Genomic DNA, 243,793 nt, shown 5'->3' on the forward strand with positions numbered 1-243,793 from the left:
AACTTGGCACAAATTTGGAACAACAACCATTTGTGATGCGCATACCCCTCTGTGCGGTGCGCAAACATCGCGGTGCGCAAGATCGGGCCCTTGAACTATTAAGAGGAAATTAAGAAGTTGGTTCGTTGGTTGTTGCTTGTTTTGTTTGGAGAAGATGAACTCAATCCATTTTGAATGCATAGTGGATTTTCATCAGCTATGGTCGAATTTATAACTGAAATTAGCCAAAGCCTATTTTTGACTTCATTTTTCTCAATGACCTAGTGTGGCATTGTTACGTGTTATTCCTGCACTGAAGCAAGCAGACAGGCAGGTGAGAGTCAGAATGGAGGCACGGAGACGCAGAAGTGCAGTGAAACACGCCAGCATGGTGCTCAGTATTTATTAACACACAAAACAAAAAAACAATAATGTTATGTGACCCTACCAGTACAGAGAACGGTACAAGCCGTGTAAAAACACTAAAAATAAAACACAGTACAACAAACTGTAAATCAAAGGTGCCGTGAAAACAGCAGGCCTTGTAGCAGCTAAACAATCAATCTAGTAACATTTAACTCAAACACATACAGTAAACTACATATTTCCCCTGTGCAGGACTTACACCCTGCCACATCTAGCCATAAAGTAATGTCATTTTAAATCATGTTTAGCAACTTTTCACCCAAAAAAAAGACATGTTATGCCAGCCCTGTATTTATAAAATGTGTGGTCTCATTTCTGATCTTTGGCTTCAAACTCTGGGTCTCCTTTAGGTCTCTTCCACTTGAAATTGTATGTAAAATACGTACTTCATATGCATCGCCTTTAAATCTCCTGAAATATCCAGGAATGCTACAGATATTTGAGTTTTATGAAAAATTTAGGCCGTCATACAAATCTGTATTGGGAAAGTGACTGGGTTGAGATGTTTTAATGCAGTCAGAGGGAATTTCAAAACCTTAGTGTGACAGGGTAGCCTCACAGCCCAGGCTGGTTACCAGCAGGAATTAGACCCAGTGACAGAAAGCTGCAGGTTTTAAAGTGCTGTTGATCACTTCATTAAAAAAACAGAAAGGACAAACAAAACAGGGGCAAAATAGGTTTAAACAAAATACACAAATGTAGGCTCTGCATTCGCCTACGCTACTAAGTTGCACACCAGTTTTGTTTACTATACTAAACTAAACAAACAGAGGCTTTTTATCTCTTTTTATGCATGTGGCCACTCCCCAATTAGCATGAATTACCTAACTGGGGAATGGCCACACCTGTGATTGCTGGCAGGGACAGATTTAACCCCATCCCTACCAACCTTACATTCCCACACATACTATTTACATTTTAGGGCTTTCACCCTGCCACGCTTAGCAAAACCATTCATCCATTTTAATCTTTTCACCAAAAATATAGCCATTGCCTGTGTAATTCAAAGACACATAATCCTTGACACACTAACCTTTTTTTGAGGGCAGCAGGACACTTCAGTGCCATCAATTACACTGGGAAAACGAGCTGGGATATGTGCTGCTAGTCAAAAATAACAAGAATAAAGATGACTACATGCAAAGAAATACTGTTTTATTAATGGGATCCTGTCAGTGTGATGAAAAAGTATCCTTTTTCTAGGAAATAAAGGAAGAAGCCACAAAAAAAAATTGAATACTTTAAAATGAGAATGTTTTTTTCTTTTTTGTCTCCAATATAAAAATCACATTTTACTGGGAGGTGACTAATGTTTATGACGCACTTTCTATTAAATTCAAAGTCTCTTTAAAATAAACTACTATACTTTCACCCTTATTTAGAATATCGGGCATATATTCTACCTATCACTGCCAAGGGCATTTCTAGAAGGATGTTTTTTTTTTTTTCTGAACTGGAGGTTCTCCCCACCGTGTACAGTCAATCAGTTATATCATTAATAATCACTCCTGAAAGGTGGCACATTTGGTAAAGCACTCGCTTTTCACCCCTGGAGGATTGGGATAAAATCTGGAGAAAAAGATTTGTAGTCTCAGTTTAACAGTGGACAGCACTCCTGTTACATGTACTTTTATGTATAGAAAACAAATACAACTTTCAGCAAATTAGCTGGCTTATAGTGAGGACCAAATAGTAAAACAGAAAACACATATATTAAAGTTATTTGTAGTTATTTCTTGAATTTTGTAAAAGGTTAAAATGAAAAAGTGTAGTTAGACACATTGAAAGCATAGTAAAAACAGATCATTTTGGCTGTTACTTTGTAAATGTTTGTTGCTGACATGGTGTCAGGCAGATGATTCCACTATACTTGGGGTTTAGGAGAAAACAGATTAAAATAATCTCTTTAAAAGCCTTGTTTTTAAAACAAAACAATGTAAAATTCAGTAAACCCAATCTATTGGATAATACACCTACCTTATGTAAAATTACCGTCGCTGTATCCTTACAATATCACATTTTTGTGCCTACAGTAGATATTGCTTGTCTATGACACATTGTTTGTACTCTAAAATGGTGTATATAGAGGATCAACGACATAGCCCCATTGAATACGGAAAATATACAACGCAGTGGATGGATCTATAACCCACAAAAGCAAACTTTGAGTGGGTTATTTTATCCTTCTGCACTTTCTTGTGTATTTTCTGTATTCATTCAGGATTCTTATTTTAATCTATTTATACTACAAGACTAACATTTAATAATAACAAGAAAATACAGAATGTATTTAATTGTATTATATTTTCATACAATTTACAATATTAAAACAAAAACATCTGCTATGCTTCTTACGCAAGGCCCGGAATGTTTCCCGTATAAACTGTGAAAGTTCTGTGTTGTTGCTCTGGCCACTGGCTGTGAGCACACAAACAGTGCATTGAAATGAAACCAGCTTTCATTTCTGAAAAAGCCAGGAGAGTCAAGTCGCTCAGTCTGATCAAGTATAAACAATATAGAAGCATACACAGAATAAGTCTAAATACAATAAGGTACACAGTGATTAATCTTAAATTACCGTAAATAAAACAGAATACAATCAATAAATAACGAACATATGCATACATTACGTTCTAATGATTGACTGCATATACACAGCTGAAGTAAGACTTTGTCTTGTAAGTTGGATTTACTACAAGGATATTTAAAAACATTTCATAAATACTACAATTTCATACCCTATTGTTATTGTGTATGTCATGTGTTTATACAAAGATATAAGCAATTACTGATTAGTGCATAGACAACTTACCGCTTAGTAAAGAGCAAAAACATTTCAGCGCTGTTCAGTTCTCAAAATGAAGTCATTAAGGAGATGTTGCCTTTTTCATCTGAATGTGGAGCACTGCAGGTTTTTTTTTTTTCACCGTATGGCTATTGAATATTGCAGTCTTACACATTTTCTTTTTATCTGATAGAGAATGTTTGTATTTTACCACACATTTGATCTGAGGCCACTTGGCAAAACATTATCAGGGCAAGTGAAGGGAGGACATGCATGCCAAAAGAAAAATGAGCTGCTATAAAAAAAAAGTTTGCGCTTTTCAGTTTACTAACAGTTTGCAGCACTAGTGTTAATTCATCTTTTGCTTTAAATGTTTGTGTCTACTGATTTGGTGATAACATAGCACAGCATTATAGCAAGAAGGAAATATAGTCTATAAAGGCTTGCCAAGAAACATTTGCCAGCATCCATTCAGTATGTTTACAGGGCACATGCACCCTGTTCAAATCCTATTCAGAAATCTGGTCATGTAAACTGTGCTATGAGGTTTGAGAATCGGCTTGGGTCGAGCAGTCTGATTCCTTGTAATTTGATTCGAGAACCTGACTTACCCATTTCAAATCCATTTCCAATTGGATTTCTCATTTATTTAAACTCAGAATATGATTACCAGTCCCAAACAAGCATGTTATATACAAACCAGAAATGTAATAACCACCTGTCCACAAACATAATAACCACCTGCCCACAAACATAATAACCACCTGTTCACTTATGTAATGTCATGCACAAATGTTACATCCATGATAATGCCTGTAAATTACTTAGTACACATTTATTTATGTATTTAAATAACAGGTTAACTTATAATTAATAATATTCATTAGTGCCAGTTTTGGATATAAAGATTTCAAAAAGAGCCATTCGCATACCCCCAGTAATGACTGTCCAATGATTAAAGCATATACTGTTGTAGTTAATTATGACAAATGTTGTTTATTACAAAAAAAAAAAAAAAACACAACTGAAAGTTGGTAGATGGTTGTGACAGGGTGCTCGTGTCACGTATCTGGTTAGCCGCTGCTTAAGCAATACAGAGAGGCAACGGAGGTGGAGTTGAAATGCCAGCACAGGCGTGCAGGATTTATTCACAAACACAGAAAGTAAACAAAAGCAGTCACTTGACCCTCACTGTACATTACATGGGATCACTATCCCCTAAAAACTAACCTACTTATGAGCCGGTATTCATACGACGACTCCCGCTGCTTCACACGGCCTTGGCTGGGCATTGCCTTCACAAGCACCGCGTGCAGTATCAGGGTTGCGTAGCTGCCGTTCCTGCAGCGCGGACCCTTTCCTCCAGAGTATACGCCACTCCCCTCTGGCATGGCGTTGCAGTCGCCCAGAACCATAGCCAGCAGATGTTTTTAAACTGACTGACACTCAGTCAAGACCCGCCCACCTGCTGATTGAGGACCAGCACAGCCAATCACTTGCTGCCCTTCCCCTCAACCAAGCCTAGCAGGCAGCAAGTCTCAATCGACCTCCTGTCTGTAAACAATAATTCAATCACACAAATCAACTCCAAAAACACACAATAAACCAATTTCCACATACAAACCACACCAGCACTAATTTCCCATTGTGCAGGGCAATCGCCGTGCCACAATGGGTATAACATTTTTGAGAGAGATTACATTTGTGGAAGATACTACATTTGTGGAAGATACTACATTTGTGGGAAGGTGGTTATTACATTTGTGGGAGATATTGTATTTGTGGGCAGTTATTACATTTGTGATTTGTACAACTATAACCATAACTGTGTAAGATGCAATGGTGTGTGTACTAGGGACTCTGTGGAACAAGTCTGGTTCTACTTTTGTTGAATTTTAGATGGACTTAACTGCATTATGACATGAATTACCAGAAGCACAGTATTCTATAGAATGAAACAAAATGAATGTTTCTTATTGTACCAGTAGTATTAGTGCTACAGAGGAAAGCCAGGAGGCCTGAATAGGCAGAGAAGAAGGAGAGGGTGGCACAAACAAATGTGTTAGGCTGAATTATAAACTTATATTCTACACAATATAAAAATGTAGTGGAAACAGTATGTTCTTCTGAGTTCTGCATGTCAGAAATATGAGCTCAATGAATCTGGCCTAATGGAAACAAATGGCCATTTTGTTTTTCTAGGAAAGGTTGGATTATTCCCTATGATAAGCCAAAACATGACTGACCCCAAAAAAGGAACACAAGGAAGACAGCAATGAACATGAACAAATCTAGTGAAATCTGGTTATGGGAACAATCAGATTAATTTGCACTATATATATATATATATATATATATATATATATATATATATATATATATATATATATATATATATATATATATATTGTTAATGTTCAGATCTGATTGTGTAGGATATTACATATAAATCTAATAACTTAATGCTATGTAAACATACTAAATGTTATATACTAACTTATCCTAACGTACCAATAATGTACTAACGTACTAATTAATACCTGAGCAGGGTGAGTCATATAGTCAGAGGAGGGCAGGTTCACTTCATGGCTGTGCGTTTTCACCCTTCTTCGACCAGGGCTCTGGCGCTGCTGCGGTTGAGGGAGGGAAAACCAGAAGGAACTGTTTCTCCTCATCACGATATCTGCAAGCGATGACATCCGCTCAGAAGTTCATGGGTGTAAAAGAGCAAATTGTTTTGGTCGTAGGATCGGAGGACACCCAGTGAATCAGCAGTTCTTCTGAGCTGTGCGGGGAATTGCTGCTGTGAGGGAACATAACTGGACATTCTAAACTGGGGAGAAAACAGATTTAGCATAAAAAGGGTTCTATTAGTGCATAACTGACTTACTCGTGCAATCCCTCTATATTTGTATAAGCAATTTGTGTCTTGTGGAATGTAGTTACTAAAACTGTAGTACTTTAGAGCTCTGAAAAACACTGTCCTTGATTTGTTCTGATAACATCAGAAACATCACAAACAATTTTGCTTTTGATTTAATCTATAAAAGAGGGATGAGCTGTTATGCCATAAAGCCCATTAGAAACGGGAAAGACAGAATCTCCAATGGTTTCACAAGTTTGTTTTTTCCAGGACTTAAGTTTTTTCATTTTTATTCTTGGCATTCTGTACACATTTTAAATAAGAAATGAGGGACTTTAAATAACTCACAAGTTAAAGCTATATGAATAGGGCCCATTACAGTTTGTTAATTGTGTCCCTAATAATGTCTAACTTTGCTCCCAAAGAACTGCAGTAATTATGTCTTTGAAAAACACCCCCATGTTGTCTGCTGTCAATCACCAATATTGATAAAAACAGAAAAAAACACAAAGGTCCATAACAGTATGATGTTCAGTAATAAAGGTGATCCATAACTGCCTTATCATTATTGTTTTAACCTTTAAAATGTCTTGTTTGCATGTACCTTATTTGAAATCTACCTTAAAATTGTGGTTTATTTTCCACTTAAAATTGTTAGCTTTTGCAAAATAATTTGGGGTTTATTTATCCTTTAAAACAAAATATTTAAACACTGCCTCAGTACTAATAAACATATGCAAACATGGTATCAGTTTCTTTAAAAGGTTAAGTATTTTTCTGACATTCACTTGGCCAGACATAAAAGGGTACTTTTTGTTTTCAGACATACATGTTGTGAATTTAGATTTTTTTTAATGATGGAAAGATGTTTATGTGTTATGTAGACTCAGTTCCCTCTGGGATTACAAATGAGAATGGACACACTGCCAAATGCGTTAGGGTCTTCTCAGGTCTGTAATTAAACTTCACTGGGCCTTGCTCAACAACATTTTTTTTAATATAAAAACTTCTATTTTCCTCTGTGTGTCTTGAGATTACTTTAGATGAATAGATGACTTCATCGTCTTTTACTTCTATTTGTAATGTTAGGAAAATTGCCAAAGACAGTTTCTCGATGATTCAAAGGCATCATTCAGAGTGTGTTTACACTAAAATTACCAAGGAAAACATTCACCTGAAACACAGCAGCCCTTTCTCTGTGGTCAGCACTATGCAATTCATGCACTGGGGAGGTTTTCCTTCTGTGGCAATTAATAGGAAATTGCAGCTATCCGTCATTTTAATACAACTGATATTCATATCCCCAGGGGAAATTTAAGAAAGACAAATACCTCAGTTGCTTGAAGTTGGTCTCAAGGTCATTCAGAATGTTCTGCAGGAAACATTTACAGGCAACTGAAATTGCTTATAATTTGTCAGTAATCTTTTCAAACACTGTACTACTCATATGTTGCCTCTGGTTAATTTGTTGGTGCTGGAATGAGATATTATTTAAGAGGGCTGATATGTAGGTAGTTGCCGATCCTGGGGCATGATAGCTTATGATATTTTGCTTTTGGTTGAGAAAAAACTGTATCCTGGAATGTTTAGCAGACGTTTTCTCCAGCACTGCACAGAAAGAAAAAAAAAAATCTGTTACTGTATTCCCTCAGTTTGCAAATACCCGCACAATTCATTCAAAGACAATACATACAACAACAGTACATCAAAAATCTGTTTATCATACCGTACACCTACCAGAAGCTTCTTTTAAACTAAACAAATAAATACAGCAAGATTAAAAAATCCTGCCTGTCACACAATGCTACTCAGAAATTGGATTACAAAATGCTACGTATTTATTGCGATGTATTTATAGTTACTAAAATACAAGTTATTGATATAACTAGACCTACAAGAATACAATGCCGTTTGACATTAATATGTATTTTTCAATATAAATAGTAAACACCCATACGTGTTGGGGGACTTGTAATCAAATATAAATTTACCTTAAAATGACTTGAGCTGCCGCTTCTATCCATAGAGGGAATCCTATGAAAATATGTAAAGCACTGACAGTGATCAATATAGGAAATATACAGTCAGCACTCGGATATATAATACTCAGATACACGTCAGTCGCGTTTTATCTTCTTTGTATTAAGAAACAAATCATCATTCCCATTATATATATATATATATATATATATATATATATATATATATATATATATATATATATATATATATATATATATATAAACAAATTAATGCACTTACCTGTCACAGGTGATTTCCGACTCAATGTTACAATTTACTTGATTATCCGTCACAGCCCGTAGGTTTTTGCTATGGTAATGTAATCACGGTGTGTTATTTGTGTAACAAACGCTGTGTTATTTCTGTACGAAAAGGCACAGCACTATTACAGATTACTGTAATAGATTTCATGATTTATGGATGAAATCTTTTGGACAATTTTCAGATGTATGAATTACCCATCTTGTCCTCTAAATATCAGGGGAACTGTATTCCAGTGTCTGGGTAAATATCTAAAACTATCTAGTCTCATTCACCCACTGGAATTTCATTCAGTAATATTTTAGGCATGGCATGTAACCCTTTCAGGTGACAAGGGAATGTTGTACTGTTGGTGTTGTTATTTAATTTTAAGCTCGAGGTGAACATCACAAATATAACATAATAGAAATAACATTGTAACTTCTGTATTTGTGAGCTGCAAAAATCTAAATACAAAAAGAACAGTTCTTCCGATTATGATTGCAAGCAACAGTTCAAATTCAAAAGGCCACATCACTGTATTGGTAAGGTGACTCATCCTAACATTCTGCCCTAAATTAAAACGGCTCTGACAAAATGTCATAGAACAGAGAGATTTAGGTGGTGTACTTTTTGATTCCATCCTTTTAAGTAAGCAATTTAGCAGGTGTGACCCAGCCTTCTTAAGTCACACAAACCAGAGACAGTGTGTATGCTTGTTGCAAGGTCTTTTTATTTTGTTTCTGCAACCATTAGGCCTGGATCGCTCCATAGACCCTTGAATTTAAACAATCATCAAGATGTTAACTAATTTACAAACACGATAATAATATATCAAAACAATATTAAGCCTATCTGTCTCTATTGTAGCTTGACACTGATTTAATCAGGTTTACACCTCTATCAGAATCAGTGGAATTTAACATTTCCAGTCAAGGATAATGCACCGTTTTCTTAAAATTCTCAGAATTATTTTTTTTTCTATTCTGCCAGTTCTCCACGATGTGTCAGTCATGGATTGGAGGAGACGTGATTGCACTTGCTACCAAAAGGGGCGTGACTGAAGGGGGATGTGGCTGAGCAATCTGTTCCTTTGTTATAGTTATGAAAGATAGCTGTTTTTTTTCTGCCTCTCCATTTTTTTTGACAACCAGCCACCACTGGTCCATAGGGGGAATGGGGGTCAAACTAAACTCATCACAGCCATCATCAGTCAGTAGTCCAAAACAAGGACAACAAAGCGTAAATATAGTATAGCTACCAGTAAGTGTGTTTCAAAGGAACCGGTTTACACATCACTACAGAGTTTGTGTCGTATACCTGGTTATGAAATATCAGAAGATAAGGCTATTTCAAGTTTGGATTGCACCAGTGGAGGGGGCGACAGCAAAGCCACCTGCAAGTACTGTACTGAAATAGGTGCACATAAGGTGACCACCTTTTCAAAATGTAAAATGGACACCTGCCATTTCTTAGGCTGGGGAATATTTACATATTTTTTTAAACTTTTTTTTACTGTTTCCCCCGAATAGGGAGTGAGCGATATATACATACTGTGCATTGTTTTATTGTTTCAGCTGGCGAGCGAACGAGTGTACAGCATTGCAGCATCAGTGGACAGGTAGAAGGTAGAAAAGTTGAGAATCGCAGTAGACGGGTTGCAGAATAATATGGAGAAAGAGAATTGTGTAGATTTAACAGAACATAATAAACAAAGTAATGAGAGGGAAGGGAAAAAACAAAACACGGAGAGTATAAAAACTTCTAGATTTGCTGATGATGAGTCAGAACTAGTTGATGAAGTTCTAAAACACAAACAAGCCCTTTTCACTTGGTCGGGGACTGACATGGCACTCAAAGATCAGTGAAAAAAGATCGGATGCTATAACTAAAAAAATAATAATTCCCCCGGCTTTGCTTGGCAAAGATGGCAACAAATTAAAACAAGGTGTCGTGACATTCACCTTCTTACCAAAAAAAATGTAATTTAATAAAAGAGCGGCAACAAAAACTGGAGGAGGTCCGTCTAAAGAAATTCAGCTGACTGCCCTGCAGGAAAGAGTCTCCCAGCTCTTCAACGAGGTGGCCATTGAAGGTGTTGAGGGAGCCCTGGGCACCCAACAGTTATGTAAGTGAACGGCTGCATCTTCATGTAATTTTTTTAATATATATTCCGTATAAAATCAGTACATTTTTATGTACACATTTGCACTTAATAAAAAAGAATATTGCTAACACGAGGAAAATAGGATTTTATTGAAGGAAATACTGTTATTTTCTATTTTTCAAAAGCATAAAAATGCTTTTATGACAGCGTTCATAATCCTGTAAATTATATTTTCTTGCATGTTTATTAATTATGTTTGTTTAGGCTACTTAGTAACATATAAATTATTATATATATATTTTTCTACAGTTTTTTAAATTATTGTTATTTTAACTTTTCTCTTGTACCGTCCTTTAATGCAAATTTTTGTGAAAGACGTTATATAACAAAGATTACTTGATTGATTGATTGATTGATAGGTGATCACTACTCTGATGAAGAGAAGACAGATGTGGAAGAAAAGGAAGAGGTATATGATGAAGAGGAACAAAAATAACAAGAGGATGCAAATGAAGACTTCACAGAGTAGTGTATTGTTGAAAATGCGAACTCCCCAAAAAGAAACAAAAAAACAATCACTCAAATGGCAGCAGAAAACAGAGAGCTGCTGAGGTAAACCTGTCTGTCTGTGGAGCTGTGCAGGCTAATGAACTATCAACATGGAAAAGAACAGAATGAATTTCTGAGGGCACAAAATGAAATAATTATACAACAAAATGAAATACTGTATAAATTCACCACTTATCATTTAATGAAAATGGATTCCATACAAGATACCATGGTGGAAATAAATAATAATATGTCTGAAATAGCCAGAGATCTAAACGGATGTATAGATCATTTGCAACAATAATCACTTTTACATTCAAAAGGCACATCACCTAATTGACCAATAACACCTCCACATCAGTCAGTTTCCCACAAAAGTTACACAGAAGAGTCACTAATGTGTCCTGAGGAGCCTGTACAAGATAATGTTGAACCGGTACAAGAGAGTCTGGAGTCTGTACATTGTGTACAAGATGCTCCTACCCCAATTCCAAATGCTGAACAAGACAAATGATTGCTTTAAAATCATACATAGAGTAAGAAATACAGACAAACATAAGAAATAGGAGAGTTGTAACTGCATAAGATTTTCGTAGTTAAACTGAAGACTGTTCATATGCAGTTCGTATATTGTTTGCTGAACATATTGCTGTACAGCAATGGAAGGATTATCGACCCGTTTGTGAGTTTATAAGTAAATAAAACATTGTTTCTGAAATTTGAAAAGTCTGTATGCCTGGAATTATTCTTTACGAAATAAGAAGTTGAACTAATATGCGAAGCATAGTAACTGGATGATGCATCGTAATGTATAAGCAACCTAGACTACAAACTCTGAAGTGGTACATTTGTTTATTAAGAAGCCACCGCACATTCCATATTTTATTCATTTGTCCTGGGGATGTATTTCAAGCTTGTAACAGATCTTCATGTGTTACAAGTACTGCTTATACCAAAATCTCCAATTCCATATTGGTAAATTTCAGTTTTCGCTTCAGAGCATCCTCATCACCATGACTGGTACCAGGCTGATGTCTTTGTGTGCCATTCATTTTCTTTTGGAATGTGTAGCCTACACACGCTATTTATTGTGAGAGGTGTGTAATTCTCCACTGCTAATTGCGGTGAGGGGTATTTAAATTGGTTGATTGCAGAATCGCCTTCTTTACCTAACTAGTCTTATAAAATAGGTTGTTATTTTGATGATGAGTGCAGATGTACTGAACACGCACATTATGTGGCTTTTTGCGGTCAGTTTTCGCCCTTTATAAATTTGGGCCTGAGGGATCAACATAAAACTATACATTTTCAAAATGTGAGTGTCTTGCTATTGGGCAGCACGGTGGCGTGATGGTTAGCACTGCTGCCTCACAGCGCCAGGGTCCTGGGTTTGATTCCGGCCTAGGGGTCTGTCTGTGTGGTGTTTTGCATGTTCTCTCCGTGTTCGCATGGGTTTTCTCCATGTACTCCAGTTTCCTCCCACAGTCCAAGGTTGTTCAGGTTGATTGGTCACTCTAAATTGCCCTTTCTGTGTGTATGGTGCCCTGTGATAGACTGGCATCCCGTCCAGGGTGTAGTCCTGTCTTGCGCCTTGTGTCTACCGGGTTAGGCTCCGGCTCACCGCGACCCTGTAAAGGATTAAGTGGTTAATGATAATGGATGGATGGATTATCCTGCTATTGTATATGTACTGTTTAATAGGCTATTTCACTCTATTCCCATGGAGACCATATTCCAGTATGTTCTTAATTATTAAATGGAACCCTAAAGCCATTTTTATAAAATGGCTTTCTTATCTTAGTGGATTTTATTGTAACTTTAAAATTGCTGCTTTTGTATTATGTGTATACTGTTATTTAAATATGCTGTTTAAATGGTCTGATTGTGGCAGTTGTATGTGTGACATGCTATACAAATGTACTGCATGTTTATACATTTGTATAAAAAGCGCTATATAAATGCAGTAAATAAATAATGGTGAATCTAACATATAAAGGCCTTGTTGGAACAAGGCCATGGACTGTTTCATTGAATGTCCAAGGAAGTTATATAAAAAGTGGATCTACCACTCTAGCTATATGTACCAATACCTAAGAAATAGTGTCCTGTACTTGAAACAGAAAGATAACATATTACCTTTTAATGAAGTATTAAAATAAATTGTACCATCTAGGGCATCCCTTGTTGTTATAGGAGATATCTTGTACAGTTTCTTTCTATTTAAACACAAACATTATATTATTATTATTATATTATTATTATTATTATTATTATTATTATTATTATTATTATTATTATTATTATTATTATTATTAGTTTATTTGGCAGATGCCTTTATTCAAGGCGAACACTTGACATAGTAACTTATTATAACTGGAAAAAACAAAGACTGCACTGAGGAACTACTATTCAACATAAAAACGTGTTTTTGTTTTTGTTTTTTTTTAACTTCAGATTACATCTATACACAACATAAGATGTTGCTTACACAATGCTTGGCTCATTTCTCATACATGATTTATAATATGAAAAAATCTGAAAAGGTACAAATCACTATTGTAAGTGCCAGGCCATTGTCAGGAAATTGTATATCCCTATACCCTGATACTCTCAATGCCAACAAGTATTTTTATCATTGAAAATGGTTTTCTGGATATGTGTTAAAAGGAGTGTGATATAAGTCTGCCTGTATGGGTACGAAATAAATAAATAAATAAACTAATTTCCAGGGACCAGCATGTAAACTGTGAGCCTAACAAAAACATTGCTGTTCCAGATAAAATATATTGTTTTGCATTCACTGACCTCACACTAAGAGTGCAGTTTAATGAAAAAGACCTCTCCAAAACATGTTCCAGTGGATTGTAACAGGATTTATAGACTTTTAATGTTAACTTCAAGCATGGGAGAAGAAGCAACAGCCAAGGAAATGTTCTTGTGTTATTGTCAAGACTTGTGTTTAGGGTCTAATGTATTTTCACGTATGGCCTGTTTCACCAAATATCTTTGAACTGGGAATAATGCATTGGAGTATATTGGTTATATTACAGTACTGCCACATTCTATCAAAGCTACAGTCAGTATATACTGGGAAAATGTTTTAAGAAAGCTAAGGTCTCAACCAGTAAAAAGCACATGGAAACAGCAGCCAAAAAAGCGGCATTAAGCAAAGGTATAACATGAAACCAGATCTCTCAGAAATGTATTGCTTCAGTCATCTGGTTTCATTCTATTAATGACCTATAACATCTGCAAAAATATTGTGAAAAGCTCATTTTGTTTGCACTGAGGTGGTGCAGAACAGTCTCTGGCTGTCAGGGTAGGATATGCTATAAAATAAAATTGGCCTTCTGGGACTTGCACAAAAAAACTACTGTATGGGCTCAATTTAGAACTTGCATTTACTTAAAACAGCCAGCCGTGCAAAACACAGGACACGGGGGGGAAAAAAAAAAGTTACAAAGTGAGGTAAGATCTTTATATTTGCAGTGGTTAGGAAGTTTTAGCAGGTCAATCTCATTCAGCATATAGGCCGACTGGTTTGCTGTTTTCTAATTAATTTCAAAAGGCGAAGTGTAAAGGTTACTGGTGTTGGTGGTTCAGTAGATAACACAGCAGCTGCTTTCCATTAGAATTACTTAACCTCTGGTAGCAGAACCCTGGTATCATGCATAGGGACAATGTAATATTGTACAGCAGGGGTTTTCAACAGGGGGTAGGCGTCCCACTCAGGGTACTTCTAGGGTCATATGGGGCACTCAGGATGATTCGTGAAATGCAAAAAACAAAAATGAAAGTAAAAGAAAATAATGATCTGTGAATTTATTTTTTAAACAGTATTATATTTATCTCTAAACCACTGTGCATAGATATTTTGTTTTTGTTTAGAGGCTCAAAGGTTATAGTCTGAGTATAGGTTATACTACATGACCACCTTGACTCGTCTCCGGTTTCCCCTCCTGCCCGCTCCTCTTTCTCTCCTTTCTCCATTACTGATGTCCCCGGCCTACAGTTGAAATAAACTACTGCCATGTGCCCCTTGGACCCCTGGCCAACTAATCTTGTCCCTGTCTGTGCTTCTGATTTTGCTCCTTCCATTATGCACACTCTCAACCTGTCCCTGGATTCAGGCTCGGTTCCTGCTTGCCCGAGTCATGCTGGGACTCTAAAAACCCTCCCTCGACTCGGCTGTCTTATCTAATTTCCGTACCATCTCCAATATCCCTTTTCTCTCCAAAACTCTCGAAAGGGCTGTAGCCAGTCAGCTGATGAAACATCTCACGGATAACAATCTGCATCACTGTACTGAAACTGCTCTTCTCTGGATTGTGAATGATCTGCTTAATGCTGATGATGCTGCTCCTTCTGTGCTTGTCCTCCTTGATCTAACAGCTGCTTCTTGATCTAACAGCTGCTTTTGACACCATAGATCATAACATTCTTCTTGACTGCCTTCAGAAGTATGCTGGGATCTCTGGAACCTGTCTCTCCTGGATGTCCTCTTATTTATCTGGATGCATGCAGTCTGTTTTCTATGCTGGATGCAGTGGTGTCGCAACCCAGTCACTTGTGGTGTCCCTCAAGGGTCTGTTCTTGGGCCTCTTCTCTTCAACATCTACATACTTTTCTTGTATCACCTCATCTGCCACAAGGCCTCATGTTTCACTCCTATGCTGATGACACCCAGCTCTACTTAAAACTCGACCCTGGAAGCCCCTCTGCCATGGTCCGGCTCTCGACTTGCATTCAAGATATCAAGGCCTGGATGTCTGCCAATTTCTTCAGCTCAACACTAACAAATCTGAACTCCTTCTAGTAGGATCTAAAATTCAACTTAATCTCAATATAGGTGCCCTGAACCTCAGAAACTTCCATGCTCTTTAAGCCTGATATCTCTTATTAGCTGTTCTGTCTTTTGTTACTTCCATTTTTTTTTTTTTACTGTATCTTATAGTCATGATTCTATAGAACAGATACATCCACAATGTTTTAGGATTTTCACATCCTAGCCTTGTCTCTGATGTGTTATGCATTGTTTTCACTGTATTTAATGTATTATACATTGGATTGTTTTTTTTGTTAGTTTGTTTGTTTGGTTTTTTTTACTGTAATGTATTATGCATCGTTTTTTATTGTATTTTGTAAAGCGCTTTGTGATGGTGGTCCACTATGAAAGGCGCTATATAAAATAAAGATTGATTGATTTGATTGGTATTCAACCTTTTATTGAAACTGTGGAACAACTCAGTAAAGTGTAAATTGTAAAGAGGTACTTGAGCTGAAACCTCCAGACAGAAGGGGTCCCGTTTAAAAAAAAAAAGCTGAAAACCACTGCTGTACAATACTAGAGGGTTTATCCTTTTAAAGGGAGGGGCCATCTGATTTGATTAAAATCATATTCCCTTGCTGGGATGGCTTGATATTCTTCTGTTTCCTAATACCACTTTGGAAACAAACATGTTTCTAGCTATAAAATGAACAAGCAATAATTCATCACAAACCCATGCATACATAATTTAGTCAATTTAATACTGTCATAGAAATTGTCAACAAATCAACTACATTCACTTGTACAAGGAGAGCTAACATAAACATGATAATGATAACATTATAATAAATATTGTAGTCTTTAAGATGAGTTCAAAAGAGGTTCTAGTATAAGCTAAGTGCAAAATTTTATTAAACATAAAGTGATGAATGTTTAAGGCAGGAATGTCAACATTTACATTGTCTAGGTTTGAAATTTTCTCTTTCATTAGTGGCAAAACAGAGTGATAAGTACTAGTCTGATCAAAAACAAATCCTACATACTGTACATTTTTAATGAAAACCATCTCTAGTTCAAAACTTATATTTAAAAAGATCTTTCCCGTTTGTACTGTAGGTCTTTAAAATGTTTCACATTCAAAGTCAATAAAGAGAAGATCAAACAAAAAAAATAAGTCTCATCAATTTAGTACACAATAATATCAAATAAAAATTTTAATCCTATTGTACACTGCCACTAAGCACATCCATCATTTGGACATATCTCTCATGTTTAGGGCCTGCATGTTTGACAGCTTGACTAGAAGCCTTAGCTTTGTCTTTGAAGTGTCAGTTTGTGAAAATCATTCATGCATTCTAGATTGTGAAATGTTCATATATAACTAATTGTTTCAAATTTTGTGCTCTGCAATGCTGCCATTCAGTGGCATTTTTACTCCAAGAATGCTTTCCTAATCTCAGTTTTAAATATAATTTTTTCAGTTGATTTTAATAAATTGACAGAAATAAAAATCTACCAGTGCATATGTTAAGGTGTTTGGAATTCAGTGAAATAGAAAGTGGGAAACATATCACTCAAGATCTAAAACAGGTTCCTTAATTATGTTTTTCTTTCTTGACAGTCTTATTCCCATGTGGTATACATATTTCTTCATGCCTTATTAGAAACTTATAGCGAGTTCTGAAGTGTGACTTAACCTTCTAGTTACTGTTTTGCACCTACTTCCCATCACATCTGTAAAATAAATAGAGGAATCTGAAGTCTAAGTATCAACACTTGTTGAATTTAATTGTTTGCACTACTCTATTCCGAATCCATGGTGTAGTAGGGCGATAGGAAAGCCCTACTGTTGGAATGTATTGTTTTGTTTATTTTTAGAACTGGGTCTCCCCCTCCGCCCCTGTGTTATTTTGTATTAATGTATTATGATTTATTTATTGTATTTAAATATGACGGCGTAGCTGTGCGCGTTTGTTTTGTTATTATTTTGAAACGTTAGTAAACTCGTCCTCTGCCAGGAATGATTAAAAACCTTGTGCAGAAGATGGCCATCTCCCAAATTAATTGTGTATTTGTTGCTAATCGGGAGATGGCCACCTCTATATAAACCCACAGCTCTCTGCACTCCAGGTGGAACGAGGAACGAGAGCAAGCGAGAGAGAAAGTTAAAAATAAAAGGCGATCTAGGATCAGTGAAGGCGATTGCCCAGCTTGTTTGGGCAATCTTATTATTTGTGTTCGAGATTTGTTTTATTTAAAACCTTTATTTTCTCTCTGTGAGCAGTGCTTGTTTTTTGTTTGAATATTATATTTGTTTTTATTTAAAATAAAACGGCACACAACGTGTCTTTTGGAACTTCAGTACCTTCCTTCTTTGTTATTCTTCCGCATCTGGCCTGACATCACTACTCCCATTCATCCTGTCACACATGGTTTATGCACAACATATACTTCTAGGATTTAGGCTAGGTGATTTACAGTTGGCTACAGCACTTTACATCTGAATAAGCCCATATTCCATATTCTATTGATTTTATGTTAATAAGTATAATAAAAGCCTCAGAAGGTCATGTTTACTGATGGATGCTCTTTGAATGCCAGGCTGTCTGTGTGGTTTTAATGATTATAAGAAACTACTGAGTAGCTCCCACGACCATTGGCACTGGCTCTAAGGCACCTTTAAATTACATAACAAACTAAATTAAACAACCCTGATGGTGCTGAGGAATAAACCTGAGTGATTTTCCCAAATTTTGGAGGCTTACTAGAATAACAGTGAATGGAGTGCCCAGTGGAAGAAGCAGTAAGCAATACAAGCTTTGATAGTTTTTATTGAAAGATTCATTTTGAAGAATGCACTTCTTGTTAAAACATGTGTCCGTGTGTATTTTTAGTACTGTGAGCAATAACAGCAGTGTTTGTTGTTTAGCCTCCCCATTATTGAAAAAGGATTCGCTACCGGACAGGCTCTATATTAAACCACAATTGTTATTGATTAGCACTCGATAACTGTCTTGACAAGGGTAAATGAGGGAACTCTTTATTTTGTGAATTGCTCAAAAAATCCCAATAACTACACAGCACTAACAGCTAACCTGACAACACCGTGCTTGTCCCCATGGAGAAGTTTATTAATTGAAGATGTTGTTTGTGATGCCAAGACATATTTGAGGTAAAAGGAGACACAACATTCTTACAGCTTAATACAGCTAGGCCAGCCCAACATGCTACAATATAACTTATATACAGGAAATTATAAACATCTTGCAGAATATAATCAAAATAAAAAATAGTCATTATACCATGGTAACCAAGTAACCAAATAACTGCAGTGTGTAAAGATGCAGGTGGCTGACGGCACATGCTTCGGGGGACAGTGTGTGTTCATCTTCACCCTTCCTGAGTCGGTGGTATCAGTGAGCTGAGCCTAAAAATAATTGGACATGACTAAATTGGGGAGAAAATAATAAAACATAATAATTGGCGATGACTAAAAAAAAAAGAAACAACCAACCTGTGAGGGCCCGGTATAACAGGAACAGTGTGCCCCAGACTGGATGGTTTGACAGTTCATTCCAGGGTCAGTTGGAAGTCAGCCATCCAAAAAGGGGGCGAAGCCACAATACTAGAAGTCATTGCCCTAATACAGTAGACAGTGTGTCAGTCATGGATTGGAGGAGACGTGATTGCACTCGCTACAAAGGGGGCATGACTGAAGGTATATCAAGGAATGGCCAAGTGATCTGTTCCGCATCGACCTGCAAGGAGTACTGTGTAGAAAACCGCAAGTTTCTGTGTGTGTTGTTTGCCAGTCTTGTAACCCGTCATTTGTAGATGGTTAACTAATTCGGGAGCTGACGCTAAAAGCCAGCACCCACCCTAGACCACGCTATACCAGTGTTGTCATGAATAAACTGTATTGAATCACCACTTGCACTTGGAGCAGTCACTGTTGGAAAAGTTGCTAAAAGTGTGTCTACTTCTATTATTATTTTGGAACTGAACCCAATGATAAACCTGAGCAATACACATCGTTGTGTAGAGTCAGGTATTATTATTATTATCAGCAAATAAAGAGCTGCTTTTTTCCACCATAAACAGTCTTGTGTCTATCATTCCTTAGCACCGCATCACCACTGCACCTGTGCACTACAAACCACTTTGCCACATAACCCTATTAAAATATTAACCGCTGTATTTTGCAATAAATGAAACAAACTGTTGTTCTGGTTTTAATTAAAATGCTATTTTAGTTGTTGGTTTTTTTTTCAATGAGTAGGTACTTTTATCCGCTGACATTTTCATTAAACATTGTTTTATTTATTTGACATTCATGGAATATGCGATTCACAATATTAAAAGGTTCCAGCAAGTATCTGTGTTTTTAACGCAGAAACAGGGATTAACAGGGGGAGGCAATCAAATGTGCAAGTGTAGGCTGGGTGTGAGCGTGATACTATCCGCTAACCACCACAGCATACTGCAGTCTCCCTGCACTATTCACACCAAACTTTGACACCAAAAAGCAATGCAGCTGATCCCTCTCTGTTATCTATGCGGCCATGGACATAGAGGCTCCGTGTAGGGCCTTTTCATTAGATGAAGAAAGGAATGGGGCTGTCACTGTTCGGTCTTGGGTCACATGGGTGTGGGTAGAGTTTATCAAAATGGTAAAAATCCTATATGCAAATGTCTCGGCGATGGTGCTTAATAAAAAAAAAATGAACATACTTCCACATATTATCTTTTTCAGGTCAATGCTTCCTCTCCCTCCCCCTGCTAGATATTGGGAGGAATTGCACTCGGCGATCTCTAGGTTTGTGTGGAGAGGGAAGCAGCCACGTATCAAATCCTATACATTACAACGACAGAAATCCTCAGGAGGACTGTCTCGACCAAATTTCAGATATTATTTTTGGTCATTTGTGCTGTGACCGGTCACAGTGTGGTTTGACACAGACACTCCTGTTTCATGGCTAGAAGAAAATTTAGTGTCTCCACATAGGCTGCAAGACTTGCTTTATTCTGTCATTCCACTTAAGCAATGCAAACTACGCTATTGTCCTATAATCTCCTATTTGATTACAGTTTGGCGATTGGTGGAAAAGCACACTAAACTACATCAAACAAAATGGTATATTAATTCACCTATCTTTCACAATTTTGCGTTCTTATCAGGCAGCCGTCCTTTTGTTTTTTTTCAGTGGAGTAATAATAATAATAATAATAATAATAATATAATTTGTATTTTTATATAGCGCCTTTCATAGTGGACCACCATCACAAAGATACGAGACTAATAGGGGTGTTCATACTCTGGCGGATGTTACTAAAGACAACTACCTTCGCACATTTCAAGATCTGCAACTGCGTTATAATTTACTGGGTGCTTCATATGGTGTTCCCTGGGGGACAGAGTTACCATCTCATGCTCTACATGCTGAATACAGGGGGTAGAACAAAAGGCGTGGCGTCCACACTTTATGCTTACCTATTAGAGTCTCGTATAAACCTTTGGTGATTAATGCTATCAGGAACAGGGACATACCTTCTGCAATTGAAGACCTTTCCTGGGATACTGTTTGGGTTAATCTGAGCCGTGCCTCCAGAAACTCGAGTCACCAGCTGATCCATTTAAATTTTATCCATAGAATATATTTAATCCCTTGGAGACGATTCCAGATGAGATTTATTGATACCCTGCTGTGTGTACTTTGCCCACGGGGACCTTTTATCACATGGTATGGGAATGCCCAGCTGTGGCTTTAGTCTAGGAACATGTTTGTTCAACTTTGTCTAATATTCTTGGTAGAAATATTCCTTGTTCCCCTATGATCCTTTTGTTGAACGATGACTCATCTCTTGACGTGTCTCTGCTGCAGAAGCGGATTTGATTGGCTGGCCTTACTGCAGCCAAGAAAATGATTGCCCTGCGCTGGTAGCCACCACATTCCCTGCCCTGGCGTCAGTGGAGCCTTGCACTCCATGATATTATATATATGGAATTTTCTATTGCTCCAGTCCATAGGGCCAGGGAGGGGACTGTACAGGCCTGGGAACGGCGGCAGACACCATTAAATCACTGATAAGCCTGTCCTCAGTTATTACTGAATTAGACTCTCAGGGTCCTTCTTGGGGTGGGGGGTGGGATGGGGAGTATAAGGAGAAAATGGAAGTGATTTTCTGTATTGAATTGTTATGTGATATTTCTTGTTTTCCCAATAAAAATTTGATCACAAAAAATAATTGTAGATTAATTTTGAATATAAACTATATGAAAATGCATGGGGCACTGTGGAATAAGCACGTATGGCTGTGTAGTCACAAAAATAATGTTCCAGATTACCCTAGTACCTTTTTTATGTTATTTTGTTTTCATTGCAAGTGCCATAAACTACGTTATAGAGGAATCAGTTGTTTTTGCCATTTTGACAAGGTATTTGGAGTATGTTGTGCTACAGCAGATATTTTCAAACCCGGTCTTGTGGACCCCCTGTGTCATTTGGTTTTCATTTCAACTGCACTTAAAACCTATTAATTAATAATCTGTTTAATTAGACCTTTTTTACTTGTTTTCATCTCTTAAACAAAGGCAGTTCAAATTACTTATAAAATGTTATAGCTAATTAGAAATCTGCAACTGTTTAAGAGCTAAAAAAACAAGCAATGCTTAGTCCTGCAGGTGGAGGATCGAAAGCCCTGTATGGCGATGACACAGAGAGATTGGGTGAGGGCGTGTTGCTTGGTTCTCTCGGATTGGTTGGGGTGTGATTCTTGGGGGGACGTCGATCCCATATCAATGACGCTCTCATATTCTTTGGGTTGTCCCTGACAGGATACAATCCAGTTGGATTACTGGAATAGGACAAGAGAGGGTACAGAGGGAATACCAGTACCGAGTGCCTGTGCTCGGAACAGCAACAGGCGGAACTGGAAGTCAGCGGAGGCGGCTACAGCAGACAGCAGCTGATCCATTAGTGTAACATACCCATCTCAGATGGGATCTGGGAGACCCCATAGTCCTTAGTGAGGAATAGGGGAGCGTCATTCATAAATCGCACGTTGTAGGCTAGCGGACGTTGAGAGAACCTGTGTAAAGCAGCCTTTGTTTTGCAGTTTTGTTAACAGTGTTTTGTTTTCCTTTTTCTTTTCATTGTGACAAATACAAATATAAAAACAAAAAGAAGCACAGACCCAAATACCATTGTTGGTAATACCAAAAATAAAATTGTGCACCTGTGGGCCATCTCAAATATAACACCAGTCTCTGTGTGCATTAGTGACTCACTCACACACCCCTTTCACAGGGACCCAGGGCCAAATTACAAAATGAGGCAGGAAAATGATAACATTTTAATCTTTGTAGATCCTAAACCATGAGGTATATGAACTTTATTTTTTCTGTAAAACAGCTTCTATATATGGAGATCATAAATCTATTTAGTAACTTGATTAATTTGAAAGCAATAAAAATAGAGCTATCATAAGGCAACTAGGTGCTAAAATGTACTGAAGCTTTTGACCTCTGGCGACCACACATATTAACAAATGAGATTATGGCTTACACCATGGAAAAAATGAGCCCATGTGAAGAAAATTGACACCAAATATGTATGGTTATGTCAAAGAAAACAAAATTAGAACCCCATATGTGATTTTACACGTGCTCTAAAGCTGGTTAAATCAAAAGCTACATCACATGTGGGGGGTGGGCTCATTTAAAAGTTAGGCGATATTTCAGAACCTACATCACTTTTTACACCCACAACAGTGATGTTCATGTTTCTCCGGGATTGTTCTAACACAGTGGTTCCCAACCTCTGATCCGCGGGCCACTTGAGTTTGGTACGTGAGTAAACTCCAGGTGGTCTGCACACATCTCCCAAAATTTGGTTACGCAGTTCTTGCAAAAAAAAATTTCTACAGAATCGCACATTGTGCCACTACAATATGCATTACTAAGCAACACAACAAACAACTTTAACCACATTATATATAATTCCAAGATATGTATGTAGTCTGCATTCTTCCCCTTTCCTTTTTTTTCTTTTATTACAGGTTTTATTACAGCTCCCTTTGATGCAGTACCAAGCATCGCCTTGAAAGCAGCCATTAACTGAAACAGCTTTCTTATGTGAAACAAATACTAACTTAATAACTCATATATTATGTATGAAGCCACATTTGTGTTGTCAAAATTACAGACTTCTTTTTTTTCTAACCAGTATTATTTTTTTTAAAAATCTACTAGCATTCACATAAATGCATATCTTTCTAATCTGTGGTGATTCTACTGCTTGTTTTCACTGCTCAGGAAAATAAAAACTACAATGTAATCTGTGTCCCAGCCTTTTCTCTACGCATAAAAGTAGCACAGTGCGTAGAGTATTCCTAAGTCAGTGGGAATGACTAAATTAAAACAAAAAAACAAAACAACCCCCCCAAAAAAACATTAAAACCACACTTTTAGTACTTTTCATTTTCAACAATATAAAATGTGTACTACAGTGTTGCCATGGATATAGCCTATAGGAATAGCCCTATTATTATTCATATACATTTTTAGAGAGGCTAGCTGCATATAGTAATAGAAGTTAATGTGAAACAAAAAGAGGCTATGTTTGTAGCTTCACTTGTGAACTGTACCATAGAGAAAATGATTGATTTCAGCTTATTCAGCCAGGTTTAATATCTGAGAAGACTATATGCCAAAAGGAAATTCTCTTAACACTACTTATGGAAACACTCTCCAATCATTTCTTAATTTTTCAAATTGCTTCCCACCCACCTCGTCTTCGTATTCTGGTGTGTTTTTATGTGTATATCTAGCGAAGTTGGCGACTGAGGGGTAGATGTACTAAGATGGGCCAGTCACAGCGCAAACATAAAGCTATTTGCATTTTGACACTATTGCTCATTCTGTTTTAATTGATTGCCTTGAAAATCTGGTAGGATCGTCAGGTTGTTTGTCTTGGTTTCGATCTTATCTGTCAAACAGGTTGCAATTTGTTAAAATAGAGGTGGAGACCTCATTTTTGTCAAAGGTTACATGCGGGGTCCCACAAGGCTCAGTTCTTGACCCATTTGTACATGCTGCCTATGGGCAATATTGTGCGTAGCTAGGGGGTTCATTTTCAATGTTACGCTAGTGATACACAGCTTTATTTGTCCATGAAACAGGGTGACACCTCGGCTGTACATATTCTGGCAACTGTCTTGCTGAAAAAAATGAATGCTAGAAAATGTTTTAATCCTAACTCAGATAAAACAAAAGTGATGATTCTGGGATCTTAGAAGCAACACAGTAATATGTGTGATTCATTCCTTGTTGGCTTCTCTCATGAACCCAGACAAAATGAGAAATTTAGATGTGATCTTCGACCCAAATCTTTCTTTTGAGACACACATCAGGAGTATTACTAAAATGTATTTCTATCATCTAAGAAATATTGCAAAATTGAGAAGTATTCTTTCCCAGTCAGATATTGAGAGATTGATGAACTAACTATGATCTAGAACGAATTATTGTAATGCGCTATTCTCTGGCATTCATAGCCATGTTATACAAAATGCTACAGCTAGAATTTTTACCAGAACTAAGAGACAAGATCACATTACTCCTGTCATCTCTGCACTGGCTTCCAGTCCGATTCAGGATAGATTTTAAGGTGTTGCTTTTAACTTATAAGGCATTAAGTGGCCTTGCACTGTTGTATTTAAATTATCTTTTAATACCATGTATTCCTAGACTCCCACTCAGATCACAGAATGCCAGGTTGCTTACTGTCCCACAAACTACAACAAAAAAAACCCAGGTGATAGTGTATTCAGTTATAGGGCCCCAAAACTCTGGAATGATCTGTCTAGCTCTCTAAAGGAAACATGAAGTGTCACTGCTTTTAAAAGAAAATTAAAAACACACTTTTATTATGTAGTGTTTTTATGTTAAAATGTTCTTTTTATTCTCTGCCTTGTTTTACTGTTCTGAGTGTTTCTTTTGTTTTTAATGCTTTTCTTGCATTCTTTTATTAATATCTGTCAATGTTTTTATTCATGTGAAGTGCTTTGTGGCAATTTTTATTGTGAAAGGTGATATATTAAAAATAAAGATTATTATTATTTTTGTTGTGACTGTTCACATAAGTACATTTTTTTCATATGTACTAAGAACCGCAATATACCCATTTCAATATTTGTTGCGTCATCTTAGCGAGATCGCTAGCATTGCTAGAGTTGTGCAGCATTGTTCAAATTAACCCTTTGACGCCTAGGTGGAATGGCCATATTTGGACTTGAATATGACCACTTCGTGTTTAGCTCTTGGAGTTTGGCAATCAGAAATGAAAACCCAATATATCTATAGAAAAGGCTTTAGTAGCTGTTTCCAATGATATAATATATTGTATTGTGAAATGTATTATATGCTTTTTATATAAACTGAACAGCCCAAAAAATAACTGAAAAATGTACAATAAATTATAAACTGCCAATTTCGACTCCTTTCCAAGTTAGATATAAAAAAAATATCAGCATATGACAGATGCAAAGTTTTATGAGGATTTCAAATAAAATCAGATTTCAAATATCTTCTGCTATTGAGGAGCTACAGGATTTTGTCCGAGCCATGGTCTGTATGCCAAAATTCCCCAAAACTTCCCTATTTTCAGAACTGTCAGTTATTTTATCTAAGTAGTCCAGACTAAGCAAAATATCACAAAGTACAATCTTAGTAAAACTTTTTTTATCATGGTAATGTATGAAACAAACAAGAGAAAAATAAGTTTTTATTAAAAGTAGTTTTTATTTAAAATTAATAATTTGGTGTCATGGATAGAATAATAGTCATATACCAGAGTTATATAATCAAACAAGTCAACAGCAGCAGAAAAAAATGAATAAAAATGAAAGTCTATACGTGGTGTTAGAGTGGGATGGATCACACTACATTGTCGGCACTGGATAGCAGACGGGAGGTTTTGCTTCTGTTTTTATTAAGGTAATGCTGTGTTTTATTTGTTTATTTTAACTGGGCTTTTAAAAGTACTATTTGGATCGGGTTTGTTTGTATTTCATTATAAGAGAATGTTGCCGGTTACTTTAAATAATAGTTTAAAAATGTGAGCGACGTACTGCTCCAATATCTGACTCGGGTTTTGCTTCTGTTTTTGTTAAGGTCACCGCTGCATTACCCAACCCTTTGTGTGTAAGCCTGCCTAACTAAGAGAACCCCCGCCCCACTGTGAAAGTTTGATCTGCTGTCTAAATGAAGGGTGTCTTTGCAGATTATTCATAAAGTAAATAATAGTGTAAGGATGTTTGCCTATGTATTTCCCTGACCTTGTAGCTCTTTAGCTTAGCATAAGGCCCGAAATGCACCCATGTAGGGGGTGACTGCCTTTTCATAACTCAGAGTGCAGCTGTAACCTCGGGACAGATTTTGTTTTCGCATAATTTTTTTCTGCTTAATAAGCTGTTTTGAGACTATATACAAACCATAATCAAACCAATTGAAACTGGTTTTAAAACCATTTACTTTTGTTAAAAGTGACATGCTATAACTTTAGGTAAGTGTCACAGAACGCATAATAATACCCTATACAATATACAATTGGAACACGTAGGCTTTTTTTCTGATAAACACGCACCTTGTGTGGGGCAGTGTACACATTGTTCCAGTTAAATTGCACGAGCCCTTATTGTTTCATCAGCCTTTGTTCCTTTTACATTATACTTCTGTTACTTATGCTTCCCATTTAAATGGTAAAGAAGTCATTGTGTGATTTTCCTGTGTTTAATGTAAGCTCTGAATCAACACAGGGTTAATGAAGTCTTAAAATTAAGCTGTACATACAGTGCCTATAGGAAGTATTCACCCCCCCTTGGACGTTTTCACAGTTGTTGTGTTATTACCTGAAATCTTGATGCAATTAAATGATAATTTTTTTTCCTTTGATTTACACAACCTACTGAACACTTTGAAGATAATTTTTATTGTGAAACAAGAGTTAATGAAAAATAAAAAAATGAAATCTCTTGGTTAGAAAAGGAAATGGGTTACATTTATGCTTGGGAACAGACTGTGTCCAAACTTTACAGCAGGGAGTTAACTGTTTGTATCCTAGATAAATGTTTTTGCAGACAGTCTCTAAACACTACAGCAGAGAGTTAACTGTCAGTGTGCCAGACATCAGTATTTTATTACGGTGATTAGACAAAGAATTACAGTATTTTTGCACTATACGAAGGATTACAGTATTTGTGCAAGGTCATTTGTAATAAAATAATCACAAAAGGGAGTGTTATACAGGGGTATTTTAACATCACAAATATCACTGTGTATGTGATTTATGGGCGATTGTGCACCTCTTGTCGTAGGTCAATACCACTGTGAAATAAAAAAATTGGTGGTTTGCCTTTGTTTTTTACTAAGTCTTGATAAGGGGCATTACAATAAGCCTTTAAATTAACGGCTCACATTAGGTTGAACTGATAAGGAACAATCAGACGATAAGTTCCAGTTAAGCCCAAATCAAGCACATTCAAAAGTGTAAATTAAATGTGTTCTAAATACACGGAACAGCTGATAAGACAGATTGAAAGGATTATGTGGTCTGCCTCTTCACCATACATTGGTAAAAGCAAGGCAAAACCGAACAAGAAATAAAAGAACTATTTGAAACTTTTTGTAACTTGGACTAGAGGCAAAGGTGTGGCCATGCTTTTTGCATTAGATCAGGGTTGCAGAAACTGAGAACTTCATAGAGGAATGTGTTGCAAAGCACGGTGATTTTTGTGAATTCATGTTAGGAGATTTGGCTAAAGAAGCTGAGCCAGAAAATAAACTGGCAGAATTGTTTGAATTTGATCCGCACATAAAAAAGAAAGAGAAAGAAATATTGGCTTTTAAGTTTTGTGGTCTGCAGGCAGTCTATTTGGTGATAAGGGAAAGCTGGAAATGTACAGAAAGAACGCAAAGGATTTGAAAAAAAAAATAACATTACACTTGAGGGTCAGTGCAAGAACTTCAGTGACAGTATTAAGAGAAATGTACAAGAAAGTGCATTGAATGCAACGACACAGTTGCAGTTGAGAGCAGTTTTTGTTAAAAAGGATAAAAGGGAATGTTGATGCATTGGTGAAGGAGATAGAGAAAGTGCAGGGAGCATATGATTGTCTGACACAGAAATGTTTCAGTGTCAAAGCAGGACACAATAAATGTACGTCTGCAGATCAGAGTACGATCAAAGAGTTAAAAGAAGGAGGATGTGAAGTGGCAACTTTTTTGCTAATGTGACATTGTTAATGAAAAACTTTTTACAATGAGAGAGAAATAAAAATGTGTATCTGCAACAAATTAAGATGTAAGTAGGCCCAGGAATATTTTATTATAAATATTTTCGTGATTGAATGAATTTTTGCGTGTGAATTAAGTGTGCTAGCAGTGACGTCACAGACTGTTAAGTGTTTGTTTATATGTGAGTTTTATGTTTTTAAGGGAACAGGTGAATTTTAAAGGCATCTATACATGAAAAATAGAGGGTATATTTTAATAAAAAGAACACAGGACAGCAGCAAAAAGGGATGCTGCATCATTTTTGAGTGCCACAATGTTTTCGCTATTAATCGTTACCCTGTCTGCATTGAAGTAATGACAGCTTTCCTTCAGAGGAGAAGAGTGCACATTACATTATGAACATTTTTAGTATAATTTGCGTAAATGTAATTCTGTTAAAAACTATTTAAGGAAAATGTAAATGTGTTATTGAAGTGTACTGGTCATTCTGTAATGATTAGACGTGAACCCAGACGTGGTTTTATTTTGTTTTGATTGCATGAATTGGTAGTACGCTTTAAATTGCTAATTGCTAATACTAGTTTGAACAGTAATGAAAGCAAAGACTTTTATATTGCAAAAGTGGTTATTTTAATGGTTAAAAAAATACATTTATGAGCAAAAATAGGCTTGCATTAATAAAACACTTGCCAGTAACTTTGCAAGAATGTCAAGTACAGTACTGTAATGGGGGGGGGGGGGGGGGGGGGTTTGTTATTATTGCTGAGACATTTGATTGTCATGTTGAAAAGAGAATTCAAGAAAAGAAAACAAATGTGAGGAATTGAGAAAGAAAGTTTAAAGGTAGGACAAAGATGTGTCAGTGTAGGGCAGATGTAACAAAGACAGCCTCTTGGGGGTTTGATGTTAAGTTGTTAGAAAGAGTTATCAAAGGTAACACATTTTGGAAGCTACACACACCACAACCTTGCAGCTCCTAAACTGGTTTCTCTCACTCTTGACACACACACACATTTTCTTTTTTCTTACTGGACTATTTCTAGAATAGATCCTGACTTATTTTGATCTTTTGAATTACATGCTGTTAGTAACTGCAGCAAGTCGGGAGTACTTTTATTTCTGTATGGGAAACACTTTTCACATTTCATTTTTCTTGTACTCCAGGCATCTTGCCAAAAAAGGAAAGAGATGGAATTTATTTTATTTTTTTTTTCTTAAAGTTTTTTTTTTTTTTTTTTTTTTTTTGTGAAATTTCAAAGACAGGAAAGCCTGTCTTGATTTCAGTGAGTTGGATTTAGATGCAAAACATTTTTAAGTACATTTATGGGTACAACCTAGTGGTTGTGAACAAATATTTAATATTTTGTCCTCCAGCAAGGGGGGGGGGGGGGGGGGGGGGGGGGGGGGGGGGCTACAAAACTATACTGGTAGTTTTAGATTCCTTCTTAAATTGGGTTAATATATTCACAGTTAAAAAGTGCACAGCTGCTATAACAGCAAAGGTAATGGGGTGTTCCTTATCAGTAGAGAGTGATAAAGGGTACACACTTTGTAGCGAGGTTACATAGGGAATTGATAAATAGCCTTATATGGTGACACAGGTCATTGAGTTAAGCAGTGGGTGTTCTTTTTCTGGTACAAACCGTAACATGAGAGTATGCATTCCCGGGTGAGAAAGGAAAAGTCAAGGAGAGAAGGCTCCATTGTGGTCCGAGTGAAATCAGATGTTATCGAAAGAATTAATGCAGCATTTGATTTCTAGCAGACTCATTCTGATGGCGATTCAGCCAACAAGACAAGGAGGGAAACAAGCTGGTAACCGGGAACAGTAACGTGCAGCTGAACACACAGAATTGTTCACTCTCAGACAACGGGGCCATTGAAAACTGCTGCTCTGCTCAGGAACCAGTGCCTGAAATCAGATAATACTATCACCTTCTCAGGACATTTTCTATGTAAACAATGTGGAATTTGAATGATTTACTGTAGCGCTGAATGTGTCTAAAGAGAATGTAGGGAAATTAATGGTAATGTTATTTGTAACAATGGGTTAGCAAGAGTGTGTTATACAAAATGGATACATCTGCGGGTATTGTATAAGAGAATTTCACAAGATATAATGCAGTTCTATGTAGTTGTGTTTGGAGAAAAGGAATTGCTCCATACAAACAGATGACTGGGCATCCATGTACTATTTTAGTACTTATTAAGCGTATAGTGATAATTGTTGTAATTATAGCTCCAGTTTTTAGATATTCTGATCTGCATAGAACTGGTAATGTAATTAACATGGGGATATTAAAAGGAAATGGGTTAGTAAAGTTTACTAGACCCTCCACAAGAATAGTAGAAAGATGGTGTTTGGAGGAGTGTTCTTAGTGAGGATGGATGTGTGACAGCGGTGGGAATAATATATTGTTCTGAAGATCAGTTGAAAGAATTGAATGCACCTGTGGCTGGAGTAATACTGGGACTGGTAAAAATGAAACTTGTAGTATGAATGTACAGAAGGTCTAAGGGAAGGGGTGGGGTATACTAACAGACAACCTATGGGATATAACGCATTTTGTATTAAAATAGTTTTTAAAAAATAGATTACTAATGATAAGAATTAAACCTCATCTTATGTTTAATTATTTTCTTTGTGCTCAAGGATAAAACACGCACTGTTTCTGGATGATCAGGAAATCATTTGGATCCCACTTAAAATATAAATAATTGGAGAGGATGATTATGCATTAAATATGATTTTGGCACATCTACCTGACACTGAGGATATTCAGGGACGGAGTATGGCTGCCAATTCTCACAGGACGGGTACGATCAGATATTTAAAGATCTGACAACCTAAGACAGGCCCATCATTTGTTTTGTTTTGACTTGGTAATAATAAAATAAATTATTGGATGGGGCAAATAAGATGATAACGAACGTGCTGCATACATTGCCTTTATTAAAGTATGCCAGGTGCCCTTGGGTAGTTTTTTGGCTGTTTATTTAACTTTTAAGGTTGTGAGACAGGATGTGAGTGGTGTAGTGATATGTGAATGTGAATGTCCAGACAGTATTTATCTCCAAATACATCCGTGTTTATTTCAATAAACAAATAATAATGCATCCCTCTACCAGCGATGGTTACAATCTACCTGGTTGCAATGCCAAACAGAAATGTACAAGAAATTCTCTCTGTGCAAGAAATTGTGCTTTGTAATCCAGGAAGTGGTGCGTGTCTGTGCTGTGCAGTGAGGATAGTGCGCAGGGGTTCATGCTGGTTCCTTGGTGGCAGCTCCTGTCTTCTTAATCCTCTTCTGCCACACACAAGACAAAAACAAAACAAACAAACAGCACACCAGTTGTAAATCACATTCAGTGTAAAGGGGCCGTACTCACGTAACTGCATTCCCCATTGTACTACCAAACTCCTCCCTGTAATCAGCCCGGCTCCATGTCTCTCCAATCGCTCCCCGAGATGGCCGACTTACACAGCGCCCTTTCTAGTTGGGAGGGAGATTTGCAGCTCAGATTCTCTGTCACAGGGTGTTGTAGAGTCACTCAGCTCAGTCTGCCACATTCTTTTTTTTTGTATAGGTCTAAATTAGCAAATTGTCTATAAAACAATATTAGACAAAACACCATATATGTTAAGACACATTTATTTTTCAAATTATAGGATTGACTCAAGCACTTTGACAACTGCTAGAAAGATTCTAAGGCACATTTTCTATAACCTTGATTTTCAGCAACCTCCCAAAAGGCAGGCAGTGTATTAACCTTTATAGTTCAAAGAATGTATTCACAATGTCTGTTATTTTGATGAAAGGTTGTAGGAAGAGCATCTTAATGTCACAGCTACAAAGTGTAAGAAGAGTTTGGCAGTTACCCAATCGGTTTGTACATCAACATTGCCTGTTAAAGGACATTCATATCTTGTTTAGTTTGATCATTGTAGCCTTTAACCTTAGCATATACATTTCCTGTACTTGAAGACAACTAGTATGAAAAAGTATTAATGTCAATGCACACATGTAGTTCTTGGTGACCCCAGTATCTCTCACCAGGTATATCCAAGTCCTCCCCAGTTCCATATTAAATCATATTTTGTTGATTTGATCCATCTATGTACACCAGGATAAGCCACAGATCATTTTAGCAGAATTCCCCTGGGATTACATCGACCATTTATCAGTATCCTACAGCAGAGTTACCCACAAAATGAGTGGTAACCAGGGGGATTCCACAGTGCTATGAAACAGTGCTCCAAAAAATATGTATGTAGACATTTACTGTAGGGGCTTGTAAGTGGTCTGAAGTAGTTTCATATTAGTTTTAGATTATAATTTTGTTTTTTTTATAATTTGTGTGTGTTTTTCTTCAGAAAGGAATTGAGCTTTTAATGATTCATAGTTCAAACCACTTCCATACCAGGTATCATTAGATGTTGGTTTGACTTTTGCAGCCTCTAGTCCTCTGGAGACATCTAAGGACGTTTTTGTCGGTTACAGATGGTATTGCTGCAGCACACTGGACAGTTGTACCATTGAGGTGTTGGAGATCTCAAACTAATATGCCATTGTAGCTCATCCCACAGTGGCTGAATTGAGTTCAGGTGCAGGCTTAACATCATATGTGGCGCATACAAACAAGTATATGATTGCTGGAAGAGTGTTGTTTTCCAAGTATTTGGGTTGTCAGTTTGACAAGCAACTTTAAAAAATACCAGGTAATGATCAGCAGAAAATAGATATTTAGTGCATTTAATCATTGTATTGCCCATAGGCCAAATATATATATAGAGAGAGAGAGAGTTTTGTTTTTTGTATTGCCAATGTGAAACAAATAAAGCTCCTGGATCAGGTTTTTGTTTTGTGTGTTTTCTGTTGAAATTAAATGACTCACCAACTAAAATTAACTAAACATTCTAAAGAGCTGATTATCCATTCTCCAACTGTCACATTTACAGGAATATTGGGGCAAACATTTCCCTCATTATAATACATTCAATTAGCAATGGTAAAGTGGCTGTTATAAACAAGTAGGTTCTGAGTGTCAGCTAAACTGATTTGTTTTTATCTGCTGCTCGCAAAGCGGGGCAACGCATACTAAAATTATGCTTTCCATTTTTCTCACTCCATAACTCGCAAACTAAGTAGTCTTATGGGGGGTCAGTTTACATGTCGGTTGGTTTCACATGAATGGATAATGCTAGTGAAAATGTCTCAAAATATGAAAGGCTCAATTTCTTGTGAGGTTCCAGGAAATGCTTGTGAAATCAACGGTCACTTACATCTGTAAACACGGGTTTCTCATGAAAATGTTAATTAGTTAATTTAAGTCCTCTCCTAAAGCTGGTATAAAAGTCACATGGGATTACATAACAGAGAATTCTGACAGAGACAGAATGATTCTTGGTAATAAATCTCCCTCCGGACCTGTGAGGGTGCTGTGTAAAGGGAACAGAGTGCCCTGGACTGGATGGCCAGACAATCCATTCCCAGGGTTAGGCAGACGTTAGACATCTAGAAAGCAGGAGGAGCTACGGTACACTAAATCATCAACCCGTAAGGGAAAGTATGTGGCAGCCTTGGATTGGATTGGAAGCAGTCATACAAGGACATCACAAATGAGGATGTTATATTTGTTATAAAGAGATACAAAATAAGCTAATGAAACAAAAATGTGATACAAAATAAAAGTACACCGTCAGGTTACAAAAATAAAGATAGCAGTGCATCTCTAACAGCAGCACCCTCTTCATATCGCTGTTGTGCAATTCTTGCTGGAAGCTGAGGTAGCTGTTCCTCTTCTTGCCTGAACCACCCCCCCCCCCCCCCCCCCCCCCCCCCACAGACACGTTCCAGAGCAGTCACCAAGGGCCAGCACAAAACTTGGAACAGCACTTAACTTTTGTCATGAATAAACTTGTATCACCCACCAAGAGCACTGCAGAACACACCAAGGACTGGTGACCGTGTTTGTACATTGTGGGAAAGATATGTGTGTTTACTATTTGGGCCTGCAACCCGTTTGTTTGTTTCCAGTGCAATACACATTCTTGTGTATTGCCTGGAATTATTGTTTGGTAACCAGACCAGGATTATAATAAATAAAACCCCTATTCTAACTGGATTACAAACCTCTGTCTGTTCATTGCGCACTGCATCACTCCTGCACCTGTACACAAACACTTTGCCACATGGTGTCACAGATCGTACTTTATTGATGGGGAACCGTGACAGAAATACAATGAGTTCTGGTTGTAAATCTCACTCTCGACCTGTGAAGGTGCTAAATAGCGAAAGGAGAAGCCTCGGGACGGGCTGGCCTGACAGTTCGTTTCCGAGGTCAGGAGGTCGGTCAGCCTGGATGGAAACGAGACTGTTGCAGGAACGTATTGACCTGGAAGGTAAACGAGGTAGCAGCTGTAATCAATAGATGCAGCTGTAATCGTTTACCAAGGAATAGCATAAAGGGGCCAGAGAAACGCTAATCTTTTCCTTCGCTTGGTTTAAGATACAAGAAACTGGAATGACTGGGAGATGGTCCCTTGAAAATAAGAAAGTATTCGTGAGTGTTCTTTGTTTGTTTTGTCTGTTAGTAACTATCTGTGTTTTGTGTAATCACCAGACAGCTATCCGGAGCTGTCACTTTGAGCCAGCACAAACCAGATCATCACTGCAGTCGCATTCACTGTTTTTGTAAAAGATTATCACCCACCACGAGCACTACACCACGCACCCGGACTGGTGACGGTGTTCTGTATTATTGTGGGGCAGATAAAAGATGATTTATTATTATTTGGTTGTGCAGAACCAGTTGTGTTTTTCCTCTGTGCTTTACACATAGGTGTGTATTGCCGGAGGCTTATTGTTTGGTATAAATAAACCGTGTTTCCAACTGGATTATAAATTGCATGCCTGAGATTATTCCTGCACTGCATCACCCGTCACCTGTTTACAATCAGCAGCCACTTTTCCACAGGAACACAGTCCAAAGAAACAAAAATAGAAATCATAGGTCTCAGTAGAGCAAGTCTCTCTCAGCTCTTTGGTGCACTTTTGGGGTGGTGGAAAGTGCAGGTGCTCACGTGCTGAAGTGTCCAGTTCAGTTGTGCGGGGTGTCCAAGGCAGTGCTGGCAGTAGTACTGGCAGTAGTGCGGCAGCTCCTTGGCATGACAGATCACTCTGACCCTGGATAAACAAGCACAAACACGTAGCACACAAACAAAACACATGGCTCAGCAACAAAGGTTCAGTGTTACCTTAAAGGCCCTGCACTTACAAAATGGCAGCCATTGGCTAGGAGACTTCAAACCATTATCAATCCAACTCAGCACACCTGCCAGTTGTCTAATGCAGCACAGGTGATCACAGTAATCTTGTCCCTTAATATGGTCGTTCTGTCCTTCATTAAGATGGCCGACTTCTGTTTCCGTCCCTCTCTGCAAGCCGGTCCGTCTCGGTACAGGCGTGCAAGTACCTCTGCTTAGTGCTCTCTTGGGTCGGGAGGGAGATTTGCAGCTCCAATCCTCTCGCTCCTTGTCACAGAGCACCAGCCCTATGTTACAATATTATACAATATTAATCTGAAAATAATAGCTAATTTGATATACAAATATTTTTGTGGCAAGTCTTGTTTTTTCCATTGCATTTAGCTTGTCTGATTGCAGGGCTCAAAATTAATGGCAGCCATGCAGCAATTGCCATGGATGATCTTCTCCATTGCCATGAGTGAGCTTCTCAATTGCCGCATGTCCCTCATAATGTATGTCTATTCACAGCAATTATGGCCGCACTGCCCTTTTTGTTACAGCAAGTAGAGACACCTGTACATACCAAATTAGGAAGTGTTTGCATTTTTAGTTATTATTAAATTAAAATGTTGTTTCTTTCTGTGGCCAATAATTAGCTTTATATATGAACCCTAAACCAAATTACACAACATCCTGCACTTTGGCCTTGGCCTAAGCTTAGTGGCCTTAGTGCCCTCTACAAATGTATTGAACTGAATGTCATTTTGGCCTTGCTCTTTCTTATTTGTGTTTGCAAACTGTGAGGGTGGCTAATTGTTATTGATGCATATTTACAGTTTGTTGTAATGTTGCCAACCATAAAGACCTAAGGTTTTTAGCATTGAAAATATTGTTATTTAATAACCTAACAGGAAAAAAAGATGACGTTTAAAGCAGAGTATCTGTTTTTCTTCATTTTTTACAAGCTAAATATTTTACGATACCTATGTGTTGACTCTCTGTTTTTCCTACAACATGACAAATATATTGATTTTCTGTTTATAGCCTTTTGTGTCCTGGAATATTGTGATTTACATACTGGAGTTCGTACAGGCTTTCTCTGAGAGAAAAATATTCATTTCGGTCAGTTCGGGTTCACATTGTAGAGCCCCCCAGATTTTTTCTCTCATAATTCAAAGAATGCTTTACAGCAGTTAATTTATGACCATTGCAAACACCAAGGGAAAGAAGATGCGCATATGAAAGCAGTAAAAAGGTGATAGCTAAGAACATTTTTGAATATCTTAATATTCCAGAATTCTTTGTCTGGAAAACTGACCCTTGATCTGATTTGCAGAACATTGAAAGCATTATTCCACAAATTAGATTGAACATTTGTTAAAGTATGGTGCAGTGTCTAGTTTGGCTGATTGATAGAGATTTTATTTTAATAATGAAGCATTCAGACAGACAGGTTTATGAGATTATTTCTGTCATTCAGAGAGTCAGTCTATATTAAGATAAGAAAATTACAAAGATGAATCAAAGAAAAACTTGCTGATGTTCATTTATATAACCATTTGTCACTAGCAATTATACTCAGCAAAAAGACTTAGTGTCATGTATATGTAATGCTAGTGTAATCAATTGGAATCTCAGCCCATTGAATTAAATGGAAACGCAACGACTGGGTGTGAAGCACAAACTAGCCGGTTCAAAGATGAACATCTTACAATTCACCTAAAGAGAGGTAGTCGAGAGGTATGTGTCTTTTGCTGATGTTAGTATTATTAACTGATCAGCCACTAGGAATAGACTCATTACAGTAGGCTTGGCAAGTTTAAATTTAGTGGACAAGAAAAATTGTTAATTGAAAGTGTGGCCCTTCTAAATTCATCTGTCAAAAACCATTGATACTATTTGCATTCGTCCACTTTTAGAATGTTTGCTAAATTCCTGTCGTCTGAATTTTGTTTCAGAGATTGTTTCTGTCATCGTTTTGTAATTTGTTTAAGACGTGTTGAAGTGATCTCCAAATCTTATAGGCTTTTGTTGTGTTTACTGGAAGATATAGTTTAAAAAAATAAGTCTGTATATCTTTGCAAAAACACTGTGTCACATCCATAAATCTGGCAGATGTACAGCAATCTAGCTTGTCTGATGAGAAATGTGTTTAAGTTGCTAAGATTAAAAATAGAAAAATAGAAAAATACAATAGAAAAGGTTCATTGACAGGTTCAGGTGGTCACTTACCTTTAGGAAATGAAGATGGCCTGTGGCATAATGCAGTGGTGATGGAACCTATTTAAAGAACACTAGCAAAACCCAATACATTTTTTATGGGGAAAATACCAATTTTGTTTACTGTATCATGCCGGATGATCGAACTACCTAGAACTGCCACGTGGGTCATTTTGACCCATACATTTTAACCCTTTGAGTAGTATGAACATACCAGTATGTTCACTGCTCCCTGGTCTCCAGGGAGTACAAATGTACAGGTACATTCTGCAACTTTAAACTTGAATTACTGAGCCTACAAAACCCCTGATCACATGATATTGTAACACCAGGTTTCTGTAATACTTTGTATTGGTCCATTGCACCCTCTGCCATATATTGACTGAATTATCTATAATTATCCCAGTCACAAAAATGTCAACAGTGTTTGTAAACAGGCAATAATCGCTCAGTAAGAAAGTATTAGTGATAATACTGAATTCGGATTCCGATTTAAATTCAAATACATACAATTCTTCCACTGAATCAGGTGGTGTCAGCGAATGTGTCAGTGAAGAGTGTCTCAGTGCCTTGCTCCATACTTCAAGGAGAATCCTATTAGACACTCTCACTCCCTCCGCCCCCACAACCTGTTTACCCGGATATGATTTATTCATATCTCTCTCTCTCTCTCTCTCTCTCTCTCTCTCTCTCTCTCTCTCTCTCTCTCTCTCTCTCTCTCTCTCTCTTTTGTTAGGACATGTTATTGTAGTTGTTCCACCCCGTTGTTTATTGCCTACCTGTTATTTTTTAGTCAAAACCTTTCTTTATGACTAAATAAAAAAAATATATTTATGGTTTTATTTTTGTATTGTCTGTATTTCGTCAGTATTCATTACAAACATACAGCTTTCGGCTGGTTTGTACCCTGTACTCGTAATAATCAAGCGCATGCAGTAGACAGAAAAAAAACTCACTCCTGTAGGACTGGCAGTGCATTTTAGAACTCACTACTCAAAGGGTTAACTGCTTCATTAAGAAAATGAAAGACATACTATTAGATACAACTCAAAAGTTTTATTCATGAACATCGTATCTAACATTTGCATCGCAGAAACACTATTTAAATGGAAAATTAAACATAAAAGGCTTTATTTTCAAAATGAGCACATATACAGCACGACTACAAACAGTGAAAAAAATATAACAAAATACACATTTCAAAAGAATCAGGTATGTACATATACCTGTGTACAGGTGTAAACGGGTGTATGTACATACAAAACTATAAAACCGAAATCATTGTTTCCAGTACTACATAAAAAGAAAATATAACACTTCTTCCGGTATGACAGCTGCATTGTACTCTATGGAGGAGCATATACATCTGCCAGCTGGCTCTGTTCCTGCATTCAGGAGCTGTGTTGTAAACACAGACGCAGTTCCATTCAACATAATTGTGTAAACAGGTACATACAAACCTGTAAAACCAAAAAAAAATATTTTCTAAAAGACGTATTGTAATGCATGGTTCACATTGACCCGCGTGGCGGTTCTAGGTAGAACTGCTTATAACTTTATCATTTTTATGATTCTGGCTATCAAACACTGTCATGATATTTAATTCATATATGTAGGAAAAGTAAAAAACGGACACACACGTACGATTTACAAGAGTAATTAACATTTTAAATCCAAAAAGGGTCAAATTGACCCGCATTGCGGTTCTAGTGTTAAGTCCTATTGTCATTGCTACACACAAGATTTTTTTTTTTTTTTTTTTTTTAACTTCAGGTAGACCAAACTGGCCAACACAAACTGTTGAATTTTTAAGAATTACAATGTGTCAAATTGACCAAACAGCCCTGTTTTTAAAATTGTAGCTATCTGAAATACATACTTCACAGACTTAAACAAATTACGTCAAACTGGTTGTGTATCAAAGGGCCTAAACTATAGTTTTTACAACCCTTTTGAGCAATTAGTTGCTCAACCTAAGAGAAAGTAAATAAAATATATTAAACAATACAAGTTGTTATTTTTATTAAATTTTATGTTAGTATTACAAGTTGAGGTAAGCATACTTTAGATAATGTAGTTATTTGCTACATTTTTTAAATATGAGTGTCTTTTTGGTAGTAAGGGAAGCACATTGCAATGCATTTATGTGCATTCACTTTGTTACATGCAATGCAATGGCTGCCAGGGAGGGTGGTGATATAACAAGGTAATAGCATTGATTTATAATGGTGCATATTGCTGCAGAATTGGAAAGCAGGTGGAATTTGAGGATGGCATTATAATAATGGGGCCTGTGTACAGAGGGAGGACTATTTATAAATATAGATTCTAAACAAAGAGACACAGGGGGATGATGTGCATTAGTGTGCTATGCCTGCTGGTTATTTTGGTTTTAATGTAGTGTCTGTGTGCTTAAGCTATGTGAACTCATTTATTTTCTAAATAATCTATAATTAAATGCACAGTCATTGAGACCTTTTTTTCAGATTGCTGAAGGCAACACTTTTTTTTTCCATCATGCAGTCAACCATTTCCACCACATTAAAATTCTCTGCATTATATCCGGCAATTACAATAACTTTTTTCAGAGACTACACTGATCTCTATTACTGACCCAAAGATTAGCACCATCGACCAGCGTCTACTTTTTCACTTTTAGCTCCACTTGTATATTTGTAGTGTGTCAGTCTATCTCAGTGATAAAGTTCACAACTGCACTTGCCTGGTGTAAAATGTTATAAAACATGAATGAAATATATGAAATGTTAGCTGACATCTAAATATTTGAATGGTGTTATTCAGTGTGTCCCAGTTGAATAACTGCAAGTGTATTGCATTCTAATTTTATTTCTGCTGTTCCTAAAACCCTTTATGGTACCGTATTCTCTGCTATTGATGTATAATTAATGGCATTTGCAGTGCTGTTAGTCATGCTGAAAAACAGAAACATAACAATATTAAATAACAATATTAAGTTTTCAATGTGTGTGAAACTTAGATGGCAGACAAAAGTTTGTGAAGTTACAAAGGGGTCTGCAGTAAACAGTATTGTATGTTACACATTCACAGACTACCTTCCAAAGTAAAAATGTAGGGGCATTTAATTAGGAGCAAATCATCTTTTCAAACATACAAAGCCAAAATACCATGGGCCCGATCTTCGATCTTCATGCAATCCCCTCGCTAAATTTGTGCCTCGCAAAAAAATTGTGCTTTGGCACAAAATGAGAGATGTTCCAAAACGGCACAAAGCCGTTCGTTTTAAGCAATTCGCAAATCTGTTTGTGCCTTGCAAAACTGTCTGCGCATTCACTACCAATATAGCAACTGCACACAAATGAGAGACCAGACGAGACAAGACCACAGAATATATCGTGCACACATACATACGGACCATTCAAATACACAATTGGCTCCATAGCTAGGCGTCGATTTTTCAAATTAATGTACTGAAAACGCCACTGTTTTATTGAATACGGACAGTATTGTATCACAAGGAAATACTATATAGGTTTCTTTAAAGGCCAGCTGATCCGACATGGCTGTATGTTTTTGAAGTAAAATTTAAAAAAGGCTTTGGATACTGTCTGTTTTTTTTCTGAATAATTTTTTTTTTATATATACAAGTCATGCCGTGACAAAGTCTAGGTAAGCATTTTTATATACACAATACACAGAAATGCGTTATATTATTCATTCTACTCACCCATTTGAACATTATGATGAAGCCCAGTTTGTAAGGTTTTGAGTGTCGCCGGAATGGATTTTTTTTTTGTTATGCCATTTTTTTGTAAGAATAATAATTAATTTTAAATACGCTCCTAAAATGTTAATTGTTGCCTACTTTGATTTCTCAATAAATGAACACTCTCTGTACAATTAGCAACACCGACATTCAGCAGACTGGACAGCTGCATAAAAATGGCCAGAAATTACAGTTAATAAAACTGTTTGTCCCGCCTCAGCTAACTTATGATTGGACTGCTGCAGAGAAAATATAGGTCTTTGATTGGTTGATCGCATCACCGGTCTAACTTTAGGAAAAACGTTAACTGCAGCTGTGCACCCCTCATCCGTAATGCACAGCAACCTATGGAATAGCCAAATAAAGCAATGGGCCACAAGATGGGTGTATGATGTATTTATACAATTAATTTACAGATGTGTGGCAACACACAGTAAAGATAACAGGCAGGAACCCCCTCCCCTATTCATCCTTCTCTCAATCTTCATTTCCATACTACCAATCTACATTTTCCGACTACAGGGTTGACGATAACAGGTAAGTGTAAAAATGAAAGCAGAGTCTCACATACATCCTGAAGCAATTGTTATGATCATATTTGAAACAATCTGCTTAATTCTTATTTTAGCCTTCTCACGATAGGTAATGTGTTTGTGTGGGGGAGGGTTAACCACTGACCTATTGGCAATATTTATGTAACTATTCCAAATATTAAATAAAATGATTTGAAATATTTGGCAAAGTAATTTAATTCTTATTCAAATTATAGCCTAGGCCTATATTAAAAATAAAATAAATAAATAATAATAATAATAATAATAATAATAATAATAATAATAATAATAATAATAATAATAATTAAATGCAACTTCCATATATTGTTAATTGTGTCCCAATGTTTGTAATTGCACCTTATATCTCTATTTGTAATGGTAACAAATGGTAGTTAAATACTATTTTGAGGATGGATATTCAAATTAGTGTAAAACTATATAGGGTGCTTTTACCTGCAGCTGCTTTCATGATGTTGAGCCATGACGAGAGACTTTTGTACGCTCAGCGAGTACAGTCTGACCAAATAATATCCAGCCGTTATCGCTGCTTGTGATTTCATTTACACCTTTTAATATGGGCTACACCTAAACAAAAGCATTTGTTTTGTGTGTGAATTGACTAATGAGGACTAATGACAGTTTTGTTTTTTCAGTTACGCACTTCATTCAGTTTAGTGCCGCTTTACGAAAATGAGATTGTACATTTGATTTACGAATAGTGCAATATGTATGCAATTCAGCCTATTTACTTTTGTGCATCAATGTACTCATAGGCGGTGCGTGAGTCTTGTGTGGGGAGGCTATTCTACACTTTTTCCCAGTTTCCACAGGCAAGCGCATTACACAGGGCGAGATGTCCTGGGTTCACACCCGCCCTCCGCCTGTGTGTGAGGCGCCTGCCTGCGGGAACCGAGATCACTACTATATATATATATATATATATATATATATATATATATATATATATATATATATATATATATATATATAATACTTGCATCTTTTTTATTATTACTCTGTTACTAATGAGTCTGAATGCTAAGTTTCATTCATTGTATTGAGTTTGAAAAATAGATGGACTGAAGGACACAAATAAAAGCTGTAAACCGGATTCATTCTCCTGTGTCTTTTTCAGAACTTGTACTTAATAATTTATAGCACAAAACAGACCTTGAAACCACTCAGGGATGCTACATATATGTTTGACAGTTTTTTTGTTTGTTTTTTTGTTTTTTCCAACAATAGGCAGCCAAATAAATTAAGTTTAATATAGCAGCTTGTACTTTAAAACATGCCTATTTAAGCAAATTAGAAAAACAGTAAGGGTAACAAGCTGCATTGTTTTTTAAAACCTCTAAATTCTGTTCTGCAGCCTACAGTACCTACATCAATTTCCAACACCATATTCTGTCACTTCACACCAATTTAAATAAATTATTAATACCGACTATAAAGCTTCTAAACACACATTTACTATCATATTTATAATCAAGGGGCATTCAACGTATTTCAAAAGGTATATCTTCAAAAAAAAAAAAACGCACTCTTACCATAAACTTTCGAATATATATAAGGGGCTCAGATCAGCGGGAAGAATGGATGTTAAACCAGCCAAGCATTGTCTCCTCGAATGACACTGAAATGCATCTAAATTCTGTATCTGTTCTACAGTGTTGATTTGATAACCCAGCTGCCCTAGAGGTCAGGCGGTTGCGCAGTAGGAAAACGAGAAATACGTTTGTTAGACCTGCTTTGCGCGCTTACGGGGAAAAATAAATAAATAAATCAATCTTTTTCTGTCGAAATATTTTTTGTGTTGGTCAGAAAATGTTCTTGTGAGGTGTGGAGGAGTGTCCCACCCAGTTATGTCTATTAGTGTTTTATGTTGTAAGTAGTGTGTTAATGTTGGTGTTTATATATAAAATACACAGGATATAAATGTGGGTTACGAGCACGGGTGTTTAAAATGTATATTTGTATTTAGGCACGCAGATTTCACAGCACTTCACGTGCAGGTTAAATAATATGTGAGCACGAGGAATTTCACTTTATTAATTCACGTGCAGTTGTATCGTGACTCCAATTGAATGACTGATTAGCAATCGAGTCTCGGTACAGCTGCATAAAGGCTGCATGTTTTCACTCACTCGGATGGGTGGAGAACGGGAGAGAGAAGGAGAGTATATTAACAATTGCTTGTTTGGGTTCATCCACATTTGTTTTGTCTGTGTTTGTTTGGCCAACACGCCCTTTGTTTTGTGTGTCTTTTGTTTTGTTTAAATTTTTTGTTTATTTCTTATTTACAATAAAACTCTGGATGCTGTAACATCACAGATTCACCGCCTTACCTTTGTTGTTCGTCGTTCTTCTGGTCTGACATCACTGCTGCAAAGCCATCCTGTTCACAGAGGGTATGGGCAATCTATTTTGGGGAGGCTAAGCCTCCCCAAGCCTCTTGTGTACATCGCCATTAAATGTACATTAGAATTCATTAGGATGTTAAGTTTCTGAATAAATAAATAACATTGTTATTCGAGGATAAATAATTTTGAGCACCCCTTCAGTTCCTGTTTGGTAACACGCTACAATAAAGAGCTTAATCCTGTACTGCGTATTAAGGTTGTGGATTAGCTGATCCCCAACTTTGTTCCACATCTTTTTTCATTACAATTGGTACTAAGTTAGTACAGAGCTGAGATTGATCCCTAGATAGCACCGTACTAGCTAGTCCACAGCTTTGTACTAAATTCCCAAGTTCGGTGCAATTGACCCTTTGAGGACATTAGTCATTATTATTATTATTATTATTATTATTATTATTATTATTATTATTATTATTATTATTAATCGTCTTTTCAAAGGATTCAATAAAAAAAAAAATTATAGTTCAGCAACTTTATTCTGTCTTTTTATATACTTTTTTGTCATATATGATTTGAAAATTCAACCTTTTATCTTGAAATATATTTATGTTAAAATGTCACTTTACTAGAGGCATCTGAATTTAAATTTGCTTTAGAAAACACAACTCTGTTGAGAAATTACATTTCTAGTAGTTCATTTAAATAACTCCAGTGCCTGACATTTCCAATACACCCTCCCTTTGCATATATGTGATATGAATTATAAGTGCTAATATTAATATTTGTGCTATCCCTTTTTCAACAAAAGCTTATACCTGCAATGCTGTATAATGCAAATAAATCCAAATGCAAAAGCAGAGACTGAATTCAGACTTTAGACTTCTGTTCAAGTTTCACTATCTGACCTTGCACCACAAAGCCAATGAATAGGCCATTGTCCTGTCAATGCAAAGTCTCAATAACTGGACATTATCTGGGCCCCTGGTTTTGCACAATCATATATCAACTCCAATCTGTGTGCATAATGCTTCAGTGACTACCAGGAATGGGTGTAGTATTGACGCATTTCAATATGGATCACATCGTTTACAATAAAAGCGTTCAATAAAATGACAGTTAACAAGTTTTAAAATAAAACAAGTTACTTTTCAACATGAAACACAGCTTGTTTGTGTGCTTCGCAAAAATAATGAGGACTCCATTATCAAAAAAACGAGTACATTATGGCAAGGAGAAATCCTATGAAAGGCTAGTCATTGTTCTTGGGTAGTAAGAAGCTGTGTTCAGTGTCTTACATATTCATAGACCTCCTCAGGCAATTATGCATTTAAAAAGAGATGAGGGGAAAGAAGCTCAGGAAAAGGTAAAAGGCTGGGTGCTAACTCATGATCAAAATTCATGTTGCCCTAATCGTGTTTTGAGGTTTATAACGTTTTGTCACTGTAAGAAGACAAGCACAAACCCATTTTTTTTTTTTTAATTCATTTTTATTTATTATTCAATACATCATTTAAAGATACATTCAGGGAGGGAAAGTGGTTGTTCTCGGGTCCATGAGGGCTTTTTATAGTCTCTCTCTTTCTCCTCAATATCATAGAGAGAAGAGGAGTATATATATATATATATATATATATATATATATATATATATATCTATATATATCTTAGTCCTGTCAGGACACTGAGGGCAGATGTACTAGGATGGGCCAGTCGCATCACAGACATACCACAGTTTGCATTTCATTGCAACATTGCCAAAGTACATCGAAAAGACTTTCCCGTCAAATGTCTGTTGCATCATTTTAGCAAGTCGTGAAAAAAAAGTTTTTGAATAAATATTGAAAGGCAGTTTAATCCCATTAGATTATATAGTGGGGGCCCCACCTTCACCCCCAAATAAAAAATGTGTTTCTATCAAAAAGATTTTCATAATCATACAATAGCCCTCTCGTTAAACCGGATATGTTTGTCCGAAATAAGGAGTTGTTGGGTTTTAAAAAATACAATAAAATCGCTCACATATACATAGTGCTCAGTGTATTTCAAATGTATAAATCATTGTGCTGAAATAACATTAGTGTGTTTTGAGTAGGCCACACATTTCATTATGTAAAAATATAAATCTGTACAGTTCGCCTATACAGTATACAGTACAGTAATAAAATGTTTACTTTAGCCTGTAGGCTACTGGTAACACAAAATAAATCATTCTGCTGCATTGTACACATTGGTGTACAATGGAAACAAAAGATCATTTTAAATGGAAACAATGATTTTAGCTTTTTGTAATGATCATTATTATTAACTTGGCCTACTTTTCACTTTCCTTAGTTACCTTAGAAATGCATCATCATTGCAGTGAATTGTGGGATTTTAGTCCTGGCCAAGGTGTTATGTCTTAGTAATCTCAATAAAGAAATATATATCCCCAGTTTTCACAGTGGTACTTTGTGTTAGGTTTAAGGAAAGGTCACATTTACATGACGAATCAGTTACATTTGCTAGTTATGCAGCATATTTTCATTGTCAATTTACAGCCTCAGTACGGTAATTAAAATGTCAGTGCCCCAAATGAGAGGAAAATTTACTTCCACAACGCTGAAGTGAATTGTTATTGATTGATACTCAATTGTAAAGCTTACGAAAGAGTAGTTTTTTTTTTTTTTAAATCAACACATTCATAAATAGATTTGTTTTGATTTATTTAATACCTGCCAAAACTTACTTCTTAAAGGGAATTACTCAGAACATTTGAGTATCAGCACACACTGTTCTAGATAACAGCAACATATAAGGTAAGACCTTTATTTTTCACATATTGTTAACTAAGCCATTTTTTAAAGATCTTGATGTTACTTAGGTTTCATTCAGCATTACCAAGATTAAAAGTGTTCCCCTTGACTAAATGCCCCATATTTAATTTCACAAGCTGATTTGATTTACAACTGAATAACTTAGCTAAAAGACATCCATTGGAGTTGTTGAATCATCGATCCCTTATATAATTATATGCACAATATATTTATGTATGAACTAATGCTTTTAAAATATTCAACATCACTCTCACCATTCTCTACTGCCAGATTTTGCATCTTTGTTTGTAATGAATTATATGGAAAGTCTGACAAGTCTACAATTAACACATACTTAAATCCAGCTGTGTTCAATTTAGTATTATTAATCTTACAGATTATGTGTTCAGTAGTAGTTAGTTTTACAGACCATCTAACTAACATCCGGTTTCAAAGACACAAATGATCATGAATCTCCAACTAAGGTTATAGATGATAAATAAAGAATACTGCATGGGGTAGTGTGTTATATGACAATTTAATACCCCTTCAAGGGGTGGGATGCTACATAAATCCCGAGGGATTTATCCAGGCATCCTACCCCGAGGGTGGTTACTCAATTCTCAGTATTTTTTTTATGCTCTCAGTTTTATCCGACTGAGAAGCAAGCGAGAGAAGATAGCAGCTATGTAAGGTACGGTTGGAATTCCTTTCAGTTTGACAGCTCGTGCTCTGTTGCTGGTGTTAATGAGTGTGTATTTCCCGTAGTAACCGTACCGACAGGAAGCGCCCATTGAAAAAAATGCTCACCAGTTATTATATTAAAGATAATGATAAAGACATTTAAAACATTTAAATGACCAAATTCTAGTTGTGTTGATAGTTTAAAACTATGGATTAATCAAGAAACTTAATAAACAGAATCCGCAGTTGTCAAAACTAATTATCTTCATTCTATGAAGTACACATCTGCACACAGCTAGGATACAGTGGAACTCTGTTTATCGGATGTGTGAAATCCACGGATAAATGAGGTGTCACTCCTAGCAAAATCAAAATGCGATACACCTCCAACCCTGTTTCCCTAGCTTTTTCTGTTACCAAAAAAATAAATAATAATAAAAATAAAAAGACCACAAAGTTAGAAGATCATAAGACATTTTATGAAGGGAATAAGCTTTTCAGCCCATCAGAGCTCTCAATTGTCCTATAAACTAAGTCATGTATCTAGCAGTTAGAAATATCACCAAGTATTATCTCTAATTTGTTCCACACATTAGTATTAAATAATGGTAGCTAAGTGTTGATAGTTTTCTGGGATTTCAAGCAAAAAATGTAATTCAATTTTTTTTTTTTTAAACTAAATAAACAAGCCTGCTGTGTAATTGGAGCTTTTCTACATTTCAACAAAATGCATACCAACACTAGTGGTTTTTTTTTCCTTTTTTATAACAGTTTTTTTAAACAATTCACTGCTGCAAGTCGTTCTTTTGAACCTTGAGAAAGTCCATCAAAGTCTTTTCTTTCAGCGAGGCAAAATATGTTTCCTGGGATTCTCTAAGTAACTGCCTCAGGAGAACTAATTTTACAGAATCCTTCTGCTGTTCATACCAAGAAATGAATCCACCCATCTGTAGCGCTGCTGTCTTTGCATCTACTCCACATTCTAGACTGAAGCATGCAACATTGTGTGTGTGTGTGTGTGTGTGTGTGTGTGTGTGTGTGCGTACACCATGGGCAGTAAATCTACATTGGCAATAATGTACTGTAGTTCAGAGATAAAACTCATCAGGGAGCCGTGGATAATTGAGGTTCTACTGTACATACACTAATAGGTTTTGAGAAGTCACTCTTAGCTCCTCCTCTGATTTATTTGAGGATGAGCTCTATTCACAAAGCTTTAAATAATGTAGTGAAGTGCAGTCTGGGCTTGGCGCTGGCTTAAAAGTGACAGCTCCCAATATGTAGCCATCTATAATGCCAAGTAGCAACAGTTCATAGACAGACAAGATGAAACACTCACGGTTATTTTACACTCCTCCACGGTCCTTGCATAACCAGAACGGAGGAACAGATCACTTTGTCACATCCCCTGATATCCCTTCAGTCACGCCCCCTTCAGTAGCAACAGCAATCGCTTTTTCTCAAATCCTCAACTGACACATTGCCTACCGCATTAAGGCGATGACTTCTGGTATTGTGACTCCGCCCCCTTTCTGGATTGCAGACTTCCAACTGACCCTGGAATGAACTGTCAAACCATCCAGTCCGGGGCACACTGTTCCTGCTAAACAGCACCCTCACAGGTCAGGAGGGAGATTGTTGACTCATTCATTCCCTCTCTGTCACAATGTGTCATTTAAAAAATACCTTAAAAGAAACATTCAAGCTTTGTAATGGACATTTTTTTTTTTTTTTTTTTTTTTTTTTTTTTTTTTTTTAATCATTGAAAAGATACTATTGAACAGTGTATTATTTACATTTAATAAGGTAAAGCTGGATTAAGTGTGGACAGTCTCCTGGAAAAGGATAAGAAAAAAAATAACTTCAACAGTGCAGGTCAAACTTTGAGTTTCACAAGAACATACTTTTCACCTCAATTTGCTAGAAAATACGTCATATAATCTGACTGATCATGTGACAGGCCAAACCATTCACTGCATAGGGTGATGGGAACAGATGCCAGTCCTCTTCTATTAGCATTTGTAATAAAGTTTAAGGAGCAGAATCTATTCCTGTCAAAATTATTAAGGATGCACAAGCTTTTTAGTGTTTGACCCCAAATGACAGATCAGGCATACTCAAAAGCCTAATACTGTTCACAAACAGTTTTGTTTCAATTATATTCCATCGGGCTTGAGGCAAAAAAAAAAAAAACAATTCCCCCCTATTTTAGATCATTCTAGGGACATTTCTCACCATACAGTGTAAAATGGAACTCAGTTAATTAAAAAAAGAACCTCCTGGCAATACCTTTATCCTCACATCTAGCGGTCAGGTATAATTTATTTTACCCCAACTACCATAATAAATTACTCACTTAAAACTACTGCTGCTTCACATCTCTCTTGCAACACCAAGCTGTAAGCCCAAATTCATAGTGTTTTGTCTTGTTTTTTGCAACAATGTAGATAATAACCTTATGAATTGCTTTATTCTCCCAGTAATATAAATAATATCCCATTAGATAAACTGCAGGTTTTATTGCAAAGTACTGTATGACCACTGAAACCCACATTGTGTGCTTGCATTTTAAATATGACCTGGGCTGTAGTTCTGTGAATCACTGAATCCAGAATACCTGAATCCATTAACCTAATTCTGAATTCTGACAATTGCCTCCCACCCATACTCCTGTCATCTATATGCTTAATGATGAGGGTAGCGTGGAACAAACATGACCTGTGTTCTAAACTGGGAGTCTTGGAACATTGTAAATATTGTATAAAATAATTCAAGTAAACCCCTGACAAATCCAATATGTGATGGGTTTTACTCTACTATCCATGCACTTACCCCTAGGCATATAGTAATACTTTCACAGAAAATAGCTTTCAGTATTGCTGACATAGGCTAGTGCCCCAGGGCAGGTGATGGTGGCTGATAAATTCATTTAGGTGTAGTATTATTTTGAGCTTTTTACTACAGTACAATGACTTACAGAGTACACTATAATAATAATACACCGACCCCTCGTTATATCGCCCCTCGCTATACTGCGGATTCGGATATATCTCGCTCCTGGAGTTGGCTCCCCATTTTTACTGTCTAACTACATATGCCTTAGCTGCACTATACATAAGCACTTAGAATTACTGTACATTTTATTTCGTAGTGCACATCACAAACAACAATATACAAAACAATTAAAAACAAAGCATTAACATCGTATTGTTATCATATAGAGACACACGTATTGCACAATAACACAAAGCACATTAAATATCTCCTTGCTGAAGCGGTTTTTATTTTAGCCAACAAGCAGTTCACGTGTGCCAGCAATGCACTAGCAAAAGCCACAAGGCAGTGACGTCAGCTCCCTAGCAACAAACCTCCTATGTTGTTGTTGGGAATAGATTGTTTCAATGCAGCGCGTTTGTGTATTTGAGAAATGAAATTAACTGGAGACTGAAGTTGATGAGAAGCAATTACTCTCTACTGTACGAATTTAAATGGTGTGCTGCTTTTTATACAAAAAATGAGAAAAAACAGGTTGCATAGAGGATTTATACTGGACTCTGACGCACCTGATAAAACAAGGGAGTGGTTGTACAGTATTTGTTATTAGCCTATTTGTTTTTCTATGGGTCTCTCGCAATATCACGCCCTCGATATATAGCGGATTAATTTTGGACCCGACACCCGCGATGTATAGAGTGGGCAGTGTACAATAATAATATCTTTATTTTTATATAGCGCCTTTTATAATGGACCACCATCACAAGGGGCTTTACAGAGGTAGGCTGTGAACTGTGCATTATATGCAGAGTCACTTACAATAGGACATTGATTTAACATCTCATCCGCAGGATGGAGCACAAGGAGGTTGCTCAGGGTCACACAGTGAGTCAGTCAGTGGCAGCGGTGGGATTTGAACCAGTGACCTTCTGGCAGAGCTGTAATGAGTCACCAAAATGGGGACTTGAATCATTGGGGAGTAAAGACTCAAGTCAAGTCTTTGACATACCAAGTTCGAGTCGAGTCTAGTCACGAAACTGCTCGAGTCAAGTCATCAATCTGCCTTGAATCACTTCAACTCATTAGTTCTGACAGTTCAAAGATATCTTGATTTAATCAGATTAGTTTTACAGGAGATTAGCAATTTATACAAAAAAATGTTTTAAATACAAAATTATGATGCCCAATAACACTGTAACAATTTTTTTTTTTTTTTTTTTTTTTTGTTCCTGGGTAGTAAGTGTTATTTCCTAATTGCTTATGCCTCAAAAGTATAGAAAATGGCTATTATTCCCCACAAACTTTGCTTTTGTGACCAGGACAGTGATATTTCAAAATATCACTATTTCCAAAGGGAAAACGGGCAAATGTGTGTCTTTTCGTTCACATAAAGTCAGAAAAAAACAACATATGTATCCAAATTAACATGTATTTATACTAAAGTAATACAAAAATGACTACAAAAGATTTAGAAGTGAGTAGTTTTTCGAGATTTACGAGTCATTTTTGTATTACACCTAGGAGACAAACAGAAAAACAAAGAAACTGGGGCAACATTTTATATAATTCAGTTTTATATAATTCACATGTAACATAGAATCTGCACTACATATCTCTCCTCTTAGTGTAAGCTGAGCTATGGAGTGTATTTTTTTCCATTAAATGTCAACAAGACATTTGTAAGCAACAGATACTGTTTCACAAAAGCACAAAACATAATAAAAAAGGTGTCTTTTGGAGTCCTAATGGCATAACAAAACATAATACTGTACTGAAAAAAGTATAAAAACAAATCAATCTTCTAAACTTTCTCTCCGGTCACATCTTATACTTTAATATACATAAACATAAAACTTTAAGTTCAAGTTGTATGTATATGTATGTTAAAGTATAAGACATGACCGGAAAGAAAGAAAAAAAATGTTTTAAGCCTTAGTTACAGTCTTTAACTAGGACTTTAAACATAAAACTCTAGTTTCACAGACCCTGATTAGCACTGACCTTGGACTACTTAATACTGTCTGTCTAACAGGGAGCCACTGATTCTTGAACACCTTATTTTGCTGTTGATAAGAGTTTGTGCAGGATACAGCAGGCAGTGGCAATTATGGGAACGAACTAATGCTGCACTTCAGTCCGTTTCATCTGTATCTGCCACCTCCCTTTCAAGTGATCACTACCCGTATTTGCCCAAGCGTAGTGTTAAATGCTTCCTCAGCAGAAGTCAGCCGTCTGGACGGTAGGGTTTCTAAATCAAAGCCAGGGTAGTACACACAGCATCACCTAATCCCCTGCTGTATTGCCTGAATGAAAGGGCTATATATATATATATATATATATATATATATATATATATATATATATATATAGAGAGAGAGAGAGAGAGAGAGAGAGAGAGAGAGAGAGAGAGAGAGAGAGAGAGAGAGAGAGAGAGAGAGAGATAACATCTCTCATTATTAACCAACCAAGCAAAATTTCACTAGTAATCTACAAAAAAAGTATGAGTACTTTACGCATAGCTAATTTATATATCAACCCCCACCTTTCCCATTCATTTGCATGACATCAGGTGAAAAGCCCAGTTTACTCGAGTAAAATAAACTGAGCGAACGGAAACCCAAAAGATCAATTTGCACGAGACATTTTTCTTGTGTAAATATCTCGAGTTAAAAAAAAACTTGCATGGAAACCCCATGAATGAGTGTAATGCTGACTCTTAAATACAGCTATAGGACAGGTGAGCTTGATCGAATTAATTAAAGAATAGGTGTAACCATTCACATTACAATTGGATACTAATAGACTCATCTACATAGTTCCTCTGGATGAGGCAGTAGGTGTGCTAAGCTGCAATCAGTTCATCATTCATGACACCCGTCACAGTGATAGTGTGATTTACATACATGTGTGTTGACCATTGAGCCAGGCTCAATTAATCAATAGGTTTAGCGTTTAATCTAGCAATCATTGACAGAACCAATGAGTTGAACTATTCAAAGTGCTTTGCTCTCCACAGTAAAGAACTTTGATTAGCTCAAATCAATCATTGGTAACATGGTAGCTCCATTTTTGGTTCATGATGCCTCACTTGCCAAACATTAAGCTAAACTACACTATGAATGCTATTCCACAATTTAAGGCAAAGGTTTTGTGCAAACGAAATGTTATTTAAGGATTAGATTTCAAATAGAATTGATTAATGTGTCAAATTCAATTCAGTTCCAATTATATAGCTTTCATTTTTTTCAAACCCAATTGAATTCCAATTACCCTCTTGATCATGAATTTGATTGATTTGATTGATTGATTTATGAATTTCAATTAAATTAATTAATTGACCCTAACTCTGGATCACAGAGTGGTGCTACAGGCTAGAAAGGTGTTTCCTATTGCCTTAGCAATGGTGTTAACAACCATGGCAGGAACCTGTTTATGTGCAAAATGACAAGATGACTGCATGTGTTTGAGAGGGGCTGCATGTATTAAAAATGAAATGAGTTTGTTATTGATTCACGTCTTTTGAGCAGGGAGTCGAGTCTTTGCTTGCAGGGACTCGAGTCGAATCGTTTGATGGCAATGACTGGAATTGAGTCGAGTCACGAAAAAATTGAGACTTGATTCCGAGTCGAGTTGAGTCATTGACTCGAGTCATTACAACTCTGCCTTCTGGTTACAAGCCCTGGACTTTAACCACTGGACCACACCGCCTCCTCGCATGTTAGTATTCATGCAAAAATGTATAATGTTTTGTTAGGTTGCATTTGAAGTCAGCACTTCCTTTTCAACTACTGCAACATAGTAGTTGGTTTATGCATGGTTTTTATTCAATATCAGGATCATAACTGCTTGTATGGGTATTGACAGAGTGGTGATTATGGGATATTTGGGTGCTGGTCCCACCTGTTAAGGGAACAAAAGGAAGCCATGGCCCTCTGAAAGAGGAACTGATCTGGCGACGCCAGGTCATTAGGGTGGAACATGACAAAGCCACGCCCTTCCAACCAAAAGCTGAAGGCCAAGTGGATCTGCTAACTCCACTTAAGTGCCCCCCCCCCCCCCCCCCCCCCCCCCCCCCCCCCCCCCCCCCCCCCCCCCCCCCCCCCCCCCCCCCCCCCCCCCCCCCCCCCCCCCCCCCCCCCCCCCAATACCCCCCCCCCCCCCCCCCCCCCCCCCCCCCCCCCCCCCCCCCCCCCCCCCCCCCAACTAATCTCACTGCTCAGTGGAGAGGAAACCTCTGGTGATGAGATTTTTTTTTTTAATTATTATTATTTCATGTCCCCCTCTATCACTGCTCAGTGGAGAGGAAACTTACTAGGATCATCCACCTAACACTGGTATGATTATTTCTTTTTTTTTTTTTTAATTATTATTATTTATGTCCATGCATATATAGAAAGTAAGATCTTCCTAGCCTGAACTGCAAATATGAAATATGTGCTGAGTGTGCCCTCTAGTTGGGAACAACTATATTACCAGAAACACTAGTGGCCAAGTTGCATTACTATCTTTAATAGTTTTTGTGTGATCATCCCTTCCCGAATTGAGTGGAATTGATTCAAGGGCAATCTGTGAAGTATGATGTTCTGATGCAGGTAGGTGGGAGGTTTTGACTGTGCAGTTACTGATTGATTTGTAAATACTTTCCAGTCTAAACATTGTAAGTAGTCCAACCTGTATTTTCACCAGGTCTGCATGTTCAGCTTTAATGGCTGGTTTTTATGTTGCCACCAGGAGTAGCAAGAATTGCTTTATTGGGATTTCAGTGTCCACAGAGTAGACAGGATCTTGGTTTAGCATCTCTCAACACATTTGTTTAATTGCATCTCTATGTTTCTTTTTAGTAATTGTACACAATATATGACAAACAGGTAGTTGTTTGCATTAGCACGTCATTTAATAACTTATATTCTTAAATTTGCACAATGATATTTTTAGAGCTATGCCCGGAAATTAAAAATCACTTCTTATTTAAATAGTGCATATGCTGCTGGTAATATGTCAGTATAATACTTTTTTTAAAAAAAAAATTATTTTTTTAATTTAGAGTGACCAATTTTTTTTTTTTTATTTTATTCCCCCCCCCCCAATATGAAATGTCCAATTATGTTTTTTCTCCTCACCGCAGCGAGTCCCCACACAGCACAGATGTTCTGAGGGCATGTGAGCGTCCTCCAATCTCACAAGCCTGAAGCCAGAATCACTTTTACACAAAGCAATCCAGAGCAGAGGTGGATGGGCTACCAATTCCGGAGAACAGAGCTCAGCCCTGCTTTTTATCCACTCTGAATGTGCTCGGTGTCTGGCCGTAGGGGTCGCTGCCGGTTTCCCATCCCCCACCCCGGGAGCATCGGAGCCAATGAGACGCCCCTCCATCGTCCAAGCTGTATGACTCATCCTGCACCCCCTGCGGCAGCGCTTTAACTGGATGAGCCACTCGGGGATACCTTGAGTATAACACTTCATTTACCATTGCATATGTCATATCAGTGATATAGGTCACATTGATACAAGTACCTAATTAATAAAACACATATACGTCAAGATTATTATAACTATGTTTATTTTAACGTTATTTAATAAAAGTGTATGGCAATACATTTATTAAAACTGTTTTCAGGACAGGACTAACTTCAGTGAGTTTAACACATAAAAAAAAAATCTAATTGTATTTGTTTAATCATTTCAATTAGCTGTACCTGACTATGGGCTCTCTTCGTATCACTTTAAGGACTATTTTCAGCAGACTGTTATTCTAAAACACTTAAAAGGGTTTAATTACCTGTAAATTTCAATTAATTAATGAAAACAGGATTTTTAAAAATTAAAAAAAGAAACAGCCCTTTACAAAACACTCATGAAAACAACCCTTAAAATTGAATGAATCTGGCCCTTTAAAACATAGCATATGTCAAGTTGTATAAACTGGATCATTAAACAATTATATACACTGAATTAAACAAAACAGAAAATGAGCCTACATTTGTCCACACCCCACCATTATCAGGATCAAACAGGTCTTTAGCTAGGCACTAAATGTATGCTATTTGTTATGAACTACTGTACAAGAAGCTGGTGTTTCTGTGTAACTCAATAACACAATCCCTGGTCATTACAAAACCAACACATGTGTCAATGATACTTACATGAGGTGTAGCTATGTATAAGTGTACTCCTGCGATATGGAAAACAAACAGTTGATGGCACTGTTACACCCCTTATGTTTTTTCACTTGCATGGCAGTTACAAATGCAATTGGTTCTAACTGGCTCTTTCTTTAAAAGATGATCAACAGTAATACAAATACATAAATAAAGCATCTACCAATGTACGACTATTAAATATAATTATTTACAATGCTGCTCAATAAAAATACTTATGCCTTCACCAATATGCAACTTCTGAATTCTATCAGGTTAAGCATTGAGTGATAGTGGGGGTTAGGGGAGAGTCGGGGGAGGGGTGGTTATGTGTTGTTGCTGCACAGACAATAGCTCCCCATGAGAGCACTCCAATGTTTCCAATGCTCAAGTATTAAAACACATTTAGATCACACTGCATGGTAATGAAATATATAACACTGCTTGTAGTATGTTGAAAGCCCATTTTGATAACCCCTTTTCTTCATTACAACAGTATAATAAACATATCTGCATACATTATAAAGTATGTCCTACATAAATAATAATGTAATAGAACATTTCATATCTTGTCATTCCTTTTCCTTGAAATGATATGATTGCTTTTTTTAAATTTTCTGGACTTACCATTTACTATGTAGTGGATGTATTTGCATTGTGCTGTTTGTTTATTATTGTCTGATGCTTGCTCTGCCTTGGCTGCTGTCAGGATATTGCGAGGCATCATTTCGGAAAGTCCTGTCTGAATAGGTGGGAGATTTGTTTTGCCGCCCCAACACCTCAATCATGTAGCAACGGAGAAACAACCCCACCACTGACTCTGTTGAAAGGTGGGGATTCATTTAAGACTCAGTTATGCCCTGCAGGTTGGTGAATTTTCTTCTATTTGATCCCCGACTCTTCGCGAGGTGGGAGGGTTAAGGGTTAGTAAAAATAGTATTTTATATCATCTACATTTTCAATTCGCTCTACACAAAACAACAGATTCACTGTGCTTCCATTCTGTACTCACTTTATTTTATTTTTACAATAAAATATATATGCTCTGCATATGCAAGTGTTGGGGGTAAGCTTATTGCTTAATGGCAATATGATAAAAGTGGGCATGTATGTTGTATGTTGGTCTTTAAAGAGCTCGGGGGGACCAAACTGAAGAAGGTGGACTGTTTAGCTAAACTTAGGGTTAGCATTTAGCGAACGAGGACGCGAAAGCATTCGCGGTAATAAAACACAAGAAAAATTCCAAGCAAAATCTCGTGGAACCAAAACAAGCCTTTTTCACCCTTCAAAAAGCAGCTCTCGCTTGTTGACTACAAGTGGGTTGAGAAGGGGGAGTGGTTTGCTATCGCCCGACCAAATCTACTCACTTCCAGCTAAAAATCACATCACAAGACGTTCGCAGGACCGGATTTTATAATCAACTTCGAACTTGTCAAAAGCTATCGTGTTTGTTGCACAAGACTGTTTTCTTTTATTATTATTATTATTATTATTATTATTATTATTATTATTATTTATTGCACCAGTTTGAGTTAAATGTTTAATAAAGCAATGGCTATTATTTCTTTAATATGTACAAACAATAAACTCTTTCCTACTCATGCTGAGCTTTGCGTGGGGCAGTGTCTCTTTCAGTGATGGTAAAGCTTTTTACATATATTTTCTTATATTTCTTATCTTTGAAGTAAGCTATGACTACGGTACATTTTTATTTTTTAAGTCCATGGACATACTCGCACATCATCTGTGACGTCACCTACTTCTCTTCGAAGTATTCATTTCTTAAAAGCACAGTGCTCCATTACATTAAACCCTGGGATCCTTCAAGAAGCTGCTTGATGAGATTTTGGGATCAATAAGCTACTAACAACCAAACGAGCAAGATGGGCCGAATGGCCTCCTCTCGTTTGTAAACTTTCTTATGTTCTTATGTTCTAAACTTCAATCAAACTCGAGGCTAGCAAATGTAAACGAACCAGAATACTAATAAAGAACGTATGAATGTTTTAACCACTTTAATGATATTAACTTTTAGTTTTAAACATTTGGTTACTCTCGTAAAGTACTTCAACATATAGGCCTACACAGAAACATTACACGAATCCGAAATTCTTGGCATGTAAGAACGAGCCCCACCGTTCCAGTAGGGAGCACACATTTTAATTTGGCTATACATTGTCAGCATGCCAAGCGGTCCCCTCGAAACATATAAATCCGTGTGGATAACAAAATTACATAATATCTCTAATGGTAGCCTAACTGTCATTTCAGAAGCATCTTTGGGTTTTCGACAGAAGAAATAATAATAATAATAATAATAATAATAATAATAATAATAATAATAATAATACAACTACCCGACTCTGTGTTTTTAAAAAAATCTGCACCGCTCTGGATAGATGTTCCATTCACCTCTTTTTTTTTTTCTTTTTTTTTAATCAGCATTTAAATTTTATAATACTCGCAGAGTTTTTTTGTTAACCGACTTTAAAAAAAAAAAAAAATCTTCCTTCTTTTGCAGTTACTATACAGCCTTGTGCACAACAGGGTTCTGGGCAGCACCCTGCCAGTCGGGTATGAGGATGCTGGCATTGCATGGTGCTGACACAAGCCAGGGCGCGGTATGGAATTTTACAAAAATCATGAAAAAATGTGGCACTCCTTCATAACGGTGACAGAACAATGCAGCACGATGCTGCAGACGTCATGGAAACAAGGTAATTGCCAAGTGTGTGTGTTTTCTTTCAAACGTCTGTATTTTTAAATATTTTACACAATAAAAATAAAAGCATATTATTATTATTATTATTATTATTATTATTAATAATAACATATTGTAACGACCCTGGCGATGGCAGCATCCTGGCGTTGTGTTTGTCTTGTTTGTTACACCCTGTTAAGGTTCCGTGTATTGTTATGTTGTGTTACGTTAGTGTGTGTCTGCGTGAGTGTGTGCGCAGTGGGCGGTTCCCCCGGAGGCTATAAGTAGGAGGGGGCCGGGGAGCCGTGAGCGGGAGAACGCGGGTGAATGTCTGAGCGGCGAGACTGCGAGAGACGGAGAACTGACTGAGTGCTTATCGACGAAGCAGAGTGCGGTGTAAAAGAGAGAGATACAGCCGTTTATTATTTTGGCGTGAACCCCGGCCCAAACAGGGTTCCGTTGTGTTATTAAAAAAAAAAATAAAAGTACGTGGAACCTCATCTGGTCTTCCCCGAGTCTGTCTCATCCCCATAGCACAAAACGCTACAACATGTTTATTGTTATTACTAGTCGTAATAGTTAGATGTAATAGCATTTACTGATATTCAAACTAAACAGTAGTACAACACAGATTTGTATTTTATTTTTTTTCTGCCTTGGCTGTCTTCGCCTGCTTTTTCTTATGTTACCGCTTTGTTTCCGCCCCTTCAAAATGTCACAAATGCTGGCTGGTGATTGGTCAACAGCTGTTTCCACGTTGCTTTCAGTAGTCCCTCCTACTCCTGCGAAACTTCTCTCCGCCCCTTTCGCAGATTGGAAATGGATAGTTTTGATTTTGGGATAAAGAAAATGTGATATGGAAACTAGCGATATTATCGCATAAATACTCTTTCGTAAGAGCGATCAGGGTTTGATTTGGTCCGGCCCATAGTTTCTTTTAGAAATGAAAACTGTTAATATTGAGTTTTTGAAGTTATAAATAATATGTTGAAAAAAAATAAATGCTGCCACCTGAATGTGCTACTCATTAGACTGCTTGAACCACATATGAACCAACAACATGTGATCATCAGACATTTTGATAAATCCTTGACTGCACATGCATGGGTCTGACTGCAAAGCTGTGCCAATTTTGAAGAGCCTCGTAAGATTTATCATCTTTAAATTATACACCTGTGCATGTGGAAAAAGCAGGCACCTGGAAGTTCCAGTGGTTCAAATAATGCAGCAAAGTCATTTTTATGACACTAGACTCGGGGCAGGATCATGGGGACTTGCTTCTTTCTCCTATCAACATCTTTCCTAACTTATTTAAACCTCAGAGAAACTCAGCTACTATGTAACTGTTACTGATGCAATCCCAATTTCAACCTTATCATCCACCTCCCCAAGATCCACTTAACTTGCAGACATTCCCATGATGGGGGGGTGGGGTTGTGTGGCCTTGTTACTCACCAGGTGGATTAGTGTTCTTTATTGTGAGAGCCAAGGGTATGCTTACAAATATAGTGTTATATCCTACTGTGAGGGAAGAAAACGTGCGTAATGGTACCTAAGGTAGACTTAAGTCTACTCATTTAAAATAATCTACTACTTATCACTTTTTATCAGCACTTGGACATTGTGCGTGATATGTGGGTATTGTGAGAGCAGCATTTTGCTCTTTGACACATTCTTTCATAGGTCAGCTTTCTGTGCACTTTATTAGACAGGCTTGTTATTTACATTACATTTGCATTTGAGCTAAGGGGACACAAATTCCTCTCCCTTTGAAACCTGCCTGACAAAGCACCCCTAAATCAGCCAGACATGCCTGTACTATTAATTTATGTCAGCTCAAGAATCAAAACTAGTTTAAAAGGAGGACATCCTTGTGGTATTTTAGCTGTATGGATGGCATTTTGTATCCTTTTGCATAAGTACAGCAGTGACATGCTTGCGTACACACACATCGATATGCTTTTTTTTTTTATCATTTCAGCTTTATTACCATCTGATACATTTTACATCTGAAGTTCATATACATCAAGTGTAAACCTATTTGGAAAAAGAAAACTCACATATTTTATGTTAAACGCTGTTAAATTACAACACCAGCCCCATCTGCTATTTATAGGTTGTTGATGTCAAGGGATCCTAGTTTTCCGCCATTAAAAAAAAATTATATTCTGAGAGAATTATTATTATTATTTTTTTTTTAAATCTGTGTTATTCTGCATAAAGTAAAAGGCTAAAAATGAGTTTTCCCTGCTACATTATAAGAAACACAAACAGTACTACTGGGTAACAGTTAACACAGGTATTTATTGTTGTTCTTGTTCGACTTGAGTCTCTTTATGTTGTAATTTAGTTTATAACTTTAATTATTTTTGAGCTGTAACTGTAACACATGTAAGTCACTTTGGATAAATGCATCTGCTAAATAAATAAATAAAATTGGTTACACTTTCAAATTCTGAGCAAGTTACAAGCTTACCAGCGCCATTAATCAATAAAGCAAACTTTCTATTACTTCAAATATTACAAATAGTTACCTGTTATAAATAATAATAATAATAATAATAATAATAATAATAATAATAATAATAATAATAATAATTAGTTCAACTCATCCAGGCGGCTGATGTTAAAATAGAGCTGCAGCATTCCAACTACAATTGGTCTGACTTTGGAATGGCACCACCTCCCTTCCTCAAAGATCTTGAATTACCGGTTCATCCACTTTGAACAGCGGAACGTCCACTTTCACACACATTTTGACACATCTTTGGCAGTTGTAAAACACTGAAATGATCCAAACAGAGTTTCAGTGTTTTCGATGGCCCTGCTGTTTCAGTCTCACCTTGTTTACGTTTCATTTAATTCAATTTACGTTTAGCGCTTCCCATGTGTTCTACAATGGTCTGCCTATGAGTGTAATCTACAGCCTTACTGCATGAAGTACAAAACAGCACATTACCTTCGGCGTGAAATTCGTCCATGCCAAACTCGATGACCCGATCTCTAGGCTGCTTTTCATGGTTTTTGGCATCTTTGAACAGCTGTTTTAGAATTTACTGTAAAAGATTATTGTACGCAAGGCTTGGAAGGAGTCGGGTTACTCAATACTACTACTCTGCATAAGTACATTAAAAGTTAATGAAATGGTTCTGAAAATCTGTTATATCTTTAAAATAGAACAGGGCTGTTTTTATTCCTTGCTGGATTTGCTCTTGCTCTGCTGACATCTGAACCTGCTGTCTTTCAAAACAACTTTATCAAGTAAGACTGAACCTACTGCCTTTTAATACAACAACTTTATCAAGTAAGACTGTGCCAAAGTGGCAATATTTCCAGGATCATGCCTATAAATGTGTGTGTGTGTTTATATTTTTTGGCCACAACAGAACTGAGGACTATATATATTTATTTTTTTACACTGTGAAATGACTGTACCGTGAGTGTTACATATTACAGATACAATGATACTGAACTTCCTCACTTATTAATTTTGTAATTGATAAAAAAAAAAAAATACTATAAGTGTTTGGTACTGATTATTAACAGATTCACAGCCCAAATAAATTATTTCTTTAGAACCCAGGTTGCTTTATTATAGTGATCCATGACTGAGTAAAATTAGTGTCCCTATCAATTGGTAAGGTTAGGGTTGCATTATCATAGAAAATCTTCTTTTATTCCACAGCAAACGGATTCCTAGGATCCCTGCTGATGTCTATAGATTAGATGCTTCAAATCAAAGTGTCGGGTTTATTATTTTAGAGAAATCTCTTGGGTTTATATCACTAGGTACGAATTATGGATAGTTACCCATTAGATAAAGATATATATAGAAAAAGGTTATATATATATATATACTACAGATATCTACGATCTTATATATATATATATATCTTATATATATATTATAGATAATATATATAATATATATATTATATATCTATATTAGTGTGTGTGTGTGTGTGTGTGTGTGTGTGTGTGCATGTGTTATAGGCATTCAAATTGTGAGACAGATTGAGTTTTTTAATTGGATAGCGTTATAAGGCCCACACAGTTTGTTAAAACAACATTTAGTCAGTAACACCATGGAAACTTGCCTTCCAGGGTTCAAAGGACAACAAGTCTAAACACAGGAAAAGTAAAGAAACCTCAGTAAACACAGGAAGGACTAAGGAAGGATAAGAATAAAAAAACAAAAAAAAAAGTTTAACAAAGTTGACAGTTTATACTATACATCCTACATTTCTAAAGTGAATATATTAGAATTATTATATAACTTATTATATTTACAATAAATATTTTATTTTCAAAACTTTATCATCCCTTTTCAAATATCTTTACACAATCAACAGAGTGTAATAGAAAATCACCTTCAGGAAACAGGTGCTGATATTTTAATAAATAAAAGGTGAAATCAGTTAACACTGCAGTGTAATCCCAGATGCAGGTCTCTAAGTTTCCGCAAAGTTCTAGTTTTATTTCTAATATAATGCACCTGCTTTATAGTTTTAAAAAGACCTATTTATCCTGTAGGTGTATAACGTATGTGTTATTGTAGTACTATTAGTCGTTTTAAAAGATTATCAAAGAAATTTAACAAAAGAAAAGGGAACATGCTCAAACAGCCTATAGATTATTAAAGTTATAAGGTATGTTTTATTAGGTGTAAAGTTGCTTTAACCCAAATAACACATTTAGTAGATCATGAACAGTTATTAACAAAACTGGTTAACTACCTTGAATATTTTATCTATATATTCACACTGGAGGATAAACAGCAGTTTGCATGCAGGGGATGGTCGGATTCAGACCAGCCTAACAACACATTTAGTTTCACAAGTATGATATTCATATTTGTACAGCAGTGATCACACTAAGAAAAATGTATCCTATCTCTACAGTATTTGAAGGGGCGCTATGAGCTTTATGCACTGGCTGTTCATGCCACAGAACCTTTCCACCAGGTCGTAGAACTTGCCCTCAGTCACAGCTGTCTGTCAAGGCTCTATTAATTAGTGGAAACAACACAATACAAGCTTTGTGCTCCAAGCAGAGCAGCCATTCCAAGGGATCCATTTCACATCCAGCGGGACACTTTGGCACCATTGTCTTCTGCTCTGTGAAGAGAAAGGCACATTTATGCTGGAGACATTCTTCCGGAGTGCAGTGCTCTGTCTGTTAATGTTCAATGACAGATGCAAAATAGAGCCAGAGGTTTTAGGGTCTAAGGTTTTGTGGGAAGTTTCTTCAGCACATTAGTGTGGAAAGGGGCGATCCTTTACTTTATTTTATTTGCAAAGACCACTCAAGCACCCTATCACATTATCTCAAGATCCATTTGCCCATCATGGGAATAATTGGCAGAACAATGGCACACCTACAGCACCTTTACAGCACTGCTACTCCAGTGATAGATACAGTACTGCGAGTAGGATAACCAGTGATCCTAGTTTTCCGCAAGATAAAAATAGATACAAATCTGCGTTATTCTGCAATTAAAATAAAAGGCTAAAATTGACTCCCCCCTTCACATAATATAAGATACACTAGCAGTACTACTGAATAACAGTTAACACGGGAAGTATTTATTGGTACACTTTTAAATTCCAAGGAAGTTACCAGATCACCTGTGTCATCAATCACTAGTAAAGAAACTTACCATTTCACTTTAAAAATTACAAATATTTCTGTGTAGTAATAATAAAAAAACAAAAAATAGTATATCTTCGTTTATCTCTGAGTTAGTCTTTGTCATCCAGATGGCTATAGCCAAAATAATTTTCCTGATCTTTAGGGGTGATTTGTATCGTTCTCGGCATCTTTAAAGAAAACCTTTTACAAATTAAAAAAAAGCCTTGCATGTTTTTTGCCCCGCTCGAAGTGTAAGACAAAAAATTCTCCGACAGCGCAGACAATCTGTGTTTTTCCGCGTTATTCTGCAGCAAACAGATTTCTACGATCCCTGATGATAACTACAGTCATAAAAACCATGGTAAACAGGAAAATAAACATAACCAATAAACGTTTTTCTTACCACCAAGTACATCTGGTAGACCCGAGTAAAACCAGTGCCCTGTCCCTCAACACTCTACCTATAGTGGAGGTAAAAACTGCATCATTATACTACATATAACAAATGTTATATTGCTTATATTCATAGGGGACTGTTGCAGGGACACTGCTGTACCAGATTCAGAGAGCTATATTGAGTTTAAATAAGTCACCAGGACATGATGGCTGAAAAGGATGATTATGGAATGATGAAGTGAATCTAAACCAGAAATCTGATATTTCATACCCATAAACATGTTGCTTTTTAATACCCTGGTTTAGCAAGTCATCCAGATAACCCACAGTCCCTTGCCATCTCTGGAGGTCCCCTCTCATTGTGTGAGGTGTGCAAAGATATTCCTGTTCCTGTCAAACAGATTCAGGATACATCTGGATTCTCCATCATTCACTTGAAACATCCTGTCATCTGAAACTTTCCTGGTTTTAGCTGTTTTGTTTATATATCACTTTGTAAGTTTTCGATAAACATGGAATTGTTGTTTTATTTTGAAAGTAAACATCCACTTTTTTTGTATAAATTATGTCCACTATGTTAACAATGAACAGGAAAGGTTAATTTTGCCCATCGATGCTTCTTCGGTTCCTAGTAGTTGATCTCAGAACTTTGTCTAGTTGACTCAGACACCCATCACTCCTTGTGTAAAAGTGTCTCCTACCCTCTGACCCAAGCCTGCCTCCACTCAATTTCCAGCTCTATCCCCTGCGCCTAGTCTCTGTGCTTACAATATTGGCTAGGATTAACTTTTCAAATCTTGTATACAATTGAGCTCAAACTTAGACCCATATTTTTTTTTTATTATATTAATATTTAGCATTTTTCAATGTGGCAGTTTGATTGCCACTTTGTAGACTTTTTAATAAAACCCAATGAAAACTGCAAAGCTATCTCCAGCTATACATTTTGATGTATTCTGATTTTAATAGTGGTACTATTAACTTTGTACAACTGATAAGTCAGGAAGAGGAATGTAAACCAGGCTATACTGTATATATACTGTACTGTTTCACCAAACAAATATTCCTGGTTTTGGATGCTTGTTAGGTTTTTTTTTTTCCATTATATTTCTATCAAAGCACGCTAATTCAGAGAAAAAAAAAAAAACTTTTAAATTAAAATAATATTTGTATTATTGGATTTGTTTTGAATTTTTTGCATCCAATGTCACAGCAATATGATTTTTATCAGACCACTGATTTCCCTGATTTGACTGATTGGCACCAGTATGAAAAGCTTACAAGTAATTGTGTGATCCTGCACAGTGTACATGACAGGGTCTGCCAATTTTTGTTCCTGAACAGGTTTAAAAAAAAAAAAAAAAAAAAAAAAAAACATGCGCTTTGTTGGATAAGCCCTCTGGGTGACAGCTGTTAAAACTGAATATAACAGGGCATCTCAATTCAGCTGTGTGTTTTTTATTTTAAAATAGTTAGAAATTTGTATTGATGTCATGTGTATGTACAGTATGTTCAGTTAGAAATTATTATGTGTATGTTATGTTAAAAGACTTCACAGAAACAGGTGGTATAATTTTATAAAAACTGAAATGGGAAATCGTTGTTGGAGCCCTGTAGTATAACCTAGGGACCCTTAGAGGTAAATGCAAAGACACATTTTCTGAGAGGAATACATCATTTGCAACAACATAAAACTGTCAAAAACAGTTTTATTGGAAGCTGTTGAATTAGCATTCAGATTAGTTTCTTGTTAGTTTTAGACAGTTCAAAATATTCTTTATACTATTACTCTGAGGCCAACAGAGTTGCCAACTAGGATCCCACAGATTTATTTGTTTATTTAGCAGACACCTTTATCCAAGGTGACTTACAGAGACTGCGGTGTGTGAACTATGCATCAGCTGCGGAGTAACCTACAACAACGTCTCACCCGAAAGGAGGTTAAGTGACTTGCTCAGGGTCACACAGTGAGTCAGTGAGTGAGCCGGGATTTGGACCGGAGCTCTCCTGGTTACAAGTCCTTTTCTTTAACCACTGGACCACTTCGCTACTGCCACTTGGACTCTGAGAGTTCCATACTGGAGCAAAATAAATCAGAACCACCACGTAAACATCATATAAAGGCCCAGATCTTTACCACTGTATAAAGAGCCAGGCAATTACTGCCTTTACACATTGCCTTCTATTGCACCCTAATTTACACTGCAGGTGCTGCCTTATTGCCTTGTATTGCACTCCCTAATTTACACTGCAGGTCTTGTTTCCTGTATCTGTTACACTGTTCCTGTAAAAGGTTGATATTCATCTGAGTCGAATATGAAGGTAAAAATGCTTCTTAAATATGGGATTGTGGAGGGGTGCCCCCACCCCTCTGCATATTTTGTGTGTTATGTTGTGTGTGGTGTGTTAATGCTGGTGTATATGTATTGGTGCATGGGATATAATTGGGTTATGTAGCACGAGGGTTGTAATATGTATTTAGGCACGGGGGTTGCATAATCACTTCAAGTGCAGATAAAATTTGTATTAGTATGTGAGCACGGGGATTGTGCAAATTAGTTCACGTGCTGGGATTCAAGTGAATAATTAATAAGCAATTGAATCCCGGCACAACTGTACATACAGATGCACATTTTCCTCACTCTGGGTTGTGTGTTCGAGAGTGGAGAACGGGAGAGAGACAGAGGAGGAAGAATTTAAATATAAAAGAATAACAATTGCTATTCATGTTGGAAGCTCCAGCACGGTACTTTTTTGTTTTGGTTTCATCTGTTTTTCTGTCTATTAGTTTTGGCCACCGCGCCGTTTGTTTTATTCAGTGTTTTTGTTTTGTTCAACCTTTTATTTTCTGTTTTACAATAAACCGATGCATTTCACCCTCAGTGCTGTGTGTTCTTCCAGGTCTGACGTCACCACCAGCCAGCCTGATCACAGGGATGGATGGGTAAAGATGGGTGTTATGCGCAGCTAAAAAAAATGTTAAAAGCCTTTAAGAATATGGCTAAATGTTTAAAGTTACTGTCTGTATGTGTAAAATAAGAAACACACGGTTTTGAACAAGGGCATGAGCTAGGCACATGCTATTAATGTGTCCCCAAGATACCACTAAAATAGAAGGACCTCCTTCTGCAATGTCCTAGTTTGCTTTAAATTAGGCTGGTACTCAGAATATCAGTTAATGCAGGTAAAATGTTTCTTTAAACATCAGGAGACCCCTATGTCCTACTTTCAATAATTACTAGCTAAAAAGAAGCAAGTCAAGGTTATTAGATATTGTTATCCTGTTCAGTATAATTCAATTTTTAAAACAGTACTGGGAGCTGCTGCATCCAGTTTAGGACCCCCTTTTATATTAATAAAAACAATTCAAGTGAGTCGTTTGTACTGGGATTGCAAGTCACCTCACCCGGGACTGGAGGGATGCCTTGTGGTGTACTAAGTGCCCTCTTATATCAGCCATTAAACAAGGCTCTTCTCTAAGTGTGTTGCGTTACGAATATGTCCAATCAGCCTGATCACTGTCTTGAGCATGAGCTTTGTTTCTGCCTTGCAGGTAACCCACCACCAGCACACTACAAAATTCTTCTGACATTCTAGCTTATTGAACCCAGAAGTACACTGATGTAAGCACAAACAGAACTGGCTGGAAGTGGGCACATGAGGTGGATGTTGCAAATATATGCACCCAGAAGCACTAACGAATTTCACCCAATCAGAGAAACAAGGATGTTTGTGCACCAATGATATATTCATTTATATATTCATTATGCAGGTATCGGAAGAGAGGTATAGGTACAGGAAGGAAGTTCTACCTCAAGGGCTTCTTTCTGCAGCAATACACCAAAAGCAACAATGTAGCACGGGACAAATTCCAACCAGAGGCAAACTAATACAGGATATTGACACTTACAAGAATTAAGGCCCTGCAGACCTTTACAGAATTTTTTGTCCATTTTTTAAAAAGCTGTGAGCATCATTTATTTGTCTCTGTGGGGAATTATCCTGTGTATGCATCACAGTTATTCATTTGAAAAGCATGCCCCAGATTTCATACTCTGAGTCTGTTAGTTGTGCTCCAGTTAACAAAAAAATACTCTGCCCCAAGCAGTCACCTACAGCATTAACTCTCATCCAGCTGTTAGCTAATAGAAAGGAAAAGCTAGAAAAAATAATTTTACGTTAAAATAAGTAAACCTTCTAATAAATGTAGCATAAGGGCAGGGCAAGAGTGAAGGTGAAAGCTATATAGATGATTGCCTATGGCAGCAAATAAAGGGGCGCAAAAATAGAATTAGAATTATGTTGTTTTTCTTTCTTTTGGACTTGCATGCATATCATGCACAGACCAGCTTTACTAAAGCATGCCAGAGAAAGAGAGAGAGAGGATGTGAGACCTGAGACAGGAAGAGGAAGTGACAGTGCACAGGGCTCAAAGCAGTAGCTTAATAAAAGGCAGCAGTTACTGTGTAAATATATAAGCTGTTTGATATTTACTACTATACCAACAGGCCACTGCAGGCGTTTATTTTACATCTGGTGTTTATAGGAGACAGGCAAAGATAGCTGTGTTGTATGAAATGATTTTGCTTGTTAGCTGATGTTGTAATACAGTATATTTACTAAGCACAAATATTGATCACTTATGGGTATTTGTGTCTGCATAAAATCTGGCTAAACTTTACTGCTTTACTCATGGGTACATGTATATTGTGTCCAATCATGATGGCTTAACCTTTATTGGGATTAAAGGGTTAAGATTTTTTTGTAGCCTGAGACATCCTACTGACTCGGTCTCTTCTGAACATCCACATGAAGAGATCGATATGTGGCAGGTTTAAATTTGTTCTTGCTAATATTTCATTATCCACTTAATATGCCTTCTAACTAACCATGTAGATGTAATAAGGTTTACATTTTGTTTAGTTGATTGTCCTTTTTTATATAAAGTCTGGTAAGATTAGACAAGTTTGGTAAATGTGTTGGTGATAGGCTTACATCCCAATAAAACTATGTGCAGAATGTGGTCAGACTCTAATTGAATAATTGAGTGCCACTGAGACTGTCCACATGGATATATGAGAAGCTCAGTCAAGACCCTTTGTTCTCCAGTCAGGATGAGTACGTTTTGTCAAACTTACAGGTTGTATAGACCTTATCCCCCAAATTCTCTGATTTGATTAAGGAATGGTTAGTTTGTAGATTGCACATTAACCCCCACACGTTGGAAAACGGTCTCTCCTGGTAACCTGGGGTCCAACCGGATGCTGTAGTTTATTCTAGGAACATGTTACAGGCAGGCCCCAAGCCTCCTCTTTCATTATATTGAGTTCCTAGCTCTTTCCGTTTTCAAGTTACAGGCACTTTAACAGCCCTACAGATTTGCAAATGGACCCCAGGTTACCTTATGATGGTCAACAATATAATATATTTGAAAAATATGATACTAAATACAAAAAATATGATATTTGTGATGATCATCAGGAATATGGTTCCCAAAAGTTAAATATTATAGCATAAAAGAAAACCCACAAAATGCATACCTGTGTACCAGAACTCTAAATTCAGAGTGACTCTACTGGAAAGCAGCTCTGATGATTCTGTCACTGAGAGGTTGGGTTGGTCTGAAATTATCTCCTAACAGCCCATCACTCCCTTCAGGGAGCTCTGCACCTTTTATATGGGATCTTAGCCTTCGAAACTCCTCGATCTGTAATTATGGAAATGAGACAAAAAATACATGTCAGTCTGGCCAAGCACAGCTTAAATTATTTTAATGCATCCCTTCAATAGATGTGCACAACAGTAGTTAAGTGTTTGGTGAACTTTAATGGACCACAGTATTGTTCATTCAATTTAGTGAAAACATTCTCAATCAAAAAATATAATATATATTATTATATTATATCTATATATTATTATTGTATATATAGTCTATTACATCAGACATATATATATACACTGTTATTCAATGTGTTGAAATTTAAACACCATACGGTTGGTCGAGACATACTTTCCGTCGTGTCCAACTAAGGCATCTGTGACTCTTCAAGCCAACTTGGATTTATGGATAAATGGAGAAGTCAGTAACAAGTGAAAATACGACTTCGTATAATAAAACAAGTTCATTGTGGAACCAAAATTAATGTACTTGTTTAGAATAGCCAACCGTCAGTATGAAAGGTGACAAGTAGACATTATTTGTAGTTGTAACATTTGGGACACGGGGAACAATGTTTAAGTGACTTCAACCCACCTCGGATGGTAGAGTATCAGTGCACGGGCTGACATGGGTTTTAACGTTCAAGTTATGAAATTGCTTAAGCACAATGTCAAGGTGTCAGGGCCAAGGAGGGTTCCTGACGATTGTTCACCACAGGATGCAAGCCGCAACGGTAGGCCGATCTTTAGTGGTCATCACAGGGTAAGGCACAAAAACCAGGTGGTCGATTACCACATTGTAATTATTTGCTACCCTCTCTATTCACTTGCCCACAAAATGCATACTGACCTCTAAATTCATGGCAAGTTCAGTATATATTGAGGTTTAAGCAATGTCACTCCTATATAGCCCGTATCCGCAGGTCCTCAAAGTGTAGAGCTGGCGTTGAGACTCTAAATACATGTCAGTCAGGCCAAGCACAGCTCCCGTTATTTAAATGGTTTCCTCCACCAGGCTGTGCACAACAGTAGTTAATTGTATGGTGAACTTTAATGGACCTTAGTATTGTTCAGGGAATTTAGTGTAAGTAGTCCTTAGGTGGTCCTTCTCCAGTTACAAATTTGATTGTGGTAGCCAACCATCTGTATGAAAGGTGACCAGTACAGTGGACCACACAGGAAAAACGGGTAAGGCGCCTTCTGTAGCGCATTGTTACAGTCCTTTGGAATTAATACCAGTCCTTTTGTTCGTTGGGTTCCTTTAGCACCCTCTGCTGGGTAATACGGTAAACTGCAGCCTTAATAAGTCTGGGTCTTAATTAACCCTCCAGACTGCTTTAATACTTCAGGGTCACACAGACCGAAAAATAAAAATAGCATGCCTTTGTATGTGCAGCCAGTCTGAATTAAATTAAAACACAGTCCATTAAATTAGGCTGTTGCACAAAACGAACCACGGGAAAAAGAACAGTCCATTCAGAACAGGCAGTTATGCTCTCAGTGTGTGCACACACTACACACTGATATAAACCTGCCTGTTTAAACAAGTCCAGTTTGGCATATCATTAGTCCTGCTGTATTAAACAGGGAACGCTGCACACAGCAGATAAATAAACAACAACATAGCACAGTCACAGTGTAATTTGGCCTTTCTAGTATTTTAAAACAGGTGCCACACAGAACGCTGTCTTCCTTTCACAACCAAGCCCAATAGCAAACGCTGTTTAGTATAGGGTCTGGGTTACTCACGGTGAGGACCTTTTAGTGCGAGTGTACCAGCTTAACTTCATTCCAGACTGCATATGCTTTGCAGCTTCCTCCGGCAAGACCAAATAAAAGCCCTACTCGCCTTGTATTTGTTTCTGTCTTTCCACAATACTCTCCAACTCGATCACTTGTTTCCATATTTTTCTCCATAGAAACACCGTTACACTTGATTGTGTTCCGTTGTTCAATATGCCACTTATTAATTTGAACATAGAAAACACCACTCTATAGTTCAAACTTGTTGTTTCGTTACCAAGAGTTTTCGAAGCCAGACTCTCCAACATCTAACTCCTCACTCTTGCACACCTTCTTTATACTCTCCTCACGTGTATTGTCCTCCTTTTAAACCTGACTCAATTCCCACGGACAGATCACCTGACTCTACCGCTCAGGATTATGGGGATTGGAGTTTCTTACCCCTCCCGTCTTACAGTGTACACTGTTGTCTTCTAGAAACAAACGTCTTTCTAGTTTTGAGGACAGGGGCCAGAAATCAAAATCCCCCCACTTCGGAAAACTTCTCTGTGTGCTCAAAACTGCCCGTTCGTTACATATCCTTCTCACCAACTCAGACCTACCTGGTCGAGCAGCCTTCTTACCCCAACAATGCTCTTCTTTTCTCATTGTGGGTGGGGCTGTTGAAGCCCCATCGGCCTCTATCATACACCCAGTGTATTGAGAGTCTCCACAGTAGCTCTCTGTCCTTGTGGTCATTTGGTTTTTCCCTTAAACCAAATTTCCCTGTTGTCCCTTCCTGGGACTTGCTTTCTGAGGACAGCTCCGTCCCTAACCCCAGTCCCAGTCTTGCTTCTGGTACCGTTTGCAATGCTCCAGGATGTTGTTGCATTGGCATCACTTGTAGCTTCAACACCAATGGCTGTGCAGGGTCATCTAATAGTGGATAAGCTGTTCCTTGTTCTGGCCACTAGCTGCCAGGCTGACAGCGTCGTAGTGTCCTCCAGCTGGGGAATCTCTGGTAGCAATCTCTCTGTCCCTAGTATCTCCTCCTGTTCTCTTGCTGGTGCAGTTGACCACAACCCGTGGTATTGCTTCCAAGGTTGTGTCACCAGTTCCACTGTCGACAGTAGTGCCGGACCCTGTAGTAATGGGATTTCTGGCAGTGGGAACACCAAAAGCTTTAACGCCTGCTGCAATATTAGCCCATCGTTATATAAGGACTCTGATTCCTCAGTTTTACCAGAAGGTGGTTCCTCCCTCTCTGGCTCACAGAGAGGTAGCTCCTCTGGTGGTGAAGATCTTGGTAGCTCTTCTGTCCCTGCTGGCGGAAGCGGTGGTAGCATGTTATCTACCTTTACTTCTAATGACTGGCATACCTCTTCTCCAGTCCCTAGAGTTTGTTGTGGTTTACCTCCAGTCTCAGGAGATTGTGGGGAATCTCCTACATTATCTGGCAATTGCAGGGGTTCTCCAGTTGCTGGAGACAAGCACAGCTCTCCTTCCGTCGCTGTGCTCTCAGGCATGCAGGTCAGTCGCTTCCACCTTTGCCCCCCCAAAAAATTTCTACATTTTTGGGGCTCCTGCTCCTTCTGAAGGGGGTCCTCCCCATCCATCCGTGGGGTTCCAGCAGATAGGATTGCAGCTCCTGCTCCTTCTGAAGGGGGTCCTCTCCCTCTGTCCTTGGGGTTACCGACAGATAAGATTGCAGCTCCTGCTCTTGGAGCAAGTACGATAGGAGCTTCCTCGCTTATCGGTTCCTTTGGAAGGGGTTCCTCCCTCCTTATTCTTGGTGTCTCCGGAATGTAGTCCTCCCATGGGGTTGGAGGTGGAACCAGTAGGTATTCTCCCTCTGCTGGTGGAGGTTGGAGTGACAAGCAGTCCTCCCACTGCGGTGGAGGTGGAACCAGCAGGCATTCTCCCTCTGCTGGTGGGTACCTGGGCTTTGGACGTTCGGCCTTCCCCTTCTTGGGTTGTGGACGCACTGCCTCCCCTCTCTTGGGCTGTGGACGCACCGACTCCCCCCTCTTGGGCTGTGGATGTTCGGGCTCCTCCCACTCAGGCACAGGCCATCAGCTCCTCCCTCACAGGATTGCAGGTAATGGGTTCTTGACCTGACAGTTGGTTTCATCCACCATGTATCTCCCACAGATGAGACAAAAGACTGTACCACTTTCTACCAGCCTGATTTGTTCCTCCAGCCTCTTGCCTTCTTGTATCCCAGCTGTCCCGCTTGTCTCGGGCTGGATCTTTTGCAGTAGGGGTCCTTCTCCCTCTTCCAGTAGCTCCTTCACTGGCTGCTGTCGATCAACCCCTACTTTCTCCTGGCAACTACCCTCCAGCATTGGAAACGGAGGCACTTCCTGTGGCGGTAGGTCACTCTGATTGGTCCTCAACAGCGCCTTTGGTGGCTGTTGCTGGACAGTTGCAGTGCACACTTCCCTCCTACATAGGGTTTCAGGCTTCCGTGGTAGCTGCCCTGTTTTGCCTTGCCTCAGCAGTGCCTTCAGTGGCTGCTGAGGATTGTGCACGCCTTCACGTTTCTTTTGGGCTCTTCTAGCCCCTTCGTTACCTCAGGTAGTGGACATGTCACCTCCTGTCCGTACTCACCACAGGAGTAAGCCTGAGGTGCCCCCTCATGGACTCGGCTGTACTGCTTCTCCATTATTTCCAGAAAGGTTTGTTAGCGATCGCTTCAGGCGAAGATTGTCATATTGCAGTCATTTCCACTGAGTCTTGGGTGTTGCCTGGAGAAAAAGCAGCAAATACTCTGTGGTACAATCATCAAAATGATTTGTCTCCGTCTTCACCCACAGTAGAGTCCTGGGGTCAGAGATCGATTTTTCTGCGATCTCCATTGCTGTCTGTTGTGTCACTCTTTCGCTATACTATTTTGACATGAGCACTTTAGTTTAGCTTCAGTTTGGTATCCCACCTCTTACACCATATGTGAACGATAAGTTCCGAATTTGATTGTGGTAGCCAACCGTCAGTATGAAAGGTGACACAAGTAGACAGAAGTTTGGGTTGAAAATAAGGCACTTTTATTGCTGAAGCAATTATTTTCAAGTAAACACCTTTGTAATGAAAATAACAAAACAAAACAAACCCTGCCTGTTCAACTCACTTCTTCAACCCTTTCTATTCACTTGCCCAAGCTGACCTCATGGCAAGTTCAGTATATATTGCTTTAAGCAATGTCACATGCAATCCGCGGTTCCTCCAGCGACTGCTAACAAAGTGTAGAGCTGGCGTTGGCTCTATAATCCACCAGGTAAGTCCTGTGTTTCTTTACAAAGTTTCTCCACCAGGCCATGGTGTAATTGTATTTGTAGCCTTATATTCCAGGCAACAGGTAAGTAGTCCTTAGGTGTTCCTTCTCCACATCAGTACAGTGGACCACACGGGAAAAACGGGTAAGGTGCCTTCTGTAGCGCACTATTACAGTCCTTTGGAATTAATGCAGTCCTTGTGTTCGTTAGGTTCCTTTAGCACCCTCTGCTCGGTAACACCGTAAACTGCAGCCTGCTACTTGGCTGCCGTCTGGCTGAATAACAATAAAACACTTTGCCGTTTGTGATCATTGTGTGTTTGTGAGTCTCTTTTTAACAAAGCAAAAACTCTTTTTCCACAAACACAAATGAGTCTGGGTCTTAACTAACCCTCCAGACTGCTTTAATATTTCAGGGTCACACAGACCGAAAAATAAAATAGTGTGCCTTTGTAATCTCGTCTGTGCAACCAGCTTGAAATAAATTAAAACACAGTCCATTAAATTAGGCTGTTGCATAAAACAAACTACGAGAAAAAGAACAGTCCATTCAGAACAGGCAGTTATGCTCTCAGTGTGTGCACACACTACACACTGATATAAACCTGCCTGTTTAAACAAGTCCAGTTTGGCATATCATTAGTCCTGCTGTATTAAACAGGGAACGCTGCACACAGCAGATAAATAAACAACAACATAGCACAGTCACGGTGTTATTTTGGCCTACTAGTATTCTAAAACATAAAAATAATTAAACAATTAACACAAATATAAACGTGCAATCTCACATGGTTTTTGGCAGGGAGGATTTTAACCCCCTCCCTGCCGTATTACTATATATATATATATATATATATATATATATATATATATATATATATATATATATATATATCATAAACTTAAGACATCAGAGAACCAAAGCATTTGAAATGATCACCAACCCCCTACTTCAAGCACAACAAAGATATCTTGGAAACCAATATTTAACAAGCAGATCAGTACACCTGATCAGCTGGAAGCTAAATATTATATCTTTATTGGTGCCTAAGTTCATAGTTACTGAGTAATAAATATAAAATCTCCAAGGGTAATTCATTATTGTGACAAAATGTACATCTGTGCTACTATTTTGTTTTTGTTTTTGTTTTTTGTTTTTTTTAAGATAAACATGTCTGTCTCCCTTAGGGAATACACGAAGACCTTCATATTAGATTTGAACTTTGATTGTATCACAGAACCTCCATCAGTTAATATCAGTGTATACGAGTTCTCTTTCAGTGCTTCCCAGAAATATGAAATAATTCGGGCAAGATTGCAGTCAGACTGCTGAAGAGTTCAAGGAAAACAACTCCATTCAAAACTGCAAGATGGCAAGTGCAGTCTCGGAAAAATAAGCAATTTTCTTGAGTATGCCCCTATTGCAAGTAACCTTGGTCAAGAGTAATCAAACGGCATTTAACCACTTTAACAATAACAACAAATAGAGCGTTCTTTTTTCTCTTTTCTTTGCTCCAGCGATCTGTTAAAATAAACACGATAAAAGCTTCCTGTCACTTATTCCATGTGCATCCTTTGTTTCATTTTTACTAAAGTGGGGAATAACTCAAACAGCAGTAACCTTTATTGAAAGCGATGCATTACTCAGAATTCTAAAGAGATTCCTCATGCGCAGAAACAGACACAGTATATGTACCCAGTGCTGCCTTTGAGTCACTCCAATTGAACTTGGGGAGGGTAAAGACAGTGTGTTTACCTGAATCTGGGACACAGTCAAAGGGTAGCGGTATAAAATCCAAGTGACATTTTCACTGCAAGGGGGCATGGTGAGGGAGCCCTCATACACCCAGTAATCTCGAAGAAGAGGATCTAAAAGAACAACAAACATATACAGTTCAAAACGAAACCTGCTGAATAATGTTACGTTAACATACTGAATGACATACCGCATGTAAATACAGTATAATCGTAAATCTCGAAAAACTACTCACTTCTAAATCTTTTGTAGTCATTTTTGTATTACTTTAGTATAAATACATGTTAATTTGGATTCATATGTTGTTTTTTTCTGACTTTATGTGAACGAAAAGACACACATTTGCCCGTTTTCCCTTTGGAAATAGTGATATTTTGAAATATCACTGTCCTGGTCACAAAAGCAAAGTTTGTGGGGAATAATAGCCATTTTCTATACTTTTGAGGCATAAGCAATTAGGAAATAACACTTACTACCCAGGAACAAAAAAATAATAATGATTGTTACACGGTGTAATGTGTACGAACTCGAATCCCCAAAGACTATCATTGAGTTAGAAAGGAGCCTTGTTTGCGAATGGTATCAAGCTTTTCAGGGTAAAACTCAAGCCTGTTTGCAGGTCGAAACACTAAGAAGCCTTTGAAGCTCTTCTAAGAATGCAGCGCCTGACTGCAGTATTGTTGTGCAGCTTGTCGCCACAGCTTGACAGAGAACCCTGATTAAATTTGAAATAAATCATTAAACATTTTGTTTCTGTATAAAACCTGTGACCAAGGTGGCTTTTCTTATCTCAGCTAAAACTAAACACCAAAGAGTTAATTTGCCAGATGTAGACAGCTGGGAGAAGCTAAATATCTTTACTGAATCTTTAGTCCTTTACTGCTGAAAGTGTAGAAAGTTCAATGATCAAGATTAGTAAGGTGTGTTCCACCAAGAGACATTATGCCGGGACAAAACATATAGTGTTAGTTACTTACAGTATTGTTCCTGATGCAGGAATCCTCCCTATGGGGCACAGCACACTTTTGCTTAGCTTAGTGTTTATTTATAACTTCTGTGACGTTTTACTGTGTAATTGAAGAAGTCTGTAAATATTTAAGAATAGACCTGACACCTCAGTGGCGGTACAAAGAAACCCTTTGTTTCTCAAATCCAAGAGCCTTTCGCAAGGTTTTACAACAAAACACAGCAATTTGTGTGGTTACGGTATACCTAAAACTCTAAACTGACATAGATTCAGGGGAAAACAGATTAAAGTTTGCATAATTGATTAGCGGAATGTGGGCTGAAATGAAAATGAAATCCCTGGCTCTTAAGAACACAGCTTAATTAGTTAATCAGACAAGTCAAGTGGCTGGACTTTGCCAGCAGGGTAGAGTGCAGGAGATTGTTGGTAGGTTATGGAAAAATGTTAGAAAAACATTCTGCTTGAATGCTACATAAGCAAATCACACTTACCAGGCAGCAGAGTGTTCGGATTAAAACATGGAATGATTTTTGTCTTCCCCTGCCGAAATTTAAAAAAGCATGTTTACACAGCAGTGCAGGCTGAAACTATGAGTCCCACAGTACATGGACTGTATGCCCTGTTCTTCTACTGAAGAACTTGAAATTCTATTGCAACTTCATACTCAAATTCTAAACATTGGCTTGGTAAGGACACATTTCAGACACAGTGAAGACAATGCTGTGCAACAGTGATCATTTAAAAACATTGCATTTCAGCAATCTAAAGAAGCCTTCACTTGTCATATGATTTGCCTCTTTTTTCTGTACCAATGCACATAAAAATGATATTGTAGTAAATCATATGTACAGTGAGGTGATCCTCAGGTTATCGTTCAAACGCCCGTTCCCTGCACAGTACCTTTATCTATATACACTATATAATGAAATGATACACAGAAATCACCTTGCATGTACTAAGACTAAAAAGAAAATAAGCCTATAAAGGAAATTATATCTCCTTAAAAAGTAAATATTGACTTTCTCAGCATGAAATTTGCATTACACAGGGAATCTAAGGAGTATAAAATCCAGATCATAAAAGCATAAACATGACATGGTCAAATGAATATGTGCAGATTTAAAAGGCACCATTGCAACTGAGACCTGCATTTAACAACCTTGGAAACAACATATAATGGCTATTGGTCGCTCTTTATTTAAAGGGGCTAAATACCCTTCACTTTTTTTGACAATTGCCACAAGACAAGGGAGCAAATGCATTGCAGAAGCAGAGGGCTTAAACCTAGCTCTGCACCGCAAGGAGCAGATCTTTCAGCACAGACCCCTTAGTAATTACTGTGTAATACTGTCTCTATACCTTTATTTCTTTTTTTGTTTGTTTGTTTGTTTTATGTGTGAAAAACACATGGTTTTCCATTATTGCTAATTTTGTTAGAATTTTAAACTTTGTTAATCCATTTTTGGCGGTCTGATTTGTGATAAACTTTATTGCTTGATCTTTTTATATTGCTTTTCTTAAATCATGTAATGACTTTACATCCTTTTCATTGTCTTTATTTTCCAGATATAAAGGTATAGCACAAATCATCTACACAAATTCAGGCATGCTATGAAAAGATATTGCTTATATTCCACCTGGCACAAGATGGAAACAGGTCACATGACATTCACATAACAACATTAACCATGCCTTTGTTATAGGAGAAGATTGCTAGTAAGTAGGGTTATGATCAGAGCTATGTTTGTTCAATACTCATTTCTAGTTTTTAGATTTTATTTATGATAAACAAAATAATGTTATTTATTTCTGGGGCCAGTTTCACAAAACACTTCCAGATAGCAGTATTTAGCAGTAATGTATTTAATTGCTACTTAATACATTTATTGTATTATTTCTTATACAATTAGAGACTCCCTAAATGTGGTGAATTAACTTATGTTATAAAATGGCATGGCTAAATTAAACATAGTCATTGGCTGAACAAGGTCACACGCAGTAAGCCTGTCTGTGATGTCATAGAGCAACACTAATATTCCTAACACGTAATACAATAAAAGCAGAATAGCCCACACCAGAATGTGCAGTAAGAGAGTTCTTACCACACCCCTAGGGTGCTTGAAGACATATGCAATAAGAATTGTCTTGTAATGTTGTTTTATGAGACCAGATATTTTTTGTTCTAGTTAGAAGCTTGCTAAGGATTTGTGAAATTAAATGGTTACAGGCTGGCTTCATTAAATACAGTGTCATATTCCTAGTAAGTGTATATCTAATTTTCTTCTAAAGATATAACCAGCATTTCATCACCTTATCTCTAATCTGCTTTTATTCATACCATGAATGTGTGTTTCTAAATGTTGTCATTCAACACAAACACCACAGAATTCAGAGAATCCATGGTTACAGTAATTTTCTGGTTTTTTCCACATAGATAGATAGATAGATAGATAGGATAGCTCACCTTGTACTGGGTATCTTGAAGGATTTCTGTAATTGCTTTCAGACCGAGATGCTCTTTGCCTATCTGCATGAAAACCACAATAAAGATTTGTTTAAGTAACATGAAAACTAAATTCAACACACTGATAAAATCAATTTGTAACCTGAATCTGAAAGGTGTATTAAATAATTTTTTTTTTTTTTTTTTTAAATAAATAAATACTGGTACTCAAACAGACATTTCATAGTACTATACTATATGCCCCTAGTAAGGCCTATGGATTATATTAGCCAGTTTGTATCTCCTTGTGTATAAAAAAGATTACAAGCCCGATTTTGGAAAGCGGTTTCATTTTCCGTGGAAACGTCAAAATCCGTTGAATTTTGCCACCTTTTAATCCGTTAAAAAATATCCTCCTATTTCCTAAAGCGGACCTCCGTTTTATCCGTCAGCGGACCGCATTTCATGCATCATTTATTGCGGTTCCTAGGAGCTTTAAATAAATAGGTAATGAGCATTTAAACCATGTAATCCGCCAAAAAATGGTACTGGTTCAAATATGTTAGCAATGCTATATAAGCACAATCGAATCCTGACCCAAAACAATCTAGTCAAAACGCAAATGCAACGCATTATTTTATCTTTGTATTATTATTTTTTTTTTTTTTGCTTTTTTTTTTTTTTTTTTTTTTTTTTTTTTTTGCTTTTTTTTGTGTGTAGACTACACTGTTAATATATAAAATACTGGCAAATGTACTGACATTTACCAATAAAAATGTGTGTGTTTATACAAATGATCACTGTAGTTCATTACTCTGGCAGCCAGAAACAATATCGCTATCCACATTAACAATTACAATAAAGTTACAGTATTTTGATCAAATGAAATGGTACAAATACATCAGGAAGCAATATTTGTCAACGTATATAAAAGATTTAGGTCGTTATCTGTACAATATTCTAAATTAAAAGCGCGATCGTAAAGCAGCTGCTCCAATCAAAATTATATCTTGTTCAAGAAATTATTATTATTCATTTAGATGCACCAATAACCAAAAAGTAATGTTTTAACTTATCCACAAAAATAAAATGCATAAAATATGTCGGAAGACTATACACCTATATATATATTTCTCTGTAGGTGATGGAGCATCCCAAACATTTATTATAGGTGCTATATACTCTCCCGGGGGATGTGCATCAGTAACTTGATAGGCAAAAAAAAAACATATTAAATGATTTTCAATTAATACCTCCCTCCCTCTCTCTCTCATTTTTGTTGAAACGGCTCCTCACATGAGAAACTGTGTATGTATGCTTACTTTATTTCAATAACAAAGCAGCATCTTAGTTTGCAGCATTTGTGGTGAGCTGATTTTAGCATGCGATTTTGCTTAGAATTTACAGATATTCTTTTTTTATGACATTTGCACTGTTCTATACACATACACAGTGCCATTCTGGACATACTAGATGTCTATGGAAGGCCATTAGGGTCAAAAACTGGTTATTTAGTACACGCTTCAAATAGTTAGTACACATACTAATTTGAATTTACTATGTGTTGTAATTCTAAGTATAACACTTTCTAATTTGGCCAATAAGACAACTGAAAATGAAATATGAGACAATGAATTTAAAGAAAATAGTATGTGTAATAAATTATCTAATTAAAAGTCACCTTACATTTGAAATCGGGTAATATAATCTAAATCAGCACAGGGTTACCAGATTTCCAGGTCACAATCACACAGCTATAGTATTGTATGGTACAATTATAATGTTTCTGACCAGGACAAAACTTTGACAATCCCAATTTTCCTGAGACGCCTGGTAACCCTAAATCAGCAGCACTCAGCAAATCTATACTTGCACAATCGTTATATATTCCACCAAAAAGAAACACAACACAAAAAAGATTCACAATGTTTTGTTCTCCAGCTTTAGAAATACAAAATCTGTGGGAAAATAGAGGTGTATAACACTATCCTCCAGCGGTTGTCTTTTAAAAAGTACTCCCTATGAGTCAATAGTTTACTTGTAAAAGGTGGGGGCGTAGCTCCAGTGACAGCATACAAAATTGCCAAAGTAATCAGATGTTGCATCAAATAAATTGTGGACAGGAAATGGCTTTGCTATGAAATAAATAATATTGGTTGATGAATGCCAAAGAAACAAGACTCACAATATGTTATGATTTGAAATACAGCTGCTCTTTAACTATACAGATCCTATCAGTTTTCTCCAGGGTTGAGTTGTGCCAATAAGGTGAATCAGATACAAATAGTAAGTTGAAAGTTATCAAATTATGGGGCAAAGCTTCTGTAACTTTTCATAATATTTCAAAGAAGATTCCAAGTCAAGTCAAAACAAATATGAGAGTAGACCTAATGATCTTACATGCTGTATCTGTTCCCAAGTTCTTTGTTGCCAAATTACTGGACAGAGAATACAGATATGATGATATGTAAAAGTACCAGGGTTTGTAACCAGGGTTAGATCTTCAAGTTCCTATCTTTTATTTCAATTTTATTTATTTGTCATTTTATACACTTCTTTCCAAAATTGTAATTTAGTATACTGTATTCAGAAAAAAAGTTACCTGCACAAACAAAGCGATAATAAGTATACCATTTCTCTTTCCCAACGCCTCGTCAATACTGTTGTACAGTGTAGTGTTCCAGTGAATTAGATGAAGCTGAAAAAAAAAAAAAAAAAACAAATACCAAAAAAAAAAAAAAAAAAAAAAAAAAAAAAAAAAAAAAAAAAAAAAAAAAAAAACATTTACAGTCACATAAAAGCAAGCAATATGAACCAATGTGTGCACACAGTTAAAAATGCATTTGGCAAGTGTTCTTAAACAAACATATTCTTTTAAAGTTAATGACCAAAGTATGTAAAGTAAGACCTATGTAAAGTAAACAGACAACAAAGGATAGTATTTCTAATACAAAATGCAACATGACTGAACATGATGGAAATATAATTCAAACGTTCTATTCTTGCACATGCTGCAGCCACTGTAATATTTGCATCAAATGTATTTTGTGTGAAACAACATCTTTCAGTGTGTGTGTGTGAGTCTCTTTAGAGTATCTGTGCCCTTAAAAGGAAGTTCAATGGTTGTATTCATAATAATTAAATGTTGGTTGTGTTGCGGTCTGCCACTGTTTTGTTTAATGAGAGATCTGTGTCAAAAATACCACTGAGAAACTGGTCACACAAAAGAATCAGTTGGCTCGTGTCAAATTTTAAAAACATTGATGTGTTTTATTTAAACTTGATGACAGACTGTGGCAAAGTGCCCGCCCCTGTGTGCATTTTGTGTTGTATGTTGTGTGTTAATGTTGGTGCATAGTCATTGGTACACAGGATATAAACGGGCCTGTGTAACACGAATGTTTAAAATGTATATTTGTATAATGGCATGAGGATTGCACAGCACTTCACATGCAGGTAAAAAGTAATAATATGTGAGCACGAGGAATTTCACTTTATTAATTCTCGTGCAGTTGTACCGAGACTCCAATTGAATGATTGATTGGCAATCGAGTCTCGGTACAGCTGCATAAAAGCTGCATGTTTTCACTCACTTGGGGTTGTGTGTTCGGTAAGTTGAGAACGGGATTGGAGATGGAGGTAATAATAATAATAATAGTAATAATAAGTAAAATATCAGCTTACCATATTTGTTTAGTGTTAGTCTGTTTTGTTTGTCTGTTTATTTTGGCTACCAGTGCCGTGTCCTGTGTCTTGTTTGTCTTTGCAACCTTTTATTTTCTGTCTGTCTGTGCACTATTAAATGCTGAGTGAGACCACTCGCTCAGCTCCACCAAACTCCACCTCTCTGTTGTTTATTTCCTGGTTCCTGTTTCTGGTCTGACGTCCCCCACCCCGGCCGTCTTTGTGACACAGACACACTTGAAGGTGTTTAAATATTTTAACAGTATGAGTTTACAAAAGAGTTATTTAAATTACTATCAATAAATAGGAATTATCATAGGAATAACATCTGTAATGCCTAGTTACAAGTACATAAAAGGTAAGGCAAACCTTTTGAAGATACGGCACTATCGTATGTACTTTTGATAGGGAGGTTTTCCAATGAACTTTTCTATCGACCTTATAAATGTAAATAATGTAAGTTATTGTTCCTTTGTTCTTGCTACTTTATAACTTTACTGGTATATCATCCAGTTAATATTTCCCATAATACACGGCAAAAAAAAAATGCTCATCAGAGATTATTATAAAAAATACTACATGGAGTAGTGTGTGATAAATGAGAATGAAATGCCCACCCTCATTAAATCACACATTACCCCATGCATGATTCTCTATATATCACATGGAAATTCCCTTAACACTGGCATGCCAAACTACATAAATGATGGTAGCTATCTTTGTAGCAGAGGAAGTAAAAACCGTCAAACTTACATGGGCTTCACCTGAGTCAAAGTGAAAGTAAAGTTTGAGAAATTGAATCAGCTACATAGCAAAACAATGAAGGACTTGTGAGAGTGCTGTGTGGAGCTTTGAACTAAGAGGATATCCATAAATAATGAATCCTTGGAATTATAAGAAACATGTACTCCTTTGGCCATTGAAATCAAGAGTTAGAAATTAAAGCTAAAACTTGTCACTGTTATCAAAAATCTTTGATGTCACAAGCAAATGCCACATCATAAAGACTTTATGTAGCAGCCTGCAATAGACAGCTTCAGGTGGCTCTTATGTCTTTAGAACAGCTGTCAAAGGCATGGCCTGTATACTCATTATCTAAAGTATTGTAGTTAAAATGGTGTATATATATATATATATATATATATATATATATATATATATATATATATATATATATATATATATATATATATATATATGTTTGTGTGTGTGTGTGTGTATTTAAAAAAAAGTTAATGAGTGCTATTGTATTAAATTGAATGTATACACAACTTGGTTGTTGTTAAATCACAATGCCTGGACACAACATTACATTGCCTTACACTTTGTCATTATTTGTATTGTTTAAATAAGAATTTCCATATTCACACACAGTACGAGTCAGTATTTTATTAAACAACACACACAGTGTAGGTAGGGTATACTGTGGATTGTCTAGAACTGTAGTGCAGCAATTAACATTAAAGATGTTAGTTAATACACAGTTCTTGTTTAAAATAGTATATACCTTATATGGTGGGAATTCATTCAAATGTTATACAATGACATTAGAAATGCATGTAGCAAAGGAGAAGCCATACTAATGGGGGATTTCAACTTCCCCCATATAAAATGGGAAAACTCACGGACGAAATTGAAATGGTGGAAATGACAAATGACTGTTTCCTAACACAATTTGTCAAGACACCGACTAGGGTGGAGGCATGCCTTGATTTAATCTTTTCAAATAACGAAGACAGAATAACTAAAACAGAGGTCAGAGAACCACTAGCAAACGCAGACCACAACATGGTCTCATTTAAAGTGCTTTTTAAAACCCCACAAGTAATGACTAAAGCTAAGGTTTACAATTTTATAAAAGCAAACTATGAAGGTATGAAACAGAGGCTAACAGAAGTAGATTAGAGTAAAATAGAGAAAACATCCACAGAAAAAGGATGGCTGTTCTTCAAAAATGTAGTACTAGAGGCACAAAACAAATACATCCCTAAAGTAGACAAATCTATATGTAAAACTAAATTGCCAAAAAGGTTTAATAGATCTGTGGAAGGGGTGTGGGTAATTCACTGACTAGGAGACAGACAGGTGTACTTGAAAACACCACACAGGTGCCCAGTTTTATTTGCAAACAGTTCTTTCTTTTTCCGGCAGAGGGCACTGTTGACCGTGGGCTGCCTATCAACGATGATAGACAGCACCACGGAAATACCACAGCTGGTACGTGAACAGCAAGTGCACTCGCAGGTGTTCAAAGAAATAATAATTAAAACAGAAGGCGAAAAGAACAATGGAAAATAAAACAGTAATAAAACTACAAATAAAAGGTGCTGCACTCGGCAGCGTTATTCCGGTCGTCGCTACCCGCACGACCCAGATCACCGTCCTACTCTGTAGGCTAACTAGCCTGTTCTGTCACAATACTCCGGGGTCTGCCCAAGGGTTCCCCACTCTCTCTGTCTCGCTATGAAACTCTTTGTTTCGCCTGATTCCCGGTCCTGGATCAGAGCTTCCGCACTCTCGTTGCGTCTAAGTGGGCAGACCTGAGGAAACAACGGAGCGTTAATTTATAGGGCTAACAATCTCCCAAGACGCGCCTCTCAGCCATTCAGAGAGGGGGAAAGTCCACACACCCACTTTCCCACCTCCCCGTGTCACTGCCATGACTCACAGGCGGTTGCTGGACGACTGCCGCCCTCTTCCTGCAGCCCGTGAACACGCCAGCAGAGTCAGCTCAGATCTCTCCCTGTTACATATCCTTCCCCTCAGAATGACACCACCGGTTCATTCGAAAATCTTACACCCCCATGCCTTCCTGAGAGAAAAAGTCTGCGTTTTGATGCAGCTTTCCTGCTCGGTGGACTACCCTGAAGACATAGGGCTGCAAGGCCAAGTACCACCGTGTGATTCTGGTGTTGTTATCTTTCATCCGGTGAAGCCATGCTAAGGGGGCATGATCTGTAACCAGGGTGAAGTGTCGCCCCAGGAGGTAGTACCGGAGTGACTCGACTGCCCATTTTACCGCGAGACACTCCTTCTCGATGGTGCTATAATTTTTCTCGCGGGGAAGGAGCTTCCTGCTGATATACAGGACTGGGTGCTCGCTTCCCCGAACCTCCTGCGACAACACTGCCCCGAGACCTGTCTCTGACGCATCCGTCTGCAGGGTGAACCTCTTACCAAAATCCGGGCTGCATAGTACTGGCTTACTACACAGCCTCCGCTTCAAGGCGAGAAAGGCCCTCTGGCACGACTCCGTCCACTGAACCGTATTTGGGGCAGCCTTCCGGGTGAGGTCTGTCAAGGGAGCAGCGAGCGTAGCGAAACTCGGGATGAACTTTCTATAATAGCCCGCTAGTCCCAAGAAAGAGCGCACCTGGGTTTTGGTTGTAGGAACCGGCCAGTCAGCCAAGGCTTTCACCTTAGCAACTAGCGGTCTGATCTGGCCGCCCCCTACTCGATACCCCAAATACTCCGACTCTCTCTTCCCAATGGCACACTTCTTTGGGTTAGCAGTGAGCCCCGCCTCCCGCAAGGATTGCAGCACCGCCGCTACCTTACACAGATGACTCGGCCAGTCCTCACTGTGGATAACCACGTCATCTATGTAAGCAGCGGCGTACTGCTGATGGGGCCGCAAGATGCGATCCATCATCCGCTGGAAAGTGGCGGGGGCTCCGTGCAACCCAAAGGGCATGGTCCTGAATTGGTACAACCCGAAGGGAGTCGAAAACGCTGTCCTCTCTCTAGATTCCGGGGTCAGGGGTATCTGCCAGTACCCCTTCGTTAAATCCAGTGTCGTCATAAAATGAGCCGTGCCTAGACGCTCCAGCAACTCATCTACCCGGGGCATTGGATAAGCATCAAATTTCGATTTCTCATTGATTTGTCTGAAATCAATGCAAAATCGAGTTGACCCGTCTGGCTTATCGACTAAAAGGATCGGACTGTTCCAGTCACTTTGGGACTCTTCTATTACCCCCAGTCTCAGCATTTCGTCAATTTCCGCTTTTATTACCTGTCTTTTACGCTCAGGTATACGGTACGGCCTCTGGCGAACTAGCGCCCCCGGCTCAATATCAATGTGATGATGGGCTACTCGAGTCTGCCCCGGGACTGAAGAGAACACGTCAGGAAACTCCGCCACCAGACCGTGAGCCTGACATTTCTGCGTTGGTGTCAGATTCTCAGCAATCTGTACCGATCCTTTTCTTGCCAACACAGAAAGATCAGGTCCCAGGTCCGTGACGTCATCTGCATGCGCCACTAACAACGCCTCTGGTTGCAACCAAGGCTTTAAGAGATTGATATGGTAAATGTGTTTCTCTGTCCGTCGCTCCGGCTGGCAGATCTCATAGTCCACCTTCCCAACCTGGCGTGTAACCTCAAAGGGTCCTTGCCACTTAGCCAAGAGTTTCGACTCAGAACTGGGTAATAAGAGAAGTACCTTATCCCCCGGCTGAAATGTGCGCAACCGGGCTCCTCGGTTATACTGTGTCTCCTGTCTGTGCTGCGCCTGCTGCAAATTGTCATGCGCCCATTTCCCCACAGACTCAAGACGTTTGCGCAGGTCCAACACATACCGGACGGTATTGGTCGAATTGTCCTGCTGCTCCTCCCACATCTCTCTGACCAGATCGAGCACGCCCCGGGGTCTCCGCCCATACAACAGCTCGAATGGTGAAAACCCCGTAGAAGCCTGGGGAACCTCTCTGATCGCAAAGAGAAGGGGAGGAATCAGCTGGTCCCAGTAACGCACATCACTACGAATAAATCTGCGCAACATGTTCTTAAGGGTCTTATTAAAGCGTTCCACCAAACCGTCTGTCTGAGGATGAAACACCGAGGTCCTAATGGTCTTAATTCCCAAAAGCTTACATGTTCCGCGGATTAGCCGGGACATAAAATTGGTGCCTTGATCGGTTAGTATCTCCTTGGGAATCCCCACCCGGGAGAAAACCTTCACAAGCTCGTTGGCAACAGACTTAGCGGACATAGATCGGAGGGGAATTGCCTCTGGATAACGCGTAGCGTAATCCAGAATGACAAGTAGGTGGGTGTATCCTGCCGCACTCCTTTCTAGTGGCCCAACTATGTCCATCCCAATACGCTCAAACGGAGCTTCCACTAGGGGCAAAGGCACCAGTGGGGCTCGTGGAACGGCTCTAGGGCTGGCCTTCTGACATTCCCCACAACGCTCACAAAACCGCTTAACATCGCCATCCAGCCCCAGCCAGAAGAACCGTGACACAAGCCTTGCTTTAGTTTTATCCCTTCCCAAATGACCAGACAGGGGAATAGCGTGAGCCAGCTGCAACAAATCCTCCTTAAAGGGCTGAGGAATGAGCAACTGATGACGCACTTCACCGGTCTGGGGTAATTTATCAACACGGTACAGTAGGTCTCGATCAATTTCAAAGTGGGGGTACGTGGCGGCGCGTCTGGGCTCGACCACCCGACCATTAACCACCGCTGCTTGGTCAAAGAGCCTGCCCAGCACGTCGTCACGCCCTTGCTCGAGTCGGAAGTCACGGGAGCGAGCTAAGAAATCAGCTCCCATGGCTTCCAACTGGGGTCAGGTCGGTCCCGAGCAGAGGCAGCCGAGCCAGACCCCTGCGCTGGCTCCGCGACCTCCCCCCCAGACTCTTCACCAACCGCCCCCACCTGAAACTTCTCTGACTCCCTCCATTGCCAGCCGTCATTCTTAGCGATCCGGCGCTCCCGTTTAGTTTTACGGGGTTTAAATCTATGGCAAAACCACTCTGGATCGCGAAAGGGAAAAATCTCTCCAATTACTTCCTCTTTCTTAGCCAATAAAGAAGACGGGGCTGTCAGAGCAGCCAACCAATCTTTAAACTGCTCACAGTCCCGTCCCAGAACTACTGGTACCGGCAATGGAGGACATAATCCTACCTGCACCTGCGTCACCTGCTGGCCAATAGTCATACACACATTGATCTTGGGATAAGAGCGGACATCCCCATGAATACATTTAATATGCACCCGTCCCAATATGCGTTTATGCCCCGGTGAGATTAGGCTCTCCTGTACCAGAGACTGACTACACCCTGAGTCCAGGAGAGCCTGGGTTTTTGTACCATCCACTGTCACAGGAGTAACAAAACCCGGGTGCTGAAGTGACTGAGGTAATTGAACGCGCCTACCTGGTCGGCTGAGGTCACACTCCATCACGGAGCAGTCCCGGGAGAGGTGGCCCACCTCTCTGCACATCCAACACCTCGGTGGGCTGGTTTCTCTCCCCGAAGTTTTGGAAAGAGGGGGAAACACTGGAGCCATAAAAGGGGCTCGCCGATAAGGCGTCCGCGCGAGACCCCGGTCCAAGTGTGCAGCAGCCCGTGGGTATCCCCACCCTGCCCCAGTACCCGGGCCGGGAGATCCCGCCGACACCCCCCGACCAAATCCTGGACTATCCCTTCCCCCCAGTCCCTTGGCCCTTTCCGGGGCCAGTTGAGGGGACGATCCAGTAGCCGCACTCCTCCCGGGCAGTTTCGTGGGCGTTGGTTCCGCTGCCTGGTACCGCTCGGCAAGTTCGACCGCCCGGTCCAGCGTGTCTGGTGCCTGCCGCTGGACCCACAGCCGAGGTTCCGGGGCTAGACATTCCAGGAAGCGTTCCACCACGATCATCTCCACCACCCTGGCTTTGGTGTTCAGCTCCGGGTTCAACCAACCCAGGGCGTAATCCTTCAGACGGTGGGCGATGGCTCGTGGGTGCTCCCCTACCGCAAACTCTGCTCCTCTCAGAATTTCTTCCGATACCCCTCCGGTGTGGCCCCCACGCGATTAAGGATGACGGTTTTCCAGCAAGTGCACTCGCAGGTGCTCAAAGAAATAATAATTAAAACAGAAGGCGAAAAGAACAATGGAAAATAAAACAGTAATAAAACCACAAATAAAAGGTACTGCACTCGGCAGCATTATCCCGGTTGTCGCTACCCACACGACCCAGATCACCGTCCTACTCTGTAGGCTAACTAGCCTGTTCTGTCACAATACTCCGGGATCTGCCCAAGGGTTCCCCGCTCTCTCTGTCTCGTTATGAAACTCTTTGTTTCGCCTGATTCCTGGTCCTGGATCAGAGCTTCCGCACTCTCGTTGCGTCTAAGTGGGCAGACCTGAGGAAACAACGGAGCATTAATTTATAGGGCTAACAATCTCCCAAGACACGCATCTCAGCCATTCAGAGAGGGGGAAAGTCCACACACCCACTTTCCCACCTCCCCGTGTCACTGCCATGACTCACAGGCGGTTGTTGGACGACTGCCGCCCTCTTCCTGCAGCCCGTGAACACGCCAGCAGAGTCAGCACAGATCTCTCCCTGTTACAAGATCAATTTAAAAAAATATTCAGTGAAAAAAGGCACTTTACAGAGCGTTTAAAAGGGACCAAAAACAAAGTACATAGAAAGAGGTTAACATGTAGAAAACAGAAAGTATTGATTAGAGGAGAAACCTCAGAATGGAGCGAGGTAACCAGTAGAGTACCACAGGGATCAGTATTAGGTCCTCTGCTATTCCTAATCTACATTAATGATTTAGATTCTGGTATAGTAAGCAAACTTGTTAAATTCGCAGACGACACAAAAATAGGAGGAGTGGCAAACACTGTTGCAGCAGCAAAGGTCATTCAAAATGATCTAGACAAGATTCAGAACTGGGCAGACACATGGCAAATGACATTTAATAGAGAAAAGTGTAAGGTACTGTACGCAGGAAATAAAAATGTGCATTATAAATATCATATGGGAGATACTGAAATTAAAAAAGGACTATATGAAAAAGACCTAGGAGTTTTTGTTGACTCAGAAATGTCCTCATCTAGACAATGTGAGGAAGCTATAAAAAAGGCCAACAAGATGCTTGGATACATTGTGAAAAATGTTGAATTTAAATCAAGTGAAGTAATGTTAAAACTGTACAATGCATTAGTAAGACCTCATCTAGAATATTGTGTTCAGTTCTGGTCACCTCGCTACAAAAAGGATATTGCTGCTCTAGAAAGAGTGAAAAGAAGAGCGACTAGAATTATTCCGGGTTTAAAAGGCATGTCATATGTAGACAGGCTAAAAGGATTGAATCTATTCAGTCTTGAACAAAGAAGTCGACTTAATTCAAGCATTCAAAATTCTAAAAGGTATTGACAATGTCGACCCAAGGGACTTTTTCGACCTGAAAAAAGAAACAAGGACCAGGGGTCACAAATGGAGATTAGATAAAGGGGCATTCAGTACAGAAAATAGGAGGCACTTTTTTTACACAGAGAATCGTGAGGGTCTGGCATCAACTCCCCAGTAATGTTGTTGAAGCTGACACCCTGGGATCCTTCAAGAAGCTGCTTGGTGAGATTCTGGGATCAATAAGCTACTAACAACCAAACAAGCAAGATGGGCCGAATGGCCTCCTCTCGTTTGTAAACTTTCTTATGTTCTTATGTTCTTAAATGTTCTTAAATTGTTCCCATTTATTTGGGATCAAACATTCCAAAGCATTTCTGAAAACCTGACACTTAAAAAACACTTAATTTAAATCAAGTGATTTAATTTAAAGTTTCTCCAGCCCCAGTTGCAGCTGTGGTCCATAGCAATGGCATTGTTAGTTTCTATCTATCAGCAGCAACACCATGATGTGGTTATTAAAACTTAAATAAATAGAAAATTACAATAGTTTTATGATATTGAGATTTAAAATCGGTCTGGTTTGTTTCCATTGGCAGTAGAGGAAGATCAAACTAGTTTTAATTCAGACTCAGTCAATCAATGTATTAATTGTGTTATCAAATTCCAGCAGGCCAATGTCAGTTGTTCCTAAAGGAAATGCCAATATCTTCGGACAGGTTTGTCCTCATTAATGTTTCACAGAGTACAACACTGCAAAACAAAAACATAGGTCCACATATTCAAGAGATGCAAATTTAGAAAGGGCATTTTTTTTCTTCAAATCTACCTACAAGTGCGGAATTCAAAAAATATGTTTTCCCCAAATCACAATGTTGGGGACACCTTTGTTGCATGTATTTTACTTCACTTAACTAATTCACAAACAAGCTAAAATATTATTTAAAGGGTGATTGAGTGTGTGAATGTGTGCTAGATGGCATTTCAAGCTTGCCAAGATGTAGATGTATGCAGCTCCAACAGTGCCAACGGAGGTTGTTGATGCCATCGCAGCTGTGCACAGAGCTCTCCCAGTAATGTCATGGCCTCTAATACCTTCTACAACCGCTATGGGAATTGTTTGGGACACCCTTTCTCTGTTAAAGAGATCTGCTCTTTAACCACCAGTGGATTTGGCAGATTTTTTTTTCAGTTTTTTCTTTAACTCAAATTTCAATCATAATGTCTCTTTTAAAATGTATGTCCCCAGCATTACATTATCTGGGGAATGGGTGAAAAACAGGCAAAGACCGGGGCCCTAAAACAGTGTAAAACATCTTGAAAACGATACAGTACCACACAATTACTCAGCCTCTACATATTAAAGAGCATTTTATCATTATATGAGTTCATGCTTCTTTAATCGTGTAGTATAATTAGACATTTCTCACTGATTTAGTGCCCGGTCTGGACATGTTTGTCTTGGTCCGGAAGTATTTTGATTGATTAAAAAATATAAAAATTATAATTATATTTAATATGTACACTATAGTGACTGGGTAACTGTGGATATTTTTTATTTTACCCTTCCCAAACAATAGGGAACTGCATCAAGATTGACTGGCGCAGCTCTAAACTGGCAGAGTGTAAAGTAGCGCTCTGCCAGCGCGACAAATTTGATCCCATCCCGAATGTATTAACTGGCACAAAATGAATGAGGCACGGCATAAGCTGGCACATTCAAATGCTTAAATTCACTGCGGATACCGGTAGCACAGATCAACAAACGATTCTGAAAAATAGCGCCTCCCCTCCAAATGGACTACCTCAGTTGAACAGTAGGTAGGTCATTTGGAGAGGCAGAAATGACAGTTGAAATGGGCTGAGCTATGTTTTTAAAAAAAAATGTACAGGTTTTAACCCAGGGTAGCTCATCTGGAGAGGCAGAAATTACCTGTGTTGACTAAGTGTCTTGACTTTATACTATTATTATATGACAGATAAAAACAAATATACATAATGAAAAGGATAACTCAAAGGGCACATACAGACCTTTTTTTTATTATGTTCCCACGTGTTGCTACTGCTCACACATGTAACTGAGATGGATTTACCAGTGAGCAGAAGGATGATGGGAAATGCAGTTCTGAGAGGTCCATGCGGGTACATGGAAAGCCATCTTGAGGCAAGGAATGCAATTTAAAAGTTTAAAAAATAAGTCACAGTGTAAAAAAAAAAAAAAAAAAAAAGTCCTTATGTGCCCTTTAATGAACCAAGTTTATTATATAACGAATACAAACAATTATACATAATGAAATAGCCGGTATCGAGCTATAATATCATCCTCAAGGAGATCAAAAAGGGTAATGCAGACCTTAAATACTCTCCCTTCTTCTCTGTTCCTGGGCTGTTCAGGAAGGTTAGGAGCCTGTACTCTCTGTCGTAAGATATACTTTACGACCATTATGACTGCTGCCATAATGCTAACACGGCCTTAACCAATAATTTTCAAAGTCATTGTCAGCAATTACAAAATCTATTTTTCATTAAAGTTGCACTCTCTATGCTTTTGAATACTTTGAGCCAATGTCTCACCTCTTACGCAAATACCCTGAATCAGTTGGGTTTAATCTGTTAGCATTTTCCCTGCACTGTTGAATGTCACACACTAGCGAAAATATGCAAGATATTTGCAATGCAAGCAGAGTTGCATTTAAGTTTTCATAAATTCACAAAATCTTTGAATATCTGACCCATAGCACTTTATACTCTTCCTTGGTGTTTTACAGCCTTTTACAAAATCCTGTTTAACACGATGAAAATAAAAAATACTAAGAAGTTTTAAGGTCATTGTGTTTGGATACACCACACATTAAAAAAAACAACTGTGAGTCAGCTGCACTGTGATACACAATAATGTGATAAAATAAGAGACCACTTCTTCTATAGTTTACTGTGCTGTAAATTTAATTTCTCAGGTATTTCCTTTCTGTGAACGTGATCCGATTTCCTGAGCTGATTATTTTTGGTGTGTCGTCCATAGTCACCATTGAATTTGCCTGAAAAAAAACTATTCTTGTAAATGTTAGGTTCCAATTACAAACTACATACTGTAATGATGTGGTTCAACAGTTTGATTATAGCACAAATTTTAGATTTTTTAAAAAGTGTAAACCTCCCGCTTAGTAATGGGCAGTATTGAAAATACATGTAACTGAAATATGTATTTTCATTAAATTTGTATTTTTGTAATTTGTAATGCAAATGCTAATGTATAAGTAGTTTGCATTGAAAATACATATGCCTGAGTATTTTGTAATTTCAAAATACTCAAAAATACATTGTTTTGCATTACTGCTATACCACCCATAGTACTAAGTTCATTGCAGGATTTCAATGCAAACAACCGTTTCGCTGTGAGACCACAGCATAGAGTTTTGTAAACAACATTTTGCATACAAAAATATGTACTTTTTTTGAATCTGTATGGTTTGTGTCTAAAAAAAACTACTGATTAAAAGCTAAATTTTCCCCTACATTTTTCCAGGTGTACATATAACTTGTCCAGTCAGGAATTCCCAAATCTATGTTATATAGAGTAGTTTATTATTATTATTATTATTATTATTATTATTATTATTATTATTTATTATTATTATTATTTTATCTACAATTGTGTTTAAAAAACAATGTAAAAAAACCAACATCCAAAGGGAATGAAAGCAAAGTTTAAAATAAAGATGTACCGTTTGCCAAATTTTTACTTTTCATTTCATTTTAATAATAACAAAGACCAATGCGAGTTCAAATGAATCGTGTTCTTTATTCAAAATAATACACCTGATTGCATTCACATCAAAGTAGGTGGTAGGAATATGAAAAGATAAGTACATACTGTAGATAATATTAGAAAAGCTCAAATAAATTCACACCAGACTTTGTCTGAGGACGTATTTTGATTTAAGGAGAGAAAAAGCTGCACAATTCAAGTGGAATTCTAGTTGACCAAAAACTGCCGAAATAAATCTGGAAATCTGCAATTGTCAATTGATGCTGTACTCGATGGAATTCATTGTATGACAGTTTGAAATGAAAACTCCAAATACCTAGTTTTAAGGAAGTGGATTTAGACTTCCTTGATGAGTACTGCCGAGTGCCGTAACCAATTGCAACTGCTATGGATTGCCTTCAAGGTCATAAAACCTGTTACTATGATAATCTCACCCCCAATCTTTTTGCTGTGGAGTCAAAATTACAAGCATTGCAGGCCACAAACCTACGCCACTGCTCCCATCTACTGCAGGCCATCACAACTGGATTCCAGAAACAATTCAGCAGTTTTCTTGAGCTGAAGACTGAGGTTAATGAATCAGTTTTGGCCACAATCACCCATCCTTTTTTTTAACTGCCACACCGTTTTGCTGGAGAAACAAAGTGATTCCATCAGAGGATGCATCATGCTGCTGAAGAGCTGAGTCTTGTACCTAAATCTGCTGAAGAGCTGAGTCTTGTAGCTGAATCTGCTGAAGAGCTGAGTCTTGTAGTTGAATCTGCTGAAGAGCTGAGTCTTGTACCTGAATCTGCTGAAGAGCTGAGTCTTGTACCTGAATCTGCTGAAGAGCTGAGTCTTGTAGTTGAATCTGCTGAAGAGCTGAGTCTTGTAGCTGAATCTGCTGAAGAGCTGAGTCTTGTAGCTGAATCTGCTGAAGAGCTGAGTCTTGTAGCTGAATCTGCTGAAGAGCTGGGTCTTGTAGTTGAATCTGCTGAAGAGCTGGGTCTTGTACCTGAATCTGCTGAAGAGCAGAGTCTTGTAGCTGAATCTGCTGAAAAGCAGTCTTGTACCTGAATCTGCTGAAGAGCTGAGTCTTGTACCTGAATCTGCTGAAGAGCTGAGTATTGTACCTGAATCTGCTGAAAAGCAGTCTTGTACCTGAATCTGCTGAAGAGCTGAGTCTTGTACCTGAATCTGCTGAAGAGCTGAGTCTTGTACCTGAATCTGCTGAAGAGCTGAGTCTTGTAGTTGAATCTGCTGAAGAGCTGAGTCTTGTACCTGAATCTGCTGAAGAGCAGAGTCTTGTAGCTGAATCTGCTGAAGAGCAGAGTCTTGTAGCTGAATCTGCTGAAGAGCTGGGTCTTGTACCTGAATCTGCTGAAGAGCAGAGTCTTGTAGCTGAATCTGCTGAAGAGCAGAGTCTTGTAGCTGAATCTGCTGAAGAGCTGGGTCTTGTATCTGAATCTGCTTGTAGGAGACCCAGTGAAGAGGAAGAAAATTACTTCTTTGTTTTTAGTGATAGCAAATATGTTTCCCAGATAATTATTTATTTATTTTTAGAAACCGTTTTTTTTTTCTGTTTTCCTCCCGATTTAGTAGTGCTTAATTCTATGTAGATCAGTCTCTCAGTCGAGCGTCCTCCTTTCAGCCTACCAGTGCCAGCCTACCAGTGCCAGCATACCAGTGCCAGCATACCAGTGCCAGCATACCACCACGGTCCTCCAAGCCACGTGATCGTAGATGCTCTTTTTCCACCAGAAGGCTCTAGGTGTTAAGACAGTGGGTGATGGACCATTATGTTGAAAATTTGCAGTGGCTGGACCAGAGTGACAGTTTAATCGCTATCAAACACTGTGGGACGTTTTGAAATGCCTCCTTTGCCATCAGACCACCAACCCTTCCTGAAATGTCAAACATTCTAAAGGAGAATTGACACAATAATCCACCAGACACCTATCAAAATGTAGTGGCCAATGTGTTAGTAACAGGGCCCGAGCTGTGATTGCTGCCAAAGGTAGACCTGCACTCTATTAGATATTGAGTCCCCTGGTGGAAAGAAGGACTCACTGTATGTTTGCTTAATGTAGCTTAAAACTTGTTAATTGTTATCTGTTTCACTTCCTTTATTGACGAAATAGATTTTGTAATTTCAAATTGCATTTTCCAAAGTTTTGTACTGAAAATACAGTGTTTCCAAAGCAGTTTGTATTTTGTATTTGGAATACGTTTTTCTGAGCATTTTTTTTATTGAAAAAAACATTTATCTAAGTATTTTTGCCCAAGTCTGGCAATGGGAAGGCAAATGCTTACCTCCATGGGAAAAGCTTTGAAATTAACTGTGTGTTCAGAGCCACGCTGATTCTCCCTTCCCCAGTGAAACCGAACCTCGTGCAATTCATAATCATGGTCTCTAGGTAACGGGCCTCCTGTAACAACTGAAATGGGCACACATACGTTACAACAGATTGCATTGTCTTAGCCGAAAATAAAAAAAAAGACACTAAACTAATAGAAAAAGTCAATAACACAAACTTTTCAAATAACTCTGGCTATGAAAACAATGAAAACAAATGTTCAATGTCAAATATAAGATGTACCAAAAATAGCCTAGAACACTTTTGAGAATATCACACTTTTTTTGGCCATCAACACTGCCTTGGAGGGTCAGTTGTGACAAGGGGCAGCTCTCAGCAAGACAGAAGGGGACCCCTGGCCAAATCAATACAAACCACTCAAGTACAAAACCACTCAAACACAATCCAATCCCAAATTTAGCAGTTGCTCCTGTCCAGCGAATTCTCCCAAACATTATGATGGCCAGTTTTTTGAACTACAATACTTATAACCAGAAGTTGCTGCAAACATGTGTTTTCCTCACATTTTGGAAAGTGTTTCCCTTAGCATAATCAAATATTGTGTAGGGCATTAGGCAGAAGCTTATCTCAACATGTATGGCTGTAATAAAATATTTCCATTATCAGCGATTGTAATTTAAAAAAAAAAGAAAGTTCAACATACCTGACTTTGACTTCAGCAGTATCCGAACTGTATGGCCATCATTTATAACTTCACAGTCCCGGCACACAACATAATTCGGGGACAGGCTTACTTGTAGTAGTGTAGGGTCATACCTAGCCTCCCTGGAGTTGAGGTTAATCGGAGACTGATATTCCCCATTAGCTTCAGGAAACACTAGACCCCATTCTACACCTGAAAAGAAGAGCGGCATTTTCAAAACTTTGGGACTAAGTGAAACATAAAAAAATACAGAAGAAATGGAATAAAAGCACAAATGTGTCTGTACAGTGCTCCCTTTTTTATTTGACTTATAGACCAAACAATGAAATATTCAAAACAATTACATGGTAAAGGGCCCTTGTGCAGTATAGTACATGTACAGTTTATAATGATAATACTGTATATTTTATTGTAATAAACTGTTAACATCCAACAACACTTCAAGCAGCATATTCATTTTTTTACCTAAAAGGTGATCTAACTTTGCCATCTGTAAAAGAGTTTTGTTGCTAAATCTACCACTTGAAAAATCCCTTTGTTTTAAAGAACAAAGGCCACATACAAGTATTTATACCAGCCTTAAAGAGTAAGTAGCGGGGTTCCGAAAAATACAGCGCTACCCGTCCCCATGTGTTGCTACAACTGTTTAAATAACATACCTGTAAATTTTCTTTTCATTGTTAACATCCTGACAACGTTTTACACTTATAATTTTAAAGTCTGTTTGAAAGCTTTTCAAAATGGCCGCATTAGAGCAGACATTTTGAAAAGAGCCTTGAAACAGACTTTAAAGTTCTAAGTGTAAAAAGTTGTCAGGATATTAACAATGAAAAGACGTATAACACCATATTTTTTTTCAGAACCCCGCTACTCTTTGACTCATGAGACTGCTAGCAATGAGAGGGAGTATCAGAATGAAGGTACAACCTGTGTAGAGCAATGACATGTTTGTCCACTCAGCGCTTAATAAACTAGAACATGTAAACTCTCCACTTTGTGGTTTTAAAGAAGCTTGCTGATATTTCTCAGCTTCAGGTGGGAGTGACCAGGAAACCTGAGACTGTTGTCTCAAAGGAGAATGATCCTCACCCCCATACAAGGGGTAAAAGGAGGTTATGCCAGTATGTCCTCCCAGCACTTGTTCCTCTCAAGAATGAGAATGGAGCAGAATGAACCCAGGACATAACTTTCAATTATGTTATTCAGTTGAAAGCTATGTTGATGGATAAATATGTTTAATTACATACATGGAAAAACAGAGGTTTTGCTTTTAAAAATTACAGATTCAAACATTTACAAAAGTATGACCACACATCGATGAATATTTTGTTTAGAATTATAATGCATACCACATAGGGTGAGTCAAACCTAACTGCAACAGTTCACTTAACAACATTTGTAAATCAGGCAGTTGTTTTTTGGATAGCTAGACATTTATTATCCATTGCTTTGCTTAAAAAGAACCACTTTAACATTATGAACAAGATTTGTTTATGAGCAAAAAGATTGTATGGAATGCATTATCACTACTTACTAGGGGTAACATAGCCATATCAAGTATAATCTGACAGGTTCGAGGTTCATGATTTCCCTTTCTTTCATCCTTTATATTCACAAGGTGACATACATTAACACATGCCCCACATACTCATGAATGCTTATTTAGGCCACTTACATTTCTCCCATATGTTGATACTGGACACTGGCCATAAAATATAAAGAACCTCTGGTGCATACTTTAGTCCAGGATTTTCAAAACATTACTTATTTATTTATTTATTGGTAAAAGGAAAATAAAACCATTACAGTAAGAAAATAAAGAAAAGAAAAAAAAAGTGACCAACAACAAAGTTACACTTGCAATTCCATAAATTAACTTACTAGATCCTCCCCTTAATCACAAAGGGAACACAATCAACAACGCAAAACGTCTTTAGTTTGGTTAGTAGATAGCAGACTTCACCCTGTAAAAGCAGCTCAATAAAAAGACCAAAAAAAAAAAGTGAAACTAACAAAAAACAAAAACAATCATAAAAGAAACTTACCTTCCTCGTACCCCCACTCCAGATCTTTTTTATCAGGATAATAGTCTGACTCTTCAATTTTATTATCTGCCATTCCAACCAGATGTTCACTCAAATTTAGATCAAATTACTTGTAGATACAAACTCAGTACATTTATTTTTTTACCAACTAAATGATAAGGTTTTAAAAGAATAATACAGTGAAAAAGAGGTGGCTATAATTTCCACCTTGTCAATACAAATAACGTATAACTTCAGTCTCTTGTCCTCCAATATTCAGTGCAGGTAATTTACCACCTATTTAATGAATTTGTGATCATAGGGTAGGTAATAGAAAGTGTCGCTTAGCTTCTGCAATTCAAACTGAAAAATTAAAAAGTAGTGGTGATGGCAGTGTAGCAGTAAGCCTCTCTATCCTATTTCTCAAACCCAAACTAAGTGTGAATACAGTTGGAGTCTCCAGAAAGCACTCTTTCCTCAGCAAAAGCAAAGAGCCACTGAACCTACGCTGTAGCTTTACAGCGCAAACGCATATGAGGTAGACTGAAATCAGTCAACCAGTGACTAACCAATCAGACCCTGCTGATTGGCTGGCTCAAATCTGCGCTGTTGTGGATACGTAAGTGACTCAGGCTAGTGCTGTTTGACTTTGGTTCAGGCTCTGAGCTCACTTGGTGCTGTCAGTGCTTAATTTGTGTCGTGGCTTGCCGGGGCGCACACCGTAACTTCATCAGTTATGAAACTTAAAAATCTCATGCAAGTTTTTGCTCTCAAATGCGTTTTCTTAAAATTCTCAACACAGTTCTTGCGTCCGCACTGAAGGGAGAGCGTCCTCTGCCAAGTTCGTAGCTTTATACTTTATGATTTTACCTGAGTGTCTTTAATGACACTGGCAGCTCAACAAGGACTGCGACTCTGTTGTTGTTTTTTATTTAAAAAAAAAAAAAAAAAAAAAAAAAAAAAAAAGCTTACTAGATTTGAAAAACGTTTTCTTACACTACTTGGTTTGATTAAATTAGTACACAACAAAATATGAAAGTTGAACATTAATTTCAACAAAGAACAACAAGTTTTACTGAAAAAGTTTTATTGTAGCCTACTTCAATGAACATTAAGCTCATTGCTTCAGTATTGCCACTTGCCCGGTTTAAGTGACAACAGATTACAAATGCTGAAAATACAGCAGCTGTCTGTCTGTCTATCCACCAACACGCAAGCGCACCACGTTAGTGAGTCTGGCAATCACGTTATTAACAAAATAAGCACTGGGTGCTGCCTGATATTTACAAGTTAGGTTTCATTAATCAGTCACAGGTTTTTGGCGGAGGGTGAAAATAACTGCACAGCTTTTTTTAAAAGTGTCCGTGTTGCAAGAGTGCTGCTGCAGCCCTACAGCCAGCTAAGTTTCCCTTACTTGCTCCGCATGGGAAATTATAGTTTAAAAAAAAAAAAAATTCTCAAAATATCTCTTACTTACCCTAAACAGTGAAATCTATTTGCATCTGGATTTGGAAAATCAACATCTGTCCAACTCCATGAAAATGAGACTGTAACTGAAGATGGGAAGGAGTTAACAGTTAGTATTGTAGCCAGCTTGCTATGACAGTAACTGAAAAATAATGAAATGTGTGCACTTCCCTGGAGTTTTTATATAGTCCCTGGCATTTGATTAATATAGCTCTGTGTCCGGCATTTTATGTGTATATTTCACTCACTGCCATTTTATGCACACAGAAAATAGTTCCCTGGCATTTCATGGAGTTAGTTCTCTGGCATATTGATTGTATATAGTTCCCCTCCCACAACTGAAAGACAATAATAATAAAAACACCCATTACATGAAAACAAAGCATGCAAAATGATTTGTCCCTCCCTGATTACAATACAGTACTACAATTGTAGTTTTATTGAGTGTATTAAGGCTATTGTTCAAAAGCTAAAACACATCCAGGGCTAAAAATAAAGGTTTGTTTTGTTTGGTTGCTTTTTTACAAAAGGGATTTTTTTTTTTACTGCCTTTACCCAGGTGAAGTTTGGCGGTTACCGACAGACTGAGTTCACAATGATTTGTGTTTAAGTGTAATTCATTTTAACTAAAGTTAAGTTCAATATAGCTGTAATTAGGTGTTTGTTAATGTGTTTGTTTCAGATGCTTTGAGATGCACTTGCACAAAAGTTAGTTTTAAACAATTTCATTAAGCAGAGGGTCTTGGATATGTTTTCCATCTGACATACATCTTTCCTTTTGTTTACCTTCAGTGATTTCACTTGGTCACGGCCTTGCTTTAGCTAGAAAGCATCAAATAATATAGTTAGTTACTGCATTCGGTGGAGAAATCTTATGTACAACTAAAATGTTTTATAATGATTAATGTTCCTGTAAAAGGAAAGTGATTTATTATGTTAAATCAATTCTACTGCTCTATGGTAACTGCACTTTCATTAAGACTGATTGTGTGTGGTAGTCTGCTCTCTAACATCAGAAAATCAATCCCCCTAGTCTTATCTTGTGTTCTGAATGTAGCAGTAATGTCCAATAAAAGTGACATACAATCTTTCACTATGCCACACTGTTAAATATATAACTAACATTCCTTCAAATCAATCACACCTAGAAAGTAATTAAAATACAAGGGTTCATGTTTTTTTTTTTTTTTTATTGGGGGGAGGGGTTGTAGAAATGAAAGTAGTGTAATATAGCGTATTATTTATGGGATGTAAACTACCACATTAGTGTACCAATATTGACATTTGAAGTATGAGTTATCAGTGCAAACCCTGTCTTACAAGTAAGTGGACAGTTGGCATACAGTATTGTTGACGTTTCACGTGAGCTGTATCAAACCTGTATTCTTGCTGCCAACAGCAAGAACCTGTTGACTATGTTTATAAAAGTAGAATGACTCCAACACCAGCTAGAGGTCAAAAACAACAACTTTATTAACAAATGTAACTTGACAAAGTGACATTGCAAGACTTCAATAAACTGTATTGCTAGTACAATACCTTATGTGATGAAATAAAAATTGTTATTATTTTAATTATTCTTTTACTTTGTTTTATTCTCCTTCTCTCTCCCGTTCTCTACTCACCGAACACCCAACCCCAAGTGAGTAAAATGTGTATCTATATATACTGTTGTGCCAAGATTCAATTACTAATTAATTATTCACTTGAATCCCAGCACGTGAATTAATTTGTGCAACCCCATGCTCACATATTATTAAATACTTGAAATACATGTGAAGTGATTGTGCAACCCCTATGCCTAAATACAACTATATATTTATAAACCTTTGCTCAAAGGTTTTCTGAATATGGTCTCAAGAGGTTTGTGGTCTGATTATACATCCACTAATTTGCCATATGCATATTGATTACATTTTTCATATGCAAATGTACAATGGCGAGTAAGTCTTTCTCAATTTGAGAATAGCTCTGTTCAGCTGGTGTAAGCGATCTTGATGCATAAGTAATGGGGTGTTCTTCTGGGGACAGTCAGACTCTTAGACCACTTTTTTGACACATCTGCTTGTAATTTAACTGGCTTGTTCACATCGAAAAACATAAGCACACGTTTTCTTGTCAGACACTGCATTAGCTGTACGAAAGCTCTGTCGTGTTCCTCATACCATATCTATGCTGAATCGTTTTTTAACAGAACTCTCAGCGGAGCTGTGATCTCTGGCATATTGGGAATGAACTGTGCCAGGTAGTTCACCATGTATAGTAGGCGTTGTAAATCCTGCTTACATTTGGGTTTTAGCATTTCTGTGATGGCATGTATCTTTTACGAATGAGACTTCCATCTTCAGAGACTAAAATGCCTACATATTTTATATCTTTGACTCTCAGTTTTATTTTGATTTTGTAAACTTCATATTTCTCTCTCTGGTCCTGTCCATGACTCTCTTCAGAATCATGTTATGCTGTGCGATGTCTTCAGCAGCGATTACGGTGTAGTCAAAAAACACTTTTACTCCTTGAATGTCACCAAATGTTTTCTCATTTCTTTTCTGGAAGACTTTTGAGGCAGAGGAAATCCCAGATGGCATCCTCTTGAATCTGTAGCGCCGAAACAGTGTATTAGAAGCACACAGCTCTGCACTCTCTTCATCCAGCTCTATTTGCTAGTATCCGTCCTTTTCATCAAGTTTGGTGAACATTTTCTTCAGTCACTGGGATTTTTAAATGTTCCCTTTTTATCGCTTTGTTCAGATCTTTCCGGTCTAAGCACAGTCTGAACGATCCATCTTTTTTCTGAAAAATGACTAGGCTATTAACCCAGTCAGCGGGTCTGTCCACCCTGTCTATTACACTGGCTTCTATTTTATTGAGTGTTTATTTTAATTTGCTTTGCAATGCGTTTGGAATTTTCCTTGTTGAATGTATAACAGGCTTAATCTTCTCATTTGTCTCAATGTGATACTTGCTTTCTAGGTGACATAACCCGTTGAACACATCCTTGTATTCTTCACTGCTCTTTGGTTAGTGGCGTTTTGTTGTTTAACAGCTCCACTTTCTTTATTAGGTTTAAGCTTTTGGTAGCTTTCAGACCTAGTGTGGGTGGCGATGCAACATCAACAATGTGAAAGAGTAGCTCCTGAGTTGTATCTTTAGTGCAGCATTTCATGGTCGTTTTCCCTAGTGGCTTCATTTTTAAATTTCTGTATGCCATTAACACACTGTCTGTCTTCACCAGTGGTGATTATTCAGACATTTTTTCATAGCAGTTAAGCGGTAATACATTTGCCTCTACACCAGTGTCCAATTTAAATGTTGCTCTGTCTTTGTTCAGACACAGTGTTGTGTATCGTTTTCAGTTTCGCAGCTGTGTATATTTACAGTTAGTGTTTCTTTAAACATTTCTATAAACATTTCTTTGTATTTTCAGATATTTTGTAAAGCACATTGTAGAAAAGTTTTTTTTTTTCCGGTGGCTTTCGGCTTACTTTTTACTGCAGATACTGCTTTTTCTCCATGGCCTTGCCGAGGCAGATTTGTGCAGTGTGTGCAAATCTGGTGAATCCCTTAACAGCCTTTCTTTTAGGCGCATGTCTCTAACACCAAACATAATTCTGTCTCTATCATATTATCGTGCTGAGCAATAAAACTCACATGATTTGGCTTTTGTTTTTAATTCAGTCACAAACTGACTGCATTCCTAGAATGTATATCGTTCAAACATCATGTAGCAATACTCCTCAAATTTGTCAGAGTTTCCAAATCGTCTTTTTTGTCTTCCATATTATATACGGAATGATTGTACACTTCCAGGGCTCCGTCCCTGACGCAGTGTAATAGAATTTTGACTTCTCTGGATCCACCTTCTCCAATTCACGCTCACATTATCTTCCAACTCTAAATTTTGCGGTGGCTTAAAGTGATCCATATTTCCTTTTCACTGTGTGAAATATATCTATATTTATTTATTTACTTTTCTTTATTTTTTTTATTTTTTTATTTTGTTGCTTCTGACACCACGTTATGTTTATAAAAGTATGACAACTCCGACACCAGCTAGAGGTCAACAATAGCTTTATTAACAGCTGTAACTTGACAAAGTGACAGTGCGAGACCTGTATCAATAAACTTTATTGGTAGTGCAATGCCATGTGTGTCACTTATTACAATTACACCCTGTGACAGGGTAGGCAGATTGGTGATGTCAGGTCAGATGCAGGAAGAAAAACAAACAGACAAGTACTGTAGTGCAAAGGCGCTGCAGAGCCATTTATTTAAACAAAAAGAGAAAATAAAATATTTTAACAAAAACACTGCTCACAGAGCAAAATAAAAGTCATGAACAAAATCATGAACACTAAACACAACAAAACTCAGGCCAGTCTGAGCAATCGCTCTCACTGATCCTGTAGTTTCTGTTTAAACTCATTGTTTGCTCTCGTTATCATTATTGAGTAGCGCTGCAGGTTTATATACCGTGGCCAAGGGGTTTAACTAGCTAGTAATTAATCCATTACCCCTCAGCCACAATCTGCACGAGTTTATTAATTACATGTGACTAGTTTAACAATGCACTAGCCGATAGCCATTCATTACCACAAGGTTTTATATTTTACACTGGGGGAGGACAAGTTGCCTAATCTCGCTTCTGCCAGAAACAAAACACATGGTTGCCATCATTATATACATAATAAATGTTATGCCCCGCCCCTTTTCATTTGCAGGGCCCCTAGCCCTGTCACACACCCCTTCAGAAACTAATAGTTTACTTATTCATGAAAACAAAATAATTTAGCAAAAAGTACAACTTGAAAACTTCACTTTAGCAGAAATTGGAGTTATTATTAATATCCTTGAAATTCAAATTAAGACCTGCTATTCCTGGCTTTTTATCTTTTAAATTAAACAAGAAAGCAGATTAAAGAACTCTCAGTCTCCACTGAAATTATTTGAAGGAGGTCACTTTGTTCTGTACTTTATGTTCACTAAAAATAGGAACATCATTAACACAATAATTTTAGCATGACATAACCCCTGACTACTTAAACTCCTCTATGTGAAACATAGTAACAATATTTCTGATATAATATGTAATTCTATTTAAAAAATGTATCTGCTTTTTTTTTTTTTTTTTTTTTTAACACAGCTATTGTAGCCCCAATATGATTCAGGGGGCAAGAGCTAGGGCTGTTCAGTCCTGCCAGTAGTTTCTGCCACGCTCCCTATTTAGACCCCAAGTCGTGCCCTCATTCTCTGTATTGTTTTTTTTTTTTTCGTTTTTGTGTCACTACACAGCTGGCAAACGCTGTTGACCGTTTTACCCTCAACACAAAGCCTTTTTTTTTTCTGCTCCGAATTCTCGAATGCTGGATCTGAATTCTTGAATGGTCTGTTTTGTGTTCCTGTATCGCTACACAGCCCTGCAAACTCTGACTTAATCATTTAATTCTAAAATGGCTACTCATCGTACTTTTCTTTCTCTGCAGAATCTAAGTTTTTTTGCAGGCTATTTATTTATTTTTCACAGGGAAAGGGGTCAAGTCAATATGAACTGAATAACCATTTCCAGTGTTTTTCCGGTGTTCATTGGATATACACCCTTTTCTAGCTGGCCGACTTCCACCTAACCACGGGAATAAATTGTCATGCCTTTTAGTCCAGGGTACTCTGTTCCCTTTACCTCTAGTAAGAAAAGTTCATGGCTGGATCTTCTTTTTTTGTCTATGTGACATACTGCACTACAAACATATTCTATTTCATGCTAAGTATACCAAGTATTGTTAAAACCAATATTGTTTACAAAACGACGATATTCACAAAATACTAAATACTTTAAGATGGAAGTAAACTTTGATGGAATTTTTTACTAAATGAGGATATTTTAATCCAGAAATTTCTAAATGACTTGAATGTGTTTTGCATGTATTTCTTTTGACTATGTTTTACAGTACATGGGAAAAATACTTAATTAAAATGTAATCAGTCGTGGGTTTTATTTGTTTTGTTTTTTTAATGCATAGTTTAGAGAAGCTGAAGCCAGGCCTGCTTATTGGTTGAGAGCATATCCATCAATAGGAGAAGCAAACAGTTGTTAATAACAGAAAAGAAACCATTGGAATGCTGAGGATATTTCCACCCTCCTGGATAAAAAACCCAAGAAGTGCATTCCAGCTGAAAAAAAAAAATTGCAAATAGAAATTTCTGGATTCTGGCGTATTGACAGATATCATGGTTTAAATAAAATGTTTGTTTTTTTGTTTTTATTAAATATGTTTCTTTCACAATTTCACATTGAGACCTGTATATTAAAAGTGCACAACATGTAAGATTCATATGTTGTTAGCTATCATCAGAATACTAAGAATTGGAACAATAATGACCAAAGCATTAAAAGCAGAACATGGAAAAGTGATTTGGTTAGGGGAGTAGTAAGTCCAGTGACTGTCTAGGGTTAGCTCAGTCTTAATTCAAGTTGATCATTCCTCACCAGTGTTCATGGTGGGTAAACCACAGAGCCTGCTATTATTTGTAGATCCCCATTATATCCTGTTGGGGAGGAGAAAGATTAAAAAAAACAAGTTTGCACAGTGTTTTCCTTCACCAGCAAAACAAAAGCAAAAAGAAGCAAATTGAATGGTAAAGGTCAAATTGCAGACAAGTATCTATACTCAAGAAAATGTTGTAATTTGCACTGAATAAATTATTTAATTATGTATTGCTTCGCAAAATGAATGCATGTTGCAATTTCATGACAGACTAGCCTTGTGAATGACCTGTTCTTACCCTTTGTGGTAATTTACTATACAATGTACAGATGAAGGAGATACTGACTTGGTTCCCAGTGAGTGAGGGGTTTAATCAAAGGATATAGCACCTGCACAATTGCCTTGTTATATGGAGACAAATTATAACCTTCAATCAAAAAATATAATACTGATTTTATTACCTGGGTTATCTTCCTGTCATATGAAGCTATTCAATCCAATTCCTTAAAACATATAGGAGGACAACACCAGGGATAATTTTATATTGGTACTTTAATGTAAAAGACATGTCTGATTGGTTTGATGATTATTAAATGTCGCCATATTGCAGAGTAATCATATGTGTACCTTTCAGAGTACTCGCTTTCAGAGTACTCCTGTGTGTAGTTTTCGGAGTACTCATGTGTGTAGCTTTCAGAGTACTCGTGTGTGCTGCTTTCAGAGTACTCATGTGAGTAGCTTTTAGTACACTTTAAATAGTATAAAAAGGTTTAGACAGAAGACGGTTCCCAGGGCAGTATTTCTGGCACATTACAAATTGTTCTAAAAACTAACAGGATATTATTATAGGTAATAATGTTGGCAAACAAGAAAATAAACTCCCTAACTTAATATCATCAATTATTTCTATGCCAGCAAGACAAAGCAGTTACTCTACTGCCAAACTTACTGCATGACTGCCCTATTCAATTATAAACACAACAGGGCCGTTCTCTCTTACGTTTTATAAAATAACAGAATGTATGTGTGTGTATATATACACACACACACACACACACACACACACACACACACACACACACACACACACACACACACACACACACACACACACAGGATGTGAATACAATTCAAAAGTAGACTTGAACAAAAAATTAAATGGACATAGATGAATGTGTGTGTGTGTGTGTGTGTGTGTGTGTGTGTGTGTGTGTGTGTGTGAATGTGAAATACAGCTACAGGTACATTTGTACAGTATTAACACGACATTAATTGTAGTTTTGTATTATTTTATTATTATTATATGTAATATATAAGTTCATTATTTATTTACACTATACTAATACAACTATCAGTATAATTTAAAAGCATTTTGAGTTTACATACAATACACTTGTTTTTAATAGCAGGGAAATAAATGTGGATTCAAATTAAAATGTTTCCTTTTCATAAATCCAACAAATTCTCATTTTCGTTCATACTGACGTTGTAGATATTTGCAGTGTTACAACACCTGGAGTATTATCGCCATCTAGTGGCTTCCCTTGGTCTTTGACATGAACATAACAATACTAAATGTTCCACCCTAAGGTTTTTTTTTCGCCATCACACTGGATGGTAACTGGATGGTACTGCATAATTTACTGTTGTGTGGGATTAGTCAAAATACCTGTATATTTTTAAACATTACTGCTCCTGACTGCCATTGACAAAAATTATGCCTTGCTTACATATTTCTACATACCTGATATAATTTACATTTTCATAATATTTAATTTCTTTCCTGTTTAAAATCCAATTATTTGTGATATCTATCATTCTCTATTGCTGCGGCTAGAAGCTCAGTTTCTGAAGTGAGTTGGTTTGACCCCTAGCGGTGAGCAGATGAAACTGATCTTGTATAGAGATTTTCCATTTACTTACTCCCTGTTGTTGATGGGCAGGAATTTGAGATGCACACCCTAGTGGTCCATTCTAAATAAATAAATAAAACACCTAATTTCAGAACTTTAAGAAGCAAGTTGAAAGAGGACATTTTTGCTGGAATAGTTATCATGCATACTACATTTTTAAAAAAAGCATATCACAAACATTATTGCAAATATGTTAAACAAATACAGCAAAGAGAACAAAACAAAATACTGTTCAAACTACTATATCTAAACTTGGCGCAATGTGTAGCATTATAGACAGTAAATCAACTAGATGAGGTTAGACTGCATGTACATAATCCTCTGGTCCTCTCCTCTCACAGCTGGCTTTTTAACTGGTTTGAAAAATTCAAATGTACGACTGAAAGTTATGGCTAAAATGATACAATAGCAGTACATTTAGAGATTAAAAAGCATCATGCAACGGAGATTCTACAGCTGTGGCGTGCAAAAAAAAAAACAGAGATACTTCATTTTTTTTCTAAATGGGAACCACTGCCCATTGGTATGTCAGAATATGTATGTCAGAATATATAATTGTTACCACAATGGTTCCATTATAATATTGGCTCAATCTATTGTAGCAACCCAATGTGTTACCATTGTCTCTTAATATAGAATCACTGCATTGTGGCTGTGGCATTACCAAGTGACCAGGTAGGTAATCCTTTCTTTCAAGATATCATATTTTAACAAGACAAATAATCTGCATCCTGAGGCTAGAGGGCTGAATGTGTCCCAAAGCAAACGTTCTTTCCAAATGCATATTTGAGTAAATAGAACTAATACAGTATTTAGAATGTATCGATATGTAACCGTGCAAAAACATAAGCCTACATTTAGCAAATTTGAAAAATTTGTATACACATACAACTCTCTATGGGCTGTGTTTCCATGGAGACCTAGTACTTCATGGAGGGCTTTGGGGTACTGTTCAGCTCTGTCTTTTGTTAGATCAATTCATACTGTAGTTTAGGCAGAAGTTGTTTGTTAACAGATGCTGCTGAGTACCCAACTAAACTATCACAAATTAACATGCCTGTGTATTTCTGAGAGGAAATTCTGTATTGATTTCTGCGATCACAGAATCCTGGAGGGACTGCAGTTTTATTATATTTTGAACAGGATCGCTTAGTCTGCTTGAAATTTTAAATTACTTTTTTCAAGATTCTGTGTAGTGAGCAAGCTACGTCGACCAGAACCTTTGCACAGGGAGATGGAAAAGATTCTCATCACAAAGGCCACATTAATAAATGTGATACACAGGCCACAGTTCATATTACAAAGGTCATATTTTATTTTACTTGGCAATAATTAACAGGAATTACTGCCATACATTTAAGAAGGCACTTATCTGTAATTTTCTGTTTTCTGGTAGAATTTACACAGGGTCTTTTTTATCAAAGGTTTCTAATAAAAACAAGCTTTATGGTTTTATTATTATTGGGACAATATTCCATAAAGGGACTGATCTGGGATCTGTTGTAACCTGAACTACCATTCTAACTTCATAAGGTGAAATATCCCTGCATTGTACCTTATACAATTAAATTGCGATTTGTTTAGGTTATTAGCATATATTATATCTGAGGGGGATCCCAAGTGGCGCATCTGGTAAAAGGCATCGTATAGTCTGGAGGTCACCAGTTTGAGTCCAGGCTATTCCACACACATATACATATATATATATATATATATATATATATATATATATATATATATATATATATATATATATATATACATGGTTGCTTTTAGACTATATTACACTTTCTAGATAATTTCACCTGGAAATTGGTATTGTTTCCGTTCCGCACCTTCAAAGCATTCATTCCTGTCACGAACCAACCAGCTGCTTCCCCTAATGACTGACATGCAGCCAGTAAGTAACACATTTTTAACTGAGAGTGGTCTTTTACATGTAATACATTGAAATGTTTAATTTTAAACTGCACATTTAAGACCATTTATGGTGAATGGAAGTGCATGACAAATTCTAGAATTTTTTTGTCAGCTATAATTGCTTTAATGGTGTTTACTAAAGTTTTAAGGACTTTTCTTCATTTCTGCTATTTCATTTGCTCCACTGACAACCTAAGTACACTGAGTACATTTTCATTTGTAAGTTACTAATTGATTTTGCAAGCTTGTCAAGCTAAGAAACTGAGAAGTGGGCGGTATTTCCTTGATCTTAACAGAAAAATCCTGTTTCCCAAGTTTTCCCACATTGACATTCACGGAAGTACACATCTCTGCCTCCCAACACACCTGAGGTTCAGTAAACAGTACATGACAAGTGTAATCTCCATTCCAATCACTTATATTGGGATTCTACAACCTGTTATCCTGAAATAAACAGCACAAAAGGATTCCCAGTGACAACATCCTGTTTTCAAGACGAATGCCCCTTTTTATTATTTTTAACCCAGGATCTTAAAAAAGCAAGATGAAAACACTTTAGTATAGCCATAAATGCAAGGCACATTAAGTGTACTTGGAGAGAACTGTCTCTCCCTCGACCCTGTCTTGGATGTTGCTTAACTATCAATAATCTGTATAGCTAAATTATGTGGTTTCTGTGTAAATAAAACAGTTTTGCTTGGCATCACACAGACTGTATAGTACATTAAAGATTAAGGGCTCTTATCTGTGAAGAACTTTGACAATAAAAATACCTAAAGAAATTGAATCATGACGACTATAGCTGTTCAATGAGCCAGTGATACATTTAATCCCATAGAGGCAGCCAATTAGAATCACACTTATTTAAGAAGTTTCCAAAAAAAAGACTAATAACTCTGGAGATAGGTGTAGTTCAAAACATCAAGAAATGATGTAATGACATTTTAAACTCTCCACAATAATGCACCCAGAGAAAACTGACTGTTGATCAGACTATGTAATGCTGTGCTGCTTATACAAAGATGAGACTTATGTGATTAATGTAATAATCTTTATTGTTTAGACATATACCATATAACATGTGGTTGAATGCAATGGTTTTATACATGCATAAGCTGCTCATGTTTCTCTACTTCTGTTTCCTCTAACCCCTAGCCTGTTACACAATATCCTGACAGAATGCTCCAGCATTATAAAGCCGCGATACGATTCTGTCATGCATTTGTTGCATTTGAACAACCACTTCTGCCAGGAAAGCACCAGAATATTAATTTAGGACTGAATGGCAACTACATTGGAATGCTCTGTGGATGCAGAAGAAAAATTCTACTTTAAAGTTTTTTTTTTTTTTTTAATACATTATTGCAGTAATAGCTGAGAATTAAAATACACAGTGGTTTCTTTGGGCTGTCGTGGTGTGGCATATAAAAATCCTTTCTAATTTCCTCACTGTAAATTAGAAACCTCCGAATTTTCACTCACCAATCGGGAAGTTCATGCAAACCTAGATACTACAATCAGCCCTGTAACAACATCTGTCAAATATGCTCTCTCCTGTGGCTTCACTTGGAACTTAATCAAGTTGCCACGTGAAGTCAGTGGGCCGCAGCCAAAGCTGTGACCATGACAGTGCATGACTGTTAGGGGCCCTAAGTAAACTAATGTTTTTTGCTTATAGCTGGTGCTGGTTGTGACAACATGGAGTTGGTGACTGACTACCAATTTTCAGTCTCTGTGACTAATACTTGTAAGGCAGGGTTTTCAAACATTTCAAGTTCTTACAATGGGACAAGTTTTTGTTTCAACCACAAGATAGATATTTGCTTTAAACCTAAAGAAGTCAGCAATCAGAGACAGGCTCTGACACTTTGAAAAGTGTTTATCTGCAGCTTAAATGTATAATAAAAAAAAAGTAACTGGTTGAAAGAAAAAGCAGGACCAGGGTTGAAATCACTGATATAAGTGATAGCCCATTTAGACAAAAGTATATACTACACATTGTAATGGAGTGGTGGCAGCACTCTTCAGTGCAAGCAGTCAGGGACAGCTGCTGCAGCAGGGGCAGGGGGGCTTAGCCCTTGGACTGTGGACTGTGTATGTTAGTTATTTCAAATTTGTCTCCACTGAATCTATTTGGCTTAAGACTGTTTAAAAAATATTTCAACTTAAATAAGGAAGACAGTCTCCAAAACAAAGAAATCTGGCAAGTAATTTAATGAACAAGGCTAACCTGTCTCAAATAGCACCAGCACTGCAAACCAGCTGACCAGCTGTTGAGCTGTTCCACCACCTCTTACCGGACAGTGGACTGGTATGGCTAGAACACACTAAAACTGCATTTACTTATTAGCTGTAGTATTCTTAGTAGTATGCATAAGTGTTCACTGCTCACGTTGCATATGAAAGCGATATCTTAAGTTTTAAACTCCGAGAAAAAAATCTTGGAAATGACACTCAAATGTAGTCGAACGCCTTACCACACACTCAGATGTGTCCCAATTTTGTGTCCCTATTTTGGTCTTTTACCACTTGAGTCCACTGTTTACGTAAAGTAGTTGCGTAAGTAAACGGTACCCTTTGACAGAGCAATGCCTGGGCATCGTGGGAGGCGCCTGTATAGGCAAGGTTTAATTTGTTTTGGGAAGTGCATACAAAGAAGTGGCTCGGTTACAAATAAAACTGCCACACCTCAGTGAATTACGTTGTGTGAGAAACACAAGTTTCCACTGTATAACAAAAAAATCGCCGAGAGCTTGCTATCGTTTATAAGCTTGTCAGCTTCAGGCAGAACGTTCACCATGGGTTGCGTGTGAAATTGGATTTCAGCACTTCCGGGCACAGCAGCGTGGTGTTGTGCGTGCGTGGCGGAGGTGGAGCGTATGACGTAGCAGCCGGAGTGCAGAGGTGTTTACTGTTCCTTCTTCGTCGTGGGGAGAAAGAGACCAGCAAACCGGAGAGCTACGAAGAATACAGACATTTTAAAAGCTTAATAAGACAAATATAGATAATACAGAGTCTAAGACAGTTAGCAACAGCATATCTCCAGCCATGGCGTATGCATACCTCTTCAAATACATCATTATTGGTGATACGGGTAAGCAGTCACTGTATTTCAGTGTTACAGATTCAGTGGAACGTATCTCTCGTATTTCCGCAGTGTTGGAGTCAATGACGTGGTAAAAGCAGAGACGCTCGCTCTGGGCTCTGGTGGGAGGGGAGGGTTTGTTTGTTTTTCAGAAATTAGTTACAAAGGATGCACACTATGTTGGGATTTCATAGAGGTTTGAAAAAGTCATCATAGTTGATTTGGGTGTGTGTAACTGCGACGGGGTTCTAATTATTTACCGTACAGCATACCCTTTTTGCAAATGGCTTCTGAGCAGATCAACCTGGTTTTTAAGAAGGCCTCCTTAAAAACGTATTAGAGTTTATTTTTTCAATATGATGAAAAACAGCATAGTATTAGTATATTTATAAAGCCCCCAAAAAATGGTTTTCCTTTGGAAAATTGCAAGTATGCATTCAAGTGTGCATGTCCGTCCAGGTTTGTCAGTGTGGGCTGTATATTGTGTAGGCCTGTGTGATGACCACAAAGACAAAAATAGTGAAATTTGCATGCAGTATTTGTGAACAGCTGTGTTAGACCAATTCCACTAGTCCAGGCCTTTACCAAACCTGTCACTGTGAGACTATCAGCTATAGACGGTATCATTAGATGACATCTGATTATAATTTTTTGTTTTTAATGTTTCACAAATTCCATTCCTAATGCAACCATTTAATTGACTTGTGTAGGTAAATATAACTGCACAAAATGTCAAATACACAGCAGTTGCTCTGTTACACAGTACATTTGAGTTAATATGGGAGAAAATACAATTGTTTACTGATCTGACTGTAAAGCTGTCAGGGTGCCCCCAGTAGAAATTATTATTATTATTATTATTATTATTATTATTATTTATTATTATTATTATTGTTTTTTCAATTAAAAAAACGAATTATTGTATTAAGTGATATAACATTTGTGTAAAATTCTCAACTGTAGTCTGTACAGTAAGATTGTCAATATTAAATGTGTCCTTTTTGGTTTTAAATATGTTCAATTGCTAGTATACACCCCGAGATGTACTCAAATCTAATTTCTCCTTTCTTAACATTTCACTTTATAATTGTGCATTCTGTCTTCCCAAATACATTTTCTTCACTATGAAAAGTACAATACCAGGCAGTACCACAACCCATTATTTATTTCATGCTGGTCCACAGTGTGGAGAGAGGTGTAGTCCCTTTCCAAATGGAAATGCATGTGCTGTTCTATCCTACTTGACGCAAAGCATAATAGCACAGCACAGGGTGTCTACTAACTGGACCCCTATATGCTAACAGTATAGTTTAGCCACTTGAAATACAAATTCCATTCCTGTACAAAAATAACTATATAATGCAATAGTCTCCATCTCGTTAGTTTGTCTCGTAATAGACAAACTAACGTTAATAAACTGTCAAACTAAATTAGCACAGAGCACTCCTACACACGTTAAAGGCAGCCGCAGCTCTAGATTAATTATGAATACTTGTACGGGAGCAATATTCAAGACATGCACAACATTTTCAGCTTTTGTAGCAAGAGAAACTGGTTCTTTTTGACGTTTGTTTGCATACCATTTTTTAGCGATGAGGTGCACTCGTGGAAATCGGAATACAAAACAAGGCAATGATACAACGGCTGTTTTGGAAAGATTTAATAAACCAGCCAGTGGGCCTCAAGACGCTCGAGGTGACAAGCTAAGTTTGAAAAGGTTGAATAAACCATTTGAATTTAATTTTGATGATGATAAGTTATCAGGTTGCAAAACAGAACTGTCTAAGTTGTGAAGGAATCGCTATTGGTGCGAAAAGGGGTTCTTTTAAGCTAAGTTCCTGCCTTTTAGGCGGAGCATTTGCAATGAGAAAAATTTCTCTTAGGCGAAGTGTTCTCTAGGAGGTGTTCCTATATGTGGAGACTATTGTATTCCATGAATTTTTATTTTCTAGTGTCTGCAGGGTTTACCATAGAACTGCACTTTTTTTACTCGAGAAACCTGTGCGGATATATAGAGCCAAGGCAGTGGCTGTAATGACAATTATGTTCTTCACTCATTCAGGCCACTCAGTATTTGTGGAATATTAACACATTTTGTTACCTGAAACTGGATGTTCAGTTATATTCAGCCTGATTAAGAGAATCCATGTCTGGCTTACTGCCATCTTGTAAGCCAACATATTGTACCGTGGTACAACAAAAAGTGATGTAAGTTGAAAAGACGTCGGTGTCACAATAATATTCTGCACTTTAAACCCCAGTTTGAGTTTGTTTGTTTGTTTTTTTCTTTTTAAATATATAGGGGCCTATTTTTTTACAGACTTTAATTCTTATAAAGAGGGCAGAGTCCTATCTCTCAGACTATACTGCTCTCTGTACTGGTGAACAGTTGGGCACAATAGTAATCATAGGCGTTGGCTTCAGGGGAACCTGTGTATTTTAATACTCTTACTTTGCCTCTCCCTTTTCTCAAAGGTGGTAGTTGTAAGTTTAATTGGCATAAGCCAGAGGGGGGGGGGGGGGGGGGGGGGGGGGGGGGGACCTGCCAATTAGGTCTTTATGAAGAGCTGTAAAAAGATTATTTGTGATTATTTATGACTATAACTGTTATTTTACATACGTTTTCACAAAAATACTACGAGATCCTGGTTTTTCTCAAACGATGGAGGTACATCTTTTCACCCATCAGAAACTTCCATTTGTTAGATTTTTAAATTGTTTTTTCTTTTGACATACAACACCCTTATTCCACTCAGTCACTGTACTGAGTCAACTACTCTTATAGTGCTAATTCTCTATGAAAATTACCAAATACAATTTGTAGGTGTTTTCCAGTAAGAAAATATTGAACAGTGAAGCTGACCAGGGGTTATATTTGTTGATAGGGGAAATAATTGTATAATTAATACATTTGTTTGAGATCAGTGGCCTCCTAGCTTAGAAATAAATAATAATTTGTATATTTCAGCCAGATCCTCTGACCATTATTTAATTAGTTTTCAACATGTTTTGTCTGTACATTGAAAGGCTTTCTTTCCCACATCAACACATCAGTGCCACTGCACCTTAGCAACAGCTGTTGCTGTGGGAAACTGTTTATAAGGAAGACCCAGAGGTATGGTGATATAGTGTTTATTAGGATAAATGGACAGTCTACAATTTTCTTTAAAGTCAAAGCAGTAAGCAATTTTGTTTATCAAAATATCAGCTTACTTGTCCTAGGGCAAGATGCCTCCTTTATGATACTGATAGATTTATTAGTGGTTAGACATTCTTGCATGCCAGTGCTAGGTCTGATTTTAGTTAAGCTGAACAATTTTTTTTGTTAGGTGTATATCGTAAAGCGAGGTAGAAAAATGACATGTTTAGATCATAATTTATACTTAGCCATAGTGCTTTTGGTAAGGAGACTACCGGTGTACTACAGATTTTAAATTCTCAGATATATATATATATATATATATATATATATATATATATATATATATATATATAGCTCTGGGAAAATTTAAGAGACCACTGCAAAATTATCAGTTTCTCTGGTTTTACTATTTATATGCATGTGTTTGGGTAAAATGAACATTTTTGTTTTATTCTATAAACTACTGACAACATTTCTCCCAAATTCCAAATAAAAATATTGTATTTAGAGCATTTATTTGCAGAAAATGACAACTGGTCAAAATAACAAAAAAGATGCAGTGTTGTCAGACCTCGAATAATGCAAAGAAAATAAGTTCATATTAATTTTTAAACAACACAATACTAATGTTTTAACTTAGGAAGAGTTCAGAAATCAATATTTGGTGGAATAACCCTGATTTTCAATCACAGCTTTCATGCGTCTTGGAATGCTGACCGCCAGTCTTTCACATTGATGTTGGGTGACTTTATGCCACTCCTGGCGCAAAAATTCAAGCAGCTCGGCTTTGTTTGATGGCTTGTGACCATCCATCTTCCTCTTGATCACATTCCAGAGGTTTTCAGTGGGGTTCAGGTCTCGAGATTGGGCTGGCCATGACAGGGTCTTGATCTGGTGGTCCTCCATCCACACCTTGATTGACCTGGGTGTGTGGCATGAAGCACTGTCCTGCTGGAAAAACCAATCCTCAGAGTTGGGGAACATTGTCAGAGCAGAAGGAAGCAAGTTTTCTTCCAGGACAACCTTGTACTTGGCTTGTTGCATGAATGTCACAGTAGTGTTGGCAGAAGTCATCTGTTGTCAAATATATATATATATATATATATATATATATATATATATATATATATATATATATATATATATATATATATATATATATATATAATATGTAAAATTTAGCAACTCTTTTTTTTTTTTTTTTAAAACTGTTTTAGCAACACCTATTTTTTTTTTTTTATTTGTTCCTATAAAAAAAATAATAATACATCGCCCATGTCATAGGTGTCTATAAAATGTTAAATGAAGCTGGGCCTAAAATGATTTTTTCTACACCCCAAGAGGATGTAGTCATCTAATTTGAAACTTAACATTAAAAGATACGTGTTTTTATATCAAACCACTGCAACCATATATAGCAATATAAACAAATTGTTTAACATCTGTCAAATATAAACCTTTTCCTGCATTCTCATCTATACACCCATTTTAAAATGTATTTTTCAGTGTTCCTTGTAGGGTTATATTTCTGCAAAGGTAGTTTACTGTTGAAAGAGGTGCACAAAGGCATAAATAGGCATTACTACAGTTTTAAAGATGCCTGTCATCTCAAACCCTGACCTGCAGCACCTTCTTTGTGCTGTACAGGTAGGGAACTGAACTGTATAGCCATATGTACGATTATTGAGTAGCAAAATGTACAGAACCTGCTTTACCACAGTCGTGGCGGTTCAGAATGGGACTGAAAAAGTCTGCTTTGCTGATCATTGCAGTTATTCTACCAAAGTCATTTTAAATTGATTGTGTGATCAGTTACTATTACGTAAAGAAACATCTGCTGTATTACTGACTATGGTACTGTATTATTAATGTATAATGCTTATTCCATTCCAATTGTCAGTGCACGCATATTTGTAACATTGTTTGATTCCCCCCAATGACCTTTACGAAAAGCATGTCTAGTACTTAAGAATTGTTTACTTCAGTGCAAATCTTACATCAAAACACATGCCTCCACAGGTGAAAGTTGCTTTATAACAATGTCATATCAATGTCATCAAACAGATGATGTGTTAGTTACCGTTTCTCACTGTGTAGTTTATTTTTCGGGATCGAAATCTTGTTTATCTAATGCTCCTAATACAGCTACTTAATAGCATGAGTGTTCTATTATGAGTCTTTATTTTATATAGTGCCTTTTATAGTGGACCACCATCACAAAGCGTTTTACAAGATGCAGTAAAAACAAGAAAATACCTAACTTTAAATAGATAAATGCATAATACATGCTGTACAGTAAAAAACAATGCATAATAGAGAGTTAATTTAAAGCGAGCGACGTTGGGAGTATCACGCACCAAAGCTGGGAGAGAGTTCTGAAGAGTCCGAGTCATGAAGCTAAATGAGTGTTCTCCGAGTGTGGTGCACTTTTGCTTAGTTATAACAAGCAGGCCAGAGTTGGAGGACCTCAGCTTGCAGGCAGGGACATAGCTGGTTAGCAGACTGAGGAGGTATTCATGACCTGTGTGATAAAGGGCATTGTAGGTGAGCAGGAGAGTTTTGAAAATAATCTTTCTCTTTGTCTGTCATCTCTGGACTAATACGGCTACCATTTAATCTATCTACGAAAATAATCCTGAACTTTACAGGTAGGCAGTGCAGCTGGGAAAGACATGGGGGTGATATGATCATGTTTTTTACATCTGGTAAGAATCCTGGCAGCAGCATGCTGAACTAGCTGCAGTCGGTCGAGTCGAGAGGATACAAATGCATGACAAAGTATCTCTGCATCCAAAGGTAGCGATGGACAATGGAGATGTTTCGAAGCTGGTAGAAGGAAGATTTGATCACGGAGGAGATGTGGGCATCAAAGGAGAGGTTGCTGTCAAGAAGTACACCAAGGCTTCATGCTGTGGGGGAAGGCAGCAGCAGACAGTTTCTGAGGTTCAGGGCAGCTAAATTGAGATTAAGTTATGTTTCAGATCCTACTAAAAGGAGTTTAGATTTGCTAGTGTTCAGCTGAAGAAAATTGGCAGACATCCAGGCCCGATGCCTCGAATGTAAGCCGAGAGCTGGGTCATGGCAGAGGGGCTTCCAGGGTCGAGTTTTAAGTAGAGCTGGGTATTGTCAGTATAGAAGTGAAACATGAGGCTGTGTTGGCAGATGAGATGATACAAGGGAAGCATGTAGATACTGAAGAGAAGGGGTCCAAGAACAGATCCTTGGGGGACCCCACAAGTGACTGGGTTTGCAACACCACTGAATCCAGCATAGAAAACAGACTGCATGCATCTGAATAGGTAAAAGTACATGCAGGAGAGACAGGTTCCAGAGATCCCAGCATACTTCTGAAGGTGGTTAAGACTAATGCCATGATCTGTGGTGTCAAAAGCAGCTGTTAGGTCAAGGAGGACAAGCACAGAGGGAGCACCAGCATTGACATTAAACAGGAGATCATTCACAATCTGGAGCAGAGCAGTTTCAGTACTGTGATGCGGCCGGAAGCCAGACTGCAACGATTCAAGCAGATTGATATCCATGCAATGTTTCATCAGCTGACTGACTACAGATCTTTTGAGAGTTTTGAAGAGAAAAGAGAGATTGGAGATGGGACGGAAATTAGATGAGTCAGCCGGGTCGAGGGAGGGTTTAAGTACCGGCATAATTTGGGCAAGCTTTATGGCATCAGGAACCAAGCCAGAGTCCAGGGACAGGTTGAGAGTGTGCATAATGGAAGGAGCAAGATCAGGAGCCCAGACAGAGACAAGATTAGTTGGCCAGGGGCCCAGGGGGCACGTGGCAGTAGTTGGTTTCAACAGTAATCCAGAAACATCAGCAATGGAGATAAGGAGAGGGCAGATGTTGTCAATTTTGTTATGAAAGAAAGAGGAGGATGAACGGGAGATGGATCTGTCGGTGGCTGAGTGTAGGATTTGATCAGTGGTCTTAAAGAGAACATTGGGTTTACCGTGTCCCATAGTTGCTACTACACTGGTGTCATACTCTAGTGTAGTTGAAGCAGTCTGTGTTCTTGGATTATTATAATTGCTATGTGTTTCCTTCCTTTCATAGTGATTGTTTTTGGTAAAACCATATTAAAGACACGCCTACAGTATTGTAATCTCTTCTTTCAAAAGCTGTAATAGAATTATATAGCATGTAACTACATTGTGCCATTTTCAGAACGGCTACTCTGATCATAACCAAAACCATTCAGGGCTCTCCAAAACCTTTTTTTGACATTGAGTGTCCAGGACCTTCTTGGCTAACATCAGATTCATAAAGTTCTGCCTTTCAGCCTCTGACTCACGGGTGAATCGAGAGGACTTTTTTTTTTTTTTTTTTTTTTTTTTTTTTTTTTTTTTTTTTTAAACAAAAACTTTGTTAGAAAATTGTCTACTTGACACTTTGAAACTGTCAGATATTTTTTTTTTTTTTTTTATGTATAATTAATTCAATTTACTCCTGTAATCAGAAATGTCAGTGAGATCTGTCGTCACAATAGGGATTACGGTATAGTACTGTCGTCAGTAGTAGCCTGTAATCGTGGAATTAAGAATAGGATTTTATAGGGAAATATCAGTTACACTGGTATTATAACCCAATCATAATTTGAAAGTTAAGCATTGGCTTTATTTATTGCAGATGATAGCGGTTCATTGTATTCTTTTTATTTTGATCTCACCAAAACATGTTAAAGCCAGGTTAGAAAAATACAATTTTTCTTACTGTTACCATTTAAACATTTTTATATAGAGATATTTGTGTGTGTGTCGTTTATAATGGCTGTGTTAATCAAAACACAATAGGGACTAACTTAACTTGGCTGGTGGCATGACCGAGAGAGATAGAGATCTATATACTTTTTTTAACTTGACATGGTTCAAGTAGTAAAGTAGAATATTAATTATTAAACACATAATCAGAATTATGAAACAAGTAAGCCATAAGTGTTTATTTTTTAATACATTACTCTGATGTAAACTCACGGCGCACACTGCTACAGTTTTGTATTTATAAGAAATGTGAATACAATAGCAAAACCGGGATGATTTAACAATTTTACTGCTTAAAGCTGAAAACAGTACAAAGTCTTAATGTTATGATACAATTTATATTTTTTCATATAAAAAATTTTACAATAGGAAAACTTTTTCTTTCTAAAAGAACAAATAACAAAAAGGCACAACAGTAGAATCCACAAAAGCCTAAAATGGATTTTAGTTAAAAAAAAAAAAAAAAGGGTCGCAGCTGAGTATAGTCCTTTAGTCTGCTCCATTCCCAGACGTGCACGTGTCCATGTTTTCCAGTTCTCCACAGAGGGAACTACTGTACAAGGCAATGTTTAAGCCTGCCAACATTCTGAGCTTGCCCTTCACACAATGTAAATATTGCCTGCATGATTTAAATAAAATAATAATAATAATCTGCGGTGTGGCTGCCCATGTCAGACAGACGCACGCGTTCCGGGGATTCAGACAACTGCAAACCAGAGTCCCGATGCATCATGCATGCATAAAGGGTACCTCCGTTCCCGAGAGCCTCGCCTGAAAAGAATTGTTATCCCACCCACGTGATTGTACTATGGAAAAGTTTTTTTAGTGTGCTCTAGCTTTGCCAACACTACCATTCTAAAAGTACATGGACTGTCAAATCTCACTTCTGTGATTATCTGTACCAGTGAGGTACTGACTTCACATACATGTAGTGTTTCTGAATGGCAACATTTGCAGTGACCCAAATCTCTTGCCACCATCACTGGATAAGACAACTATTTCCTATTGAAGATGGCACATACACAAATTGGATTTCAGTAGCACGTCTCCTATTCTATTTTACAGTTCATATGCAGCTGTAACAAGCAGTACACTTGAGTTATCGTCACATTTGGACACATGGTTTACAGCTGTATTCTATGGGCTGTTTATGTAAAGTAAAATTGGCAGCAATATTTTAATTTGTAGAATTGGCAGAATGCACTGGCTATGATGAGAGAGTTCAGCATACTAGAAGTAGCAGGCACCCCCGAATATGGAAATTTGTGCAGCTCCATGAACAACGATGTCTCTGCAGTCAAACCTGATCCACTTGTATGCAAGGTGTTACAAATTACTTTGCATGCTGGTTGCCATTTGGCCACAAGCTTTCAAAACCTGGGATCCAAGTGAACTTTTATAGTGGCCAACATTTTCAAACTGGGACAGTGAGTAGACATGTACATGTTGCACACACACATTACTTTTGCATGCTTAGTTTTCATGTGTGTGTTTTTGTGGGTTTTTTTTTTCATTATCTTTAAATTGTGGGAGGGGAACTACATACAATCTATGTGCTAGAAAACTAACACCATTCTGTGTATAACTATTCTGTGCATAAAATCCAAGGAACTGTATACATTAAATATCAGGGAGCTATTTTCTGTGTGCATAAAATGCCAGGAAATAGAACTATAGTAATCAAATGCCAGGGAAGTCAACGATCTAAGAAAATCCGGGGAAGTGAACACATTTCTTTATTTTTCAGTTACTGGCTAAATTACTAACACTGTTAGTTCATCATCATCATCATCCTCATCTTCAGTTAGTCTCATTTTCATGGAGTTGGCCAAATGCAAATAGATTTGACTGTTGCTTCAGTTTCTTGCACATGTTTTAGTGTACGTAAGAAACTCAGTGGCCTGTAGCGCTGCAGCAGTCCTGTAACACAGCATCTTTTTAAAAGCTGTGCAGTTATTTTAACCCCTCCCCCACCATGCCTGTCCATAAGGCAGCACATACACCAACACTGCCTTTGTCCCGTGTTGTTGTTGGGGTGAGGGGAATCTACTTGCTTTTCAAGTTTTTTTTTTTTTTTTTTTTTTAGTTTCTTAAATTTTCTTAAGACAACGCAGAATGAATTCGGAATGATAATTTCCGCTGTTCTAACCTAACTGCTGATTGGTGCACATTACTAAAGGATTGACTCTAAAAGATCAACAGGGTGGTGCAGATTCTGACAGTGAAGCAGAAAGCCTTTGTTACAGAACCGTTCTGTTGCATATCCTGTAAATGCTTAAATCGCCAATGTGGCGACTTTATGGTAAAATCTACTGGCCATATTAAAATTGAAGGTGGCATTTACCGACCGGGCCACCTGATTTGAACCACCTTGATTGTATGCTTTTTTGACTTGTTAATTACACTAGCATTTGTTAGTAATGTATTGAACACAGATAGACTTAATTAATGGATCTGTTCGTTCACTCCATTGAAGTTTGATTTGTGTACATCTGCGCAGTGCGAGTGCTTAACTTCATCCGCTTAGACGATTGCAAATGTAGAAGCAGATTTACAGTACTGGCCATTGGGTCTGTTGTGATTACTCTACTTTATGGTAAACCACACTTTTCTAATGCAGGGTTTGTGTGGTCAGAAAAGTGCTAATCTTCAAATAATTGAAAACTTTATACGTTAGACTTTTAAAGTATGATTTTGGCTTTCTGTTTTAAAGAAAAAAGAGAAGGGTACTTGCATTAAATGTCAAGAGGTAATAATTGGGGATAATGAAGTTAGTAGCTTGAGCTACACATCAGTGGTATATTGTCCATTATTAGATCGTTTGTTCCTAGATTGAGCAAAATCAAACAGCACCCTTCACTTTGACCTAAGATCGGCACTGTATTGGGGTAATGTGACTTTTTGATCAAGAGCCAGTGCTTTGAGATATTGGCTTCTGACACAGTACACATACTGTGATTACCTTGTTTGATCGTGGGTGCCTTCCAAGAAAATGTGAGTGTGTGTATGTATATATATGTATATGTGTGTGTGTATGTATATATATATATATATATATATATATATATATATATATATATATATATATATATATTATATATAGCTGTTGCCGCCACAGTACTGGAAACCATTTGAGTAAATCGACTTAATATTTGCAGGGTTAAATAAAGCATGTATGCTAATTGTTAGTGACTATGACTTTGAACTGTCACCGAAAGTAATATGGCTGCCATATTGATGTCATGTGACTTTTGAAGTTGCTTCTGAATAAAGAAAATACACTTTAGTACTCTTAACGTTTTCTCTACATTATTTGCTTTTTAATAGTTCCGATACTGGTATTGGCCTATGAAAATTAACCCTTTCACTGCCACGGTGTTTCAACCTCAGGCTATATTAATGAGACCACTCCTTTTTAATCGTTTCAGGCTATATTCTATGATCCTCTCAGTATAATTTCATTGATGTAGAGAAGAAATTAACCTTTTCACTACCACATGTTTACCTTTTGGAAAGGTGATTGATACAGATATTTTTGTCATCTTTATCAACAATCTGAAATGACATGCCCATAAGAGTATGTTACCGGGGATCTGGTAACTTTCTGTTCACAAAGACTCCCATTTCTTGTTAATTTATTTCTACTTCTTATCTCTTAGTTTGCTCATTCGACTTGGTGTACCTGCCACTGACTGCAAATTGTGATAGAGGGGGCAGGAAATGTTATGTTATTTGTTATTTTTAACATGAAATCTTGCCAGTATTAATCGAATTCTGTTTTTGTTTTTCAGGCGTGGGGAAGTCGTGCTTATTATTACAGTTCACAGATAAGAGGTTTCAGCCAGTCCATGACCTTACTATCGGTAAGATATTTTAGTTTCTTCTTTTTATGCTTTTATTTGCAAATAATTTCTACAAAATAAATAAAAACAAATTCTGTCTAATGTTTGAATTGAGTTACAAATATGCTTCTGGGCTCATTGTAGGCATTTTCCAAACACTAGACAGTGATGGATCACTCCGAATCCATTTTTTTTTATATATAGATATAATTCTGTGTCAGTCAGGGGCTCAAACCTGTGTTCTGTAAGTATAGCTGGTCACTAGATTGTAACTATTAGCCTGTTCTCTAGTGCAGTGTTTCTCAACCCTGGTCCTGGGGGGCCACTGTGTCTGCTCGTTTTCATTCTAACTGAGCTCTCAATTACTTAACTAGATCCTTAATTGAACTGATAATTTGCTTAGACATTTGTAATTGATTTCAGCTGTTAAACGGTTGCAGAGCTAGTTACTTATAAAATATTACAGCTAACTTAAAATCTGCAACTGTTTAAGAGCTGAAAACAAAACAGTCAAATTAAGCAAATTGTCAGTTCAATTAAGGATCTAGTTAATTAACCGAGAGCTCAGCTGGAACGAAAACCAGCAGGACCAGGGTTGAGAAACACTGTGCTAGTGGATGTAAGAGATACATTAGCAAGAAACAAATATGGTATTTCTCAATAATTCACATCCAGTAGGGGCAGTATTTCAAAGGGCCAGATGAATCATTTTCAGGACCAAGCATTTTTTCAGTGGGATGCGCCCCCAGGACCAGGCGTTTTTTGGCTGTAGTTGACTCTTCCTATAAATTCACAAAAAAATCAATTTTTTTACAGTAGCATCTTGGAAATTGTGTCCTTTTTTCAGAACACTCTGGGAAACGTTATAAAGTACTTCAGAAACCATACAAACTTTTCAGGGTGTGTGTTTTTTTTTTTTTTTTTTTATGTATTTTTTGTTATGTATTCTGCTTAGATACTTTTATAAAAATGTGTTATTTTGTGGCCCGATGGAACTTACAATACTTCATGAAAGTTTTGTTGAAAAATATTGATGTTTGGGCAAATTACAAGACATTTTCTTTTCTTTTTTATTTTTTCAAATTAAGTATTTATAAATAAGTTATTCATTCCATTATCAGTAATAAGGGAAAAAAAAAACGTACCCAATACATTTAGTTCATGAAATAGTATATGCTTATCCACTCGTTTCTTGATATTTATAAATGTGTAAAAACATATTAAAATACAAGACAGAATAAATGTTGTAATATAATTATAAATCAAATACATCACATGCACAGTGTTTCCCCTTTTTTATTAGCTCTAAACAAGTTCCTGTGATGTTTTGTTTATGCTTTTGCCCCTGCCGGGTTGCTGTAAGCTGTAAGCTGCTGTAATCACTAAATGCCCCTCTCAGTGACATCACATGAAAAAAAAAAAAACATGATCTCAGTCCTAGAAGCCCACTTCAGTATGATCGTGTTAACACAATCCTGGTCCTTAAAGGGTTAAAGGTTTGATATACAGCTACACTTTGCCCATCGAAGCAGAGAAAGTCTGCGAGCGTTGCTCGCTACCGCTTTCAAAGTAAATACAGCCGAAAATGGCTAACATACAACAACACACAAAAAACCACTCTAATGCAACAGAGAGAAATAAAGCTATGCTTCAAGGCAGCATGTTTGAAAAGCCTGGTGACCCAATGTGTCCGGTACAATCCCTTGTTAAATGTCTAAAATGCCTCAAAATCCACTGTTTCCCTCTTCAGCCAAAGCCGTTCTCGCCTGAAAATGCTGCCACACAAACTATTTGGTACACCTGCAAACTACTAGGGAAAACACGATTGGCAATTTAATGGCTACCTTGAGCAAAAAAGCAATGCTTAGAAAAAAAGATACAGCATTTTAAGAATCTCACAATTTTTTCTTACTTGGTCATTGTCATGTTTTGTATCCCTACGCTTCTGCTCATCCAGTTGAACATTAGTCCGGGTTTGTGCAAAGGTTTTGAGAGTTAGTGATTCGCAAGTGACTTTGGGAACACTCGTGTTTTTTTTGTGCTGACTTTGTTAGGCATTCTAGATTGCTGTAGCCAGTGCTTTTCCAGATCTCCTTTTCTGTACTGAACAAAAGACAGTTCTAGCGTTATTTTTTAATTTTTTTTAATTGACAGCTACTGGTAAGCAACGGATATCATTTTGGTAATTTTGAATTTTGGAACTGGTGAATATATCCCTTCCCTTCCTGTGTCAGTTTATGTATTTGTGTTATATACCTCCCTTTTAACAATCTCCCAATTTTTTTCTAAGCAAATTCTTAAATTGATTTTTAACCAAATCAACTATGATGTCTGCATTGCTTGGTGACTTTTTTTTTTGTATAGTCATTTGAAATGTTACTTAGAAGTTCTCAGTAACGGTCTCTATAATAAGCAATATCACGCGAAATTCAGCTATTCTTACATTGCTTACCCTGACATTTATCTCCCACCTCTGCTCACTAACAATTGGACAGCTGCAAAACCAGGGCAGATCTTTGACTTTTGCATTGGTTAAACTCCCTACACCTTCAATTGAAACTGAGAACATTGTAGCGTTTTAGACAGGAGGCAGAAAACAGAGAAGACAGACACTCTTTGTTCCTAGTTCCAAAAACTCTTTCTTTATTCTTCTCTGGACTCGCTCTCTGCACCAAAACCAGAGACGCTTCTCTGTCCGTTTCACAGCAATCAACTCCCGGACACTATTTCACTGTCCGCCAGAGTCCATTGCTCTGTCTGCTTCACAGCATACACTTTTCACACAGGTACAATGGTAACCAGAACAACAACAACCCATAAAATGGCAGCACAGTGCCTTTGGTAACCTTAGCTCCGCCCCTTTATTCTAATAGGGTCCCGGAGCTTAGACGCCTCATTGGTCCTCAACCACACACTAGGACCGATGGGCACAGACACACAAACGTCCAATAAGGACACTGAACTTTCTCCAATGTGATATTCTCTCGGTGAAAACAAAGACCTTGGTAGTCTAATTCAAAGATAAGGCTGATTCATAGATAACCTATTATAGTGTGAATCATATGTGACAAATGCAACCATTGCCATCTTCACAGAAACCATGGCAACAGGCGTGGGGGGGAGCTATCTTGTTTAATTATGAGCCGGAATGCCATTGAGTTAGTATGTGATTGTAATGCTTACAAAATATATCTGGAAAAATGTTAGTTTATGGATTTTAACAACGTTTATTAGTAAACATTTAAATGCGGCAGCTGAATTGTAGCAGCTGAACTAAGAGAAAAGACATGTTGGAGGCCACAGGTAATCTTTAACCAAAGTGTGAAGACTGACACACAGAGGATACAGTGAATGAGTTGGGTGAATAATTCTACACCATAGTGCAACTATGGTTAACACTGTAATGTTTTATGCAGGTGCCCATATACAGACCTCCTTAATTTGCTACATGCAAACAGTTTGATATGTAATTAAGAATTATACAGTGTGTTTTTTTAGTTTTTTTTTAGTTTAGTTTTTTCCAGATATAAAATGTAATTCTATGCAAAATTTGACCAACACTTTATTCAATAGGTGTTGAATTTGGTGCACGGATGATCACTATTGACGGAAAACAGATCAAACTCCAAATTTGGGATACTGTAAGTATAGTTTAACTATTTGTTGAATTTAAAGGAGTTTTGTTTTACCCTTGCTGTGTACCATGTACTGACAATACTAGCCCCAACACTACATAAAACAGTAGGTTGTCAGGGATTGTTGAAACATAGTTTAATATATTCCAGGGTTTATTGATGAGCAATGTACATCAATGACTGTTCTGTCATCTATTTATTTTTTTTCATAAAATGTATTTATTTGCGCTGTACCTACATGTAATTAGTTGGCAATTCACAACATTTCTGTATTTAAATATCTCAGTAAAAAAATAGAGCTACACCTTAATATTCCAATAATTTGGAAAACATTTTTGGACTTTTAATAATGTGAGGTAATATTTATGGAAATATATGTTGTATGTATGTAAGCAAGACTATTTTACAACAGAACTTATTCAGTTGTTATGAAACTTGAAATAATAGCACAGCTAGAATCTAAGGTGTTATAAAGACATCTATCTGTCTACCTTACATTATTAAATGTAAATATAATGGTGTCACAAGCTGGCTGGTGGATGATGTCACAGACCCGGAAGATACAAACATGAGAGGCAGTACTGGGATATGAAAAGCGTTGCTTGCGCAGCTATTTAATAAATTAAACATTTAAACAAAACAATCGAAATATCGTGCTGGTTTTGCGCCAGCACGTATATCATTTGTTTCCGTTCTACTGTTGACTTTTACCTCCTCGCTCCCGTTCTCTACTCTTGACTCTCTTTCCTAATGAGCCCGGAGTGGGTCCTTTTATTCTCTGTGGCTGAAGCCTTAATTACCCATTAATCAAAATAATTACCTTAAGGTCCTAGCCACATTCCCACAAGGTTTACAGGGATGGGAATATTAACCTTGTCCGCGGCGACTGCATACACCACCCAATCGATATGTGGCAGGTGTTGGGGTCCAATATAAATCAGCTATATATCGAGGGCCGCGACATAGTGAGAGACCCATAGAAAAACAAATAGATTAACAAATACTGTACAGCCACTCCCTCATTTTATCAGGGGCATAAAATAAAAACCATTATAAATCCTTTACGTGACCTGCTTTTTCTCATTTTTCATATAAAAAGCAACACACCATTTTAATTTGTATTGCAGAGGGTAACTGCATTTCATCAACATAAGTCTCTGTGACAGCGTGGTGGGTGTGGTGGTGAAACAGACATCACAGAGTCACTGGAACAGGTTCAAATAACCCCAATACCAACAATGGTAGAAGGTGTCTTATTAATGAGGAACACAGTCCAAAGCAACAAAAAAGTAAATCATATGTCCCAATAGAGCAAGCCCTTCTCAGTTCTTTGGTGCTGAAGTGTCCAGTTCAGTTGTGCAGGGTGTGTGGTGTCCAAGGTGAAAGTGCTGGCAGTAGTGTGGCAGCTCCTTGGTGTGATTGATCGCTCTGACCCCAGTCTTGACAGTAAACAAAAAAAACACTTAGCAGACAAACACATGGCTCAGTAACAAAGGTTCAGTGTTACCTCAAAGGCCCCGCCCTTAAAAAATGACAGTCCTTATATACCATGATCAGCGCAGCTCGGCACACCTGCCAGTTGTCTAATGCAACACAGCTGATCACAGTAATCTTATCCTCCAGTATGGTCATTCCGCCCTGCACCAAGATGGCAGACTTCCTTTTCCACCCCTCGCTCCAAGCCGGCCCTTCTTGGTACAGGCATGTAAGTACCTCTGCTTAGCGCCCTCTTGGGTCGGGAGGGAGATTTGCAGCTCAGATCCTCTCATTCCCAGTCAGTCTCCAATTAATTTCATGAGTCGTCTTCTCCTTCCTCAAATGCACAAACTCGCTGCATTGAAAGAATCAATTTCCAACATAGGAGGCTTGTTGCTAGTGAGCTGATGTCACTGCCTTGTGATTTGCTAGTGCATTGCAGCCACAAGTGAACACCTCGTCATTTAAAATAAATTTTTCGGCAAGTAGATATTTAATTTGCTTTGTGTTATTGTGTTGTGTGTGTATATGATAACAGGATGATATTCATGCGCTTTTTTAAAATTGTTTCATATATTTGTTTAACAGTAATTCTAAATGAATTTGCATATGTATATTGCAGTTAAGGCGCACAGTTAGACTGGAAAAATGGGGAGCCAACTCCAGGACCACGATATATCCAAATCTGCAGTATAACGAGGGGTGGGTGTAGGTATAACCGTTTTTTCACAAATAATAAATAACTTTCGGCGGCTTTCGTCCGTCCGCACACAAACATTGTATATAAAGGGCTGCCACTTAATTTTTGATCGGTTAATTTTTAATAAAAGTAAAGATCTTAGTGGCTGTCCTGCATATTAACCCTTAGCTGTCCATTTATTCAGCGCTTGTCAGGCGTCTCGGGTCCAATTTTTGTTTTACAAACACGTTTTAGTGTTTGTTTTACATGCGCAGTGTTAAAACAGGTTTAATAGGCACAGAATCGAAATGTTACACTCAGTACTGCATCTCCAGCCAAGCCCCATCCCTTGTTCACTGTAATTTTCACATACCTCTTTATAGATATGCATACTAATAAATCCTCTCCTGTTCACTCGTTTTATCACCAAACTCCTCAATAATGCGATCAAAGTAATTATTTTATTACTATAACATCTGAAAAATCTCTGCAAATATCTGCGATATTCTTTGATATCTATGTGGTGCATGGGGCTATCAGATACGCCCTTTTTTTCCCGGCTTCATTCGGCTCCTATCAGTCTCACTCGGTCATTGAAAGGTTTTCTTGGCTCCAGAGAAGAAAGCGACTAGAGACCTGTGCTCTACGTCATTTTGATGACTTTCAGACTGGAAAGGGAAAATTGTAATGTCGGTCCTGGTCCAACATAGGACCACAAGGGGTTAATACATTTAAAAAAATCAGTAGAAATGTGGTCATTTTAAAAGTGTTTTTATTTCAGTAAATATAACACATTTAAAACAGAACAACTTAAATCCATGAAAGAGTTCAGTAGCAAAATATAATGCACAAGAACTGAGAAGATTTTTTTTGGCTTTGATGCAAACATCCCGTAAATAACACTTATAGCTCCCTATGAATAACCTTTATTTTATATATTTTTGTACATTATATAAATATATATTTTTACATTCTATTTAGTGCTTCCAGGTTTAACATTAAAAAAAATAAAAATAAAAAATGAAACAGGTAAAAATCAGCTAAAGCAACTCTCCTACCCGTGTTCCACCATATATACTAGTAAAACTCGATATACATAAACAACTTGAACAGTAATGTAATATTAACAATACTAACATCAATAAAACTAAACATAGTCAGAGCTTGACACTAGTCAAAGACATTTACTTGCCTGAAACCATGCCAGGCCAAATGAAGAAATCGTGAAAAATAAATGCTGCACTGCATAGTCAACTCTGTTGCAATGAACTTTGTACATCCAACTTAAACATAACAACTCCATTTTCACCAACACAGCATTAAAATGAGTAAAGTCTGCTTTGATTGTAGTAAATGCAGACATCTTTCCAAGCTGGTAGCAGACATTGAGGATCGTTCTGGACGTTCTGAATGCAAGAAGCGTGTGTAACAACAAACCAGATACGAACTAATGCATGAAGCCTTCTCACGCGCATCAGGGGATGTTAGGAAAGAGTTCAGAATGCCCAGCCAAAGGACAAAAAAGCCCTTTTTTATTGTAAAAACAATGAATCTGCAATCAGCTATTAAGTTGATTAATCAGTCTGATTAATCTGTTAATTGGAGCAGCCCTAATATATATATAATTATATATATATATAATATATAAATGCATTTGTTGAAAGGTTAATAGATAGATAGATAGAGATAGATAGATATAGATATTAAAAAAAAAAAAAAAAAAAAAAAGGTCATTTGTGCACTACTGCTTGATATTAACGAGGTGCTGACCAGTATAGGGCAATTACCTGATGTAATGAAAGTAAAGTCTCTACATCAATGCAAAAGTTCAAAATTCTTTCGGCCAAATTTTCAGTTTAGATGGCTTAACCAAAAGAGTTTACGTAAACTTTGTTTGTTTTTATAGTCATGTTTTAAACTAATAAAGAGATTTTTTTGAAGAAAATAAACAAACAGGAGTTATATAATTGATCTTTTTGAAGCAAAATAACAAGAGTGTGACCATGAATGTCTCTACAGATACTCTTTTGGTAAGCCATCTAAACAAAGTTTAGAATTTAACTTTTGCATTGCTGTAGAGACTCTAATTTCACACACACACATACACATATATATGAGAAAACAATAATTATACATAAATACACAAGGGGTGAGCACCCCGTCACAAATGGATAGAGATCATGAGGATGTAATTTTTCATTTAAACCATGACGTGGGATCACAGACATGCTTGTTATAGAAGCAACGTAACTCTTAGAGTTCAAATAAACATTGTTTTTTGCTTTCTTACCCTTGAGTTCCACTAGGAAGCATTCAATGTGCAATATCGTTGTGCCTCCTGCACTCTTAAGATGAACATAACTAATATGTGATTTGTTTGAGCACAGTTGTGGCAGTTGTAAATGAATGAAATGAAAAAGGTACACCTTTGTCTTATGTCAAAGGTGGTGCTGGTAACATACATATCATCCTTCAGTGATAATAGGTGTGTATATACCATGGAGACATCTGAAGACTTTGTAATGTAATTTTTGAAGAGTAAAATGTAATGGCTTGAATAAATATGTTCAATAGTAGCTTAGGTATGCATTAATGATTACATTTAAACTTCAACATTTATATGTAATAAAAATCAATGCAAGTGTCTCAGTTGATTTTAAGCCTCACTCTAATAGATTGGACACTCAGTTTTACTGTAATTTTATCAAATCAACATGGTGCAAAATAATTGCCTTGCTCTGGGTTGTGTTTGTATTTATTTCAGTATTTGTGTTAACTGTACCAACACGTTTATTGATACAGGTATTTTGCATATGCATACATACTGTAAGTAGCGTTTTGAAAAGCAGGAATAGTATGAACATACTGTAAAATGTATCTAGTTTAAATACTGTAAGGAAATTAACTATTTTACCCAATACAAACACAGATTTACAGTAAGCTAGTTCAGTGTGCCAGAGTCTTCATTGACTCGTACTGGTAGCTTCAGTGTATTGTTTACAAAAGCTTTTGTGGTCCTCTTTATTTTCACTCTGTTTTACACAACAAATATATTTACAGTTTATACCTATTCCTTAACTGTATCACAAGAAAATTATTTACTTATTTAATGCAGTCCTGTTTTTTCTAGCATTAAAACATTATCTCTCGAGTTGATGGGCAGTATTTTCAACAGGAACCAATTAGTGCAGCTAAAGTTAATACTTTTTAAACTAGTTTGTTTCTTACCTGGAAGACTGGTTTATTTCCATATCTAGATACAATCGTACTAGGAGTCACACGAAGAACCTGTATTATAATGATGCTCCCAAATTATTTTTTTTTAAAAGTAGGCTACAGTTTGAATTCTGACGTAACTAATGTAGATTTCAATATAATTAATGTGATTTTTTTTAATACAGAAGACTTTTTTCATATGACTATAAAAAGAAACCTTATCAGCTTAAAAATGACGTCTGGGAAATCCACGTACAGTTGAAGAACTCCTGCCTACCTCAGACAGAGATCAGCAAATAAAATAACAAATGACTGCACTGACATACACATCCACAGGAAAAAGTTCTTCCGCAATGCAAATTAAACTCGCTAAGCTAAAACAAAATTGAAGGACAGTGAAATGCAATGTAAGTTGATTTTAAATGAACAAGTCAAAAAAACATCCCGAAAACAACTCTACAGCTATAAAATTAAAACTATGAAAGTGGTTCGGCTTTGAGCCTTAGTGCTTCATGCAAATGGTCTTTTATTCTGGCCAATCCAGTAGCAATGTGCTTTCAGAGCCGATGACTTTATGCATTAAGGAAAATGGTTTGTCCAAGATCAGCAAAGTGATTGCTTTTTTTGTTTTAGTACTATAGCCAGGCACATAAGGTAGTTTGGTCGGCTATTTTGTTAACAACAAGTTTGTTTAACCATAATCTTGTCAAGAAATCTTCCAAGTCATTACTGTTGTATGGTGATGAAGTCGCAGTTTTAAATGTGAATGCAAATGTTTTGAATACCAGAACAGATATCTTTACCAAAGTAATAAACCCTAAAATATTAGTAATATGTGAACACATCTGCATTGCAGATTTTAAGCAACATGTAATGTCTGCTTCTGTACTTTCCTGAGTGAGTTTCAGTGCATTAGTAATATCAATCAAAAAGGCACGTCACAAAAGCAGTGGTTGTTGGGGTTTTAAAAACAGAGCATAGTGTTTGTTTTATTATATAATAATAATAATAATAATATAAAATCTGAGTGATGGCTACTACACATGATGTAACATGCCAAATCTGCATCTTTGGCCTTCCAGCAACCTCTGGCAGCTGGTTGGCATAAAAGTGTCATTCATCATTTATTTAGAATGGGCTTTATTTATTCTAATGTCAACAGCTGCCCGGGGAGTAGGTTATTGAATTTAAATGTGGAGCTCTGGGTTATTTTCAGAGGCTCCTTCAGAGTGTAGTTGCTAGGAGTCCGTTCTGTGCGGTGATAATGATGCGTGCATTGTAAGGCCATTCAGTAAATTGGGTTGTCAAGTATTGCCTGGGAGAGTTGAGAGGTCGCTTTGTGGAGAGTAAATGACATCGCACAACAGCAGCCCTCACGCATTACTACTCTTCAGCACTGGTGAGGAGCATGCATCTGCGTTTGTTGAAAGGTTAAACAAGTTCTTGTTTTGTAACCTGTAGGAAATACGCATTTTGCTGGTGATGCTTTTTTCTGTGCTTTTCTGCACATCGATTTATGTGTGTCTTTTTTCTTGTAGGCTGGTCAGGAGTCTTTCCGTTCCATAACTAGGTCCTACTACAGAGGTGCAGCAGGAGCTCTCTTAGTTTATGACATCACAAGGTAAGAAATGTATGTTGCTCTAGGTGCTAGGTTTATAACATTAAAATGTACAATGTAGAAATAATTTAGTTTCTAAATTTAGCTGGTAAGGTAATAATACATATAGACAGAGTATAGGTTGAAACTAAATATATACCAACTTATTTTTTAAGAAGCAACCTTTTAAAATAATTTCTTAATTCTTACTCAGTAAGAAGTTTTCTGGGCTGGCAAGAAAGAAATTGGTTTTGTTTTTCTAAAATAATCATTGATGCTTTACAAAATGCTTAAGTATTGTTAACATCTGTTAGTTTTTATTATGTACATTTAAGTCTTCTAGATATAAATAACACATACTCCTCAAACATATTTAGCAAAGTACTAAAAATATTATTTATCTGGAAAATATTTAGCAAAGTCTGGTTTATTTTAAAGATTGTGATAGATTTATATGTTTGTTACTGTACATGTTTAGGTAGCGTGTGAAAATTAAATGAATAAATAACTTGCACGCTGGACTAGATGTATTTCATCCTCTATCAATGAAGGTTGGACCTCACAATGTAAATTTCTTTATGATCCTCAAATGTCTGCCTTGCTGGTGATGCAATATATATATATATATATATATATATATATATATATTTATTTATTTATTTTTTTAAACTTACGTTTAATAGAAGGGACACTTTCAACCATTTGACAACCTGGTTAGAAGATGCACGGCAACATTCCAATTCCAACATGGTAATCATGCTTATTGGAAATAAGAGGTAATTTGTTTGACAAAATTCATTTATTTCATTAATTAATTTTTTGATACCCAACTGTGCTAGGCATATGATTGAGCGTACCTGAAAATATTTTAACCTGGTGCTTTGAACTACAGATATTTCTATTTTATTGCCAAATCCAGTCAGTTGGGGTAATTGTAGGTAAAACAGATTTGTGATCTGCAGGGGGATGCGTTTACACGTATAGTGTGTATACATCTTGTATATTATACACCCCAGTACCTAAAGGTATAACTCTAGTGGGTAAAAAATAAAACAATTAAATTTTATTCCATTTCTATTTTTCTATTTTCATAATTCATAAAATCCTGTATTGCTTAATTAGCTCATGCATGCTATTAACTATTTCAGCGACTTAGAGTCTAGGCGAGAGGTGAAGAAGGAAGAAGGGGAGGCATTTGCCAGAGAACACGGACTTATCTTTATGGAAACTTCTGCTAAAACAGCTTCAAATGTAGAAGAGGTAAATCATTTCATAACATTTCCTGACAAATACAAATAGTGTATTGCATAAGTATATGATTTCAGAGATCGATCGATAGATAGAACAGACTTGTGTGACATTTAGGCTCCATGACTCTGCGATATTAACGATAAGTCTTTATTTTCTATTACACTATATACAGTGGCTCTCAAAAGTATTCACCCCCTTGGACTTTTCCACATTTTACTTTTCCACATCAGAATGCATTTAGTTAGGAGTTTTTGCCACTGATCAATACAAAAAAGTCCATAATGTCAAAGTGAAAAAAATCTACAACTTGTTCTAAATTACATATATAAAACAGAAAATAATTGATTGCATAAGTATTCACTCCCTTTGTAGGACACACCTACATAAGCTCTGGTGCAACCAATTGTCTTTAGAAGTCACATAATTATTTGAATGGAGTCCACCTATGTGCAGTTAAGGTGTTTCACATGATTTCAGGTTAAATACACATGTCTCTGGGAGGTCACACAATTGGTTAGTACATTTCCTAACAAAAACTACATCATGAAGACGAAGGAACATTCAAAGCAAATCCGAAATAAGCTTCTTCAAAGCACCCATCAGGGGTAGGATATAAGAACATTTCCAAGGCATTGAATATTCCTGGGGCACAGTAAAATCCATTATTAAGAATTGGAAAGAATATGGTACAACTGTGAATCTCTCTAGAACAGGCCGTCCTCAAAAAAAGTATCCGGGCAAGAAGGGTACTAGTCAGGGGTGCCACCAAGAGGCCTATGGCAACTCTAAAGGAGTTAGTCTTCCACGGCTGAGCTGGGAGACACTGTGCATACAGCAACAATAGCCCGGGTGCTTCACAAAACTGGCCTTTATGGGAGAGTGGCAAAAAGAAAGCCATTGTTGGGGGGAAAAAAAACTTGCATCAAATCTTGGCTAGAGTTTGCCAGAAGACATGTGGGAGACTCCGAGACCAAGTGGAAGAAGATTCTATGGTCTGATGAGACCAAAATAGAGCATTTTGGCCTTAACGCGAAGCACTATGTTTGCTGCAAGCCTAACACCGCACATCAACCTGAGAACACCATCCCTACCGTGAAGCATGGTGGTGGCAGCATCATGCTATGGGGATGCTTCTCTGCATCAGGGCCTGGAAAGCTTGTGAAGATAGAGGGCAAAATGGATGCAGCAAAGTACAGAGAAATCCTGGAGGAAAACTTGCTGAAGTCTGCAAGAGACCTGGGACTTGGGAGAAGACTCATCTTCCAACAGGACAATGACCCCAAACACAGCCAAAGCCACACTGGAGTGGCCCAGTCAATCCAATTGAGAATACGTGGAAAGAGTTGAAAATTGCTGTTCAAAGGTTCCCATCCAACTTGACAGAGCTTGAGCAACTTTGCAAAGAAGAATGGGTAAAAATTGCAGTGTCCAGAGCTGCAAAGCTGGTAGAGACTTATCCAAATAGACTCATGGCTGTAATTGCTGCCAAAGGTGCCTCTACCAAATATTGACTCAAGGGGGTGAATACTTATGCAATTAATTATTTTCTGTTTTGTATTTATAATTAATTTAGAACAATTTGCAGATTTTATTTTTCACTTTGACATTATGGACTTTTGTGTTGATCAGTGGCAAAAACTCCTTATTAAATCCATTTTGATTCCATATTATAACACAATACAATGTGGAAAAGTCCAAGGGGGGTGAATACTTGAGAGCCACTGTGTGTGTGTGTGTTTGTAATATATATATATATAAATGCCATTAACTTTTATTGCATTTGCACTTTTATTAACTCTGACACAATGATGCATTTACGAGAGTGTGCTTCAGCTCATTTGATTTCAGATAATGTGTTTTTTTTTTTTAATCTTTTCTCTTACACAAAAACATATTTATTTCCCCTTTGGGTAGGCTCATAAAGGAATGAAAACATGAAGTTCACACAGCCAGGTTTCTAGGTTGACACGGCACAGCGTATTGTTAATGTGTTTTTCCCACATCCATAATAAATTCATTTTGGTCAATGAAGTGGTATTAAGTTATTCAGTCATTCTTTTTTTTTTTGCTATCAATCAGTCCTTCTGTCACATCAGTCTGATATGCCTGTTTGATGGTAGGCAATTTGATTGAAAACTTTAGTGCCTAGTTTTACATTGAATTTGCCAGGTGAATTCACTGACGTTGCTTGCAAACAGCGATGGCGTGTGCTGGGAACGAGTGGAGATAAGAAGCAAATCACAGAATATTTAATCATAGCGACTTTCTGATATGAATCAAGACGCTCTGAAAGTATGATTCTAACTTATATTTTTTCGTTTTTCATTCATTTGTCAGTACTCAAAGTTAACGTAACCAATGTTCTGTTTTCAGTGTGAAAAAATACATTATAGTCCAGATTTCAGGTTTTAGAAATGTATTTCTACAGTGCTTAAACTTAGACTACAGTTTAAAGTAGTAAAGAGGACGGTTAGTTAAAAGCTAAATAATGACTTGCTTGTTTACCATACTGACTTTATTTATTCCCTATAAAACTTAATACAAAACACAACTTAGTCTGCAAAGGTTGCAGTTGGATGCATGTCGGGGGTGTTTACGCTACAACGTATTCCGCTTCCAATTTCTTATTCTTACTATGACTGGCTGCAAAGACAACAGGGCTAACCAGTGATTGGATAATGCTTTGATGGGTAGGTTTTTATTGTGTGTATGTGTGTGTATATATATATATACACACACACAGTACCTGTCAAAAGTTTGAGTACACCTGCTTGAAACTAGGTTTTTCATGATTATCTATGTTTAACTGTATATAAACACTTAATATTTCATTATATGATACGTGTACTTATATAAGCTGATAATCGTAAGTGAATTGCATTCAGAAACTAAATTTTTAAATGAAAATGTAAGTCTTGTCAATTTCAATGAAATAGTCACCCAAAACAAGGGGGTTTCCGTCTGAAGCCCAAGTCAGAATCAAAAAACAAGTTCCTTCGAGTCACAAGTCTGCGAAACCGGCGATTAACTGCCCCTGAAATACAAGCTCAGCTAAATGCTACTAGAAGTACAGATGTTTCAACATCAACTGTTCAGAGGAGATTGCATGAAGCTGGCCTAACTGGAAGAATTGCTGCAAAGAAACCATTGTTAAGAGTGCAGAATAAGAGGAAGAGACTTGCCTGGCCCAAAAAACACAGAAACTGCACATTTGAGGAGTGGAAGTCAGTCTTATGGACCAATGAGTCAAAATTTGAAATATTTGGGTCCAACCGCCAAGTATTTGTAAGACGCAGAGAGGGTGAGTGCATGAGTTCTGCATGTGTGGTTTCCACTGTCAAGCATGGAGGAGGCAGTGTCATAGTCTGGGGTTGCTTTGCTGGTGACAGAGTTGGTGATCTTTACCAAGTCCATTGCAAGCTCAACCAGCATGGCTATCATAGCATACTTCAGAGGCATGCCATTCCATCAGGATTATGGCTAGTTGGGCAGTCCTTCATTCTTCAGCAAGATAATGACCCAAAACATACCTCAAAGTTGTGCAAGACCTATCTGGCAAAGTAGGAAAGGGAAGGACAACTCAATCTAATGACCTGGCCTGCCCAGTCTCCAGACCTCAATCCCATAGAACTTGTAATAGACAAACTGGACAGAAGAGTCAAAGCAAAGCTACCCACAAGTGCCCTACATCTCTGGGAATTGCTGCAGAAGAGCTGGGAAGACATGTTGGGTGATTTCCTGCTGAAGCTTGTTAACTGAATGCCTCATGTTTGTGAGGCTGTTAAGGCAAACGGTGGCTATTTTGAGGAATCCAAGATTGAGACAATTTTCAATTTTCTTGAACATTGCTTTGATACTCCTTATGTTTTCTTTTGTATATTGTAACGTGTTTTCATTTTCAAGTATTTACAGAATCGTATACGACGTAAAACATTGGTATGATTTTTTGAACTAAAGTTACAGACTGGAATTACAAGCTACAGTACTGTGCTCACCAAGATTAACATATTGTTAACTTGTTGTTACCGTTATTTCCCAACCCAGGAAAAAGAAAAAAAAACGAATACGATAGTTATTATCACTTACTGGGATTAGGCACTAGCATGTTGACATCGCTTTTTTCATTTCTTTAATGTGATTAATAAAATGTACCGGTAATTTTGTTTAAAAAATTTAGTGCTTGCTTGTAACATAGTGCTGAGCAACAGTCTCGGGTCCAAACAGTCAGTCGAGTGTAGATACACTATTTACATCCTCGCTATAGGCCTTCATTATACAATTAAATACTGATTTAAAAAAAAAAAAATCAAACTGCTGCTGTTGTTGTCTTGTACAGCTCTATGCAACTTGCATGGGAATGCAACCTTTTTTTAAATAAGGGGGGGGGGGGGGGGGGGGGGGGGGGTGTACTGTATTCTTCAATTAATAGGATATAGCCAGCATACTGGATCCAGCATGCCGCAAATAGGTACTGTACTTGTAATTCTACTTTTATTCACAATCTCATTGCTATTATTATTAGTGCTTGTAGTGACAAATACTGTGATAAATGAAAATCAAAGAATAAAACAGTTCTAATAGTATTAATAATTTAGCTAATAATGCCTTTATCCAAGGTGATTTCCTTAACTTACTTACAATGGAAGTCTGGAAAAAGTATGGAATTTTGATGTTGAAAAAGTGTATGAACCCTGAGATACTGTACCTATATTGAGTACAGTGTACTTTGTACAAATCACAGTCCATAGGACAATTTTTTTTGATAACCAAATGTCTACAATGGACTGCCCGAAGGGCAAGTAACATTACCAAAATTTTGCGAGCCCTGATTATTTATGTTTAGAGAGAGAGACGGTTCTAGCAATGTCTAAATCAGTCAAAGTAGATGATATAGTCAGAGGTGAAAGTAACTTTAATTTCTTACTGGTATAGTGTTATTTTCAGGTACGTGTTAAAAAGTGGTACTGTGTGCACTGCGCTTGCTCATGCATGCCTAAACATCTTCGGCTAAGAAAGCAGGGACGCGCCCATTCAAATCTGATACATGCCGTTTTTGGTCTTTTGCATTTAATTGAATTTATCCAGTCAATATTTTCCCGTTTTTTACATCGTTTGTAATGTAATTTATTATATTTTTACCACCGTTAAGAAAATAGTATGCAGATATTTATCATATGCAATACATTGGGTCGTGTACATTTTTTTCTCACAAAATAGTTTTCTTTTTAGAGAAATTTATTGTCTGTTCAGTTTAAGTTTGAAAGCTTAGTTTAAAAAAATGTATAATTTAATGGTAAATGTACCTCTTTTTGGACAATAGGGAAACATCCATCAGATCAGTTGATTGCAAATGTACCAAAATATGACATCATATCACTTTCTGCCATTAGATGAGTCAAGTTGTTCTTTTTACCTTGACCCACTAGATGGCAGTGTAACTTTAAATAGATGAAGCTGCTCATGCCGACGCTGTAGTCCGAGATGTAACATCTGAATGGATCTTAACTCTAATTTGCAATAGTTCTTGCTTTCTACTTTTTTATAGTCATACACTGTCTGGTGAACCATGGCTTATTAGTATAATTTCTTATTTTCATTATTATTGGCTAGACCAGTTTACTAATTGGCATAAATTATTCACTATGTCACTATTTAATGAAGCTGTGAAATTCATGGGCGGCATGAGGCCCCCACCCGCCGAGGAAATAAAAAGGCAGCTCAGAATAATAATAAAGTGTAAATAGTGTTGCACAGAGAGGCAAACCTTCAACTAAACCTCTTTTTATACATTAAAAAGGAAAAAAAAAAACTGGAGTTGTGTAATGAACACGTTTGTACTTGGCAACTTAAGCAGGGCCTATTTGCAATAAGCATGTAAACTAGACTTATCTCCCCAGTCGGACTTGAAGTCAGACCTGGAAATGGGTCTGGTTGCAGTATTTAAATTAGGACTTGGAGAAACTATGCAAGTGTGATTTACTTTAAGCCTGGGTAGGGGTGGCTTAAGTCAGACTAGCCATTTTAAAATCATGTGTTCTCAAATTAGCATCCATGTCAAATGTTGTATTTATAGTACATCTGTGCCAAGCACTACAAAGAGAAAGGATTGGTGGTGTTGATATAAATGTTTTAAGAAAAAAAAAAAATCTGTATCACACTTTTATGGATAAACATTTATAGTTAATGTTCAATAGGTGCATTTTTTATACTTTTTTTTTTTTTAATGCTTGTTTACATGTTAAATATATTAATAAATATATCTGTATTTGTGCTTGGTTGCAGTGGCTGTGGGTAGACAACCCCAGCCTCCCTGGGAATTTGAAAACTGAGCATCTAGGTTGAAATTTATAAATAAGGTACAAAACAGGAAAATATGCTACACTACGGTTGGCTTGTTTCGTATACAATACAAATCTATATGTTATTAAAGCCAACTTTTGGAGTCCAGTATATTAAAATCACAAGACATTATAAAATATTAGTGTGCAGTGTATAAAAGGAATTGCCTCAGCAGTTTACCTTGAAAAATACACAAGTGTTTGTTAACTGAAGATAAATTACCTGCTAATACATGTATTGAAGATTGTTTGAGATAACCACTCAATTAGAAGGATACCAATATAAGATGGGATTGCCCCCGCCCCCAATTTAAAAAAAAAAAAAACCTTCTCAAACCATATTACTCTTTTATACTATGTAGTACTGTTGATCATTAAACCAGACTTCACTGTGTTTTTGTTACATAGAGATATGATGTTTATGGTTTCACTGTAACAGGGTCCTGTCACAGTGCGAGTATCTGCCAAGACATTTGAGAGATACAGAGGGCTTGCAGTTGAGATGCCACTCAGCCGTCCAGGTTTTATTTACAAACACAGGCGTTGCAGGCAATTGCAGTGGTTGGTGGTTGCCACTAGGGTACCAGAAATGGTATCCATAGTGCAGGAGGACATACACAAACACTGTGTACATAACAAAGCAAACACTGTACAAAAACAACTAGAAAATAAAAAGTGGCCAAACACTGGCAGAGTGCTACTCCCACTAAAAGGGAGGTCCTGCTTCAGGAACCTTCTCCCTGCATAAACTAAGTAAACCTTTGTGGGATTGCCATTCCCTGAAATGAATTCCTGCGTTTTAAAGGTAGTTACCCCAGTCTACACCTGATTGCTCACCCTGGTTACACATGCAGTCATGAGGGTTCTTCTCCTTCGACTCCAGGCTTGCAGAAGACAGCCCGAATGCCAAACAAAGAACGACAAAGGGCTTGGTTTTCCAGGCCCTTTTTAAAGGCAGGTGACCAGTGTTAATTGCTCATGAATTATGCAATTGACACCTGGCCACCTGCTGCACATTTCTTTTCAGTTAGGCAGGGAGGGAAGTTTAATCTCCCTGCCCTGTCATATCTACCACACACTATTTTACAAACAAATACACATTTCTTTTATTTTTACTCCACCAACCCCTATTTATAATATAAACCACCGCCATGTGATGGTGTTTGTGAGTTTACTGAGAGTTCACTGGCAGGGTGTAATGTTAGTTGCCCTGAAAAGATGCAGCATTACCTGACTTCACTGTGTAACATTTTACAAACGGAAGTGAGTACTAGTAAGTTTGATTTGTGTTTGTTTTTAAGTCGTTCCACATTACACAAATGTGTCCTCCCTTTTGATGATTAATGGTTCTGAGTGCGCCAAAAGTCTCAGTTGTGTAAGGTGCTATCATAATTAGGGTCATAATCAAGATCTTTTACATAATACAGAGCATGAGTTTATGTTACTTGTACCAGTTAAGTACTTGTTTATTGAAACACTGTGCTGTTTAATGATCTGGTGAATGTGTGAACAGAGTATTCCCTGGAGAAAATGCCAGCCTTGCAGGAATATGACATGAACTGCAGCAGGGTTAAACTGACTTGGTTTAAGTAGCTGTTTTGATAACAGGTGTGCTATTTGTTAGGGAATCCCTCTTTTCTGTGTGTTAACACTTTAGTCTGAAAGAAGAATGAATCAATTGAGCATTGGCTGAAAGCCAGTTTCACATATTTAAAACCTGAAACTGTTTGAAAATGTGTTCGTTTGTGGAAGTGCCTTGAACACCCTTCGTGATTAATTCATCTCATTAGTTTGCTGTGAATCCTCCTGACCCTGTATGATGTTTCGATCTCCCACTTAGAGTTGATGCATATTCATATCTTCCTGCACCTGCCGCAGTCGTTCAAGTCTCCTTCACTGACTGCGCACTGCGTGGTACAGTAATTGAGCTGCAGTAGATTGATTACTCTAGGGAGCTGTAAGCCTTTATAGGTGAAAACATATCAGTCCTGTTAATTAGGAAACAAAGCTCTGGTGGCAAGTTCAGCACTTAAATGCTTCCAGGGTAGGACTGAGAAGCCCCATTTATTTTTCTTGATGAACTGCACTGTTTCTTCCATTGGAGTAAGTAAGAATAAGCACAAGGGCTTGGGGAAAAGAGGCTATCATAAATCTTCATGTGTGTCATCCCACAAAGCAGAGGATGTCTGTTGTACAGTAATTGGTCTACTTATTTTCTTTTTCAAATGGTATCCTAATTTAATAATTAAAGTGCATGTAATACGTGTTTTGTTTGGGTTTTTTAAATACTGTATTATGCATTGTATTTAACCATATTCAACAGTTACCATACCTGCCATACTAAGCTGTACTGGATTTATTTCTCAAGCTCGTTTGTCAGGTGATGAAACTATGACTTTAAGCGCTCAAGAGGAGTTGTCAACTCCGTTCCTGTTTGGGAATTCATCATGCTGTGTCACCACATAAACTTGCAGTAGGGAGTTGGCATGACTGGTCAGACAAGAGTATGCCTTACTGTCTGTGCCTTTCTTGACATTAACAATGGAGTACTTCAGAAGCTTACACTTTGAAGCTGTTCTTGCTGGCCGTTTTGCTGTCTGTCTTTATTAATAATAATCTTTCCTCTTTGCATTTTAGGCATTTATTAACACAGCCAAGGAGATTTATGAGAAGATTCAAGAGGGTGTCTTTGATATTAATAACGAGGTATGATTTCTTACTATAGTTCCCCTTTTAGGTATCTGAATGTGTTGCAAAACCTCCTAAATTGCACAAACCAAATTAATTCATTAAATTTGATTGGTCTTCTTAGGCTTTTTAAGGGAAGACAATACTACTAGTGTGAAAATTTGTTTAAAATCATTGTCTAAATATTCATAAAGATGCCTCTAACCACCAAAATGGATTTTGGATTCGGCCTGGAGGTCAAGGTCTCCTGTTATTGGCACATTGGGCGAAACTATAAAATGCCCTTGTTAAAAACACTGGAGATGTATTAAACCACTGTCTTTCTGTACATTTACAGTAGGTATGTCATTTAAAGAAATATCAAGGTGGGCAGAGTCAATATCGTGTTAGACGTGTTTTAAATGTGTTATTGTTCACATCTACATTTTGGCAAGCCTATGATAATTTTTTACAGGAATACAGATCTATGTATTTTTTTATTTATTTAAAAATAAGTAATTTGTCAGGTAGTTTGTCTTTCAGTTTAAGGTAGAAGAATACTGAACATATTCAGCCTCCCAGATGTTTGAATGCAGAATGTTATGAAAAGTCATTAGCCCTCCTTTAACTGTCAGTATACCAAGCTACTTCCTGGTGTCTCAAAAAGTTACTACCAACATGGGCAGGTGAAACCCAGTGAGCTATTGGGCATGAAAAAAAAGCAAGGCTCAAAGTCAAAACCACATCAGCTGATGTCAATATAGCACTCATGCCAGAAACCCCGAGGCTGTGGAACCCCTGCCAAACACTAAATCTGAGATTGACTGATGCAGACTTTCCTTAAGAGCTTAATCTCAGAAACTACTGTGCTACTTTCTCAAACTGCTGTAGTTGAGCTGAAATCCACTCGAGGGAGTAAGACTTGGGATATATGTGTGTTTGATGAATGAAAAGACTGCACTGTGTGCGGGTTCATGGCAGGCTGCCATGTCTTTAGGGATTGCTGAAATTATTGATGACATGGAATACTTGTATGGCATATACCAAAGTATTAAATTCATTTGTGCCTATAGAGATTAGGGTTGGACACCTGTAATTTTTTCTTTTCTTTTTCTCTATATATAATTATGATTGAAAAGTCTTATTTTCACTTCTGTAATTTTTAATCACTAAACTATCATTTTAGTGAAAGAAAAAAATGGGGATTTATAACAAAAGATTTCATCTATTTACAGTGCCCATCATCACTAGCCATGTGACTAACACACTGTACAAATGGGTTCTGCTTGTTTTCAGGATTTCATTTTAACCCTTAGCAGTCCAGCGCTTGTCAGGCACGTCAGTTTTACACGTGTTTATTTTTTTATTTTTTCCCCAGAGTAAAACAGTTTTAAAAGGCAGTGCATGGCAAAAGGACATCAGTACTGCATCTCCAGCCAAGCCCCACCCCTTGTCCGCTGTATTTTTCACATACCTCTTTATAGACGTGCATACTGATAAATCCTCTCCTGATCACTTGTTTTATCACCAAACTCCTCAATAATGCAATCCAAGTCATTATTTTATTACTATAACATAAAAGCTCTGCAAATGTCTGTGACATTCTTTGAGCGCTGGATGCAGAAGCAGCTATCTCCTTTTTTTGTGTTATCTCTGTAGTGCATGGAGCTATCAGGTACGGCCGCTTTTTTTTTTTTTTTTTTTGGCTTCATTCAGCTCCTATTGGTCTCACTCTGCCATTGAAAGGTTTTCTTGGCTTTTTCCGGGGGGGAAAAAAAAACGACCTGTGCTTTACTATGCTTTTTGATGTCGGACACAGTCCAACATCGGACTGGAAAGGGAAATTGTAATGTTGGACCTGGGCTGACATAGGACCACAAAGGGTTAATATTTGTTTTTTCAGACCGGACTTTGCCCTGTGTTAAACACTGTTGTACTAAATTCCACGTTCTTTTCATTTACAGGCAAATGGAATTAAGATCGGACCCCAGCACGCTGCCACCAATGCAACACTTGCAGGCAACCAGGGAGGACAACAGGCAGGTGGAGGCTGTTGCTGAGGCTGTATCTGACTGGTTGGGCCTACTAACCTTTTCTTAACCTCCCCACTCCAGCCCAACCTGCAAAATCGACTCATTTACTAGATGGCTGTTTGTCAAGAGAGAAGCCCAAGTCTTTCACAATCCCTGTAAAACTTTGAAGTCCATTCAGTTAAAGACAACACGATTTTGAGGATTGTATTCATATCTATTTACATTTAATTTCTAGGTAAATTGTTGTAATTTTTTTTTTTTTTTTTTTTTCAGTGTTTGTTTGTTTATTGTGCCCTTTTGACTTCAAACTGAATTGTATTAAACACTACAAAGTCATCTTAGTATTTTAATCAGTTTGTGTGGGTAAATTCCCCAGCTATTATGGTTACCTGAAGCTTAATATAGAAGTGTGTTAAGAGTGGTCAGCCATTTGATGAAGACAAAAAAGGACTGTTTTAATTCTATATTTGTCGTACGCTTTCTGTATATATAGTTATAATTATATGCTTTGGTGTATACCTACACAGCTACAATTCTTTACTGAGTTTGCTTACATTCTGTACGGTACAATTAGAGCTTGAAACTGCAACAGTATTGCTATAGCCCAAACATGCTTTGACACAATTTTAATCCTGTTTGACCTTTTTTTTTGTCCCTCCTTATTTACCTTTTACTTCATTCCCCAGTAAACCTCTAAACCCCTCATTGTATAGTGATATTGGCTCAATATTGTTTATCTATTTTAATGCCAAAAGTTGTGTTTTCCAAACTATTTAACCCCCTCTTCTTCAGAAATAGATCACCTCCTCTCCAGAAATGGACCAGCTGTTTGCCTTAAAAAAAATCTAAAGCAGTAGAGCAAAAGAGAAAATGAATGAGGGATTCATAATAATGTGGATACTTTATTATTCTTATATTATTATTGTTGTTTTATTTTTTTTTTTTATATATAATTAGATAAAATGCGCTTGGTTTGCACTAGGTTTATTTGTCAGTTCATTTCAGTGCACATCAGCTCTAACTTGTCTGAGTGGTTGTGTAAAGATGTTTGTAGGTATGTGGTGAACATCTCGTCTGTTGTGAAAGGGGTGTGATAAAAGCTGAAACCGAGTATCTTTGTGACCCTCAACTTTATTTGCTGTGTTGGTTCTTCTAAAATGAAATGTTACAAAAATGAAAAATAAATTCCTGTGGTTAAACAGATTCTAAACTGATACATATTCATTTTGATGTCTGTGAAAATTAAAAATGGTGGCATATATTTTTTGTATACTGTAACTAAGGAAAAAAAAGCACATTTCTTAGAGAAACTTTTTTGCCTCCAGTGTAGTGATTGTTATCCAGACATCCTGTATAAATACATTTTCATTGTGTCATCACATAAATTAAGATGCAAAAGTAATGTGTTTGTTTTTAAGCATGATTGGTATTACTGGATTATACTTTTAAACCCAGAATTGTCCAAACTATATTGTTAAAATGTCCGCATTTAGATAATATTATGTACTTGTGTGTATGTAGCATAACATTTATTTTGTTTCAGCTGTTTAAAACAACCTTGGCCTCACTTTGCATTTGCCGATAGTAAAATCATCTGGCGATTCTACCTTAATCCAAGTCTTAAATTGTTTTGGCTGCCAAAAGGCAAAAAAATTGAATTCTCCAGTGTCACTCGTGTGTAAGTTGCCAGATCACTTGGATATGATGACATCTGTAATAAGAATTTTAAAGGAGTTATGTCACAATTTCAGTTTCAGTAGTGAGGTGCATTGTTTTCAGTTTTCTATGAATGCTCAAGGGGGTATTATTCTTGGTAAAGAGCCAAGATGCCTTAAACCAATTACACCTTGTTCACTGTAACATCGTACTTGATTTTATTTCTTGATATTGAGTACTAATTTAATTGAAATTCTCCTGGGGGTGAGTCTTGTTGATTTAAGATTCCAATTCTTGTTGATTTATATTGCTCTAAGTAATTGCATTAGAAGGAAGTCTTGCAAACATTGAACTCCTGGAAAGACTTCCTGCAACTGTTTGTATTGCTTTGTTTCCATGCACCTGACCAAAACTGGATCCAAATAGTACAAGATATGGCTCTGGAACCAAAATAACTGGGTTTCAAAATACCAAATTGTTCAGGTTAGGTTAAGTTGAGTTGAGTTGTAGCTGGACTTTTGTGTTTTATTGTCTGGAAACAAGGCATATGAAAATGACTTTTTGACGTAAAATCAGTTTCAAATATAGTATTGGAAAAGTGAAAAAAAAAAAAAAATGATAAAATTAGTACAATGCTTATACATGCTCATGTTATGTGAACATACATTTTCACATAGTTTTTAAATCCCAATATAGACTTTTGTACTTCCTGATAAATATGTTTTGCTTCAGGAGCTTTGGTCTTGTATAGGCGTAAATGTCCAGGTGTGTTGTTATCCTGTTGAAATAAAATTGTAAAAAAGTATATATCCCCATACTTTTAAATGTATTCAATGAATTGGAGTAATAATGCTTAAATACGTATGTTGTTATGATGAAATACAGTAGTAATCATGGACAACAATACACATTAAATGTTATCTAGGCTAAATGGTTTGGGATATTTCACTGCTGTTTTAATGTCTGGCTTTACAGACCCCGATTTATCACTAATCTTGAACTAACGAATGTTTTTTAGGTAAAGTAGGCTGAGATTAGTGCTAATCTGGGTCTCTGAAACCAACCTCAAGTGTATAACCAACCACAGAGTCTACTGCTGGAGTTTCTGGAAGTTTTAAAGCAGTTACAAAGTTAGTGTTCTACTTATAGGTGCTGGATTGGGGAGGATAATGGGAATATAGTGGACAAAATGAGATTCCACTTGTCATTTAATATCGTCTTTTCTTTTTCTGTATTCCAAATCCTGTTATCTTGTGATAACCAGACATGGTACAGTTTTCAATAAACAAATGTCACAAAGACTTCAGTTCACAGCATAGCCTCATAACTGGACAAAGTCTATGCTACTTGCTATTTAAATGCTAAAACTAGAGGTCACATTGACTTGGAGACAATCGTATCCTTTGCAAGAATAAAAACTTTTACTTCTTCCCATGTTCTGTATATGAGGAGGACTTATTTCCTAGCACACACACTGTACCCTTTCGCTTAGCTAGACGCTGCTAATGTCTTCATGGGTACCATAACTCTCTTGATATGTTGCACTGACAGTGTAGATTGCATAAGTGTTTGTACATGGCTTCTCAAGAAAAACAACTTGCATAACAGAAACAATTTGAGATAGACTTCATATTTTTATTGTGAAATGTTTTTCAAATTGTTGATGGAGAAAGTGTTGTAACTACAAAATTAAGAAACCTGTTTTGAACTTAAGATGCTCATATTTTTATACTAATTCTTGTAAGTTACAACGTTCTAGCTCTCCTCAAGTATAACGTTACATTACCTGTAATATTGTATGGTCGTGTGACTTTTTGATCATAGATGATGAAGAGCCAAATATTCTATTAGTTTGCTTGTTGAGGACAAGCACGGCACTTTCTGCCTGAGGCCAGAGCACACCAAGGAGGCACTGGTGAATCGCAATTTCTGTGAGCGCACTCTGGAAAAGCCTCTCCCACAGCTCTACAGAGCACTCTTACCCATCACACTCTGTTAGAGAGGTGGCTGCGTCCTCATCCCATGACTCTGTGCCAAGGGAGAATCGATGATGCCCCTGGGAAAGTAGCCCATGCAGGGAACCATCTTTATGGTCTTCCTTCCCAAGGAGGAAGAAGAGTCGTCGTTCCAAATAATCGGCGGACTCAGCAGATGGAAAAGCTCTGGGCAGCTGTTTCCAACCAAGGAACTGTTCTCGCAGAATTAAGTTTAGTGCCGCCTGTCCCCTTGGGACCCTGGGGAGCTATGAGTGCAAATTGGCCACAGGAGGACATACTGTCCATTTTTCAACAGTTACCACTAAAAGCTGCTTTCTTGCTTGCTATCACCTCTGCAAAGCGTGTGAGTGAGATGCATGCAAAAGCCTACTTAATTTTTAGAGGCCAGGACAAAGGTTATGCTCCTTACCAATCCTCCCTTTTTGCAGATGATGATCTGGGCATTCCATGTAAACCAGTCTGTGGAATTGGAAGCTTTCCATCCACCTCATTTCCAGTCTGACAGCAACAGCTCCATAAGCTCTGCTCAGTTGGCATACTAAACTGACAGGACGAAAAGTTGGAGGCAGTCCGAACAATTTTTTTGTCTGCTGGGGGCTAAGTCCCATTGTCAAGCCCTGTCTAAGCAGTTTGTCCAAGTGGATAGCAGACACAGTCAAAACAGCCTATGAGCTGGCCAACTTGCCCCCTCCTGAAAAGCTCACTGCCCATTCCACCAGGGGCATGGCAACTTCATGGGCTTTATTCCAGGGTGCATCTGTCAAGGACATTTGCAATTCAGCAGTGTGGGCTACTCCCCATATCTTTACAGTCAACGCCACCTAATCGCAATACTGATAATCGGGATTTCTGCTTAAATGGGATACAACTCTTGGAGACTGTTTTTTTCCCAATGCTATTTATGTTGTTTAATTGGGTCAACACTTTGTTTAATTGAGATACAGTATTTTCAAATGATGAATGGAGATTGCTGTTGCAACAAAAGTTGTCATGTCAGCATCACAGGTGCCTCACCTTGTGATAAGATGTGATTTAATTATTTTTCATTTCATGTAGAAATAAAAAAAAAAAAAAGCAATTTAGGAAAACAAAACATTGACTCATAGTTTAGATTATATATTTAACATTTAATCATAATGTGATGTGATTTCATTGTTTTTTCATTAAGAAACAAAAAATTGTAACAAAGATTGTCTCAACTGCATCTCGTTTAATTGGGACAACCTTCTCTCGAGGAGTCCAAAAACAGCAGCACCGACTGTACTAGGTTCTACAGACTTAATGTTGTGGATCCACAAAACACTGGTTTTGGAACCAAAGTGTTGAGGGCGGCTTCTCAGTCAACCTTAAAATACAGGCATAGAAATGAGTTTAACCCTCCATTTTTTAGCCCTAACTACTTGTTACTGGGGTTCTGTATGGTAATGCACAGGGCAGCCTCTCAGCTTAGCCTTGTAGCATTCCAGTCATTCTGCAATACTGTCCTTGCAACATCTTTGATACACTTACCCAGAATGTAATGGTTACAATTCATACTAGAAAGGAACGTTAGGTTATTATCATAATCCTGGTTCCCTGAAATAGAAATGTAACCATTAACCTTCAAGGTCGCTGCTTCCATGATTACAGCAGGCTTGAATAAAAAATGACATTGAGGTCTGTGTTTTTGTCTTCTGGGGCGGGCTATGACTGTGTTACAGGCTCATCGAGCAACTTGGATATATCTTATTCAGGTTTTGGGTCTTTAGGGGGTAAATACCCATATGGTAATGGTTACATTTCTATTTCAGGGAACCAGGGGGGGTTATGATAATAACCTAACATTTTCAATGTGAAAAAACAGGTAGGATATTTTCTTGTAATGTAAACATGATCATTTACACAACAAGTAGCGGATCCTGTCTTAAGATAATAGTAAAAACATTCTGGCAATATCCAAACACATTATGAAACTTTTAAATTCTTAAATGTTCTGCTTTAAGTCATTCACAGGGACATGGATATTTATGAACAGATGAAAAAACACTTGTTTCTTAATTAATATACAGTAATACATATATCTATCTACGCTACATTGTCGAGAGACTGTTACAAATCAAATGCTACAATGTAACCAAGGTTGGTGTAACAGCTCAGTACTCTTCCAGCAATGAATGGACTAACTATTTGGATAATTGCCTTAATTAACATAGACCTATGCAAGCAGGATAGTATAGTATGATTGTGCAGATACGATTTTTTTTTTCTTCTTTGAAACATATACAGTACCAGTACTGAATATTTGTAATTTATAATGTTGAGAATACATTCTTGGTGGAAAACAAACACACTGATTCTAAATACATAAGTGTCTGTCTCTTTAAGCACTACTGTGGCTCAGCTCTTTTAGCATGACTGCGGGTCAGCTTTTGATAAACTCACCTAACAGGGGTGAAAAGATACATCCGAACTACAGGCGATGTGCGAGTAAACAGGATTGGCCTGGGGCCATAAGAGGAAGCTTGTCAACCAGAGACCTATTCAACAAGTCTTTTACCTAAACAGCTGGTTTTCAATTTTTTCAAGGTTTTCAAGTTTTCAAACAACAGAAAACAACTTCATTCATTTTTCAGTGGCAAAATATGTTTTTTTCTCATTAAAAAAAACAAAACAAAAACATAAGCAGTTACATTTCAAAATGTAACGAGTAACTGTCCGGTCCTAACCTATGGAGAGAAGGGAATGAGTTACCATACAGAATTACATTTATTCTTACAAATCCATGCAGAGATACCAAGGTCAGAACATCCAAATGAGTGACAGTTGAAAAATACGGGAGTGAGAATTGATCCAATACAAAGTACAGTCATTTCCATTCTTTCAGGGTTGAGATGCTAGAATTGATCCCAAAAATACTTCCTAAAATAAGTGAGACTTGACATGTCTGAATCTATAAATAATAATCGTTTTCCCTCCTGTAGTTTACACTATGTAGCTTTATATCGATTGCACAGGGAATTCATAGGCAGATTTATTATTTCCACTTTGCCAGAGTCAAAGTGAAAAACGAAACAGTCTACAGAAAAATTATTGAGGATACAGTACTGGCATGTAAGACAGTTGTTATGCTATAATGAAAGGTTAGGTGTATATTTATAAACCCTATCTGTAAAAAAAAAATATATATATATATATATATATATATATATATATATATATATATATATATATATATATATATAATGTTACTTTGCATGTGATGTAAAGAAGTATAGATCTGTTCAGAAACAAATGGCATTCCAACATTTGTAATGGCGGGGAAAGTGGCAATACTGTAGATTTACCATAAAGTTTGGTCCTGTATACAATGGTTGTCTTGAGTCACTAATGTGACAGTGTCGCTACTAGTTTTTAATTCCCAGTTCAGAAACATTGACCACAAAGCTTACATTTAGAAAATTGTTGTGTGGTCTCTATTATTCTCAAAAAATTGTCATTTTCAGCCACTTCTAAAATTGCTATGATTGCTATGATTTTGCATACCCCAGTTTTGGGCCTAGAACCTCCTCAGAAATACCCAGCTGATTGGGTTACTGTTTTAGGCCTGCATGTTGAACTGTTTCTTCTTTGCACTGTGCAATTCTATGAAAACGTTTTAGCCTGTTTTCCTGGTTACATAAAATAAGGATGTTTCAATTCATACAAGCACCGGCAAATCAATCAGAAAATGCTTTAAATAAGTATTTCAAAAACCGTTTCAATTTTGAATAAATGATCCTGGTGTATCGCCCTTCGCTTGTTATATATTGTCCTGTGTGGAAGCACAGTGTCCTACATTTTTAGTGTCATATCTTGTATTTAAATAACTTCTATTTTGTCAAAAGAGAAAAAAATATATTTTAGTTTTACAGAACTAGACCCAAATAAATAAATGTAGTAATATCATCCAAGGATTCTTAATTCTCATAAGCAGTTGTTACTCATTTTTGTAACGTTGGTAAAGTAAATAGGGCCCAAGGAATGGTATTTTATAGTTTAAATATGCCTGGGTATTTATTTATTTATTTATTTTTTTTCAGCAAAAGTTTTTAATTGACTGGATGTGGAAGAAATACTTTAAGCCCACAGAAAAGCTGCTTATGTACCTTTTTAAATCTTTAAACTGAGTGTGTTGGTGCAAATAGTTTTTTTTTTGTTGTTGTTTTTTTTTGTTAATATTGTATTTTAATGAAATAATGAATGCTGTATGTATAATACCACCACATGTTCAATGTTCAGGTAGTTTTGGTATTTTTTTGTTTTGGTATTAAGTTTTGTATTAATATAAAACTGTTCAACAGTTTTTGGGGTGTAGATAGTGTATTCATGTAGTGGTCTGTATGATTTTTGCAACGGAAAGCCAGGACATACAACAATTTAAACTAACAAACTGTTTTAGAGTACATGTCAATACTCAGCTGTATTTTGTCAGTTCCATTAACTAGATCTATTTGTCCTGCTAATGTATTTTTTCAGATGTGACTTTTTAGACATTTTGATAATGCCTATTTGTTGTACTTTCGTTAGACTTTTTAAGTCACATCAATGTCTTTCTTTTTAAAGACAATTTGCCCATTCTTTTGGACAAAATGACAAAGGTGTAGTATCTTAATTCTAAAGCTTTTTTGGTTTTTTTTTTTTTTTTTTTTTAATAAAATCCAGATTTAATTTACTTTTTTTAAAAATACTTTTGTTGAATCTTCTCTATAAACTGCTCCAGCCACTCGCACTGAGATAAAGACCTTTAAAAATAACAACACGCAAACGCAAAACTTTGCGGGATTACTGTGATCTCTCACCACCAGCGGCGGCAGCGAGCGAATTACCGGAGAGCAACCTCTGTGCGGTCCTCGTGTCCGTGCATCTTATTATGACAATAATAACGCAATTGCGTCAGAGCCCGAGGTCATTCACGCGCGCGCACGCACGTGAGCAACGAGTAAGACGTGAACGCGCCCCACTGCTTGTGGAAGGTGAGCGAGCGTCTCTCGAGGAGAGGAATCGAGAACGCGGTCGCCGGGATCGATCGGATTAAATTTGAATAGACTGAAATTAACACAAAGGAGAGAGAGAGAGAGTCAGCGAGGACGGGACACGGAGACACTGAAACTAATAACAACCACTGAATTTGTACATTTATAAATAAAGTTGATTTTTTTTTTTTTTTAAAGATATATTTCTGTTGGAAATACACACTAACGAGACTTAATTTGAGACAACCCTAAACTAACAGGGTAAGTGACTTTTTTTTTTGATGCGGGTTCGCTCTGTGTGTGTAAGGTTGAATGGCACTTTGGTGTGCATGGGGGTCTTGTTTTTTTCTGATAAGAATGGGTGTATAGATAACCAAGGAAATTGTTTAATTTAGTTTTTAACTAAGTGCTCCTGAGAAGTATGAAGTAAAGCTGAACAAACCACAATAGATAATAAACATAAGGGCAACTTTGTTACCAAAAAAAGAGGGTGTAGTGAACGAAGACGTTATTTAGAGTAAAAGTAAGTATGTATTTACATTTAACAAGTGCAATAATATTTCGACTTGTAGCTGTTTGTTTTGAAGGGTATGCCTTCGTAATCGAGTCTCTGTAGCAAAATTCTTATTTTTGTAAAGAGAAAAGCAAAAAGCTGTGTGCGAACTTTAACAAAGTTATCAATTTAAACCCAAATACAGCGATGGGGGGTTATGAAAGATAGAGTAACAGGGGGAAGCCAGTTCAGTGTGAAGCGAAACACGAGGTGGGCTGAAGAGAGTAAGCAGAGGTGCGTCCGTGGATGAGAGGAGATGGGAGATTCGATTCAAAACACTCGTTTATATTCTATCCACACACACCACCACTGCAGGTTGGGCTGGGTAGGAAGTCTTCACCGGGCAAATGAACTCGTTGTGGGAAAGGCAAACGAGGATACCACGGGAAAGGTTGTTTGAGGCCAGGCGCGGTCAATAGGGATCTGTTAGGTTTGTTTTAATAAACTTAAGTTTTAAGTACAATCGCCGTACGGTTCAATTGTATTAAAAAAAAAAATGCAAATCTATTTCAATAAGTGATAAAACTTATCTGGGATTCTCCTGAGAAAACGAGTAGTCCGTTTGCGAGTAAAACGTGCCAGGTGGTTATGCGTTATCCCGGAGCAGCGAGGCGGTCAGTGAGACAGAGGTGATTGTGGGATTCGAACCGAAAGGATCTGCTGCAGGCTATGAGCAGCCATCATTAAATTGCGCCCATTTAGCCTGATGGGATTCGAGAGGACCTAAAAACACACTGCTAGGTTAATTGTTCAAAACAAAAGTACGTCTGAATATTAAAGTGAAGTTTGACTTAAGGAAAATGGTGAGAAGTGTAAGGGGGTCACTTAAGATTTTTCACAGGTCCTGTTGTGATGGTTTGATAATAACTAGTTGGTACAAACAATAGCAAAATATACAATTGACACCCAAGATACTGTTTATTTTGCCCAGTGCCTTTTCACTGTGTGTAATATATTCTCTCTCGATAGATATCAGTTTTCCGTGAAAGTGATGGTATTTTAAATTAATATTGATAATTTGAGGAAAGACAAAGTTTAGAAATGTGTTGCAGGCTTAGTTAGTTTGTACTTGTAATTAATTTAAAATTATTCACTATAGGGAAACAGTTTATGTATACAATTTTTTCTCGTATTTTTTTTTTTTTTTTTTTTTAATTGAAACTTTAAAACCGTTTCAAAGACGAACGGTGGTTACGTTGTTCTAATTAGAATTGTTATGCACTGCTACCGTGTTCGCATTTAAACATTTTTAAGACTTTGTTAAACTACGAATCCAATCCGGTATTCTTTTAGAAGATGATATTTAAAATAAGGTGAAGCAGTTTTACACTCCATAGCTCAGAATTCCCGCTAGCATTGGAGCATCTCCACGAGTACTTGGTCAGTGTTTTCTTCCCCTGAGTGATAAACAAAGGAAAGGCTTTCAAGTCTTAACCTAAGATGGCAGCTTTAATTTGATTCGGGCCACTCTCAGCAAAGATTTAATAAAGGGGCTCAATTAGATGGCTCTGAGACGCTTTGCACATACTGTATTTGGTTTCTATCTGAACAATTCATTTTTATGTAATAAACCCCCCATACACACACACACGCTTAAGTTATATACTGTGCTGTCCTTTAACGTTACAGCAAAGTTGCAAGTTTCACATGGTAACAATGTATGCGGTTAAGCTCAAAAGCTACCTCTGCATATTTACTCGTTTTTTTTAAGACGTTGGTACAATAGGAGAGCTGGTAAAAAAAAAAAAAACACATTATTAACATATACTTTATAACCAATTATGACCGTCAGGAATCAATTGTTTTGCATGGCATGTGTTAGTACTCCCAGTTAGTGAGGACTTTTTTGACTAGCTTATTTGCAAAAAAAAAAAAAAAAAACACTACAGAGAAACACAACAGTTTACTCAATTGTTTACTTCAGTTTCCCCCTGTAAGTAACTAGAATATTTTTAAAACATCACCATATTTTCAATTGGACTTAAGTAACTGTGCCAGTAAACTACAATCCTGCTTTATAAAGACAGTCTCCAACTAGTAAAAACAAAATAAAAAAACAGGAAACTCCAAATGTAGGGCAGGCAGTGGGTTATTATTTTCCCAGTTAGTTAAGCTTGTGCATAAAATTTGGTAACTGCATTGTTGTAACTTTTAAATTGAGTAAGCCATGAAACTATTTTTATTTGTTTGTTTGTTTATCAGTTAAATTTAAATATTTATTGTAACTTGAACATGGTGAAGAAATTGTCTCTACTCAGTACCTGGGTCTGACCCAGTGCTAGTTGCAGTAGTAAGTGTTCAGCCTTTAGGGTAGTATTACAATACAGGCACGACATTGTTGTGTATATTCTAGTAAGATTCTGTTTTAGGGTAGTGATTCTTAATTTGGGTAATAATCTGTGGTTTTGTCTTTTGAAATAAATAAATACATTATGCAATTCAGAATTGCTCAGTTCTTTAGAGCAAGTTTCAGTGAATCCATCCCTGAAACTTACACATGACAAGTATGTACCTGTATGTAATACTGCTGTACACATTTGTTACAATGCTGGACTCTGTACTGTCGAATAATTGCAACCATACAATCTTGTCTGTATACATTTCTGTCTGTTTTTCAAGGGTTGTGTACCCTAAAGATATTTCCTAGAAAGCATTTGTAATCTAAATAATTATGCTTTTATTCTCCAGGCAAGGCTGTTTTGGAAGGATCTCTACGTGGCATTGCAATTCAAGTAATTCTGGTATTTTGTGACCTTTCATGGTCAGAATATAGTAATTGCAGTTTATTGGATTTTATTAAGGGCTTGCTCTCTTTATTAACACATAGATGTATTGCAGGGTACAGTAATTGCCAAGTTTTGCCATAATAAACATTGGCACAATAAAATAAAAGGTTATCTCCATTTTGTGATGTCCAGTACTTTTAAGAATTGTTAGAATGTCCGCGCAGCAGTTTATTTACAGAGCAGCAACAGTAAACAAGCGTGGTGTGCTGGTGTGGCAACCCTTTGTATCTGAAGGTCATGAGTGTCTCCGTCCTGAGGCCTAAACGAAGCCTGGAGAAACTGCTTGTGCCTGTACCTTGATCAGCCATAGATTATATATCACACTAGCCTACCCATAGTATACAATCATACAATTCTGCTGTTCAGGCTACTTTGTTAGTTCTATGAAGGTTAATCGAATCTAAAATGATAATTCTTACTGTGTTCCGTATACAGTGACTACAGAATACTATATAAGGCATCTTTATTTAGGACTAAAGTATTTCATTACAAGCTAATTGAATCAATATTCTATTTCCAGTTACTGAGGCACACTGGTGTTTTCCTCTGCAGTTTCATTTCATTGTATTGTATTAAGTTCCCTCCCCTAGTAAAAATGTCTGTTGGTGTTTTACTGTCCTGTGACAATTGTTTAAACACACAAACGTATCAACATCCTGTTATAGTTTGAGAGCAGGAGATTATAGGACTGTTTTGTTCCCCTTTTCCTTGTTTTATATTCACTTCTAATCGATGGAGCTACTGTAATCTTACAGAGCTTTAAAATGCTGAAGTTCCGGGGCACTTTCACACCTAGTTCACTGCCAGTGATTTGAATCGTGGTTCAATTGCAAACAGAATTTTTTTTCAAGTTTGTTTCACACCAGAAAATTTCAAACAAACTTGTTTCTTTTTAAAGTACATTGAAATTTGCTGGTTTGGTTCACTTGCAGCTTCATCCAGACTACAGTTCTATTGGTTTCACATTGCACTTTTTTCCCAAACTTACTCGGCTGATTAAGAGAGTGGAAGTTCTCAGAAAATTTTTTCCATTATTCCCAACATGGAGAATAATTTACGTGATGTGGTTGTGCTGTTGTCTGTGTTATTTGGTGCTTTCAATGTCAAATCCTTGCCGAAGCAACATAACATGCCGAAAGAGCGTCAAGTGTTTGTTGGAAAAACGCTGTTCTTTAGGAGGAAATGACAGTAACAATCATGATTTATGAAAATGATGTGCATTGTACGTTCAACCAACTGCAATTTAGCTGTTATAGATAAAAGCTTGTTGTACATTGACAGTGTGGTGTGATACAGGAGATGGTTTACTAAAACAGTGCAAATGCAGGTGACTAATGTCAGTACAGACAGTACTGCTTTGTCTTGACACATTGTTTTCTCTGCAAATTTACACGATTTATAATAAAGCCAGACGTAATGCATGTGCTAAATCATTATTAAAAAATGTCATACTTTTCTTCGCTTGTGACAGTTTTACTATGCTTAACCCTTTGAGTAGTACGAACGTACCGGTACGTTATAAAATTAATGGTCCCCAGGGAGTATGAAGGTACCGTTACGTTCTGCAAATTTTTTGAGCTTTGAACTTGAATTGCTGAGTCTACAAAACTGCTGATAATCTAATATTGCAACACTAGGTGTTTGTAACACGTTGTAGTGGTCTCTTGTGCCATTTACCAGATATTTACAGAATTACACACAACAAACCCAGTCACAAAATGTCAACAATGTCTGGAAAACGACGAGAAATGCTCTGTGGGAAAGAAGTACTAGAAATTATGTTGAATTACAATTCCGATTAAAATTCTTCTACTGAATCAGGTGTTGGTGAAAATATCAGTGAAGAATATTTACCTTCAGCATCGAGTGGCCCAAGCTCAGACAACGTGACACAGATCACTGACCTACTTTTTCCTCACTGCCTTCACCCTCACTACATGTTTACCTGGAGGTGATGTATACCTCTCTCACTCGTTTTTTTCAGGACGTGTTGTTGATCCTGATCATTGTTTATTGAGTACCTGTTATTTTTGTCAAAACATTTTGCTATGACAAAATAACAATTAATATTTGTTTTGTTTATTTACGTAAGAAATAGTTGTTTAAATATTTTCAATATGTAATAAATTGCTAATAGGCCTACTAACAAATATGTCGATATGAGGAGTGTAAATATGAAAAATTAAAAAAAAAAAAAAAAAAAAAAACTCACTCCAGTAGGCCATCAAAACATTCTAAAACTCACTACTCAAAGGGTTAATTAGAAAACAATTGAATGCGACCAGCCAGTCCGCTTCCAAATCTAGCGGGCTTCCATTTTGTATAGGTGCACACTGGAATGTTGAAGTACTTAACTGTGATTTTTAAATTTTAAATCAACCTGCGCATAAATACTGGCGCTTCCTGTTAACATTCTAGTCTACAACTAATCTGATAACATAAAAGCTATTAAACATACTTTCTGACACTGGTCCAAACACAAGGGAAATTATGTCTGTGACAGGATATCATAATGAAGGCTCAATTCGCAGCTACTCTGGCAAATCAACAGGAAAGACACGATTGGTCCACAAGTCTCATCAGCTGGATCCAAACAACACCGTGCCTCAAAACCAGCCAGTTAAACTGCCAGCCCTATTTAAGGTCTTTTTGCACCAGCCAATCCACTCCCTGCCACTTTGAATGATTCCCTGCCTCCACCAACAAGTTTCAAGTCTGACTCAATACTACACAGACCTTTCAACAATTGTACATGTCCAGATAAATATATAGTGGCCCAAGACACGTTTGAGTTTTCCATATACATGTGCAGTATTTTATATATACAATCAGTCATGCCACGATCAAAAGAAATCCCTGAGGACCTCCAGAAAAACAGTTATTGATGCTCATCAGTCTAGAAAGGGTTGCAAAACCATTTCTGAGGATTTGGGATGCCACCAATTCACTGTCAAAGATTAGTCTACAAATGGAGAAAGTTCAAGACCACAGCCACTCTACCCAGGAGCAGTCGTCCTACCAAAATCTCTAAGAACAAACTGGAAAATCATCAAGGAAGTCACAACCAACCCCAGAGTGACACCCAAGGATCTGCAGGCCACTCTCGTCTTGGCTAATCTGAGTGTTCATGACTCAACTATCACAAAAAGACTGAACAAGAATGGTGTTTATGGAAGGATAGCCAGGTGGAAACCACTGCTCTCTAAAAAGAACATTGCTGCCCATGTGAAGTTTGCCAAAGAGCACACAGATGATCCACAAGACTTCTGGAATAATGTTCTCTGGATAGAAGGGTCAAAGGTAGAACTTTTTGGCCTCAGTGAGAAAAGTTATGTTTGGCGTAGAACTTTTTGGCCTCAGTGAGAAAAGTTATGTTTGGCGAAAACCAAACACTGCGTTCGAACAGAAGAACCTCATCCAAACTAGCAAGCACGGTGGTGGGAGTGTGATGTTTTGATGCTTTGCTTTCTTGGAACCTGGACTGCTTGCCATCATGAATTCTGTATTGTATCAGAAAATTCTAGAGGTGAATGTCAGGCCATCTGTCCGTGAGCTGAAGCTGAACTGAAAGTGTGTCATGCAGCAAGACAATGATCCTAAACATACAAGCAGATCTACAGAAGAATTGCTGCAGAAGAAGAAATTCTGTATTTTAGAATGGCCTAGTCAAAGTCCAGACCTAAACACACCTAAACATATATATATATATATATATATATATATATATATATATATATATATATATATATATATATATATATATATATATATATATATATATATATAAAAAACATAAAATATGCATTTACAGACACAACCTCACAAACTAACACAAGTGTTATGGTAGATTAACCATAGAGCTTGTTTATTATGCTGCGCACTGTATAATACTTAAGATGACATCTCTGTCGTCCATATACCGCCACTCACTTACAGCATCACACATTCTGGCAACAGCAAGCACGACACAACACTCCACGGCATCGGGCAACTTGTAGTCCAGCAACCACAACAGCACTGAACTGTTGCTTTGGATGTCGAAAAATACGGGGGTCTGATCAGAATTTCCAATCTGCTCAAACTGGTACTGTTTGTTAGAAGTGCTGAAATTGTAACAGTTTCTCTTGGAGTTGGTTTTGTTTTTTTCTCAGCAGTAAATCACCTTTGTGCTGCTTGTGTATTCGGGCAGATGCCTTTGTCTTTTCTCTGCAGTCAGTCACGTGGCTGTTTGTGTACTCGGGTAGTCACATCTTTTGTTGTCGATTTTGTAATATACGCATCATTATACTGTACTCTAAGACACAGGCTATTTTTGAAAAGCAAAAAAGGGTTAAAGTGCATCTTAAATTCAAAGGAATACGGTATGTTACTGTTGGGACAAAATCAAATATTAAGGTAATTTTTGACCTGTCTTCGGATACAAAATTCAGATGTTCGTATTGGCTAAAAATTACAAAATAACTTGCACTTATTTATCGCCTCACCAAAAGTAGTGCTACAGTTTCAAACATGGCAAATGAAAGAGCTTTGTGTAATATGCGAGATTATTATATAGACAGCAAAAAGTAAACAAGTCAGGTTATGCGCGTGCAAGCATAGTGGTCAAAAAAGCGTTGTGTTGCATTCCCGCTAATGAGAAAGGCAAGCATATCATTCTTAATGCTTCGCTTAAATAGTGCCCAACTTGGTGGAAATGTTGTGTAGTTATATTTATGTAGATTGTATATATTGTATATATTTTTGTTGTGACTATGTGGAATGTAATAAACTAGAACCAAAATGGTTAGTCTTTTTTGTCATTCATTTTACAATGCCATTTCCACGTTTTTGTTTTATTTGAAGTGTTTAAAGTTTAATTTCAGTTTTGTTTTGGTTTCTCGTTCAGCTACAAAAAGGCACAAGTAAACCTTTTCATAATGTTATTACATTATGAAAATGTGTAAGAGTAAAGGAAATAAAATGCGGCAGAGGTCACGCTAGCCGTTAAATGTGCGTTTGTAAAAAGCATACCATCTCAATCTGCGTTTTTCAACCAAACACCTGCGTTTTTACATAGTTATATTATTTTCAGCATAGTTATATTATTTTCCAGTGTAACTATTTCAGATTAATGAAGTTAACATGCAAAACAGTACACAGTATAAATAATGGTATTGGAAGTAGACAAACAAGCTTACCATGAAACACAACGTAAAAATCAGTGTTGTAGAACATGTACCAATGTCTCTGTGGGTAGCTGTCAACATAATTATAGTTTGTTTTAAAAGTTCCTTTGTTGTGTAAATTTCCTTTTGCACAACCTACTCAACACTTTGAAGAGGCAAGAGACTTATTGTGAAACAGTTAGTGAAAAATAAAAAAACTGAAATGTCTTGGTTTGATAAGTATTCACCCCCTGAGTCAATATTTGGTAGAACCACCGCAGCAATTACAGCTGTGAGGCTTTTGGGGTAAGTCTCTACCAGGTTTGCACATCTGGATCGTGCAATATTCGCCCATTATTGGCAAAACTGTTCAAGCTCTGTCAAGTTGGATGGGGATCGTTGGTGGACAGCAATCTTCAAGTCTTGCCTCAGCTTCTCAATCGGATTCAAGTCCAGGCTTTGACTGGGCCACTTTAGGACATTCACTTTTCTTTTTAAGCCATTCCAGAGTCGCTTTGGCTGTGTGCTTGGGGTCATTGTCTTGCTGAAAGGTGAATCTCCATCGCAGTCTTAGGACTTTCACAGACCTGAAGCAGGTTTTCCTCAAGGATTTGCCTGTATTTAGCTCCATCCATTTTGCCCTCTACACTAACAAGCTTCCCAATCCCTGCCGATGAAAAGCATCCCCACAGCATGATGCTGCCACCACCATGATTCACAGTAGGGATGGTGTTACCTTGGTGATATGCTGTGTTGGGTTTGCGCCAGACATAACGCTTTGCATTTAGGCCAAATATTTCAATTTGTTTCATCGGACCGCAGAATCTTTTGTCACATCTTTTCCGAGTCTCCCACAAGCATTTTTGCAAATTCCAAGTGGGATTTCACATGGGCTTTTTTCAGAAATGGCTTCCTGCTTGCCAGTCTTCCATACAGGCCAGATTTGTGGAGTACCTCAGCTATTGTTGACACATGGACAGTTTCTCCCATCTCAGCCATGGAACACTTCTTACCCGGCTGGTCAGTTTGGGAGGACGGCCTGCTTTAAGCAGATTCTGGGTGGTGCCTTATACCTTCCACTTGTTAATGATCGACTTGACTGTGCTCCAAGGTTTATTCAATGCCTTTGAAATCTTTTTATACCCCTCACCTGATCTGTGCCTTTCCACGACTTTATCCTGGAGTTGTTTTGAAAGCTCCTTGGTCTTCATGGTAGTATCTTTTGCTTTGAATGCACTACCCATCTGTGGGACCTTTTAGAGACCAGGTGTATTTTTTTAATCTGAAATCATGTGAACCGCTTTTATTACACACAGATGGACTCCATTTAAGTTATTGTGTGAATTCTGAAGGCAATTGGTTGCACCTGAGCTTATTTAGGAGTGTTATAGCAAAGGGGGTGAATACTTATCTAATGAAGACTTCAAGTTTTTATTTAATTGATTTGTTTTTTCCCCCCCCCCCCCCCATTTTTTCACACATTGAAAGTGTTGAGTAGGTTGTGTAAATCAAAGGAAAAAAGCCCTGTTTAAATGCATCAAGATTTCAGGTTGTAACACAACAAACTGTGAAAACGTCAAAGGGGGGGGTATATACTTCTATAGGCACTGTAGGCCTACTATTTTGCGAATAAACAAAACATTTAATCCATCCTTTGCATCTTTTTGTTTTATAGTTAATTCACTGGGGTAAAGTAAGGCCCTACACAATGTGTTCTTTACTCCTGTGATATTTTTCCATTTTGACGTGTTATTGTAACGACTAGATGTAAAAGACACAGCCCACACCCCCCTCCCCCTGCTGCTAAGCGGTTTCTGCTTGTGTTGAGCAATATAATGGCTTTTATTACTTTTTGAAAACTAACGAATATCCGAACGAATATTTAAATTGAGTGAATGTCCTAAAATGAATATGCGAACATGAAAATCCTGTGTTTGTCCCAGCACTAATATATATATATATATATATATATATATATATATATATATATATATATATAATATATATATATATATATATATATATATATATATACACCACACACACACACACAAGGGATGAAACGATAGTAAATTTCCAGGATAGAGTAGTTGTGAGCCCACTCTTTCACCATAAACCAAGTATCACGATAGTAGCGGTTGTTTTTCAATTACTACTTTAACTGAATAAAAAGAAAAAAATAACAAGTTCTGTCTTTTTTCTCTGTGGGATATGGTCTGCAACACAAGGAAGCTACAGGCTTTAAAAAAGAGCAAGATTCTAGCAAGAATAAAAAAAAAAAATTACTAGTACACAGGTGGAAGAAAAATAATCTTAATGAAATTGTCGTTATTACAATCATTAATAGTTGCAAAAAATTATACCTTTGAGTCTTGTCAAAATGGGACTGCAAGCTTTTTTCCTCCTGCTTTATTTACACATTGTATTTATTTAAATGTACTTAGAAACAGTACATCATATTTTGTAATTAAGCATCTATTTCTTTCAATGCATTTAAAGTACTCGCAATATGTCGTACTATCGAGAAATCGTTTCATCCCTAATAATATATATATATATATATATATATATATATATATATATATATATATATATATATATATATACACACACACACACGCAGTGCTCCCTCGCTATAACACGGGTCTCGGGACACCCAATATGAGTGTTATAACTAGGCTTGCTGCTATTCAATTAAAAAAAATTTTGCCAAATCGATGATTAATACAGTTTGAAAGAACTTACTGAAACTTACTAAAAAATGTTTTATTTTTCAATTCAAAGATCATGGGTGAGATCGATCTTTAAGATAAAAAAAAAAAAAAGAACTCCCAACTTATGCCATTGAGAAGCGTGTCATGTAGAGAAATCCCTTTATCATATTCAACATGCAACAAAATCAGGGTTACCAACATTCTGATTACCAACTATTTGTATGGCTTCCCAGGCAGACAGCTACTTTGTAAAATTTGATTTCTATCTGCAGCCTTGCATGTCTTTTCTTGTTTTGGCACATTTTACTGCATTGTGATTAGGCTTGCTACTAATATATATATACACACACACACATATATATATACATACATATTTTTTATGCCAAATCGATTAATATCGACGTTTATTTTTGAAATTTACCGTTTTTTTCCTATCTTTACAGCGAAGCTACCTTGTATAGATAAAGATCCAACACAAATTTAAAAAATGGTCTCAAATAAGCCGTAGAAAACTCTTAAGTGTATTACACAGACAAGTAAAAATAATATGCACAGAACAAAACAGATAGCTGAACAGAACTAAACTTGCATTTACTATCCAGAGTGTGAGCTCTACCCCTCTCCTGCTTCAGCACAGCTGGAGTCACTGAAGGCATGGCAGACGGGCCCAATTTGTCCTGACGCAGAGACTTTAGCTGTTGTTCAGGGTATTGTGCATAATATTCATTAAGTGTTTTCCTTTTGCGCCCTGTTTTCAAACCAAACTAACTGTTACTTTATATACCTTCAGCAAAAGCCTACCTACACCTTAACCCGCTAATTTCATAGTAGGCTCTTTGAATGACAGGCTCTGTAGCTGGCAAATGAAAGTGGACTGTCAGTGCAGGTTTGATTGACAGTCACTTAAACAAATGAAAGCATTCTAGCGCTGCTTTAGTCAATGAGATCTGTCAGAACAGGATGAAATGACTGACAGTGAAACTACAGCCACTGAGTTGACTGACAGCGACCCCTAGCCATTCAGAGAGGAACAGAGGAGGTGAAACATACAAAATATACAATAACACTAATAATTGATTTCGAAAACGGAGCACCATCTGCCCCTCCCACCTTCAGCTCTTGTTATCCAGAGGCATACATTTAATTTCTTCATTCGCCATCTTGACAGAAAAGCGTTGTATAGCGTAAGCTGTACTGAAAGAAATGTCTCTACCCCATTGCTGTTTGGGTTTTTTTTTTTTTTTTTTTTTTTGTTAAATGCCCAGATGACCAAAAAAAAAACTCTGGGGTCATCTGACAAGCGTATGTCTTATATTGTTATTAGTACTATTATTTTTAGTAGTAAAACGTTACTGATAATCAGCTTGAAACGGTGACTTAAGTAAAGCTTTGTTTTGCCCAAGTCCGCTGCAGTTGGTGCTGCTGCGATGCAAGCTTACTATAATTATTGCAAGCACCATCCAGTTGTGTAAATACATGTTTTTATTATTTACATTATAAAAACATGATTACTGTTCTGTATAATGTATTTTTAAACTACATGTGAAATATTTTATTCCATTTATATGGATTACTTGTAAAATAGGATTGTCAATCAAATATAAACAAGTAGCTATGGTGATGTCACTAGTAATTTATGCAAATTGCAAGTACCCTTCATTGCTGCCCTACACGATTTACATGCATTTTTTATTTAATATTTGTTACAAGAAATTTCAGACCGAACATATAGGGGCTATGTTGACCCCACTTCTGTTTTCTTTAGAAGCCATTTAAAAATAGGGTTACTGTGTCTCACTTAAGGGTTAAGTAAAGAATTAATTCTGTCATCCATTTATTATTAGAATTGTCCAAGTTATGTGAATTGACCTGTTATACTTTATTTGTGATGGTTTACTGGGTGGAAGTGTGTTTTAAATAGTGGTTTAGAGCCTGAGGGGTTGCTTTTAAACACCCCTACCCCCTTTTTTTTTTTTGCAGGGTCTAGATGCAGGGGATCAAACTACACTCCAGCATTTTGGCAAGTGACCAATCTGATTGGACACTTTTTGTTCATCTGCGAACTTACAGCTGCCATTTTTATTTTGTCCAGAAATGTGTTCTCAGTTGAATCCAAGCATGGTCTCACACACACACACACACACACACCCACACCCACAACCTTAGGCTGCTGTGCACAAAAACAAGCTGCACTGAAGAGCTAAAAACCACACGCCTGTAGTATTTCTTCAGACAAAAAGTCAGGAAGCAAGAGTCTGATAAGCTTGGTGTTATTCTATCATGTCATAAGTGTGGGTTTCTAAAACCCAGCAGATTTTAACTTGGGTGATTTTATACAAGGATTACAAAAGAGAAACAGAAAATATTACAGTGCAAACTATAAACTAACATCTATATAACTAACATTGTTTTTTAAAATTTTTACCTCGTATTACCACAAGCAGTATGATCACTGGTCCCTATTTTCTTCTGTTGAAAATGTACCAGGATGCAGCAGTTTCTTTGCTGTTAAGTTTTTGCATATCCTGAATTAATATAACAAACAATTAAACATGTGACCAACCAACAGATTCTCACCACAGTAAGAGGTGCCAGTAAAGCTAATAGTTATAGGTAAGCACATGGATTTCAATCAATGGTTAGTAGTCCTTTTAAGAGTTTGTGGGTCTGCTGCCACTGCAAGAATGAAGGGTTCAGTTTAAAAAGGAATGATACTGTAGCTAAGACTGTGTACAGAACTTGGATATTAAGTGTTTTCATAAATAAGCCACCACCTTAAATTTCAAACTTCATAGCATAGCACTCTTATTCTTATGGAGGCTTGGGGAAACTGGTGAGATTTACTTCTGGTCTCATTTGCAAATAACCAGACAAGGTTCATGCTACTTTAATCCCATTGCTCACCCGTCACTTCGGGAGATTGCACTAATACATACCTGCTGATGCTTGTTTAATTATTTAGGGGTAAAGCATGACATCAGGGGACAGCTCACTGTGCAAAAGTGTCTATACTGTTTGCCAGAGGTCAGGTGCAAGTCGCTTGTTTGTTATTGCTGAGTTACTTTGAAATGTATCTATACTTGTTTAAAATACCAACTATTGCATGAAAGGACTTTCTCATGGGATGCACATATTGTACAGCAAGAAATGAAAATGACTGCAGTAGACATTTTCAAGGAAGTTATCTGGGGATGTTGGTGTGTGTTATAATCAATCTTTTTGCTTTATCTGTTCTATGATTCCAAAGTTTGATTTTGTGTGTGTGGTTCAGGTGCCTGTAGCAGGTTTCCAGCTGGTTTTCGGGCAGGTGGCTGTAATCACACCTGCGGATAGGACAAAGTGTCAATGACTCAACATTCTGCTGTTTTTACTTGTAGTTTTAATGTTTTTGTTGATTCCGAGATAATGTGTACTTTAATTCCATAATAGGAATTTGGGAATGCAAAAGGGCTGTTGGTGGGTAAGACATCTGTCCTACCCAAGCAGCAGACTGTGTATAAACTGCATGTCTTCACGGTTGGTGTTTTTTCATGCACAAAAAAGTATATAAATGAGGCAGCCATGCATAAAACAACCCAAGCCCTGTACAAACCCCGTAGCTCCACCACTGTGACCTTTTGCCCTTTTGTATCCTGTGACACTCGGCCTGTCTTTGTGCTCAAGTTTATTCATGATGGATAAGTTGCCCCCAATCACACATGCTGTGCTCGCAAAGAGGAACAGAAATTATATTCAGCTGCAGTCAGTGCTTGGAAGGAGGGGAGGGGGGGATGCTACTGGTGTACATAAGAGCCTATTTGAACAGGGGCCCCTTCATGGGATAGTGTAGACAGGGAGCGATCCCATAACCAGCCAACAGAATAATGCTTATGCAATTGGCTCTTTCTTTTTCAAAACCAGCTTTTAAATGCTAAATGTAGGAAATTGCCATGTCAGTTGTTTAATCGGCAACGGATACAGTTGGTGCATAAAAAAGCACTGGGTGTTAATTAGAGTAATCCGTTGTGCTTGGTGGTGTTTTTCAGTGTCTCAGCATGTTGCCATTGGGCTCTAGCAGGGTTGTGCAACTTTTGAAAAAGAACTTCTTGTCCAAGGGACGAAATACTAGAAAAATCGACTTGTCCTTCTTAAATCTACTTGCCCCCCTCTCCGTCTCACAAAACACACACAAAATAGAATATAACTTGTAGGATTTTGGTTTTATTTAATAGTGAACACAATCAATGAATTAGTGATTAACAGGGGTGGCTCTAGCCTTGTAGCTTGACTGGTTCACTAAATTCTTCAAGATAAACAAAAGGTTCCTTGTGAAACGTATAGCATTTCAGTGCTATGTGGAACACATTTGCTAGTAAATTTAAGTAATGTACTAAGACTACAACTATAATAAGCAATACTTGGAGTCAGTGGTCCAGATATGTTGTATACCTGCTGTTCTTAAATATAAAAAAATTTGAAATACACATTAAATTTAATGCGTTCAAATACGCATAGCAATCTTGCTGCACAGCTTGTATGCCTCCCCCAAAACTTCCACTAACAACTATCACCCAGAACAAAGTCTTCAGTTACTAGGAAACTACACAAGAAAAACCAACCCAACAAACATTTTCCAATCTCTGGCTAACCCTGTTGTCTTTGCAGCCAATCGCAATAAGAGTAAGAAATTCAAAGCTACACAGGTTGAAGTGTAAACACCCCAGTTCAGCTACATATCCAACTAGAACCATCGTCGGAGGCAACCGCTAACTTTTTTTAATGTATGGCCTTATTTTATTTATCTGTATGGTTTTAACATGTTTACTGAGTAAGAATTTTTTTAATATAAGTTCTATTTCTGTGCTTTAGAATATTTATATTATATATATATATATATATATATATATATATATATATATATATATATATATATATATATATATATATAATATGTGTGCTGTGTTTCTGTGCTTATCTTGAAAGTGATATTGGCTGAAGTCAAAGTGAATAGCTGTTTGATTTTTTATTTTGATACTAAGTTTTTGTAAAGTAGTTCAAAGTAATGTTGCAGTTAAAACAGAAGGCTCTTTTTTTAATGCTTACCCCATTACTATTAAAGATTGTACAGTATTTATCGAGATTATTCATGACTCTAAGGTAATGTTGCATTTTACCCCCTGATGTACAGGTGTTTGTTTGTTGCAACACATACGAAATTATTGCCAACTATTACTGCTGCTTTGTGGAATTCTGATTTTTCTTGATGTTCTTTCAGTTTTGTAACTGTGAACCCCAGATTTTTAAAGGACTTGTGTATAATCTGTCAAGTTTATCTGCATTTTTACAGTAGGCTCCGTCAAATTCTGCAAAGACAAAATATTTCTATTCTGTTGTGTACTCATTTAAACAGCGTACAATATTTTACAGCTACTTTGTTCTCATCTAACACCTTGTTCCATGATGGCTAACTGGAACACTGCTGCAGCAGGGTGATCCTGGTTTCTTACCCTGATGGCTTTTTACATTTTTTTTTTTTTAAAAATGGGTAATTCACTGACACAGGAGACAGACAGGTGGATTTGGCAACACCGCACAGGTGCCCAGTTTTATTTTCGGGGTGCTGTTTTTCAGTTTATCCCACAGATGGCGCTGTGGGTCCGTGGTCTGATTTACCAACAATGGTAAACAGAACCACGGGCATACCAAGCGATGGTACACAATACCGGCGTCTTGCAGGTGCTCAAAGAAATAACAACGAAAACAGAAGGCAAAAATAACAAGGGACAAAATAACACAATAACAAAACTACAAATAAAAGGTGCTGCACTCTGCAGCAATATCCCGGTCGCCGCTGCCCGTGCGACCCGGATCTCCGTCCTACGCTGCCGACTACCTAGCCTGCTCTGTTATATTTTGAAGGGGTCTGCCCAAGGGTTCCCCGCTCTCAATGTGACACTTTTGTGTCTTTTTCTCTCCCGACTGGTTCTCGGTCCGCGACCAGCGTTTCTGCACTCTCAGCGAGTCTATAAGGGCAGAGCGTTATTTTATAGGACCAACAATCGCCCAAGACTTGCCTCTCAGCCATTCAGAGGGGGGGAAAGTCCACACACCCACTTTCCCACCTCCCTGTGTCACTGCCATGACTCGCAGGCGGTTGTTGGGCGACTGCCGCCCTCTTCCTGCAGCCCATGAACACACCAGCAGAGTCAGCACAGATCTCTCCCTGCTACAGAGGGCAACATTCTTTCCCTGCACTACTCTCACTGAAAAATAAATACATAAATGAATTGCAGTGCAGTCCATTTCTAAGAATCAACCACATATAGTGATCAGAACCACTGGGACCAAATAATTCATGTACCAACCAATGTAAATTAATCTGCTTGTAAGAATCAAGCAATCCGCTTATAAGAATCATTTCGGGGCAAACTGACATTTAATATGGTACTGTATCAAGTGCAATGACGTGTACAGCCAATAAAAGCTGTTTTTGAATTTGATCACATCTCACGTGATTAGGCACATACGCAGCGTGGATAGTGCAATGGTGCATGAATCGCTGCATTGTTTGTAGTCAAACGTGACTGTGCCACTGCTTTGTGCAGAAATGTTTTTTGTGTTCTGTTAGTAAAAATGTGTTTCAATAGCGTGAATACATGTTCATTGAATACATACTGAGTGCAGCAGTGTTATTGTGTGATGCATGTAGACGGCATGGTGAGGAGGAGGGGATTGCAGTGCTTTGCATCTGTTTTAATAAAAAACTGAGATTTGCATTGCAGCAGAATCAGTAAGCCACATATGTTTAAATGCAGTGGTACTCCTGACGGAAATACTGTATTGTCATTTTAATTCAAAGGCCATTCCACTTAACACTGCATGGCAGTTAAACTAGGCACCCTCACGAGTCGATCGCTTCTCAAGTGTACTGTAGTAAAATAGGATTCTGCAGCCTTGAGTAAACAAGTCATAATCATGATCATATAACAAGCTGCTTACCCACGAGGACTTGTTTTGGTGTACTGTCCTTGGTGATTGAGCACCATTGACATCTGTATACTATGTTTAAACTGCTGAAGGCACGCTTTTGCTAATTGTAATGTGACAGAGTGGCTGAGGGCAGTGTAAATTTATCAGGCTTGATTTACAGTTTTAAACCGATGATGCTTTTATTTTTCTTACACTGCAGTGGTGAAACAACTGCTAATAAAACAAACAAAATAAACCTAGCTCTCAGCTGGAGCACTAACTAACAGTACTTTGTGTGGAACAAACACTAGATCTCTTACTAGAGTTTTGTTTTCTTTTTGTTACTTCTGCTTCCTTACACCTCTATACCCCCATCACAAAGCTATCGACTATCGTCATTTCTATCGAGGTGTCATTAACTTTAACAAGCAGTTAACCAACAGACTATTATCCATAATTCGTTAAGGAAAACAGCTGTGGATTTTTCGTGGGCATGCATACATGCAGGAACTCGTGACATCTAGTGTTCAGCGTGTTACACTGCAGCCAGGGAACAAGGTCTTGCCATTCTCATACAAAGTTTGATTCTGCACCACAGCAATCGTACCAGTCTGTATAGTCAGCCGCTTATAAGAATCAAAACACCCAGGACTGATGTGATTCTTATAAATGGACTGCAATGTAATTAGGGATGCACCGAATCCAGGTTTCGGATTCGGCCTGAATACCTGCTTTTGAGCAGGGTTAGGATTCGGGTCGAATACTTAAGATTTGATGAGCCGAATCCTATATCCGCCCAGACACACATCCATTTTAATACATCCGTCCAATGTGTGCAGTTCTTATTTAAATAAGACACTAATCAGGTATTGAACTTAACTGTTGTCTTTTAATAAAAAGAACACGACTGATGAACACTGTCGCAGCTTTCAACTCCCTACAGTACTGGTAGCGCACGCACTAAACACTCATGCAGCTTATGACTGCAAACATACCCCCGTATGCAACAGCACATTCACATAACACTTTTTATGGAGTAAAGCTATGCAGTAAACCTGAAATATATAGTAACAGCAAACTTGTAGATTTTTGTGCTTTGTTGCTTTGTCTGTCAGACGTGTTCTAGAGATCATACTGAGATTTAAAAAAAAAAAAAAAAAACAAATCTGCACAGAATATATATATATATATATATATATATATATATATATATATATATATATATATATATATATATATATAGTACCAGTCAAAAGTTTGAGTACACCTGCGTGAAACCAGGTTTTTCATGATTATATATGCTTTTAACTGTATAAACTTGTCTATGAACACTTTAATATTTAATTATATGATACGTGTACTTATATAAGCTGATAATCATAAGTGAATTGCATTCAAAAATTTAATTTTTAAATGAAAATGTAAATCTTGTCAGTTTCAATGAAATGGTGACCCAAAGAAAGGGGATTTCGGTCTGAAGCCCAAGTCAGTTAAAAGTCTGAAATGTGTATAACACAGTGTTAGAACACTAGCCTAAGTATAAAAGTGTCTTTGTTAGATGTTCTCAGAGTTAACTAGCATGTTGCCTAATTAACCTTTTGTCACCAATTATTGTTAACAGGTGAGGGTCCATGATTACTGTAAATATAGGTAGTATAGGCACAAGTTTGTCATTCCTGAATGTAAGGGAGCAGAAAATGGCAAAATACTCTTGTTAAGCAAAGAAAGACAGTCTAATTACTTTAAGAAATGAAGGTCAATCTTTAAGACAAATCACAAGAACTTTGCAAGTGTCTGTAACTGCTGTGGCCAAGACCATCAAAAGATTTGAAGAAAGCGGCACTCATGAGGACCGAACAAGGTCGGACAGGCTAAGGTTGACATCAGAATCAGAGAACAAGTTCATTCGAGTCACAAGTCTGCAAAACCGGCGATTAACTGCCCCTGAAATACAAGCTCAGCTAAATGCTACTAGAAGTACAGATGCTTCAACATCAGCTGTTCTAGAGGATATTGCGTGAAGTTGGCCTAACTGGAAGAATTGCTGCAAAGAAGCCATTGTTAAAGAGTGCAGAATGAGAGGAAGAGACTTGCATAGGCCAAAAAACACAGAAACTGGACATTTGAGGAGTGGAAGTCGGTCTTATGGACCAATGAGTCAAAATTTGAAATATTTGGGTCCAACCGCCGAGTATTTGCAAGACGCGGAGAGGGTGAACGCATGAGTTCTGCATGTGTGGTTCCCACTGTCAAGCATGGAGGAGGCAGTGTCATGGTCTGGGGTTGCTTTGCTGGTGACAGATTTGGTGATCTTTACCAAGTCCATGGCAAGCTCAACCAGCATGGCTATCATAGCATGCTTCAGAGGCATTCCATTCCATCAGGATTACGGCTAGTTGGGCAGTCCTTCATTCTTCAGCAAGATGATGACCCGAAACACACCTCAAAGTTGTGCAAGAACTATTTGATGAAGAAGGAAAGTGAAGGACAACTCAATCTAATGACCTGGCCTGCCCAGTCTCCAGACCTCAATCCCATAGAACTTGTATGGGACGAACTGGATGGAAAAAACAAAGCTACCCACAAGTGCTCTACATCTCTGGGAATTGTCTGCAGATGAGCTTTGATTTCATTTTCAAGTATTTACAGAAACATATATGACGTAAAACATTGTCAATGGATCAAAAAGAACGTTCACATGAGGTCGAAAACTGATTATGAGACACACACATACATACATATACACATATATATATATATATATTCTATATAATATAATAATATATATATATATATTATATATATATTATATATTAATATCATTAGGTTATTTTAAAAATTAGGTAACTTTACAAATGTCAGATGTGCAAGACGTTGTTGAACAATATACTTTCGTTAGTTAAATAACGTTATTGTTATGTGCCAATACAAGTTGATTTATTTGGGAACTGCTGTGTTTTATTACTATTTTTAAAACTATTTCGAAGCCTATTTGATATGTGTTACACACACGGTGCATTTAAATCAAAGTGGGTTTTATTTCGCAGGGAGATTCAGGTCATCACGGTAGTTTTTTCCCCATAGCTCTCATGGGGTTGTCAACAGGCTCCACAACCTTGGGACACTTTAAGGCAGGTCAGGTTCAACTCCCCTCTCCTAAACTGCAGTGTATTCGAACATGTGAGTATAAATTGCTTCAGGAGTTTAGTAAATGTATTTAATAGTGGTGGCGATTCTATCTGGAGAGCCTTGTAACAACGATTAATCGTATTGCTTGAATTTTTTTTAATACAGTAAGCAATATCTATCAAAATAGTGCAATACCATTATTATAGACCACTTTGCACTCACCAGCACTCTTTCATTTAAACTTGTGACATCAGGTAAAGTTTCTATTTGTTTAATATTTCTTGCTTCACACAGTCCCGCCCAGTCAGAGAATCCAGAAAGCCAGTCAGCTGCTGTATAGGTCTGATTGGTGGAAACTATCCTTGCAGGCACGGGTGTGCTTTTGGTAACCACAAAGTAAAACAATTAAACAGTTGCTAAGGTGAACAGTTCTGTATTTAATGTTGTGGGGGAAGGGGGCTAGTGGTAAATTGTGTACGTTTCAAACTGGAGTCTTATTCGGGGGATATATTTTGAATAAATACTATCAACTAAAATGCTCAAAACTATAGATTGTGCATGTCCCTTGTAAGTAGCTGCCAGTCTGTTTTTTCATTAAATTCTTTGTTTTCTTGACAGATTTTGTGGATTTGGTATTCAGCCAAATCCTTAACTGTAATATATACCCACTGCCATGAGATTTATAGTCTTTTATTTAAAACTAATATATTGCGCAGAATCCCATATATTAGCATTTCATTTTAATCAAACATATGTCAATGGATTGTTCATGTCTAATAACTAATATCGCTTCTGTTCACATTTGACCACAAAGACTCAAATAATTTTATAAATTACAGAACACGATTGTTGATTGTTGAATTCGCCAATACCTTAGCGACCTTTTTTGTAACTTTACTAGATTGCTGCATTAGTCATATTCATGTATTAAGCATTATCGCTTATTTGCTAATTTACAAAAAAACATAAATATCCTAAGTTTAAGAGATTAGTCTGTGCCTTGCCAGTGGCTGTCTTGGCGGCTATTTCTGGGTTTCTTTGTAACCAATAGAAGATTAGCTTCTTCCACAGCTAGCCAATCAGAAGTGGTAGGGGTGGGACGTAAACACTTTTTAAAATGTTTGTTTGTAGGTGCTAGACTTCCGCAATTCAATTTTCAGAATCTTGCACGGCTCTCTAGAAATATACTGGAGTGTGTTTCTAACAACAGAACCAACATAAGAAAAATAAATAAAAACTGTTTGTCCAACGGGCAAAGTATAACGGCAAAACTTGTTGTCCCGGGCGTCGGTTGGTATGAAGTGCACACCCCTGTCTTGGATCCACCAGTGGTTTAGTCTGCTTTGTAGAGAATGTAATTTCAAGGAGAACATTTGATTGTTGCTAGCAATAATATAACTAACTTCCCTCTGTACAGTATCTCTACCCACCACCCTCCTCTTTCCTCTCATCTCCCTCCATTATTTTAATGGTGGTTTGTCCTTCCCCTAGTTGCTAGCCTAGCAGTACAAAGCATTTATTGTTCATATGATTGTGGAGAATGCTTTCTTTGTGAACTAGTTCTAAATTTAATAGTTTTTTTTTTTTTTTTTTTTTTACTATCATCAGCCCCAGTAATATACGCTACTGTTTGAGGCATAAACTGTGACTTTGTTTTCTATCTAAATCTGATGCAAGTGTGGTCCTTGAAAGCAGATATTGAAAAGCACAATCAACTAGCTTGTCATGTGGTGGTGTCATTTTTATAACTGGTTATTTGTCAACATTAGACCAATTGAACAAGGTGAAGATAGCAAATGGTTACTGAACAGAACTACAGAACTTGCTGACGATTAGGTTGAGAGACATGTCCTAGGATAGATCAGAGTCTACTTGTATAAAAAGGATTTAACCTTTTCAGATGAGTCTCTTTGACCAGGCCTTTCTTGAAAAATTGTATTTGATGTAAAACATCTTGTACAGGTGGACAATCTGAGGGAGAGGGAAAGAGGGGGGAAAAAAATTCATGGTTTCAATCTAGAAACGATTTCAGTCTGAAAATCAACACTCTAATACACCGTCAGGCAGCCTTCTCACTTTCCAGTTTCCTTGAGTCAGTAGTGAGATATAGTACACCCTCACTATAATGCCCTTCATATAACGAGCCTTCAGCTATAATGAACCTGGACCCCAAGTAAAAAAACTAAAAAGATCATATAAACACACTGTTAACATCCCGCTCTGTACGCACGGGATGCCACCTCTGCAGTGGAGTCAGCTGTTTTGTCTTAATAAAAAATGTGCGCTGTGTAACAAATAATTTTGTTGCAACAGAGCTGGAAACTATATTGATCTTTTGAAAAAAGGAGTAATGCAGGCATGTCTGTCGTGAATATAGCTTGTCAAAAACCACTTTTTTGGCTTGTTAAGCAACCATGCGCAAAGCAAAATTGATTAAAGAAAAAAAAGCTTGATCTTAACTTTTCATGTCAACTTTTCATGTCGGGTTGATTTGGAATAAAAAATCAGTTTGGATTCAGGATTTGTGCTTTCTGTACTGTTAATTCTTTAACAAACAGGACAAGCAAAGGCAGAATACTGCATACATGAGGGGGGCAGGTATGTGTAATTCTACTTGCATTCACAATCTCATCTCATTAATTTACTCCAGCAGTTTAACCTTCATTTTGATTGTCCTTTCACTATAGCGAACCCTTTTGATATAACAAACAAAAGGCTTAGACCCTAACAGGTTTGTTATAGCGAGGGTGCACTGTACAATGATAAGTTAGTTGCTTTCATGTGAAGTGGCTTTGTATTTAATACAGTAGGGGTTTTAATATATTGTTTAGTTCCATATGATAGATAGTATTGTAGCAATGTTCTACCCCATTTGAGCTCTAAAATGCCAGGACAAACTCTCTTATGGTGGATACCAATGGGTCAAAATTAAGACATGGTGTTATTTATTTACATGGCAGTTCTGTTTTGCAGTTGAAATGTAAGTCCAGTTCAGACAGTGCTTTTTGAAGTTTTACACTAGGTTTAATTCTGTCCTTTACTCATCTTATGAATGTAGAGCACGCCCCATTGATAGAGTTTGGATTTGGTATTTAATTGGTGTATTCTCAAATTTCCACTGATTATATTCTGATGTCATAGTTAGGAGACACTATAAAAGGTATTGGAAGACTTGCAGACACAGCAGTGATGCACCCAAGTGCATGGCACAGATGATGCATTTATTATTCAGATTACACAGGGAATCAAACTGGTGCATCTCCAGTGGATTCACAGCTGTCCCTCACAGAAGCAAATGAAAATACACTGGTGATGGTGCCGAGGTTATTGCAGGCAAATAATGGACCCATAACCATAACCGAAGCCTTATATCCTGACATGGTATCAAGCACATTCACTCACAGCCAACATCTTTTTGCTGTTTCTTTTATATATTTAATCAAAGGTGTAAAAACTGTAGAATAAGGAAATGCAGTAATAAAAGCCACTTTAGAGCAATGATTGTGTTTTCTTTGCTGTTTTGAATTCCTGTTTTGTTTTCAGTCATTAAAACAGATCAGGATATAGGCCTGTTGTTTAGTAACTCTATGCAGCATTTCAGAAGCACAATTAATTTTAAAACCATGCATGATCTTTTTGGATTAAACAAACAAAAATAAATAAATAAATAGATAAATAAAGTACATTGAGTGTTAATCTGGAGATGTTATAGGTAGACTTTACCCCATGCTTTGACACCCAGTGCAAGATATCTGAATAAGACATTTGTAATGTTTGTTATCCAAGTATTCATGTGTTTAAATGGAGACTGCTTTTATCCATGACAGATAAAGTGCAAAAAGAAAAGTCTCTAGCTCATAGTTGTAAAGTTTCTATGTCAAATTACTAATTACAAAACAAATTATGAACGGTTTATGCATTTAAAAAAAGAAAAAAAAAACTCTGCTGTCGCCAAGTTTCAGGAAACACAAATGAAGAGCAATTGTGTAAAAAGTGAAGCTTCTCTGCTCACATCAGCCATTGGGTCACACTAGTAATGGCCCTGACTCCACCGCTGTAGAGCTGCAGTAGTAAATGGTTTTCCTGCTGTTTTGCTTTGTGTGGCTTATAACGTATTAAAGGAGCAGTGTTCAGGGACTCCAGCTGGAGTAGGCTTGCACTTGGTTACACAAGGAGCCTGCTACGTCACTCAGTAATCAGTTTACCTCTGGGTGGGGGGATGAAGCCAGTGACTGAACTTCCTGTTCAACACTAAGAAAATCTGTCATGGACCTCAAGTGCAATGGACATGGAGCCACGTCTGTCATTTTGAAAAGAAATTAGGCAAACGGTCAGCTGTAAACCTAGAAGTGTACCAGAATCAGTAGGCTAAATACTATGTGCTCCATACATAAGTAATATTGTTTTAAAAAATCTAAATGTAAAACAAAATATATATATTTAAATGGCAATTGGATCTGACTTGCTGATTTTACGAAGTGGTACTTAAACTCCTACAGGACTACTAGTTAACGCTGTGATCTGACGAGTGTAGGTGCTCTGATGCACTCTGTATCATATGCCTGTAATTGAAAGTGTGGCCAATCAGATTCTTTCCTCATAGCTGCTGTGTAGTGGGTTTAAAAGAAATGGCAAAGTGGGGGATGTGTATTCTCCCTTGCACTTTGTTGTATATGAAGTTGAAATGCAAGTAAGGATGATACGTTCCTTTGTCCCAGTTGGGAGTGTAGGAGCAGCGCTGCTTCCTGTTGGACACTCAATCCTCTGGTCTGCTTACTTTATTCCTGTGTCATAGACCTAGATACTGCTGCTTGCTCATCTGATTATGCTGCTCAAGGGATGATGAGGTTAAGGACATGCTGGTAACTAGAGCATTTCCAGGGCTTTAGTTCAGCAGATGGGCTGCCTGCCTGTATTCGTACATCTGCCTGCCTGGTGTGGCAGCTGCTGCTGCTGCCGTACTTTGGGTTCTTTTGTTCTTTTCCATCCATGAATGAATTGCCAGGGATTGTAAAGAATGAATTAATTTGGGGTTGGTGCCTGCATGTGTTGTGAGTAACCTATTGTTTAAAAGCTGAGTGGATGGGGGTTGGGTGAAAGGGGAGGAAAAAACAGTTGAACTAACTTTAACTGCAAAACTGTAGTTCCAAGGCATTTTGCATATTTAAATTGCTGGCTAATATACATATCCTTTAGAATAAAGGTAGATTGGGTGTGGGTCACATTGTTCATTGTTCATTCCTCCAATTCTCTGCAGTTTCATTTATTCTTTTTTGTTTGTTTTTTCTCCATTTCTCTTCCCAGGTCCCGTAAGCTGACTTTGCCTGACTCTGCATTGTCTGACAGAATTAAGGAAATATGGAGTGACATGCAGGAGATTTAGTTAAAGGATTAAAAGCTTTGAGGACATACGCCTCAGTGGAAGAAGCACAGACTAGCTCTCTTGTAGTAACAGCAGCACCGCAGGGGGAAGCTGCGGGCTGAGAAGGAAGGAAGGAAGGATGGCTGACCCTGGGATGATGAGCTTATTTGGGGACGATGGGAATCTGTTCAGTGAAGGGTTGGAGGACCTTGGTGAGTGCGGCTTTCCGGAAAGCCAGGTCAACCCACTGGGACCTCAGTTGCCCATTGACCAGGGTTACGGGTCTCTGCCATCATCCCTCCACCACCCGCCACAGCCACCACCTGGCCAAGGCCAGCCCAAACTAAGCCACTTTGACCACTTCAGTCAGTACGAGCAGCAGAAGATGCACTTGATGGAGCAGCAAGGAGGTCGGATGTTGTCAAACGCACCTGGGAACGGGATGTCCTCTCCTCATTCGCAGTATCACAACCCTCCCCCACCAGTCTCTCATGGAGGTGGAGGTCAAATGGGTGTCTACCCTGGCCTTCAGGGAGAGAGACATGGCCAGCCCTTTGTGGACAGTGGCTCTCTCTGGGGGCCTAGGGCCGTTCAAGTCCCTGAACAAGTCAGAGCACCTTTTCAGCAGCCGCCGACTCAACAGTCAGCCCCTTCTGGCCATGTTCAACAGATGGGTGCTTACATGGCCCGTGGGGATTACTCCATGCAGCCACACAGCCAGACACCCACTCCTCCCAGGATCAACCCATTCTCCCAGGGCCCGCAGCAGGAGGGAGGCAGAGGACCTCCGGCCAATCACTTCTTGGGCCACATGTCCCCACAGCAAAACCCGAACCTCGTCGGCCCACCTATGCGCCACCCAGTACAACAGCAGCAACCGCAGCAGTTTCACCACCGCCCAACTCAGGGCAACCTCCACCCAGAATCTGTTGCCCATAGCCCTCGCTTCTCCCCCAGCCCCTCACAACCGCAGCAGCAACAACAGGTTGTAGCAACAGGGAGACCCCAGCAAAGCCTGACCTTCAATTCGCGGAACCAGGCAGTCCCGTCAACCACTGTAAACAACTCAGGGCAGTATTCTCCTTACTCTCCGTATAGCAACCTCAATCAGGGATTAGTGAACAATACAGGGATGAGTCCCAACATTGGCCTTACCAGCAACAACACCCCCATGACCCAGGGGCGCTACCCCAATACTGCCGTCGGTTTTCCATCAAGCACCTCCCAGGGGCTAATGCACCAACAGTCAATTCAAGTCAACCAAATCAATTCCCAGCCTATGCACCCCACCCAGCAGCCGCAGCCAGCTCCACAGCAGCAACCTCAGGGATCCTATGGTTCTCCCCCTCCCATGTCCCCCATGAAGGCCTTGTGCAACCCTGCTGGAACGCCTCCCCCGCAACAAGTCAGACCGGGGAGTGCAGGCATGGTAATGGAGGTTGGGGGTTACCCCAACATGCCTCACCAGCCTCCGGGAGCAATAGGGCTGGCCCAGAGGAACATTGGCCCCAGAGGCCTGCAGCAGCCACCTTCCTCACAGCCCTATATGGGCTTGTCGCCCAGCCAGAGAGACATGGCTGGGGGTCTGCGCCCTGCTGGAGGGATTGGGGGGAACCATGCTGAGGCACCGGGGATCCAAGAACTGCGTCTGCTCGCTGGACCTCCCCAGCAGCCACATCATCCAGGACAACCGTTGCTGCCACCACTGCCTTTTCAGAAGCAACAGCTGCCAACATGCCCACCCATGCAGCAGCAACCACACCTGATCATGCACCACCAGAACTCTCCTCCCCCACAGTCTCACCACCAGCCGTGGGCGCAGCAACACAAGTCCCCACCTATGCCTCAGAAAGTGCCTGTTCAACAGGTGAGTAGCTTGTAAAAGGGTAGGGTTTTTTTAATTTAACTTATTTTTTGGCTCAAACTTCAGGGTCATTCGTTTGTATAGTGCAGGGGTCTCCAGGCTTGATGAAGTCTAAATAACTCTTTAGAGTGCTGGTGCATACTGTAGTGACTGTAAGTGGTCTCGCCAGGTTCCTTGTCAATGTAGCAACTGTGCATTTTCAGTTGGCAGAAGTAGCTGCTTAAAGCACAAGTTTAAATTCTCAAACTCTCCATGAAGTAGTATTGTCATTTTCCAGTAGCAAGAGCTTTGTTTTATACAGTAACTTCTATTTGAAGGTTATTTTCTAAATAAGTATTGTTGTGAATCAGAAGTACTGTATTAATGTTCAGAGTATGATGGTAGTCATTTCTTTTTTGGGGGTATACTCCATTGTGTGTAGTTCTCATTTTCTATTGTACATTAAGTTTTTATTGAAATTGTGTAGCTAATGTATGTGTTTTAAAGACCTTACCCAATTTAGTTGTATGGAGATTCCAAAACTTTTCTAATTTCAATGTAGCTTTAGTTTTGCAAGTGGGGATTTACTTTAAAGCCCCCAAGCATGTAGAATTTATCTTGCGCTTGCTCACTCCTTTGAACAGCCTCCTGAGGACTCATTTTAAAGTCAATGGTGTAAAAAGTGATGTGTCTGTTGTTAAGGCAGCTTAGGGAGGGGATAGAAAAACGGTTTCTCAGTCGCCATGCATTTTCAGTGATGCTAATAATCTTCCATGCTGCTGTTTATTTCCACTTAACTTGTGTAGAAGGTAGGTATGGGCACGTGTAAATGTTTATTCAAGTAATAGATTAGAAAATTACCAGTCGTATACTCCATCTTGTATTGCAACAAATATAGACGGTCTGAACAGACCCGTTAACAACACTAAGCGTGTTGCTGTAGCACAACTTATTACTAGAAGTATTAAATAAATTATTATTCCTTTCTATGGCCCTAAATTTACTCGAGCTCCTGACCGAAAATAAGTGTTGTGCAAGGGGATACCAATACTGGTGGTAACAGAGGAGGTTGGAATGCACCCTTGCACGTATTAAAACTACAGGATATTTAATAATTGAATTTACTATGAGAAGTTATTTTAGAAAATCATATAATATGGTGTTTTGGCAGTAATGTTATTTGTATTTAAGCTGCTGTGGTAAATAGTTGTAAGCAAGCTGATCCCAAATGGAACAGGAGTATGGCTTGCACAAGCAGCAGATGTACCAGTAAATCGCAATGAACAGTTACAACTTGCTATGCCAAATACACTCCAAGGAGTGTTGAATACAAACCTAATGGTGGAAGTGATCAGTAATGATACATTGACTATCAGCACTGTTGAAGGACAGGGTTAAACACAATAAAAGAAAACATGTTTTGTAGTTTTAACTTGTTCCGTTACAATGATGACTTTTGGTTCATGACATGCAATGATTTAACGTCTACTCTGTACTACGTTATATGTAAGGCTTCATATAGCAGAATGTATACCAGCAATGGGAGGTGTGTACCAGATTTAATGATTCTCAATGTAAACTATTTTATAGTTGTCCAATGAAGACTAAATTATTGATTCACTGCAATCTGTATTGTACCTGTATTATACTTCCTCTTAATAGAGGTACTTATTGAAGCGATGTCATAGTACTGCAAAATTTTTTTTTTTTGCATATTTGAATTTTAGTGTTAGCATAACTTTTTTTCCAGTGGCACGTTGATATAAAGTACTATGTAATAGTTTAGTAGATTGCGTGTGTACGATCATTAATTGGCGTCCCTAGTACAAGGATCATTCCCTTTTGTACTTCTATACAAGCATACTGCAATGTAACTTAAGATTTCTTATTTAAATCTGGCACAGCTATTGAATCAATCTTCTGAGATGGGACCAACCACAATAAAGCCCTTATCCAATGGTGACACTACCCACTACTAGGCCATTTTGGTTGGTTTGCACATGTGAAATAATTGATGTTTGGAAACACACTGAATTGAGGATGTAATGTGTATTCAGACAAGCAGTGTGCTATTCTTGGTATTTATGTACACTGCGTTCTACCATTCTCGCCAGGCCCAGCCCTCATAGACCACCCTGTGATTTGTTTGGCTTGATTTAAAAATAAATAAAATAAACATAGGCCTATATGGGATAAACACCAGACAATTCTGTAATTGTCACATCTGAAGCAGCTGTGTCTGATTTTATGTTTTTTTGTTTTTTTGTTTTTTTTTTAAACCCATGTCAGAAGCCAGAGTTTCCAACTGCACAAAACGTATGCTGCACTCATACCAAAGATGGTTGCTAATTAAGCTACACAAACATTTACTTCCTGCAGAGTCAGTAAATTTTCCGATAATGCTTTCTTGTAATTTCTATGTTTTTTAGATTTATTTGAGTTTCCATGTAGGACATCTTAGCCTTTTTGAAGCAAGTTTTAAATTGGGAAAAACAATTCAGATCCTGAGCTTACCTGTGTACAGTTTTCACCAGGATTTGAAAGAATATGGGCGGTTGGGGAAGGGTTCTAATAATCTACTAGATGTCCCTTTGCCCACATTTTCTTTTTGACCAGTTAAAATAGGTCCATAAGAAACAAATTAAAATGCACAAGTTAAGTTTCTAAACAATCTCCACCTGACCAAGGTATTTGAAATCTAAACAATCTCCACCTGACCAAGGTATTTGAAAATTGAGTAAAGACACAGGTGGGGAGTTGTGTGGTGGTTTTTATGTTGTTTTTTTTTTGTTCATTTGTTGTAGATGGATTTTATAATTTGTTCCAAAAAGCTGTTAACACAGAAAAAATGGCACTGTCATTCTACATATAAATTCTCCTCACACTGGATGTTAAATGGTGCACTGACTGTCATTGACTACTAGGGAGGCTGTCCTTAGTTACTTTTGTGAAAGGGGTGCAAAGTACCACTGGTTATGGAACTTTATTCATGTTTTGTTTGGGGAATTGGACACTGCTCTGGACTGATCGCAAGCTCTCTGAACCTCCCAAGTCTGTCTGTCTTGTGGCTTGTAGAGAGAGCAGGAGCGTGAGATCCTAGTGCTAGCGAATCCCAGCTCCACCACCAGCTAATACTGTGCATCCATCTGAGAAATCAGGGGACATACTAGTCTGCTCAAGTGCATCCTAGTAAGTGACTGCAGTATTCTAGCCTATTTTAGATTTGTGTTTAATTTATTTATTTAATAAAACACTGTAAATTTTATGTGGTTGACTACAGGATTAGAAATTGAATAGGGCAGCTTTGGTCTGTCTGTGTTACCAACTTCTTTCCTTGCTGCAATGGTCTGTGCACTTACTACTTGGTCTGCAGAAGCAGCTTATTGACCCTTGCACAGCCCTTTGGGAAGTAGTGATTATAACATTGGGTGTTTGGGGACCCAGAGGCTAGCATTCTATACAGTTTGTGCTTTTAATGTACAATAAAATGCAAGTCCTCTTTTAATATGCTCTGTGGAACACTCAATGTCGAAAATGCTGTTGGGCTTTAGTGTGAGATATTGTATTTGGTCTCTGGACTGTTATACCCTCAGGGGACATTCAGATTCTTAAGTCCAACCCCTCTCTTCCTCCCCCCCTCTATAAAACAAAGGGAATGCATGCTTTCTTGTAGGGGGGGTGTTATGAGATAGGCCCTTGAGTCTGTATGCCCTTTGGCCAACAAGTTGCTTTGTTTGAAAAGATGGATTTGAGTCGTACAAGTGGCATTGAAGGGAAACATGGTCTTGGTGATCCCTCTCACCTCAGGTGTTATATTCTGATTTGGGAGAAAGTAATTTGTGCCATTCATTGTCCTCCTCTGGGGATGGCTAGAGCCAGTAAACTTCATTTGCATACAAATACAAGGCCTCGGTAGCATGCTGATTCAGTGGGCTCTGCTGTAACCTGACCAGCTCTGGCCAGTGAATTGCAGTAAGCCCTGCCCCCAATGGAATGGTATTTCAGATGAGGAGGGGGTGGGTGGGTTTTTAGGTCTAATGAATTTGGCCTGTTGAGCCTCATGCTCCTTAAGGGTAGCATCTAAAGTGTTTGAGGAGACATCAAAGGGGATTTTCCCCTACATTCTCTGCACAGTTGATAGGTTTGTTTGAAAACAACATGCAACCTTGGCTTTTTTACACATGAATGTAACATGCATGAATGTGCTAATTCTCAATGTATCAGGATGCACACATACTTGGACAAATATACCCTTTTGTTGAGGATAGCTGCTGGTATTTACTATACTGTACACTAGGATGAAACAGGTCATGTTAAGATTTAAGTAACCTTTTTTTTTTTTTTTTTTTTTTTGAGAGGATCTTTTAATTATACCCTGCAAAAGACAATAACTGCACAGCCAAGGTTATGGGTTTCTGGGCTCTACAGTTTCTGTAAATTGTGACATCTGATATTTGTAATCGCAGGTCACAAAAAATGGAAGCCTAAAGCCATAAATGGATTGAAGTAACTGGGACAGTCAACATTTGTTAAATGTAGTAAACAGTTAATGTACAAGGCCACCCCCTCCCCCAGATAAAGGGTGCCACCCAACCTACATTTTGTAAAATGATTTTAATAGAATGTTACAATAGTGTTTGTTTAATCTACTGTATTGTATCTTTGTGCACTCAAAGCAACCCCAAATTATAAATGGTCAAGCCCTTGTAGCTTTGTAATTGTGGAGGCACACTTTTTATTGCAAAACTACCTTTTTACTGCTCTATAAGTAAACTATATAGTTTTTCTTTTGGCTAATCTACTTTTACCTTGCTCCCACTTTTGTTTTGTTAGTCAAAGTATGTAGAATGCTTAACTGTTGAAAGTGGATGACGCATTTTATCTTTTGAGTGACACAATTTTGCCCTCTAGGGTTTACTATGTTGTGTACTGTATGTGTAACTGCTGTATTGACGTTCAGTAACCTTGTACACCCTCCTCCCCCAAAGGACAGAGCTCTGCTGTTAAAACAATGCCTGAATATAACTAGTCTTATGTACTGCATTCTGCAGTTCTGTGCAAGATACTATTAAACTTCTTTTTAGTAAGGATCTCAACATAATTTCTAATAGTTTGACAACCAAATTGGGACTAGACCAGTATTTGGGGGGCTTTGGCACATTCTTTTACAGTACATATAAAATGTTTATCGAGCATCTGATTTATAAAGGAGTAGATTGCAGTGCTTAAGTCTCTTCTCTGCTGTAGATTCTACAGTAGCTTCAGTTTCCTGCTTGGTAATGCAGACCTGCAGTAGCTTCATGGGTCCCCTGTGACCAGTGCCCGACAATCCCTGCCCCTGATCAGTAAACATCCGCAGTGACAGATTTATGCTCTGCACACAGACTGCTGAACTACTGTGCTTGGGTACAATTCTGGTGTGGTGTTATTTCTGTAATTTTTGAGCCAGACGACTTAAGTAAGAATCCTTTTGTTCAGGAGACTGTAATGTTATTAAAGTGGGCAAAGTTACTAAATGCCTAAGCATTTGAGAGTACACTGCAAATTCACACTGTGCCCCAATGCATTGGTTTATGTTGAATACACAAGTCACAAATCCAGCAGTCCTCTACATACTGTATTATATGTATGGTTCAAGTTAAATTTCCTGTCTCGTATTGTAGTGTGACACCTGTTGAGTGCATGTGAGAAAGGAGTCAGAGTTCTGCTTGTTGCTCTAATAAGGAGTCAAAGAACCCAACATGAAAATCTTTTAATGTTCACTTACACCATAAGTAATTTGGTGTTTCCATTGTTTTTTAAATAAAATGTTAGTGATAACAATTAGATAGCCTAGCAATTATGTTGACAACATTTGCAGATCATCACACTTTTTTTAGCTGAGGATTTTCCAGTTGTAAAAGGCCCTTCTGACATTCCGATAGGCTGTTACTAGTGAGGTAACTTTGCATGCAGTGCAGTGGAAAAAAAAAAAAAAAAAAAAACAGCTGTATGCCCAATACGCAGCACGGTAGCTACGATTGCCTGAACTGAAAAAATGTGTGCACATTTTCAAATTTCACATTTTCCCTTCAAATATGTAATTTCAAGCTTAATGCCGTACTGCCAAATTCATGTTTTGTTTTAGTACAGCACTGGATTCCACGTTATTCTTTTGATTCAGTCTGTGTTCTCATTAACGCAGGTTTCATAGGGCCCTACAAATTCATACTCTGGGCAGAATCTAAAGGTATCCTTGACTTTAACCCATTCACACAGCACGAAATTGTACAATCTGTGCCGATATAATACCGTCATAACCCTTTCACACAGCCAAAGGGATCATGTGAGTACAACTTCCAGTCCTGTCGGTCAACAGATCTTTTTCATGGCAACAGAAGCCAAACAATCACAAAACTAAATGGCACCGTCGTTTTGAAGTAAATTTGGTTGCCTTTTGTTTGCTTTTAATTCAGTTATACAATGTAACAACCTGTTAAGTGTCAGATTGCAGGAGCTTCAGGCACAATGCAGGCCATGTATATTATTGCAAAGGTGATACAATATATTTAAATAAGAGAGCCTAGATCTTCAGGCAAAAGCAGAGTCACTTCTATTTGTGAATTCACCTTGTTGTCAGCCTGTAAAGTTAACGATTACTTAACTTTGTTCTTGATAACCATTGTATTTGAAAAAAAAAAAAAAAATGAAGGTGTGTAACACAGGTGACAAAGACCAAACACGACCGGTATACAGTCATGTGGGATGTTGACTTTCAATGCACGCCCACTATAGCACTTCACACAGGCAGTTAAGACGGTTCCGAGAGGTTGTTGAGACTGCATAAAATATGACGGTTCTAAATATGATGGCTCTGTTACAGTATAGGCAATTCACACAGACCAAAACACAGCTTCAGTGCCGGTTCTGAGCAGTCATAACTCGTCTGTGTGAAAGTGGTAGAGGACTATCGGAATATGTGGAGAAACCTACTATACATCACTTTATTTGTGTACGATAACTAAAGAGCCCACATCTCAACAATGGCAAGCAAAGCCTTTCAATGAACTTTATTGCATTATTTCAGCCATTTAACATGCACACATTGGTGTGCTTTTCAGAAAATTTAAAATACTGCATTCAAGATTTGAAAATGTGTACAAATGACACTAATTCTCTCAAGCAAAACTATACCTGAGCTGTTACCATTTGGCCTCAGCAATGCTAAAAGGGTTAACTGAATTATAATAAACACCATAAAAACAATAATAAAGATAACAATCCTCCTCGGAGTGTTGTCGCTTGTGTTGCCTCTCCATGGTCGGCACCAGTCTTACTGCTGATACCAACAAGTCCTGGAAAGATTGAATAGTATTTCTGACCTGAGCACATCTGATTCAAAGTTGTCCAGCTTCCAGGCGGATCAGGGTATCCATTGTTGCATCCTTTTTTCCCTGCAGTCACAGCAGACACACGCCTGCTATGTTGCGAACTATTACTGTGTGAGACTGGATATAATGTAAATATAATGTAAAGCCATGTGCATAGCTACAGGCCGAACTGCTGTCTCTACAGACCCTGGGCAGCAGGCCGTGGTTCATGTCAAACCCTGCCTTAGTAATGAGAGGGGAGAATATGAGTAAATTAGCACTACAATTTGTAGTACAGTATTTTTCTCCAAGTGAAGTAGGACTTCCTCCTTTTAATATAGGATATTAGAACTTATATGAATTGGTGGTGTACCTGCTGTAGTCTTTCAAACCAACAATGCACTAAGTCATGAAACACACGATTTAGACTCTAGCAGCATAATTGAATTGTATTGATCACATTGAATACAAAAATATAAAGATGCTATTGATCAGATAAAGCAGTTGTTAATTGATAATTTATGTACAAGGTTTTTTTTAATCAGGATTTTCAAAATGTCTTCCACTTTACTATTTCAATTTAACTAAACTTGCTGCCTGGCATACTGCAGTACAGTTTCAGTCATTGTGTATGGAAAGATGATAGCTTTGTGGCTTGAGCAGAATGATGAAACGAATATTCAGGAGACAGGATTAATGTTTTGTCTTATTATGACATGTCATGATTAGCTGCTGACTAAGTTAACAAGCCCTTGATTACTAGAACAGTGTTTAATTTAGCAATTCTGCATTGGTCTGGGAGAAACATGGACACGTAACGCCTTGTTTGGATAACCTTTTGTATGCTTTCAAATTCTGCACCAAAATATCTTAGTGCCTAATCCGCCTGCTGAGGTGGTTTTTTTTTTTTTTTTTAAAGCTAATGTATTTGATGAGCAAGTCATTGTCAGTGTACTTGGTTGTCTAAATAGCTGTTTACAGGAAATGTGTATTTTAAACCACAATTATGTGGTTTTTAAAAGGTTACATTGCAAGACAGATTACCCAATCATATACAAGTATTTATTAGTAAGAACAACCTGATCCTCTACTCTCTTTTTTTTTTTTGCACAATTTACACATTCCACAATAGTGTTGCTCAAGTAAACCTGTTCTGCAGTAGCAAATGTCAAGAAACAGATTACCAGCAGGATTTAAATATAGAAGTAATTTGTTGGGAAAGGAATACATTGATTAGAGGAGAGGGTTGGTTTATGTTCTGCAAGGTGGATGTTCAGTTCTTGCCGACCCAGACTAATGAAACAACTATATTTTTAAGTTGTGGGAACCACTCAACTGTATTTGGTGAAACTTGTGTGGACATTCATTACAAGATTTGAATGTGGTGTACTCTACATGCTGTGGCTGCACATAAGTTGTGATGACCTACTTTTTGGAGTGTCTGTCTTGTACTAGTGCATTAAGGAAAATCTTGTTTTTGGTTTTGCTTTGTCTGCACTTCCAGTACAGCCAAGGTTATCGCATTAAGAGGTTGAAGTGTCAAGTCAATGGACATCTAGCTTTGAGCAGTGGGTATGATTTTGTATTCCACAGCTGGAGTGTGACTGCGTTCATTCCCTGCTCTGCTCATTTTCACAGGCACGCTGAAGTGTGTATTAGTATTTTAAAATGGTTAATGCCTACTGTATGCATGTTTTATTGTATTTAAAGTACAGTAGGTATGAAGGCATTTAAGAAATCAAGTACATTTCAGATTTAACATTCAGAATAAACTAAAGGTTGACATACTTCCAATAAGTGTTTGCTGCATAGTGTTCACTTTGTGCAATAGTTAGCCTTTGGGAACATTCATGTTCTCATCTGTAGAAGCAAGCTCCAACCACTGTTCCCTTCTGGTTGTTTTTAGTTTAACCAAGGTGAAATGCTCTCCTGAAGACGTGGCATCTGCTGGTGTGCAAATTTGAGTTTAAAGGCTGGTGATTTTAACTTTTGGCTTAACGTTACTGATCCAAAAGTGCTTAACGGTGTATCCATTTTGTAACATTAATTGAATAAGTTTGGAATTTGACCTCTGGATCATGTCTTGGATTGGAACATATTCATACGTCCTTTAACTGAAGCATGATATAAGCCTATTTTTTAAACAAAGAAAAAAAATGTAACCACTGTATATAATAGTTTTGGTTATCTGTTTCCTCCCTTCAGCCTTCTCAATCAGATCCATCAGTCAAGATACCAGCATCAGACATGACACAGGTTTCTAGCCAGAACTCTCGGCTGGTGAACTGTGAAGAGCCGCAGACTGAACTGGAGCAGAAGCAGCAGAAAAAGAAAAAGAAGAAAAAAGCCACTCGGGTCCGCACTGGGGAAATCACTAAAGACACTGGAGAGAAGACTCTCCAGGAAGGACTTGGCCCTCTGAGCCCAGAGACATGTGGCTTTCCAGAGAAGAAGAAAAAGCCAAAGGAGAAGAAAGAGCCTAAGGAACCTAAAAAGCCCAAGGAACCCAAGACTCCGAAAGCTCCCAAAACACCAAAAGAACCCAAGGAGAAGAAAGTGAAAGCGACCACCCCAAAACCCAAGAGCACCAAGAAAGCCAGGTATGTGAACCTCACTGGCTATATCTCATTGATCAATGCATGCCTGTATTGTTAGCAAAACTTTTCTGAAGTACAAATATGTACATTGGGTAAGATGTGAAACTGCCCTATATTTACAGAAAAATATGTGGATCACGGTGCACATATTCCTAGAATGCCAGCCAGCATGATGCAGTGCTTATTAGTTGACTGGGTTAAATATATTGGGGTGGCGGGGGAGAATGGTACGCCTGACCCCTTAAATAAGTTAATCCAACTCCTTGTATTTGTAATGAACCTATTTTTTTGTAAATTTAGTGTTTGACATCCTAAATGGCTGCCTTGAACAGGTAATTACAACTCCTCCATTAGGGTTCCTTTCAATGAACTGGGTCATATTGGAACCAGAAGGCTCTATACGAAATACTCCTGGACAACTGATACTGTATTTGAGATATAATCAAAACAAATCATGTAAACAGTGGACAGATGTTCATGATTTAAAAATTTGTACCAATGTCTCCCAGAGGCCCTAAACAGTTCATACATATGAATCTAATTTAGAATTTCTGTAGTAATAAAGCATTTAAAATGTAAAGCTGGTTAGGAAGCATTTTAGGTTAGCAGTTCTACTACTTTTATAACAATCCACATGCCCATGAAGGTGGGTGGGTGGGGGTGGGGATGGGCTCTGTCCTTATGCGAGGTACATGCATTATTCTATTTAATAGAAGGACAGTAAGTTCCTCTATAAAAATAGAAAAGCACACTCATTTTAAAAGCTGCAACTACACCAACTCTTCCAGCTCTTGTGACATCTTTACTTTTGTGGTTTGATCTAGTTGGTCAACTATCAGTCTATGTACTTAAAAAGGGGATCGCCAAGATATGAAGTAGCACTATGAAAGTGAAAATACTAAACTAATTGGTGTAATATTAAATTGCAGCAGGCATCTGATGCCCAAATGTTATCCCCGATCATTAAATAGTGAAGCACTTCAGTAACTAAAGTACAATTTCTTGATCATATCCTATAGACCAAGCACTCCCTCTTTCATACACCTTATTGAACTTTTTTTAAATAACCTTAATTGGATGTTTATACCGGTATTAACTGGATCTCATTTACACAATGTATTTGCATTTGTGCGTCGGATTTGCAGAATGTGCCAGGATAGTTTCAAACTCCAAAGTGGTTTGTATCTGTTAATTTAGACTTCCCAATTCTGAAGTTGTTGAATATCCCAGATCTGAAATGGCAATGTGTGTTTGTTTTGCAATGTGAGATGCACTGTTAAGCTGTGTTCTCACTGGGTCCGTTTTAGATGGTTTGGTCTGCACTCGTTTGGCAAACACAGTCTGGTTCGCTTAGACAGCTGGACTCTGTCCTTTTGCACATAGAAAGCAAACTGTTCAAGGTAACCTGACTAGGAAGTAAACAGTTTGCAGTTTAGGCCTAGTTGATATTCTGAGGAAACAAGTAGAGCAAAAAACTAAAAATGTCTCGGAACTACATTAGGGTTACCAGACATCCTGGGAAAATTGAGATTCACAGTTTTCAGCTTTTTTTTTATGTCCTGCTCAGAAATAGTAAAAGTTAATTGTCCAGGTTTTGCTATTGTTTAAAGTACAAAGCTGTATCAGCGTGCTCAGCAAGTTAATAGCAGAGTATGTATTAGGTTGTGTGTTGGCGCCATTCAAAAATAAAATAAACAATCTTATGGATTATTTGTTTAATCATTGTAACCCATATGTTTAAATGGTAATACTGATCTATTTTTTAAATCTGTCTTTTTGTACATTTAACATGTTGTGACTAAGATGATGATATAAGGAAAATTGAGTAATTATCTGCAATAAATTTACGCAATGTTTAATTTTTAAACTATTGTGCTATTTTATGTACTGTTTGTTAGCGGCTTCAGAGCTGCTATGGCTGGTGAAATGAAGAAAAATAATAATAAAAAAACTGTGGAAAGTGCAAAATTTGGTCAGATGCAAAATCCAAGCCAAATTGGACAAAACTCACAAAAATAGTAAAATATATATTCAGTCTTTTCTCAAATTACTTTAAATGCTGACATTAGTAGAACTGTGCATAATTAAACTGCATTCTCCTACTGTATGTCATTCAAGAAATGTATTTATTAAATTAGTGAAGTGCGCAGCCAGTGCTTCCTTGCACAGCAATATGTAATCTGAAACATGCTGTATTTAAAAACTGGAACAATACATCAGTAGCTGCCATCTTTAAATATCCCTTGCAGGATATTGTAAACGTCCGGTTCACCATATAAACGAACTGAGGGCACTTGCAAACTGCATTGTGAACACAAATTAATTCTGTCCTGAAAAAAAATGAATCAACTTTAGCTCTCATCCAAACAAACTCTGTCCCATTGCTCACAGGTAATGGTAAACAGCAAGCACACTGATACATTGTTTCAAATGAAACAAACCAGACCGAGTCCGTTTTGAAATGGACCCAGTGTGAGTGCAACCTTAGATTTTCCTTACAGAATGACCGTGAGGTTGCTAGATTAGTCTGTTTGTCAATCTGAACAAGTGATGTTGTGCACACAAAAAACCCACCTGCTAAATGGATCTACTGTAAAAGCACAAGCAACACCAATGACTGCAGAAGTACAGTAAAGTTGTGACTAATTAAATCTTCACGGATAAGACATGTAAATACTAAAGGTACTTCAATTCACTACATTTTTGCTGGCAGTTGGTAAATGTATAGTAGTGCTAAGGGTGACTCACTGTGGCAGCAGGTGTTCTAGTAACCCAAACCACATGCTACCCACTCCCTTACTATACGCTAGCTCTACCCATGCAGTGTGTTGCTACAGCCTTCAATCCTGCAGCACAGACATCCAGTGGCATTTCATCTGAAAGTGAAAATTGTGGTCAAAAGATTATTCTGTTATCCTAACTTCACCAGATGAAGCAACCCAGATTGCTGGTTTGTTTCATTGTATATTTTTCACATGTGGTTCAAGCAATGACTAACTGAAAGCATTTCGCTTAGTGTAGGAATGTTTTGCAGCACGTTTGGGCTTTTTTTTTGGGGGGGGGGGGGGGGGGGGGGGGGGGGCTCAGAGTGTTTTAGTAATCATTGAGATACGGTACATGGTGTAAGTGATTAGTTTACCAAAATGCCTTGCATAACAATTAAAGATTTCCACTGTAAGGGGAAAATCAGCCCGGCGCCTCTCCCCTGATATTTCATCAGTCACTCTAGATGTGTCATTCCACAAGACCTTAAATCTGTTACCCGTAGTGGTAGTGGATGTGCCTTGGGTGCTCTAAATTAAATTGTTCTCTGTAGTCTGATTTGATTTATAGAGATCAGCAGTCAAAAGCATTTGTCATCTCCTTGAACCTGGCAGCTCAGTTCCTTGATGGTCTTGATTCAGTGGTGATGTTTTCTTTTTTTAATTCTTCCCTCCCCATTTCAAGAAACAAAATAGATATGTAAAGTTTTGTGACCTGTGTTGGCAGTGATTTAATAAAAGAACCACAACATGCTATATTGCAGGTGTTGAGAATGTTTGAAAGATGATTGAGGGAAGCAGATGGCTTTAGTCAGTGGCATCTAGCCAAAAGAGCAGGTGCTGATCATGTGACCACTGGTTACCAGGGTAATCTGATTGCTCTTGGCGTGTAGATGAAAGGAAAGGGGCCCAGAGCTCAGCTATAGTATTCTATAATTTGTGGCAGTAAGAGCGGAAATAAATTCTGGAAGTGGAGCCTCGTAGTGGGGGTGACTTTTAGCTATGTGTGGTATAAACTTCAGGAAAGCTGAGAGGGGAAATGTTAAACTTTTTTATATCTGCACCAAGAAGGTATGCAAAATGTTTTAACTTGATACATTTGTATCTGTCTTTGAGTAGAAAAGCTTAAGAACAAGTGATTTGGAGCATGTCCTTTTAAAACTTGCAATTGAGCATTTTGGTCTAAAATTACCAATTCACACTAAGCTTCGATTTGCATACTTCAAGAAATCCCCATACCTTTCTTGAATCCTAATACAAAATTAACTGGTACAACTGCTTTGGTTAATTAAAGTAAGGGTGCTAAAATATGAGACTATAAAATGCCCAAGAGCATTACTTGGTGGTCATGCATAGGGATGGGTCGGTATACCGGTTTTTTGGTTTATCACGGTTTAGGTACATTACGGTATTAATACAGTTGCTTTTATTCTAAACCGCAATTATCGTAATTCGGTTATACAGCGGTTAACACATTTTTCAACTGCAAACACGCATCTAAATCAAGCGATGGTACTTGCAACCTTAGCAAAGTGTCTGAGGAAGATCTTTTTGTGAACTGATACTGTATTTTGATAATGGTTTTGAAGGAAACTGTCAACGACACAGAATACACGTTTCAATTGCTGAATTCTGTTACCCAGAGATTGCTGCGCCGGCTGCTGTCTTTCTGATGTCACATGCAGCTTTTAGAGGAAGGCTTTCTCCAAACCTTGCAGCATAGCACACGTTTTCAACCTGCTATATTTACATTTGTCTGGATTATCAACAGTCAGTTTAATGTCATAGATTAACATTAACTATTGTAGAATTATAGATCACTTATCACATATTTTTAGTACATTGTTTAATTGATTGATTGATTTATTTATTTAATATTGCGTTGACAAGGCTGTTCACGGCTTCATTGTATAATGATAAAATGTATTTTGCCTCCGCTAACAAGGTGACAGCAGTAGTTTTAGTGGTTATTTGCATTATGAACAAGTCACTCATGATCTCTGCATCGTCCCTTTGGTTCACAGCCACAGCCAGCCTGCCGCAGTAACATTTCAAAGCTGCGCTGGACTATGCAGAATATGCACAGATTTCTGAGGCTGAGTGACGTCTACAGCGCATTTCCACAATTCTGGTCAGCACTGTGCAGAACTGCGGAAATCTGCGCTATAAGAACACAACCAATGTTTCAATTAAAACTGGCACAGACCTGCGACTTCAGCAGGATAGCCTACTTATTATCAACGTAGTTTTGTTTAAACAAGTTATAACAGTATTCCAGTTTTCTTAGGTAAGTGAAGAAACTTTTTTTGTTGTTTTTTCAAACTCCACATGTGTAAGTCATTGGACGCTTACTTGTGCAATGTCGCAAATGTAAATCCAATAACACATTTGGTATTGAAATACTTTTTTTTTCCTATACATATTTTATTTATCCGGTTGAAAAAATAAACAACTCCTCTCTGCTCTTAAATAATAACCTGTGGTACATGTTTGTGTTTTAAGGAGAAGACCGATCTTTTCCCAATTCTATTTGCCATCAGCTAAACAGAGTATTTTTTTTTTTTTTTTTATTTAATTTTATACGTTAAAATGTTTTAACAAACTACAGCACCACGTCATTGAGCAAATAATAATCTTCATACTGTTGTAGTATAACATTGAGAGTGTAGAACTTAGTTTTTTTTTTTGTTTTTTTTTTTATTCTGATTGTCTTTATAAAAAAGAAACGTACCAAGTTATTTGGCATAGTCAAATACTAAATACCAAATGTTTAAATCATTCCATGAAAGGAAGTGTGTTTTGTTGGTTTTATTTTTGTGAATTACAGTAATATTTAAGTGATTTACATTAGTCTTTTTTCTTTTGAGCCTTTATTTCATAACTTGCATGATGTACTGTATACCGTGATGTTAAGGTTACCACGGTATTTTTTTAACGGTTATCATACCGTGCAAATTTTATACCATCCCATCCCTAGTCATGCATTTCTAGTTTGACTACATACAAATACATGTAAACATTACATCTTGTTACATTAGTCATTTAATGGTGCCACATTTCTCATGCAATCAGGTGATCCACAATTTATTTATTTTTTTTGCATACTGTGCATTATTTTCGGAGACCTCTCAATGGTACAGCACATTCTTTTCTAGTTTTTCTCCTTAGTCTCCTGTACTGTGAGGTTACTGTACTGTTTCCTGGAAGCAAAGTGGTCTTGTGTATTGCTTTTATTATAGTGAATACTATATTTTTGCTATAAATAAATAAATAAATAAAACAAATCTATTGCGAAATAAACCTAGTTTGCACCTACTTTTTTAGAATAGGTCAAGGAGCCGTATAAAGTCCTTCACTCCCCATGATGAGCTGCATTTAATACCAACCATGTAAATATATTTCAGTAAACTGAAGGAGATTAGAGATAATTGGATTACAAGCTTGACAGCTTATAAGGTATATGTTGGCATCTCGCCACATACCCTACTTACAATATCTACAACAGTGCCTGCTATGTGCAAGCAGGTTGGAGCATTGTTCATTTGGGTAGCCTCAAATCATATGTGGCAGGAGACTGCATATATCCTGTTGGCAGTGGACCTTTCTACATCCTAGTGTAAACTTTGTTATAAATTCTTTGTGCATCTCTAGCCAATCAGGTTGCTCTTTCTTTTTGTGCCCTTTTCATAAGCAGAAAACATTTGACATGCTTTTTGCAACATGCACATCCTACTGTCCATTTACATCAATATAGCCTTAAAACAATTTGTGCAGAGTTTGTATACATTCTGTAGTATAGTTAACTATTTGATTCTTGTTTTATGTTTGTGCACTCTGCGTCTGTTCCGGTGGCATATTGTAACTCTGAACCACTGCTGCTAACTGGACACTTCTTTCAACCAGATGCTGTATCTGAGGGCCATTTCCTGCTTGAATATTTAAAAAACAAACTTTAAAATACATTTCCATTTCAGCCCTGAGATTTTTGTGCTCACAAGTGCATTGGTAACATGCATCATCTCAACGCAGATGGCCCGCACCAACTATATCTACTGTACAAATGAAAATATAAGTGTGACAGAACAAAACTCAATTTGTGGTTAAAATTAAATGATCACAATTGGATAAGTTTGATGTAGGTACCGGCACTACCTCTGTACCCGTCATCAGGTATATGCATCCCCAGAGTAAACTGTTGGCTGCACCTGAACGTGCCAACATGGATACAGTACTGTATGTGTTATAGAAACTCAGTCCCCCTCTCCAAGAACAATCCAACCTAAATCTTTGTCGAATTCTACTGATAACATTTACATGTATCATTCATAAGTCACCATGGTGCCTTTTTTTTTTTTTAGCAGCAACAAAGCTGATCCAGAGATAAGCACTACAAAGAAAAAGGAAGGAAAACGTAAGCGGGAATCCTTAGATAATTCAGACTTGGAAAAATCACCCCCTCCTTCACCAGAGGAGGAGGATGATCTGGGCATTCAGGTAAACACTTAATCTTACGGGCTTTAGGGAATAAGGCAAGTGACAGAACTGGGCTATTACTCTGTACCTGTTACACTTTTAAATTTCAGGTGCAGTGAAATCACTCTATCATAGCAGCCTTTGGGACCATCTGAAGCATTCTTTACAGACAGGAGCCATTTGCATTGTGTAATTGGGACCAGGAAAATCAGGCGTTTCTGTGGTGGTGGTCTCCTAAAGCAGAATGCGTGTGCTATGAAATATTATGTGTCCTAATTTTTAGAGTAACCTAGGTTAAAGGCTGTTCTATGTTGGAGTAGGAATTAAATTTAAAATTCATAAACGGCTGCAGTATTCCTCATGTCAAATGTCTTTTATGTAGTGTACTTCAGTTTGGAGTATGCATATATCTCAAGGAGCATGCCAAGGGGGACCAGTAAAAAAAGCTAATAGATTGGTATAGTCACAGTAGTATTTGCCCTATTAAAGCAGGCATTAGGACAAGGTAATTTTTTAAGCAATTAACATTGCTTGCATCAGGAACAACAATGATTTGTCTGGTGGTCAGTGTCTGATTTGGAAATCTTTCAAAATATAGCCTCCATCAGTTTTAGCCCTCCTTTTTTGATTTTAAAATACTGGTTCCAGTCAAATATAATGGTGGTTTATGTCTTTACCTCATCTTTCCCAAATATAGTTAAGGCACCAAAAAATTTGTGTAACTGTTTATTCATGCAATTCACATTTCCCCTTTGCTGGAATATAGGGTTAACAAAGTGTTGTATCTGCATTCACTCTCCCTTCACCAGCATTGTTGTTGACATGGTGGTAGAATTAATTTTCATACAGGATGAGGGTTTAATTTTAAACATGTATTTGAATGTAAATGTGTATACTATACCGGAGGTTGTTTGCACAAAAGGGTGAATTGTGGTAACCTTTACCTGTCTTGGCAGAAGAGGCGTTCCAGCAGGCAGGTTAAAAGAAAGCGATACACAGAAGAATTGGAGTTCAAAATCTCTGATGATGAAGTGGAGGATGTGGGTGATGGTACAGGAAGAAAATCTCCATCAAATACTTCGCAGACAGAGCCGCAGGTCAGTGCTTGTCACATACACTGGCTGACATTTTAAAACTCATGGCATAATTTTGTAAGCCATATATAGATATAGAGATAGATATATATAGAGATAGATATATATAGATATAGATAGATTGAACAAAAATATAAACGCAACATGTAAAGTGTTGGTCCCATGTTTCATGACCTGAAATAAAAGATCCCAGAAATTTTCCATACGCACAAAACGCTCATTTCTCTCAAATTTTGTGCACAAATTTGTTTACATCCCTGTTAGTGAGCATTTCTGAATCTATCCACCTGACAGGTGTGGCATATCAAGAAGCTGATTAAACAGCATGATCATTACACAGGTGCACCTTGTGTTGGGGACAATAAAAGGCCACTCTAAAATGTGCAGTTTTGTCACACAACACAATGCCACAGATGTCTCAAGTTTTGAGGGAGCGTGCAGTTGGCATGCTGACTGCAGGAATGTCCACTAGAGCTGTTGCCAGAGAATTGAATGTTCATTTCTCTACCATAAGCCGCCTCCAACATAGTTTTAGAGAATTTGGCAGCATGTCCAACCGGCCTCACAACCGCAGACCACATGTATCCACGCCAGCCCAGGACCTCCACATCCTGCTTCTTCACCTGCGGGATCGTCTGAGACCAGCCACTCAAAGAATTTCTGCATAAACTGTCAGAAACCGTCTCAGGGAAGCTCATCTGCGTGCTCATGGTCCTCACCAGGGTCTTGACCTGACTGCAGTTTGGCATCGTAAACGACTGCAGTGGGCAAATGTTCACCTTCGATGGCCACTGGCACGCTGGAGAAGTGTGCTCTTCATGGATGAATCCTAGTTTCAACTGTACTGGGCAGATGGCAGACAGCGTTATGGCGTTGTGTGGGCGAGCGGTTTGCTGATGTCAACATTGTGAACAGAGTGCCCCGTGGTGGCGGTGGGGTTATTGTATGGTCAGGCATAAGCTACAGACAATGAACACAATTGCATTTTATTGATGGCAATTTGAATGCACAGACATACTCTAAGGAGATCCTGAGGCCCATTGTCGTGCCATTCATCCGCCGCCATCACCTCATGTTTCGGCATGATAGTGCACGGCCCAATGTCGCAAGGATCTGTACACAATTCCTGGAAGCTGAAAATGTTCCAGTTCTGCCATGGCCTGCATACTCATCAGACATGTCACCCATTGAGCATGTTTGGGATGCACTGGATTGACGTGTATGACAGCGTGTTCCAGTTCTCGCCAATATCCAGCAACTTCGCACAGCCATTGAAGAGGAATGGGACAACATTCCACAGGCCACAATCAACAGCCTGATCAACTGTATGCGAAGGAGATGTGTCATGCTGCATGAGGGAAATGGTGGTCACACCAGATACTGACTGGTTTTCTGATCGACGCCTCTACCTTTTTTTTTTTTTTTTTTAAAGGTATCTGCAGATCAACAGATGCATATCCTGTAGTCCCAGTCATGTGAAATTCATAGATTAGGGACTAATGAATTTATTTCAATTGACTTATTTCCTTATATGAACTGTAACTCAGTAAAATCTTTGAAATTGTTGCATTTATATTTTTGTTCAGTGTAGAGATAGATAGATATAGTATCTAGATATATAATATAGATTATATATATATATATATATATATATATATATATATATATATATATATATATATATATATATATATATAATATATAATATTACATATCTAGCTTTTATATAAAAAATAAAGAAAAAAAACATACTGTTCACAGGATTTGTACTTTTTACTATCTCCTGATTCAAGGTTAATGCTATATCCTACTGTTCCACTCTAGTTTCTGGCAGTGCTGGACCTGCTATATTCCAGGTTCACACAACATTTAGAACTTAAAATTACAACTTGGAATCAAATCTACCCTTAACTGACACACACCTGCCCTTTTTTTAAAACCTAATTTACAAGTCATAATAAAAAAAACCCTAGTTGGAAACATCTTTTTTTATGTCTTCTGTTTCAGGAGGTTCCTGATGATGGTCCTGTGGTAGAAAAAATCATGAGTGTGCACATGGGAAAGAAACAGGTGAATATGCTGGCTTTGGATGTGATGATGTATGCTTTTTGGTTGTGTGCTTTGTTGCTTGTGCTGTAGACGTAAAGGTTCAGGGTGTTGGTGCTTAAGTGTCACGGTACACACACACCCCCCTCCCTCCAAATTGAAACATGAAACCAAAGTTAATTGACTTTGCAAGCTAACATGAGTTTAACCACACAATTATGCCAGTAGATGGTTTCTTTAGACGAGTATACATAGCAATTTATTATTGACCTTTTTATTATGTAGACAAACAGCATTAATTTTAGTTTTGTTCCTTGGTAACGTCCTTTAGAATTAGCCTAGAATGAACCAGCCAAAAGTAATACTTGTGGCTTTAAGTAGTACAGCTGCAGATTGGCTGCTGCCTGAGGAAATGGTACGTTTGGCGTCTGCTTAACACTGTGGTTTTGGCAGGAAGCCAGGCTCCGGGTCAGGTTTATTGTGAATGGAACTGCGTGTGGTTGAGGAGGAGTTAAAATGATTCATGACTCAATTGACATAGAGAGCAAAGTAGTTGGGATTGGTAGTTTTATGTCGTGGTATTACACAAAATAAAAATTCCCTGCCAAAGTGGATCTTTTGAGTTCTTTAAATCGACATTAATAACATTCAAACTTGTTCTTGTCCTGAGTAAATGGGGGTTTAATGACAATGACAGGTGGCTGTCTTTCAGAAACCTAACCTGTAAATAATTCTTTATTATAGTTGGAGTCTGGGGAAGAGGTGGATGTCGAAGAATTTTACGTCAAATTCAAAAATTTGTGAGTAAAGTACACGCTTGGTGAACAATGTCATTTTTCACAATGGGAATGAAGGGAATTACATGGGATTATAATATAAAATGTAAAAAGGTTACTAAAGAAAATGATTCTCTGTTTTGTAAACAGTAGGATTTGTGAATTACATAATTGATATTTGGAAGCATTTCCGGAAATAATGTGAATTCATGGTTTGTATTTTTTCGTATTGACATTTGTTAGAAGTCAGCATTCTTGTCTTAGTTAAAATAACAAATGTGTTAACATTTAATTTCTTTTTATTTCAAATAATGGACATGTTGTATAAAACCGCCCACCTTGTAATTTCAGCTCCTACCTTCATTGTCGATGGGCTGATTTGGAAGAGCTGGAGAAAGACAAAAGAATCCATCAGAAGATCAAGAGATTCAGAGCCAAGCAGTCTGTCAAGTTCCTCAGTGAGGTTGGCACATTACTTGAAATAAAACAATTCACAGGATTGATTTAAAAAAAAAAAAAAAAAAATTGTCTGCTTAGTTCATAATGTTCATAACTCATTGCGACAAGTATATCGTGTCACACTTTTTACCAATTCTGATGCAACCTCTATGGACAAGTGTTACAAAAATGTAGTTCCTATTTGTGACCTACTTTTCTCCTACTACTGGCACATGATTAAACAAGTTGTTAATGGTTCTATCTTGAACTGCCTGTTTTCAAATAGAAAGTGGTTCCATTTTAAACAGGTGGAAAATTGATTTATTGCGCATAGACAGACTGATCAAACTGACATTTTATATGCAAGCCTTGCTAATTCACAGAAAGCCCTTTTTATTGCTTTTTGGTGGAGAGTAATTTCACACCATTTATAATATTCTTAAACATTCTTTCTGTATAAAAGGTCTCACACAATTTGGAGGTCCAGTTCGTAAAGCCTGAAGAATATTTCCTCATGGGGACTAATCCTTCAGAATTGTAGCACTTTAATGTGAGTTTTACTGTCAAATTTTTTGACATTTTGGTTTTCTTTTATTTTCAGATGGAAGATGAGCATTTCAATCCGGACTATGTGGAAGCAGATAGAATACTGGATGTATCTGAAAGCACTGATGATAATGGAGAGGTAGCTCCTCACTTACATTTATTACTATACGCTTGTCAGGTTGTCTTTTCTTGAGTACAGTGTTAATGTTATTTTACTATCCCTTGCCAGGGAGTTGAGAACCTGCTGTAAAACACAAGCGCCCCAGTCTACCTTGTCTAACTGAAGATGACTAATTGGTAGAGCATCGCTACATCTGCCAGTGAGATGGTGTAACTTTGTTTCCTGTTTTCTTTCTGAACAGACTGTCTCTCACTATCTGGTGAAGTGGTGTTCACTTCCTTATGAAGACAGCACTTGGGAACTGAAACAAGACATCGACCAGGCTAAGATTGAGGAATTTGAGAAACTGATGGCCAGAGAACCTAAACAGACACGTGTGGTAAGAATTGGCACTGCACAGAGCTGTTTTTTTTTTTTTTAATATGGGAAATGAGCCATGTTGCTGTCACGGGAAACCACTAATGGGAATTGCTTTATTTAAAACAGGAGCGACCTCCTCCCAATGACTGGCAGAAATCTGAAAGTTCCAGGGAATATAAAAATGGTAACTCACTCAGGGAATACCAGCTGGAGGGAGTCAACTGGCTGCTGTTCAATTGGTACAACGCGTATGTATAACTTTTTTGTTTTGTTTTTTGTTTTTTTACTTCTACTCAACATTTTAATCTTATTTATTCTTCCACATTTTACTGTTCCTTTTTCATCAAAGGTAGTAAATATATGTATTTACCTACATAGTGCATCTAAATTAATTGCAACATAGTACTTTGGAAAGTAGTCCAGTTGTCTTGGATATTTTTTTGTATTTCTTGATTTCTTATCCTTGTTTACATTTTAGACGTAACTGCATTTTGGCAGATGAAATGGGTTTGGGAAAAACAATCCAGTCCATCACATTTCTACATGAGATATTTCTGAAGGGAATTCACAGCCCTTTCCTGATTATTGCACCTCTATCAACCATTCCTAACTGGGAGAGGGAATTTCATACATGGACAGAATTGAATGTGATTGTCTACCATGGCAGCCAAGCTAGCAGACGGATGATACAAACTTACGAAATGAACTTCAGGGATTCACAGGTAAGGTGGCTTCTTGGTTAACAATCTATGTTCAGTGCTAGTTATTGAACTCTTAAGTTCGGCACCCCAGGAGTGTGGTTACTGAAACTGGGCTACAGTGCAGGTGATGCACTTAGCTGTGACCGTTTACCTAATGTGCAAATGTTGGTCCCCTATGAACTCTCTATATGTAATTCTAAAATGACGTGTCAGTTAGGAATAAGTTGGTCTTCCTGTAAGCCATGCTTGATTTTTATTACTATTTCAGGGTCGTGTAATAAAGGGAGCCTACAAATTCCATGCTGTCATCACCACTTTTGAAATGATACTGACCGACTGCCCAGAACTGCGAAACATTCAGTGGCGTTGTGTTGTCATTGATGAGGCCCACAGACTAAAGAACAGGAATTGCAAGCTGCTAGAGGGGCTAAAAATGATGGACATGGTTAGTATTTACACCTTGGAAACAGTTCACCCAGTTGTTTCAATTCTAGCTGCTGAGGTACTCATTCATATTTTCTCTCGTTTTTGTGTAGGAGCACAAGGTTTTGCTGACTGGAACTCCTTTGCAGAACACTGTGGAAGAGCTATTCAGCCTGTTGAATTTCTTAGAGCCTGAACGATTCCCTTCAGAAACCACCTTCATGCAAGAGTTTGGAGATCTGAAAACTGAGGAGCAGGTACTTGAGGTTTTGCTTAATCCTGCTTGCTTCAGTGTGTTTTAAGTGGGAAGTTTTATGAAGAGCTGGTGTGTAGTACCCTTGTTCGATACAACATAGCAATAACCTTGGATTTAAGTAAAGATTAGAAAATGAGATTCTTTGACATTTAAGTGTTCACCGCACTTTATACTACATGTAAAATATACAGAGTAATGCGTTCAGAGTTGGTAATCCAGGTTTAATCAAGTGTTATGGAAGTACAGGTCCTGATAGTGAATAAACTTGTTCAATCACCATTTTATTTCAAAATATCTTATCATGTCATTTTTACTTTATTTTATTTACAGAGTTTTACCCTGTTTTGAATTTTTCATCAGTGTGTTTAATATGTGCAACACTGCCAGTAATTGTAAGATGGCTTCTGGTAGTGCCTTCAAAGGAAGAGGAAATGAGTCATGTGACAGGAATATAAATTATATATATTTGTGACAGGAAGAGGTAGTAGGAATTTCTACACAGCCAATCATGAAGGTATATGTAGTTGTATACAATAAGCACTTTAGTGAAGTCTAAGGCAATAAGTGAAAAGGACACAGCTTTTTGAATAATGTACTGACTTTTGTTAAGATGGGATATGTAGGCGATAATGTGAGTAAACTGTATCTGGCCCTTTTTGGTAGTATTGGTTACTGTTGTTTGCTGATTTACTAGAGAATGGCCAGTGAAATGCATTTCTTACAGGTGCAAAAACTCCAGGCTATTTTGAAACCAATGATGTTGAGACGCCTAAAGGAGGATGTGGAAAAGAACTTGGCACCAAAGGAAGAAACAATCATTGAGGTGGAGCTAACTAACATTCAGAAGAAATACTACCGTGCTATTCTGGAGAAGAATTTTGCCTTCCTTTCAAAAGGGGGACCTGGTGGTGGTGGTAGCAGTGGTGGTGGGAATGCTAACATACCTAACCTTTTAAACACTATGATGGAACTTAGGAAGTGCTGTAACCACCCTTACCTTATTAAAGGTATGTGCCATTTTTTTCTATTTTTTAATTAGTCAGTCTTTCTAGACAAGTAGCTTCAAGTTGGTTTTCTTTTTGTTTATTATTTGTGTGTTCAACATATTTATTTCATAATACTATATTGTCTACTATATTGTCTATCAGTTACATTTAACTTTTCAGTGGTATGTTAAATATATGAAACACTGCCAGTAATTGTAAGATAGCTTCTCATAGAGCCTTAAATGTAGAGTAAATATTTTTTAAATATTTACTCTGAAAACAAACTTGTTGTAAGCTTGTCCTTGAATTTAAGTTTTTTTTAGTATGATTAAATATAGCACTATAGGATGATTTAATGTTAGTCAAACATTTCCTGTGTTGATTGTATAAGCTGTCTCTAAACATAATTGTTAGGTTTTTTGGGTGCTGTGAACTTACCAGCACTTATGTAGCCTTTTTGATTACATCTTGATGTGAAATCATAGGAACAGCTACTAAGAGAAGTGATTCAGTCTTGTGCCTATTTAATGTTTGGGGGAAGCCACAAAGCCTATTAAGTTGTACTGTTAATGGGTATGAATTGTGTGAGCATGGTTGAAGGGTGGATGAAAATAGTTTATATAAAAAAACAAATCTTGTGTTGCAGGTGCTGAAGAGAAAATTCTGGATGAGTTCAGGGAGACTCATCATACAGATTGTCCAGATTTTCACCTCCAGGCAATGGTCCAGGCTGCTGGAAAGCTAGTGCTGATTGACAAGCTGCTGCCAAAATTGAAGGCTGGTGGCCACAGGGTGCTTGTCTTTTCCCAGATGGTGCGCTGCCTGGACATTTTAGAGGACTACCTCATCCAGAAAAGGTATGACTTAGCAACAAGCAATCACCCCCTGTCCCACACAAACATGCACAAAAAAAGCCAAGATGCTTTGGTTAACCTTTGTACATCTGCCATTGAAAATATACCAACTTAGAATATTAACTATGTTCTGCACAGACAAACTGTCTTTCAATTCAGCTTAACTTTGCATCATGGCATTTTCTGTATTCTGATGCCAAGGAACATTTTATTTGAATAACCCTAGAGACAAGTTCAATTTCTGTACAGCTAAATGTGAAAATAAGTAAGCTATTTATTTCTCCTACCAACTGGACAAACTTTTTAAATTATATATTGCAAGTTAATTGTAGTTGTCTACAGTATGTAAGTTTTCCTACCTCGTAGCTCCACAGTTGTGTAGTTTTTTCTATGAAGAAACCATATTGCATGTAGTATTTTGTCTTTGTTTAAATCTGACATTTATTTCTAGGTACCCGTATGAGCGCATTGATGGTCGAGTGAGGGGTAACCTTCGACAGGCAGCTATAGACAGGTTTTCCAAACCAGATTCTGACAGATTTGTCTTCCTGTTGTGTACAAGAGCAGGTGGTTTGGGTATTAACTTAACTGCTGCAGATACCTGCATTATCTTTGATTCAGACTGGAACCCTCAAAACGACTTGCAGGTATGATTTAACAACATGTTCAGTACAACTGACTAAGAAATGTGGTCGGTTTTGTTTTATTTCATTTAACAAGTCTATGCAACCCCCCCCTCCCCCCCTTGCCTTCAGGCTCAGGCACGATGCCACAGAATTGGGCAGAGGAAAGCTGTAAAGATATATCGTTTGATAACCAGGAATTCCTATGAAAGGGAAATGTTTGATAAGGCCAGTTTAAAACTGGGTCTGGATAAAGCTGTCCTCCAGTCCATGAGTGGGAGAGAGAATTCTGCTAATGGGGTATGTACATTTGCAGTTTTAAAAGACTTTTACTTAATAAAAACAATGTTGGTCATCTGTGGTTAGGCATTTCATGCCCATATTATCTTAACCTTGTGCCTTTTTGTGGCTTTAAAAAGATTTCCCTGTCTGATACCTTTGCACATCCAACAACCTCTCTGCACAGTGTCAAAGCAGTGGCTGTTTGACAGTAATGCAATTGGGACTTCACTAAATGACTAAGCCATTACATAACCAAAACTAACAAAATTAGAGAACTGGCTTAAATTAGTAAGTACTGAAGGTGTCAAATGACTGAGTATCATTTTACTGAGGACAAAACTAAAAGCCTCACTTTGAGATGCCTTTCTTTAAAGGAATCAAACCGAATTTTAAACAGATTGTTCTAGATGTGTTGAGGTTTAGAGGCTGTATATTTACCCATGTGTCAGGAGTGGATCCTTTTTTTTTTTTTTAAATGCACATATTTTCAGATGCAGCAGCTTTCGAAAAAGGAGATAGAAGATCTCCTTCGCAAAGGAGCCTATGGTGCCTTGATGGATGAGGAGGATGAAGGATCCAAATTCTGTGAAGAAGACATTGATCAGATCCTGAAGAGGCGAACACAGACCATTACTATAGAGTCTGAGGGAAAAGGATCCACTTTTGCAAAGGTAAACGATTATGAAGCATAAGAAATGGCATGTCTGTTAGTGAGCAATACAATGAGTGCGACGTCATGTCCCTAATTAGTTGTGATCAACAGCGTGCAGCTGTTACAGAAGTCTTTGTAAATATGTTGTTAGGTTGCTATTATTAACTAATGCACTCATAGCACTTATACTAATTGTATGCATTCCCTCAAATCCTTTAGGCAAGCTTTGTAGCAGCTGGAAACCGAACAGATATTTCTTTAGAAGATCCTGACTTCTGGCAAAAATGGGCTAAAAAGGCAGAGCTGGATATGGAAGCAATACATGGAAGGGTATGTGTTAAATTCCCCCCCCCAAGATAAATGCACTCTGCTTTGGAACTTGTCTTAAGCATCATCTCTTAAGTCCCAATATAGGTGTTTTCTGTGTATTTTTAAATTGGGGGAAAAAAAATCCTTTATCCATAGATATATAAGAAATGCTCCTCCTTTCAATATTCACTTTAATATGATACAAGTGGACCATATACTATATGTTGCCCCTCAGGTTAGTTAGTTTTTATAAAAGTGTGAAAATCAAACAAATTTTGATAAAGCATGTTTTTAATCTCATTTTTTGGCTTCAGAACAACCTGGTGATAGATACACCCAGAATCAGAAAACAAACCAGACACTTTAGTTCAATCAAGGAGGAGGACATGATGGAATTTTCAGAACTGGAAAGTGACTCTGAGGAAAAGCCTAGTTTGAAACCGCGTCGACCTCAGGACAAATCCCAGGGATACCCGAGGACTGAGTGTTTCAGGGTAGAGAAGAACCTGCTTGTTTATGGGTGAGTGGCCATGCTTTGGTTCAGTTTTAATATGGTGCAAAGGAAAACATTTTGCTAAATTTGATTATTTAGAAAGAATAATGGATATTGCCTGTGCCTTAATTGTAGACCACTTTTTAGTCTAGTGGGTTAAATGTAGAAGTTGAATTACCATTTTGATTTTGGTAAATGCAGAATTATTTTGTATCTTTGTAATTTTACCAAGGTAAAATGTAGATGATAAAACACTAATTCTCTGAAGGTCTATTTGGAAATCAAAATGGTTGAACTGCCTAGATTAGCCTTTGGAACGTCCTTCAAAAGGTTAAACTAAATCCTTAATTTTCTCCCCTTCTAGCTGGGGAAGATGGACCGATATCCTGTCTCATGGGCGGTTTAAAAGGCAGTTGACAGAACAAGATGTAGAAACCATCTGCCGTGCTGTCCTTGTGTACTGCCTTAATCATTACAAGGGAGATGAAAATATCAAAAGCTTCATTTGGGATCTGATCACCCCTACTGAAGATGGGCAGACCAGAGCACTCCAGAACCACTCGGGTACGCCAGAACACAGTTAACATTCCACAGGCATCATGCTGCACACACAGCATACAACATCTCAGGTGTTTCATGATGTCGCCACAACAATTTAATAATTCTTATTTACTTTTTCATATAAGGTTACAGATTTAATAATGACTAAACTTGTAATGTTTTATGCACACTTGATCCACTGCATAATGTAAGAATTGTATTTTGTGGCACCCAAACCACAGTATTACATTTTAAAGAACCCTAACTTATTACATAAACAACCATAACTAACCATTACACTTGTGTGTGTTGCCTCAAGTCATAAAAAAAAGCCTAAGTCCCAACAGCAGCTCTTGAATGACAGCCACATTTATGATAAATAATGATCATTTTAATTATATATATATATATATATTTTTTTGGTATGTATTCAACTCCTGTATCAGTGGTAGGTTGTGAGGTATAATCCGGATACTGTTTCACAAAGTGGATGTTTTAATGTCTGATACTTGCAAGTTCATGGCTGGAAGGAGTGTGTCTTCAAGTGCTGCCCTTCATAAATTACTGTACCCACAGGACTGTCTGCTCCAGTGCCCAGAGGTCGCAAAGGAAAGAAGGTTAAAACCCAATCCGCTCAACCTGTCTTACAGAAGGCAGGTTGGTTGGCAACCTGCAATCCTGACACACTCTTTCAGGAGGATAGTTACAAGAAGCACCTGAAACACCACTGTAACAAGTAAGTTTCCCTTTTCAAGTACGAAATGTAACCATTACTGAATAGGTATTAACCTCTAAGACCCGAAACCGGAAAAAGATGTAACGAAGCTGCTTGCTTAGCTGAGCCTCTGACGCAGTCATGCCGACCACTATAAAGGACTGCGCGCTTAGAATTCAGCACCATTTTTCCTTTCAAGAACTGACCTGACAGAAGAGCCTGTTCAGAGAAGTACTTGTTTAGAAGACCTTTTTTTTGTTGTTTTTGAGTTGCTGCCCCCCACCCCCGGTCAAAACTTAAGTTTTTTTGGTATCATTTTGTTCCTCGGTATGTTTAGATTCTATTTCTGCCTGTTGCCAAGCTGAATAATTGTCAGGTTGTTTTGCTTCTGAGCAATTTTGGACCTATCTACTGAGATTCAGACAGTCATTGCAGATAATCAAACCAACCTTCTCCCGTTAACTCGTCGCGCTGCTGAAGTATATACAACAAGTTGTATTTAAATAATTTATTATTTCTTGACATTTACTTTTTCAAACTTATTTTTGTATTCATACACCTGGCTTTTGTTATCATCTAGATTGTGCGCTGCACCAATTTATTTCCTGACTGGAACAGAGGGGGGGCGGGGAAGTGTATGTGCAGGAAAAAAAATAATAAAAATCCCACTTTGCAAGAAATCTGTATCTGATGCGAGTCAGTGATATGAGATGTAATTGAAGAATCATACCGAACGCAGCATCGCCTGTTTTATACGCAATATTCTTTTCATTAGCGAAATTCGACAAATACTTGACAAATACCATGTAGCCAAAAGAAATCACATGTATCGTAATGTACACGTGTGTGTTTTATATATACGGTTAACATGATTTAAATTGCATTAAAACACTGAATGTTCATACCCACAGATTGATATAAAACATTTTTGGAGTTGTCAGTATTCTATAATATGCCAGCACAACAAATTAAAACAGCAATTTCTGTGATCTGTTTAATGACTGCTATAATTTTTTATAGGTTCAAACAATTTAACAGTAAATGCTGGAATTTCTGTGTAATTGTGTAAATTAAGTAAAATAAAAGGGGCAACAGATTTTTTTTTTATTGCAGTGTTGTTTTTTGGGTGATGATAATACTAATACAACGACAATACAAATTTCACTTATATAGCGCTCTTCATGCAAGCATTCCAGGGCTGGTGAACCGCAGTTTCTGTGTTTGGGCGCATTTCTCCAAACGTACGCTTGAAGAATGTCTCTGCCACAACTCTACAGAGCGCTCTGCATCCCTCACTCCAGCACAACATTCTTCCCCATCACCCACAGTTAGAGAGGTGGCTTTGTCCTCCTCCCATGGCACTGTGCCAGGGGAGAGTAGGCGACCCACCTGGGAAAGTAGCCCACACAGGAAGCTGTCCTCACGGTCTTCATTCTCCTCTGCCTCTCCTCCTCCTCCTCCAAGCGATCGGCGAACTTGGAGCAATGGAGAAGCTCTGGGCAGCAGTTTCCCACCAAGGTACTGTCCTTGCAGAGTTACTGTACGAACGCTAGGCACCGCCTGTCCCTTTGGGGTCCCAGGGTACTACGAGTGCAGATGGCAGCAGGTTGACGCACTCTCCATTGGCGCCTCTGAGGAGGTGGGCTAACGGGAGCTGTCGTTCCTGTCTGTGGACATGGGGTCAGACAGCACTCCCTGTCTCCCTGTCTGCCATTGATCAAGAGGGCACGCAGTCTTGCAGGTGCCCTGGTCTACTGAAGGTGTGGAAAACGGGATGGTGGCCTCGGACCAATCCTCTACCTCAGACAGGGCAGCCTGTATCTGAGCAGGAGGTGATTCAAAATGTTGATGATGCAATAGCTGTTGCAGTAAATGAGGCCAGATGACTGGCTCAACATGGTAGACCTCAAAGATGCCTATTTCTACATCCTAATAAAACCTACGTACAGAAAGTATCTGCGGTTTGCCTTTCAAGGAACAGTGGAACAGTTCCGTGTTTTGTTGTTTGTCCTCTCTAGCTCCCTGTGCCTTTTTGAAAAGCATGGAAGCTATCCTGGCCCCACTGAGACTCAAAGCCGTCTAATTACTCAATTATTTGGATGACTGGCTCATTTGTGCCCAGTCTCAGTCTCATGCAGACCCTCAGACAGAACTTGTCACCTGCCACCTTCAACAGGTGGGTCTTATGGTGAACCATGCGACGAGCCAGCTCACGCCTTCTCAGATGGCCTCCTATCTAGGAGTGTATTTGGACTCTAGGTTCACTCTGTCAGATGGCAGAGTACAGAGAATAGCTGCCTGGTTTAGATCCATTTCAGCTCAACGGAGTGCTCACGCTAGTGTTGTTCCAGAAATTCCTGGACTTGATTGCAGCAGCTTCTCAGAGGCACGCTCTTGGTGGAAACAGCCTGCCCATCTACGCCTCGCGTAGCACTGGGCAGTGTCACCAGAAGGAGGTAGTCACCACAGACTCTTCTAGCCTGTACTGGAGCTCTCTGTGGAATGGCAGGGGGTATGGAAGACTCAACATAAATGTTTTTGAACTGCAAACAGTTGCAGCCTTTGTTGCGGAAGGTTCAAGGGAGGCATGTACTCATCTGTGCAGACAACAGTGGTGGCTTACTCAACCAGCAAGGTGGCCTCAGGTTGCCCAGTCTCCATCGCATATCCAGCAAGCTTTTGCTCTGGGCACACAAGAACCTCCCCTCATTGTGGACAGTAAACTGGGCAGCAAACCTCTCAAGGAAAGTTCCCAGTGTCTTAGTGGAGGCTTCATCCCGAGGTGTGAGCCTCATTTTGAGAGAGGGTCGGGAGAGCAGAGATATATCTTGCGCCTCAGGAATCAACCCACTGTCCCCTCTGGCTCTCCATAATAGGAGGTGGGGAAATCCCCCTTTACATTAACGGCCTATCTGGAGATCCTGCTTACTTTAGAGGCCAGGACAGGGGTTACGTTCCATACCAATCCTGCTTTTTTGCCGAAGACTATCTCGGCATTCTATGTCAACAAGTCTGTTGAATTGGAGGCTTCCTTCCAGTCTGATGGGGAGCTGTAGCTCCATACACTCTGCCCATTGCGGGCCTTGGCATACTACATTGACAGGACGAAAACTTGGAGGCAGTCGTGGTCAAGTTCCATTGTCAAGTCCTGTCTAAGCAGAGGCTGTCCAAGTAATAGCAGACACTCAGGATTGCCTATGAGCTGGCCAACTTGCCCCCTACAGAAAGCTCACTTGCCCATTCCTACAGGGGCATGGCAACTTCATGGAATTTATTCCAGGGTGCATCTATCAAGGACATTTGCAATGCAGTGGTGTATGGGGAGTACTAGGTTCTACAGGCTTACGTCGTGGATCATCATGCAGACGTAGAGATCTCCGTTTCTGTCTCCGTTTTTTAGCCCTAGCTACTTGTTATTGGGGTTCTGAATGGTAACGCACAAGGCAGTCTCAGCTTAGCCTTGTAGCATTCTGGTCATGCAGTCTTGCCCTTGCGACGGCTTGGGTATACTGACCCGTTCGGTAATGGTTACATTTTGTATTTGAACGGTAACATTCGGTTATTATCATAACCACGGTTCCCTGAAATAAATGTAATCATTGCAGCAGGCTTGAATGAAAAATTGCGGCAGGTTCTGTGCGCATAGTCCTTTTTATACACTCGAGGGCGGGCATGACTCACAGAGGCTCTGCTGAGCAGCTTTGTCGTCTTTAGGTTTCGGGTCTTTAAGAGGTTAATACCCATATCGCTATATAAGTGAAATTTGTATTGGTAATGGTTATATTTTTATTTCAGGGAACCAGGGTTATGTTAATAACCTAACACCTTTTTTTTTTTTTAATTGAGAATTTAGTGGTTTTAATGTGCTGTTGTTTTTAGCAGGGAATGTCTTGATACTTTTTTTTGGCACAGCTTCAAAATTATGGCTTTGTTTAATATAGTAATATTTTAACAAGGTATTTCCTAGTTCAGCATTAGTTTCATTACAAATGAAGATCCCAGAGGAGAATGTAAAACTAATTACCTCTTGTATGAGTGACCGATGGTTGACGCTATATAAACTCTGCTTTTTGACGCTATTTACAGAGACAACCATTTTAAATTGCAATTTGTTTGATTTTTTGTTTGTGTGTTCATATGTTTAGTCTGTTTTTAGGTTATAGTAGAATTGGTGCTTATGAAAGGGACTTGTTGCTCTGCCTATAGCCATGCGTGTTACAGGGGGGATGCTTCCTCAACTCTCACAAAATTCTCTCCACAAATCTCAACTTGGACAGGCCATCCCAGCTATTCAGTCATAGGCCCTTTTTATTTTATTTATTTAATTGGTTGTTTACCAGACACTTTGACAGTGACTTACAGAGACTATGGCATGCACTATGCATCAACTGCCTCTGCAGAGTCACTTACATAAGGACCAGGGTTTTATGGCTCGTCTGAAGGACGGAGCACAAGGAGGTTAAGTGACTTGCTCAGGGTCACACACAGTGAGTCAGTGGCTGAGCTGGGATTTAAACTGGGAACCTCCTGGTATTTTTTCTTTTTGCTAATGTTATGAAACACCTTGTCCTCAGACATTGTTGGGTAAAAGATTTAACAGGGGAAAAAACAAACAATATTTATAGAGAAGGCTATTTGCAAGACAACAAAGGCTGGGTCTGTTTTTTGCATAGCTGTCTTTTTATAACTTCTGATGTGCTTCCAAAAATGGAATCGGGCAACAGCTGAGGACATTTTACGAGATAATGAAGCAGAACACTTGCTGCCAGCCATCTGCTTGGTTGTTTACAAACTTGACTCGGTACTTTAGAGGTGCTGGCAGGACGTGGCCAAACTTCACAAACTGCATTAGGTGGAAATAAATGAAATGCGCCTGGGCTCCGCTCTGCTCGCTTCCTCTCTGTGCAGTGCAAACTGGTTGCCAGGCAGACCTGTTGGAAGCCAGCGAAAAGCACCACACAGAGGTGATTATGTGCCACCATCTGTCATGCTTCAAGCCTACCATACAGCATGGCTAATCAGCCTTGGCAGGATGATGGATGAACTGCAGCAGATGCCAAAAGCTACTGTTGGCAAACAGTCCCAAAGTTGAGAACTTCTTCTCTCCCCCCCTCCCCCTCTTCCCCAGAGTCCTGCTGCGAGTCCGCATGCTGTACTATCTCAGGCAAGAAGTTATCGGCGATCAGGCAGACAGTATCTTAGAGGGCACAGATTCAAGGTTGGTGGGTTCATTGTGTTTCTCCCTCCTCCTCAAATTTATGAATATAAAACAAGAAAGCAAGGCATTGTTTGATTAAATAACCTGGTGTTTAATATTGTATAGAATAATAATGGATGTATCGTTTTGTGTAATTTTATATATATATATATATAATCTCTCAAGCTTTTAATATATACATAAATAGTCTGACAAGTATTGGCACCCTATGCTTATTATACCATCATTTAAGATGACAGATTAAGGATAAGCATTTAGTAAACATTTAACCATTTTTTAATTAAACAAAACCAAATACACAATTTCTAGTAATTTTACAAATATTTTATAAACAAACTTATTTGAAATATTTCTTAATGACAAAAGTATTGGCATCCCTGTTTGTGTTTCATGTGTCCTCCTTTTGCTTTTATTACGATTTTCAGACGATAATTCTTCACTAGTACGTTACATCTTGTTAGTGAAATCTGGGCCCATTCTGTCTGGCATATTTCTATTGGATTGAGATCTAATGATTGCGAAGGCCATTGCAGAACTTTCATCTTACTTTTCTTCAAGAATTCCAGAGTTGGCTTGGTCATTGTCATGTTGTACTTTTGTAGAATGTTTGCATACATGGCTGCAAACATTCGATCTTCAATCACATGAATGTGTACAGTCCCTGAACTGCTGAAACACCCCCATATAATGATCATTCCATCTCCATGTTTAACTGTAGGTACAAGGTTTTCTTCATTGAATGCAGTCCATTTTTTCTTCAGTGTGGTCCATATTTGGGGAGATGGTGGGGTGTCTATTTTAGTCTTATTGAACGAGAGAATTTAGTTGAAGAATGCTTCAGGTTCCTGTTTGTATTTCTTGGCAAATATTAGATGTTCGTTTTATGAATGCTTTTTTAAAAGTGGTTAGCAGCGAGATCGATGTGCATACAGCTTTTCTGTGTTCATCTGTTAATAAAAAAAAAAAATTAATTAATTGCTCAGCCAATTATCCAACCTGCTGTACTTGTAATTTTCTTGGGACGTCTACTTTTCTAGCATTTTCAGTTGAATTTGATTATTGCTCTGATTTATAATTTGGGTATTTCATATTTCTTTGGTACTGTCCTGTAGCCATTTCCTTTGTTGAAGTTTTACTGCTTTTCTCAAACGTGAATCTAGCTCCTTCGTCTTGACCATCATCTGCTGTGTTTCCAAAACGTTAATCAACAGATGTTGGAAATAATTACCTCTTTTTCTGGCTATTGACTTTATCCAGCTTAATTACTGTGTATAATGGTTTTTCAATGAATATATTTAATTGGTTATATTACATTTTTACAGACTTACTGTAAATGTGCCAATACGTCATGGACAATTGCTTAACTGCCTTTTTGTTTTTTTTAAAGATTTTTAAACTTAGAAACTGTAGTTTGGTCTTTGTCTTTTAGTGGCTAATGTTCATGAATTGCTTGTATTTAACCTGTTTTCTTGATTACCTTGTATTGTGTAGGGTGCCAATACTTTTGTCTGCAGTCTGTGTGTAGAATATATAGCATTGCAAATACTATATATTTACATTTGTGTGTGTTTTAAAGACTAGAATATGAGATTAAGCAAGCACTCATGCCAATGTATTTTATAACAGGTGTTTGTGGAAATAGAGGCATCACTAGTTTAAAGTTCATTTATAATCGAGCCGTTTAGAGACGTGAGCAGTAAATTAAGTATTCTATCTTGATTTTTTTTTTTTTTTTGCTTCAGTGAAATAGATGTTTGGATTCCTCAGCCGTTCCATGCTGAACTGCCTGCTGATTGGTGGGATAGAGAAGCAGATAAATCTCTCCTCATTGGAGTCTTTAAACATGGTAAGTGACAACTATTTTTATATTCTAAAATAGGTGAATAGAGGTATACATTTTGTTTAAGAATTATATTGTAGTGATTGTGGTTTAAGATCTCGAAACTAGTTTTGCAGATATGCCAATGTGAATCGCACTTAAGAATAAGGAATTTGCACACTTTTTTTTTTTAATTATGTTTGTCAGCAATATTTGTCAGAGGACTTGGCTCATGATTTCCTGCTTCTTGCTTTTGTGCACTTGCTACATTTCTTGCTAACTTGTGTTAGAGTTGATAGTGGGTTTAACCTCTGCTATTAATCTGTACAAGTGCCTTGTGGGCTTTCTTCCAAGCAGTATTTCACAAAATGTCAGCACTGAGACCTCCCCATTCCCTGGAGTGGTAAGCTGCCTTGTTGACTTTGAAGGGCTGCGATGTGTAGCAGCCATTTATATATATATATATATATATATATATATATATATATATATATATATATATATATATATATATATATATATATATATATATATATAAAAAAGTTTATTATTTATATGCGCATACAGCAAGCCATTCCTAATCATAATCCCAATTCACTGGAGGTCATGGAGGAATTCTCAGCGGCACGGCCCAACTACAGAAAAGAGTGATAGCTTATAAACCCTTTCATGATTACAGTTTGGCTTCAGGCTCTGCAGCGGTTAGAAACAATGTGTCGCAGTATAAATCCTAATTGAAATGTGATGTTGGGGGGGGGGGGGGGATACTGAGTGCCTGTTTGCTCATGGGCACAGCAGAGATTGGCCCAGTCTGGCAATCATTTTCCTACAATGCAGGTAGGTCTAAATTCTGTTTGTCTATTGTATTGAAATTCGTGTTGAGGGTTACAAATCATGCACTAAATTGCTTTGTATTTTGAATAAAAAAAATTTGGTCTTGGCTTTTGAAATGTATGTTTGAGTATTTATAGGCTAAGCTGCTTTTACAATGCAGTACCATCAATATAAGTAATTAAGAAAAATGTCTTTGTAGTCCCACGGATGACCTTTAAAATCGCAGTACTTCATAGCTCATCTATTTTAAGCTCTTTGTTCCTTTTAATTGAGCAGGCAAGGTTGTGCTCTCAGCTATTGAGGTTTGTAGAACTCTAAAAGACTAAATGACAGCATCTGTTTTAATTGTAAATATTGCTTGTAAGCTGTCACATCAAGTAAAGTGATGTAGGCATAATCAGAGGCTTTTCCCCCAAATAAATTGTAGTGTAGCAAATTATTTATTTATATCATTACATATAGGGGCTGTGTAGTATGTAGTATACCGCATACTTTGTAGTATTTGTAGTATATGTGTAATTATATATATATATATATATATATATATATATATATATATATATATATATATATATATATATATATGTATATGTATATATGTATATATATATATATATATATACCAGTCAAATAGTTTGAGTACCACCTTTGAGTACACCTGCTTGAAACCAGGTTTTTCATGATTATATATGCTTTTAACTGTATAAACTTGTCTATAAACACTTAATATTTAATTATATGATGTGTACTTATATAAGCTGATAATCATAAGTGAGTTGAATTCAGAAATTTTATTTTTAAATGAAAATGTAAATCTTGTCAATTTCAGTGAAATGGTCCCCCAAAGCAAGGGGATTTCAGTCTGAAGCCCAAGTCAGTCAAAAGTCTGAAATGTGTATAACACGGTGTTAGAACACTGGCCTAAGTATAAAAGTGTCTTTGTCAGATGTTCTGTCTGTAATTACTTTAAGAAATGAAGGTCAATCTTTAAGACAAATCGCATGAACTTTGCAAGTATCTGTAACTGCTGTGGCCAAGACCATCAAAGGATTTGAAGAAACTGGCACCCATGAGGACCGAACAAGGTCTGGAATCAGAGAACAAGTTCATTCGAGTCACAAGTCTGCAAAACCGGCGATTAACTGCCCCTGAAACACAAGCTCAGCTAAATGCTACTAGAAGTACAGATGTTTCAACATCAACTGTTGAGGAGATTGCGTGAAGCTGGCCTAACTGGAAGAATTGCTGCAAAGAAGCCATTGTTAAGAGTGCAGAATAAGAGGAAGAGACTTGCCTGGGCAAAAAACACAAACTGGGCGTTTGAGGAGTGGAAGTCGATCTTATGGACCGATGAGTCAAAATTTAAAATATTTGTAAGACGCAGAGAGGGTGAGCGCATGAGTTCTGCATGTGTGGTTCCCACCTTCAAGCATGGAGCAGGTAGTGTCATGGTCTGGGGTTGCTTTGCTGGTGACAGATTTGGTGATCTTTACCAAGTCCATGGCAAGCTCAACCAGCATGGCTATCATAACATACTTCAGAGGCATGCCATTTCACCAGGATTACGGCTAGTTGGGCAGTCCTTCATTCTTCAGCAAGATAATGACCCAAAACACACCTCAAAGTTGTGCAAAAACTCAATCCCATAGAACTTGTGTGGGACAAACTGGACAGAAGAGTCAAAGCAAAGCTACCCACAAGTGCCCTACATCTCTGGGAATTGCTGCAGAAGAGCTGGAAAGACATCTCGGGTGATTTCCTGCTGAAACTTGTTAACCGAATGCCTCATGTTTGTGAGGCTGTTAAGGCAAAGGATGGCTATTTTGAGGAATCCAAGATTTAGACACAATTTTCAATTTTCTTGAACATTGCTTTGATACTCCTTATGTTTTGTATATTGTAACATGTGTTTTCATTTTCAAGTATTTATAACACTGTCACACTGTCAATTATGAAAAAACCTAGTTTCTAGTAAGTGTACTTTTTACTGGTAGTGTGTGTCATATTATATATATATATATATATATATATATATATATATATATATATATATATATATATATATATATATATAATATATTATTATATATATAAAATCTCACACACACACACAAAGGTTGACAACAGTGCAGTCAATGACTGGTTCCTTCTTGCTTTTTTACCAGGGTATGAAAAATACAACTCTATGCGGGCCGACCCAGCTCTCTATTTTTTGGAGAGAGTTGGGATGCCTGATGCCAAGGCCATTGCTGCAGAACAGAGAGGAGCTGACATTATGGCAGATGGTGCTGATGGGTAAGCAATTGCCACAGTGCACTCATTCATTGAAATCTTTTTACAAGATTTGTCTCAAGTGTGTAATTTTTGTGGTTTTAAAAATTAGGGGAGACTTTGACAGAGAAGATGAGGATCCAGAATACAAGCCAGCCAGAATGCCCTTTAAGGATGAAATGGATGTAAGTGTAGCTAATTAATGAAACTACACATGACATACTGTTTGTTTTCTTTCTAATCTCATCTATCATTTTAACATTTTAGGAGTTTGCAAACTCTCCTTTGGATGATAAAGATGAAGCCATGGATGCTGAAATTGCTGGTGAGTGAGAAAATAACATTGATGTGTATCATGGTGGGCAATTATTCAAAGCTTGTTGATATCCAAGTAATCCAATAAAAATGGTTGTATTACAAAAAAAGATAGGTGTCGTATGTTAAAAGAACCATAATCCTGCTTAACAATGTGTACTCGTAAGGAAGTTTCGGAGGAATTTAATTTCTGCACTTTCCAAATACAGCAGTACAGTGTAGTTCACAAAACAGTCGATTTGTACATATATATATATGTGTGTGTGTGTGTGCATTGAACAAAGGGTACCCTTTAATAAAGCAATTATCCTACGGCTGTACTGGCAGCATTGTTTAAATTAAATTATTCATATGTCTGAAACTAATGGTCTACAAGGACAATGATGTAGAGACCTTTTTTGGAAAAATTTTTGCTAATTTTATTTTCAACAGGCAAATCGGGTGAAAACGCAGAATTGGGAAAATTGTACTGGCCCAGTGCTTCCGCCCTGACAACCAGACTGAGACGCCTTATCACAGCTTATCAGCGGAGCTACAAGAGGGAGCAGATGAGACAGGAAGCCATGTCTAAGACTGACCGCCGGAGACGACGGCCCAGGGAGGAAGTGAGAGCCTTGGAAGCGGAGAGAGAAGCCATTATAACAGAGAGGCGTCAAAAGTAAGAAACCCTCAGTTAGTCAGGAAGTCCATTCTTCCTGATATTCAGTGGGGATTTTTTTATTTTTTTTTTTAAATGCTTTCACATACTGTTTTGCAAAATTTCAAGGTGTATGTAAAGGAGGACAAAACTGCTGGTGAGAGATATATCTAAAGTCAAAGATTAATGGTGGAAATGTTAACTACCCCACCTCCCCAAATAGCTGATACCATTTGTTTTGAATTGCCGCAAAGTAACCAGTATCAAAATGTTGACTTTAAATTTGGGCCTTGGGGTTGACTGTTATGGATAGCGCCATTTTGAACTATTCGTTTCTTTGTATTGCAGGTGGACCAGGAGAGAGGAAGCTGATTTCTATCGTGTGGTGTCAACATTTGGTGTTATATATGATGCAAGCAAGCAGCGGTTTGATTGGAACCAATTCCGAGCCTTTGCGCGACTGGATAAGAAGACTGATGACAGTTTGGAGAAGTACTTCTACTCCTTTGTGGCTATGTGCAGAAGGGTGTGCCGTATGGCCCTGAAATCAGATGAAGGCAAGTTTCCTGGACTGGATATGTTACGCTGAACCCCCTCCACCCACCCTTTTATTTTAAAGGGGTATATTTGAAATTGATATGCATTCTTTCCTAAACACCACTGATTTTGTTTAAACAAACAATTGAAGATGCATTATGAGTAAAATCGAAAGGTTAATTTATTTGGCTGCGAAGTTACATTGCTTCTTGTAATAGGTCAATTATTACATTGGTCTTTTTGAAAAAGCTTGTGGTGGGGGCACAGTTAATGTGTACATTTCTGAAAAATGAATTCTGAACAGTGAAATATGTAAGTATTTAAAAACGAATACTAACCTCGTCTTTTTCGCCTCATTTTGCAGAGCCACCAGATCCCACAATCATCATTGAGCCTATCACAGAGGAGCGTGCCTCCAGGACTCTGTATCGTATTGAGCTCATGAGAAAGATCAGAGAGCAGGTCCTTCCCCACCCAGAGCTGGAAGAGCGGCTCAAGTTATGCCAGGCCAGCCTCGACCTTCCCGAGTGGTGGGAGTGTGGCCGCCACGACAAGGACTTGCTGGTGGGCGCCTGCAAGCATGGAGTAAGCAGAACAGACTACCATATCCTGAACGACCCTAATCTTTCCTTCTTGAAGGCCCACAAGAACTTTGCTCAGAACAAAAGCAGTGGCCAGTTTAGCGGCACTCCCCTACTCAGCCAGACCCCTTTGCTGGATCCATCTACACTCGCCTCCCAGAGCAAAAAGGAAGAGGACCAAGACCAGCCCATAAAGCTAGAGGGGGCTGGGGTTCAGGAACTGGATGAGAACAAAACTGAAGTGGGATCTCCAAAGACAAAGGTGGAAAAGGAGAATGGGGATGAAAAAGCAAGTAATGGAGAGATGGTACTTGCTGAAGATTCAGAATCTGCTCTTGAGAGAGTCATATGTGAAACAGAAACAGCCCCAGAGGACCCAGAAGCACTTGCAGAGTTGGGGCCAAAATCCCTCTCTGAGAAGGGCTCTGAGGAAGATGAGGATAAGATGGATGATGATGATAAATCTGAGGAATCCTCCCAGGCTGAAGGTATTTCAAATTACTTGGTTTGATTATTGGATTAAACATTTTTTTAAAAAGTTACTGTCGAAATAGTGGGGTGTGGAATTTTGGAATTGTAGTGGTTTATATTTAACTGTCATGTTTTATTTTACAGCTGGTGTAGCTTCCCAGGTTAAGAACTTTGATGAAGAGAGCAATGCATCCCTTAGCACAGCTCGCGATGAGACTCGAGATGGTTTCTACGCAGAGGATGGGGAAACCTCGATGGCTCAGATTCTTCACGATAGATCGTACTCCTTTTCCTTCTGGCCTAAGGTTAGTACTGTATTCACTGTTTAGGTCCCACAAACTGGAAAGCCACCTGATCGCCTGTGAGAAACTTCATTGCCCATGTTTTTGTTATGTGACTTATCTGGAATGCATTATTTAATTGGAAACCCAAATAACTTGCCTTTTTTGTGGAAGATAGTATGCACACATTGATATTGTTTTGCTTGTAGCTTGTTTTTCTTTGAGTACAGACTAAACACAATTAAAGAAGCTACAAATAGGAAGTTATCTGGAAATGCTTACATGTTTGTACTCCTTGTTGCGCTACTGGGTGTGAGGAAATTGTTCATTAGGTATCTCCCAGATGGAGGGCCATGTTAGTATATTAAACAATATAGGAAGTCAGCAGTGCAGCTACAGTGAGTGAAATTCTAATTATTTGTCAGTATATTTTTGGTGTAATGTTCCCAGCACTCATTTATCAACTGTCGGGAGATGTTCCACTGCTCATTACTGAATGTCTTTCTAATCTTCCCCTGTGCTGTACAGGACCGGGTAATGATCAATCGGTTGGATAATGTCTGTGAGACAGTGGTGAAGGGGAAGTGGCCCGTTAACAGGCGTCAGCTGTTTGATTTCCCTGGCCTGCTCCCTGGCTACATTCCCTCAGTTATAGACAGCCCTTTGCAGAGGAGGAGCTTCGCCGAGCTCTCCATGGTGGGCCAGGCTAGTTACAGTGGCAGTGAGGACATCGCACAGTCTCCACAGATTTCAAAGGCAAGACTGAAATGCTCTTCTCTGTACAGAAATGTTACCAAACAAGGTTTTGAACTGAGAATAACAATGTTAATACTTGCTTTTGTTTACTTTTCAAAGTAATGACAGGAAATACTTACTAGCTTCATTTTATAAATATATTTAAATGAAAGGATGCATTGTCTAAGCACGTTTTAATGATTGTTTTTTATTTATTTATTTTGTTAAGCAGGAAGATGCACTGAGCATGCCTGTTCCCCGGCAGCGCAGGCGACGAAGGAGGAAGATTGAGATAGAGGCCGAGCGGGCTGTCAAAAGGAGGAATCTGATGGAGATGGTGGCCCAGCTACGAGAGTCCCATGTGGCCTCAGAGAGCCATGACAAAGCTGTGGACTTAACAAAGGCCTTCCGAGAAGCAACCGGTTCTACCTCAAATCTGTCTGCTGTTGCTTCCAAGTTTCTGTTGCCCAATGCCTCCACCCCTACTCCCAATGCCTTTAAAACACAATTTGAGTTGCTGCAAGCTGGCTTTTCAGGCACACCCACCAGACACCTGATGAATGGCTCAATCCTGGATGGGGACCTACCCACAAAAAGGAGGAGAGGCCGCAGGAAAAATGTTGAGGGTCTTGATCTACTTTTCATGGCCAACAAGAGGGCATCATTAAGTGCTGTAAGTTTAGTAATCAAGGGAAAATATATTGAATCGACACACTTGTAGACAGAAGCGTTCCTTGTGAAGCTTAAATTGATGTTTAATTTATGTGTGTGTGTGTGTGTATATAGATAAACATACGCACACAGTCAAAGACAGAAGTATTTGCACCCTATGCTATACCACAATTCAAGGCAAGAGATTAATGACAAGCATTTAGTAAACTTTTTAACCACTTTAATATAACAAAAAGCAAAACACAATTTCTAGTAATTAACAAATGATCTATCAAAAAACACTTTTTCATGTATTTGTTCGACAAGAGTATTGACACCCCTGCTTTTAGTATTTTCTGTGTCATTTATGGCTATGGTAAATCTTGTTGGTGAAAAATCTGGGCCCGTTCTGTCTTGCTCAGAGATTTGGCTACACAGTGGATACTGCTTTTTCCAGATGTCAAACGCATTTCTTTTGGATTGAGATCTGGTGATTTGTGAAGGCCGTTCGAGGACTTATTTTTTTTTGTTTTCTTTAGAATTCCAGAGTTGACTGAGCCGTATGCTTTGGGTCGTTAACATTTTGGAAGAAACTGTCTACCGTTTTTTAGCCTACAAGCAGATGGTATCATTGTACTTTTATAGAATGTTTGTTTTGATACACGGCTGCATTAATTCAATCTTCAATCACATGAATGTCTCCATTCCCTGAACTGCACCCATAACACCCCATATCATGATCAAAATCACCTCCATGTTTAACTCAAGATACAAGGTTTTTCTTCATTTGAAGGCTTCCTTTTTTTTCCCTCCAAACATACTGTGGTCCATTTTTGGGAGAGAAGTTATATTTTAGTCTCGTTGGACCAGAAAATGTTTGTTTCATATTCCTGTTGATTCTTGTCAAATTAAGTGGTTTGCGGCGTGGTCTGCGTGCATACAACTCTTCTGTGTTTAGGTGTTTTTTGTACAGTTCTTTTCTTTTCGTGCGCTTTTATGCCTGATGCTTCTTGATCTTTATTTTAAGACCTTGGCTGTTAATCTTGAGTTTTTTTTAGCTGCTCTCTCGATTCTCCTGTCAGCTGAACCTGTAATTTTTGTTTGGTCGTCCACTTCTTTCAAGCATTTTCAGTTGAATTTGTTCTGTTTTTATTGCTCTGATTGTGGATTTTGGTATTCCATATGACTTTGATACTGTTCTGTAGCCATTTCCTTTTTTGTAGTTTGCTTCAAGTGCTTTTCTCAAATGTGAATCCTGCTACTTTTGTCTTGATCATCATCTGCTGTGTTACCAGAACATTCTTCAACAGTACTACCAAAAATTGTATTTTGGTCTGTCATATTAATGGGTGGCTAATACTCATTAAATGCTTGTATTTAACATGTTTAATTGAATGATCTTAGTGTAGGATGCCAATACTGTATGTGTATAATATATTGTGATACTTAACACCCCCTTATTAAACAGTACAATACATGAATATAATAAGGCTTGTATGCAGTTCAGTTGGGAAAATTAGGAAGTACTTATGGGAGGAGAAATAGGGGGTTGGGCAAGATAGAGGATTGAGGGGGAGTAAGGACAGGACAAAATTAGGTTAGAAGAGTGCAGTTAGAGGGGTCAGCCCAAAAGGCGGATTTGTTTGATGCAGGTGATAACATAAGGCAAGGATTGCGGACAGATTTAAAAGGGTTGAGGAGAGGTCTTCTTGAATGTTAGCACAAGGAGACCGGGGGATTAGAGGGAGGTAAATCAATACAAATAAACAAAGCCATTTCCTGTTTTGCAGGAGGATGTAGAAGTGACCAAAGCTTTTGAGGAGGGAGTGCAGACCCCACCGCAACCACTGAGAAACATTCCATCTCCTGGTCAATTGGACCCGAATGCTCATATACCTGTCATTAACTTAGAAAATGGGACCAGGCTGGTGGGAGAAAATGCTCCCCAAAACAAGGACTTGGTAGAATGGCTAAAACAGCACCCCACTTACACTGTTGACATGCCAAGTTATTTACCAGTAAGTAAACCAAAGAAAAGCCTGCGCATGTCTGAGCATAGTCCATGTTTTTAATTAGAACTTATATTTTGGATGGTGAACATCATGTTCTGCTGCAGTTTAACCCTTTACAGTCCATTTATTCAGCGCTTGTCAGGTCCAATTTATTTTCACATGTGCTGTTTAATCCCCGCCAGAATTGAACAGGTTTAAAAGGTATTGAATTGCAAAAGGACACTCAGTACTGTATCTCCAGCCAAGCCCCACCCATTGTTTGCTGTATTTTTCACATACCTCTTTATAGATGTGCATACTGATAAATCCTCTCCTGATCGTTTTATCACCGAACTCCTCAATAATGCAATTCAAGTCATTATTTTATTACTATAACAAGCTCTGCAAATGTCTGTGATATTCTTTGAGTGCTGGGTGCAGAAGCAGCTATCTTCTTTATTTGTGTTATCTCTATGGTGCATGGATCGATCTATCAGATACGCCCTTTTTTGTTTTTGGCCTCATTTGGCTCCTCTGGGTCTCACTTGGCTATTTGAAAGGTTTTCTCTGCTTTTTTTTGGAGAAAAAATGACTAGAGACCTGTGCTTTTTGATGATGTCGGACACGGTCCAACATCGGACTGGAAAGGAAGAATTGTAATGTCGGACCTAGTCCGACATAGGACAGCGAAGGGTTAACTTTTTCGACTTGTTTTTAAACCTAACTTTAAACCTTTGCCTCTTACAGAAGAATGAAGGTCTATTTCTGTCTCTGTTTCAGAAGCCTAAGCAGAAGAGACATCGTTGTCGAAACCCCAATAAGATAGACATTAACACTTTGACAGGAGAGGAGAGGGTGCCTGTAGTAAACCGCAGGAATGGGAAAAAGGTATGTAGTGACTGGTCACCTTTTGAAGCTTGGATGCAGTTCAGATTTGTTGCACCAGGAAGGCATTAAATACATATACCCTTACTCGGGGTAAATGAGTGATTTTATTTCTTGATGCTGGGGGACTAACTTGTTTTATGTGTTTTCTTTTGTAGATGGGTGGAGCTATGGCACCTCCAATGAAGGACCTACCAAGATGGCTTGAAGAAAATCCAGAATTTGTAATTGCACCTGACTGGACAGATATCGTTAAGCAGTCGGTGCGTATGCATAGGTGTAGTTTCACAGATCCTTAACACTAGTCTTGAACTAATTTTCCTAAGGTTTCCATTAGGTAATCCAGTGGTAATTGGGGGGTCAAAGAAACTATAGGATAGTGTGTGCTGCTGATACCATGTATGAATGGACCAGATTCACTTTTGTAATATGTAATGTTTATTTTATATTGTATTTAAATTCCTTAAACATTACCAATTATGCTTTTTTTTTTTTTTTCAAACTGACAATCTCCTGTAGCTTGCAAGAATGTTGAGTAATTCCTGAAGAGGAAGGTGCAGGATGATTTATCTGCTATTTTCTGTACATTTTAAATGCGTTTTCTCCTCCTTCACAGGGCTTCCTTCCAGAGTCCATGTTTGACCGCCTTCTTACTGGACCGGTGATGCGAGAGGAAGGAACAGGTCGCAGAGGGAGAAGGCCAAAGAGTGAAATTGCCAAGGCGGCGGCACACGCAGCTGCAGCTGCAGCTGCAGCTGCCACAGCCTCCTCTTCAGGCATCAACCCCCTGCTGATGAACAGCCTGTTCGCAGGGATGGACCTCACCAGTTTGCAGAACCTTCAAAACCTGCAGAGCTTGCAACTGGCCGGCCTCATGGGATTCCCGCCTGGCCTGGCCACAGCCTCTGTGGGAGGGGGAGGTGATGCTAAGCATGCAGCCGGTATGCTGCCGCTGATGCTACCTGGGATGGCGGGGCTGCCCAACATGTTTGGACTGGGTGGGCTCTTCAACAACAACTTGGCTGCTGCAGCAGTAGCTACTTCCAGCACTGCCTCCACAACAGGGGAGGCAGAGGAAGGGACATCCAAGATCGAAGAGAAGGATGAAGAGAGTGAAGATAAGGACTCTGACAAGTCTTGTGAGGTCTCCAGTGAAACGAACCGCGAAGGCTCTGCTAATGCTGCTGCTGTTTCTGCAGCAGCAGCTGCTACTGCTGCAGCTGCTGCGATGTCCACCAACCCTCTAGCCTTCAACCCATTTCTGCTATCCACTATGGCTCCTGGTCTCTTCTACCCCTCAATGTTTCTGCCCCCCAGCTTGGGAGGGCTCTCCCTCCATGGGTTCTCACAGGCCACACTGGCTGGACTGCAGAATGCTATGGGCGGAAGTGGTAGAAGCAAGGATAAAGAAGCTGACACTGATGCCGATCTTGGTACCAAGGAGGAAGATGGGGTAAACGCCCTGGAAGACAGTGATACGGATGAGAGCCAGAACAAAACTGCAGATTCCTCAGTGCTAGAAGATGAGTTGGGCCCCTGTGAGGAGGTGGATTCGCTTGACGGTGCAGAGGTGGTGGAAGAGGATGTCAATGATGAATAAAAAAAAAAAAACGCATGAGCTTCCCACTCCTTCTGCTTCTCTGTTTCAAGAAGTGTTTTAAACTTTTTGACAATTGGTTAGTCCTAATGTTTACATGCCAATACAATATCCAAACTTATTTTGGCTTTATTGGCATCTTTGTTTTTTTAAAGCAAAAATTTAAAAAAAACAAACAGAAAAGCTGTCTAACAAGTGTAGCAAAAACGAAGTCCTGTTGCACAGATGTTAAACTTGTTTCTTGGTTCTTAAGTATTGTGCAGTGCATTACTTGTTATCCTAGGAGGAGTAATGAAATTTAAATTTTTAGGAAATTGTCATAATAAAGCTCTGCTGTTTTTTTCCTTACCACTGGTATTATGTTGACGAGCAACAATTTAATCCAGTGGTATACAGTTTTAACAGCATTAATAACTGCTGCTGAAAAGGAAAATGAAGATGTATAGCTAACTTTTTTTTTTTTTCCCCCAATTTTTTTGCTGTGAAGATCAGGATGAAATTCAAACATATCATGTCCACAGACTCTTATTGTTGAGTTTCACAATCTAAACAGAAGTGTGAAGGTGTTGACCTGGAGGCGCAGCAATAACTAAGGCAGCTGTTGAATGTTAGATTATTCTCAGAATAAAAACACCTGAAGGGTGACCATAAGATAAAAACTACAGTCAATTTGTCTCATTGTTAATGCACTGGTATGAACTATATAATAAAAAAAAAAAAAACATTAAAAAAAAAAAAAAAAAAAAATCAGGTACATTTCTCCTAATGAAAGGACTTGTGTTACTTTAGCCACAAAGCTAAACAGCATTACCTCAATTCTATCTAGCCTTGAAGTTTACAGACATGACTTTGTAAATGTTTGTTTTTTCTTTCTTTGTGATGTTGTTGTTGTTTTATTTTATTTTACTATCATGTATGATGAGATGTAAATTGCTGCCAACTGTAGTAATGATACTTTTAATAAAAGTGACTTTTGATATTCGTCTAGGAAACCAAATCAGAATGTATGTGGTCTTTTATATAGGTTTCTTGGAAACTCATTGTGATCTAGCCTCTTGTAATAAACTGTAGTGTTTGTTAAATGCACCTCTGATGCCCCTTTTTGTGTATGTATGAGACAAGAAGTGAAGAAAATAAGAGTTTCACATCACAGGCAAGGGAATAAACATTTTCATAAGAGCAATATATTACAGGTTATTCATACTGCTTTAAGCATCAGGCTAGTAAATGTGTTTTGTTTTTTGTTTTGTTTCCTGCATATACTAAATACCTTAAGGGAATAGATTTCTTTTGTACAATAAAATGTTACTGAAACAATTGTTTTGAATTCTTTTTTCTTCAGATACCCCAAAGTTTTGAACCATGCCATATGCTTGTAGTGTAAGCGTTTTGGGCTTCATTAATAGAAGTTAATTCTTGCACTGGAGCCACCACTGATGCAATCTCTCTATTGTAAAGGGAAGTTTTGCGTAACTCCCTGCCCACAACTGTTTTGCAGTTCTTGAGTAGAGGAGTATTGTACAGTCTTGCAGATTTGTGAGACTATGTGGGGCTGCTTGTGTGATTTAAATATGTCAATCGAGCTTACCTACACACAGCATAAAGTGCTTACAGAATAAACTTTTTGTCTTTCAATTTTATTTTTACTTTTTCTTGTTCTGAGCATGTTTTAATGGATTTCTGAGACATCTTGGTTTGTAAAGCTTTTTTTTTTTTTTTTCATCCTAAAGAAGCTTTTTCCTTCCTACTGTCATATTTTGGAATTGAACAATCCTCTTTTTGCTGTTTTTAATTGCTTTTAATTTAATTTTTTTTTTTTTTTTTTTTTTTGTAAAAAGCCTAGCTGGGGGGGCTCCATGCGGAAATACTGTTATCTAACCTGGCTTTTTTTTTTTTTTTTTTTTGCTCAAGTCAGATTTGGGTAGTATACCAGTGTTCCCATGATAAATGGAGTTGAGTTTGAAATGGAAAGGAATGTAAACGAAACACAACCCCAACATTTGCTTTGTTGGGATGTAACCCTTTGTAGTGGTAGTGAAATAGTTTATGGGTGTTATCAAATAGGATTTAATTTTCTTTCTGTATAAACTATATCTATATTATATATATATATATATATATATATATATATATATATATATATATATATATATATAGTATTTTTTTTTTCTACCTTCATTGGCTTTAGGAGCATTGCCTATGCTCCCCTTGCCACTTTCAGACATCAGTAATGAACACATTAAACTTTGAGTCCTGATTTGACCAGCAGGCCTATTTGTTGAGTACCATCCTTTTTCAAGCAGAAGGATTTTGTTTTTTGGCTGAAATCTGTCAAGTGCTATCAAGACTTGTAACTGATGTTCTCAATGATTGCTATATAACACACCACTGTCACTGACTAACCTAGTCATGCATTACTGCACAACATTTCAAACTTGAATATTATATTATGGTCATCTGTCCTATTGAATGTGTAATGGAAAGGGGTTTCCAATTTATTTTATCTAACCACTGAAATACCATCATATTAAAATTGTTGTGGTGTAACTTCTACTGCTTCCATTATTTTCTGGCTTTTAAGGAGACCAGTCACAGATGCATTTGATTTTAATAATGGATTAATGAATTTTCAAAGCAATCTCAGCCTGTCAAATTACAAGAGCCGTCTGGAAAATCTGGGTGAAAAGATTCTCCTATTTTAATAGTTGGGTTACAGAAATGTAAGGCCATCATGTTGTACTTCCTGACATCATTACTCATTCTGTAATGTTAGGGATGGCCTTATGTCTCAGTGCTGCGGCATTGGCCTTTGACCTCATATTTCGCAGTTTCTTACTGAGGTGATGATGAGGTTTTCATTGCACATACCTCCACTTAAAATATTATATTAACATAATGTTGACAAAAATGCACAGACTGACCTGGCCAAAGTGACATTTTTTTAATTACAGTAAATAGTTATGCATGTCTGTGGGATTAATGAGACCCTTTTTTCAGTCAGACATTTTCATTAATCTGTTAGGCCTCACCCAAGAGCTGGTCTGGTTTCTGTTACTTAATAATTCGGTTTCAAATTGCATATTCCACGTTAGGGGCATTAGTCTTATTGTGCTATCGGCACTGAACCCAGACATGAGAGGTTTTGGATTTCAATAGCTTGACCTTACATAAAAAAAAAGAGGAGATTGACAGGTCAGGCCCTTTACATCACAGGCTGGATGCAACGCCAGGGGCTCAATAATTTATCATGCTATCCCTTTGATTTACAGCACTGTGGCTTCTATTTGTAGAAACTGTCTTTATTCTGTTTCTTTTATTCGCACGTGGGCAGTTTTTTTTTTGTTTTTATTCCGGGGTCATCTATTGAACAGGGCTGTGACCCCAGTGATTTAAAAATATTCATGAAGGTCGTTGATTTATAAACATGTTTTGAAAATACCATCTCCAGTTTATCTACGGTATATTTGTGTCTCTGTAAAACAAAGTTAAAATTGTATGTAGGGGGTTATAAATAGTAGTCTAAATATATGTTTCATTCATTTTAGGATTTTGTTATTTTTTCTTTGCCACACAGTTACAGAAATTATATTATGAACTGTGAATCTTAGTTGGGATGAAAAGTAAATTTTAAAGACACTCAAAGCTACCAAATGTATCAATTGTACATTATTAATACAAATACTGTGATGTCAGTTGGTTATGTTATATGAATGTGGGGTGGTAGCTACAGTGCCGTGAAAAAGTATTTGCCCCCTGTCCGTTTTTCTGCATTTTTGCATATTTTTGACATTGAATGTAATCAGATCTTCAACCAAAATCTAATATTAGATAAAAGGGACCCTTTGAGTGAATAAATAACATAACATTTTGACATTTATTTCATTTATTTATTAAAGAAAGTTATGCAACACCCAATGCCCCCGTGTGAAAAAGTAATTGCCCCCTTAGACTCAATAACTGGTTACGCCACCTTTAGCAGCAATAACTGCAACCAAGCGCTTCCTGTGGTTAATGATCAGTCTCTCACAGCGCCGTGGAGGAATTTTGGTCCACTCCTTCATACAGAATTGCTTTTTGTGGGTTTTAGAGTATAAACTGCTCGTTTCAGGTCCTGCCACAACATCTCAATGGGTTTTAGGTCAGGACTTTGACTAGGCCATTCCAAAAATTTCTTGTTCTTCAACCATTCTGATGTAGGCTTGCTTGTGTGTTTCGGATCATTGTGTTGCTACATGACCCAGCTGCACTTCAGCTCACAGACGGATGGCCTGACATTCTCCTGTAGAATTCTGATACAGAGCAGAATTCATGGTTCCTTCAATGATGGCAAGTCGTCCAGGTCCTGATGCAGCAAAGCATCCCCAAATCATGACACTACCACTGCGGTGTTTGACAGTTGGTGTGAGGTTCTTACTGTGGAATGCAGTGTTTGGTTTTCGCCAGACATAACGGGCCCATGTTGGCCAAGAAGTTCCACTTTTGACTCATCTATCCATAAAACAGTGTTCCAGAACTCTTGAGGATCATCCTTGTGCTTTTTGGCAAACTTCAGACAAGCATTCATGTTCTTCTTAGTGAGCAGTTGTTTCTGCCTTGCTACTCTACCATGAAACCCATTTTTGCCCAGTGTTTTTCTGATGGTGGAGTCATGAACACTGACCTTAGCCAAGGCGAGAGAGGCCTGCAGATCCCTGGATGTTGTCTTTGTGACTTCCTGGACAATTTTATGCCTTGCTCTTGTGGAGATTTTGGCAGGACGGTCACTCCTGGGAAGATTCACTATTATCCCAAACTTTCTCCATTTGGAAAATCTGGCTCTGACTGGTTTGGTGGAGCCCCAGAGCCTTAGAAATGGCTTTGTAAGCCTTTCCAGACTGATAGGCATCAACAACTTTTTTTTCAGGAATTTCTTTTGATTGTGGCATGATGTGCCTCTACAGCCTGTATGCTGACAACTTCAGTCTGATGGTAAGTGCCAAAATTAGTCAGATTTATATTGGGCAGGGCTGACCCAAATCAGGCATGATTGTTAACCAAAGTATTAAAACAGCTGACCCTAATTATCCCTTTAATTGGGTTGAGTTAACTAGGGAGGGGGGGGGGGCAATAACTTTTTCACACCTGAAGATTGCATGCTTGATTACCTTGCACACCAAACAAATGAAAGAAGCAACAAAGTTTGGAGTCATTTTTTCTCTAACTCCCTCTATGCACTACTACAACCCACAAAAAGATCTGACCAAATTCAATGTGAAAAATGTGCAAAAATGCAGAAAATCAGACAGGGGGCAAATACTTTTTCACAGCCCTGTATAGCTAAATGTTATATTCCATTATTATTAAGGAACTTAACCTTTAGTAATCATTACAGTATACAAATCCCTTGTGCTGTCATCAGATTTATATGCTACATCCAATAGTGAGCTTGCAAATGAGACAATTCAGTTTTTATATTATGATGTATTCATACAACATGACAAAACAAGCAACAATAGCAGGTGAGTAATTAGTCAAAGCTTGGAAGACATTTTGAACGCAAATTTTAGTGGCTGTTTTGGAACAAAGGAGGTTAGAGGAAGCGTCTGATTGGCTAGTTCATATCAGAGTTGACACATCCTCGTGTTTAAGGTGTTAATCACTGTCTCCTTTGTGTCTGTATGAATTTCAGAATTATTTTAAAATCCGTGCTTAGCACTTTTTAAGGGAAATATAACTTGTCATATTACTCCTAGTTTATATATGGTCTATTTATATGTTCCTATACATCTCTGTTCTTTTGGTATAGTATCAGTGTTCATTGCAGGCAGATCAGAGTTTTAATTTAGTTCATTTTAGTTAACCTTAACATTTCCTTATTTATTACTGATTTGTTTGATTCAGGATATCTTTATTTAGTGTCTGTGGTTTCTTAATTCCTATGGACCCTCCTTATTACTTATTTTGTTTGAAATCTTTGAATTTTCCTGAATATATTTTCACTTTCTTTGGCCTTATCAGCCCTTCTCTAGGACCC

The 243,793-nt window shown here is 37.8% G+C and overlaps 3 protein-coding genes across 8 annotated transcripts; 2 read left to right on the forward strand and 1 right to left on the reverse strand.

The window, feature by feature from the left end:
* Nucleotides 1-65,100: 65,100 nt before the first annotated feature.
* On the reverse strand, nt 65,101-103,443 carry LOC121314392 (carbonic anhydrase-related protein-like). Of its 3 annotated transcripts, none has more exons than XM_041247593.1 (9): nt 102,942-103,443; nt 100,897-101,088; nt 100,189-100,313; nt 84,918-85,013; nt 82,337-82,399; nt 80,364-80,412; nt 78,906-79,018; nt 72,039-72,205; nt 65,101-65,583 (listed from the first exon to the last, which is right to left on the reverse strand). In XM_041247593.1, exons 1-8 carry the CDS (start codon nt 103,012-103,014, stop codon nt 72,071-72,073), a joined length of 846 nt encoding a protein of 281 aa, XP_041103527.1. In that variant the 5' UTR covers nt 103,015-103,443; the 3' UTR covers nt 65,101-65,583; nt 72,039-72,070. The 3 variants fall into 3 exon arrangements, with proteins under 3 accessions (XP_041103527.1, XP_041103525.1, XP_041103526.1); XM_041247591.1 differs by having other exon boundaries at nt 65,101-65,588; XM_041247592.1 differs by lacking the exon at nt 65,101-65,583 and adding an exon at nt 66,168-66,563.
* Nucleotides 103,444-117,575: 14,132 nt separating this feature from the next.
* On the forward strand, nt 117,576-154,288 carry LOC121314393 (ras-related protein Rab-2A). Its single transcript, XM_041247594.1, has 8 exons — nt 117,576-117,796; nt 129,496-129,567; nt 133,120-133,187; nt 140,091-140,173; nt 140,833-140,925; nt 141,298-141,409; nt 150,376-150,444; nt 152,370-154,288. The coding sequence occupies exons 1-8, from the start codon at nt 117,751-117,753 to the stop codon at nt 152,463-152,465; spliced, it is 639 nt and encodes a 212-aa protein (XP_041103528.1). The 5' UTR covers nt 117,576-117,750; the 3' UTR covers nt 152,466-154,288.
* A 6,768-nt stretch (nt 154,289-161,056) lies between these two features.
* LOC121314394 (chromodomain-helicase-DNA-binding protein 7-like) lies at nt 161,057-239,098 on the forward strand. 4 transcript variants are annotated; one of them, XM_041247595.1, is made up of 38 exons: nt 161,059-161,343; nt 187,661-189,585; nt 199,116-199,510; nt 206,628-206,763; nt 207,699-207,839; nt 209,844-209,906; nt 210,627-210,682; nt 211,010-211,121; nt 211,698-211,781; nt 212,005-212,142; nt 212,250-212,371; nt 212,602-212,845; nt 213,093-213,269; nt 213,361-213,504; nt 214,228-214,510; nt 215,136-215,346; nt 215,795-215,990; nt 216,099-216,266; nt 216,740-216,919; nt 217,120-217,230; nt 217,524-217,729; nt 218,067-218,266; nt 218,819-218,978; nt 224,086-224,175; nt 225,918-226,021; nt 228,994-229,123; nt 229,212-229,284; nt 229,367-229,424; nt 229,847-230,072; nt 230,400-230,608; nt 230,953-231,657; nt 231,785-231,945; nt 232,450-232,677; nt 232,886-233,329; nt 235,098-235,325; nt 236,079-236,186; nt 236,342-236,446; nt 236,800-239,098. In XM_041247595.1, the coding sequence occupies exons 2-38, from the start codon at nt 187,858-187,860 to the stop codon at nt 237,781-237,783; spliced, it is 9,108 nt and encodes a 3,035-aa protein (XP_041103529.1). In that variant the 5' UTR covers nt 161,059-161,343; nt 187,661-187,857; the 3' UTR covers nt 237,784-239,098. The 4 variants fall into 4 exon arrangements, with proteins under 4 accessions (XP_041103533.1, XP_041103529.1, XP_041103530.1 ...); XM_041247596.1 differs by having other exon boundaries at nt 232,889-233,329; XM_041247597.1 differs by having other exon boundaries at nt 206,631-206,763.
* Nucleotides 239,099-243,793: the final 4,695 nt, after the last annotated feature.

Source organism: Polyodon spathula, chromosome 4 (assembly GCF_017654505.1).
Source record: "Polyodon spathula isolate WHYD16114869_AA chromosome 4, ASM1765450v1, whole genome shotgun sequence".
Taxonomy (NCBI): domain Eukaryota; kingdom Metazoa; phylum Chordata; class Actinopteri; order Acipenseriformes; family Polyodontidae; genus Polyodon; species Polyodon spathula.

Bases quoted from the DNA above. Each gene is read 5' to 3' on its own strand.
- LOC121314393 (XM_041247594.1), top strand. From the start codon at position 117,751: ATGGCGTATGCATACCTCTTCAAATACATCATTATTGGTGATACGG. The intron at 140,926-141,297 runs GTAATTTGTTTG...TAACTATTTCAG, and splicing joins ATGCTTATTGGAAATAAGAG to CGACTTAGAGTCTAGGCGAG. The intron at 141,410-150,375 runs GTAAATCATTTC...TTTGCATTTTAG, and splicing joins CAGCTTCAAATGTAGAAGAG to GCATTTATTAACACAGCCAA.
- LOC121314394 (XM_041247595.1), top strand. From the start codon at position 187,858: ATGGCTGACCCTGGGATGATGAGCTTATTTGGGGACGATGGGAATCTG. The intron at 212,846-213,092 runs GTAAGGTGGCTT...TTACTATTTCAG, and splicing joins TGAACTTCAGGGATTCACAG to GGTCGTGTAATAAAGGGAGC. The intron at 216,920-217,119 runs GTAAACGATTAT...CAAATCCTTTAG, and splicing joins AAGGATCCACTTTTGCAAAG to GCAAGCTTTGTAGCAGCTGG.
- LOC121314392 (XM_041247593.1), bottom strand. From the start codon at position 103,014: ATGGCAGATAATAAAATTGAAGAGTCAGACTATTATCCTGATAAAAAA. The intron at 101,089-102,941 runs GTAAGTTTCTTT...TCTTCTTTTCAG, and splicing joins GGAGTGGGGGTACGAGGAAG to GTGTAGAATGGGGTCTAGTG. The intron at 80,413-82,336 runs GTGAGCTATCCT...AAATTTCGGCAG, and splicing joins TTCAAGATACCCAGTACAAG to GGGAAGACAAAAATCATTCC.